The sequence below is a fragment of the Hakea prostrata genome, chromosome 3 (assembly GCF_041222555.1).
Source record: "Hakea prostrata isolate BN-2017 chromosome 3, UWA_Hpros_2, whole genome shotgun sequence".
In the NCBI taxonomy this organism is placed as follows: domain Eukaryota; kingdom Viridiplantae; phylum Streptophyta; class Magnoliopsida; order Proteales; family Proteaceae; genus Hakea; species Hakea prostrata.
This window is the reverse complement of record NC_142602.1, coordinates 64,627,847-64,916,204: the sequence shown is the minus strand read 5'-3', so window position 1 is coordinate 64,916,204 and position 288,358 is coordinate 64,627,847. Positions and strand designations below refer to the sequence as shown.

Here is a 288,358-nt window from a genome sequence, read left to right as displayed (position 1 = left end):
TTCAGATGAGGGTGAATAATGGCTCAAGCTTGAGTAACAAAGGCGCAGGATGCTTCTTTGTGCCCGAAGTAGCAGCAAAAATTGCAACATAGAGGTATCCAATCATACACAATAACTTATTCATACGATAAGCCATTGTCATCAATGATCAAAACCGAAGCAACGAAGGCTTTAGCAATAGGGAAGTCAACGCACAACCTGGCGTACGAGAGTCTCTCCATCGTGAGGGTTTTGACCTCAGTGCGCAAGGGGAAACCGATTGCAGAGCCGATTCTACTGAGGTAGTCGCAGTTCCAGAATTCAAGAGGCAATCCAGGGAGGTTGATCCACTGGAGAAGGGTGTTGAAGTCGACAAAAATCTATGATTTTCCAATCGACCAATGGGAACCAGCTAAAGCACATTCTTGACAATCCATGGAGGAGAAACTGAACAGGAAAATTCAAGAATCTAACAGGTATGAATCCATAAGACCCGAAGCTTTCCATTGTTTGGCAAGAGAGGCTTTTAGGGTGTTGAAAGAGGGAACAAGGCCAAGAAATTGGCCAATGATGGCGGATTTCCAGCAGGAGATACCTGGGGCAGCAGCAATGGCAGGGCAACGAGCAAGGGGATAGTGGCTGATTGTAGCAGGGGGAATGAAGGAGAGGTTTAGGTTCTCAATTGGGGGGAATTGCTTAGTGAAGAGGGAGTTCCAAGGTTTTGCAAGAGGTTGATGCTGGTCAGAGGTGGGGGAAGTGGGGACGGAGAAGGAGAGCGCAACAGAGATTGGAAGAAGACGTTGTGCTTCAGCTCATCTCTGGCGCCAGGAGATAGTCGGTTCAGGCTAGTTAGCTCTCTTTTTTCCTCTTTCGTTAATCTATGATCTTGTTAAGACTACTTTACAGATTATTAGTCAAAATAAAATCACAGATTAACAAAAGAGAAAAAGAAGAAGAAAGAAGAAACAGCATCGCCAACCTTCGCCTAAGATGCAAAGTACCGCTGCCGCTACAACTTTAGATTGATTGCTGCAACTACGGAGTCTTGTACCAGACTTTTTAGGGGGGAAAAAAAGCAGAAGAAAGAAGAAGAAACAGCATAGCCAACCTTTGCCTGAGATGCTGCGATGCAAAGAACCACCGGAGTGCCATTGCTGCTACTGCCACTTGAGAATGGTCTCTGCAACTACAGAGGTTTATACCAGACTTTTTTGAAAAAATAAAAAATAAAAAGAAGAAGAAAGAAGTCGCCAGAGAGAGTAATTGTCATTGATCAAAGAGAATGGTTGCCGCAAGTTGTCATCGTCGTCGTCGATCAAGAGGAAGAGAGTAGCAAGAGGCCGAGAGCTTTTAGGGCTTTACGACAGAGTTTTGGGCTTTTGACACGAGTCGCTCGAGTTTACTTCTCTCTTTTTTTTTTTTGTTGGGTAAATGTAGCAATTGATCCCATGTAGCACCTATATGAGTATGCAAATTAGTTTCAACCATTAGTTGATTCCCAATTGGAATCTAATTTCCAATGAATTGGCTGCCTTCGATTTGGAATCATAGACACTATGGCTTTAAAAACAGATAAAGGCGGTCGCCTAGGGGTCTAGGGTGGCCTAGGCGCCTGAGGTGACACCTTAGAGCCCAAGGCGACCGACTTATGGGCTAAAAGTGAAGTGCTGCTCGACTTGGGGTCTCCAAGGGCGCTCGGACGCCTAGGCAACGCCTTAACAACTATGCTCCACACCTAGTAGGCTAGTACGTGATGAAGCTAACACTAAGTTACTCATTCCTGTCCTCCCAACTCAACTTTTCCTTTGTTTCCACAAGACCACAACCACCAAAAACTCCACTTAACTTGTTTACGAGGCCATTTCTCACCCCACTGCAATTTGAAATTTGGAATCTCAACCAACCCCAGATGCAACTCATCCCATTACTCAAGGAACTCAAGAAAACAGCATGATACTAGAACCCTAATGTGATACAACATGTTCCTACAGTTCTAGTCACATATTTTTGCATATCCAATAGAGGCCACTTCAGGATAGCATAAATATGGAACAAACATGCGTATGCTCACCGCTACCTTCGATTATGCGTAGTCCTTGTGATAAGAACCTGAGAATCAAATAAGAAAATTAATAACAAAACAAGTAAAATAACAAGATAAACTGGTTACAATGGTGGCAGTCACACCCACAGCATACAAATATACAATGCTGTCCCTCAGCCATAGGCTGCTCAAAATCACTCACATAAAACATTGCATATCCTTCCCTCACTCCTTCCCCCTATTTGTAGTCCACCAACCAGCAGTTGGTTCTTCCCTCTTTCTCCTCCATGTGGCATGATCCCAGGGCCCTAACACCTTGTTCTGTCCAATAAATGATTTACAAGTGGACCTTTACAGCCAGTCAAATTTAAGAACCTCCCAGTCTCTTCAACAAATGAGAAACAAAGGCTACAGAACGCCTTCCTCAAATTATTGAGATTATCAGTGTGAATCCGAACCTCACAAATTTTGCCATTTCTTAATCTCTTCTGGCCAGTTCCAACTTGACAACGAACACACTAGATCTTCTTAAAGTGTTTCATATGGAACTTGATTCCCGGACAAGACAACCCTGGTTAGCAATCAGAAAACACATTTTATAGTCCTAGCGTCAGCCAACACAGCACAACTCCAAACCACTGTAACTCCACCAAACTCAAGCACTTGATCATATCCCTCTTCCTCTAAATAATCCCATGACTACTCAGGCCTCTCGACTATTGAACACAACTTGATAACCCACCACTCTGGAACAAATGATACTTCTAGGGACAACCATATTCACTGAAAGTCATGGAAGAAGCTACAATAGTCATTGTAAGAACTTTAAATAAAAATCAAGCACCAATCCAAAAAGACTGTTACATAACAAAGCTTACTGATAAATGACTGCTATCATGAAAAATAATTAATCTCCCAGAATTTGATTATTTCTTTCAGCTTTCTATTAAACACTCAGAATGATGTACTGTTCACTCACCCAGTCAGGCAAGGAAATGTATTCAGGCTTGAACAGGGGACCAGGATCACAGTGAAGCCAACCAGTTGATAGGTCCTGCACAAGTTTTTCCCATGAAGTAGGATAGTAAACAGCATACAAACGCTTTTGAGTGACTATAGAAACTCAGAAGCCACTACACATTCAAAAGTTACCTTCCTTGGACATGTTAGCCACTGGAAACGCCCCATGATATTTGCTAGCTGCACAAGACACAAAGCAACAATATCATGTCAGACTACATCCAAATTAATTGACATCTAGAAATCAAGACCTAGAAAACCTCATAAGTATATGATATATTAAGTATTCAAAATGTAAAACTCTAGCATGCTTGAATCTATGTATCAATAATAAATAAATAAAATGAATAGAAACAACATTAGGATGGAAACCATGAGGATAACTAGAGAACTTATTCCAAACACAGAGACAGTGAGAACGGTCTAGCTTTGAAACCAAGATGACCATATCAGTTAGATTGCCTATAGTTCATCAAACAAAAGCCATTGGATATAGAACTGTAACTCTCATAACTAGACATGTTCCTCTGTTGACAATTTGAACATGACATTGATTCAACTTAAAACAAAAAGGAATCAGAAATAACTCCCCAAGTCTGGCTAGCAATAAAACAATGAAGACAAGGACAGTAAAAAGATTTTGGACGAACACTTCCCAAGAACCAGGTATTAATCAAAAGATGCTCAGAAGCTTTCCTTTGTAGCTATTGGGAAAAGAATACATGAACTCACCACAAATGCAGCGATTATAGTTACAACAGATGCTCCAATGAAACCCTCCCAAGTTTTCTTCGGAGACAACTTGATTAAAGGTGTTCGACCAAAGAAAAAACCAATAAAGTAGGCAGCAATATCATTGACTGCAATAAGTGATGCTGGAAGAAGAAACCTGCATGCGCATCTAAAATTTTTCAGGAAAAATAAATATTATGACAAAATATTGTCTACATAAATACATTAGTCAAGTGCAAGAAAAAGAATAGTCACAGGATTGCATAAAAGGGGTGAAAACAACATAACGTCCAATGGAAGGCACTCAGAAAATAGTAACATCTAGCAGTTACACACACTTTGTTCAATTGTGGTACGAAGGCTACTGGAGGTTGGCTCCCCCCCGGTTGGCTCCCCCCCCCCCCAAAAAAAAAAAAAAAAACCCCGAAAACCCTCTCTTCTAGTGATAGTTGGGTGCCAAGGAGAGTTGAACTCATGACATCTTCTTTGCAAGGTTTTGGTTTTACCAGCTGAGCAACCCCATTTGTGTGGCATGTAAGAATTGTTATTGTCAATTGTTATTTTCTGTTAGCAGCGTGACTTAAGAGTTGAGATTTGATTTTGATTCAAACTCTAGTTCAGTCATATAGTCCAATTGTTGGTTTTTGTTAGCAAATCTATAGTACGCAAGCAATCCAGAGAAATATTTATAGTTGACTGAATGTATTGAAGAAGAAAAAAAATGGTTTAAACTCCCTAGCAATGTTCAGGCTATATGGCTGGGTTCTTCTCCTCCTTGCTCTCTGTCTGGTCCAGACTGAGGCTCGAGAACTCGATCTCCAATGTCAGCTTGGTGGTCAAAATCACAACGCAGGGTACTTTCTTCTCTCTAATGTTGAAATCATAGCCAGATTCACATAGGAAGCACAAAATTCTGACATAGACCAAGATATTGCCAAAATTTGACCAAGACATGACAACATATTAATTTGCAATCTCAGTCAGCAAAAAAAGAAAAGGTCTCAGCAAGTTCTCATACAATGGTCTAGACTGATATTCTTTCTCAGGTCAAATTTATTTTACTTCCCTTATCAGACCTCGCTTCTTCCTTCTTTTATGTTTCTAATTCTCCACCACCCAATTCCCTTTCTCACTTTTGTTGAATAGAACTACTTTACTGGTTCTTCTCAGCTGGTGAAAGTCTTTGGCTGAGGAGAAAGCTTCAGAGTTCTATCATCCTTGTCGAATTAGACGAGGATTCAGATCTGAGAACTGCCAACAAGATGCCACATGGAAAAGAGGAGAAAAGAAATTTCCGACATGGGACTATTACAAATAATATCCTAGAGACAATTCTAATTCCTACACTTTATTCTTGGAATTACAACACTCCCCCTCAAGTTGGTGCATAGCTGTCTATCAATGCCCAACTTGCTAGTAACGTAGCCAAAAATCTTAGTACTCAGACTCTCAGTGAAAATATCAGCCTTCTAATTGTGGGATGAGACAAAAGAGATGATAATCAATCCAGATACAATTTTTTTTTCTTTGATGAAATGTCTATCAATCTCCATGCTTGGTTCTATTGTGTTGGACTGGATCATGGGCTATGCTAATGGCAAACTTGCTGTCTGGGAACAACTGTATAGGTATTTTTAGCTCTGCACTTAAGTCTTGAAGTAGCCCCTTCAAGCATAACACCTCACAAAAATCTTGTACCATTGCTCTAAATTCTACTTCAGCACTGCATCTAGCAACGACTGCTTGTTTCTTGCTTCTCTAAGTTACTAAATTTCCTCCCACATGGGTACAATAACCTGAAGTGGATTTTGTCATCTAGAAATCCTACCCAATCAAAGCCAATTTGCATCTTTCTAGGCCTCAATATTCAGACATCCATGAGAGGAAATTAGGATACCTTTTCCTGGAGCTAACTTTAGGTATCTTAGAGTTCTATAGACAACATCAAGATGAAAGAAATGAGGATTATGCATGTATTGGCTTACTAGGCTAACTACACAAGTAATATCTAGTCTAATGTGGCCTGTAGGACAAATAAATCAGTTTCCCACTAGCCTTTGATAGCTGGTCTCATCCACAAGTTCTCCCTTCTTTGGCTTTTTTGTGTGAATTAGGCTCAATGGGTGTTTCAGCTGGCTTGCAACCCAACATCCTCGTTTCAGTTAGTAAATCCAGAGTAAAATTTCTTCGTGAAAGAGAGATGCCGTTAGCAGAATATGCCAATCCTATGCCTAAAAAATACTTGAGCTTTCCTATGTCTTTAATTTCAAACTCAGGTCCCAAGAATGCCTTTAAGGCCAACATCTCTGTTGTACTGCTTTCTGTAAAAACAATGTCATCCACATACACCAACAATATAGTTATATTAGTATCTGTCTTCTTGATGAATAGGGTATGATCAGCATTGCTTTGTTTATAATTGATAGACACTATAACTTTATAAAATCTTCCAAACCACGTCTTGGGGATTGCTCCAACCCATAAAGAGCATGTTTTAGTTTGCATACCTTTCCATGAGTCTCAGAAGAAGTATTCCCTAGTGGAATATCCATATACACTTCCTCCTGAATTTTCCCATGAAGGAAGGCATTCTTAACTATTTTGAAACAACCAAATTACATCAAGTTGTAGGTCTTCTCTTCAGGTGAATATCAAGGAACAAAATTAAGACAGCTGTGATCAAGTTTGTCTCTATGTGGGTCCCGATTCCCATATACCCCTTGGAAGTTATGATCACACCATGTTGTAATGTGAAGAATTGCTCAAAAAAGTATCTGATTCATAAACCCCAACAGGGTATTTATAGTTACAACCTAGTTAAGTCCTATACCAAGTAGGAAAGAGGAAATGTAAAACAAATAGAAATAAAAAACTAACTCTAGACTTATTAGGAAATAGAATCCTATTCTAATTAGAAAACCTTAGTCCATATTTTCAACACTCCCCCTCAAGTTTGAGCATAGATATTTATCATGTCTAACTTGTCATAATGTAATTGAATATATTCGTGCTCAAGCTCTTTGTGAGTACATCAGCCCGCTGCTCGTTTGAAGTAACAAAGGTGATACGGATCAACCCAGCCTCAACCTTCTCTTTGATGAAATGTTTGTCAATCTCCACATGCTTAGTCCTATCATGTTGTACTGGGTTATGAGCTATGTTGATCATTGACTTACATTTGAGTATAACTGTATAGGAACCTCCAATCTGTCCCAACCTCCTGAAGCAGCCCTTTAAGCCATAGTATCTCACAAATGCCTTGAGCAATCACCCTAAACTCGGCCTCGGCACTGGACTGCGCAACCACAACCTGTTTCTTGCTTCTCCAAGTCACAAAGCTACCTCCTATATACACACAATACCCAGAGGTAGACCTCCTATCATCTGAACATCCTGCCCAGTCTGCATCTGTATATGCCTCAATCTTTAGATGTTCATGAGCTAAAATTAAAATCCATTTTCCTAGAGTAGCCTTCAAGTATCTCAAGATCCAATATATTGCATCCAAGTGTGAGAAGTAGGGATCATGCATATATTGGCTAACAAGACTAACTGCAAATGTGATGTCAGGTCTAATGTGAGACAGATAAATCAACTTTCCCACTAATTTTTTATACCTTATCTTGTCAATTGGTTCTCCTTCATTTGCCTTCAAATGTAGGTTAGGCTTACTAGGAGTCTCAGCAGGCTTACATCCTAGCATCCCAATTTCCTCAAGAAGATCCAATATATACTTCCTCTGAGATAGAGATACACCGCTAATAGAATATGCCAACCCTAAACCTAGGAAATATTAAGTTTTTCCATGTCTTTGATCTCAAATTCAGTTCCCAAAAAAGTCTTCAATGTTGAAATCTCACCACACTACTACCTGTGATCACAATATCATCGTAGGAGTGTGGGAACCATCTCTTTTAATAAACAAAGTGTGGTCTGCATTGCTCTGCTTATAGGCTATAGCCATTAGATATCATTGCCTTATGGAACCTTTCAAACCACGCTCTTGGAGATTGCTTCAACCCATATAAAGCCCTTTTTAAATTGCACACTTTCCTATAAGTCTTGGTAGTAGAATACCCAGATGGTACATCCATATATACCTCTTTTTAGAGTTCTTCATGCAAAAAGGCATTCTTCACATCTAACTATTGTAAACTCTACCCTTTATTAATTGCACATGAAATAATAGTAAGAACTGTTCATCTTGGCAACAGGGGCAAATGTCTCCTGGTAACGCCATAAGTCTGAGTGAAGCCTTTGGCCACCAATCTTGCCTTGTACCTTTCAAAAGTCCCATCTACCTTATGTTTGATCACAAACACCCATTTTCACCCAACAATCTGCTTTCCTGTGGGCAAAGTCACAAGTCCCACGTTTTGTTTTCTCCAGAGCTTGCATTTCCTCATCCATAGCTTCCTTCCAGTTTGAGTGAGATAATGTCTCCTGCCAAGTGTTAAGAACACAAGTAGAGGACAAAGACGAAATAAAACTTTGAAATTTTAAGGATAGGGACTGATATGAAACATAATTGGAAATAGGATGTTTTCTTAATGCAATTGGTAAGCCTAAAGTAGGATCAGAAGAAGGGTCAAAGACAAACTCACCTGGAGGAACGGATTGTTCAGGGCCAGAAACCAAAGCTTTTAACTAGTTTGGTTCAAAAGGGGTCATTCGTTGCTTTCTTTGATAGGTCTTCAGAGGTTTAGTCTCCCCCTGTATATCATCCACCAGCTGTTCCTGTCCAGTCACTCCATCTTCCAAAGGAGGGTCATCTGCAGCAATCTTAGGAGAAATATCGAAAGGAGGAATCAAAAATGGAACCTCTTCACTAAAACTCTCCCCCTTAAGAGGTGTAGGGGGAAAATAAGGAATATGGTCCTAAAACACAACATCCATAGAGAAGAAAAAACGACGAAAACTAGGATGATAACACCTCTACCCCTTATGTGTAGGAGGATAACCCAAGAAAATGCACTTTAACCCACGAGGATCTAACTTTCCATGAACATGGTGGTTCCAGACCAAGGCAACACATCCAAAAATCTTAGGTGGCACTGTAAAGGTTGTTGTCCCTAAAAGAACCTCCAAGGGACAGCACTGGTCTAAGACTCGGAAAGACATTCGGTTAATTAGATATGCCACAATAAGAACGACGACGACGTCACCCCAAAACCCAAAAGGCACATGCATAGTAAACATGAAGGAACGTGCTACCTCAAGTACATGTTTATTCTTGCATTCAGCAACCCCATTTTGAGGTGGTGTCGACGCAACTAATTTGGTGTATAATGCCATGGATTGCTAAGTAGGAAGGGTGTATCTAATGAAAAGGATTGTCATCAGTACTCAGGTTCATCTAATTTCGAGAAAGAATGTAAAGTATACACGTTGAAGTTTTATATAACCCATTAATCATAAGTCCTAATCATATTATGAAAATTTTGAAAACACGAGAAAACATCACCTTTATAGTAAAGTAAGTAAACCCATGTGGTCCTAATGCAACAGTCAATAAAGGCAACAAACCATCTATGACCAGGTATAGACACGGTCAGAGAAGGACCCCACACATCAGAGTGAATGACTAAAAAAAGGATTCTACTACAATTATTTGAAATAGGGTAAACATGTCTGGTCTGTTTGGCCAAAATACATGCCTCACAATAAAAATCATTTAAATTACATCTTTTAATTAGATCAGGAAAATAACTTGGACAAAATAGGTAAAGGAACATAGCCAAAACGACCATGTCATTGCAATAAGGTAAAAAGTGCAGGAGAGGTGGAACTAAAGACCGTAGAAAGAGCTGATGGGAACCCATCCATTAAGTAAAGCCCCTCTTTCTATCAACCACTGCCAATTGTAAGCCCCATTTCCAGGTCCTAAAACACACAATGAGAAGGAAATAACGTTATTTCGCAGTTAATATCACGAGTAAGGCTACTAAGAGATAAAAGATTAACCAAAAACTTAGAAACATGCAAAACATTAGATAAGGTAAAGATAATAGATCCTTTCAGAGATAGGGGAGAGAGATCCATCAGCTATTCGAACATCCTGAGCAAAAGGAACAGATGAATAAGTATGAAACAAATTAGATGAGCCTGTCATATGGTCGGTTGCCCCAGAGTCGATTACCAAGGAGGGATAAGTCAAATTGACATTTTGACAACCATAAATACCTGTAGGGAATTGTGGATAAACAAAGGGAACAATGATAGAGGCTATACTCGCATGGGAAGTCGGTACTGGAGAAGATTAGTCAGCTTTGGAACTGGACATTAACTGGCAAAGGCGCTAAAGCTCATTTGAGGAAAGAGGTGTTAGAGTAGTGTCAAAATAGCTTGATTTGCAGATGCTTGATTGCTGCCCTTGGTTCCATTCCTACCTCATCCACAAAAATTTGTTGGATGTCCATGCAACTTCCAACACTTGTCCTTTGAATAACGTTCTTTTCCACAATACTCGCACTTTACTGGAGGGTGAAAATCACCAGAACTAGATTTATTATTGCCATAACCAACCACTAATGCAGATCTATCAGATGTCTATGTGTGTACCATAGCTGTCCTTCGACTGTCCTCTGTATTTACCATGGCATAGGCTTGAGCCAAAGAAGGGAAAGGCTCTCTAAAAGGATCGATGCGTGAATTTGATCAAATTCTATATTCAATCTTGCCAAAAAATCATAAATTCTCTGTTTATCTTCCCATTGTTGATAGGCAATAGCATCTTCAGCATTCTTCAGTGTAAACTTCCCATAGAAATCTAAAGTCTAGTAATATCCCCAAAGAGTGTTATAGAACTGAGAAAGAGTAAGGTCTTACTGCTGTAATTGATTGATTTTCCGTCGAATTTCAAAGCACTGTGCATCATTGCCTACTCTGGAGTATGTATCTTTAACAACTTTCTAAATGGAATTGATGAGAAAACCCATGACCCAACATTCATCTGTATACCACTTGAAAAGTTGAAGATCAAGTGTGGAAGGTTTGGTAGAAGTCCCATCAAGATGGCCAGTAAGACCACAAGCACCAACAACAAGGGAAACTAAACGAGACCATCTAAGATAATTTGTCCCATTAAGTTTCACAGTGGTCATCTGAAGCGGAGAAAACTCACAATCCCTATGAATGGAAAACATGGGAGACTCTTCAAATGTACCAGACAAGGGAGATATGGGATCAGCCATCGCAAGAAGAAATCACTCAAATTTACAAATAGCTCCTTGTGACTATTTGAATTTACATAAAGCTCCCTGAAAGCTTTTGATATTACAAAAAATCCCTGAAAATTTTTGAAATTACAAAAAAAGTCCCTGAAATTTTGGCAATAATGCAAAAAGTCCCTAAAACTATTCAAATTTGTGAAACAGCCCCCAAAAATATTCGTATTTGCAAAACAGCCCCAAAACTATTCGAATTTACAAAAAACAGCCCCCTGTGAATCAAGGAAATTAAATTCCAAAATGTTTGTTGCATGTGTTATAAAGGTCCAGAAACCGTCTCATACTCTCTTCAGCCCCTGTGGTTTCAAGTTTTGGATTCTGGTCAGGAGGAGAAGATGCCACTGATTTCAAAAAAATGCAGAAGTTTTGCCCTGAGAAGTGTTGCCTAAAAGCTCAGGTGGCTGACCTTAAACTGGAGGAGAACTCTTTATTGATAGAGAAAAGTAAACTAGGAGCAGAAATCAATAGCAATAGTCATGAGACACAGTACTTGAGAGAAGAAAAACAGAGAGGTTGCTGGAATGGATCGAGGGAGCAGCGGCAGCGGCAGGTCTAGGGAGCAGCGGCAGCCACAGCCGCAGCGGGGAATCAAGAGAAAGAAGGTTTCTCTAGTTTCCTCTGTCCTCCCTAATTGAAATTAGGCTCTTGATACCATGTTGTAATGTGAAGAATTGCTCAGAAAAGTATCTGATTCATAGATCCCAATAGGGTATTTATAGTTACAACCTAGTTAGTCCTATACTAAGTAGGAAAAGGAAATGTAAAACAAATAGAAATAAAAAAACTAACTCTAGACTTATTAGGAAACAGAATCCTATTTTAATTAGAAAACCTCAGTCCATGTTTTCAACACATCGTAACCCTTTAGCTGGTATATCTGTATGAGTTTAAAACTTTAAATATGGAATTTGAACTAATGCTTGATGCAAAAACCTAGGACAACTGGACAAATCAATTCCTTCTTGTTAGCGCACAGGAATTCCAAATTAAAATAAGCACGGTAAAAGAAATAATAAGAAGTAGGTGGAGAGACAAGAAATATGTGACGAAGTAGGAGTTTTGGCTTTAAAGGCAAAGCCTAACATCAGGCTTATGAAGGAAGCCTATCCTTTACTCAGCAGAATAATTTAGATTGCCAAAGATACACATTCCTTAATTTCCTCCCCTTAAATAGGACCTACAAATAAACCAACTTTATAGCCTATGTATCCCATTTACTGAAAGTTGATGTAACCAAAAAATAACTCCTACACACAATTAATAATCAATTAATGGATAGTAAATTAGTAACTACATAATAGCATAATACTAATTATAAGTTTATAACTACACAATGTATGCTGATTCTTAATTACTAAGACTTAAAAATAAGAAACAATTTTGGCTCTCTAAACCATACCATCACACTTACTCTATCAAGGATTCATTGAATATGACTGAAGTACATGAAACAGTTACACATTCACCACTCTGAGAAAAGGAAAGGAAAGACTGAATAGAGTGCACCACAAGTTTGTATATCAAATGACTAGGTCAAGGGACAAAGTGAAGCAGCAGCATCAAGAGATAACCATAGAGCACATGTAAATATGAGTAAACAGAAGGTTAAGAAGCAAGGTGGGGAGAAGCATACTCATTACAACAATTCAGAATATGGAACATGCAATTAGTGACAAGAGGGTAAGCTTAAGAATTTTAATTTTTGAGTTCATAACGACTGAGTCATAAAAAATAGTTCCAGTATGCCATTTTACCAGTAGATTCCTTCAAAAATATTCGCTACTGTGAAGGAAGACTGAGTGAACACCACAATTAGAATCATGTGTGTCCATGCAAACTGGCCAAACTGATACTTGTACATCTTCTTCTTCAATGTAAGAATAAACCACATAATCCCTGAACCCAGTAAGGATTAAAAAATCAATACCATACTTTTAACTACAATAAATTGCAAGAAAATCTAATTCTGGAAAAATCAAAAACACTATACAACATTAATTCAAATGAAATACATTTGGAAAAAGAAAAAAAAAACTCATGTGCGTAGAACACCAACCAGAGAGAAGGATTCTCTTCTGAAAAAAGGAAGGGGGAGGGAGGACCAAAGGATAACAACATCACTGACACTAAAGAACTGAACAGCTATGCCAGTCCTAACCCAAAAAAGACAACGCAACTACATCCAGAGTAATAGGAGGGCAAAAACTGCTACATGATGGCGCAAAAAGCAAATTACCTAGCTCCAAGCAAATCACCAGTCTTCAATATCCAAATAACCACTTGAGCTCAATACCAACATTTGCAAGAAAGGATTTTACCCAGCAAAAAGAAGAAAATGGAACTTGATAAGACATGCCCTCTACAACCCCAGCTACCCAACTTCCAAGTCTCCGACAACTGGAATCTCTACTTCCCCTGCCATATTTCTGTCAAACCATGCATATGATGGGGGTAAAGGCTCTCTGAGCCTGAGCCTGAGCCTAAGACATATGCTACAGCTCCTGACATCTTATTTTTAATATTTTTCCCTCTCCTTTGATAAATGAATGAAGAAAAGTATACATTTGAGGAAAGAGTAATCGTCATGCTATGTATAACAGGATTTATTAGAAAAAATACAAAACAATGATCATAGAGAAATTAACCAACCTGCAATATATACGAAATAACAAATAACCATTTGGTATTTCATAAGGCTGCTCACAAATCGATACAAAATTTTGTCTGAAGTTACAGTGTTGACAAGCTGTTGACTGAGAATTCGGCCATAAACAAATAGCACTGCTGTGAAGAAAAAATGCCTGGTGACACAGTGAAAATAAATGCAATTACAGAAGGATGGCAAATGATGGACGTCATCTATAGGTATCTGTAAATTGGTTAGGTTTTGGATTTGATCATAAACCAGCCAGGGCTTCTAACCATTTTGAAACCTTGGCACACCTATAACTCTTTACAAAAAAACCCAGTTTTCTTACCAGTTTAAAAGCCTGAACCCTGGAAGCTGCCTGTCTTCATGAGATCTCCTTAGTAAAGTGAAAAGCTCCCTTGCCATAAAGATTTGGAGAACAACAACCATAGCCCAAATATAGAGATGACCCATGTAAATAACAAATGCAAACCCTCCAATCATCCAGAAGGAGGAATATGCACGAATCAACATTGACCGGTATTTGTTCCGATCATGAACAAGTAAGTGATTTTTATCTGCTTTGCTAGCCTCCACAAGAACCTAAAAACAAAATAAAAACCAGTTTAATCCTTCAGTCCTCCCTTTTGGTCTTTGATAAGTCCGACACAATATCAATAAGAAATAGAACCACTTCATGTTACATGACCACTATCTCCTCTCTGGAAAGTTGTCCAATTATGTATTCAAAAAGAGGGAAGTAGTACTGAATGTTAATAGTATAGATTCCATATAGAAAACAAGGAAGAGTTAAAAAAAAAAAAAAAAAAGAAGATCAACAAACGAGGCAATGCAAATAAATCCAGAACCAGGTAACATGTCTTACAATTTTGGTCACAACACCATAATTAATAGTTCTAAACGGAAGTGTAAAATGTAAATAATCAGCGGCAACATGTCTTACAATTTTGGTCACAACACCTTAATTAATAGTTCTAAACAGAGTGTAAAATGTAAATAATTAGCAATAGGGATTTCCAAAAACACCACAAGCAATGGCAGAGCCATCCCCCCCCCCCCCCACAAACAGGAACAGACATGTTCATAGAAATAATTCCATATAAAACGGAAGCGTTTGGTTGCTAGCTCTCCACAATCAGTTTTCATAGAATCATGGTTTAGGGTTTAACAAAGCAAACCGTCTGGTCTAAAAATACAAATAAATAAATACATGGGTGTGTGTGTGATTCACTAGAATCAGATAGTTCGAGAGGCTGATTCATGACTGAGATGTCTCAATATCTGATCTCAAGATTGAATTCACTTTTTAGACGCATGGTATAAAAGACATGGATTCACATAGAATACATTTTATTGGGGGGAAACCTGTTTGTGTCCTTGCATGGAAACGAGTAGAACACCAGCTCTACTTCAGCTCTAGTTTGTCCTCTCCAACTCCCATAGATTGACGGTCCTTCCATCTTTGAATTGCTCACTCGTCTAAAAAAGGATTTCTCTGAAGGCTCCTCTCTCTATCTCTATCCAACCCATTGTTGAGGCATTATTCTCGCCATGGTAGATGATCTTGCTCTTGAGCGAGATCTCGCCTCCTTGAAAAACCGAGATCTCAACCATCTCGGAGAAATCTCAGTCAAGATATACAATTTTTTGGCGTCAACTCGGTGGCCCATCTCAATAGGTTTTAGGGTCCCAATTGGGTTGAAACTTGGTATTTAGCCTATTTAAGGCCTTTTGAACACATTGGTGGCCTAGGATTTGTCAGAAAACAACCCTATGTATGATTTCTAAGTCTACCTATAGTGTAAAACCAAAATGTTAATAGGATTTGGGAATGCAAGGTTATACAACATGTAATATAGAACCTTTAACGCATATAAATAAGAAGCAAGTGTATCAAATGCATCAAGTAACCTAAATGTTATCAAAATTCCATCCATATGAGTATCACAATCTCAATTTTCAAGAATAGAATAATAAATTATATAACCATTAGAAGTTGTATATTAGTCATTAAATCATAAGTTTATAAGACAAGCAGAGAATGATTGATCTTCCTTCGATGTTGTAGATGTACTAAGAGTAGTTGCAAGTTGCAAGTGAAAATCCAGCCAAAATTCACAAAAAAGAGCAAAAATTGAAAGTTCCAATGAGATCCAAGGCAAGATATGGCGAGATCTCGAGCAAGATATCCCAACTCTCTACTCTCAACCTCCGTCTCGTCTCCGCCTATATGAAAAAAAGAGATATCTAACGAGATCTCCCACCATGATTCTCGCTGCAATACTGGGAAAATATGATTTGATCAAAAGTTTGTCGGCTCTCTTCTAACCAAGTATTAGATCTTTTGCACATGAGCGAAGAAAACCCAGGTTTCTCCCATCATCTATGGGGTTTTTTTTTTTTTTCATCAAGACATGATTCAAGGTAATCCAGTTTTACTGTTAATAGACTTCTACTCAGCCAAACACGCATCCTAGAAACCTTTTCAAAAGCATACTTAAAATAAGCATTGTTCTTATGTCTGGAATGATTTGCTGTTCCAAACTTCCCTTAAGAATCACAAATAACTAAACGCAGCATAAGGGACAACAACGGGTCATTTAATTTATCATTGGCATACGGCTTCGGGTTCTCTACCCTGTCCCTTTTTTGCACTAATAAAACCTGTAATGTAGGAGACTTTCAACCCATTAATCTCTCTAATGTAGCTTAAAAAATTCTGGTCAAAATACTGGCAGATACACTTAAACCTCTCCTTTAATAAGTTTGTCTCTCCCCCGCAAGAAGCCTTTGTCCTGGACGGCAAATGATGGACAATATCTCCATAGCACATGAGATATTTCATTACCTGAACAAAACGAAAAAAGGGGAAAGTAGGGTTTGTAGCTATGAAGATCGATTTGTCAAAATGCATATGATAGGCAAGAATGGGATTTCCTTCTAGCCATCAAATACCCTATGATCTAATGAAGAACAGATTAAATTGATAAGAATTTTGATCTACACTTTCATTTGCATTAAAATTAGAAGGATCTCCCATTGGCTGCTACCCCCCCCCTTCGAGGGGTCTTCGACAAGGATGCCCTTTGAGTCCCTACTTATTTTTTTGTGCTATGGAGGTATTGTCTAGGCTTTTAGGGGCATATCATGACCTGAAATATTTCAAAGGAATACATCTAGGTCGCTTTGCTCCGGAAATTACTCACTTATTCTTTGCAGATGATGTATTCATTTTTTGCAAAGCAATGGAAGAGTATGTCCTCACTATCAAAACTGCTTTAGATGTTTTCTCTGACCTCTCAGGACAAGAGATTAACAATCAAAAGAGTGGCTTGTGGTTCACAGAAATGTCCCTGAGGATATCAAATCTACTATATCTCATACCCTTTCTATTCCAATTATAACAGCTAACAGTAAATTTCTGGGTACTAATATCTTGTCTTCTACTGCCAGGGTGAAAGATTTTCAAATTCTTGTTGACAGGATGACCTCCATTCTGGACAATTGGAAGGTTCATGCCTTAAGCTTTGCAGGGAGGAGAGTGTTAGCTAAGTCTACACTCGTTGTCATACCTTCTTCTACATGAACCATTTAAGGAGCCAAAGCAAGTAACTACTAAACTTGATTCATCATTAGCAAATTCTGGAATGGGGACACAAGTAAGGCTTCCTCTAATCAGTCCTTGATTAGCTGGGAAAAGTATGCCAACCACCTGCTCAGGGAGGCTTAGTTTTTAGAAAACTTAGCATCCATAATGATGCTCTGTTATCCAAGCAGGCATGGTGACTCCTCTCAGAACCTGATAGCTTGTGGGCTAGGGTCCTTAAGGGGGACACTTTCCTAACTCCTCTTTTTTTTATCATAAAACAATCAAGAAAAAGGGATCTAGGATATGGAATAGATTTAGTTTTGTAACCCCTCTGCTAAGGACTATAGTACAAAGAAACACAGGTAATGGGAGACATACTTTCTTTTGGAAAGAACCACGGATCAAGGGATTTAATCAATCTTGTCTAAATATTGCATTTCCTCATATTGATCCTAATGCTGAAGTTGCTGAATTTATTGCTGATAACCACTTGAATGATGAAATGTTGCCCCAATATGTGCCTACTCACTTTGCTCAAGAACTTGCAAAAGTTAATATATCCCAAGGTGAGGATTCTTGGAGTTTCTCTCTTTCCCACCAAGGTAAGTTCACTACAAAACTAATGGTTAACCATTTGACCATTTCTAAAAGAATACAACCAAAAATTAAAAGATGGTGGTCCTTCTTCGGGAAATTAAAAGGACTTCCCAAGTATCATAGATTTTTTTGGAGGCTTCTAAATAATGGTTTGCCTATCCTAGGATAAGATGGTGGAACTTAAAAGAGATTGCTTGAAATCTTCATTAATGAAATAGTCAAACAAGAAAAGTGGGAATTTGAAGGGGACAGTAATACAATGAGGAATGAGATGGCTACTTGTATTAGGAAGGTGGCTAAAGAAGTCATAGGAGAATCAAAAGAAAAGCTCCATTCTTATAAAGAAACTCGGTGGTGGGATGGTGAGGTTTAAGCAGCCATTAAGAATAAGAAGGCTAGTTTTAAGACATGGCAAAGGAATAAGGATGTAGAGGATCTGCAAGGGCATAAGTTTGCTAGAAATAAAGCTAAGAAAATTGTAGGAAAAGCAAGGGAGAAGAAGTATACAAATTTGTATAATAAGCTAGGTACAAAGGAAGGGGAAAACTTTATTTATTAGATAGCTAAAATAAAGGGTAGGAAGAGTATAGATCTAGACTATGTTAGATGTATTAAAAGTGAATATGGTAAAGTATTAGTACACGATAAGGACATCAAGAAGAGATGGGAAGCATATTTATCTAGTCTCCTAAATGAACACAATTCAAGTATCTGTGATTTGGATTATTACACCACTTGTCAAGGCACCAATTTTCAAATGTATATGCGGAGAATTTCGATGTCCAAAGTAAAACTAGCTCTAAGGAGGATGAAAATAGGCAAGGCACAAGGTCCCAATACAAGCATGAAAAAGCTTAGAAGTCTATGGGCTAGCTTAGCTAACAAAGTTGTTTAATAAGATTATGAGCACAAAGAACATGCTAGATGAATAGAAGAGTAGCATCATGGTTCCAATTTACAAAAATAAAGGAGACATTCGAAGTTGTAATAATTTTAAAGGCACCAAACTGGTGAATCATACTATGAAATTATGGGAGAGAGTAATTGAAACCCGTTTAAGACAAGTAACCACAATTATTAAGAACCAATACGGCTTTATGCCAAGAAGATCCACAATAGAAGCTATTAACCTTATTATAAGCCTTAAAAAAGGTAGAGAGAGTATAGGAAAGATCTTCATATGCTTTTTATTGACCTAAAAAAAGCTTATGATAGAGTTCCTGTAGCATTAATTTTGCAAGTACCAGAGAAAAGAAATGTTGCAAGTAAATATGTAGACATAGTTAGAATATATATGATAGTCACGTGACAAGTGTAAGAACAGTTGAAGGATGAGATGGTGAATTCCCAATTATAGTCAAACTACATCAAGGATTAGCTTTAAGTCCATATTTATTTGCACTTATAATGGATGAATTAACCAAAGGCATTCAAGATGAGGTTCATTGGTTTATGGTTTTTGCTAATGATATTGTGTTTATAGATGAGACACAGGTAGGGATTAATACTAAGTTAGAATCATGCAAAGTAACTTTGGAATCAAAAGGTTTTAAATTAAGTAGAACGAAAACGGAACATCTAGTTTGTAACTTTAATCCTGATCAAGCAGATGATGAGGGGGTGAAACTTGATGAGAAGGAGATTCCTTAAAGCGATTGTTTTAGGTATTCTTGGTTCAATCATAAATAAGAATGTGATATAGAGGATGATGTTTTTCAAAAAATTAATATAAGGTGGATGAAATGGAGAGGTGTATCCGGGGTCTTATGTGATCAATGTATTCCTTTAAAGCTCGAAGGAAAATTTAATAGGACCAACTATGATACATATAACAAAATTCGGTCGAAACTTGCAAAATTTCAACCGAAATTTCCCATTTTGGGAACCTCGATATGAAAAACTAGGAGACCAAAAAAAATCCCGAGTTTCGATCGAAGACCGTCGAAATTTAGTCGAAACCTCAAAACCTATCGAAACCTAATTCAACCCAACTAGACCAAATTTGGTGGGAAACATGGGAAATTTCATGAAAACTTAGAAAATTTCATGGAAATCTGAGACTTTTTCCAACAAGTTTCATAACTTTTACAAAATTTCAATTTTTTTGTTTTTTTCATGTTTCCCCAACTACCACGATAAATACCCCCTCCATAAGGACTTCCCTATCCAAATTGCGTATTCCCTTAAACTGGTTATCTTAGGCATGTTGATGACCAAACTTATAAAGTTGCAGTTGTCAATTACCTTGACAACCATAGGCATAAAATGTCATGGGATATCTATCTTCGTTGGTTAGAGGAGAGGATGTTATAGGTATAGTAATACTCAGCTCACAGGATGGATCCACTGAGGCACTCCTCTTTGCACTAAGTTGTACTTTCCTTTTATTGTCAATTACTTTGTATTTGATGCTTTGAAATTATAAATTATATATTGAATGTTATGTACTTAAGTAGTTTAAGTTTATTGTGTACTTCTCAAACAACTCTACATTGATGTTATGTACATTGAATGTCATATCTACATTGAATTTTTTAGCAAAATGTATGTGTCAATGTGTTATTTATACTCTAATTAACTTAAATGCAGAGTCTCACCATAAAATATTCCCTAAAATCTGTCAAAACTTACATGAAAAAGTCCTAAGTTTCTTCAAAATTTCTCAGTTTTCCACCTAGGTTTTCCATTTGCACCCGGTCGAAACTTGAGTTTCCCTCGAATATTTTCTATGCTATGATGTATGGCGCAGAGTGTTGGGCTATTAAGAAACATCATATAGATAAACTCAGTGTAAAAGATGCTAAGATGGATGAGTGACAAAACTAGGAAGGATAAGATAACGAATAATCATATTCGAGTTGGTCTAGGAGTATCTTTGATAGGTGACAAGCTTGGAGAAAGACGTTTGAGGTGGCATGGCCACATTCAATGGAGGCCTGTAAATACCCCTATTTGGAGAAGTGATTTAATCCCATTGAAAGCAGACCTTAAATGACCTTATGAGAAGTGGTGAGAAATGATATGCATAGCTTAGGCCTTATATCTAGTATGGCCTTAAACAGAGTTCATTGGAAGGCAAGAATCCAAGTAGCCAACCCCATTAGTTGGGACAAGGCTTTTTGTTTTTGTTGTAACTAATGGCTTGCCTAGGTCAGATTAATTTCAGTACACCTCTTGATCTACACATTCGTATATGTGACTTTTATAAATGGAGGAAGAAGGAGCTTTCATGGGTATTTCTTGTGATTACACCAACTTGCTACTACATACGGCAGGAAAGGAATTGCTGTAAAAACAATAAGCAGGAAGTAAATCCAACAAAGTTGACGTATCTTATTTGTAACAGGGTATATCTAGCAGCCGAAGCCTTGGGAATAAGTACCTGGGGGGACGGCCCAAAGCATTTTGACTTAAATCCCCCTTCTAAACTTCTAAACTATACTTTCTTTACTGCCCATACCTTGATATTGGCAGGTCTCCAGGGAGTAGGGAATCAACCGGGAAGGTGGATTTTTTGCTGTAAATACCAGCCAAAGATTGTAGGAATTTACTCAGGTGTTGCTGCAGCATGTGATCGACTGCACCGTTTGGCAACAGCTCTCCATTTTGGGGTCAATTTTGCGTTATCTCAAGGTGGTGGTTTCTAATTTCAGGAATGGCATTTTCTTTTGTCTGCTCCGTCTAGTCCATGGCCAGCGGAATTCCTAACCCTATTCCTACCTTTATCTAACTACTTAGAACTGGACGTAAACTTACATTTTGTTCTAATGATGATACTGTAAATACGCACTAATGTACTACCTTTCAGCTTATCAAAAATAAATAAATAAAAAACCTTTGGTATTCGGACGGCAAAGCAAAGGATGACAAAGAAAGGAAAGCAAATAAGGCAAGAGCTCTGTTACAAATCTACAAATTCCAAGGTCATCCCAGAAAACAACTAACGAATTTAATTCAGAACCTCATTTGATCGCTTGCGGTGCCGAACACGGCCATTAGGAGTTGCAGGGGCACTGGTGCTTTGATCTTTTTGCATCGCTCTCTCTCTCTCTCTGTGGTTATGCCTACAGAACAAGAAAGAAGGTAAACGCAGAAATGTTCGTTATAAATAAACTGCGAAGTAAATTATTCAACAAAGATTACAAGGATGCGTGCTCTCAGAAGATGCGTGCTCTCATAGAAAGATACAACTAGAAATTCCGTGTGCCAGTCCTCCTCTCCTCTCTGTAAGTGGAAGATTTGACTGGAGAAAGCCGTCAAGTAATGGCAAAACCTCATAAACCATTTTTTCCGTCCTTTCCATCCAAATTAATGACTCTGGTCAGTTTTTTTTTTTTTTTTTTTTTTTTTCACATATTTTGGGGAAAGTTGAGATCTTTTTACTATTATAGGCATAGGGTTTTGTGCTTGAACCGGTTTATGGCAAATAATAAAGTTATCGAAATCAATATTCTTTTAGGGCATGTTTGGTTACATGAATCCAGAGATTTCATGTATGTGAGATTTATACCGTTTGGTTGTGAAAATCCTTGGATTCATGAAATCTAGAGATTCATCTTTTTACACTAAAAACGTGAATTTGTAAATTTATGGGATATGAGGTAAAATCCAAAGATTTCATTCATACTATAAAAACGCTAAACATTTTTATATTCACAAAAATTATAGATGAATCCACAAATTTCATTCCACATGTTCAGTTAACACTGGAATCTCAATATGATAATCATTTTAACAAATATCTTTAAAACTTAGTAAGTTTTTTTAAGAATTATTACAAAATAATGCATTATTTATAGCTAATTTGGTCTCTCGGTTAATAATAGATTAACTTTTTCGAAACCCTCAATCAATATTATACAATTAGTTATTGTATGAATATTGATTTCGGCATCATCAAATAAGATAAATATTTTTTTCCCTCGGTATAAAATGAAATAAAATACATCAAAAGATAAATGGTAAATCAACATAAAAATAAATAAATAAAATTATAATGGAAAAATAATTACATTTATGATAAACAAACTAACATAATATCAATTTTAAATTTATTAAACTCCAATAACATAATTAAAATTTTAATTATTATCTTCAATGGAATCTACAGCATCTAGATGTGTAATATCTATGAGACCATCAAAATCATCCTCTTTACAAATAAAATTTGTTTCATTATCATTATTTAGGAAAATCAAATTTATCTTCACATTATTTTCATTCATTTAATTAAAATTTAACAAAATATTATAAAGTACGAGAGATACCTAATGATATTTTATACCACATCGATGATAAATATTATATTTACTTTTTGAAGAGTTACATTGAAAATCCTTATTATTATCTTGTTTATTTTTACCATAATGACTGACATTATTCCATCTTTTACCTCATCCACACTCATGGACATGACCATGATTATAATTGTCTTATTTCATATTTTTTATGAATGTTGCATTTACGTTAAGGAATAGAGCAAAACCAATAAGACAAGTTTATTTATTTTTTATTAATAATTCATTATTTTGCTCAACCACAATGAGGCATTAGATCAATTCAATATATCATTCAAAATCTTTTTTTATGATATTGTTATTGTAATAGCATGTTTGAAACATAAAATATCAAAAAGGTTATTTCCCATTAAATACTCATCAATAATATTTTATCACATAATTTCAATTGCAAACTAATTTTAAAAACTGCATAATTTACACTTTTCAAATTTTGCAATTTCATATGTATCTACAGAACTGTATTCATTTGTAGTTTCAAATCTTACAACTCCAGGTGCATCCAATAATATTTGTGGTGCAAAACTAACAAATGTAATTTTTATATGAACATCCTGAGATTTGATTTGTCATTTTTAATCCAAATAAATGGAAACTTTGCACATGCCTCCCCTGAGGTATCCAATAAGATCAATTAAGGACAAATTGTGATTTTGATGACCAAAATACTCTCATATATATTCTACCGTAAGATTTGCATCATGTCTTCACAATTAAATCCAACGGTGAAAATCAAAAGATTGGGGTATTTGCATAAATTTAAGAATTATTAAATTTTTGAATATAAAATCAAATAGTGTGGGTTCACTTGTAAAAACTATTTTTTATAAGAATCTCTGTTAGGTGATCAGACTCTTCTTCTCCCTGAAACGTTTCTACTTATATGTCGGAATATCGAGAGGAGCAACTGGTGGTGGTGCACCGGGATCTCAGCTCTATTTCTACCACCAATGTGAACATACCGTCTCAATAAACCCTTCTGCCACCACCAAACTTGCCTTAATTGTGGTTTCCTTGAAGAATATGAAAACCCGACTAATCCCTTTTTCACCTACTCCAACAGTTTTTCTGGTGGTGGTGGTCCTCCTTTTCCTTCCCTTGCCGCTAGGTTTGCTCGGTCTTCCCTTCCTCGTTTCATCCTCCACTAGCATGGAAGTTCCGGCAGATTTCTCCACCATCTTCGGTCCTGGAATTTGCTAATGATCGACGACGACGACGGTGCATGATCCTGACGTCTTCAATCCCTTTGTCTTTCTCAAGAATTATCTCCAAACTTTGCATGTAGGTGGAGCCATTATTCAAATTGTCATTGAAAACAACCCTTTGGATTTTGGTGCCTTCCGGCTTTCGTCGAATCAAGAGGGATTCCGGCAAATGAGACAAAAACATTTCAGGGAGAAGAGTTTGATCACTTAACAGATAGATTTTTATAAAAAATAGTTTTTACAAGTAAACCCATACTATTTTATTTTATATTTAAAGGTTTAATAATTCATACATTTACAAGATGCAAATTTCCCACTCTTTTGATTTTCACCGTTGGATTTAAATGTGAATATATGATGCAAATGGTAGAATAGATACAAGGGTATTTTGGTCATAAAAATCCCAATTTGTCCTTAATTAATTGATCTTATTGGATACCTCAGGGGAGACAGATGCAAATTGTCCATTTATTTGGACTAAAAATGACATATATCAAATCTCAAGGGGTCCAGATGAACATTACCCAATTTACAACTACCATATACAATAAATAAAATCATCATTGTTGAGATTGGTTGATAACAAACCATAATTATCAAGGCAATCAAAAGTGTTGCATGATTGTGTAGGCTACTATAAATTATACAACATTATAATTTTGTATGATTGCGCTTATAAGCAATATAGATTTCATACCAATGAAATACTGAATAATATGCTAGTGAAAATCTAATATGATAGAATCAACACATAATAAAACAAAGCATAATATATAAATTATATGTCAAAACATACATATATAACCAATAATTATCATGACACTTAACATAATTATCAAAACAAGTGTCTAGAAACATAAAAGAAAATGTAAGAAATAATAATAGCAAACCATTACTTGCTATAAAAAAAAATTATAAATTAAAACGTTGAATCATATTTCATATCTAATGATTTTTTTATTATCACATTGAAAATTCATATATTTTTAGCTTACCACAAAACTGAAAATTTTAAAGACATTATCAATAAAATCTTAAATATTAAAAAAATGACAAGTATAAATTAAGTAACTAATTTAAAAAAGAAAAAAAAAATCATTTGATAAAACTTTCAAATAAACATTATTGTACTAATAACACTTAATAATATAATATCTTATCATTTGTTTAACTTCAAAATTCAATAAATCATATACCTTAATTACGATATATTTACATTACAAGATGAACAAGACAAACTCCATTGTTTACAAAAAACAAGCATATGGAGGTCAATCATCATTTTTACCTTGGAATAGAAAGCATAATAGTATATAGTATGTAGTATTTATTCTCAAAACACATTCTTGTCTTTCTCATATCAAAACATAACATCCTATTTTGAAACCTTAAAAATTCGAATTTTTTTTGTTGCATTGTTTTTTATTTTATTTTATTTATTTTGTAACCATGAATGATTTTAACACCCAAAAATAGTGACAAATAGTGAGAATGTATAGAAATAAGAAAAACTACTTATTACCTAAAAATAAGAAAATGGAACAAAAACATTATGATACAACCCCTTTTTGTTATCTTACATCACTATAGTCCATACAGATTGAAAATTTCCACCATAACCCACTAGGCTATAACCATCTAAGTCATCTGGCATCCATGTACACTACATTTACAAAAGCATTTCCAACTCATGCTTTTAGATAAACCATTTATATTTAGGAGGTGTAAATGGATAATCGAAATATGCTCTCGAATTTGCATCCGCATCCGTTTAGCGGTATCCGAATCCATCCGATTACTAATAGGATGCTTGTGATATGGTATACCCCTTTCTTACCGATTATTATCTATCTGATAAAATTATTCAATTAAGTTATTTATTTGGATTTATTTTTGGAAAAATTACGTGATTAATTGCTTTTAGGTTTCCCCTTACAAGAATAGCCACTCAATGTTTCACTTTACAAAACTAGCTAAAACTGAGTATGCATTTACAAAACTAGCCAAAATAGTGTTTTTTCACCTCTTTGGACATTTTTACCCCTAAAATTGACCCATACTGGCATAGGGGTGAAAATGTCCAAAGGGTATGAAAAAATAATGACTTTTCCCTTTTGGACAAAATAGTGATTTTTCCGCTCGATGTGATCAGTTTTAGGGGTAAAAAATGTCCAAAAAGGTGAAAAACCAATATTTTGGCTAGTTTTGTAAATGCAAACTCAATTTTGACTAATTTTGTAAAGTGAAACATTGAGTTACTATTTTTGTAAAGGAAAACCTAAAAGCAGCTAATCACGTAATTTTCCCTTTATTTTCCTTTATTTTATAATTTTTTATTTGAGAAATGTGACTATTTTTATAGACTTTGTACTACAATAACTACCAAAGTTGTTAAATTCTCAAATTTCAAACCTAGCCTCACAAATAAAATGCTAAAGATGTCAACAGGTAGTCAAAAACCTATATTCAATCTGTATACATGACTATTTAGAAGAATCTACTTAAGAAAATAATTATCCGATTATCATCCGAATCCGACTGAATCCGTCTGAAAACCACTAGGATATTGTCCGAATCTGTCCGAATATAATAGAATGCGGATATGATATTACCACTATCCGATTTAAATCCGATCCATTTACACCCCTACTTATATTGATAAGTATATTTGAATTTTACGTTTCGTCTGTTTTTTGTGTGCGAATGAAATAGAACAGCCTCTACTTTACTGCTCCGTTTTTTGTGGCAAGTTTTCATTCTTCTCTCTTCTGCCTTTGCCCGGGCTGCCTCCAACTGTGAAAACAAATTTGGCACAAATTTACCAAACACCATTTTACAACTCAAAGACACAAAAGAAACATGTGTTCCAATACAGAAGCATGACCAAATGGGCCCTAAGTTAGAATATTCTTAAATTTGATAGACTCTTCTATAAGTCATCTACAGCTCTCAAAAATTTCAAAGCAAAATTCAGTGTAAATTAGGAGATATCATAGCATGATTTGACAGAATCAGTCCACAACTACACCCAACAAAAGATCAACCCTAAATAAAGACATGGTATATCATTTTTACTAGACCAAGTTTACTTCCATTCAGGAAGAATATGCAGAAGGCTTTTATGAGGTGATGCATATTTGCTCCAACTCAATCCCCACTATATGACAAGTATCTCCTGTTACTATTTGAACCAGATTATTGTTCAACACCTTCTATTCTTGAGCTCACTCTGCCTGTCATGAAAGCTCCAAACTCAAAACCCATGTAGCAAGATGGGGCTTTGTTTTCATTCTTAATAAAACTTTTTTGTTGCATCCATGGACTTTGGCTCAGTAGAAACATTGGAAGCCAAATGCCCTAGACACCTGTATTGACTCTATGAATCTAATGTTTTCAGTTATATTACTGTGGTTCATAACTTGGCCAAGCATGCAAGGATGGCCTAAGTAGGAGATAATACAAAGGGTAGTCAACAATTCTTTCTATTTATGTATTATTTCAACCAAAAGGAAGTCCTAAATGTCAGGTACAAAGCAACCATAGATTGCTTTATCTTATTACAAACAATTCCACCAAATGCAGAAAACTAACCCAGCATCCCTATTGTTCAGGGGTAAGCTGGCATTGGCATTGAATTTCTTTGGAAGTGTAACAGGAGCAGCCCATCGGTTCCATTTTCGATATGAACAGTTGATATTTGGGGCTCTTAACATAAAAATGGAGCCAGACGCGGATCTGTGTTAAAAGGAAGACCACTTCGAGCTCCCAAGGCTCTACATCCAGCTGCTGCCTGTAGATAATGCCGCAAGATTAGGTCAGATAATCTGAATTAGCGCAGAAAAGTTTGTACAAGACTAAGAGGAACTTATTTTACCACTTGAGAAGCAAAAGGCAACATTTTCTCCGGTGGCATACCTGTGCAGATGGCTAAACAAAAACAACAGAGAACAGAAATAAGCAAATTCTTATCCAGCATCTTCATACACCAAACTACTTAGACAAAATGATCAAGCTTGACCACGAAAAGCCACAACAGAATAGTTGCAAACACACACTAACACTTGCACCTAGTCAAAGAAAAATATGCAAAAGATGTTTTTGAACCATACAGTAAAGAATTGCTCCAATAAATGCGTCTCCAGCACCAGTCGTGTCAACAAGCTCGGAAGCTGGTATCTTCTCAGCTGTTCCGACAAACAACCTCCCATTCACCGTCCCTAACCCATCAGCTTTCAACCTCATTACTGACTGTGAATTCCAATGACAAAAATAAAACACACTTTTACCAAATTTGTAAATTTTAAAATATTACAAACAAATATCCAAATTATTGAAGGTTCTTCCAATATTACAACAATTATCAACATGTTCAAGTAATTTGACTGCCTAAAAATCTGGGAGATTTTAACATTTAATTTTTCATTCCAAAAGAAAGGTTAGGTGCAACCATTGATCATTGGTTACGCAAAATTTATAACCATGCATCAACTTGAGAATATAATGAATCTCAATAACAGTAAATGAGAAAAAGGAGACAGAGAATTTAAGTTAATCCAACATTTTCAGACCTTGGATGGAATACATGTTGGGATAACATTTTCACCATCAATCTTCTGCCTTAGTAATCCTACCGCACTATCTACATCCATTTCTTCCAGCTCAGGAAATTCTGCTAAAAGGTGATGATCAATCAGTAATTAGAAATTTAAAATGCTAAGGAGTCAACCTTTCACAGAAAAACCATGAACTCCCCATACACAATCTCCCAACCTTGGGACGACCCCCATCTTCGATGATCAAGGACCAGCAGGTAGACACACCTTTTTCATGTCTATCAAGCATTAAGCTGCCATCTTCTCCAAGGGTCACAATTATAAATTTGATATTTGGCAGTCTCACAAGCATGGATACAAGTGCACTAGGAATTGATGGGGCCTTCGTCCATGTCTGTCACAGAACAGAACTGACTGTTAGGTAAGAAGGTCATCAAGCTTCCGGACTACATATACTAGAAGTTCCCCAGATCTATTTTTCATCGGACAAAACAAATCTGAGGATGATCAGGTAGTACTAACCAATGACTCAATACTAGTAAGACTTTAGGTAAGAAGATGAAGTATTAAAGCATTTCAAGACAACTCAATAAAAACAATTTTCAAGTGGTGATGCAAAGCCAGGATCCAGTTTCTTTCAGTTTCAACATTTCTTGATAAGAAAAGAATATCAATTACCAGAATTTATTTAATAACATCAGTAACTTACTTGAGGGAATCTTGCTGAGCATACAAGATAATCTGCTAAATTCAAAAGACTATCCAACCCTTCCCTTGGTCTCTCAGCATCAAGTAAAATAGGTATTTTCCTGCTACTTGCCTGCACTGGAATAATTCAAGAGAATGTGGTAACTTCCGTCCAATGACTATTGGTATCAGTGACAGTGCCAGCAAAAAAATCAAGAGAAATATGGATATGATGGAAAATTTATTTAGATGTTCAAATAAGTTTTCAGAAGAAAGAATTAACTATACAGATTAAATGTAGATGTCTACATAAGTAATCAGAAGAAACATGGAATTATATAGATACATGAATGAGACTTTATTTAACCAGAGAGGCCTGGTTTCTACCATGTGGCAAATTGGGTGGACCCTAATTCTGTGAACATGTAGACCTCAAGTTCCCAGTCTATGCTTTGAGTTTCAGCCCGACAGATCTGTCAGGCTTTGTAAATCTAGGGACCACAAGAGGGTACATGGCATACACAGATGTCTGAAAAATGCAAGAACACATGCCGAACACATATGTGGGCATTTGACTGAATGAGGTCCTGAAATCTAACAAATTCAATCCTAGACCTATCTATCCTACGTGATGAACTTTCGCACGTGAAATATATGTTATAGAACAACTAGACACTAAGAACAAAAATATGTTGGCTGAATACTTTCTAGAAACTCACATGTGGGATCAATTATAACAATTGTTCATAACAAGAACTCTTGATCAGTGAACAACCAGAGCCTACTACTCACCACACCCAAACATTTCCATTAATCAAACATGTAATTCCATTGAAAAATCAAAATACGCATGCCCGATGATTGCTATCTGTTCCAATAATGAATCAATTTGGAAGTCCTAATCTTAATTCCTCCTTTCTTTTTTTTTTTTTACAGGAGAGGGTTCTCTGAGGGAGCAGCATAGAGAAGGCCACCTGTAAGATACAGTAAAATGGTATTGAATATTGGAGGCCAGCAAAGACGTTCCATGCCAAAAGTGGGGGAAACAGAGCCAGACAGATGCGCTACGCCAGAGCTCAGAGACCCTTTTCCTCCTTTTTATAATATAAAGCAAGACAGAAGGAAAGAACACAAGGCATTTGAGAATCAGCTAAACCGCTATAAAGGATTCAAGGACTCTTCAGAAAGTAGTTTTCAGGTGCCCATCCAAGGGATTAGAGGTTTAGTGCTTCCAGAATAAGTGCAGAATGGCATAATTTTTTGCAATTACCTCTTGTGCCAGAAGTACAGCAGTCTCAGGCAATCTTCCATCCAAGTATAAAAGCCTTGTTTCATCCAATGCAGACGATAAGATTTCCTTGGGAAGCTCACCTGCCATCATGGGTGGGTTTCCTGGGGAGTGGATACAAGTGCGAGTCTTCCTGAAAATAGCAGTCAAAATTAATATTCTGAGGATGCACTAGTACACATCTTACCACATGTAATACAGAAGCATTTGCCAACGATGGACTCAAGCAACACACTTGGTTTCTCTCATTTGTTATAATACTCATACTGAATTACTTGGTTCCCCAATTGGTCATCTACCCAGGTTCCATGTAGTTGACTTCCAGGCCCATCAATTTGCTGGTTTTAACTCTCAATGTCTGATTAGTTGGTCAAATATAAGTCCAAAGTTAAAACTTTCAGGGTTATAGCTGCCTCAAAATTCCTGTTGTTTTATTGTTAACATGTATATATAACGAAGTAAAGTAGGAATGACCGTAATGACAACTATACTTACTTCATATGTTATACTGTACATGACAAAGTCAAAACTAGTCAGAAGGCAGAAGCTACCAAATGAAAAGTTCTCTTGCAGTTGAACAGAACACATCACTGCCTCCTAATTTGTATAAAAAAGTACTCTGTCTAAATGCTTTAGCAAACTGGTTATTGTATGATAGACTTGAAATTCTGTAAGATAGTTTAAATTCATATAATATGGAAACTAAGATAGTTTAAATTCATATAATAAGGAAACTGAGATCCTAAACATCGGTGGGAACTCCTGGATCCCCCACTCCTCCCTCCCCCCAAGTGTCACTCAATTTTGGTCCAACCTCCCCCCCACCCCCAATGGACCTGACCGTTCTATTTGGTTGCCTTCCCCTTCAAGCTCCTTCATGTCCTCCTCCGCGTGGAACCTTGTCCAATCCCACTCTCCCACAATTACTTGGCACCCCCTGGTTTGGTTTAGAGGCAGCATTCCATGCCATGCCCTCACCTCTTGGAGAGCCTTCACCCACTATCTCCCCACCCAATCATTCCTTTTACACATGCATCTTAATGTCTGCCCCAACTGCATACTATGTTAGAACAACCCCGAAAATGTAGACTACCTCTTCATCCTCTACCCATCCTCTTGTTCTTTGTGGGGGATAGCCATCATATCCCTTTGGCCTCACTCCAGGCACTCCTTTGGTTTCTCTTGGGATTCGGTCTAGTTCTTGAGACATCATGCAGGCCCTCCATTTGTGATACGTCAGGTACGTTGGTGTTCAATGTGTTGATCTCTCACGTGTGGTGGGAGGGTAATTGAAAAGATGGACCTCCAAATCCAGACCAGTGGATGTGATTTGGAGAGCCATCCTCTTCGAGGTTTCTACTAAACTTTAGTCCCTCCCCCACCCCCCTGTTGTGGACACCCCAAGGAACAAGTCTATTGTTGTCTCTTAGGATCTAGGTTCCTCTCTCTTGCTGATTAGTAGGCTGTGATTGCTCTCCTCTCCCCCCCCCCCCTGCAGTACATCTTTTCCCCCTGTGGGGCTTTTGGCTAATTATTATTCCATTCATCCAGGAAAAAAAAAGTATCCTAAACCTCAGTAAATGCATACATATTAATATTGTAGAATAAAAATGTATAAATGATAATATTCGATAAAGGTAAGAGTATTTAAGATCAACTCTGCAAGGCATCTGTAAACAATATATAACCGAAAAGCTTTAACAGATATTAGAATGAATAAGGGTCACCTAAAAATCACTTATTGGTACTTCCAAATATTTTTCTGTTAACTAAAATATTTAAAAAAAAATCATACACTCAAAAAGATATCTCACGTTTGGCTGTCAACAATGATGTAGGTAAATGGTGAGTTTCCTTCCTTTGAAACCTGGAACAAGAAATAGTACAATTCAACGAAAAGTGAGGCAGAAGATTATTAAAGATCTTGAGAGTTTTATTGTCACTCAATGAATAAATCAAATTGATAAAGCTATTGAAAATATGAAAGCACTGAATCATGAGGAACATAAAGGGCAAATAGTGAAACTTGTTTGGAGAACTGATATTAGGTTGGAAGTGAGAGAAATATGTGAATTTCCTGATTACATGCTGTCGTAGAGATCCAATAATAATTGAGTATAGAATTATTTCAAACTTCTTGAGGGTACGAGTACATATTGACAGTAGATGCACAAGAAATGATGTAGCAAATACTCAATGTTTATAGTAGCCAACACATTCGCGCCAGTTAATAGTATTCAACTTCAAAAGCCCCTAAGCATACAGAAAGATCTGCACGAAATTAAGCATTTCAAGTATAAAATTGAAATGTCAATGCCTTGATCTTATTAGTGACACCGTTCAAAGACATGCTTAATTCAGAACATTATATCCTGGAATGGCAAAAAATTACTTCAGTTTTAAGTCAAATCAGGCACCTAATCAGTATTGACAAGTTTTCTCCAGATCAAGTTCCCACAATCATAGGATTTTATACCGCTTATTGTGGTTTGAATTTTAACTGCCAATATTACACTTGTCTGAACCTTATCTATTAAGCATAAAACCTAAATTTAAACTGACATAGGTCTGTGTTAGTGCTCTTTTCTGGAAGAGGTTCTGGGTCCAGAATGAATCCAAGAATGATACCAAACACAGCTTGTGTCCATAAACCTCTGGAATTCCCATGAGATTTTATCCTAATGTCAGTTGCAATAACTACAGCAGCCACACACAACAACAAACAACAACAACAAAAAACAAAAAAAAAAAAGAGTAGTGATACAGCAATATTCAAGTAAATTGAAGCATCTTAAACATAGAAAGGATTGGAGAAGCGATTGGTGCCTTAATTAAATAACAAAGTGATACAGCAACATTCAAGTAAATTGACATGCTTTAATATTGAAGTAAGCCCCTCAAGCTCACCACACAGTAAGATGTATCTATGCCATCGGCCTTTAGTTCCTCTAGTATAGTTCTCCCTTGAGAATCATCCGCAACCTGGTAATGAGAAACAGACCATCAAGGATATAGATTAAGAGACTGAGGCGCTTAAGTCAAGTAGTAACTGGTAGCAAGCCCTCTACATTGTAAGTTCAAGTTTCTAACTCAATAAAACATCCCTCAAATAGAATTTCAAAAATAATAGTTTGGTAGCAAAAAACCTACTTTTTTTCTTTTTTGGGTGCAAATGGATCTAGAGCTTAGGATTTACTATATTACACAACACCGAGCCCCCTCTCCCAGCTCCCCAAAGGGGGGGGGGGGGGAACACCATAAAAAGTTATCCCAACATAGTAATAATACACAACTCAACTAATTTTAAGCTGAGCATGTTGAATGAGATAAGAATATAAGACCTTGGTGATCAGCCTTGTAATTAGACCCAAACGAGCAGCACAAGTCAAAGCATTCCCTGCATTGCCACCTCCTTGAATCTGCAACAGAAACAAAACAAGTTAAGACAATTTTACTCCAAACCAGAAAAACAATCATCTAGTAACAGAAGCCACAGGACTTCCGATAAGAAACCTTAAGTACTTTTCCAAATTCATACCAAAACCTAAGAACCCATTAGCAAATTTGAGTTCTTTCTTAATAAAAGGACTAATAAAATTTGTCAAAGGCGTAAATCAGAACATTTGGGGTGCATTAATTGTACCGACAAGCTAGTGCTACGGATTTTATCATCGGGTTTGGGGAAAGCAGCTACGGCTGCCAAGATATCCAATGCAGCAGCGCCGCAACCAACCTGCCAGACAAAAGAGATGGAGCCGTGGAACCCACAAATTATATGAGTGATTCGAAGAGACAGAGAATGCAAACGGTCCCATATAATGCTATAATAGACTTAAGGAAAGATAAATACGACGATGGGCTTCTCAGAAAGTGGAGGAACTGAAGAAGAAGTAGCTTTAGCTGATGCCAACATGTTCAAGCACTTGCTCTTCTTCCTCTTCCTGCAATTGACTATTGAATGCTGGATAGAAGAGACGGAGAAGCTGCAAGAGAAAGCAGCAGAGGAAGAAAGCGGAGAAGACAGACGCAGGAAAGGAAGGGGAGATAAAGTATCAGTGGCATAGGCGAATTCACATGGCAGTGACAACATCGCCGTCGTCACCATTGCTTTCCTGTGGAAATTTCTTTCCACTTTCGAGGTTTCAGGGGTGATGGACTTGTGGAGCCCTACGAGCCCATTGCAGAGGCTCGCAAGTCCAAACCCGATCAAGCCCACTTGTTTCAGATAAACCTCAGCTGTGGAGAGCGAAGACTGTTTGAAGTAACGCGGTGGGCAGGTGAGGCTGCGGCGGACAGCTAAGCGCGCTAGCCATGTCACAGGTGCAGGCCAAAGGAGTCTGTCTAGATCAGCTTCGCGTGAAGAAAAAACAATATGTTCTCTTCATACTTTTGAACCACACAGTAGGTTGACCAAAAAAAAGCCCACACACTAGGAGATAGTATCCTAAGATGAGTCTGGATTATCTCCCCATCGAGGTGCACTCTATGCTCCCTAACCGTTTTAAAACCACACACCACGGTGGGGCCCACAGGTGAAGGTGGTGAGATTTTTTTTAAATGTTTTATTATTTTTCATGTAGGTTGGTTGTAAAGCCGTCAGGAAGCACAGAGTGCATTTCGGGGAGATGATCTAGACTACCATAAGATCTTCTGAAATTTTACTTATTGCTTTTCTTAAGGGCTTGTTTGGTTACATGAATTTGGAGATTTCAAATATCTAGAGATTTCAAATCTATGGAGTCATAATTTTTAAAATTAAATGTTTGATTGTATAATGAAATCTGTGGATTCATCCTAAAAAGTTATTTGATAGACGTGATTTTTGTGAATGTGCAAATGTATAGTTTTTTTGAAATCTCTGGATTTCACCCCTTACCCATAAATCAACAGATTCATGTTTTCAGTGTAAAAAGGTGAATCTCTAGATTTCATGAATCTTGAGATTTTTACAATCAAACGGGTATAATTATCAGATTCATGAATCCAGTATTTTTGAAATCTCTAGATTCAAGTAACCAAACATACCCTAAAATATTTTATAAATAGGCCCTACCACTATGTGGTTTAAGAGCGTAGTTTTTTTGGCATGGTTTTTCTTTTGTACTTTTACCTAAAATATCGTTTTTTAATGTGTTTGATAATGTTAATGGGAACTCTACTTAAAAAGCCTATGAAAAACAATTTAAAAAAAAAAAAAACGAAAATTGAAAATAACTAAGGAGCTATATTTTATTTTTAGTTTTTGACCTTCTTTCTTCTTCTTCTTCTTCTTCTTCTTTTTGTTAAAGGTAGCTGTGGATTAGAAATAAAAGAAAAAGTTACAGTCTAAAATAAGTCTTCCTTTTTTTTTTTTGGTAGAACGATTTACTATGAAGAAAGAGGCACATGGACTGGAGAAGGAACAGACTCCTTTAACCAGCAAGTGGAAATAGGCCAATCTAACGCCGCCTCACGCGTTAGGGCTTCCTGGGCTAGGGAATGAGCCACCGAATTGGCATTCCTTGGAATAAAAGAAAAGACACAAGTAAGTGGTGCCAGTGCTAGTTGCCGAATATCTGATATGACATTCATCAGAGCTGTAGGAACCGGGAGTGAAGGTTGATTCAGCATGCGTACCACAGCAAGGCAATCTGACTCAATGTTGACATGGAGCCAGCCTTCTTCAATAGCACGCCACAAGCTGTATTTAATCCCCAAAGCTTCTCCAACACTCGCTTCTCCAAAGATTAATGGAACTGAGTTGGCGGCCACCGGATTTCCTTCCCAATCTCTAGCAATGAAACCAATCCCACTCTTTATGCTATTAGTACATAGCGCTGCATCAGAGTTGAATTTGATGACACCCCTCGTCGGTGGACTCCACAGCTGCTCCCTCATAAGGCATCTCTGCTGGGTAATGGGAGCCGAGGTGAGGATGTGTCCGCCGGAGTTCTCAGGCGCTTGCTGTGACTTTATGAACTCCTCCGCTGCCTTTGTTGCCATCTGAATCACATCAATGGGTGACCATTTTCCTGCAGTAAACAGTTCTACATTGCGAGCTCTCCATAAGTACCATAGGATAAATCCAATTTGTGCTTCCACACCTTTATAACTCTCCTTATCCTCCTTATATCTCCCCCAAGTCATAATCCATCGATCCAACGAGTGGTCCATGTGGTCGTGGAACTACAGTCCCAAATTAGAGCCCAACCAAACAGCCCTCGCAAAAGAGCAATGGAAAAATAAATGTTCTGTAGACTCTCTTTCCCCACATCTGCAACACGTCTCCTCTACTCGCATTCCCCTATGAGTAGAGAAAGAAACTTCATGTACAGATGGGTAAAGCTTAGCCAAAATATCTGCCCCAGCATTAAGCTCACAGACAACATGATGAAGCCCATATTGGCATAACCGTCTTAATGAGTTTCGGATGTCATAGACATCCTCTATTGCATACTATGGTATGGTAAACCTACCTAAAATCATCGCAATAACACTCAATGAATCAGAACGAATCTGGACTCTCTGGATAGAATTCCAAAGCTAGCATTAGTCCTCGACGAATGACCGTGAGCTCCATGCAAGGAACATTTGTTTCCAAACACCTACCAGCGAAGATAACTTCACCCATCTCATTTCTCGCAAGAATCTTTCGACTATTTTTGCACAAGCTGTAAAACCTATGTGAAAGTCATTAAGACAAAATTGTAAATGTAAACCTTTTTATTAGATTTACTTCTATCTATTTGTATCACGTTGTTCAATTGTTTTTCATTTCCGTCTCTTTAGTCGGAACTCTTTGATCCTTGATTTACCTACCTAGTTTTCATCTTGTTGGTAGGGATTCTCTTTTCTATTTTTCATATTTCTTCAATTAGGAGGTAGGATCTACTAAAATTTTACTTTAATTTTTTTAATATTTTATAAATAGCCCTACCACTATGTGATTCAAAAGAATCATTGGATCACATTCTTAGGGCCTAAGCCGCATTAAATATTGGGTAGGTTGTTGGTCCTGACGAGTTGATATTATGCGGGGGATATTATTAATAAATGTGCCACCAGATGGGTGTGAGCCCAGGACCTCTCTATGGGAATTTGAGTTGTTAACTGCTCGACTATCCTACCATTGGCGGGTAGATTGTTGATAGTGGGTTAGAATGTCACACACTCCGTTTTGTTGCCAAGAAAAATGAAAGAGAGAAAAGAATTGTTTTAGAAGAAAAAAAAAATTTAAGAAGACAATCTCAACCCATACTCATATATTATTTCTAAATTAATCCTAAATAGACTTAGGAATGACTAGAAAGACCAAAATCCCAAAAATCACTAGTTCCATGCGTTGAACCAAATAGTAAGTCGTTTTGTTGGTAGAAAAACATTACACTTCACTTAAGAGATAAAAAATGCTAGACCCCTTGCTAGGCAACTTCTATCTTATACTTTCTTTTGTTTGAATTCTAGGTCTAGGTTAAACTACAATAAAAGGTAATTTATTTTTTTTTTTTTTGGTAAATAGCACTTCATTCATATAACTAAAAGAAGTACAAACATAACTGCATGAGTACACAAGGTTCGAAACGAATCAAGGAGCGGACAAGGACCAAACTGTCGTACATGCAATAGACAGGGTCAGCCAGGATAAGGGTTGGGTCAAGCCCAAAATGGATCATGTCCACAAAACCTTTAGAACAGAAACACCAAAAAAACACCAACACCCACATAGGGGGACAAACATACAACACCCACATAGAGGGACATACAACACGCCTCAAAGGTGGACACATGACTCCTACAGTTGTAGCGATGGTAGCAGCAAAAATACGAATCGGACCTGCCATCCGACTTTGCCGTATAGGCGTACCTATCAAAAAATAAAAGATACTTTACTGGTAGTAAAGATTGTAGGATACTCCTGCTCAATGAACAAAAGTTATAAAAGATTTGTTCTCTATCTATCGCATTGAATGAGAAATTCTAGATTTCTAGTACAATCTTTCTTAAGGCTAAGACAGAGTGGACGTAAAATTGAATATAAAATACATATGTTGTGGTCGCTTGGAATTTGCCTTAATCGTGTAGTTAATTTTTAAATTATAATTATCGTAAAAATTAAACTAATCCATTAGACGTAACCTATTCATCCCTCTAAGTTACATTTTACAAGAAATTATATGATTAAGGGAATATTTTTTTTATTAAAGGTGAAATGCAAGAAATTTTATTTGTTACTTCATTGTATGATTAAACTTTAAAGTACTATTTCATTTGGTATTTTGGTTAAACCAAAATAAAGGATATAAAAAATTTGGCATAGAATGCTTTTTACGAGTTTCAATGATTTTAATTCAAATAAGTGTTTGAAGTTGTTGGGGGTAATTGTATTATAAATTTTAAAAACACAATAATGGAATTGCAATACAATTGAAAGATGAAGATCTTTAGCCATCTGGAAAACTTGATGTTGCAATCGAAATTAGAATTTTGATTCATGCTTGGTCTTTAATGAAATCTTACTGTGAATTTCATGGAAGAGGCAGAGTGAACTGAGATTCACTCTAGAATTAAGAGAATGGAAGAATATGTCATTACAATAGATTTAAACATTCTTCAAAGTCTCTACAGTAGGTAAAAACAATAGAGAAAGAAGAACTATAAAGAAGAGAGTGAATGCTAACCTTGCAGAAGAAGAATCGTCGGACGGAAAACTTCATGGATGCTTCAAAATCTTCTTTCACCTTAGAGAGGGTTCTCTAGAGTGTCTTTGGTTCTCTAATGGCTTTAGGACATAATGACACGTAGAATGAAAAATAATTAAAGCTTCGAAAACCTAATTTCCCAAAAGTGACAATTTTGCCCCGAAACAGGCTTGGTCACCTAAGGCGACCTCATGCGACCAAGGTAAGCTATCAACATGTCCCCTTTTAGTCAAAACAGTATTTTAGTGCTCCAAAGGCTCTAACTTCCTCTTGGATCCTTTTCCAAGTTATAAAAATGTCTTACCTGGTTTTTCGAGACCTTTCACTTGTGTTATTACTGTACTCTTGATCCATTTACCAAATCCATCAACGTTCAAGTTAGTTATTTTTCCAAAATCCAATAAAGTTCTTAACTTAATTTCATTTTCATTTATTTCCATTGGTTCAAAGCCAAATTCAGTGGTTAAATTCGGATGGCCCACAGTTGCCTTCTTTCCGTACTTCAGATTTTCTGACCGACAATATGGATTTCTATGTTAGGGTTATAAGGGATTTCATAGATAATCTAGAGACCTCATAAATAGAATATCTTAAGAGGTAAGCTTGTGTGGTCGTTGCACTACAAGTCTACAACATAGGTCATCCCACACATCACAACTCCATTGACTCGAGCTGGAGTTGTCAAATTAGAATAGATTTATTTAGCATAATAATGGTCAATGATTATGAATCTTGAATTTTTTGACTATAGGTTGCACAATCTTACGCTCGTGGAGCGTCTTTTTGTACCTTTAAAATCCCCAACACTTTTGTATTATTTTCATTCTCTAACTTTGAATGCTGCAACAAATAGTGGCAGCACTACTACCATAGAAGCATCCAATACTGCATTTATAAATAGCATTGATGTTATGCATTATTAAGTAATATATCTTTCTCTTTATTATAAAAAAATAATAATAAATAAAAAAGAAAAAGAAAAAAGAAGGTTGTACAACCTATTAAAATAGTATCTTAGTGAGATCTCTTCTATTAAGACATTACATTGAATCAAGGACCATAGTGGTTCATCTTTCGTCATCAATCCAACTATTGATACAAACTATCAAATCCAAATAAATATTGTACACGAGATTAGAATCTAGTGGCTCAATTAACCATTTGCAATGCTACTATGTAAACCTTAGTCGATTCTGGCCGTGAAATAGGCATCTATGGCATGGCATAATCTAACCACTACTGATTTTACTGATTGCATGGTTGCATACCATTCCTTTGATCATCTTAGCCAACCACAATGCATAGCATCCATGCCATAACTTCTCCATTTCAGCTCCAAATCGAGTGATGTTTGCGACTAGATATTTGAAGCTAATACGGGAGGATTATACCCGACTGACTTAGACCCAGTCAGGGGCTAAACATGCCAGTTAGTCGGGACGGTTATCGACCGACTAAATCAAGGCGGTACATATGCTGGACGTATATGGCAACCACTCTCAGTATGGAAGGTCAACTCAGAAGCCGATTGAGCGGGACCAGCGACAAGGAGGCACAATCTCAGGAGAAACAACAGCCCTCGTTGGGTAAACTTACCAAATACAGAAATGGTAACACTTACAGTATAAAAGCAAGGACACGCCCCTTCGGTAAGCATCCAATACATTCTGAACATAGTCTTGTGTAGCTCTTGCACGAGATCTTAACCTATTCACTGTCTGACTAAGCCATCGGAGGCGGCTGCCCGGCACACGAGCTGGCCCGTGTCTAACCTTTCTTGCAGGGCTCATCATCCCGAGAACGAAAGGAGGATTAGTCGGGATCAGCGATATAACTGTGACACATCAATTTGGCACCGTCTGTGGGAAAGACAATCTTCAAGTCATGGCGAGACGAGGAGCTAATAATGGGCGCTCTCGACAGGAAACTGCTGGCGAGAACCCAGACTTGAATGATCAAACACGTCAAGATGATGGGCCCAGACGCTCAACCCGAGTGGAACAAGATCCTCTCGAGGATAATTTGGTTTCAGAAAATCAGAATGTGGAGGGCACGTCCAAAGGCCCCCAGGGACATGCTTCTACAGCATATGTAGATGAACTCCGGAAGAAAATGCTAGAGATGCAGGGGGTGCTGCGAGGCTTGGTCCATCAAATTGGAGTTGAGCAGGGACAAAGACGAAACACTCAGACTGGAAGGCTACTGAGAGCTTTCGAGAATACCAGAAAGTCCCGACAAAGGAGAGGTATCCCGAGAAGAAGACAGCCTGAGGGTCAAAGGTCGGTCCATATTGGACCCGACTGTGTCCAAAGACAGGTAAATGGGACAAGGGTTAGTGCCCTTGACCGAATTTTGATACCCTCTAAGACCAGATCCCTTCCTCAGAGAAGTCGTCGGGAGGAGATCGAGCACCAAGAGAAAGCCATCCACAAGTAACCCGATCGAGGATATCAGCAAGAGAAAGCATGGCTGAATTAGAAGGAAATGGGGCAAGGCAGATCGTCTTCGAAGAAGGATGGCTGAGGTCAAGCTCAAACTGGAGGATCGAGATCATGATGAGGATCTGTACTTGGTTGATCGGGAACCATTCTCAGACGAAATTATGAATATGCCTCTTCCCCAAAATTTCATCATGCCAACTTTCATCCCGTTCGAAGGAAAAACCAACCCGAAGGAGCATATAAGTTACTTTAAGTCAGGAATGACTGTTCTCGGTTGAGAAGATGAACTTCTATGTAGAAGATTCTCAGCATCCTTAAAAGGTCCAGCCATCAAATGGTTCAGCAGCTTGCAACCGGGATCCATTCACAATTTCAGGGAACTTGTCAGGAAATTCATAGCCCGATTCAGAAGTGCAATTGGGAGCAAGAAAACGTCCGACAACATATTCGCTATAAGGCAAGGACGAGTGAGTCCATTCAGGATTTCTTGAAGCGTTTTGACAAAGTAGCCATTGAGATCGAGGATCTTGATGACCAAGTTGCATATAGCGCACTCTGGAGTGGCATTACCCACCAGAGACTCTTGGAAGTCTTACTAACAGATAAGCCCAAAACATACGGGACACTGTTGCGTAAATGCCAGAAGCAAGCCAGTGTTTATGAAGTCATAAATGTCACGCCCTCCCAGCCGGTACCCTATCTGGCATACCCGAGAGTGTGATCCACAGCCCGAAGATCAGGTATCGAGTGATCAACCTCCCACATAAACAATAACATAATCATGAACAATCATAACATGAGTGCGGAAGATAAATCATAGATCCAATAATGAAAGAATGAATCATAAACGAATCGGAATAATAGACATAATCAGAGTATCAAACAGATAAGTAAAGTGAAGCAAAAATCCCACTTTACATCCAGCGGAAAAGTAGCTCTAAAGAATAAACTAGATAAAAGCTAATCCCAGTAGCAAGTACATTGGGTAACTAAATTATTCTCCACTTTGTAGACGACATCCTTGTAGGTGTAGATCTCATAAATAGCACAAGGACGCTTCCACTCAATGGTCGGACTAAGCATCGTACGGAGCATAACCACCCGTGGGATCTTCAGAGTAATTGTGGTAACCGCAATCACCTTCCCTGGAGATATGTCTCTTCGCCTTGCGCTTCCTCATAGGAACCGTCATAGTACTCAAGCACTGCAGGATAGTCTAACAACATTGTACAATAAAGGAATGAGTTTCAAAGAAACTCGGTAAGGCGATTAAAATCCATAATAACACAAATGGCAGGATTCCAGAACAATCATAAATGCAATATGATATGAGACAAACAATGAATGAATGAATCTAACTCTATGTATGCTGGTCTCTATTGGCAGACATGCTTTAAGTCGTAGCACCGTACTTCTTTAGGAAAGTCCACTCACATCCTCAACCATTTAAGATATCTTGGATTCTCTCACGGATCATTTCACCGGTCTTGAGCAGCCGATTGGTAATGGGTCCTTCATCCCTCGAGACAAACCTTGGCAGGGGGTTAAGTCAACACACTCTCTCACAACCATTTGGTATAAGTCTTGGCGCATGTCGGGGTAAAACCTAGCCAAATGCAAGTCTTCTACTTGGTTACATCAAGTCGATCCAGATACTTCCATTCCTCGTCCCCGACGATCCTTTCCGGTATCCTTCACACTAGAGTCCTCATAGTCCCTGACTACGGACTCACCAACCCTATTGATCATCCACATATGGTAAACGGGAAGCTCTCACGTCCTCTCACGGGTTGGTTACCGGTCTTAAGCGCCCGTGAGCCCAAGTCTAACCATATGCAACCCTACCAATAAATGGCCCCCACAATGTGATTCCTGTCCTCTCACGGGTTGGTTACCGGTCTTGAGCGCCCATGAATCCCCATTGCTACCACGGGTCGTTCGGTCTCAATACCCCTCCGATTAGGGTCCGACATACACGGACATCCTAGCCAAACACTACTAGACAATCCTATATATGTCATCCAACAGTTTAGGAAGGTGTCCAGAGGGCATCTCCGGAAACATCCCATAATATTCCCGTAGTAGTCCAAGGACAGAAGTGTCGAAAGGACACCTCTCCTTTCCAAACCATACGTAAGCATACACATGCATCAATTCATATCATCACATATATGGTAACTACATATATGGAAAGAAATCGATATAACAATCACTTGTATAACATTGGTAAGTAAATCATACATGAATCAATTCAATATGAATAAGTAATGCTACTGTAATCAAAGTTATGCAACAGTAGTATATCATTGTAAGAATCTAATTTAGGAAACATATTAATGATATTCAAATATAGAAACTAGATTCATGCTATCTATGTAATTAAGGAAATAACCATCCTTACCTTTTATAACTCGCAAAGAATCCTAAGAAATCAAGTAAGATCTTGGCAAACTTGAGAAGAAGGTCCTAAACAAGTATATACAACATATTAGGAAAGATCCCTAGCAGAATATATATCAAAATATCCGAAACAGACCAATTCTGGAGTTGCTGTACTCATTGGTCGAGTGGATTGGTCGAGTGGTCCAGTCGACCAATCAGTCGACCAATGCAGACAGTAGCTTATAAAATCAGAGTTTTAAGATATGAAATCCGAATTTGGTGGTTCAAAAGGGTACTAATCAAGGGGTAGACTATATCAGTAGTATTCTAACATAAAGGGGACCTCAAAACACTAATCAAATCAAGGTATCAAGATCCAAATTAGGAAACAAAAAGTTACCATAAATAAATCAAACATGGATCTTGATGAATTTTGAAATAGAAAACAAGGACAAGAACTATAGGAGGATGGATCATTGCTTTCGGTAATGAAAACATGAAAACATACATAGGTCTTCATGGAATAAGGCTTAGAAGCATAAATCTAAATAAGGAAATAAAACCTACCATATATGTAACTATCATGCATCATGAAGAACACATAGTAAGGTAGAAGAGAACAACTAGAATTCTATGGATTATGGATCATGGAAAGAAAACACAACCATTAACCACTAACATGATCAATGAAAGAAGATCCAAAGAGATCAGAATTCAGATTAGAAGATTAACAGAGATTAAATCATGGTTTGATCATGAATCCTTCAAAAGCTTGCAATGATCATGGTTAAGATCATTGTTCTAGCCTTAAATCCTTAGGATGATCATGAGAACATGTTCAGAGATGTTTGCAACAGAGAATGCAGCATCTCTTCTACTATCTCAACTCAAAAAGGAAAGAAAAACAAAGATGGAGGAGAAGAAGAGAGAGTAGACATACCTTTTGATGCAAAAAGAAGAGTTCCGACGAAGATCCGCCAAGAAAACTCCAAGGATGCAAGAGAGATGACTTGCAGAGGTCTTTGGTTCGTTCCAGAGGGTTTGGAGGCAGCAAATACGAAGTGGACTCGAGGTTAGACTTAAATAGAGTAAGAATCAACCTAATTGCCAAAGACAGCACCCATTGGTCGAGTGGATTGGTCGATCGGCCCGATCGACCAATCGTCGACCAATGCTGACAGCAAGGCCAAAACAGGGAATTGAAGGTCCAGATCAAATCCAATCCTAAAGGGGTTTTGCACACAAGTCAAGTGACTTACCTAGTAGGTAGAAATGCCTTCAAACCAAGATAGAGAGCACTCCAAGTCCATCAACTAATTAGATCTTCATCAGGATTCTGTTTCCATAAATAGAACCTCATCATCAACCTTCATGGATTCAAAGCCAGACACCAAGTCCTCTACTGGGATGGCCCAAAGCTGACTTCTTACTTTACTTCGGGTCATCGGACCTACAAATAACAAGGTTTCCGGGTCAAGGTTAGGGCTGGGTTTCACAATAAATGCCCGGGTAAAAGCTGATCGGGATTGAATACCTGATTGAGACCATGAGAAGAACAATTCCAATGATCGGGATCGAGGATCAAAGAACAGATGGAAGCGCGATCAAGAGCGGGAAAGCTTTACCCCACTCAACGCAAAGCCATCAGAAATTTTGAGGAACATCCGGGACAAAAAGACTCTAAAGTGGCCCAGGAAACTACATTCCCGAACTAAGGATCGAGATATGACAAAATACTGCCGTTTTCACAAAGATTATGGCCATCATACCGACAACTGTCGAATCCTCAAGTTAGAGATTGAGAAATTGATCCAAGAAGGAAAACTTGGCTAGTATGTTCGAGGATCAGGAAAATCCCAAGAGAGGTCACTCGAACCCAGAAAAAGGGCCCGATCGTCTAGTCTTGAAGAAAAAGCCAAAAAAGTTGACAAGGGAAAAGATAAGGAAGGACGGGAGGAATTACCTGTTTACGTTATCATGGGTGGCCCGACCGTGGAGTCAATAAAGAAGGCGAAGCAAAAAGCATGGTTCATGGAAGCTGTACACTTGCCAAAAAAGAGGCAAAGTCCAGCATGCCCATAACCTATAACATTCACTAACGAAGATTTGAACGGGATTGTGGCACCTCATGATGATGCAATCATTATAAAAGTCAAGATTGCCAATCGGGAGGTACACCGAGTACTCGTGGACACGGGTTCCTCGGTCGACCCATTGTCGTATGAGGCTTTCAAAAGATTAAAGTTGGCCAATGATCTTCTCACACCGTCTGCGACACCTCTTTATGGCTTTGCAGGATCTTCGACAATAGCGGAAGGAACAATCCACCTGGATCTCAAGATCGGGACGTCACCTCGGGACACACTTGTATGGGTCAACTTCATGGTTGTAAAGGACCTTTCTGCGTACAATGTGATTTTGGGACGACCAACCCTCAATGCATTAGAGGCGGTCGTGTCCCCCCGACACATAAAGCTCCAATTCGCGATTGATGCTGGGGTGGGCGAGTGCAGTTCTGATCAATCTACCTCCCGACAGTGTTATGTGAATTACCTAAAGCAAAAGCAGAGGTCAGAAAGCTCAGGAAGTGCCTTAACCATTGAAGTTCGGGACAAGGAAAATATGCAAAGAGCAGAACAGGTCGAGAAATTGGAAAGAATCCAGCTAAGTCAGGATCTACCCGACTAGGGGACTTTTGTTGGATCCGAACAGCCCAAAGACTTCAAAAAGGAATTGACCAAGTTCTTATATGATAATTCGGACATCTTCGCATGGTCGGCAAATGACATGCCTGGGATAGACAGGCGGGTAGTAGAGCACAAGCTTTGGATTCAGAAGAATGCTACCCCGGTCATCCAAAGAAGAAGAAATTCCTCAATCGAGAAACACGAGGCCATTAGAGCAGAAACTGAGAAACTTGAGAAATCAGGATTCATTGAGCCAATTGAGTGCTTGACTTGGTTGGCAAACATTGTCATGGTCAAAAAGGCGAATGGGAAATGGAGGATGTGTACCGACTACACAGACCTAAACAAGGCTTGCCCGAAGGATAGCTATCCTCTGCCTCAAATTGACCTAATGATTGATGCAATGGCTGAACATGAAGTTCTCAACTTCATGGATGCCTATTCGGGATATAACCATATCCTCATGAGTCGGGAGGACGAGAAGCATACCTCCTTCATGACTGATCGGGAGAGTTAATATTACCGGGTGATGCCATTCGGTTTAAAAAATGCAGGTGCCACATATCAAAGAGCCGTCAACAAAATATTCCAAGATCAGATCGGGAGAAACATGGAAGTATACGTTGATGATATGCTCGTCAAAAGCCTAGCTCAGGCACAACATTTAGCAGACCTAGAAGAAACTTTTGATGTTTTAAGAACATACCGGATGCGCCTAAACCCCAAAAAATGTGCTTTTCGGGTATCATCCGGGAAGTTTCTCAGATTCATGGTTTTCCAGAGGGGAACGAAGCTAATCTTGAAAAGATCCAAGCTCTAATTGATATGCAACCTCCCAAAACAATAAAGGAAATCCAATGCCTTATTGGAAGATTAGCAGCGCTAAACCGGTTCATATCCCGAGTGTCACATCCACCCAGCCGGTACCCCATTTCGAATACCCGGGATGTGATCCACAGTCCAAGGATCAATGATCTGAGGTCCATGCCTCCCACATACACAGTAACATAATCATGAACAGTAATAATCATTAATCAGTGGTAAAAACAATTAATACTAAACAATATGTATAAGATAGGATTAAATATATATCAGAGTGCGGAAGATTGATAATATTAGAATGTGGTCAAAATCATATCAGTGAGAGAAGGTGTGGTAGCCACCCTCTCAAAGCAGCGGAAAGTAAAAGTAGTTAAGTACATGTTCAGGTATCACCAGAAGAATCCAAATACATGTTAATTTTAGGCCCGTATACTCCATAAACACACCGGGGAAATGGGGCACTACGCTAGGGTTTCTTCTATACTAATAGTAGTCTCCTCAACAGTACGGATGAAGTAAACCCAACGCTACCACTCCCGCACAACTGTGGGGCTAACCCTGGTGCGGATGGTAATCCTCCTCGGCTCCAATATACGGATCCTCACCGACGCCACTACCCGGAGGGTAGTATGTGGAATCATAGTCCGCCTTAAGGGAGGTGCCATCGTAGTCCTCGGTACCTGAAATATAATCTAAAAACATTTGCACAAAAGGAATGAGTTCGAAGAACTCAGCAAGGAAGTTATTCCATAATTAGAAATCATACACATTCAGAACATATTATAATGCAATGCAATATGGAACATATGATGCAAATATGAGTCTAACTCTATGAATGCTAGTCTCTAGGGTAGACATGCTTTAAGTCATAGCACCGTACTTCTCTGGGTCGTCAGTCACTCTCCCATTTCCATATCTTGGGAATGCCCGGGGAAGATCGGTAAAGTCATCAAAAACCGTGGTAAGGGGATCGGTCACCGCTCTCTCACATCACCATTTGGTCAAGTACTGGCGCATGTCACAGTAAAGCCTAGCCCAATGCAAGTCATCTACTCAGTCGGTCAAGTCAGATTCAGATACGTCCATTCCTCGCCCCCGGCGATCCTTTCCGGTATCCTTCACACTAGAGTCAGTGAAATCCCGAATTTTGGACTCATCAACCCTATTGGTCATCCACATATAGTAAACGGGAAGCTATCACGTCCTCTCACGGACTGGTTACCGGTCTTGAGCGCCCGTGAGCCCTAGTCTATCCATATGCAACTCTACCAATAAATGGCTCCTTTCAGGTATCCGTAGCATGGTTTATGTCCCCTACCGGATTGGTTATCGGCCTAGAGCGCCCATCCAACCATACACTACCACGGGTTGTTCGGTCTCAATGCCCTTCCGATTCAGGTCTGACACGACAAGGATAAACCTAGCCACCCAACTAGACAGTCCTATGTATGTCATCCAATAACCCGGGAGAGTGTCGATAGGCACCATCGGAGAACATCCCATACTATTCCCTTCGATGCCCAAGGACAGAAGTGTCAGTAGGACACCCCTCAATCCCAAGTCATACGTAAACAATCACATATTCAATCTCATCATTTCTCATGCATCCAATGCATATCCATAATAGTAATCAAATCATGATATTGAAACGAATCATTATAAACATAAGCAAGTCAAAATGATAAAGTAACACAACAAGAGTATAAAGATTTAAATGCTACTATTCTAACACATATGTAACAGTCTTATAATGATTGAAAGAAAATCAAAAGATTTCATTCTTTAAATAAAACACAATTCAATATTTGATGACTTATATGTTTATGGAGATAACCATCCTTACCTTGGATGAATTGATGATGAATTGAGAATACCAAGAATAGTCCAATAGAATTGTTAAGGCCCTAAACAAGCATCAATAATAAGTTAGAAAAGAAGTTGGGAAGATCGGATGTTAATTGGATCAAAATTGGCCAAGGTTGCTGTCTGCCAACATTTTGGTCGATGGTATCGACCAAAATTTCCTTCGAGACAGAATTGTGGATTTTGGGGGTTTTCATCCGAAATGAGTTTTCCGGTGTTCGGATCAATCTGAAACTTGGAGGCATACTTAACAATAGTAGTAGGATACTATAAATCAATAAATTAACCCAATCCAATGGTCTAAACAAAAAGCCCCAATTTGAGCTATCAAGTTCAAGTGATAAACATCATGGTATGGGTTGGAATTGATTGCATTGATGAGGAATGGCATGTAATAGTTAGAGGAACTAATAGAAATTCGATTGGAATCATATGGCAATGTTAAACATGAATATAATACATCCTATAACTCAGTTTGGTACCAAATGGCATGATGTTAATAGATAAATCATAGAATACATATGCTAGGCATGAGATAGAAGCATAGTATCAAAGAATAGTTAAGGAAATCATGGATTGAACATGAGTAGACACTTGGAGTGGTGGTTGCAAGGTTGCAGCACCATTCCAAATGTCTCATCAGCAAGATGGCAATAGAAAAGAGTAGAAAATGGTAGGGTAGAGAGTGGAATGATGATTCATACCTTAGTGTGGAAGATGAAGACAAGAATCAATGATAAACAAAGAGTTTTTGATGAGGTGCCCTTCACATTAGCCAAGGAGCTGCTTTGGGAAGCTCTCCCCACGTTGTCAGGTGAGAAAATGATTGCAATAGGGCTCAAGGCTCGAGGTTATAATAAATAGAAAAGGAATATTCCATGGAATCATTAACTTGGCAGACTGGGATATTTTGGTCGATGGTATCGACCAAAAGGATCGACCAAAATATTTCTAGCAGAAAACTAAGGTTTAGAACAATAACTTTAAGTAGGGTTTTGAAAGGCTACACAAGGTCAATTTGAGTGAGGTTTTCTTCTACAATTCAATCAAGAAGTCTAGTTTTGGGGAGTACCTTCGGATTGTGCACAAGAGGTCATTTGGTACATCAACTATATTAATCTTCTCCGATGCGCAGACTTTCCTTAAACACTGACAATGCATTTAAGCAAGGGGTATCATTGTTAATGTCCATGGGCTCAGTCTCCGAATCATGATCATCAATCAGAATGGTCCATAATTCTCTTCTTCCACCGCTTCGGGTCTTCGGACCTGAATACAACAGTGGATCCGGGTCAGGGTCAAGGTTAGAATAGGGCTGGATATTACACCGACCGGGAGAAAAATGCAATTCTTTTTTCAAAGCATTAAAGGCCACACCAAGCTTTGAAAAAATTGTGTGGACGGATGAATGCCAAAGGGCATTCAAGGAGTTGAAGATATCACTCGGGACAACTCCCGTCTTAGTGCGACCAATATCCGCGGAGAATTTGACGGTCTATATTGCAGTTGCACCGACCGCAGTAAGTGCAGTATTGGTAAAAGGGGAAGCAACCCAAAACCTGGTCTACTACGTAAGTCATGTACATATAGATGCAGAAACGAGATACCCGAACATTGATAAACAAGCTTTGGCACTCTTGGTAGGTTCACGAAAATTGAGGCCTTACTTCCAGGCTCACCCGATCACAGTCTCGACCAACTTCCCCCTAAAAAAGATCCTTTAAAGACCTGATGTAGCAGGTAGAATGGTCGGGTGGGCGGTCGAGCTTAGTGAGTATCAAATCAAGTTCAAACCAAGAATGGCCATAAAAGCTCAGATTTTGGCCGACTTCATTGTGGAAAGTTGTTTACCACATCGCAAGGAACAAGGGGTAGCAGATTCTTCAAATCTATGGATTCTACACGTAGACATCTCAAGTAGCAGCTCTGGCTCGGGAGCAAGTCTAACTCTTAAAAGTCCTGGTGATTTTATGATCAGCTACACACTAAGATTTAACTTCCCAGCCTCAAATAATGAAGCCGAATATGAAGCTGTTATTGCAGGTCTACGGGTAGCTCGTGCCCTCAAAGCCCGGGAGTTAGAGGTAAGAAGTGATTTCAACTCGTTGTAAATCAGATCAAAGGAGAATACAATGCAAAAGACGAGAGAATGGCGAAGTACTTGGCAAAGTTTGACAGGGGTAACTTTCCATCGAATACCCAGAAAAGAAAATGAGGAAGCAGATGAACTCTCTCGGCTTTCATTATCCAATTACAAGAATTTGGACTCGGCAGTTTACATCGAAGAATTAGACCGTCCAAGCACACAAGAATCTGAAGTCTTTGAAATCAGCAATGATCCCGACTGGACGACACCTTTGATTAATTATCTAAAAGATAACAAGCTCTCGACTGAACCAAAGGAAGCCCAGAAGATTAGAAATCAAGTTGCCCGACTCACCATCATAGATGGACAATTGTATAGGAGATCCTACACGGAACCTCTCCTAAGATGCATTGGACCTTCCCGAGCCTCATATGCCTTGGTAGAAGTTCACGAAGGAATTTGTGGCACGCATATGGGCGGGAAGACATTGGCACAAAAAGTACTGCGATCAGGAATATACTGGCCGTCTAGGCAAAAAGATATCCTTGAATATGTTCGGAAATGCGAACAATGTCAAAAGCATGCAAAAGTCCCAAAAGTACCAGCAGTATCGCTATCACCCTTTTTTAGTCTGACCCCTTTCGCAATGTTGGGAATGAATTTGATCGGGAAACTACCAAAAGCTACAAGGAATCGGGAGTATATTGTCATTGCCATCGATTACTTTACAAAATGGGTCAAGGCAAAACCTTTGGCGACCATCACGGAGAAGCAAATGGAGAAGTTTTTCGAAAAAAAGATTATGTATAGGTTTGGAATACCTCAGGTCCTGATAACAGATAATGGAAAGCAATTTGAAGGATCAGGATTCAAAGCTTTCTGTGAAAGGTACCACATCAAACATCGATTTGCTTCGGTAGCTTACCCACAGACCAACGGACAAGTTGAAGTCACAAACAAAACACTGCTAGAAGGGATCAAAAAAAGATTAGAGGATAGTCGGGCACTTTGGGTAGAAGAACTCCCGAGTGTACTATGGTCATACCGAACCACAGCCCGAATCCAAACAGGAGAAACACCTTTCTGCCTTGCATATGGTAATGAGCTTTGGCTCCTGTAGAAGTTTTAGCCAGGTCATTCCGCTACAACGCCTTCAATGAAAAGAAAAATGACCAGGGTCTAAGGGAAAATTTGGATTCCTACAGGAAACCCAAGAAAGAGCTCAACAAAGAAATCAAATGTACCGAAGAGGGTAGCTCCAGTACTATAACTCCCGGGTAAAAAACAGAAGATATCGATCGGGAGATTTGGTATTAAGGAGGATCGGGCTTTTGATCCGAGTAATCAAGGAAAGTTAACTCCAACTTGGGAAGGACTATACATCATTGACAAAGAAACGAAACCGGGAGCATATCGATTGAAAGAGCCAATAACGGGAAAACCGATTGATCGGTCTTGGAACTCCACCAATCTGACAAAGTTTTATCAATAGTTTTGTATCTTTGTCAAGATTAATAAAGGATTCGGGGTCTAACCCGGTCACCTTGCACCTTTCTTAAGGACTTGACGCTTTTTTAAGACAATAAAGGATTCGGGGTCTAACCAGGTCACCTTGCACCTGTCTTAAGGACTTAGCGCTTTTTTAAGACAAATAAAGCATTCGGGAGAATACCCAGTCACCTTACACCTTTCTTAAAAACTTAGTGCTTTATAAGACAAATAAAGGATTCGGGAGAATACCCGGTCACCTTGCACCTTTCTTAAGGACTTAGCACTTTTTTAAGACAATAAAGGAGGGGTCTAACCCGGTCACCTTGCACCTTTCTTAAGGACTTAGCACTTTTTCAAGACAATAAGGGATTCGGGAGAATACCTGATCACCTTGCACCTTTCTTAAGGACTTGGCATTTTTTTATGACAAATAAAGCATTCGGGAGAATACTCGGTCACCTTGCACCTTTCATAAGGACTTGGTACTTTTTTAAGGCAAAGGGTGGCATGAAAATCCATAGCTTTACTCTTGAGCAAATTACAACAATTGGTAATAACACAACAATTGTGGAATAAATTAAAATTCTTTCAGAATATGCTTCTAGAAATTACATGGCTTGGGATACAGCTAGTTACATGACTCGGGAACAAAGAGTTACATGGCTCGGGATACAGCTAGTTACATGACTCGACAACTAGGAGTTACATGCCTTGGGACATAAAGACTTCAACAAGATCACACCGGCAAAGTTCGAAACTAGGTGATTGATAATACTGAAGCATCTTTGAACTCTTCGCAGTCGCCGAGAGCAAGGTTCATGTGCCGATCGAAAGCCATGAACTTACCAACGAGCTGACGGCCGTTTTGAATTGTCACTCGCATTTTTTCCCAGACGGCTCAGTCATCCTTGGCGGAAGGGCTCGGGGAAGTCCTTCCCTTAGCTGACTGCTCGACCAAACCTTCATTTGACACATTAGTGTCAACAATGGTGTTGGTCGGGGATCCTCCAGCTTCATCTCCAGCTTGAGAATTCTCAGGCTCTTCATCCTCGGCCTCATCCTCAGCTTCATCCTCAGTCTCACCCTCGGGAAGAGGATCAATATAATTCACAGGATCAGGAAACTCGAGGACAGGAAGCTCGAGGAGACCCTCTGACCGGGGAAGATTGAGTTTGTCATACAACTCCGGATCCAGAATATTTTGCAACTTTTTGGGATCCAGGAGTGAAGTTTGCTCATGGGTAAACCTGAAGGCCTGTCTCAGTCCTTTCTTGAAGGCGGGAGCGGAAAGAGGCAACGTTAAAGCCTTGAACTCTTTGCTTACAAAATATTCCTCCAGCACCTCCCTCTTAGAACTCTGAGACTCCTTGGCCTTCAACTCCTCGAATGCCTTGCTCAGATGAGCATACCTCTCCTTCTCTTCAGCCAGGAGAGCCTGAGAACTCACCAAGTCGTCGGCAGCTTTCCTGAGTTTCTTCTCTAGCGTACTGACCTTTCCCTTGTATTTTTCTTTACTTTTGGAAAGGTCATTCTTCTCTTTCTTTAGCTCAGCAATTTGCACCCGAGCCTCCTCAAGCTCTTTCTTCGCCTGGGCGGAATTGTTATTGGCTTTCTGATGAAGTTACTTAGAAAGCCTTAGTTGCTCGGACTATTCACGAGCCCGACTCAGAGTCTCGGCAAAGATGTGAGCTCCCTCGGCCAGATATTTGAAGAAAAAGCATTAGTCAAATTTGGCTAAGGCACAAAAAACAAAAATCAGAAAGGAAGAAAGATCACCTGTATCCATCAGAAAAAAATTCTTTGTTCGGGAGATTCTTCAAATACTCCCGGTCAGCTTGGAGGGTGGCACCCTCGACCCACCGCTCAGCAACGCCCAGGTCACCAAAAACCAAGTCAAGCTCGGCCATCTGAGAAATGGAGGGCTTAACGGGAGACTCGGGCTAGATAATCCGAACCCTTTTTGCCGGAGGGGGTTGGGGGATCTCCACTGAAGCCCCTCTTCCTCCCCTAGGAGCCATTTTCCTCTTGGGACTCTTTACGGTCCCGATCGCCGCAGTAGTAGACGGAGCTGCAGCTGCAAAAGGCTTGGCCGCAACCACACCTTGAGCAGAAGGTTTTGCCTTGGCAGGGGGCTTTCTCTGTCAGGCCTCGGCCATGCTCCCGGTCGCCATCCTCAGGAGATCCTCGGTTGGGACGTCTATAGCCACTGCACAACAAAGCAATATAATCAGGTCAGAAAATAGAATACATAGTAAAGGCAAATGAAACAAAAGCTCACCCTGAGAATAGCCCCACAATTGCAGCACAGGCACATACTCCATGGAATACCCATAGACTGCAAACTTGTCCCCTTCCACCCGATTAATAATCCTGACATTTTCCTCTTCATCAGGATCCAGGTCGAAAGGGGCATTCAAAGCTTCAATATCATCCCGAGACCTCTCTTGGAAATCAGTAATAAAAGGCTCGGGAGAAGGAGGACGAAAGAACAAGAAAAATTCCCTCCATGACCAAAAAGTGGAGGGGAGAGTATCTTTCTCGATGAAATTCCCCTAAAATTCAAGGGAGGTAGACACCCTATTCACAAAATAAAACCAGCCCTGCTGGGTGTGAGGGTGCAAAGAATAATAGTGGTGGAATAGACCAAAGGTCGGGATGACACCAATATTATGGCAGAATCCGACAAAACCGATAATATTGCACCAACTATTCGGGCTCAAGTTGGCCGGGCTAATGACATAATAATTCAGTATTTCAAGAAAAAGTTCGTGTAAAGAGAGACGAAGTCCCCAATGAAGGCATCATAATACAAAGGGTAAAAACCAGTTGGGGGACTGATCACCCTCTCATGAGCCCCTCGGGATGATAACTTCATAACCCTCGGGTATATTGAAACTAAAAAGAAACCTATCTAGGTCGGCAGAAAAAAGAGAGTAGGGATAAAACTCGAGTCCTTAAGTATTTTGGACAAAATCCACATGCCAAGGAGTCAGGGGCTGCGACTTTGCCAGGGCTAGTGCATCCTTATCTAAGGTTTTTCTATCCGGCTTACGAGGAATGGCCCCTCGGAAACCACTCGGACGTTGAAAAGGTGGACAGGGAGGGCCCTTCCTTCTAGGAAGAAAGACTTGAGAAGACGAAGGAGGAGGATCCTGAGAGGTAGTTGAAGATTCCGGCCTCATGAAGAGACGGGAAGACGAAGAAGGAGGGTCGTGATATGTGGCCGTGGATTCTGGCCTTAGGGCACTCTGGGCAGAAGGAGTAGCAGACTCAGAGGCTGCATTAGACTCATAAGCCTCCCGATTTTCTTCATCTGAAACCTCATCCCTTTGGGCTTCAGAATCTGGGCCAGTTTCCTGGGTAGCCCGTTTCATGTCTAACAACTCATAATAGGCCCTGAGGTCATCATTGGGAGAACTTTCGCTCGAGTCGTGGGTTCGCTCGGAATCCGAGGACTGTTCATGAAATTCTTTCAAACGGTCCCCGGTTAAGTTGACTCCCCTTATTTGATCACTGTCACCCTCACTCGCATAACCCTCATCCCGACGATGTCTTCTTTCACAATGGATTAGGACGAAAACACGAGGTTGAAACCTAAAACCTCTCAAGCTTGGCCTGGGTTTCTTTGGAGCCATGATCAGGAGAAAAGAACTTACTATTGAAAGGTTGAAGGATCTTGAAGCTTAGTCGGGAGCAACTCTGATCGAGAGCAACGAAAACGGTGGATTGAAACAAAGAAGGAAAGGGGTATTTATACTACCAGAAGAGGCGTTACTAATCTCGATCGGACGGTTATGACGTTTCAAGATCGACGGTCCAAAAAAGGAGACGTTTCATCTTCCCAAGGCTGCCATAATGACAATAAACTCGAGTGTTTGACGTGGCAATGCTGGGCTAGATGTGAACTTTGAGGAAACCGTTAGCATAACAGCTAGTCACTTCACACGAGGAAATTAAATGCACCCAGCAAAGTCTCCCTAACTATCCCGAACATTGTAAACATCATTCGGGATAGGGGGCTTATGATACAGGAGGATTATACCCGACTGACTCAGGACTAGTCGGGGGCTAAACATGCCAGTTAGTCGGGATGGTTATTGACCGACTAAATCAAGGCGGTACATATGCTGGATGTATATGGCAACCACTCTTAGTATGGAAGGTCAACTCAGCAGCCGATTGAGCGGGACTAGCAACAAGGAGGCACAATCTCATGAGAAACAACAGCCCTCGTTGGGTAAACTTATCAAATACGAAAAGGTAACACTTACAAGTATAAAAGCAAGGACACGCCCCTCCGGTAAGCATCCAATACATTATGAACATAGTCTTGTGTAGCTCTTGCACGAGATCTTAACCTATTCATTGCCTGACTAAGCCATCGGAGGCAACTGCCCGGCACACGAGCCGGCACACGTCTAACCTTTCTTGTAGGGCTCATCGTCTCGAGAACAAAAGAAGGATTAGTCGGGATTAGCGATATAACTGTGACACATCAGAAACGATGCACAACACCAATAACTTAGGTCATATTAGCAAAATAACTTTATATTATACACGAAAGTTTAAAAAAAAAAAATTGCTTAAACCCAAATGCCCTTCAAACTAGAAGTGACAAAATGAAAATTGCCATAACTTCTTTGTCTCAGCTCCAAATTGAGCACCATTTGTGGCTAGGTGCTTGTGACGCGATATCTACCACCTACGAATTTGCTAAATTAGTAATATACCCACCATTAAACAAAATTTTATATTTTACTTTATTGTATGATCAAACTTTAAAGTGTTATTTCATCTTTAATTAGAAATTAAAACGAAGAAGAGTAGAATTGATTTTTTATATATATTTTTTAACTGATGATATCATCATTTAACCCCAATCCTTACAATAGGGGTGCATTTGTAATTGATTTTTCAAGAATAGTAGATCTAATTAATTTGAAACCTAGGGGGTCTAGGTAATTTGCTTTAAATACTTTATTGATCAAGAGTTATCATTTAGTTGCACAACACTTCCACTAGCATGGATTTTTGGGTGCAAGGATCACATGTGTGAAACATCCCAGAACCCTAACTCAAAAATTCGTATTGTAAGTTTGAAAACCCAGAGTGCAGGAAGAATGCAACTATGAACCTCCAAGTAAGAGACCATTGGATTGGACTCCAAACAAATGGAATTAGATGGAGATAATGTTGAGTTGGGAGTTCTGTTAGAATTCGGAAGAAAATCTAATTTGGACGTTGACGGATTTGGTAGATCAAGAATACGGTAATGACAAGTGTAGAAGTTCCTGAAAAATTAGGTAATACTCTTCTATGTTCTCTTCTATAACATAGAAAAGGACCCAAGGCTAAGCTAGGGCATTCAGGGCCTTAATTTCACTCCTAGAACAAAAGTAGTAGGGGTGGGTTGCCTGCCCTGGTCACCCTAGGCGACCCACCCAGTTTCGAGGAAAAGGGTATTTTGGGAAAAAGTGATTTTTGAAGTCCTATTTAATGATTTTTGTTCTAAAACATGTCATTATGATCTAAAGCTGTCAGAGAACATCAAAGCTCCTCAAGAGAAACCTCCCCAAGGTGAAGAAAGGTGTGGAGAGCATCCGTCAAGGTTTTCAAACGCTGATTTGCTTTCTTAAGGGATAGTATTCATATTCTTCGTTCTGGTTCTCTTCTTTTTTATTGATTCCTCCTACTGCCAAGACCTAGTTGAAGGTTTCTACTTGCTGTAACAACCTAATTCTTCTATCCTCTTTACTCTAGAGTGAATTCTCATTCACTTTAGCTCATTCGTGGATTTTGCGAATAAATTTCGAAGAAGACCTAATATATGATTCGTTAAGTTTTCATTATTTTTGCTTTATTTGATCTCTAAACTATGTTAGATCATGTTCTAGTATGATTTCAGAATTTTCTAAGTAATTTCGGATAGTTTAGAACCCAAATGGGAAGCGTTCTGTCGATTTGAGCCAAATCTGTCTGTACACAGAAGGCTGGTTGATTGGCCTTGTTGCCCTGGGTGACCCACTCGGGCGACCCACCCATGCTTTGGTAGATTATATGTTTGGGTTGATTGCCCTGGTTGCCCCAGGCAACCCACCCGACCAACACACCTATTGCCAAGTTGGTCATTTGTTTCTCTTTTCAACATCATACCTCCAGGGTTGTTTCTAACTTTGAACCAACATGTTAATAGGACTTTTTGGGAAGCGTGAACATACTCTGACCTAATTTACAAGGTTACAGAACGATAACAAAGTGAGGACATTCACTTGCACATAACCATTGTTACATTCTTGATTGCTATGGAACTTGCTTGTATAATTACATAATACTGTTTTAGGGTTTATGAATCGATTATTATGACTTTGAAATTTCAGTTTATACATGTGACTAATAATGTTTATGAAATATAGATCAACATGTAACTGTATGGATTTAGAATGATTGGTGATTTGAGAATGTGATTGAATCCATCTTATAATGTGAATGTAGGTTGTTATTGTGAATTGGGGAATACCATTCAGGTGTTTCTGTCTTGGGACATCAATGGAGGTGGTATGGATACAATCCTAAGATGCCCCTTGGCACTTTTTACAATTACTTGATGTCATAACTAGGAAGTCTAGTTGAGTTTGGTTAGAAACCCCGTCATATCACACCTTATCAGCGTGGGTATTGATGTCGAGTGACCCATGGCAACAATGTGGGTTGGTGGGAGCTCAAGACCTGTATCCAACCTGTGAGAGGAGTCAATTGTGGGGGTCATTCATTGGCAGAGTTGCATATAATAGACTTGGGCTCATGGGCGCTCAAGATTGGTAGCCAACCCATAAGAGGACATGAGAGCTTCCCGTCCATCATATGTGGATGACCAATAGGGTTAAGAGACAGTGTAGTTTGAGCTGGTTGGTGTCATAAGATACATTGACTTTAGTAGCGGAGGATACCGAGCCAAGATTGTGAGATGCATGAGGAGAAATATCTGAACCTAGGTTGATGTGACTGAGTAGTTGACTTGCGTTGGGCTAGGTATGACCTTGACATGCACCTATACTCATACCAATGGTGGTGAGTTTCACATCCCGCCCTAAATCCACCAAGGGGGTACCCTATCTGGATTACCCGGGGAGTGAATCACGGTCCCGCCGATCAAGTTTAGGAACGATCATAGTCATTTAGCACAATAATATAATCAAAAGCAAGAACAATTCTTTGTATTCAAATGATTTAATAATAAAAGTCAATAAAGGATCTCAGAAGGATTCACAAATAACATCAAAGTACGGAAATGATTCAAATTGGAATAACAGTCAAGTGTGAAAAGGAGGGAGGAAACCCATCCTATAATAATAGCGGAAGGTAAATCGACTAAAATTAAGGGTTACAACTGGTTCCCAAAATAACAAGGGAACAAACTAAACTACAGTCCCGACAATTCAAATAAAAAGGTTAAAAAGGGAATGATGCGATATCCCATCCCTAACACATAAGTATAAATCTGAACTGCTCTAGATAAGTCCCAATCTCGGACTACTAGTCTTTATCAACTTGTACACCATGACCAGTGGGGTATGGGTCATCAACTTGGTCTTCAGAGTGTTGATTGTCAAAGTCGACAGTAGTAGTACCTGCAATAGAGTCTAACAAAGATGTTGCAAAAAGGAGTGAGTTCAAAAGAACTCAGCAAAGTAGTTATTCCATAAAACATAAGCCATATGATACAAACCATAACATGATGCAATATGATATGAAACACATGATGCAAGTATGATTCTAACTTTATGAATGCTAGTCTCTAAGGTAGACATGCTTTAAGTCATAGCACCATACTTCTTTGGGTCGTCAGTCACTCCCCCTCAACCTATTCCATATCTTGGGACTGCCGTGGTAGTTGGGTAAAGTCCTCTCAAACCATGGTAGGGGATTCGGTCACCACTCTCTCACATCACCATTTGGTCTAAGTATTGGCGCATGTCACGGAAAAGCCTAGCCCAATGCAAGTCTTCTACTCAGTCATATCAACTCAGATCCAGATACGTCCATTCCTCACCCCAGGCGATCCTTTCCGGTATCCTTCACACTATAGTCAGCGTAATCCCGAATTACGGACTCATCAACCCTATTGGTCATCCACAAATAGTAAACGGGAAGCTCTCACGTCCTCTCATGGGTTGGTTAGCAGTCTTGAGCGCCCGTGAGCCCAAGTCTATCCATTTGCAACCCTACCAATAAATGGCTCCCACAATGAGATTTATGACCTCTCATGGGTTGGTTACCGGTCTTGAGTGCTCACAAATCCCCACTGCTACCACGGGTCGTTCGGTCTCAATGCCCTTCCGATTCGGGTCTAATATGATAGGGACATCCTAGCCAAACAACTAGACAATCCTATGTATGTCATTCAATAACCCGGGAAAGTGTCAATAGGCAGCTTCAGAGAACATCCCATACTATTCCCTCCGATGCCCAAGGACACTTCCCAATCCCAAGTTATACCTAAGCAATCACATACTCAAGTCCATCATATCTCATACATTTAATACATCATCATGATAAAAGCTAAATCATAACATCGAAATGATCCATCATGAATACAAGTAACAAGAATAATAAATCATTATGACAAGAGTATATGAAATCACAATACTACTGTTCTAAAACATGTATAGAAGTCCTATGATATTCAAAAGCATTTAGGAGACTATGTTCACTAAATAAAAGCACCAAAACATAAGTACATAGCCTATGTGTTTATGGAGATAACCATTCTTACCTTAGGTTGAGTTGATGACGAATCAAGAGTTACCAAGGAAAGATCCAAAAGTAGTGTTAAGACCCTAAACAAACATAAATAAGAGATTAGAGAAGAAATCGGGAAGATCGGAGGTCGAACGGGTCAAAACGGAACAAGGTTGCTAACAGTAGCATGTTTGGTTGATGGTCCTTGGTTGATAGCATCGACCAAAGAGGATCGACCAAAATGTCTTCGGGACAGAATAGTGGGTTTTTGGGGATTTTGGTCCGAAATTGGTCTTCCGGGGCTCGGATAGATCCAAAACTTGGAGGGGTGATTAATAACAATGTAAGAATACTACCTAGCAAGTATTATCACAATCCAATGGTCCAAATGAAAACCCCCAAATTGAGGTCCTATGTTCTAAAGACAAGAATCCTAGCATTCATGAGAAATTGATGTAATTGAAAGGGAAGCTAGAGAATTAGTTGGGGAATAGGTTAGGAACATGATTACAATCATTTGCAAGCCATCAATTAGACTAATCATACTCCACATCTCAGTCTAGTATAAGAAATCAAGTTGCTAAGCAAGGAATCATGGTAATGCATATGTAAGGATCAAGATGCAAGTGAGGCATAGCAAGAATGAAGGAAAAGCAAGTATAAATGGGAAGAGACATTCATGGCAAGGTGTTTGCAAGTTTGCAGCACTTTGGCCATGGTCTCATCAGTAAAAAGAAGAAGAGAAGTGGGTAGGATAGAGAGCAAGAGAGAGAATCATACCTTGGAAGATGATAATGGGGTCAAGAGACAATGATTGCAATGATTGGGGGCAAGGATCCTTCACAAATACCAAGAGAGTGCCTTGGGAAGCTCCACTCTCGTTCTCAGTGGTCTAAATGAGTGTAATAGGGCTCAAAACACGAGGCTAGCTTAAATAGGTGAGAGAATATTCCAACAGCACCTTTTACTCGAATCTGGGAAACTTTGGTTGATGCACTTTGGTTGATGGCATCGACCAAAGAGCATCGACCAAAACAGGTTTCAGCAGAAAATCCAGAAATAGTTCAACAACTTCGAACAGGGATTCAGAGGGCTATACGGAGTCAAATTGAGTGAGGTTTTCTTCTACAAGTCAATAAAGAAGTCTAGTTTCCAGAAATACCTTTGGATTGAGCACGGGAGTTCATTTGGTACTTCAACTAATCCGCCCCTCTTCGGTGCGCAGATTTTCACTAAACACCGACAGTGTACCCAAGTAAGGGGTATCATTGTCAATGTCCATGGGTTTCGGGTCAGACACCATGTCTTCCATAAAGAGGGTTCACAAGGACTTCTTCCTTCACTTCAGGATATTGGATCTACTCTAAGGAAAAGGTCAGACATAACCTCCTAAGGCTCTTAAGGATAATAACACTGAAATTAAGTCCAATATTAAGGTCTAACATCGAACAAGTCTTTCTTTATCTCAAAGCAATTAGGGTGTCTTGGTTAGGTTTGGGCTGGATTTTACAGTGAGAGAGAAATGACCTAAACCTCAGCCATGGTGATAGTCCAAGAGGGATGCCTTGACCCCTTACTTGAGATTTCAAGACTGGTAACGAACCCGTGAGAGATCACAGTGACTGGACCTACCTAGAGGAGGCTTGTAACAACCCCCGTATTTCTAACCCGAGATCCGTATTTCAAGTCCGAGAACTCGAAGGGTCTAGTCGGGTAAAGTTGTGGAGTGTCCGGATAGAAGTCCATGATCCATACCCTGAACCCATGGATCTGGATCCTCTGTCTGAAGAGCCTGCCTTGCTTGGTAGTTGGTCTTCTGGAAGACAAGTGTTGTTCGGAGATGTCCGGAATGAAGGTAAGATCTCCCCCATCTATTCTTTAGGGCTAGGTTGTACTTGGATATCAACCCCCAAACAAAAGCACCCTTGTATGGAAATTACATGGGGGCGGTTGCTAGTGGCGGTCGATCAAACCAAGTGACCTCCTGGAGCGACCGCTCGGTCTGTTTTTGGGGTTTTGTCCTATTTTGCCCCCTGACTTCTATAAAAGGTAACCCTCATGCAACTTACGAATATTTTATTCATGGTTACCGTTTTTGGAGGTTAGACGGCTACGGAGAAGTGCCGAAAGTGGATCTGAAGTGCTGATAGTGATTTGGAGATCAGTTCTTCCCTTTTTCTGGTGTTCTGAAGTGAGGTAATGGATTCACCCTTCATCCTTTATCTCCTTTGTCTTTCAATTTCGTGTTAACCCATACCCTCATCATGGTGGTTACCCTTTTTGATCAATTGTAACTCTTTTTCCAATTTACTTGAGGTGATTCATCCAAAAACGAAACCCTGCTTTCGTGAAAAGGATAATCTAGTCAAGGGGAGAGTTCTGGGTAATCCAATGATGGTAATTGATAGGATTCCTTCACCCTTTGGCTGTAGGAGTGTTAGATTTGAGACTTAGGCCATGATCACTTGAAATTCGGATTGAAAACGGATGATCAGAAGCCTGAGTTTCGGATTGAAACTCTCTGTTTTTGGGGCGGTCACTAGTGGTGGTCGCTCAACCTAAGCGACCGGCATGAGCGACCGGCTGGTAAACAGTGACCAAATGACTTTTGGTTTTGATCCACTTTGATTCAATTAACTTATACATTACTGTAACCCTGTGTTTAGGTATTCTCTGTTTGAAAAGAAAGTCTTGTAATAGTTTACGGATCTCTTTTTACGGACAGTTTACTTATATGCAGGTAAGGACATTCAAACCTATCTTTATGAATAGACTTAAACATGCTAGTCCAGTGTCTGTTAGCATTAGCCTTTCATTATATATATTGCTGTAGTCATGTTTTATATACTGATCTTGTTATACTACTGTTGTTTGTCTTGTTTACATATATACTTTCTTGATTGTGAATGCTATGTACTGATTATGGTTAGTATGTGGTTCTGATGGATGAGGTATTCCTCTGGGATATCTTAGCTTGGGATATCAGAAGGCTATGGAATGGGACACATGCCTGCTAATGTCTCCAGTACTGTCATGACTGTTTGATGACATTCTTAGGTAGAGTCTAGAATTGCATGGCTAGGTACCCCACATGCTACTACCCTTTCGGTAGGGGGATTGAAACCGAATGACCCATGATGACAATGATGTGACGTTGGTCCACTGTTAGTCATATAAATGGTAGGGTTGCATATGTTAGGGTTGGGCTCATGGACGTCCAAGGAACTGACCGGTGTCGTGAGGAGTCATGAGAGCATCTGCCCCAATAATATGTGGATGACCATAGGGTTAAGGAGTGGAGTCCAACAGCGGTAGCCAGTCCGTGAGGATTCTCATTCCTAGGTTGCGAAGGATACTAAACCGAGTTGGTTGGTGCCATAGGGGATGTATCTGGACTTCATGTAGACATGTTACCAGTATGACTTTGCATTGGATTAGAAACCCCGACATGTGCCAGTACTCATTACCAATGGTCGTGGTAAGAGAGTGTTGACTTAACCCCAGCCATGGTTTGAGCCAGATGTGGACTTTCCATTTTGCCCAGGATCCCTAGAGAGGTAACCAGTCCTTGCCGGATCAGAGTGACTACACTTACCCAGAGGAGAGCTGGTGTATATCTTAAAGCATGTCAGCTGTTAGAGACCTGCATGATTAGAAATCATAGTATCATTCATACTTTGCACTCATTCATGTCATTTATGCATTTATGCGTTGTTGGATAATTGATGGGATTTGTCATTGTTCTTACTGAGTTCTTTAGAACTCACTCCTTTATTTTGTATATGTTTATTAGCCTGCACAGATGAAGGAATTGTACCGGAAGATGGACTGGTTTCCCTTGAAGGAACCATCCCGTATGAAGAGGATGTGGCACCGGCAGTGGGAAATGGAAATAGCCTGTGCGGGAGCTCCTGCGAGTGCATGGAGTGCGCTTATCGCACCTATTGATGGTCAGAGACGAAAAGTGGTTAGACAGTTCGCTCAACGAATGGAGAAGAACTGGAGGACACCCTATCTGGAAATTCATGAAAAACACTATTTAGCCTTAGAAAAGGAAATTGGAAAGAAATTGATATAACTCTTTTGGTTGCTTCCGCTGAACTCGTATTCATTTTAATTCATTATTCTTTCTTTTATTATTTTTATTGGAGTATTTGGACTCATGTAATTTTTTAATTCATTTATTGAACATTTTTTGCTCTTGATTGTCTATATTTGTATTTATTATTGTTGATAGACTAAAACCGTGGATCCTGTGACGGATCACTCCCACGGGTTGTCGGGCGGGTAACCGAGACCGGCGGGTGGGGTGTGACAAGGCTGGTGTTGTATCTTAATGTGTGTCTGCTATTAGAGACTAGCATCTGTTAGAGTATAATTACATACTTGCATTTTGCCTCATGTCATATTGCACCATGTGATGTATTGATTTGGTTTGTATATTGGTTATTTGTTTGTGAACTACTCGTTGAGTTCTTTTGAGCTCACCTTTCGGAGAAATTGTTGTTTTAGATGATTATGCAAGTGAAGAAGAGGTCCCAAGCTCTGGTTTGAGACTTCCCTTATATTATACAGCTGAAGAAAGTATGGGAGCTGATTGTAGCTCGTGGTATGATCTCTGTACCGGTAATTGAGCACTATTATGGCCCCGATCAACAGTGATAGGAGACACCTCATTTACCAGTGGGACTACAAGCTAGAATTTGATACTAAGTTGCAAGTGTACAAGCAATCAGAGAAGAAGGCGAAACACTAGAACACTTTAGGATAATTTTGACTTTACTTTATTCCTTTCCAATTGAATACTTTAGATTTGAGATCATTATCGCACTCTGATGATGTTTTGAGATCTTTCTGAGATCCATAACATTTCATTTATTTATTTAATAATATTGTTACATTGATTTATTCTTGCTCATGATTGGACTGTATGGAATGGTTAGTGATTGTTTGAGACCTGATCTGTGGGGCTGTGGATCACACCCCTGGGTATTCAGGTACATAGATACCAACTAGGGGGATGTGACAGCATGACCGTTTAATGTTGTTTTCACGTTATTTTTTATTTTTTACTTTATTGGATAATTTTTATGATTTGAAAAATAGGTTCACATAAGTGTATTGCTAGCTAGAATTTACAATAGTGTTGGGAAATGCCATGTCAACATTGCCACATCAACCTCCATTAGTTTTGATGATAACAAACATGAAGTACTAATAGCTATAATGAGTTGTGTTTGTCCAGTTTAATATGAAAGCAGGAGACCTAATTCAACTCATCATTGGATGTTCATGCCCAAGTCAAGGTAAAGATCAAGCCAAGGTAAACATGAAGAACAGAGTACAAGAAGATTGAAGAACATAAACTCAAGCTCAAACAAGAAGACTTAGCAAATTAAGACCTAGGACATCTCTGTATACGACTGTATGTAATTGCACTCATTTGTGTCAAAATCATGTGCATCATGTCCTTAAATTGACCTAGGACATGTTAGGAGTGTGTTTGTGGACATAGGGTTGGTTAGGAGATCTTAAATACCCTTCAAATCCCAACATGTGTTGCAGACGAACGTGCCTCTAGACACAGAAGCTTAGATGAGAATTTCTTTTGGTTAAAATTGCCTTAACGGCTATATTTTTAATGGTTATTTTTTAGACGGATGTCTCTGAATCAGACAGTGATTCGTTTGGAGTAGAATTTCACATAAATTTCTATCAGTTGGGAGGTTGGCCAAACAATTGAATGCCATCTTTATAAGCCTAATCTACCTCATCTGAGAGCTTATTCCTTGTCAATTGAGTTATTGCTCCCCAACTACTCTCAATCTCTCAAATTTTGTCAAGATTGACTTGTTATTGCCTTTCATCCTCTCTCGTTCTTGAAGAACTTTCCATGGTGTTAAGCAAGCTTGTGGAAGATAAGCTTGAGGTGACTGAAGGCTTTAGTGGTGTATGTCATTTACATTTGAGCATAAACTTTCATTGCATCACACTCACACAAGGGATAAAATGTCACACTCCTAGTAAGGTGATATCATTTCATCTCTTGTATCTTGTTTGTTTAGTTCTAGTATTTATTAGAATTGGTTAATGATGCTCTTGAGGCTAAGAGAGAAGTGGATGTAGACTTGCAAAGTCGAATCACTATAAAATTATTGCATTGTGGTTGATTACAATTGTTCACTTTTATTTTAATTTTATAATTAATTTTTAATTTACAATTAGACAAACCCACTAGTTGCAATCTATTCACTGCTCTCTAAGTTGCATTAACAAATAGGGTTTGGAGGGATGATGGTGTATGGCTCTTATTTTGTTGAGGCTCTTGGAGTATATAGTGGGCCTTATCTATATGTGGGAAGGATCCCTTAAAGGTAATGCTGCTGCAATCATGGTAGTACATGGCCAAATGGAGGTACATGGAGAAGAAATAGTAGAAGATAAATATTTTCACCTTGGATAGGGGCAAAAGGGTAATTTCATGAATCTCAATGCATGGACACATGGTTCTTGTTGCCTCTTAGGCCTATTCCATTTTCCTTATATAAGAGATATTGGTGGCTATAAACATTCCCTTCATGAGACCAATGCTATGGTTGATGTATGCTAATAGTTTACTTAAAATTGGTGATATGCTCAACCCTCTCATATGGTTGAAGGATTCAAACATTTTGCAGCACCCAAGTGACCGGCCATTCAGAAGCCAGTTCTCAGTGAGCGCCACGTGTTCCGTATGAATTTTCAACCATTAGATTATTCACACTTTGGTTTGATTGATAAAATAAACTGGTTAGGTTGATTTTTAAAAGTATTACAATCCAATGGTTGAAAATTCATAGGAACACGTGATGCTCATTAAGAGCTGGCTATTGGATGGCCACTCACTTGGACAGTGCAGAGGATTTGAACCCATTGGTGAAAGGTAATCATTTGATAATCAAGTCCCTACACTTGCATGAGGGATATGGATGGGGTTTTTCATTTTAAGAGGGATTCAATGATGATAATTTTGCATGCTCTTCGTATGTTCAAGTGAAAGAATCATTTAAAATTTTAACGAAAGAACATGTGAATTACCAACCTACCCCGAGAGAGCTGATAAAACGTTTGCTTCACTCTCGCAGTTCAATTTAATTCCTTCTGAAGCGTTTCTGAGCTGAAAATGGGAGAGTTATGAAAAATGGGTCCTACACTTCCGCCGACAACATTCATTAATGAGTGTCCTCATTTCTTATTTTTTAGCTTGAAAAGACTCGACTTACAGGTCCTTTCCCTTTCCCTTGCCAAGAATCCAATGCAATCACACATCAACTTGCACTGCTTCTTTCCCTTTCTCTGAATTCAAGGATGAAAGAAGAAGACTGAAGAAGCATAACCCCGCTGGGAATTTGCAGGTTTTCAGTAAGATCATCATCAGCAACTTCAAAGAAACTTGGAAAGAAAATTGAAGGTGATTTTTTTCATATTCCCTAAGCATTCCAATTTTAAATATTAGTAGATCTAACAGAATATATCTATGGTTGAAATGGTCACAACATGCTCATTCACGTGCAAGAAATAAATGTCACTGTTCAAAAATTATTGGAGGCTCTAGTCACATACCCATGAAGAGTTAAATCAGAATTAATTCATTATAATCAAAAGAATTCCAGTGAAATACATTCTCAATTTTGTTTCTTCCTTTTTTTAAATTTCTGATAAGTTCGTTCTGTCAAGTCAACCATTACCTGGACCTCTTCTTCCCTTGTCACAACCACAAACTTATATTGAAAACTTCTCTTTGGCTTTTGTAACTGTTAACATTAGTCTTCTCAATTTGCAGAGACACAGACAGTGACACATGCCATCCCCACATGTTACCCCTACTCATCAACCTTTTATTCTAACTGAGTAATTTTGTCAAACACATGGGCCACATAGATGCGGAGCCAACCATTAAAATTCTATCTGATGGTGTCATTTTGAAATCCCATGTGATACAAAATAAAACAATAGGATGCAATGGCTAGATAACAAGATAGCAAATCCAATTAATGCGTCACTTCTAGTGTGTTTAACTCTGGCAAGTCATCTTTATTCTTCACGGGCTATTGTTGAACAAACTTTAATTAATGATTTGATGAGTTGAGTCACAAATTTTGGAGGAGCCGTTTCAGAACAGTTGAAAAACTAAAATGATATATACAGGGAATGGCTCGGACATGGAAGGTCAGATGGAGCCCCTACCTTCTGCAAAGAATTTATGGTCTTTCACCAGCTTCCTGAAATCTAGATATTCTATTCCAAAAAAGTAGGTAGCATCAATTACACTGCACTACACTTGGGTTTCTCTTCTTTTACAACTTCATCACTGCCAATTCATTTCATTTACCTTCTTGAGTTCAATCAGCAAATGGGCAAAGGAAACAGGAGGAGCTGTGGTATGGGTAGCATCATAAGCAAGAAGGAGAGGAACCCATGTAAGGAGGTCGACTACAAGGGGCTTAGGGAGAGGATAAAGCTCTTACATGATGAGATTCATGAGATAAAGCATTTGAGAGAGATGGAATGTCAAACCCATGAGAGACTGGGGATGATCAGCGCTTGGAAGGAAGCTAAGTGGAAGAGCGAGAGGAAGAAGTTGAGAGAGGAGGCGAGGAGGTTAAGAAAGGAACTGACAGCCAAGGAGCTGAAAATTAAAGGGATGGAGGATGGTGTAGTTGCAGGGAAAATTGAAGAGCAGTGGCAATGGCAACTGCTGGGAAGTGATTTCTTGGCCGAGCACATGGAGGAGGAACAAGCTCGTCGTGATGAGGCTGTGGAGAAATGGAAGAGGCTCTATATTGCTATCAGGACCGAACTTGACACTCTCATACAGAGAGCTCATCAAGGTGAGACAATTCCCTCCTCTCTCTCTCTCTCTCTTTCTCTCACACAGATTAGAATTAGAACCAACAACAACACAAACATCATCATCATATCATCTCTATCTCTCTGTTTTTACAATTAAGAGGGTGGCATGGAGAAGATGGATACGATAATCCAATCAGAAGGAATTTTGAATAGATGACTTTCCTCCTTTTCCTCGCACAAAGTGGGAGCTTGAACCTTACTTACTGCTGCTGGTTCTCTACGTGAGCTCTGGTTTTGTAATCCAATTAGTAGTGCAGTTCTCGTTGCCACTGATGATGGCCTCACACGAGACGCATGCGACCCTTCGTTTCCTTGTTAAGGATAATGTCAGTTTTCATCGAGGATTTATCTTTCATGGATACCTGTAAACCAGTCTTCACTTAAAAAAGATTAGATTCCTTGCCTAACAGAAAGCTGGGTGGAGAGGATATCCACTATTCTTTTTATTGTGGGCGAAGAAAACGAGTTGGCGATCCTTTGCCCGATGGGTAGAGGATTGTGCTCCGCCTTATATCCACCATATGTTTAGGAGGGAACTCCACCTTTGAACATTAATAAAATAAACACAAATTTCAAAGGTTAATCCCTTTTAAATGTGTGGTTAAGGAGTGTGAGGGAAATTCAATGATCTAGCTAGACTCAAAGAAAACTTGGTCAATTGGTGAATGAGGTGTTTGGGTCACAGTCGGGTTGGTTTATCGACAGCTCGACTAATCAAAGAAAGAGAAAAACTTGATCACTTCATGTGAAGGTAAAGAAAAAGTAAAAGATAAATTACCGACAAAAGAAAATGGTCAGGTAGGTAGAGGCTAGGTAACATATGGAGCTAAAGTGAGTCTAGATCAGCTCCCGTATGTGCTCCCCTGATGCCCCACACAAGTGGCCCCTAATGGGTTATATATAGGCTCACACAATATGTGTGGTGAAAAACTCTGAACTTCGGAAAGGCCGTGGCAATTTGATTCTTAGGTCTCTATTTGGTACAATACTCATTTTAAATTTTTAGATACATTTTTTGTAGCTTGACTAATTTCCAGGATATTCTTATGAAGTAGTAAATCATTTTTATATGTCTCATCATCCGGTATATCTTTTGCTTCTGTAATGTTGCTTATGGTACATTTCGCCTTAAAATCAAGAGAGGTTATCTTATGATACAGTGTGAGATACTATATATGATACGGAGATTTGTTTACAGAACTGAAAAAATTGATGCTATATTTCTGTCGAGGTTGCCAAAATGTTACATGAATTACTGCCCTTGTGAAATGTGTTTGATCTGATTTGGGTTCCAATTTGGGAAGTTAATGGTGTTACTAATTTTTATTGCAGGTGATACACTTTACTGCAGAGAAGAGGAGAATACCATACAGATATTGAAAAGGGAATTGAAATGTAAAGAAGAAACAATCCAAGACTTGAAAACCAAAGTAGCTACAATGGAGAAGGAAAGATTCAAAAAGGAAAGGGAGGTAGACATTCTGAGGCAGAGCCTACGAATCTTGAACAGCAAGAAAAGTTTGACACCTGCTACTAAGGGTCTCTCTCAGAGGTTTGCCCGTGTAAAAGTTTGACATAGCTGGTACATAAGTGATTGGTTCTGACTTTCAAGATATTAAAGAGAAAATGCCCATTTAGAATTTGATCAAGGGAAAAAAATATGCATGGAATCAAGAATCACTGGTTGTAAAAGATGAAGACTAAATGAAAATCATATGCATGAAAACTCTCAAATGCTCATTGTTTTTGACTGCTTGAGGTGCCTCCGTCGGAGGCGAATAATGGTTACTGGTTTGGAATTTCAGATTTCAAAATTCAGTGAGAAAAAGCTCTGGAATTTTATCAAGTACATGAATAATATGTTTTCCCATTACAAGATAATATTTCTTTCCAATGGCAGATTGTACCAAGAAGCACAATATTTTGCTGGTTCTTCCATGAATAGTCTTGAAGACCCCTATATTATTCTCAGGATCTTTTTAGGTGCACAAAATCATATACATGCACTTTGAAAGTGAAAGAGCAGTAGAAAGTCAACAAAATATTTGATCACCGAGAACGGTACACTTATTTCAGTTACACTAATGGTCATAAGATTTACATTTTTCTTTGAATGAATAGATGTTCCTGTACAAGTATGGGAATCTAAGAATGTTGCTTGATGCAGTCTTTAACTAAAATAGCCGAGAATTTTGTGTAAATTCATGCTGTAAGACCAATATTTCATCATGTGACAAGATACCATCTCAGCTAATTGAAAAGCTATCTTCGCTTGTGGAACCAGTGGAATTTGAGCTTGCAATGGTCCGATAATTTCTTCTCACATGCTTTAAGAAAAAGAAGAAAAAAAATTCTCAAATATCACAAAATTTTGGTAACCAATGCAATCAGACATGAAGGCAGCAAACTATGCACAGAATACTGTTTCTTTGGAGTAATAATATATTTTGTAAATATCAATCAAACAGCTATCTTCACATGAAAAAAGAAAATAAACATTTTCAAACAAAGCAATGTCAACATGCAGCACATGTTGATGTTATATTCACACTAAAGTATCCTGAACATAACTCCATATTTGCTGTCAGCATACTCATACGCACACGAACAAACACACAAAAGGGTTCAAACTCTATGTTTTGCTGTCTTGCAGAAAACACTGCTTACAGACATTTTTGGCAGAAATCCTAATTAACATGTGTTGGGAATTATGGTTTATGCCCAACGGCAATTTAGTCATTCCATAAATGGGTGGTTACAAGAGAGTAAAAAGGGGTAACCACCGCCTCCCTCTCACTACAAGTTATTGAATTCGGTTTCTTGTGTAGCTCTTACTCTCTTGAGATTTGATCTCTCTATTGAACATTCCATAAGGAGTACTTGGGTTGTGGACTGGTATTCTCCTTCCTTGAGATCGAGAATTATCCAGTGAAGAAGAAGAAGTCAAGGATGTGTAGGGCACCATCTCTTTCAAAGGATTTGATCCGTTATTTCCGCTATGTATTCGGTGTTCGAGAATCCAGGTAAGATTCTATCTTTGCTATTATTATATAGTGGATTCTTGAACCCTCCATGTAAATTATCCAAAACCAACATTGGCATCAAAGCCACGGCTTCTTGGGTTTCCCTAGAATCGTTGGTTTTGATTTCTTAGGCTGTAATTCATGGACCCAATGTGGAAGGAACAAGGGTCATTAGTTTCGAATCTGAAACCCTAGACTTAGTAAGAATGATCCATTATATTTGTTTTGTGCAATGAATGGTTGATTCGTTTTCCTTCGGAATTTTTATTCATCTACTATTGTGGAAGGAAACATAAGGGTTGTTTGATGTGCATTAGATTTAATAATCCATGAAAGAAATATTTTTAAATTTTTTTCCGGAGTCTTTCATGTGGATTTGATGCATAGAATGATGAGAATTGTGAATTTGGTCCTATGTGGAATCTGTGATATGTTTTTGGAGAGACAAAAGTGTGTTTTCCGTCAAGATAGTTTGTTGTTTGGTACAAGACGGAGAACCGTCTTTATCTAGACAGCGTGCCCCAAAGGTATAAATGCATCATAGGGAGCAAACACACCACTTCGTCTGGCAGATGATGCACCGTCTGACAAAAGGCATGCCGTCTGCAATCCGTTTAGCAATTCGTCTAAACACTAGAAGCCAAACAATTTGAGTGATGTTTGGGGAACTTAAGCTTGATAGTCTAAGAGACTTCTGGGCATTGGAAGCCTAATGGGCTGAGTGGGAGCTATTGAGGTAAAAGAGTTATGTATGAGCCGCCTCACAGCATGTGCATAAGCGTGACTTTGTGTCTTCATTGTTGGGACTTATATAGCATGATTTATTTTGTGGTTTATTTGGGTCTTGTTATTGTGAAATCATGCTTCTAGCGCGAAATGAAACTAATGTAAAGAGCTTGTATGGGATTTGCATGAGAATTTGATTGAGTATTTGCTGACGTTTCTTTTGGTTCAAATGCTTATTTCGTAGGTTAACCATGCTAGTGTGATTTTCTTGTTGCTTGTGTTTTATGTTAGAATTCATTATTGTTTACCATATCTCTAGTTCTTATGGCTGCTACAAATAGTATTGTCGCTGACCTCACTAAGTTAGATAAGTTGAATGGAAGGAATTATGACCTGACACCGCAATGTGCAATATCTCCTAGAAGAGCAGGACATGTCGAAACCATAAAAAACACTATGTCCCCACCTAATGAAGGTACCTTTGCGCAACATTGTAGGGACCTTGAGGCCTATAATGCCTGGAAATGGTAGCTCGTATTAGGATACTAAACTCCATAAGGGATGACCTGATGCTTCGCTTTAAGAAGCACCGGACTGCCAAGTCCTTGTGGGAGGCTATTAAGTTCCAATATTGAGGGACTTCCACCACTAGGGGTGGCTCAGACTTGCGTTTGATGGTTATAAGATGCACCAGGGTCACATCATCCATATAACCACAATGTCGAACATAATAAGCGAGTTGAGCGCATGTGGGCGCTAAAAGACTGATGAGGAGCAAGTCTCAATAGTCATCAGGTCATTTCCTTAGTTTTGGGAGCACATGAAGGTCTTTGTGACTTATGCTGATGATGTCATGACGTTTGACCAAGCTGCCAATCACTTTGAGCTGGAGGATCGCATGTTGGCTAATGTCCCTCACACTGAGGTATTTGCTACTGAAGCTAACACCAGCAAGGGTGCAAGTTTTAAGCGCAAGAAGGAAAAGATTAACGGCCCAAGCAAGGCAACAAAGGTGGGAACAAAAACCCAAATGTTCCAAGGGAAACATAGGAGGCAAGGAGAAATCACAGGTGATTTGCTTTAATTACCAAAAGCTTGGTCACTTTGCTCGTGATTGCACTGAGTAGGAGGTATATACTTCGTGTTATTCCTCATATTGTTATGTTACAAGCACTTCGATGCTTGTTGAATTAACTACTTTGTGGATTCTCGATTCAGGTGCAACTGAGCACATAACAAGGGAGCGCTCGAGCTTCGTGGAATACGCCATATTCCAGGAGGAAACAAAAGAATAAACATGGGGAACAACACTAGTGTGGAGGTCCTTGGTGTTGGCACTTGCAAATTAGTTTTGTGGAGGGGCCAAAATGTTATTGCTTTATGACGCATTGTCTACTCCAGAGATCTGGCAGAGTCTTGTTTTTGTTATTATGCTTCTTTGACATGGTTTTAGGATTGTATTTGAGAACAATTCTATGGTTTTGTATCTATATGATATTGTTTATGGTAATGGTTTTCTCCAAAACGGTTTTATTGTATTGGATACAATTGATAATTTATCTAATTCTAGTACTGCTTTTGTGTCCCATAATGTTATGTACATTGATTTTGTTATGTGATATGCTAGACTAGGGCATGTTGGCCTAGATCCGATGAATAGGTTTGCAAGAGCTTATTGGGCCAAGGTCCCTTATATGAGTTGCCAACATGTGAATCATCTCTAGCTACAAAAGTAACAAGAAAACCATTCAAAAAGGCCGTAAGGGCCACTTTTCCTTTAGAGCTTATCCATTTTGATATTCGTGGGCCTATGAATGTGTGTATTAGGAAGGGAAAAACTTATTTCCATCACTTTTTTAGATGACTTTACACTTTATATTTATATTTATCTAATTTCTCACAAATCGGAGGCTCTAGAATGCTTTAAGAAGTTCATGAGCTTGGTTGAGAATCAATTAGATAAAATGATTGAAACTTTTAGAATAGATAGAGGTCGAGAGTATCTCTCTAATATGTTCAAAGAGTTGCGTGATGAAAAAGGAATATCTAGGCAACTTACTATTCTAGGGACTCTACAGCAAAATGGGGTTGCTGAGATGAGGAATAAAACGTTGATAGATATGGTTAGATCCATGATAGAGTAGGCGAACTTACTAATCTCTTATTGGGGAGATGCTTTGCTGACTGCGGCCTATATCCTTAATAGAGTTCCAACTGAATCGGTTCCTTCCACATTATATGAGTTGTGGACCAGGAAGCCAGATTTAGGTCACTTGCGCGCATGGGGATGCGCAACATATGTTCACTTCACATCTCACCAATATGGAAAGCTTGGACCTAGAGGGAGAAAGTGTATATTTGTGAGATACTCTAAACATTCTAAGGGCCATGTTTTTATTGCATTAGATGAAAGTGAGAGGACGAAACTTGAGCGTAGCGGCGCAAAGTTCTTGGAAAATGATTTCTCATCTCTTGCAGGAGCTAACAAAGAGTTCTTGGAATTATTTGAAACACAAGATAGTGATCTTGTCACTCTAGGGACACATAATATGGATAATGAACCTTCATCCAAAAGATCCTAATGGGAGTGAGAGTGCTGATGTGAATGGTGGGAGATCTCGCCGAGATCTCGTGAGATATCTCGGTTTTTTTATAAACCGAGACGAGATCAAGGGCGAGATCTGCGAAATGGGATATCTCGCTCGAGATCTCGCCATATCTTGCCATATCTCGCCATATCTCACCCCAAATCTCGCCATATCTCGCTGGAACTCTCAATTTTTGCCCAATTTCTTGCGGATTTTAGCCAAAGTTTCACTTGCAACTACTCTTAGCACATCTACAACATCAAAGGAAGCTCAATCATCCTCTACTTGTCTTATGAACTTATGCGTTAATGACTTATATAGAACTTCTAACGGTTGTATACTTTTATCATTTTATTCTCGAAAGTCAAGATTGTAATACTCATATGAATGTTATCTTGATGACATTTAAGTTATTTGATGCATTTGATACACTTGATTTTCATTTATATGCCTTGATGGTTTTATATTACATGTTATATAACCTTGCATTCTCTAATCCTACAGCATTAATGGTTTTATATTACATGTTATATAACCTTGCATTCTCTAATCCTATAGCATTTCGTTTTCACAATATGGGTAGGCTTAGAAATCATATTTAGGGTTGTTTTCTCACAAATCCAAGGCTACTAGTGTGTTCAAAAGGCCTTAAATAGGCTAAATATCAAGTTTTAGCCCAACTGGAACCCTAAAACCCACTGAGATGGGGTACCAAGTTGATGCCCAAAAAAGGGCATATCTCGACTAAGATCTTGCCGAGATGGTCGAGATCTCGGTTTGTCATGGTAGCGAGATCTCCTACCATATGTGATAACTCTTAAAGGGTGAGCAATCTCGTAGTGAGCACAGGCAATGTCCTCGTCGACGTTTTGATATAGAGGAAGAGGCCTACATGTTAGCTTCCGAAGAGGTTAGCTGTAAGGCAGCTGAGAAGACTCCGGTTGACGAGTATGGACTGAAGAGCGTGTAGGAAGCTTCTGCAAGAACGAGCTCAAAAGAATGGCTGAAAGCTATAAAGAAAGGAGTTGGAGTCAATGAGAGTTAACCATGTTTGGGACTTGGTTGACTTACCGCCTTGCCGAAAGGCTATTAGGAACAAGTGGGTTCTCAAAATCAAACGGACGGCGAATGGATCTATTGAAGGATTCAAGGTTTGTTTGGTAGCTAAGGGCTACACCCAAATAGACAGAGTGGATTATGAGGAAACTTTTTCCTTTGTGGTTAGGTTTGCCTGTAACCGCCTCATATTAGTCATTGTTGCTCAGATGGACTTAGATCTTTACTAGATGGATGTAAAGACTGCTTTTCTCAATGGAGAGCTTGAGGAAGGGATCTATATGGATCAACCTCAAGGCTTTAAAGTTAAAGGACTAGAGTGCAAAGTGTGCAGGCTCAAAAGGTCCATATATCGTTTAAACCAAGCATCTAGACAGTGGAATATGTGCTTCCACTAAGCTATGATGGAAAATGGTTTTTCCGTGCTTGAGGAAGATCACTATGTCTACACCAAGAGATCCCTTGTATGTAGATGACATACTTATGGTTGGCAATAACAAGGAGCTATTAGAATCTATTAAGAAATGGTTGTCTTTCACTTTCGATATGAAAGACATGGGTGAAACAGGCTATGTGCTTGGTGTTAAGATGGTCAGAGAAAGGTAGAAAATGTTACTAGGTTTATCTCAAGAGACCTATATTGACAATGTCTTGAAGAGATACCAAATGCACAATTGCAAACTGATAGATACTTCGGTGGATAACGGTTTTCACTTAAGCCTTGATATTGGTCCTAAGACTCTAGAAGAAAAAAGCCAAGATGGAAAGAGTTTTATATTCTAGTGCTGTCGGTACTCATATACGTTATGATGTGTACCAAGCCGAATATTTTTTATCCAATGGATTTGGTTAGTCGATATCAATTAAACTGGGGCATGGAGCACTGGAAAGTAGTCAAAAGGAAATTGAGATATCTTTGAGGAACAACTAACTACATGTTGTGTTACCAAGGACCAGATTTGCAATTGGTTGGCTATAACGATGTCGACTGGGCCAAAAATATTGATGAGCGCAAATCAACCTCTGAATATGCTTTCTTGCTGAATGGTGGGGCCATTTTATGGTGTAATAAGAAGCAAACTTGAATAACACTCTCGACCATAGAAGCGGAGTATGTGACATGCTCAGTTGTGGTGCAGGAGGTTGCTTGGTTGAGGAGGTCCTTATGACATACCAGGCTTGTGTCGACATCTAAAGAGCCTGCCTTAGTCTTTTGTGATAGCATGACAACTCCTAGTTATGTCAAGGACCCCAAATATCATGAGAAGACCAAACATATACAACTGAGACATCATTTTGTTAGAGACATTGTAACAAGAAAGAAAGTTGTACTTAAGCACATATTTACTAGTCAGATGGTAGTTGACCCTCTTAATAATCCTATAGCCAAGGATGTTTTTGTTTCTCATGTTAAGTCCTTAGGCTTGTGTAGATTATGATGTGTACATGTACTAAAACTTTCTTAGTTTGAGTAATATGAGTTATATCCAGCCTTGTTTTTCCATTTTCTTTGTGATTGTGTTATTCGAACATAAAACTTGATATGTTAATAAGCATGAGAATGCCTCACTCACATAAGCATTCGCCTCTGGCACTTTAGTAGCGAGTGAAGATGAGACGGATTATGAATGACTTTGTGTAAGTCAATTCATAATCGAGTTGTCACCTTGGTTTTGGAATCAAGATGAGATTCTCTGTGGTAAAGAGAATCAACATGAATGTTCCCACCATTCATGTAGCCTATAAAAACTAGGTGCGAGTACTTTATGTGGCACTAGGACAATGACAACAATGAAACTCGGGTTAGGCGCAAGTGGTGCGACTAGACTAAAATCTAAATGGTGTTGGGAGAGACATACATTCTATTGTGTATAAAGTGCTCCACCATAGCACGTACATTATATTATGTGTACTTAGCGACCATTGGGAGATGAGAGGATGGATCCCTGCTCCTCTCATTGTGTGAGTCGTGGACTTTTGTGATCCATTAGTGTCCTTAGAGGCTTTTGACAACATCATGAAACAAGGGGTTGATGTGGCTACTTAGGGATGTAACCTATGATCGTGATTGATTCGATCTAAAGAGGCATTACCGGAAAAGCAGTCAATCCCAAGTGTAGTGATGATTTGGGGCAAAAGGAAGGTTTGATTCAACTGCACCCCAAAAGTGTTTGTTGGCGCTAGTTGTATTAGTTACAGTAGAAACATTTTAAGGACAAGAAGGTGATCTCTCAAAGGGATCGAGACACCCTTTGCTTGGTGAGTTAAAATAAACCTAGGACGCTGTGGTATACTGATGCTTACTTTTATGGTGTTTTTGGGTGATGCTACCATTCTAGCCTTTTTACGAGGGTTTCTAGTTTGGGGTCCAGAGTCCAGGTATATCACTGGTTGCCCGACCCATTTAATAGTATAATTTATGGATGTTGGTGTCTGGGACACATGTGATTAATGTATTTGGGATATATAGTGAAGAGATTGAGAGAGATATATATCTAAGAGATATATGCTCGTGTCTAGGACACAATGATGGAGAGAATGACGCTTGCCCTTGTGCAAGTGGGAGATGTTGGGAATTATAGTCTATGCCCAAGGGCAATTTAGTCATTTCAAAAGTAAAAGGGGGGTAATCACCACCTTCCTCTTACTATGAGTTATTAAATTCGGTTTCTTATGCGGCTCTCTTACTCTCTCTAGATTCAATCTCTCTACTTAAGCTTCCACAAAGAGTATTTGGGTTGTGGATTTGTATTCTCCTTCCTTGAGATTGAGAATATTCGGTGAAAAGAAGAAGTCAGTGATTGTGTAAGGCACCATCTCTTTCAAAGCATTCGATCTGTTATTTCCACCGCGTATTCAATGTTCGAGAATCCATGTAAGATTCTGGCTTTGGTATTATTATATAGTGGATTCTTGAAGCCTCCATGTATATTATCCAAACCAACATGCTTTGATGAATACACTTGCATCCAACTGCAGGTGCAACAACAGTTTCAACTTGCGCTTTTTCAAACCCCTTGGCCCCTAGCAACCCAAGAAAAAGAAAAAAGAAAAAAAAGAGGCAAGAGTTAGAACTGAAAACCAAAAATGTATTGCTACTGAAAGCAATTGTCACATCCTCCTCTATTGGGTTGACAGTATTCTTGGTGAAGCAGTATTCTTTTCAAAGAAAGGTTAAATTATTGAAAGATTAATATACAATATTTGATTTCCTTTAATATCTTGGGGCAGAGGGTGAGGGTTTGGCAAGAAACAAAGCATTAAGTGGTACAGATGGGGTATTTCAGTCTTAATACAATTTCAATTAGGTTAACGCACCACTTGGCTGGGGGATACAAAGATGTAGCCAAGTGTCTGAAGGTTCCATATGAAGTGCAACAAGCTATCATGAATAAGATGGAGAGAGATTGAAGAAGAGGGACAAGGACAACATGGGAAGATTGATGAGGCTAAGCTACAAAGATAGCCTACAAAGGAGGAGGATAACAACATTGCAAGAAGTTTTAGGGTACCCTAGGCTGAGTGGAGAAGCTTGTAGCTGCTTTAACTGCAGGTAGACAGTCCTTGCACTTTGAAAATGTTAGGTAGTTTGAATAAGCGAGAGAAGCAAGTGGATCTATCTTAGCTATACTTGCATTTGAGCAAGGAAGTGAGAGGAGGAGAAATACTAGATATGGGGAAGACCCAACCTACACGAGGGTACCATCCCCAGATACTTTAATAAGATCCCACCACCTTTAGGCTTTAGCCAACAAGACTATTACCAACCAACCACCCCTCAAATGTTTGGTCATTGACTCATTGGTAGTAAACAAGAGATCAAGCAAGGATGCCGTGGGCAAATTTATGTTCTTTAATAACACCCCCTGTTGGTTGAGTTCTACTAAGAGTTCAACTCTATTAGAGTTTTTGTTCATGTAATTTTCTATTTCTTGTTACCCAAGTAAGGGGATTTTTGTAATAGTGTTCTTTCCACTTTATTATAAATAGAGGGCTTGAGGTGACACTGATTTATTCAAGCCATTCTACCATAATCTTCTTTCTCAACACCCCCCAATGTAGCCCAAGGAACATCGTGCTGGGCTATGCTTGATGCCGTTGGGAGGGTTGGTTCAAGATTGAAAGGACCCACACTGTGAGAGTAGATGAATGTGTACTTGCTCAAGCATGAGTTAGAGTACATTGAGACACTGAAGCCACAGTGGGAGGCATATATGGTGACTATTATGGCTGATGGATGGAATGAACCCACTAGACACTACATCATAAACTTCAAGGTAAGCCATAATGGCAAGACAGTTTTCTTGAAGTCTATCGATGCATCCAAGGAGGTAAAGGATACACTTTTCTTTATAAAAAGGAGAGGAAGATGGTGTTGGAGCCTTGGAGGTAGGGGCAAGCAATGTCTACTACGGATAACAGTTCAAACTACAAGAAGGCTGGGAAGATGTTTATGAATAAGAAGAATGGCAGTATTCATCCTTTTTGGGAAACTTGTCTTGCACATTCTATTGATATGATATTAAGGGACATGGCGAAGAGGAAGTCCATGGCAAGGGTGGTCCAACGAGTGTGGTCCAATGAGCAATGCAAGTGGACACATTGGTCTACAACCATGGGTATGCCCAACAACTTTTAAGGACAAAGTGTGGTGGTGACCTAGTGAGGGTTGGTGTCTCTAGATTGATCACCAACTATGTCACACTGAAAAGCTTTCAATTCAAAGTGGTGGGTCTGAGACATGGCACCGAATTTCACAAACTTTCGCCGAGATTTTACAAAATTTTGGTGGTCTTGAGACTACTGAGACGTAATATGGTCTGAAACGAAATTCAGTTGAAACAACATTCCAGTATTTCAGTGAAATTTCAGAAATTTTGGAAATCCTGGAGTGAAATTTCAAGAATTTCAAAGGGTTGTAATTGTATTTGATTTCTTCTCAGTATTTGTTCTTGCATTTTAGAAAGTTTCAATGTTTTCTTGTATATCATGTTTAGGTTTGTCAAATGTATGATCTAGTGCCATCTGCATACAGTGAGCATGTGTGAATAAAAATGACTGGTTTGTAGGTTTTAGTCAAAAGTAACATTGCCATTGTGTTTATTGATCTCAAATTAGGCTGTACATAAAAAATCAGACAAAAAACCACCTAAGACCCACCGAAACATGCAACTAGAACATGGTATAATACTATAATGGTGTACCATGTTTCACTGAAGTTTCGGTATCACTAGAACAAGAAGAAATTTTCAACCATGATCTGTGGTCAATGTCTGCCAGTGAAGGTTGGTTTGGGTGGCCTACATCAAACAGAACTGAAGGATTGCAACCCAACAAATCATTGTAAGTAAATCATTTCGGTGAGACTTGACTAGGTGGTCAATATATTGGAGCCAATTATAACTATTCTAAGGATGGTAGACACTAAAAGAAGCCTACCTTGGCACATGTATGCTGCCCTTAACAAGATGGGTGGTTAAACTTTATGTTTTATACATTACAATTTTGAAAACATTTACATATCCTAAACAACTAAATTGCTGACTAATTTCATGATTTTTTACTGTTTAACTCTAGCGGCGAGGGTAAAATTGTCTTTCGTGTCGTCAGTTCTGTTTTTAGCTTTAAGGCAATTTTCTTATTAGTTTTTCCTTGTGTCTGGGTTTGAGTAAGATTTTAATTGCCTCAATTATAAATAAAGCATAGCCCATGATTAGGAGCATTAAGCCTATTTACAGGGTCTCATACTCCCTCCCCACCCCCCCAACCCCCCCCCCCAAAAAAAAAAACCTGCGACACTTGTTTTTCTTCTCCTTATTCTCTCTGTCTTTCTTCTTTGACCTTGCTTTTGGCTAGTGATAAAGATCCTGGTCTCTAACATGGTATCAGAGCCCACATAATCAATTGCTACAATCTTGTCCCTTATTCTCAAAGAGTTCCCTGTTTTTTCCTTCCCTGATTGGCAGCCACCCACCAGCTCTTCTCATGATATAGACCCTTCTTCATAGTTCATAGACAATTATGAAGTGATATGTTACTGCTACCACTGAATGTTGGTTGTGCTGCGGAAGCGGATCGGAGAACATCACTTCTGATTGGTTGACAAATTGAATTATTTAACGGTAACAAGACCAAACATTGCCTTCCTTGTTAGTGATATTCATTTCAAATCTGCTCCTAGGACAGCTCATTAAGATGCGGTTATGAGGATTTTGAGGTATCTCAAGAGTGCTCCTGGATGGGGGGTATTAGATTCTAATCATGGTCATAGGCCGGGGGGGGGGGGAGGCTTCTCATATGCCAATTCGGTAGGTTCTCCAGTTGACAGGCAATCTACCACAGGTTATTGCACTTCTATGGGAGGACAATTATTGTCATCGAAGACCAAGAAGCAAACTGTAGTTGCTATGAGTGCAAAGTCAGAGTATCGTGCAATGGCACAGGTTACTTTTTGAGTTAATTTGGATCAGACAATTACTTGAAAGTCTCCTATGTTACTAACGTGTGATAACCAAGCAGCTATTCTTATAGCATCAAACCCTTTCATGAGTGCACAAAGCATGTTGGAGTGGAGTTGACTACCATTTTGTTTGAAAAAAGCCACAGCAAGGATTGATATCTTATAGCCATTGTCCGAATAAGGGGAGCAATTAACAGATCTATTCACTAAGGTATGGGGAATGCAGGTTTGATTACATTTGTAAGCTGGGCATGAACAACATATATGCTCCAGCTTGAGGGAAAGTGTTAAAGGGCAATGTTGGAAGAAAAATATCCTGTCGAGAGATGGAGGATAATGGCCAGAAGTTTGAATCCATTAGGACTCCATCCTCCATTCCAAGTTTCTTAGTTTGTGTCAAACCTGTATTATTACTTTTATCAATAAAGAGAATATGCTGTGGAGTCTTCATCAATTCAGAGAAGCTCCACAGCCATTAGTGGGTCAGTTTTTCCTCTCTTCTCTCTTTCTTTTTTCATCTAAAATCTTAAGCTAATTTACAGGTTCAATTCAAGATGTGGTTGCGAATCACAGTAACCAAGGAGTTGCTAATTCAGAGGTGAGAATTAGCATGTTGCTTATTTCTTATGTATTGATTACTACCTTCAAGGTTTTAAGTTTAACCTTCTAATTTGAAACATGGGTTTACAGATCAAAGACTTAATAGGATGCTACAAGGAGTTTTGGTAAACTGACACACTTGCAGCTAGGAACAAGGGAGACCCTGGTAAGTATATCTAGTTCAATACAGATATAAAACGAACTACTATACCAACTTCCATCAGTCCCAATCGTGGACTTCAAGATGCTAATGTATTTTTACATTTTGTCATGTAGCTAACTGGTGGGTGGTTTCTGTATAAATATGCCAAATCTGAGAAAGATAGCCAGTTGGGCAATATCACAAACATGTACATCTTGCAAGAGAAATTGGAGCATATTCTCTTTGATTCACAGTAAGATGTTGTTGAAGGATTTGTGGAAATCCTGACTTAACTTTATTTATAATAATAACTTTTCAAACATAGAACAAATTAAATCTTCCCAGTGTGGGAATATTACAAGAAAATATGAAAGATACTAAAAGATTCTAACAAAGATCCTAGCAAATCTACCCTCAATGAGGAAACCCCAAATATAGAAAGTAAGTCTACTAACAATTAAATGTTCTTACAAGTTACAACACTCCCCCTCAAGTTGGAACATAGATATTTATCATGCTCAACTTGCCAATGATACTATTGAACGTCTTGACACTTAAGCTCTTTGTAAGCACATCAGCCCATTGATTGTCTGAGGTAACAAATTTTGAATCAGCCTAGCCTCAACATTTTCTTGATGAAGTGATCTCCACATGCTTGGTCCTATCATGCAATACCGGATTATGAGCTATGCTGATCGCTGACCTGCTGTCCGGGTACAGCTGTATAGGCGCCTCTAAGTTTGTCCCAAGCTCCTGAAGTAGCCCCTTCAACCACAGTATTTCACAAATAACTTGAGTTGATGCCCTAAACTCTGCTTCAGCACTAGATCTCATAAGTACTGCCTACTTCTTGCTCCTCCACATTACCAGGTTGCCTCCTACATATGTATAGTAGCTAGAGGTAGACCTCTTGTCATTTGAACATCCTGCCTAGTCCACATTTGTGTATGCCTCAACTTTAGGGTGCCCACAAGCTGAAATCAAAAAGGCTTTCCCTGGAGAAGCCTTCAAATATCTCAAGATTCGGTATACTGCATCCAGATGTGAGGAATAGGGATTATGCATATATTGATTGACAAGACTAACTGAAATTGAGATATTTGGTCTAGTGTGTGGTAAATAAATCAACTTCTCGACCAACTTTTGATAGCTTGTCTTATCAACTGGTTCTCCTTCTTTTGCCTTCAAGTGTAAATTAGGCTCAACAAGAGTCTCAATTGGTTTACATCCTAACATCCTAGTTTCCTTCAGTAGATCCAACGTATACTTTCTCTGTGAAATAGACACACCACTCGTTGAATATGAGGAAATATTTGAGTTTTCCCATATTTTTAATCTCAAACTCGGATCCCAAAAAAGTCTTCAAAGCTGAAATTTCATCCTCACTGCTGTCTATGATTACAATATCATCCATATACATTAGAAGTATAGTAGTGTAGGAACCACTGATAAACAAAGTGTGGCCAGCATTACTCTACTTGTAGCCATTCGAGATCATGGCTTTATGGAACCTTTCAAACCACGCTCTCGGAGATTGCTTCAGCCCATATAATGCCCTCTTTAACTTGCAAACTTTCTCATGAGTCTCAGTAGTGAAATACCTAGGTGGCACATCCATATACACCTTCTCTTAGAGGTCTCCATGTAGAGAAGAAGTATTGACATTTTATTGCTATAGGTTCTGCCCCATATTCACGGCACATAAAAAGAAAGACCAAACTGTGTTAATCTTGGCAACAAGGGAAAATGTTTTCGGGTAGTCAATTCCATAAGTCTGAGTGAAGCCTTTGGCCACCAACCTTGCCTTGTACCTCTCAACGGTCCCATCTACCTTGTGTTTGATAACAAACACCCATTTGCACCCAATAGTCTGCTTTCCTGCAAGCAAAGTCACCAGTTTTGATGTTTTGTTTCTCTCCAGAGCTCGCATTTCCTCATCCATTTGCTTCCTTTCAATTTGAGTGAGACAATGCTTCTTGCCAAGTGTCAGCAACAGAAGTGGAGGACAAAGAGGAAACAAAACTTTGAAACACCGGGGATACGGATTGATATGAAATATAATTAGAAATAGGATGTTTGGTGCAGTCCTTTGCTGTTTTCTCAATGCAATTGGTAGGTCCAAAGTAGGGTCAAAAGAAGGATTAGAGATAGGCTCACTCGGAGGAACTAATATTTTAGGCCTAGGAGCTGAAACTTCCAATTGGCTCACCCAAGAAGGGGGTTCTTGCTGTTTTCTTTGATAAGTCTTCAAAGGTCTTTGCTCCCCTTGCACATTATCCACCAACTGTTTTTGTTCGAACATCTTCCAAAGGAGGATCATTTGTAGGAATCTCAGGAAAAATATCTAAAGGAGTAATCAAGACTGGAACTTCTTCATTAAAACTCTCCCCCTGAAGAATTGTAGGGTTAAATGGATTAGCCATTGTAGGAATTAAAACAGATCACTCACTAAGGGAAAAAAACAGGTTTGGTTGGACAAAAGTGCTCACTACCAAAAACAAGGCATGGAGGATGAAATTTAAGGATAAAAAGTTCAGAACAAGGAACAACGTGTGTATAGGGGAAAAAAGGCTCTAGAAGGTCTAGGAGAGTGAGGCGATGGCCCTAGGAACACTCGCAATGAAGCGCCATAGTCGTGGGACCAATCACATGATGTAGATGGAGCCTTAAGAGTACCGAAAGTATATGCGATTACTCCTAGGGGTATGCAATGGGGTTGGGCTATCTGGATAGGGCTAGTGACAACACTAGGTGAGTTGCAAGAGGGAGGCGACACTCCTAGAGGCTGACGTTAGTTCTGGAGTGGTTGGTAGGAAGGGCTATAGCCCTAGTGAGGTCGTAGAGTTGCAGCGATGCTCCTAGGGTCTACCACTAGATGTTGAGACGAAGTTTTGGAGCTGTGTTGATGAAGGAAGGGTTGTTAGGCCCGGGCGATAGTGGTAGTGAGGTCGCAACGTGTAGACGATAGTGGTTGAGGTGGCGGAAGTTGGTGGTGGTGATGGTAGCAGCTTACGATGAAGAAGAAGAGGTAGAGTGGTGGCAGGTAGGTGAAGCTATTGCAGAGGGTGTTTTAGGGTGGTGGATACCTTGCGATGGTGGTGCCGTGATGGAAGGGAGACTGAGATAGTGGCGGTGGTGGAGCTTTACAATGGAAACTTATAGGATTCTTGGATCAAAGGAGGCTTGATACAATGTTGAAGGATTTGTGGAAATCCTTACTTGTGTCTAAAGGACACAACAAGAGATTTATTTATACTAATAACTTTCCAAATATAGAACAAATCAACTCTTCCTAGTATGGAAATATTACAATAAAATATAATGGATCCTAAAATATCCTAAAAAAGATACTAGCAAATCTGCCCTTAATAAGGAAACCTCAAATATGGAAAGTAAATCAACTAACTACTAAAATCTTCCTTACAACAAATGCACTATAGGCTAGGGAGCAAGAGACAAGAAAAATTGGTCTATATGCATTATAACATGAGATTAAGGCTGACGCATGTACGTAAGGATACGGAAGATGTTTCTTCTCCCATTATTCAATTTAAAATAAGAAATAATTTGGAATTTAAAATAAGAAATAATTTGGAATACACACTTTCTCTTTGATTTATAGTAAGATGCACAACAGGTTGGAGAGCAAGAGACTAGAACATTTGGTGTATGTGCATTATAACAGGAGATTAAGGCTAAAGCATTTACGTGAAGATTTGGAAGATGTCTCTTCTTCCATTATTCAATTATCCACCAAACTCATTCCACGTTGGATAAATCTGGTGGACTCCTTATCTTGCACCTCTTCTAATTGGCTGCTTCAATCACTCAAATTTGAATCAAGTCCCACACCCACAAATCTCTCCAAAAAGGCAATTGAACTTCCTCATTTTCCACCAATAGATCAAAGAGTTACTTCCCATTAGGGCTTTCCTTTTTTCACTGCAGTAAATCTCCTGTTGTTGAGATAATGATGTGTCTGCTCCTTCCTTCTCCCATTTCCTCCTCTTGTCCCCTTCCTTGGATCTCCAAAAACTTCCAGGTTTCTGGCCAGCTGATCCTTCAAAGCCCTCAGGTTTCCCAGCAGCACGATTGACATTGGCATGCGCATCTACCGTACAAAGGGAACATATTGGAGGTCCCCGTTCATAATTTTCTGGCTGGCAAAATACAACACAATTATTCCCCTGGATAAGAATTGATTACAGCAATTCTTTTGTTGCTTCGACACAAATTCGACCATATGATAGTCTCTCTACAAACTTGGTCATCTTGTCCATGACCAGTGGTCTCCCAATTACAACCCCTATTGAACTCAAACTTCAAGCAAACCATTACTGGAAAAGCAAAATATGGGAATGAAACCCACACTGGAACAGAACTCAGTATGATACTCTCCAGCACCACCTCCAGGCTCTAAGGTTTAATTAATGGACAAGCTATGGTCCTCCCTCTAGTACCTTCAGTCGATGAGCCTCCAAATTGAATTTGAATATGAAGAAACTATCCTCTGACAAGTAGGTGGTCAGATATCCTATAACCTTCCATTGTTTCAGCAGCACTTTCTTTGCATAGAGCTAGTTTGGCCTACTCCCAGTGAACTGTCCAACCAAATGCTCATCCGTTTCGCCTCTTCTTAAACAGCAATTAGGTCACATGATTCACACATTGCCCAACTATTCCATCCTTGCAGACTGGTTGGAAGTACTCAAATCACATTCCCTCGCTGAATGAATCAGCAAACTCATCCATAAGAACAAAGCCTTCCAAGCCACCCCACTTTGACCCCTGTTAGCCACTGCCAATAGCAGCAGCAAACTCGTTCGGACCTCCCTCCTTAGTCCACCCTTGCTTTGCAAACAGCCCACCTACAACCCTCCCTCCCCCGGATCTTCCCTCTCCTCTGTTTGGGTAGCAGCAGGGGAGGAATCTATATTTCTGGCCATAATGTTCTCAAGAGTAACAATCAATATGACATGTAATGTGCACTAACCATCTTGGGTAACAGATATGAATGTAAGAACAGAAACATGAACCTCTCACATAGTGTAATTATTATAACGAAAAACAAGGAGATTACAATCACCCTTGATTTTTGGGCGCTGGCACATAAACAGAAAGCACAAAGTATCTAAGATAAGAAAAATCATACACTACTAATAATGCTTAATTCCTCATGTTTAAAACTTAATGGTACATGAATAGCACAAAGGAACGCAATGAAACATCATGGACAAAACGAAGAAGTTTGGTACCTCCAATAATGAGATATAGTAGAAATCTTCCATATGCTGCATAAGTGCAGTACCATCTCTAATTGAAAGGAAAATATTAATTTCTGTCTGTAGTATCTTTTCAATGAGTTCCTTTTCCCCCTTCATCTGCACAAAAAATCAGAAATAAAAACAGATCATCACAAACAGCATAGTATTGACCAAATTACTTCCACAATTGATTAACTCGTGAAATAAAAGAATACCAAAAAGCATGCATGTTTCAATGCACCAGGACTGTGATTTACCATACAAAAGACAAAACAAAGAAGGTTAATGCAATACATTGTTTCCAGCATTTCTAATTGGAAATTGATGAATCAACAGAATCTTTTGAGCCAGATCAAAGCTCCACATGTAAAACTCCAGACAACAAGGTCATTATTTTTTTTGCTATTTTATATTTAAATCCTTCTCACCTCCGTCATACATTTGATCAAAATCTTAGGTGATCCATCACCCACACCTCACCGTCCAGTAAACCTTCTCTATCATTGCAGAATGCAGATACCAGCAATCCCCACAAGGTTTGAAGAAATCAAAGAAAACTGTTAGAACCCCAGAAATCTGTAACTAACCAGATCGTTGAGAAAGAAGGAACTGAGAGAGAAGAAGAGGAGAAGAGAACTGTACACAAGAAAGAAGAGGCCTGCGATTGGAGATTCATTATTCTCCTAATCGCAGGCCCTTTTTTTATTACCTTCTGAAATAAAAAAGAACAACGAAAGAAAGACATTACAGATCTGCCTCTACCATTAATACAACAATATGGCAGACTAATAACACCAAATAAACCCTATTAGTTATGTAAAACAAAAAGACCAAAATACCTGTTGCTATTGCCACTGCATCTTTAACAAAAACTTCCTGAAAATCCCATCTTCCCTTCTAATACCTAATAATCTACCCTCTTGTCAGAATCGTGGTGGCAATTTCAGCACCTAATTTCTTGCTTCATAGTGATAGTTTTGTTTTCCTCACTTTTAATTTAGTTTGGCTTCTTAATTGTTAACTTAACTGTTAGGGAAATGATCTAACTACCCTTATACGATTTAGATGATCACAAACACATATAACAAAGATCTAACAATCTACTTGTGTGTTTAAGATAGACTAAGTACCATACAAGATGAAACACTAAAGCAGACAGTGTACATTGCACTGAAGCAGTCCAAGTGGCACACAAAGACCAAGATTAAAGACTCAAAGACATGGAGGATCAAAGAATGGACCTACCCTCATGTAAGTACAAGTCAATACCCGAGAATGAAAAAGAAATCATGCTTGATTTCTGTTAGAAAACAAGCTTTAAACAATCAAAATAGCAGTTGAACTTGAATAGAGAAAAGAGAGAAGAAGAAGAAGAGAAGAGAGATGAAGAACCAGTAGAAAAGACCTGTGATTCTTAGCTAAAGAGTCTAGAATCACAGAGCACTTTTATTTATAGCTTCTAATGAATCTAATACAACTTGAGAGACAAGTAATTGTCCTCTAGAAGAAGGAAACAAAATATTACAGCTTTAGTAACTTCCTAACTCCTAAAATAGAAAGTTCTGAAAATAGAAACTACCACCAAAATAGAAACTATGCTTTCTAAAAAACTCCCAAAACTTATGTAGCAAGATTCCCACATTAGAAATAGAAAATATAATCAAAGCAACAGCAAAATACTGTTCACGTGAACAGTAAAACTCCAAATTTATGTATACTTCAACACTCCCCCTCAAGCTGGAGCATACAAATCTCCCATGCCCTGCTTGCAACAGATAGACTGAAAACTTGGTCTGAACAGAGCTTTGGTGAACAAATCAGCTAGTTGGTCAGTAGAGCTCACAAAAGGAGTTGCTATAAGCTTCTTCTTCACTGCATCACGCACAAAGTGACAATCTACCTCTATATGCTTCGTTCTCTTATGGAACACTGGATTACTAGCAATGTAAGTGGCTGCCTGATTATCACAAAACATTTTCATAGGGGTAGAAACTGGAAATCCTATTTCCTCTAACAATGAACGAAGCCACATCAATTCAACAGCGGTGTGGGCCATAGCCCTATACTCAGCTTCAGCACTAGATCGAGCAATGGTGGACTGTTTTTTACTCTTCCAAGTCACAAGATTTCCACCAAAAAAAGTACAATACCTGTGGTTGACTGGCGATCAATGACAGATCCAGCCCAATCTGCATCAGAAAAGGCAACGAAGTCCATACTCCGATTTGGTCGATAGATGAGCCCTTTTCCGGGCGCACTCTTGAGGTACCGAAGCACTCTCATCGCTGCATCCCAATGAGCCTTCCTAGGAGACTGCATAAACTGACTCAACACACCAACAGAATAAGAAATATCAGGACGAGTAACAGTAAGATAAATAAGTTTCCCAATAAGACTCCTGTAACAATGGACATCATCTAACAAGTCACCATCATCACGTCCTAACTTCAACTGAGGATCCATGGGAATGTCGCTAGGTTTAGAAGCAAGCATGCCAGTCTCAGTCAAAAGATCTAACACATACTTTCTTTGTGACAAACTTACTCCTTTTTTACTGCAGATCACTTCAATCCCCAAGAAATATTGTAGATCACCTAAATCTTTGGTTTGGAAATTTTTTTGTAAGTGTGCCTTAACTGTATGGATTGCATCAACATCATTGCCTGAAAGGACAATATCATCAACATAAACTGCCATAATGACAACACAATCACCCTGCCGTCTAATAAACCCTTCAGCCATAAAAGTTCACACACTCCTTGAACCCTGGATCTATACTCGGCCTCTCAGAGGACGTTGTATACACAATATGATTCCTTTTCTAACAGCAATAGGGAGGTCAGAAGAAGATACCTCAGGGATACTTACAGGATCTGAATCTAGATTAGGAGATTGAAATGGTAACACGTCAACCTTCTTTACCTGCTGTTGTCGACTGGTTTTCTTAGTCTGATAGGTTTGCACATTGGTTCTGAAATATCCCAGGAAGGTGTAAGAGGTAAAAAAAAAAAAAAATCTCTGAGCAGTGGTATTTTTCGGATTCAATGTTGCAGGAATTTGCTGATCAATACTGCTTAAAGCCTGCTGTTAGAAGAATCTGAAACATCACAGGATGTGTAAAAACTCCAATTTTTTTTTTCTGCATTGCAGTAGAGAAGAGAAGAGCAGAAACAAAGGAGAAAAGAGAGGAGGAAGAAGCTGATTAATGGCAGAAACACAACCAGAAAGAGAGCAGAGGCGGAAGAAGAAAGAAGATAAAAAAAATCGATAAAGAGATAGGCGGAAGAAAAAGCAGAAAAAAGAAGAAAGAGAGAAGCAGAAAAAAATTGAATTTGTTCTTGGTGTTGTAGAACACAAAAGGAAGAAGAAGAAACAAAGGAGTGTCTCCTGGCTATGGCGGAACAGACGAAGAAAAAAAATAGAAAGAGATAGGCGGAAGAAAAAAAAAGAAAGAGAGAAGCAGAAAAAAAAATAGAATGTGTTCTTGGTGTTGTAGAACACAAGAGGAAGAAGAAGAAACAAAGTAGAAGAAGAGGAGATGGCTATGGCAGAAACAGAAGAAGAAAAAAAAAATAGAAAGCCGAGGCGGAAGAAAGAAGAGAAAAGAAAAAAAGAAAAAAAAATCGTTGGAAGAAAGAGGCGGAAGAAAGAAAGAAGTAAAAAGAAAAAAAATTACCTTGGTTTTTTCGATTCTAATTTAACTTGGCTCTGATGCCATGTTGAAATAATTGAATCCTTAGATTATCAATGTGACCCCTAAGCTTCTTATTTATAATAATGTGAAATATACAAAGTTACATAATTACCCTCACTAACCAACTGAATAATAATAACTTGAATCACAACTTATAATTAAACCAACCCACAAATAAATCGAACCACCCAATAGATACCATGTTAGAATTTCAGCACCTATAATCAGTTTAGGGACTGAAAGAAAACTCAAAAATAAAAAGAAGAATAGAAGGTTGAAGAAGAAGAAAAAGAAGAGAAGGAAAGGGAGAGAGCTTGCATGTACATTTTGGCTCTCCCCTAGTACTTTATTTCAAATGTAAAATCAAGTCTTAGCTTAGGAAAACTTTCCCAACCTAAGTTACTGCAAAAAAAGAAAAAAAAAATGCATATTGCATAGAATCTCACAAATCTACTAAAGAGAAAACTATCCTCAGGAGTTTACTTGTCAACCAAGCAATAGGAAAATTTGAAGTAACCTAAATAGAAAGTACCTAAAGAAACCTAAGCTAAAATAAAAAGTGATATTGTAACATGATGTAATCTTAATACAGTTTTTAATATCCTTCCGTATGTTTTTGATGGTTGGATGCAGTTCCTTGATACACTATGGGTGTCAAGCCTCTTAGTTGATTTATTCATAATTTCTTATGTGTCTCTCCATCTATATTTATTCTATGCATCCGTTAAGGGGAAGCATACCAAAGGTTCACAAGTTGTATCTAATTAAGAGGGAGCATACCTATGATATGCCCACTAACTTCGTCCACTTAAGGGAGCCTCTTTATTAACATGACAAAAGGGGGATAAGTATCACAATGGTTCAATGGCCAAATTTTTCATTCTTGACTCAAGATGTACATGTTAGATTGTAAGTTACATATGTTGTTGAAATATCATATTTATGGTTTGATAGTTTCAATATGTAGACAACTTCAATTTCTGTTTTTGCGTCTATTGAATTGTATGTATTTGTCATCATAAAAAAGGGGCAGACTATTAGGGAATGACTCAAACTACCCTCATAAGATTTTGATGATCACAAACACATTAACAAAGATCTAACAATCCACTTGGTGTTTATGATAGACTAAGTAAGTACTACACAAGATGAAACACTCAAGTAGAGAGTGTACATTGCACCAATGCAGTCCAAGAGGCACACAAAGACCAAGATTAAGGACTCAATACATGGAGGACCAAAGAATGGACCTATCCATATGTAGGTACAAGTAAAATTCCCAAGAATGAAGAAGAAACCATGCAAAAATTCCCAAAAATGAAGAAGAAACCATGCTTGAAGGCCATGCATATAGAATAGGAAAGTGGCACATGTATAAGCATGCATTCTTCAGTCTATTATAAATGTATTTAGCATGTTAGTTTATGAGTAATTTCATTTATTGACTGATCATCCATGAGTGAATGCTGTGGTTTAGTTAATTGGAAAGTTAATTAGACCTTGATAAATGCTAAATGACGTGAGTTAGCTTAATCCTTATTTGGGTTTAGCTAATTAGTGGGTGGGGTAGGGATACTCACCTGCCTCACGTAACCAATATTGGAACTCGGGCGTAATCTGCATCCTCAGTTCAATTCTCCTTAGGAATATGAGGGTTTTGAATTATGATGTTAATGCATATGTGGATTGGAAGATACCCGTATGCAATTTGTGTTCCAGGTTCCTTCATATACCTTGTGCTGTAGCGTTGCTATAGTTTTGACAATCAAATTCAGGGGAGGGGAAATTGATTCCCAACATTCTTACCATTTATTATAGTTCCTTCTATTGCTTATTTTTTATTTAGTATCTTTAGTTTAATTTACCTGTCCTTTGTTTATTTAGTTCATTAATCACAAAGTAATTTTGTTAATCTTGTTTAAATTAGCCTTCCTTTTACATTGATAGTTAACGATAAAATTCTTCCTGGGATTGATACTCTACTTATTATTTACTACTTGATTGCGACACGTGCACTTGCGTAGCATTTTTTTAGACACAACCAAACAGACAACTATAGCTTAGTCTATAGGGGTATAAATGAAATTCAAAAATTATTTATAAAAAGCCCTAAGAATGTCTGGGGATTGTTTGGCAGTAGACTATGAGCCAAAATGGCATAATCAACCATCTACACTTTAGAAGGCTTATGGTACATACCATGAGACTTCTTGGACGACCGTCAACCCACGGTTGAAGCCACAATCGACTGTTAGGCCAACTAGCCTACAACGGCTAGTTTCAAATTGCTAGAATGAGCTAGTCGACCATGAGTTAAAAAATATAACTGTTTTCTATTTGTTGGGACCCATTTTCAAACCCAACTTTTGGCTATAAATAGGTGTAATAATGATCTTTAAAACACGAGTTCCAGGGTGATTATTGCTCTCATAATTGTGCCTTTACTTTACCTTGCTTGTCTCCAAATATCTAAATCCATTTAGATTCATTCCCTCTTCTCAAGAAGTAAAATTGTTGATCTCAAGGTATAGCTTGAAGGTTGGAGGCTATCTATTGCATTCGTTCATTTATCTATACAAGGGGAGGTGCTTACAATTGTTTAGATTTGTTTAAATTCTTATTAATTATAGGGTGCTCTTGCCCGAAATTAAAGATTGTGTAAAGGTGTGCTCTTGCCTTTATCAAGAGATTATAAGAGGTGTTGTCCCCCCCCCCCCCTCCCCCAACCAACCGTACTAAAAAGGGACATACTAGCAGTATACTTCTAAAGGTTTAGAAGGGAGTGGATGTAGATTCATTGGAATCAAACTGCTATAAATCTTGTGTCTTGTGTCTCTTGCTTGTTTTTTTTTTTCACTTATAGCTTTTAATTGTTAATTAATTGCAGACTACAAGGCAATACCACTAGTCTCCACCTATTAACCCCCCTCTAGGTTGACTTTCATTTAGCTCTTTCGGATAACATAGATTAATTAATATTTGCTTGATAATTGCACTTTCCTTAGGTTAGAATTAAATTTTCCATGGAACTGACCTCCCTGAGATCATCCCGTAGCTACAACTGACACTATGCACTTGTGGTATTATTTCTTGGCAAACATTTTCTGTTTGCATGACATATGAATGCTACATCATAGTGTTTTAGAAGAAAGAATATTATTCCTCAACTGCTGTAATTAAATGATCTCATCTACATACTGCATGTAACCTACCCTAGGATGTAGGTCACTGTGATGTGATGAATCAGTCATTGAGCCACTCCATAATACTCTTTTTTAGGATGCATGTACAGATGATGGGTTGAGTAGGAGAAGACACTTTGAACAACATAACCCAGCATGTGCCTGTGACTGAGTATGCATCATAATCAAAGCTGGGAACAATCGAAATGCATGCTCCCTACTGTCAATGGTTGAATGTAGTCAAATGCAAAGGAATATGCATCAACCAAACTTTAATATTGTATCCAAATAGCAAGGAGTGATGATGTGGCCTAAAAGTGAAGAAACAACATTTTCAAACCAAAACACCACCATTTTACATTGAAATATTTTGAAGTCTTGAAATGAAGGTCAAGCATAGAGCATGAGTTAGTGCCTTTACGAAGGGTTCTGTAGCAGTTTTCTCGTATTTTGGCATGATGTAAAGTGCTAAATTATAGAATAAGTATCAGGAATTAAGCCAGAAACTAGAGATATAAAAGTTTCAGATTTTGAAGTTAAAGAACATACAAACTCATTAACAAGAACATCAGGTGTATACTCCCCAATTACATCAGCTTGGTATCCATCTCCCATAAGTTCCATATTTTCCTGAAATAACAGTTTCAACTAGTAAGCCAATGCGGTTCTCTTTAGAAATTTTAACACTAGCAAATTACTCAATTTTACTTAGTTTTTTTGTAAGAAAATCATGCTGAGTTTTCAAGGAGAAGATATCATGAGAAAAAAGAAACATCTAATCGTTATGGCACTTTTGTTTCCAAAGAGGCTGTCTCTAGGACTTAAGTGAGCGTTTGAAGTTTGAACAACATGCCAAGCACGGCCTTCCATATATTTCCCCACATACCCCCCGGTATAGATAACAGTACTACACAGTCGCATGGCTAATACTCCCCTTTAAGCTGGATCATAAAAATCACAATGCCCAGCTAGAAACATCCATTTTTGAAAGTAGGGCCAAACAATGGTTTCTTAGCATCACCAAGTTGATGAACTGAGTGACAATTAACTTTTTTAGAGTATCCTTGACAAAACGACATTCAACTTTAATCTGCTTGGTATGCTCATGAAAGACTAGAGCTTGAAATGTAGGTTAGTCACTTCATTATCGCAGAAAACTTTAATGGATTAGGAAATCGGGAATTCAAACTCATGGAGACAAGAATTCAGCTGCATTTTGTGCCCCCAACTTCGGCACCTGACTCCAAGAAGTTATGGGATTACCTCCCACAAGAAAGTGGTCAAATTGGGGAGAAGCCAAAAGGGGAGAGACAAATTTATTGATGAAATTAGGTGAGTGGGGTGAATAGGGTTATACCAGGGAGGAAGAAAGTTACACGATAACTGGGGAAAATGACAAGCTACAATTCATTGATGAGGAAATGAACAATTTTACAAGCATTCCAAATTTCCAATCCAAAGCAACTCTTTGATCGTGCCATGCTAGGTGGGAGCCTAACGATCATAATCATTGAAGGCAGTGATAGACGGGAAGTCAAGAGGGTGGCCTCCCAAGTTTTTCATGGCCTAAACGCACCACATTGAAGTCACCTCCTATACCCTAGTGGAGGGGGCCAACGTTGAATTTGAGAGAGGTTGTCATCCCATGAAGGAGGCAACCAACAGATCTTTTTAGATCATAAATGATTGAGAGGAAGGACTGCCATAGAGAGGAGGGGAGAGTGACGTGTAGGTGGAGAAGTTGCAGCAAGGAGAAGGAAAAGATGTATTTTTGAGGGTCCCGCAGGGATCTAAATGCAGGAATCAGAAGAATGGTAATAGTTGGAAAAGGAGGATCATGAAGAGCTATAGAAGATACCATGCATGGGCATTTTCCTAAAGAACTCTACCTTCAAAGAGAGCAGAAAAAGAAGCCTTATTTGTCTTAATTAGGACCATTCTGCATGTTTAGCCAGGGAAATAAGGACCCCAGGTATTTCAAAAAATAAAAAAACCATTAGACAATTGATGGAACCTATGGGAGTGAGGGTGTTTATTGTGTAACAGAAGGTGGATGGATTAGTTGATGAACACAAGGCTATACTAGCAGACAAGGTCATCACCTCAAGCATTTTGCATAAACTACCCAGAGATATTTGCTCAGCTGGCCAAGTTAAACACTATTCCAGTGACTCCCTCTTGTAGTCTTGTGTAGTCATGTTGGGTTGGGAATTGTAGGATCTAGATGTAAAGAATGCATTTCAACATGGAGAACTTGAAGAGGTATCGAAGGATGTTCCTCCTGGATACTCTAATCAGAAACCAAAGGAAAGGTATGCAAGTTAAACAAGCACCATAAGGGTAAAGACAATTACTAACAATGTGCTTAGGGTACTTGATAAAGACATGACATTTGTGGGTTACAAATAGAGCAACACTGAACATGCTCAATTTATCAAGGAGGATGATGAGTTGATTATTGTCTTGATTGTATATGATCATGGTTACAGGAAGTGACACTGGTTAAATAGCCCTACTTAAGACATTCAAAAGGAGAAATTTAGAATTAAAGATTTGGGAAAGCTACACTGGTGAAATATCCCTATTGAAGACAATCAAGGTATATTTCTTTCATGCTAGGGTGCAAGCCTGCAAATACCCCTCTTTTACAACTGAAACAAAAAGATGGGAAACAATTGGTTAGGTGGTTGATTTATTTGTCCACCTCAAACGGGGCGTCACACTTGCTGTTAGCACGGGTATCTAGTGCAGGCACAATCCATTCTGTAGTAGACACTTGAAGGCTACTTATCAAATCCATAGATACCTAAAATCTGCTCCTAGCATGGGGTTCTTTTTTCTTCTTTTAATTGTCTATGTAGTGAAGCTTACACTGATGCTCATTGGGCTGGTTGTCTTGACGATAGACGGCTTAAGTTCAGGTAATTTAATCTGGTTGGTGCAAACAGAAGAAACTAGCAAAGCAAAGAAACAAGCAGTTGCTTTCTGTTATTTTGAGAAAGAATAAGGTGAGGAATGAGGGAGAGGAGAGGATGGAAGCCACAACTTAGTTGTGGAGGCTCATCTTTCTTGTGAGCACTCCTCAAAATAACTTTTCTATTTATAGGCTAATTTACAAGTCTATTCTATATAGGAAAGCATAAACCTATTTCAATTGGTATAAAACTCTTAATTCCTACCACTCTTTCCTATCTAGAGTTAGCGCAAAGCGCTAACTCTCGATGGATCAATCCTTTCCTAAATTGCCCTTTTCTAACACTCCCCCTCAAGCTGGAGCATATATATTACTCATGCCCAACTTGTTACAAATATAGGTAACCCTTGTATTCCCTAGAGCTTTGGTGAACAAATCTGCGAGTTGTTCTCCAGTCCTCACATGCTTGGGGGATATTATGCCTTGTAGTAACTTCTCACGAACAAAGTGGCAATCTACTTCAATATGCTTGGTACGTTCATGAAAGACTGGATTTGATGCTATATGAACCGCAGCTTGATTATCACACCATAACTTCATTGGTGTGTCATCAATAATTCCTAATTCCTGGAGTAATTGTTTTATCCATACCATCTCACAGGTTACCTGTGCCATAGCACGATACTCAGATTCTGCGCTTGATCTTGCTACCACAGTTTGTTTCTTACTCTTCCATGATACAAGATTTCCTCCAATGAATGCACAGAGCCCTGTAGTCGATCTTCTATCAATAGGTGATCTAGCCCAATCAGCATCAGAGAATCCTTCTACATTTCTATGTCCATGATTAATGTAAAGAAGCCCGTGTCCTAGCGCTTTCTTAAGATACCTCAGAATTCGTATAACTGCATCCCAGTGTGATGTTCGTGGGGCAGACAAAAATTGACTCACAACACTGACAAGAAAGGCAATGTCAGGTCTAGTCATAGTCAGATAATTCAGCTTCCCAACCAGCCTTCTGTACTTCTCTGGATCATCAAGAATGGTTCCATCTTCTGGCATTAACTTTAAGTTACATTCCATGGGAGTGTCTATGGGTTTTGATCCCAACATTCCTGTTTCGGAAAGCAAATCCAGTACATACTTCCGTTGAGATAAGAAGATGCCCTTTGTTGATTGGGCAACTTCAACTCCTAGAAAATACTTTAACTTCCCAAGTCTTTGGTCTGAAATTTCTCTTGTAAATAGGTCTTTAACCTATCAATTCGTGAAGTGTCATCTCCTGTAATGACAATATCATCAACATAAAGTACAAGAAAGATCTTGCCCGCATCAGAGTTTTTATAGAATACAGAGTGATCACTTTCACAACGAGTCATCCCAAATTCTATTACAACAATAGTGAATCGTCCAAACCATGCTCGAGGTGACTGCTTGAGACCATATAATGATTTGCGGAGGCGACAAACCTTATTCTTCTCCCCTTGAGCAACAAACCCAGGTGATAAATTAGAATATGAAATAAAGTTAGAGATGGGATACTGAACACAAGAACGAGTACCCTTCCGAAGAGCAATGGGAATATCAAGGTCAGATTTGGCAGGAACGTCCGTAGGATCAACAGACGAAGTCGGCACAGAGGTAGAGACCGTAGGTGCAGAGGGGGGAACTGATGGTTTTTGCCGGCGCATGTACACTTTGGTGATGTCTGGCAGAGGTGGAGGAACTGTACCCTGTGGAGACACACTTTGAAAAATACATAGATCATCATTTAGGTCAGTTAAACTATAAGATTCAGTGAAAAAAGGAGTTGACTCAAAAAATGACACATCTGCAGTAACAAAATATCTTCGTAAGTCAGAAGAATAACAACGATATTCTTTGGCATTATCACTACGAAAAGTACGAATAGGAACACCAAATTGAGTACGAATTTCAATAACAAAATTGCAAAATATGTCAAATAATTCTGAACGATTTTTCATTAAATAAAGCCAAGTGACTCTTGAAAAATCATCCACAAATGTAACAAAGTATCTGTAACCTGAAGTAGAACTAATAGGACAGGGTCCCCACACATCAGAATGAACTAGAGAGAAAGGGAGGTCTGATCTGGTATTTATACGAGGAGGAAAACTCATATGATGAAGTTTTCCAAATTGACAAGACTCAAAATCCAACTTTGAAAGAGAATGAAAACTTTTATCTACCAATTTTAGGGTTTCCAGAGAGGGATGCCCCAATCGACAATGTATTTGATGGGGGATGGAAATACTAGAACAAGCAGTAGAGGATATCTCCTCGAATAGATACAAACCCCCATACATACGGCCTCTACCAAGCATCTTCTTCGTCGTAAGATCCTGAAATAAACAATATCCAGGAAAGAATTTCACCAAATAGTTATTAGTAGAAGTAAATTTATGAACAGATATAGGTTAAATGGCAAATTAGGTACGTAAAGAATTGAGGGTAGGGTAATGGATGGAGTGAGTTGAATTGTACCCACTCCTTTAACATTGATATGAGAGCCATCAGCAAGTGTAACCAAGGAGGATGATGGAACAAAAGAGGAAGATATACCTGTAGCCCCGGTCATATGATCAGAAGCTCCTGAATCAATGATCCATGGGCGAGATGTGGTTGAAAGGCAAGCAGTAGCATTACCTGTCTGAACAAAGGTGGCAGTGGCTGATTGTGGTCAAGTGGTCTGAAACTGAGTGAAACGAATATAATCTTCCTCAGTCATCTTTACAGTCTTACCCTTAGGATGAACTTTAGTAGTTGTAGACGCTGATTCAGAAGTGATAATTGTATTTGCCATGTGTGGGGGCTTTCCATGAAGCTTCCAATAGTATCGTTGAATATATCCTGGACGACCACAATGATGACAAGTTTTAACTTCTCCGGACTGTCCAGTAGAGTTGTGTGAACCTGGATATTTTCCAGCATTATTTCCTCGAGTTCGTCCTATATTTTGTCCACCATAAGTGCCTCGAGAAACTGTTGCCAAAGCTGAATTTTCTGTAGAGTTATTGGTACTCTCCCTTGCAACACGAAGAACTCTTGAAAATGTGTCAGCTAACGTGGGTACATGATCACTACCAAGAATCTGTGCTCTAACTGCCTCAAACTCTTTTCCAAGACCTCCCAGGAATCCCATAACAGCTAATTGTTCTCTTTGATTTTGCATAGTTTTGACATCAGAGGAGATAGGTAGAATAGAGTTTAGTTCTTCATACATTCTTTTAAAATCTGCAAAATTTTGGGTAATATCTCTACCTTTTCTATCTACTCGATAAAATTCCTGGGACAATTCGTAGATTCTAGCCAGATTATTCTGACCACAATACAACACATTCAAATACTCCCATAATTCCTTCACAATTTGTAAGTGAGTAACCAAATCTATAATATTATCGGCCAAGGAATTAAACATCTGCCCAAGTATTCGTGCATCAACAATTGCCCAAGTATCATCATCTATGATCTATGGGTACAGTCTTAGTCAAATGATCTATCTGTCCCCGTCCAGTAAGAACAATTTTAACTATAGCCCTCCATTGGTGGAAATTTGATCCACCCTCCAATTTCTTCTCAGTTAACTGATGAGAGGATGAAGAAATAATTTCACTCATAGTATTTTTACTTGAAGTTTCTCCCATATCAAACAATTTTAAAATCAAATCCCTGAGATCAGAATTAGAAATCAGAAACCAGAATCAGAAACCAGAATCAAAGAACCAGAATCAGAATTATTCCCAGATTAATCCCAGATTCAGATTAATCTCATAAACATAAATAAACCAACTTGGACCACTTGAACCAACTTAAAACCAGACCAAACCAGAAAACTGATTGCAGGTCTTTCAACACGATCGATCTCTCTTTAAAACCACCTTAAAACGAAACTCAAGACCAAACAGAAAACTGATCGCAGGTCTTTCAACACAATCGATCACTCTCACTCTCTAAGACAATCGATCGCAGCTTTCTTTCTCGAAGTCGAAGTCTCGAAGTCTTAACACAATCGATGCTTCTTCTCCTAAAAAGCAGAACCGATTGCTTCTTATCGATTGCTTCTTCTCCTAAGAAGCAGAATCGACAGCAGCCACACCAGCGACGATTGCTTCTTCTCCTAGGAAGCAGAACCGACAGGAACTCTTCCTCAGCCCCAAATCATAAAACGAAAAGTATCTCAGTAAATCGTATTCGTAACTGAAAAATGTAGATTCGACATCAATCATGGACAAGCTTCATCAATCTTCAAATAAATCACCAACAAGTGCAGCGTAAGATGCTGCAACCCTTTAATTTCTGGAAACGACTCTCACACCAGGTACCTACAACCCTGATACCATGTTATTTTGAGAAAGAATAAGGTGAGGAATGAGGGAGAGGAGAGGATGGAAGCCACGACTTAGTTGTGGAGGCTCATCTTTCTTGTGAGCACTCCTCAAAGTAACTTTTCTATTTATAGGCTAATTTACAAGTCTATTCTGTATAGAAAAGCATAAACCTATTTCAATTGGTATAAAACTCTTAATTCCTACCACTCTTTCCTATCGAGAGTTAGCGCAAAGCACTAACTCTCGATGGATCAATCCTTTCCTAAATTGCCCTTTTCTAACACTTTCTATAGTGCAGAGGAATTTAGGGGCACAGCCGATGGTGTTTGAAAATTCCTTTGGCTTCTAATATAGTTCTAGATTGACAGATGATCTTAACCAGAACCAACTTATGGAACACAATAAGTTAGATTTAGCTAGGTCAGTTATAATGCAACCAGATATGTTAAGACAATAATGATATGTGATTGAATGGGTTGGTAATAGAAGATAGAACCCGATGGGTTGGTTAAGGGATCACCAAAGATGAGACAGAAAAGGAATTCTTGATTAGGGCTTGAGATATTGGGTGAATACCCCTAGAGATAGAGAATCTGGTTCTACATGTGTTACAGACTGGTCTGAAACTCAGAGAGAATGTAAGTCAACTAGAATGTTGAACCTCCAAGCTAGTAGGTTCCAACAGGTAAATTGCTCTTAAGTATAAACTCTTTACTTCAGGGTTTGGGGAAGTATGAAAATTCAAGAAAATATTTATATATGGAAGTTTTCAGTTCATAATGGGATCAAATTGAAATTGAAGGTCACAAGGATGATATGCCTGAAGTTTTGGACGGATTTGATGGTTAGATTGCTATACATTTGACTTTGAATTTCGGGTGACTTGAGAAGCCCAAAAATTCAAGAACTAAAAATACAAAAAAAGGGCAATATGAAGGGGGGGGGTGCTGGCTGCTAGATACCTGTATGGGGGAGTCCTGTATGTGCTGTGGTGAGATGGAACGGATCATTGTAAGTCAAATCCTAAAGTAAAACAGGATATTTACTTGTCTTCACCAAGAACACTTGAATGCACTAAACCTGGATGTACCTTATAAAAGCTCAAACTGTATCTTTACCGTAGACCAGCAGACACTCAGAGTTTTAGCAAAATTGAGCGAATTATCAATTATATAGACTGTAAAGCCTCCCATCAAGTAGGGGTATATTTATAACATCGCACTTTTTAATCCTATTAGAACTTGTAAACTTCCTTAAATTTGAACAGCAGCTAACCTAATTTCGAGTTCCGATTGACTAAGCAAAGCATAATCATGGGTTGCCATTACAAGAAATAAACTAACTTTCAAAGACTAATTACTGAATAAGTCAATCCGAATTAGAGCCCATGATTACATTTTGCTTAGTCAATCAGAAGTAGGTTAGCTGCTATCCTAGCTTATGTCAGTTTACAAGTCCTAATAGGATTTGAAAGTGTAATGGTATCAATACCCTCTTCGATGGAAGGCTCTACACTCTAATATCATTGATAATTCACTCAGCTTTGCTGCAAGACTGAGTCTTTACTGGTCTACAGTTCAGATTCAGTGTGAGCTTTGGTAAGGTACATCCAGCTTTGGTTTATTCAAGTGTTCTTGGTGAAGAAAAGTCAAGATCCTATTTTGGTTGAGGATTTTGCTTACAAGTCACAATTATCCACCCCAGCTCGCCACAGCACATAGAAGGCTCCCCATACAGGTATCTGGCACCAGCTCCCCATCATCCCTTCATATCTCCTTTTTTTGTAATTAAAAACTGAAATAAAACTTAAAATGACCTTGCTTCCCTTGACTAAAAGCTGGGCAGAACCATAAACTGCCACCGAAGGAAAAAAAAAAACTTAGTTTGAAAAAACAAATAATGATCTGAAGTACTTTTTGGATGCAAGACTAGAAGGCTTCACAGGGTGTGGCAGTAAGTTAGAGGGCTCTAATCAGGGTTGGATCAGCTTCACTGTTTTCAACAGGATGATAGTTCCTATTAAGCTTTTCTTTTTGACAGCACAGCCATTAGAACTGCTCATAACCCAGTTCAACCAAGGTCAATATGATCGGTGAAGCATTAAGATTGATCACCACTTCATCAAGGAAAAAACTTGAAAAGAAACATAATTCATGCCCTTTTTATTGCGTCTTCAGGCATCTTAGCAGGTGTGCTTATCAAAGGCTTATAAGTTTTTCATCCAATTATTTCAAAGTTTGGGAATGGTTTATATCTATACCCCAACTTTTTTTTCCTTTTTCGGGGGGGGGCGGGCATTGTAATTTGGGATACCTATGCCTAGGCTTATTTATGTCCTTGTATTTATTCTACGAATGTGTGTAATGTAACCAGACACATAGTAGTGTCTAGACTGGGATTGAGTAAATCATTCCTTCTTTTCTTTCTTTGGCAATGTCCTCCATGACCCATTATTCCTAATGTCATCAGCAGTTTCTTGTTATACTTTTTCTACAGATTTAGTTGTAAATTGCTAGTAATTATGTTAGTGATATAAGCAGCAAACCTCCCCTAGCTGAACCCAAAATTTGGGCCCTAAAGCCCAACCAAAGTAGCGCACCTAGTGGGATGGCTGAACCCTACTAGAGGCATAATGGTCATTTTTGGCTGACTATTTTAGTCCAGCAATTTTTATTTTATTTTGTGAGTCCAAATCTGATTTTATTTCTTTAATTGAGTTAGTAACAAGAGTCCTAGCTAGAATAGAAATCCCAATTGGAATATATTTTAAACTAAGATACCTTTTGGATAATTAGCTTTTATCATGCAAGTTGCTTTCTTTTACTTGTGGCTATTATTTAATTGACTTGTTCAGGGGATCCCAGTCTATAAAGGATTCCCTAGTTGAGTCAAGTTTTGTTTCCTAATTAGTCTGAGTCTCTCCCTCCATTTTTAAAGCTATATATAACCCACCCATCTCATTGTAAAAACAAGTTGAATTAAACACAAGAATCTGGGATTTTGAGGGAATTGAGTCTTGGTCTTCTTGGGAGGGACATGGCGGGTTTTGAGAATTCTTCAAGCTTCATCAAGGTTCCCAGCAGTTGAACAGCAGACAGCAGCTCCACAGCCCTAACCAGCAAGTCCAGCCCCCGTTCCCTTCTTCCTCATTCGCAAGCCTCCCCCATCCTTTCTCTTTCTTGCGCAAGCCTTCCCACCCCTTCCCCACCTTTACGGCAGCCCTAAAGACCCATCTCGACCCCTCCAACCTTGTGACACCCTCCCCCCTATTTCCCCCTTCTTGATCTTGCGGCAGAATTAGAAGAAAAATTCAGGAAAGAGGGGAAAAAAAAAAAGGAAAGAAAGAAAGAAAGAAAGAAAGAAAGAAAGAAAGAAATGAAAAGAAAAGAAAAGAAGCAAGAAAGAAGGAAGAAAGATAAATCAACATCAAGAGAAAGGAGTGAAACGCCCAAGATCCAACCCAATCAAAGATCAACCACTTAACAGCACATCTCTTTATCCAAACCTTTATTCATCATCCCTAAACCCTCCCATACCTTACCCTAGCCCTTCTTTTCAGCTCTAGGGTAATTCTAGGTATGTCAAAACCATCCCATAGGGATTTTGTTAAAACCCTAACCATCTCAAAACCAACCCATATCAAATTAGCCAGATCCTAACTTGTCTCTAGGATCTTTGCAAGACCCTAACTCATTTTATATCTTCTCAGCAAAACTTTAAACCCATCCCACATTCCTTGGTTAACCAAATCCTACAGCCCACGAGATTATTGTTAATCCCAATCTTTTACCAAAACACTAATTTTCCTAAACATTAACCATCCATTTAGGGTTGTAAAAATCTCTCATTCCCAAGTTTGATAATTACTTTGCTGTTGCACAAAGGAAGGGATTCTGGGCTAACCCTAATTCTAGGGAAATAATCAGAAAACCCTAACCCTAAACTTGTGCTTACATCAATTAGACTGTCCTTGAATTGTCTATTAAGTTATCCAAAATCTAGTCTCACAGTAGGATTTAGGGTTCTTTCTCTCACTAAGTCCTCTCTCTTCTCTCTTACCTCTTCCTTTTCTTCTTACTTCCTTTGGATGAATGAATCATTCATTAACCAAAAGGAGAGAAGGGACGGGGAAAGCACAATAGGAAAACAAAGGGTAAATCCCTCAGAGGCTGCCAAGGCCCAAAGAAACAACAAAACTAGGCACTAAAGACCATGCAAAAAAAGCCATGACAAACCCAAGGCTTAAGATTACCTTTTTTTCTTAATGGATGGGAGCTCAACAACGAAATAATTGGCAAAGAGGAGGAGCCCCTGGAGGAGCCAAAACTTTGCCTTCCATCCCAAAGTGGAGGCGAAGGGGTCTCAGCATCAGCAGAACCCCCTGCATCACTAGCATTCACCAAGGTAGAGTCAATATTTGGCTCCAAGGAAGAGGGAGGGGCAAGCCTAGAAGAGGTGGGAGGGGAGGAGGAACAAAGTACAAACCCAGAATTAAGAGGGTTAGAAGAGAAAGGGGCTGGGCAAGAGGTGGATGAAGAAGATGAAGTGGAGGGGGAGAGAGGAGAGATATGAAGAGGAGGATTAGAGGCCCGCCCATTAGAAAGGGATGATCTAGAAGAAGAGGGAAGGGAGAGAGGGGGAGGCCCAGCCCAGAACTCATAGGAACAGGAGGACAAGGGCTGGGAATTAAGAGATGGGGGGAGGGGGTGGGTGGGCCATGAAGGCCAAAGGGGAGGAAGAGATAAAGGAAAGCTTGAGAGTGGGATCTGAATGGCCCCACCAGAATGAGGGAGCATAGACAAGGAAACTCGGAAGGAAAAGAGGGGATTTTACACGGTGCAGGGCGTTAGTGAAGAAGGGGAAAGTGCAGGCAGAGGAGAAAATAGGATTGAGGAAGACAGGCCAACCAACGACACAGCCGGAGCAAGGTCAGTAGAGGTCGGGGGCAGAAAATGCATAGGGAGGCCTGGTACGAGAGTAAGGCACAGGGAGAGGGAGACTGAGTAGCCAGTCTGCCAAAGAAGGAAGGGAAGAACTGTGCGTAGGGGGCACCTTTAATGGATGGAGGAGGATCATCCGAGGGCGGAAGAACAGGAATAGGATAGGAGGAGGATGAAAATTTGATAGAAGAAGGGATATCAGAAGTAGCAGGGTTGAACACAGAATCTCCAAGAATTAAGAAACCTTAGCTAGTTAAGGGAACAACCGATTGGCTCCATGGTCTGATGAACTACCTTGGGGAGAATCTCAATGCTTAGAGGCAGAGACTTCTCAGCACAGGGAGGGGGACCAAAAACTTGCAAAGATGGCAGTAAGGGGACGCTAATCGAAGCAGACTTCCTAAGCGAACTCATAGCCTCCTTCCTTTTTGACCAAGATCTCAGAAGAGAGAGAGGAAGATCCTGAGACTTCAATACAGATGCAAGATGCTTCATCAAGGTTCTAGTGTCTGAGAATTGCAGGATACCCAATACTGGACCAAAGAGACTCAATCCTCAAAGAGTACCAGTAATGCAAAGGAAGCTCTGGTAAGGACACCTAGAAGGGAAGTCCTCGCAGGTAAGTTGCAGCTCTAAGTGCCATTGCCTAAGAAAGATTTATTTCTTTCCCACCATCCATGGACCTCCTTTAAGGACCTTCGATTTATCAGCTTCATCTGAAAATCCAAAAAGGAAGAAGCAATGGTCTAGGAAGAAAAAATCAAGCATCCTGAATGGCTTCCACTGCTTATGAGGGACGATTTGATGATGGGGAAAGGGGGACAGGTGCCAAGGAAGTGGGCTATAATGCAACAGCTCCATCGAGAGACCTCTAGATCAAGGGTTCTAGTAGGACAACAGACAAAGGCCTGACTATCCACCAGAGAGGGTGGAATTAGGCGAAGGGGAAGGCTAGCTTGAGCATGCTAGGCAGGAGAAGCAAGAAGAGAGGCCCAAGGACAAGGGAGGGGAGGTTAGGATGGGGGGGGGGCACTTATCCTTCTTTTCTTCTTGTCTTTTGTAGTTACTGATTTCTTGTAGCAATTCTGGAGGTGTTTGTATGGTGTATATGCTCACTTTAGGAATTTGGAAATTTGGGTTGATTATATATGACAGGTGATATTCATTGAAAAGTCTGACATGCCGGTGCTTGCAGTTCCTTTCAAAATGGAAAGCATTCAGTCTCTCCAGTTGCAACTTAATGCTTCAGTTTCTCATGTTCTTTGTGAAGTTAATATAGTGGATGATGCACTTGCTAAAGATTTGGTTTTGGGAGCTATTGAAAAAGTTTCTTCTAACAGGATTGTCTTTTATGAACTAGGCATCCTTTATTTGATTATCTATTCACTATAAATTCAACAAAGTCCTCCCTAATAAATTACTCCTTTTGTTTGGGTTAGGGACCGGTTTTACCCCTCTTTTGGCTGCATTCTGCTAGCTGATATGATCTGCATGTTTGGTCTAACAGTGAGGTGGGAACAATCCCCTGTGCTGTTCGTGATTTTCACTTTCTAATAATTGAAAAGTTTTCAAGGGATAAAGAGGTCCTTAAGTTCAGGGATTTAAATAGTCTACTTTCCACTTAATTATAAATAGAGGGCTTGAGATCATGGATCAATAAGCCATTCTGCCAAACATTGTATTTCTACATGGTATCAGAGCCTAAATACGATTAGGGAAGTGAGAGAAAAAAAAACAAAACAAAAAACCTACCTCCTGGCCTCTCTCTCTCTCTCTCTCGCTGTCGCAGAGTGTCGAAGAGCATTGAAATCCATCGAAATCCATCGCCCTTTCTTTCTGGCAGCCTTGAAATCCAGAGTGTCGAAATCCAGCCTCGATTAGGATCTTTTTTTTCTTCTGCAAAACCCATCGCAGATTTTCTCCAATTGTTGCAGAATTTTCTGCGCAGAATTTTTCTGCAACAGTCGCAGGAATTTTCTACAACTATCACAGAAATTCTGTAACCTATCGTTCGATTAGGGAAGCGACCTACCTTCTTCTTCTTATTTTTTTTCAAACCCATTACCAATCTTCAGTTCTACTGCTGGCGGTTTCTCAGTACCGTCTTGGTCACCAATTGAAACAGAAAAAAAGAAGAAAGAAGAAGACGACGATTCAGTTCCGTCTCGATTCGACGAATAAGAACAGAAAACAGAGGAAAGAAGAAGAGAAGAAGAAATCAGCAACTTCCGATGCTTCTGCAACTGCAACAGCTTCATCTTCAACTCCTGCAACTCCTGCAACTACTGCTGTTCCTGCAACTTTTTTTCTCTCTGATTCTTCATCTGAAGCTTGCGATTCTGAAGCCTGGTTCTTCATCTGAAGCCTGCGATTGAGGTTCTTCGATCGGGGTTCTGCTATTGAGGTTCTTCGATTAGGGGCTGTTCTTCTTAAGCTTGTGATTGAGGATCGATTCTTCATCTGAGGTAATTCGATTAGCCCAAATAAAATAGATGTTTGAGGGTTATTTTGGTAAATTTGCATTGCAGGGAAAAAAAAGGAGGGAAAAAGGAGATTTGATCATATCATTGTTTGGCTATTGCATTCTGCGACGTTCTAATTTTTTTTCAGAAGGTGAAGATTGAAGAACTGCAGACAATTTTTTCAACATGGCCACTATCAATGGTACTACTGCTCCCACCGGCCCTGAACATTACCCCACTCTTCATCCTCTTTCGGTAAGATTTGATGGGACAAATTATTTGATTTGGTCCCGATCTGCTTACTTGACTATTGCTTGCGGAAGAGGACTTGTTGGATACATTACGGGCACCACTATCAAACCTACTACCACAGGCGTTTCATAGGATAAATGGATCTCGAATGACTCTCTTATTATGTCATTTCTCTTGAATTCCATGACTCCAAATATTGCCCGTGGATATCTATTACTTGATACTGCTGCCAAGATCTGGAAGGCTACTACTGAAACATATGGACAGTTGGGGAATGATGCACAGGTTTATGAGCTACGAAAGAAGCTTCATGAGACTACCCAAAAAGAACTAACTGTGGCCCACTATTATGCTGAGTTGCGATCTCTTTGGCAAGAGTTGGATCATTATGGGGATTATCACCCTACTAATCCAGATGATGTGGCGATTTATAAAAAGCACATTGATAAGATTCGAGTATATGACTTCTTGGTAGGTTTGAACGTGGAGTACGATCAGATCAGAGTGCAAGTCTTAAGTTGTTCTCCCTTTCCTACACTAGAACAGTCTTATGCTCTTGTTTAGTGTGAGGAAAGTCGTCGATTAGCCATGCTTCATACTCCTATTATGGAGAAATCAGCTTTACAGTATGTTCGCACTAAATCTGATCCAGCTAAGGAGATTGTCAAGTGTGAGCACTGTCACAAACCATATCATACCAAGGCAAATTGTTGGAAACTGCATGGGTAGCCTGCTGATTTTGAGCAAAAACGAGCACAAAGAAAGGGAAAACCAAAGGCTAATCTTTCCGAGACAGTTTCCACCACACCCTCTACAGAAGTTGGTTTTTCAAAAGAGGAGTTCGCTACTCTGCGACGTATTATACAGTCTTCTACCGCCGGTACAGCTTCAAACACTGCTTCCTCCACTACCCATACCAACTCCTACCTGGCTACTTCAGGTAAAACTTTTACAGGCTTTCAAGCTTCTTCGGTTTCTACTCCTTGGATCATTGATACAGGAGCCACAGATCATATGATAGGTTTATCCACCTCTTTCTTTCAATATTCTCCAACTTTTGGAAAGGATAAAGTTCGCATTGCTGATGGCTCCTATTCTTCCATTGCCGGAAAAGGGACCATTCAGCATTCTCCATCACTTTCTTTGTCTATGGTTTTACATGTTCCTTTTTTCTCTACCAACTTGCTCTCTATCAGTAGTCTTACACATGACTTGAATTGTAAAGTGACATTTTTCCCATCTTACTGTGTCTTCCAGGATCTGGTCACGGGGAAGGAGATTGGACATGGTAAACTAGACAATGGACTTTATTTGCTCGAGCCGATTGGAGGATCTAGTTTTGCTTTGACTACATCTTTTAATCCGGTCCATTCGGTAATATCAGACCTTCGTCAGTGGCACTGTAGGCTAGGTCATCCCCCTCTAGGAACTCTTAAGAAAATATTTCCTGATTTGGTTTCTTCTTGTAATGAGAATAATTTTTTTTGTGAAGCCTGCATTTTTGCGAAGTAGACTCGTTCTACCTATTTACCTTCTCTTCATAATAGAAAACCTGTTCCTTTTATGCTAATTTATACTGATGTGTGGGGTCCCTGTCGACGTGTGCCTATTAGTGGCCATAGGTACTTTGTTACTTTTATTGATTGTCACTCTCGTTCTACATGGATTTATCTTTTAAAACAAAAAAATGAGGTTTTTCGATGTTTTCATGATTTTCATAATATGATTAAAACTCAGTTCAATGCCACTGTGAAGATCCTTCGCAGTGACAATGGCACATAGTATATTGATGGTGAATTTTAAAGATATCTCTCTGAGTCTGGCATAATACATCAAACCAGTTGCGTTGATACGGCTGCCCAAAATGGGGTTGCCGAAAGGAAGAATCAGCATCTCTTAGAGATAGCCCGTTCCATTATGATTGCTATGAATGTACCTGACCAATACTAGAGTGATGTTATACTCAGTGCTTCTTACCTTATGAATAGGATGCCCAGTAGGATACTCGGTTTTAAATGTCCTAATGAGATTCTTTAGGGAGCCTCTTCTTTTGTTATTCCCCCAAAGGTTTTTGGATGTGTGTGTTATGCCAGAATCACAGCCCACCAGAGTAAGCTGGCTCCCCACGGCCTACACTGCATATTTTGGGGTATTCTGCTACTCAAAAAGGGTACAAATGTTATCATCTTCCTTCCAGGAAAACCATTGTATCCATAGATGTAATTTTTCACGAGTTTTGCCCTTACTATACACCTCTCCAGGGGGAGAGTCCTAGAGGAGAGGTGTTCTTTCCGACTCTAGATCTTCCTATCACACACCAACACAACTTAAGAGTCTCAGAAGAGTTTCCTGACTAGGGGGAGACTTCGGCCAGTATACCTGAGGACTCTAATCCTCCCCCTTCGATTTTTGAACCATGTGAAGAACCTAGCCAGGGGGAGACCACTCCTGTGAGACACACTGTTGGGGTCTTTCAAAACCAAATTGACCAGAATAAGGAGGTATATACTTATCAGAGAAAGAAATACAACTTGCTAAAGCAGGTGGAGAAAGGTGATATGTTACCACTTTAGTCTCCTGCTCCAGACTTAGATTCTACTAAGGTATCTTCTTCGATCTTCCTATTGCCTGTTAGAAAAGGGGTCAGATCTTGTACTCAACATCCCATAGCTAATTATGTTTCTTATAACTCTTTCTCTGACTCCTACCGTGTTTTTATATCCTCTTTGTCATCTTTATCTGTTCCTAAAAGTTGGCAGGAAGCTTATGCTGATAAGAGATGGAAGGCCTCTATGGTAGAGGAAATGCAAGCAATGAAGAAAAATGACACTTGGGAGCTGGTTACACTTCCTCCAGGAAAAAAACCAGTGGGCTGTAAATGGGTATTTGTGGTTAAACAAAATATGGATGGATCAGTCAACAAGTTGAAAGCTAGACTAGTTGTAAAGGGGTTTACCCATACCTATGGGATTGATTCTCAGGAGACCTTTGCCCCTGTTGCGAAACTAAACGCTATCAGAGTTCTGTTGTCTGTAGCTGTGAACAAAGACTGGAACTTGCACCAACTAGACGTAAAGAATGCCTTCTTACATGGGGAGTTAGCAGAAGAGGTCTATATGGAAATCCCACATGGTTTCTCCGATGACAATACTGTAGGGAAAGTTTGTCGATTGAAGAGGTCACTTTATGGGTTAAAACAATCTCCTAGATGTTGGTTTGGACGCCTCCTGAAGGCAATGACTTCTATTGGGTACAAGCAAAGCAATGCTGATCATACACTATTTGTCAAGAAGTCAAGTACTAACATCACACTTCTCATTGTCTATGTAGACGATATTGTCATCACAGGGAATGATGGTGAAGAAATTCAAAAGTTGAAGGACTTTCTTGGTAGAGAGTTTGAAATTAAAGATCTAGGGAAGTTACAGTATTTCTTAGGGATTGAGGTGGCTCGATCAAATAAAGGTATATTCCTATCCCAAAGAAAGTATGATCTAGATCTATTATCAGAAGTGGGAATATTGGGGTGTAAAGCAGTTGATACCCCTATTGAAGTTGGAGCTAAACTTAAAGAAAAAGAGGGAGAACCAGTGGACAAAGGAAGATACCAAAGGCTGGTAAGGAAGCTTATTTACTTGTCCCACACCAGGCCAGACATTGCTTATGCTGTAGGTATAGTGAGTCAATTCATGCATGATCCATATTTAGCTCATATGAAGGCTGTTATAAGAATACTACAGTATTTGAAGGGAACTCCTGGAAAAGGAATGCTTTTGTCACCCACTGATAATCTAAAAATAGAAGCATACACTGATGCAGATTGGGCTGGATATCTAGACAAGAAGTCAATTTCAGGTTACTGTACCTTTATTGGAGGTAATCTAGTTACTTGGAGAAGTAAGAAACAGAATGTGGTAGCTTTATCTAGTACTGAAGCTTAATATAGAGCTATGGTTCGTGGAGTTTGTGAGCTACTATGGTTGAAAGGCTTGCTGCAAGATATTGGAGTCCAAGTTCCAAACCCTATGATGTTATATTGTGACAACAAGGCTGCTATTAGTATTGCTAATAATCCGGTGCAACATGATCGAACTAAGCACATTGAAATTGATAAGTTCTTTGTCAAAGGAAAGTTGGAACAAGGGCTTATCTGCATGCCTTTTGTACGATCTGGAGACCAAGTAGCAGATGTTTTCACTAAGGGTTTGAAAGAAAGAGATTTCCTTCCTATTGTAGGCAAGTTGGGCATGATTAATATCTATGCCTCAACTTGAGGGGGAGTGTTGGATTCTATTAGGAGTCTAATAAGAGTTTGTATAGGAGTTATATTAGAGTTTGTATTCATGTAAAATTCTATTCCTTGTAATAGTCTACTTTCCACTTAATTATAAATAGAGGGCTTGAGATCATGGATCAATAAGCCATTCTGCCAAACATTGTATTTCTACAGAGAGGATAATCTATATTAGGTGACTGATCTAAATTCTTTAAAACTTCAGCAAGAGTTTAAGTTTCAAGCCTAATCTAAAGCTATTCCATAAACAAGACAGAATATTAGGTAAATATGACAAAGAAGTAAAGAACTGGCATTCACTGTTTTGCTAAACTAAGAGGACAAATCAATATCAAACAACATTAGTAGATACCAAGATATACCAAGATGACCATCAGCATTAAAAAACAAAAAGCCTTCAACCTGCAGTTATAAACCGACTACCCACCAAGGCATCCTTTAGTTCTCCAGCCGCTAGATAGACAGGCTGTGCTACGTGACAATAGCCCATTAATCGAGGGACTGTCGGAATGATATCTCTATGATTTACAACTCTCCAGCTATCTTTAACTTTCTGCAAATAATCATAACATAAGAGAACGCCATAAGAAGCTAAGATAGAGAGCAACAAAACATTCAGGATGAGTCATCTAAATAAGACAATAATGAATAGGTAACTGCCTACTTAAATATATTCATTTACAAAGCAGAAATGGTTGTGCCAAATGCTAGGTCCAGATGTAAGGAAACCTAGGCTGCATTTTGAAAATTAGGACCAGATAAAGTAGCGAAACCTATGGGTATAATTATTTGCAAGTCCCTGAGCTAACCAATCAGGTTAGTTAATTCCTCACTTTTCGTAACAATTACTTGAAGTGATGGAGTGGATGCAATTCCCTAAGATGTTCCTGGGGTTGCAGTAGGCATGCATCAATTCGCCTATGTTCTCTATCCTGAATCCCTGATTACTGGCAGCCCTGCAAGGGAAGTAGGCAGGGGGTTCCACTCTCACCATACCTATTTAATTTGGCAAAGAAGGTTTTTTTTTTGTAGGATCATGTGACGAATGAAGGTGCAAGGCCAACTAAAGAAGCTACCTAGATGCAAAGCAGCAAGTACCTTCCATTTTATATTTTCTTACTTGATCTTTGTGAAGGCAACCCAATACTCGATTGTGGCAAGTATGGGGATCTTGAATGAGTTTGCTGTCCATTCTATATTACAACTCGGTAGGACTAAATCCTCAGTTATTTTAGGGGGCCCTAACCCAAGACAGAAAACTGCAACATTTGAAAATAAGGTCTCAATGGTCTCTGAAACCAAGCTTCTTATAAGGTATCCTGGTGTGCCATTGTTTTTAAGAAAACTATTAGGGGTAGAGACTATGTGGTCATCTTAGACATGGTAAGAGACAAGTTTCAAATTCGTTCCCACTCAGTGTTCCAACCAGTCACCGAAATTTCGGTGAAACATGAGGATGATAGGTTCAGTGGGTTTTAGTTGTTTTGTCACCTGGTTTTCGTGTACAGCTTAATTTAAGGCCAATAAACACAATGACGACGTTATTTTTGTCTAAAACCTAACACAAACTGGTTTTCTTTATTTGCACATGCTCTGCTGTATGCAGATGAAACTAGATCATATATTTTCTGAAATCTAAACATGAACATGCAAGAACATTGAAACTTTCACTCAAATGCAAGAACAAGTATTGAGAAGTAGTCAAATCTCAATCAATTTACAATTTACAAGTTACAAATTACAATTTACAAATTACAATTTACAATTACGACCCATCATAATTCTTGAAATTTCACCGAAAGACTGTCGTTGAAATTCAGTAAACTTACTCAATCGGACCAGGTTTCATTTCTGTAGGCTCGTGACGATCTTTCATGAAAATTTGCAAAATTTAGTTCTGGTAAGAAGGAGATCGGAGAAGTGGAAGGCCAAATTTCACTCATATGCAGGAAGGCTACAACTTTTGTCCTCAGTGCTCCAAGGGTGCTATATCTATCAATTGGTAAGGAGAGGATGGTGTTAGAAGGGCAAAAGTGTCATAGGGATTTGGTTCCTATTGTGGTTATGTACTTTCCCTTCTTTTTTTTTCTCTCTTCCCTCCCCCCCGGGTCTCTCTAATTACTATTGTAATTCCAGACTATATATACCTAATAGATTCAAGGCTTTCACATTTATTCTAAAAGTCTCCTTCGGTGTTCCTTCTCCAATATTCTTCCTCCATTCTCTGTTTTTTCCACTTCTTATTATTAAATGGTGTCTAGAGCATAGGCCATTTGAATTACCGTACAAGCTTCATCAATACTCCTCCATCATCTACATCTTCTATCCATATCTGGTGAATTGTTGTTAGAGGAATTTTGAAGACCTTTCATCTATTCTGTTGAGGGATGCAGCACCTCTTTCGCTGCTATTTGGGAGAACAGTAAGAAGATTAGTTCATGGAATAAATGATGAGAGATACGTCTTCCTTTTACTGTCAGTTTTGAAGCAGCTACTGTCCCTTCTTTAAGGTATTCCCAAGACAATTCTATAGGTGCTTTTTTGCTTCAGTTAAGAACTTGAAATTTATGAGAAATGCTTTTTGGGGGATCTGTTTTGTTTCAATATTTTTTGGGGGGCATTAATTGCTGCTGCTTTATTGATTCTCTTTGCTGGATTTCAACTTGAGAACTCCAGTTTGATACTGTTCATTACTATTTAGTTCTCTTGTTGCTGTCTGCAACAGAACCTGCAGTCTAGAAAATCAGAGCAGTAGAAACGATGAAGATAAGAGTAGAGAAGGAGGTGGACAGAATAAGGATGTAAAGTGGCAGCAGAAACAGAGGGAAGAAGAAGAAGAAGAAGAAGAAAGGAGATGGAAGAAGATGGTCGCAGCAAACCTGGAGGCTTCCATAAGCTTGTAAGCCTCCACCCAGACAAACCTACTATTTATAGGACGCAACTGATTACAATCCATCAGCAATCCTGAAATAGACGAGAGGATCCAACTACAGAAAGGAAACATGAATACAGAAAAGGAGAAGCAATATCATAGTAGACTTTTGGCACTAAGTCGAGGTTTCATTGTTTTGACATTTTTGCCCTCTAATACTCCCCCTCAAGATGGAGCATAGAGATCAAATATGCCCAGATTGTTACAAATATAATAAGCCCAGACCAGGGCTCAAATTTCATTGAAACTGTCAAAATTTCAGGTTTTTGCAAACCCGAGATGGAACCTCTGATATTTTGCAGCAATACAATGCCTCCAGCGGAACGTCCGAAATTTCAACAGAAACTGGTCGAAACCTTGGTTTGATGACCAGTTTCGGGTCCAAAAGGCTTATAAAATTCCCATATGGCGGCCAGAACCTGCGATATTTCACAGGTTCTGCCAGTTTTGAGCTGTTCCACCTGGGAGATTTCAACCTCCTATACCCATTTTTCTTGGGTTTTCTTGATTTCTACCTCATTTCAAATCATTTCCACCACTCCTTTGTCTTCAAACACCTTCACCTCCTCGATTGGGGATTTCTTGAGATTATTGCAAGGTGAGACTCCAAAACTATGCCTTTTTTAATTTTTGTTTTGTTCACACCTCAAATCATGTTGAATTGCTTTCGAATTAATGTGTTTAGTTTAGGGTGTTGATCTATGATTGTGTGGTGTAAAATTAGTTTATTTATTTATAATTATTGCTACTATTTTTTATTTTTCTGGTTTTAAATTATTTTCTAAATATGTATTTTGATAGATTACACATGTATACATAATGTATGGTCTTAAACTTACTACATGTGAGACACCATTACTTGATCTACACTGTATGGTGTTGAATTAAATTCAGTATTGTTAATTAATTATTAAATACTTTTTAAAATTGTTTTATATTAAAAAATACTAATTATTTTTTGTTTTACATTTAAAAATAGGAGAATATTGGTGGAAGCATGTACGTAATTTGTTGAGTTTTGTAATGCTTTTTAAGATACTTAGTGTGTATTCTGTATTAGGCATTCACCCTAAAAGATGTCAAATATTGGTTGGCAACACGGGAGGCCACTGACAACTAATAAGGAGAAGAATGAGTGTAATTATTGCAAGAAACAGATAGGAAAGGTTGGACCACTAGATTGAAGGTTCATCTAGCTGGGGGAGATAGAAATGTACTAGGATGGTCCAAGGTGCTTGTAAAGATCAAGCATGCAATGGCAAAACACTTAAGTGGTGGAAGCAAAAGAGGAAAGAGAAGAGATTACAGATTGAGGATGCTTGCCTAGATAACCTCCCAAAGCCAGAAGAGCAGAACTTTGATCTAGATGAGCTAGGAGAGTATGGACTTGATCCTAACTCATAGGCAACACAGATCAGGAGAGCAATGCTGATGAGTTGGGAGCAGCAGAGGATTGAAGATTTGAGAAGGCAGCAGAGGGCCATGGGAACAAGGTACTCTAGAGTGCCAGGGGGCTTGGGAGTCAGCTCCCAACAGCCTATAAGGAGGAGCCAAAGTGTTAGGAGGAGGAGACAAATATACCACTCCCACAGGCCCCAACAAGAGGCCAAGCTTCATTAGCAGCTACAAATCCTAATATGCAGATTCTTTGTACACTCCGGCCTTATTTAGGAGGCTAAAGCATAAGCAGAGAAAGCTAAAGCACATGTGGGGGAGTGTGAAGGAGAACATGAGGTTCGGTTTCTCCAAATGGGCTTTGTACTATAGCATTCCAGCAAATGCACCCCAAGGGCCTCTAATAAGGATATGTATGAGGAGATAGGCAGCGTGGGAGTGGTATACAAGGGCCAAACCCACATGAGATCTATAATGTGTACCTGCCTAAGCATAAGGAATATTTTAATCTGCGCATTGCAAGATTGAAGCCTATGTGAGCTTATTATGAGGTTATTGTTATGGGTGACAGTTGGACTGGTCCAACTAGACAGTCTATCATCAATTTCATGTTGAATTTTGATGGGAGTATAGTGTTCCTCAAGTTAGTGGATGCATTTACGGATAAGAAGAATGCAAAATACATATTTAAGTTGTTGAATCAAGTCTTGGACCATTGACCAGGAAAGCATTTCCCATATGGAAAACTACAAATGGTACATTATGATTGCTGGAATAAAGTGAAAGTTTGGTAGGGGTAATTAATTCATCATCCCTAGAAGGTTATGTTCCTTTCTCTTTGGGGTTTTTCAGCTTTAAGGCCCATGGATGTTGATCGTCACTGGCCTTTTATCATTTTTTCCCTAGTAAGAATTTGCATTCATTATTTCAATGCAAGTCAAAATTTGGAGATTATAAGTTCAAACTTGGAACAGTATATACACCTGGAATTTCTAACAGCAATTAATAGAACCACTATCTAAGAAACTTTTGGCTTTCCTGTTAGCATAACTGTAAGCATAAAATAGAAGTTACTGGAAACATGTAGATCATAAGGATTGTAAATACAATTGTTTCTTACCTCATTATATATGTCTGCAAATCTTCTATTCCCAACTCTAGGAGAACCAAAGTTATACATGGTCACAGATATTGCTCCACACCTAGCACGAACCAAAAAGTAGATGAATGATGAATCAGCATAAGTACAGGTGGTTAATCAAGCATGTAAAAGATAGTTCACATGAACATTGCCAACACTTTTGACTGCATCCTAGAGTAAATCTTGAATAGGGCATTAGAATATTTGGACAGCAAGGTCCAAGAAGTTAGTTTTAACGAGGGTTCCACCCCAGCTACATACCAAATTACATCAGATGTTCACACTGCCAGGTTGGTTGCTGGATTCACTGACCATTATGGTGGTCAAATGTCCATATCTTGAACTGAAATTTAGCAGTTTTGACTACACGACATTTTTAACCAATACCTCAGCAAATTTTTACTTCAAGGAAGATGGTACTTCCCCAGAGTTTGAGTATCAACCAATCTCCCTCAAGTCCAACAAATCATAGATGATTAGTTCGAGCTCCTAACAACTTCTTTCAACAAAAATAGTGAATGTCAACCAAGAGGGGGGCTGAATACGTTGAAACTAGTAAAACATGCTTGTATTCGCAACTAATCAATAATTAAAAAATCAAGGTGCCAAAATGAAACAAGTAGACAAGACAAAAGATTCATACTGGGTGATTCAACTGAATCTACAGCTACTCCCTTCTAGCACCTCTAGAAGGTATTCACTAGCATGTCCACTTTTAGTACAGCAGGCAGGGACACAACACCTTCTCCAAAATCTTTGTTTCCGGGCAAGAGCACCCAATGAATCCTTGCTTCTAGGCAAGGCCGCAATAGTACCTAATGATGTTTGAAGTTTGTGTCCTACAGTTTTTACTTTCTGTTTTCGATATTTTCTTACGTTTATGGATGATTTTTCAAGAGTTACCTGGATTTATTCAATAAAAAACTGTTATGAATTATTTGATATATTTTGCAATTTGATTGAGAAAATTCAAATTCAATATGGCATTATGGCAAAGATTCTTCATAGTGATAATGTGAAGGAGTACTTTTTGAACCCTTTCACCTCCTTTATGAATTTTCATGGCATCATTCATCAATCCTCTACACCCTACACCCCCACAAAAAAATGGAGTTGCAGAGAGGAAGAATCTCACCTTTTGGAAGTAGCACGTTCTTTATTGTTTGAGATGAAGGTGCATAAACCATTTTAGGCTGATGCAGTCTTGTGTCTTAAGTCCTGAGTCTCCTGACTACCTGTTTTCTCATTAATCACATCCCATCTTCTATTTTGAAAGGGGGAGTTCCGTATTCTACTTTGTTTCCATTTGTTCCCTGTTTGTCTTACAGCCACGGGTCTTTGGGAGTGTTTGCCTTGTTCTTAATCTTCGTCCTGGGTTATCTAAATTGGATCCTAGAGCTTTTTAATGTATATTTGCTGGTTACTCTCACAATCAGAAAGGGTACCGGTGTTATTCGTTTGACTTAAAGGAGTCTTGTCTCTTTTGATGTTTCATTCTTTGAGTCAACACCTTATTCTACTAATGTTTTTATTTCTACCCTTGATGATGTCCCAATCTCCATTATTCATACTACTATGTCTCCAGATATTGTTCGTCCGTGAATTTCAACTGATCAAAAGAATGGCTGAATAGTGTACTAGCGACGTTGCCAACCAGATGCCACCCCTCTTGCTTCGCACCTCCTCCACTAGTGTTGTCTTCTCCAATTTTGGTGGCATGTCCTCCCACTCCTTTATTTGACCTTGATGTTCTGATTGCCCTTCTTAAAGGCTGAGTTATGTTACAAAAACTTGTCTCTAATTTTGTTTCATATACAAATGTATTCTCCAAATTCTGTAATTTTTTATCCACCGCTGAAAATTATCCTCTCCCCAAGTCTATTATAGAGGCCTTGTCTAGTCCAAGATGGACAACTGCTATGATGGAAGCATTATCCGCCTTCCATGACAATCATACTTAGGATTTGGTGCCTTTGCCTCCTAGGAGAATGCCATCAAATGTCAATGGGTGTTTGCTGTCAGAGTTAGCCCTGATTAGAGTCTTGCTCATTTGAAAACTAGACTCTTCATGAAAGGATATGCTCAGGTGTGCAGTGTGGATTACTTGGAGACCTTCTCTCATGTTGCTAAGATGACATCAGTTAGGATTTCAATCACTTTGGTTGCCATCTCTCAATGGCCTCTCTTTCAACTTGATGTTAAGAATGCTTTCCTCAATGGTGATCTCCACAAGGAAGTTTATATGGAGCAACCTCTAGGGTTTGTTGCTCAAGGGAAGAGTGGTATGGTGTGCCATCTTAAGAAGTCTCTGTATGGGTTGAAGCGATCACCTCGGGCATGGTTTGGTCAATTCACTTATGTGGTGTTAGATTTTGGACCGACTCATTTTGACAGTGACCATTCAATATTTTACCGTCACTCTAGATATGCAAGTCCATTTCTATTGTTTATGTTGATGACACTATCATCACTAGAGATGATTCTATAAGGATTGATAAATTGAAGTTATATTTACAACAATAATTTCAAACTAAGGACTTAGAAGATTGAAATATTTTCGAGGTGTAGAAGTTGCTCAATCCCAAAAAATGGACTTTCTTGTCAAAATGAAAGTATGTACTTGTTTTGTTGATAGAGATTGGGTTGCTTGGCTCTAAGCCTCTGGATATTCTTATGGATCCTAGTGTGAAGCTTATGCCAAAAGATGGAGATGTTCTTGATGATCCAGAAAGATATCAAAAGGCTGGTTGGAAAATTGAATCTTACTGTGACTCGACTTGATATTGTTTTTCTAGTTAGTGCTGGAGTCAATTCTTGTCTACCCCTAAGACATCTCATTTGGATGCGGTTCTCCGAATACTGAAGTACCTTATAGTTTACAAAGGCTCCGGGTCGTGGACCACTATATAGAGATAATGGTCATAAAAGAGTTAACGGGTTTCCTGATGCAGATTGAGCTGGATCCGCAATTAATAGGAGGTCAACCACAGGCTATTGCACTCTAATTGGTGGTAATCTCGTATCTTAGAAGAGTAAGAAATAGACTATTGTAGCTATGTCAAGCACAAAGTCTGAATATAGAGCTGTAACATAGGTCACTCGTGAATATGGACCAAGAACATGTTGAAAGAGCTAGGCTTTGGTAATTATTCCTCTATGACAATATGGTGTGATAATTAGGCTACTATTCACATTGCTACTCATCCGATGTTTCATCAATCTATAAAACATATTGAAGTTGACTATCACTTTGTCTGTAAAAAGCTGTAACAAGGATTGATTTCTCCAAAACACATTTGTACGGGAAAACAGTTGGCAGATTTACTTAATAAAATCCTAAGGGGCTGCTAGGGTTGATTATATTTGCAACAAGCTGGGCATGTTTAATCCACATGCTCTAGCTTAAGGGAAAGTGTTCGGCGGGTATTATTGGTAGAATAGGGCAAGTTAGGGGATCTCGAGTTGGCCTTTGACTCAAGAATCCTAGTTTCCTTTTTTGTTTAATTTCCTATACTAGTTGTAATTGCTGATATTATGTAAATAAGGGCATTGACTGTTGGAGGCTTACATGATGCTAAGGCCTCCTAGCCTCTTCTTCAAAATTTATTCTTCATCCTCTCGCTGTTTTGGTTTCCTCTCTTCTACTCTCTAACTTACAATTAGTTCATACCTTAGGGACTCACGAGTCACAACAAGGTGGCAGAATGGGGGTTGGCGAGGCCTTTGGGGTATTTCTAAGGTAAGGGGTGTCCTAGGTGTCTCATGGCAAGGTGGTGAAAGATCTAGAGGTCAGCAGTGGTTGGTGGTGGACTGGGGTGGTTGGCGGAAGATGGAAGTGTCGTTCTCTAGGGTATTACAAAAGGGAAACTGTGGAAATAATTGAATCCTTAGGTAATCAGTCTGACCCCTAAGCTTCCTATTTATAATAATGTGAAATATACAAAGTTACATAATTACCCTCACTAACCAACTAAATAATAATAACTTGAACCAAAACTTATAATTAAACCAACCCACAAATAAACCGAACCAACCAACACTCCCCCTCAAGTTGAGGCATAGATGTTAATCATGCCCAACTTGCTCAAAATAGGGTAGAATCTCCTTCCTTCAGTCCTTTAGTAAAGACGTTAGCTACTTGATCTCCAGATCTCACAAAAAGCATGCATATCAGCCCTTGTTCCAACTTTCCTTTGACAAAAAATCTATCTATCTCAATATGTTTTGTACGATCATGTTGCACTGGATTATTGGCTATACTGATGGCAACCTTGTTGTCACAATATAACATCATGGGACTTGTAACAGGAAACCCAATATCTTCTAATAGACCCTTCAACCATAAACGTTCACATACTCCTCGAACCATGGATCTATACTCAGCCTCTGTACTAGACAATGACACCACATTTTGCTTCTTGCTTCTCCAGGTTACTAGATTGCCCCCAACAAATGTACAATATCCTGATATTGATTTTCTGGTAAGTGAACTAGCCCAATCAGCTTCCACTTTCAAATTATCTAAGGGTGAAAAAAGTATTCCCTTTCTTGGTGTGGATTTCAAATACTGAACTACTGAAGCATCTTAATAACAACATTCATATGAGTCGAGTATGGGTCATACATAAATTGGCTCACTAGGCTTACTTGAGAAAGCAATGTCAAGTGTCGGTGTGAGACAAATAAATCAGTTTTCCAACCAACCTTTGATATCTCCCTTTATCTACTGGTACTCCATCTTTCTCTTTAAGCTTAATGCCTGCTTCAATTGAGGTAACCATGGCTTTACATCCCAACATTCTCACTTCTGAAAGTAAGTTTAGGATATACTTGCGTTGGGACAAATCGATGCCTTTTTCTGATCTAGCAACCTCAATTCCCAGGAAATACTTGAGTTCCCCTAGATCTTTAACCTCAAATTCCTTGCCGAGGAAGCTCTTCAACTTTTGTATTTCTGCCCTATCATTCCCAGTGATGACAATGTCATCTACATAGACTATAAGAAGCATGATGTGAGTTCCTGACCTTTTCACAAAGGGAGTATGATCAGCATTACTTTGCTTGTAACCTATCGAAGTCACAACTTTTTGGAGGCGTCCAAACCAACACTGGGGAGATTGCTTCAACCCATAAATTAACCGCTTTAACTGACAAACCTTCCCTTTTGTTTTGCTGTCTGAGAATCCATATGGGATTTCCATGTAGACCGCTAGGGCAAAAGAAAACGTTGTAGCCAATGCGAGAAGAGGCGGTGGGTGGGCTCGGAAAGGTATGGTAGAAAAATGGTAGTCCGAAAGGAATGTTCTCGGGTAAATTTTCGCTCCGCTTAGCCCTATCCCCCTCTAGGGGTATTTTAATGATAGGTTCTATAGGAACTGGACGATCTTATTTGGTCAAATACCTAACGACAAACTCCTATGATGGTATTTACGCGCCCTTGTTACCACGTTCAATCTCCTTCCCCGTTACCAAATCCTGAAAGACACAGTAGGAGGGAAAAAATGTTACTGTACAATTCAAGTCATTGGTAAGACTACTAATGGAAAGAAGGTTTGTAGAAAAATATGGAACATGTAAAACTGAGGACAAAGAAAGGGACGGTGAATGTTGCATGGTTCCCTTTCCAGCAATGGAAGAGTAAGAACCATCAGCTATACGGACCTTATCCTTCCCTGAGGTAGGTAAATAATTAAAGAAAAGAGAAGTAGAACTTGTCATATGGTCTGTCGCTCTAGTATCAATAATTCATAGAGCAGAAACTGAAGAAGCATGGAAGCCATTAAATACGGTACCTGAAGTAGCAAGGTAGGAATTCGAATGTGCAGTTGACAAGGCATTGGAAGGGGCAATGGCAGTGGCAGCGGTAGACGACTGTAGAATGCGCCTTAGAGCAAGCAACTCTTCTTGGGAAAAACCGATATCTGAAGTAGGTGCGGTAGAAACAGTTTCTAAATAATGAGCCTTGGGTTTACCCTTCTTTTGAGCCCTTTTTGTTCAAAATCTGCAGGTTTCCCATGTAATTTCTAACATGTGGCTTGATATGATAGGGCCTTGTGCCAATGCTCACACTTAACCATATCTTTGACTGATTCTGTACGGGACACCATACACACATTTTGAAGAGTAGATTTTTCCACTATCAGAATATGTAACATAGCCAAACGACGACTCACCTCACAATGAACAAGTGCATAGGATTGTTCCAAAGTAGGAAAGGGAGAGCGACTCAAAACCTGTACTCGAATCTGATCATACTCCACATTTAAGCCAGCCAAAAAATCATACCCCCGAATTTTGTCAACATATTTCCTATAGGCAACCACATCATCAGGATTCAGGATTAGTCGGTTGGTAGTCACCATAGTGGTCTAACTTTTGCTAGAGAGAGCGTAATTCAACATAGTATTGGGCAACCTGTCGGCTCTTTCGTGTGGTCTCTTGAAGTTTCTTTCGTAGCTCATAGATCTGCGCATCATTCCCTAGTTGTCCATGAATCTCTTTAGTAGCCTTCCAAATCTGGGCTGCTGTATCCAACAATAAATATCCCCTGGCTAGATTTGGATGCATGGAATTCAAGAGGAATGACATGATAAGAGAGTCGTGTGAAATCCACTTATTTTGAAGAATGCCAACAGTCAAAGGTTTGGTTGTAGTGCCCAGAATATGACCGACTAAACCTCTTCTAGTAATTGTCAAATAGGCAGAACGAGACCAGATCAAGTAATTGGTTCCATTGAACCTAATAGAGAGTGATGGAAGGTTGGGATAGTTTTCATGACTTGTCGGAAGTCGGAACTGAGAAACATCCAAGTGTAGTCATATCTTCAGTCCACCCACCAAGAACACCACCAAAAACAGTTTTGATCAAACTTGCTGAAAATTCTAATCAAACCTTTTGAAAAATTCTGATCAAACCTTCTGAAAATTCTGAGCAAACCTGATGGAAGGACGGATCAAATCTGCTGGAGAAAAATCTGATAAAACCTGCTGTTCTGCAGGCTGCAAACTGGTTCTGAAATATTCTAGGAGGGTGTAAGAGGCCAAAAAATATTTCTTTGAGCAGGGGTATTTTTCGGATTCAATGTTGCAGGAATTTTCTGTTCAATACTTGGTTTTTTCGATTCTAATTTAACTTGGCTCTGATGCCATGTGGAAATAATTGAATTCTTAGGTAACCAATGTCTCCTAAGCTTCCTATTTATAATAATGTGAAATATACAAAGTTACATAATTACCCTTACTAACCAACTGAATAATAATAACTTGAACCACAACTTATAATTAAACCAACCCACAAATAAACCGAACCAACCAACATAAACAATTTTTTCAAGAAAATCCTGAAACACATGGGACATCAAACTCCGAAGAACTTTGTCTCTGATACCATGTTGAATGGTTTGAGAACTTTTGACTAGAGACCAATCAACGTTTGTTTATAATAATAAGAGTACAAAAAGAAAAGAAATGTGGGATTATTACATAATATCAACCTAGAGACAACTTTACCCTTTACTTAGAATTGCAACAACAGTTTGAAGTAAACCTAAGCTTCTGCATTCTTCTAGATAAGGTCAACTAGCTCCCCAAGAAAATCACTAAGTGCCCACTCAACCTAGCTTTGTGTCAATTGGATGCTCGTCCTAAAATCAGATGGCTGGTTTTGCTCCCTCAACACATCCACAACTTCCCTTGCATGAAGGGTAGCTGCCTTCTGTCTCATTCCATTTTTAAAGGTTAGACTATACACATCCTGTAAGCCTCCCATTAATAATCTCTATTGCCAACATGAAGTCAGGTCGAATAGAAATAGCCAACAAACCATTTGATATGCAAGTATCTTCATGGCTACATAGATTGCATTCATCTCCATAGCTAATACCAAAAGCTAACTCAATCTAGGTTGACACACTCCCTCCTAACCCATCCTGGGTCTGGAGAAAACACCTCATATTAAGAACACTTACCCTCTCAGCTACCTTGATCCTTTATTTTAATTGGCTCCTCTGTCTCCTTTGGGATTAACACTTGGCATCCGATAGGATTCCTTTACAACCTATTTGGCCCCTGAATTGTCTACGAGTCTTGTGTACACAAGTCCACTCCCCTCTCCTCATTTGTTTCCAATGACTCCCGATTCCCCCCATTATAATCCCATTGAGTCCCACACAACTGTGGTCCTCCCATCACTCTCTTCAAACCCATCTCAATGTTAGAACCATCTAGCTTCCACCCCCCTCTAGCACTTCCAATTCTCTACCTAGAACCTCATCCACACCCCTAGCCAATCAGTCCCCTGGTCCCCTTGGTTTGGTTCAAAAGTCACATCTTGCACCGTACCCTTACCCGTTGGATTCCCCTCAACTAATAACTCCCCATCGTGTATTTTCTCATTCATTGCCATATTCCCCCTATTGTATCCTTTGATGGAAGGGAACAAAAATAATTTAGATTACCTTTTCTTCATGTGTCCCATAGAAAAAAAATTCGAGGGAAATTCAAGTTTCGAACAGGTGAAAATAGGAAACTTAGGTGGAAACCTAGGAAATTTCGAGGAAATTTGGGACTTTGTCATGCAAGTTTCGACAGGTTTTAGGGAGTATTTTTGAGTGGCACTCTTAAACAAATCTTTTGTTGGGCCAAGTGAGCCGGTAATAGTCAAAGGCAAAAAAGACTTTTATGGAATAAGGGCGAGAAGGAAGAGAAGAAGGATTAGTAGTTGCCCAGCTGACGATTCTATTTCATTTAAGCTAGTTAGAGTATAAAAGAACACATTGGCACATGCATTTTGCTAAAACAGTCAATGTAGATATGACATTCAATGTTCATAACATCAATGTAAAGTTGTCTGATAAGTACACTATAAACTTAACTACTTAAGTACATAACATTTAATATATAACTTCTAAGTTCAAAACATCAAATACAAAGTAACTGACAATAAAGGGAAGTACAACTTAGTGCCAGGAGGATTGCCTTGCTGGATTCATCCATGAGTAAAGTAGTATTGTGCCTATAACATCCTCTCCTCCAACCAAAAAACATAGACATCCTATGACATGTTATGCCTATGGCTGTCAAAGTAATCAACAATTGCAACCTTATAAGTCTGGTCATCAACATGCTTAAGACAACCAGTCTGAGGGAATACACAATTCGGATAAGGAAGTCCTGATGGAGGGGATATTGTCGGGGTATTTGGGGAAACATGAAAGAAAGAAAAAATTGAAAATTTGGGGAAACCATGAAACTTACAGGAAAAATCCTAGGGTTGTTATGTATGTGGGCCCCGATTCTACATGACTACGGGGGGTGGCATGGGGCAGCAGCCCCCCCCCCCCCGAGGAATGGAGCTTGCAGAGTTCCCACAAAGTGAGCAAAGGCTGAGTTCCGAAAATTATTTTCGTGTGCCTGACTCACATGAAAATTGTTCATCCAATGGCCCAGATTACCTTGAGATATGAACGGCGTTGATTATATCTCGGTTTAGGGATTTTTGGTTTAAATATGTAACTCTCCTCCTCTATGTCTGGTTTTCCAATTGTGTTGGAACTAGTGGATTGTTTGGTGGCCATAAGTTTTCTTCCCCTTGAGGGTTTTCGATATAAAATCTTATGTGTTCTTGTTTGATCTTTCTCTCTCTCTATCTCTCTTTCGTTGTGTGTTTGTTTCTCTGTTTTGAAGCCCAAAAGTTTCCACGAAATTTCCTAGGTTTTCCTCGAATTTTTTCTGATGAACTGGTTGGTCTAATAAGCTTGAACCAAGTTTCGACCTAGTTGGGGAAAATTTTCCAATTTTGCATGGTTTCGTCGAAATTTCCCAAGGACTTTGTTGGAAGTATGATTGAGGTTTCCTAATTGGAGCAGACTCCTCTTTTAGTTATATATTTTGTTTTCTTATATTCTTTATATCGGTTTCATATTTTGTGTTAGACTAGGTTTCCTAATATCTAGGATTTGTTCTTCTGTTCTATTTGCTTTGTATTTCCTTATCCTACTTAAAGTAGGATTTACTTAGATTGCAACTCTAAATACCCCATTAGGGTCTATGAATAAAAAAAATATTCTGAGCAGTAATTTCTTCAACTTCAACAGACTTCTTTTCGCTCCCCCAAAGTTACGTTTCAAGGTTCTCAAAATGGGAAATTTCAATCGAAAATTTGATGGTTTCGATCAAATTTTGTACGATGTCCTTCTATAACTCCCTCTGGTGGAAAGCCTTAGCCTTCATTTGGCAACACTTTGGCCAATCTTTTGGTTCCCCTCATAACTGGTCATGGATTTTTTAGATCTTTCTTTGACTCTTCGATTCATGACCTTGTTGATAGGTTGTTCTTTTGAGCTACCATTCACCACTTGTGGTGGTAGAGGATTCTTAGGAGATGGACCTCCAATTCCAATCTTTGACTTTGATTTGGATAGCCATATGTTTCAACTTTCAACGTGTTCCATAAATTCCAGTTGCGTCCCATTCACCTGTGGAGAATACCCCAAGGAACATTACATTATTGTTACGTGAGGCTTAGGCTCTACCATTCAGTCTACTAGTCCAGGGCTATTCCCTCCTTCTCCCTCCCCCAACTTCTCCCTTCTCTCCTTGTCTCTTTGTACATCTCTCTTCTTCCCCTTTGGGGTTTTGGTAATGATATTTACTCATCCAAAATTGCTGAGAGATATCCCTCCCCTGCAAAAGATAGAATAGAATCTCCCCCCCATCACACCTCCATACGTAGCTTCTGAGTTGATTAGAGCCCCATCATAGTGCAGAGACCATATGTTGAAGAGGCTTGAACTAAAGGATTTCCTCCCATCTTTGTCTACTTCTCCTTTTCTATTCGATATTTGGGAACATAACGAAAGTGCTGTTTTTGATAATTCAGGTGGTTCAGGCAACGGAAACGATACTGTATCGTGCACAGGAGGAAGCACACAAAGAAAAGCAGACTTGCCAAGATTCCTCTCGGGATCCACATCTTGAGGTTCCAGTCCTTGTTTGATATACTTTTTGAGTTAGATCTTATTTATGTTCGAAAAAGACCAAGAGTTGCATTACTCTATTCCCTGATTTCTCTCTCTCATGATGCTCTCTCGTCACTAAAGGTGATGTAGAATCCAAGGCAGGACAGAAAAAGACAATGAACCCGGATCCAACGAGCCTGCATTGGGCCAAGCCAGTTAAAAGTTTCAAGTGAATAAAGCCAGCCAACTAGCCCATCTGCTCTTCTGCGAATGCACAAAGAGGCCAAAATAGTGTTTAAGTGAACAGTATCACAACCCCGTTTTGATTTAAGTGAGAATGATCCTATAAGATTTGTCAGGTCCATGATCAGATTGCATTGAGATTTTATTCATGAAGATCTGGAAGGTTAGCTTAATTTCTATTTTCATTCCAAATTTTATGTGGTTGAACTATAAAGCTTTCATTAGGCTTCTAATTTTTAGAAGTTGCTATTTTCATTAGGTTGCTATTTCTTCGTAAGTTTCTATTTTAAGTTTCTAGAACTAGAAGTTTCAATATCTTCTAAAGGTTTAGCCAAGCTATAGATCATCCTTTTCATTGCAATAGAAGATTAAAATCTAGGAAAACTGAAATTGCAGGCCATGTAAACATTGTTTATAGAGCAATCCATGTTCAACAGCTGAGAAGATAGCTGTGGGAGAGAGACCCAAGCTGAGGTAGCTCATCACCTACTCACTTTCTTCTATCTGCAATTCCCCTGCCCCGAGTTCGATTCTCTCTTAAGTGCTGTGTTAGTTGGTGTTGCGACATATAGAAGATCTGAAGAAAGAATATTGCTGTGATGGGTCCCGTGGCTTCTATGTTCCATTCAGGCTTTCAAGAAGCTCCAGCTGAAGGCTACTATTGCTGCTCTGAAGAACCATAAGTCACCTTGTTTGCTGCTACCTGCTACAAACCTGAACCGTTAACAATCTCCAATAGACCCTGCTGCTGCCTAGAATCAGACCTTTATACCTCCATCTGCCATTTACCAACTCTATTGGGTTTAAGACCACCATTCCGTCCCACATCCTTCATTCCATCCATCCACTGCCATTAGTTATTTTGAGTTTTTGACCATATCCCTTAAACCCTCTGTTTTCATACAATCATACCATCTTTGTAACTTCTTAGTTCTTACTACACCATAAGAAGTTGTTGACATTTCCAGCACTTGCTCTTTAGCATACAAGCAGTGACCAATCAAAACTTGAAGCAATTCTGTGAGGTGGGTTAGATAGAATGATAACCTTCTAATTTCTGAAATTTGTTTCTAACTTGGCTTTTATGTCTCAGTTTTCCACAATCCTACTGTTCTCTTGGAGCTTGAACAACATATTTGGAACTGTTTACCCTGGATTTATATTCATACAAATTATACTGTCACATTAACAGGGTTTTCTTAACTGTTATTTTTTCCTCTGCTTCTATTCCCAGGAATCTCTTTGTAGCCATGTTTGAACTGGAGCAGAACTGGGCCATGTCTGAGGGAATGATTGAGGAAGGCTATGCAAATTAAGAGATAACAGACGCATAGACTGAGCGCGCTCCAATGCGCTCATCAAGGGTGCCCAGGTTCAATCCACGAAGAACTACAGAATTTCACGCAATATGGTGCTGGGCATAAATTGAAGCACAAACTACATGTTTGCTAAAATGCAGGTGAAACTAAGACAAGAGTTGGTGAATTCACTGCTGTGTCGGTCAAGTAAATTAAATACCACATTCATCCCACACAAAAAAAAAAAAAAAAACCACAGTTACCAAAAGAAGTACCAGGAAACTATCACATTGAAGAGATTATATCCAACAGAAAGTACCCACTAAAAAAGCATCAGAATGAAGATTATATGTAACAGGACATGTAAAACGACAAAAACACATCTTGAGATAAGATCCAATGGGAAATGTAACCGAGCACATATACCATATGGAGTAAAGAGGCAGAGAACTCACTTTGCCAATTGGCTTGATGAAAGTTCAAGAGCAAGAAGGGTAGCCAATGCGCCACCCAAGCTATGGCCAGTCACATATATGTGCCATTTATTGACCACTTCCAGACCATCTCTGCAATTGAAAATACATACTTCATGTTTTCTCAAACGTAAGAATCTCAATTAACGAATTGAAGATAGAGATAAGATAGCACTTCAGTGACCAGAGAAATCGCACAACAGTTTCTGATGCAAAAATGTAATTGAAACTACAGATTCAAAATTTTCCTACCTGAGTAAGTTTTGGGATAAATAAGATCTCAACAAAATGAATTTTTTCATCTTTCATTTTCCTAATATATCTTAATATATAAATTTTCCCAGCGCACATCTATCTTTTCATGTATTCCAGGATCTAAGTCAGCTGATATCCTCACTTGGTACTTTTCTTAAGATCTCATGGTTGGAGAACTCTTAAGATCTCACCGAGGTCTTGTGAGGTAACTCTCTTTTCCATTTAGCGAGACGGATGATGTGTGAGACTAGGCAATGTGCTTATTGCACATAGGATCTCAAGTATCAACTCTCCGATTGTAACTTTAATGTGTAATGTATCGAGCATTAATGTATGGATATGTGGTGTGTACAATAGACCATCTCAAGGTTTGACTGCAGCATAGTAGTTTCCCACTAGGGGTCCGAAGTGAAGCTCACATTCACACTATTCCTTCCCCCCCCCCCCCAAGAAAAAAAAAAAAAAATCTGAGCCTCTGAGGTCACTAGTATGTTCAGAAGGGCTGAAACAGGCTGAAAGCAAGTTTCAGCCCCAAATGACACCTGATACCCTTAGGTTGGAGCCTCAAGTTGGGGAAAAAGTTTACACCAACTCGGCAATACCTAACTGAAATTTGAAGTGTTGGATTCTATTAGGAGTCTAATAAGAGTTTGTATAGGAGTTAAATTAGAGTTTGCATTCATGTAAACTTCTATTCCTTGTAATAGTCTACTTTCCACTTAATTATAAATAGAGAGCTTGAGATCATTGATCAATAAGCCATTCTACTACAATCGTTTCTTTCAACATGGCATCAGAGCCTAAGTTCGATTAGGATGTTCTTCAAATTTTTTTCTTTTTCTCCAAAACCCTTCGCAGTTTTTTTCTTGTTCTTCAACAACCTAATTCTGCAACCATCGTTTGGCAGAAAATTTTCCCCTTTTCAAACCCATCGCACTGCTGCACTATTGTTTCAGTTCCACCTCGAAGACAAGAGAAGAAAAAAAGGGGAAAGAAGAAGAGAAGAAGAGAAGAAGAACCATAACCTGCTGCTGCTTCTTGCGATTAGGAAAACAGAATCGCAGGCCACAACCTGCTGCTGCTTCTTGCGATTAGGAAAGCAGAATAGCAGGTGCCTGCTGCCTGCTTCTTGCAATTAGGAAAACAGAATCACAGGTGGCTGCTGCTGCTGCTGCTTCAGCTAGAGATTGCATCGATCGCAAACCCTCGCAAATCCATCGCAACCAATTTCTTTCTCTGCACTACAGTGGGCTCAACCATCGCCTTCACCTTAGCTGCTGCTGCATCATCTTCCCAATCGTGCTCAACACAAATCTTTGATTTTTCAGGTGTGTGGAAGAAGATATCAATTGTTATTGATTTATTTGGTTGGTTTTCGGTTCAACTTCTGGTTTAGTTTTTTAGTTCATTGTTTGGTTCAATTCTTGGTTCATTGTCCAAAATAGACTAGACCAGAACCAAAATTTTCCTTCTTTTTTGTCCCTGGTTCTATTAGACCAGACCAGATTCTTTCTCTAGTTCAAAAAAAAAAAAAAAAAACGGAAAAAGGAGATTTGATCATATCATTGTTTGGCTATTGCATTCTGCGACGTTTTAGTTTTTTTTCAAAAGGTGAAGATTGAAGAACTGCAGACAATTTTTTCAACATGGCCACTATCGATGGTACTACTGCTCCCACTGGATCTGAATATTTTCCCACTCTTCATTCTCTTTCGGTAAGATTTGACGGCACAACTTACCTGATCTGGTCTCGATCTGCTTACCTGACTATTGCTAGAAGAGGACTAGTTGGATACATTACGGCCACCACTATCAAACCCACTACCCCGCAAGTGTTTTACAAGATAAATGGATATCAAATGACTCTCTTATTATGTCATTCCTTTTGAATTCCATGCATCCAAATATTGCCCGGGGTTACCTATTACTTAATACTGCAGCCCAAATCTGGAAGACTACTACTGAAACATATGGACAGTTGGGAAATGATGCACAAGTTTATGAGCTACAAAAGAAGCTTCATGAGACTACCCAAAAGGAACTAACTGTGGCCCACTATTATGCTGAGTTGCGATCTCTTTGGCAAGAGTTGGATCATTATGGGGATTATCACCCCACTAATCCAGATGATGTGGCGACATATAAGTACATTGATAAGATTCGAGTATATGACTTCTTGGCAGGTTTGAACGTGGAGTACGATCAGATCAGAGTACAAGTCTTAAGTCGTTCTCCCTTTCCTATATACTAGAACAGTCTTATGCTCTTGTTCAATGTGAGGAAAGTCGTCGATTAGTCATGCTTCATACTCCTATTATGGAGAAATCAGCTTTACAGTCTGTTCGCGCTAAATCTGATCCGGCTAAGGAGATTGTCAAGTGTGAGCACTATCACAAACCATATCATACCAAAGAAAATTGTTGGAAATTGCATGGGAAGCCTGCTGATTTTGAGCAACAACGAGCACAAAGACAAGGAAAACAAAAGGCTAATCTTTCTGAGACAATTTCCACCACATCCTTTGCAGACGTTGGTTTTTCACAGGAGTTCGCTACTCTGCGACGTATTCTGCAGTCTTCTCTACTGCTGTACAGCCTCGACCACTGCTTCCTCTACTACCCCTACCAACTCCTACCATGCTACTTAAGGATCTGGTTCCGGGGAAGGAGATTGGACATGGTAAATGGACTTTATTTGCTCGAGCCGATTGGAGGATCTACTTCTGCTTTGACTACATCTTCTAATCCGGTCCATTCGGTAATATCAGACCTTCCTCAATGGCACCGTAGGCTAGGTCATCCCCCCCTCTCAAATTTTGTCATTTTCTCTAGATTTGTTTTCCTGATACTTTCATCTTACCATTACAATTTCTTCCTTTCCTTTGTTATTGTTTTCCCACGTGTAAAACTACACGTGAGGGGGAGATTGAAGATGTCTACAATTCAATGCCTTTCATGTAGACTTCCTTATGTAGAATTTGATCTTTGTTACCTTTGAAAGTTTGTCCCTTACCTTCACAATCTTCTACTTTGGAGATCTAACATTGCTATAGAGCTATCTTTTTGACTGTGCAGAACTTGATCTCTGTTAACCCTAGAGATTTGCCCCTTAACTTGACATCTTCCCTTCGGAGATCTAACCTTGCAAAAGATTTGTCGTTTGACCTTTGCAGAATTTGATCTCTATTACCTTTGGAGATTGTCACTTATCTTGACAAATTTTCCCCTACCTTTGGAGATTGTCCCTTGGCAAACTTTCCCTTTAAAGATCTAACATTGCTACAAATCAAAAGTTTCACTTTGGCTGCTTTACCCTAGCAATTGTTACCCCAAAAGTATATTTTCCCTCAGATTTGCGCATAAATTTAGTCTTCTCAACATTTGAAGATTCTACCTTTTTTCTTGGGCATTCTTCCTTGGAGACATAAAGTTGCAGTAAAGATGAGGATAGAGTAAATGGAAGTCTATAAGGCAGACGTAATCTATAAGTTTGAAGATCAAATTGCAGATGTTTACCTGGACAGATGTTTTATACTCTTTTGGTCAAGTTGGACATGTGTGATATCCATGCCTCAACTTGAGGGGTAGTGTTGGATTCCATTAGGAGTCTAATAAGAGTTTGTGTAGGAGTTAAATTAGAGTTTGCATTCATGTAAACTTCTATTCCTAGTAATAGTCTACTTTCCACTTAATTATAAATAGAGGGCTTGAGATCATTGATCAATAAGCCATTCTACTACAATCGTTTCTTTCAACATGAAGGCTATTATTTTGAGAAAGAATAAGGTGAAGAATGAGGGAGAAGAGAAGATGGAAGCCACGATTTAGTTGTGAAGGCTCAGATTGAACTTATGAGCACTCCTCAAAATAACTTCACTATTTATAGGCTAATTTACAAGTCTATTCTATATAGGAAAGCATCAACCAATTTCGATTTGTATAAAACTCTTGATTATTGCCTCTTTTTCCTATCGAGAGTTAGTGCTTTGCACTAACTCTCGATGGATCTGTCATTTCCCAAATTGCCCTTTCCTAACACTCCCCCTCAAGCTGGAGCATATGTATTACTCATGCCCAGCTTGTTACAAATATAGGTAACTCTTGTATTCCCTAGAGCTTTGGTGAACAAATCTGCAAGTTGTTCTCTAGTCCTCACATGCTTGGGGGATATTATGCCTTGTAGTAACTTCTCATGAACAAAGTGGTAATCAACTTCAATATGCTTGGTACGTTCATGAAAAACTGGATTTGATGCTATATGAATTGCAGCTTGATTATCACACCATAACTTCATTGGTGTGTCATCAATAATTCCTAATTCCTGGAGTAATTGTTTTATCCATACCATCTCGCATGTTACCTGTGCCATAGCACGATACTCGGATTCTGTGCTTGATCTTGCTACCACAATTTGTTTCTTACTTTTCCATGATACAAGATTTCCTCCAACGAATGTGCAGTAGCCTGTAGTCGATCTTCTATCAATAGGTGATCCAGCCCAATCAGCATCAGAGAATCCTTCAACATTTCTATGCCCATGATTAGTGTAAAGAAGTCCACGTTCTGGTGCTTTCTTAAGATACCTCAGAATTCGTATAACTGCATCCCAATGTGATGTTCGTGAGGCAGATAAAAATTGACTCACAACACTGACTGGAAAGGCAATGTCAGGTCTAGTCACAGTCAGATAATTCAGCTTTCCAACAAGCCTTCTGTACTTCTCTAGATCATCAAGAATGGTTCCATCTTCCGGCATTAACTTTAAGTTACATTCCATGGGAGCGTTTATGGGTTTTGATCCCCACAATCCTGTTTCAGAAAGAAAATCTAGTACATACTTCCGTTGAGATAAGAAGATGCCCTTTGTTGATTGGGCAACTTCAACTCCTAGAAAATATTTTAACTTGCCCAAGTCTTTGGTCTGAAATTTCTCTTGCAAATAGGTCTTTAACCTATCAATTCCTGAAGTGTCATTTCCTGTAATAACAATATCATCAACATAAACTACAAGAAAGATTTTGCCTGCATCAGAGTTTGTAAAGAATACAGAGTGATCACTTTCACAACGAGTCATCCCAAATTCTATTACAACAGTAGTGAATCGTCCAAACCATGCTCGAGGTGACTGCTTGAGACCATATTATGATTTGCGGAGGCGACAAACCTTATTCTTCTCCCCCTGAGCAACAAACCCAGGTGGTTGCTCCATATACACTTCCTCATGCAGATCTCCATGAAGGAAGGCATTCTTCACATCCAACTGAAACAAGGGCCACTGGTAGGTAGCGGCAAGAGAGATTAAAATACGGATGGAAGTAAGCTTGGCAACAGGCGAAAAAGTATCAACATAATCTAAGCCATAAACTTGAGCATAGCCCTTGGCAACAAGACGAGCTTTCAGGCGAGCTAAAGAACCATCAGGATTAACTTTCACAGTGAATATCCAACTACAACCAAGAGCTTTCTTTCTTGAGGGTAAAGGCACAAGATCCCAAGTCTGATTGTCCTCTAAGGCTTGTAATTCTTCGTTCATTGCACTGACCTACCCAGGATTAGACAAGGCTTCAAGAACATTCTTAGGAATAGGATAAGTCTCTATAGTAGATAGAGCAGTAGAGAATCCAGGTGATAAAGGAGAATATGAAATAAAGTTAGAGATGGGATACTGAACACAAGAACGAGTACCCTTCCGAAGAGCAATTGGAATATCAAGGTCACATTTGGCAGGAACATCCGCAGGATCATGCACGAAGTCGGCACAGAGGTAGAGACCGTAGGTGCAGAGGGGGGAGCCGGTGGTTTTGGACGGCGCATGTATACTTTGGTGATGTTTGGCAGAGGTGGAGGTGAAGGAACTGTACCCTGTGGAAACACACTTTGAAAAATACATAGATCATCATTTACGTAAGTTAAACTATGAGATTCAGTAGAAAAATGAGTGGACTCAAAAAATGACACATCTGCAGCAACAAAATATCTTTGTAAGTCAGAAGAATAACAACGATATCCCTTTTGAGTGCAAGAGTACCCCAAAAAAAATACACTTAAGTGCACGAGGATCAAGTTTAGAGATCACTGGGCGATGATTACGAATGTAACATACACAACCAAATATGCTAGGAGGCAAAGTAAATAAGGGAGATGAAAGAAATAAGAGAGAATGAGGAATGCCAGCTTTTAAGACAGATGAAGGCATCCTGTTAATAAGATAACAAGCAGTTGAAACTGCATCAGCCCAAAAGGATTTAGGAACCTTCATCTCAAATAAGAGAGAACAGGTGACCTCCAATAAGTGTCTATTTTTTCTTTCTGCAACCCCATTTTGTTGAGGAGTATCAACACAGGAGGATTGGTGAAGAATCCCATTAGAAGCCATAAATTTACAAAAAGGATCAAAGAAATATTCTTTGGCATTATCACTACGAAAAGTACGAATAGGAACACCAAATTGAGTACGAATTTCAATAACAAAATTGCAAAATATGTCAAATAATTCTGAACGATTTTTCATTAAATAAAGCCAAATGACTCTTGAAAAGTCATCCACAAATGTAACAAAGTATCTGTAACCTGAAGTAGAATTAACAGGACAGGGTCCCCACACATCAGAATGAACTAGAGAGAAAGGGTGATCTGATCTGTTATTTATACGAGGAAAACTCACACGATGAAGTTTTCCAAATTGACAAGACTCACAGTCCAACTTAGAAAGAGAATGAAAACTTTTATCTACCAATTTTGGGTTTTCCAAAGAGGGATGCCCCAATCGACAATGTATTTGATGGGGGATGGAAATACTAGAACATGTAGTAGAGGATATCTCCTCGAATAGATACAACCCCCCAAACATACGGCCTCTACCAAGCATCTTCTTCGTCGTAAGATCCTGAAATAAACAATATCCAGGAAAGAATTTCACCAAACAGTTATTAGTGGAGGTAAATTTATGAACAGATAATAAATTAAATGGAAAATTTGGTAAGTAATGAACTGAGGGTAGGATAATGGATGGAGTGAGTTGAACTGTACCCACTCCTTTAACATTGATATAAGAGCCATCAGCAAGTGTAACCAAAGAGGATGATGGAACAAAAGAGGAAAATATACCTGTAGCCCCGGTCATATGATCAGAAGCTCTTGAATCAATGATCCATGGGCGAGATGTGGTTGAAAGGCAAGCAGTAGCATTACCTGTCTAAACAAGGGTGGCAGCGGCTGAATGTGGTTAAGTGGCCTGAAACTGAGTGAAACGAATATAATCTGCATTAGTCATGTTTACAGGCTTACCCTCAGGATGAACGGTAGTAGTTGGAGATGCTGATTCAGAGGTGATGATTGCATTCGCCATGTGTGGGGGCTTCCCATGAAGCTTCCAACAATATCGTTAAATATGTCCTGGATGACCACAATGATAACAAGTCTTAACTTGTCCTGTATTGTCAAGAGAGTTGTGTGAACCTGGATATTTTCCAGTATTATTTCCTCGAGTTCGTCCTATATTCTGTCCACCAGGGGCATGTCCTCCAAAAGTGCCTCGAGAAACTGTTGCCAAAGCTGAATTTTCTGTAGAGTTATTGGCACTCTCCCTTGCAACATGAAGAACTCTTGAAAATGTGTCAGCTAACGTAGGTACTTGATCACTACCAAGAATCTGTGCTCTAACTGCCTCAAACTTCTTTCCAAGACCTCCCAAGAAACCCATAACAGCTAATTGCTCTCTTTGATTTTGCATATTTTTTATATCAGAGGAGATAGGTAGAATAGAGTTTAGTTCTTCATACATTCTTTTAAAATCTACAAAATATTGGGTAATATCTCTACCTTTCTTATCTACTCGATAAAATTCTTGAGACAATTCGTAGATTCTAGCCAGATTATTCTGACCAGAATACAACACATTCAAATACTCCCATAATTCCTTCACAGTTTGTAAGTGAGTAACCAAATCTATAATATTATCGGCCAAGGAATTAAACATCTGCCCAAGTATTCGTGCATCAACAATTGCCCAAGTATCATCATCTTTAGGTACAGTCTTAGTTAAATGATCTATTTGTCCCCGTCCAGTAAGAACAATTTTAACTATAGCCCTCCATTGGTGGAAATTTGATACACCCTCCGATTTCTTCTCAGTTAACAGTTGAGAGGATGAAGAAATAATTTCAGTCATGGTATTTTTACTTGAAGTTTCACCCATATCCAACACAATTAAAATCAAATCCCAGAAATCAGAATCAGAAATCAGAAATCAGAATTAGAATCAGAATTATTCCCAGATTAATTCCAGAATCAGATTAATCTCATAACTATAAATAAACCAATACCAATCGAACTTGGACCACTTGGACCACTTGAACCAACCGAACCAAAAAATACCAATACCAATACCAATCGAACTTGAGAACTTGCTAACGGCAGGTTACTCTTCTCTTTCTCGAAGACTCTCTCTCTCTCTAACTCTCTCTTTCTGATCTAAAGCAACGATCAGAAACGAAAAATCACAGCACAGTTTCTGATCTAAAGCAGTGTCGCAGGTCACTCTTCTCTTTCTCTCTCTCTCTCACTCTCTCTCTCTCTCTGATCTAAAACAGTGTCGGAAGCGAAAAATCAAAGCACCATCGACTACTCCAGCGGCTGCTTCTTCTCTAAAGAATGGTTATTCTCTCAACTCTAAACAAATCGAGAGTGAGGAGGACTACAGACACTCTTCCTCAGCCCCAAATCACAAAACTAAAAATATCTCAGATCAAGCGCAGTTTATTCGTACCTGAAAAAATGCAGATCTGACACCAAAGCTGGGCATTCTTTTGCACCGATCTTCAATACCAATCACCAAAGTAATGGCAGCATAATAAGCTGCATCAATCTTCAGATAAAAATCACCAACAAGTGCAGCGTACGGTGTTGCATCCCTTTAATTTCTGGAAACGACTCACACCAGGTACAGATTCTTTCCCTTCTATAGAATCAACTGTTAGCTCTGATACCATGTTATTTTGAGAAAGAATAAGGTGAAGAATGAGGGAAAAGAGAAGATGGAAGCCACGATTTAGTTGTGGAGGCTCAGATTGAACTTATGAGCACTCCTTAAAATAACTTCACTATTTATAGGCTAATTTACAAGTCTATTCTATATAGGAATGCATCAACCAATTTCGATTGGTATAAAACTCTTGATTACCGCCTCTTTTTCCTATCGAGAGTTAGTGCAAGGCACTAACTCTTGATGGATCTGTCATTTCCCAAATTGCCCTTTCCTAATAAAGGCAATTCTCTTTTTTGAGTTGGTGAGATGGGCCTCAAGATCGAGATCTTGAACCATGCCTCTACAAGTGCTAGTGTTTCCTTTGCCACCGTCCTTTCTTTTGACATTTCCACTTCCACAATTATATTGGACAATTGCTATAGTTCCTCGGCTAATTCGCTCCTTGGATAATCGATTCTAGCACAACCAATCATATTGGCTCCACTTCTTATATTCAATAATCTAGCAAATGTAACATTCATGTGACTACTGGCTCCTAGTCATCTATTTTTGGCAAGGGTTGCATTGCTTGTTCTTCTCCCTCACATCCTCTGTTTTACATGTTCCTGATTTTTCTGCAAACCTTGTTGATGTTTCAATGTTGCTGAAAAGGAAAGTGGAGTCAAATAAGGAAAGTGGATCATGGAGCACATGGAGTCAAATAAGGAAAGTGGATCATGGAGAAAATAAAATCAAGTGGTCAAGCTGGTTGATTTTGTGGAATATTCTCTTTCTTTTTTAGTTAGGTTAGATCTTATGTTTATTAGATTTTATTCTGTTATGTATCCTAAATTAGTATAGGGATCCCATCAGATATTGGGATCTTATCTTAAGCTTGTACCAGTTACAAATAAAGTGTGAACTATAGGGGAGAGGCTTGCTTGAGTCGTCCCTCTCTCCAATCTCTTTTTCTTGTTTTCTTCTTGCTTTCTCTCTCATCTTCTCTCTTCTCTGTCTTTGATTGACCTTCAGTACAGGTTCTGGTTTCATTAAAAACTAATCAGAAATCTTAACTCTATCTTAACTCTTCAATTTACACCTTATGTACCAGTATGTATACCTTCAACATTTTATTTTTATCAACAGCCCAAAATTAAGGAAGAAGGAACCCATTATAACTGAGTATACAAGTAAAGAGGTCATAGAAAGGTAAAAAAAATTTACATAATCATCACTTTCAAGAAAATTCAAAACTACTAAGTGTTGAAGGGAAAAAATAAAACGCCATAGGTTTCCAAAGGTAATGTCAATATCAAAAAAACAAACGACTCTGTTGGATTCTATTAGGAGTCTAATAAGAGTTTGTATAGTAGTTAAATTAGAGTTTGCATTCATGTAAATTTCTATTCCTTGTAATAGTCTACTTTCCACTTTATTATAAATAAAGGGCTTGAGATCATGGATCAATAAGCCATTCTACTACAATCGTTTCTTTCAACATGGCATCAGAGCCTAAGTTCGATTGAAGAATTTTTTCCTTCTGCAAAATCCATCGCAGATTTTCTCTTTCTTCTGCTACCGTAAAACCCATCGCAGTTGCAGAATTTTCTGCAACCAACGCAGGAATTTTCTGCAACTGTAATACCATCGTAGAGCTCTTTCTTCTGCAACAATTGCAGAACTTTTTCTACAACCATCGCAGGATTTTTCTGCAACTATCGCAGACATTCAAATTCCTCTTTTTTTCTGCAACTATCGCAGATATTCAAATTCAGAAATTTCTGCACCTATCGATTCTTCAGTTTTGGACAGAAATCTGCCACTGCAAGAACAAGAAAAAGGAGGGAAAGAAGAAGAGAAGAGGAACCCTGCTTATACCATCACCGCTGCATCTCTTATCGAGCCAGAAGCCATCGAAATTCCCTGAATTTTTTTTCACCCATCATTTTTTTCTGGCATACCATCACCGCTGCATCTGCACCCATCGCAAACCCTTGCAACCCATCTCCTTTTTTTTCTCTGTTCTTCAGTACCCACTGCACTACAGTGGGTTCGATTAGGGAAGACCAGGAAGAAAAGGAAAGAAGAAGAGAAGAAACACCATCGCTACTGCTACTTGCTTCATCGTTGCTGCTACTTGCTTCGTCTCTCCAGCTTTTGGGACTTCAAGAAGAAGAAGAGAAAACGAATCAGACTGAACCAGGTAAACAATAAATCTTGGTCGAACCATATTTTGGTTCTCTCCAACTTTAGACCGTATTTTGGTTCTCTCTGAATTTAGACCAAACCAAACCATTGCATATTTGGCCAAACCATATTGTTATTTTGTTTCTTATAATCTGCTATTCTGAAGAAGAAAAAAAAAAAAAAAAGGAGAAATTTTTTGTCTTACATTGTTTGGCTATTGCATTCTGCGACGTTTTAGTTTTTTTTTCAAAAGGTGAAGAACTGCAAATAATTTTGTCAACATGACAACTATTGATGATACTACTGCTCCCACTGGATCCGAATATTTTTCCACTTTTCATTCTCTTTCGGTAAGATTTGACGGCACAAATTACTTGATCTGGTCTCGATCTGCTTACCTGACTATTGCTGGAAGAGGACTAGTTGGATACATTACGGGCACTACCATCAAACCCATTACCGCAAGTGTTTTACAGGATAAATGGATATCAAACGACTCTCTTATTATGTCATTCCTTTTGAATTCCATGCATCCAAATATTGCCCGGGGTTACCTATTACTTGATACTGCAGCCCAAATCTGGAAGGCTACTACTGAAACATATGGACGGTTGGGGAATGATGCACGGGTTTATGAGCTACGAAAGAAGCTTCATGAGACTACCCAAAAGGAACTAATTGTGGCCCACTATTATGCTGAGTTGCGATCTCTTTGGCAAGAGTTGGATCATTATGGGGATTATCACCCCACTAATCCAGATGATGTGGCGACATATAAGAAGTACATTGATAAGATTCGAATATATGACTTCTTGGCAGGTTTGAACGTGGAGTACGATCAGATCAGAGTGCAAGTCTTAAGTCGTTCTCCCTTTCCTACACTAGAACAGTCTTATGCTCTTGTTCAGTGTGAGGAAAGTCGTCGATTAGTCATGCTTCATACTCCTATTATGGAGAAATCAGCTTTACAGTCTGTTCGCACTAAATCTGATCCGGCTAAGGAGATTATCAAGTGTGAGCACTGTCACAAACCATATCATACCAAGGAAAATTGTTGGAAACTGCATGGGAAGCCTGCTGATTTTGAGCAAAAACGAGCACAAAGACAGGGAAAACCAAAGACTAATCTTTCTGAGACAGTTTCCACCACACCCTTTGCAGACGTTGGTTTTTCGCAGGAAGAGTTCGCTACTCTGCGACGTATTATGCAGTCTTCTACTGCCGGTACAGCCTCGACCACTGCTTCCTCTACTACCCCTACCAACTCCTACCTAGCTACTTTAGGATCTGGGGAAGGAGATTGGTCGTGGTAAATGGACTTTATTTGCTCGAGCCGATTGGAGGATCTACTTCTGCTTTGACTACATCTTCTAATCCGGTCCATTCGGTAATATCAGACTTTCATTAGTGGCATCGTAGGCTCGGTCAACCCCCTTTCAAATTTTGTCATTTTCTCTAGATTTGTTTTCCTGATACTTTTATCTTACCATTACAATTTCTTCCTTTCCAAGTTTCCCCATTGGAATTTCCTTTGTTATTATCTTCCCACGTGTAACTCTACACGTGAGGGGGAGATTGAAGATGTCTACAATTCAAAGCCTTTCATGTAGACTTCCTTATGTAGAATTTGATCTTTGTTACCTTTGAAAGTTTGTCCCTTACCTTCACAATCTTCCACTTTGGAGATCTAACATTGCTAAAGAGCTATCTTTTTTACTGTCCAGAACTTGATCTCTGTTAACCCTGGAGATTTGCCCCTTAACTTGACATCTTCCCTTCGGAGATCTAACCTTGCAAAAGACTTGTCGTTTGACCTTTGCAGAACTTGATCTCTATTACCTTTGGAGATTGTCACTTATCTTGACAAATTTTCCCCTACCTTTGGAGATTGTCCATTGGCAAACTTTCCCTTTAAAGATCTAACATTGCTACAAATCAAAAGTTTCACTTTGCCTGTTTTACCCTAGCTATTGTTACCCCAAAAATATATTTTCCCTCATATTTGTGCAGAAATTTAGTCTTCTCAATATTTGAAGATTCTACTTTTTTACTTGAGCGTTCTTCCTGGAGACATAAAGTTGCAGTAAAGATGAGGACAAATCAAATGGAAGTCTATACGGCAGACGTAATCTATAAGTTTGAAGATCAAATTGCAGATGTTTGCCTGGACAGATGTTTTATACTTTTTTGGTCAAGTTGGACATGTGTGATATCCATGCCTCAACTTGAGGGGGAGTGTTGGATTCTATTAGGAGTCTAATAAGAGTTTGTATAGGAGTTAAATTAGAGTTTGCATTCATGTAAACTTCTATTCCTTGTAATAGTCTACTTTCCACTTTATTATAAATAAAGGGCATGAGATCATTGATCAATAAGCCATTCTACTACAATCGTTTCTTTCAACAGACTCTTAAGGATGTACAATTTTTATACTGAGTAGACAATTGTTCTCTTGTGAACTATGATTGCCAACTTCGGAGATTCCAAGATCATTCAGCAACTTCAGACAAAATGCTTGAGGTGTATAATGATTCCTTTCAGAGTAGAAATCTATTCAGTCCATTGCACTGAGTAACACTCAGGGTAACTCATGAGGAAAGTTCCTAAGCTCAAGAGGATAAGATTCTAGCATACATGTTTACTATCCCCTCAGCACCATTGCAAATAAAAGCTTTAATGCTTTCAAAAGAATTCTGCACTGATATAACAATAATCTATGAACAAACGGAGTTCAAATTTTTTTTTCAATCATATGAAGAGAGAAAAGAACAAGGCAGTAAATTCTAGCAATCAATACCCATATGGGTGGCTTATCAGTATAACGTATTAAATGGAGGCATTACTTACACAAAACCAATTGCCATTTTAATAAGTGACATGATCCTAGTCCTCACTGAATCATACGCGCTCAAAAACCCGCTATGAACCTGGCAAAAACAACAGCAAAATGGAAAAACTTGTCCATTTGATAGGATGACTGAAATACAAAAGGTCTTACTAGCCTCACACCACCAATATTAAGCCAGTGGCCATACTAATACAGTTCGAGAATTTGGCTTTGGGCCTAACTTGGTTAGCAAAAAAACTTTGTTCTGAGATCTGTGGAAGCACACAATTATAGTAAAATACCATAATCTTTTGAAGATATCAAGGTGATGCTGCTTTCTTAACTCATATCTCATTACACCTCAGTTTTGAGAAAAACTTAAGACATTTCCAGGATCTTGGCAAGTAGTTAAACCATGATTTGAATAAGAAATAGGTTGATACATGAAAAATACAATTCTTGTCATTTAACTGGTTATGAAATCATAGTTTGCCTGATGGTAGCATTACTCAAAATGAAATATTTCTGATCATAGTTTGACAGACATGTTATCTAGAATCATAAACCACATTAATACAGAAATTCTCTATAAGCCATTGACTTCATTATCCTTACCTGAACTTCTTGCTTGAAATCACCACCAACCCTCTCAGGATTTAGCCTATACAAGTTTTGGGGCAGGGGATTTAATATCAGCAAGGTACTGCAAATCTGAAACTATTCTTTGAAGATTTCATAATTTACTAGAAAAATAACTCTCAAAATTTGAGTTAATCCACAAAAGTGACTCTAAAGTAATTTTACTCAAGGCTCATTCATTTCAACACAGTATTTTACTAGAACTTCAAAGACTGAAGAAAACAGTCATGCTTGGCATGTTAGTCAACTGCTCACTGCTGCATGCTTAGTCACAGGCTCAAGTCCTGGAAATGGCCTCCTTGGAAACAGAAGTAAGGTTGAGTACATTTGACCTCCCAAAACCTTGCTAAATGCCTTGTGCACTAGCTACAAATTTAAAGCTTATAGACTTCAAGAAATTGTGTTGGTATAAAAAGGATAGAAATTATTTTTTCTGCAATTGTCAAAATTTTGGATCGTGACTTCCATCTTAGTTTCCTGATGTTTGTTTTTTCAGAGAATTGGCCACTTCTTGTCTCTTGATCCATGATACAGTTCCAACTGTGGACGACATCCAACCCATCATAATATATGTTTTCCCCCCTCACTCAACCATGCCAAAATATGTTTCATTGTCATGTACAACAAAAATAAGGTAGCGACAACCTGGAAATAAATATTTGGGTAACCAATACTTGAGGTACCAAAATGTTTGGAGAAACCGCATGCAGTGTACCTGACGATTAGACTTTTATCATTTTTGGTACCTCACATTTTATAAATTTGATGTTTAGGGCACCTCAAGTTTCATGAATATTACATTTGAGGCTCCATATTTTCTTTGAACCCCAGTTTTGTTTCCGGTGTATTCTTGGTGATGAAAGTGAACAGGGACAGATGGCAGGAGCAAGGAGACAGAGGCTCACGCAAATTGCACAGGATGGGGAAAGGAGGGGAAGCAAATTCCTGTTTTACCTAGTGATTAAAAGCAACTTCAAAGCTCCTCAAATTTTGCCAAGCTTTGGCTCCATCAAGTATAGATGCAGGTCAAGGTGGGGAGGCAACTATGCTCAAAGCAGAGCAGATCTTTGAACTGATTCTCAGTTACAGGATAGACGGCTTGTATGTAGTGGTTCTCTGCACTTCACTTGGAGAGCAATGAAGCAGGGCTAGGATAGCAAGAGCTTCTTTGTTCAGATATACGGTCTTCGTGATTGGGGAAGAGCTGTTTCTTCAGCCAAGTGAAGCCCATGCTCTTACAGCAGTGGGAAAAAGACTGCAACAGTGGCTTTTCAACAGGAAAGATTTTTAAGAAACTTTTTCACAGTTTTATTGACCTTGAGGGTTTGCATATTTTCATCATTTTTCTGCGTAAGAGGTTGTTCACTGTCATATTTCTTCACTCCCCCAGCCCAACCAACCCCCCCCCCCCAAAAAAAAAAAAAAAAATCCTTTCATTCATATGTTTAGGATTATTTCGTAACAGTTAGCATGAATTCATGTACCACTAGTTCACCAAGCACTATTAGCCCTTATACTTTTCCTGATCAGAGCCTCAATTTTTCTGTTATAAGTGTGCTAAGTTAGTGGTAAACAAGAAAATATGAATTTAGTAAATCGAAAACAAGCGAACCTCAAGCCAAGACTTTCAGAAATCACATAAGGAAGATTGAAGGAAATCAAAAGCAAAATTCATGATTTCCATGCCTCCGCATTTCTTGGTTGGTTTTCATTCTTGATTGGTCTATGTAAATGGTTTCCTATTGGTCTTCATTATTTCTAGGGTGGCAAATTTTGAACAATGCTAAAAGATATGGATGAGGTGAAAACTGGGCACACTTGTCTGGGAGAAAAAAATTCTGTTGCTGCTTGGAGCTCATCTATTTCAGATTACCATTAGAGCAATCAGTTCAAAGGACCTGCAGACTGTTCATAACTTCAGATACAGGGGGACCCACAAAGAAGAGAGAGTCTGAGATAGTGCATGATAACAGCAGTGTGGCCATCATTTTCCATTTAAGATACTCTGATTCAGTCACAAAGGAAATGTCCATACATATAAAACCTTCAATCTAGAAATAATAGAAACATAGAACAGAAAAACTATCAAAGCATACCATAACTTAATGAGTATATATAGAACTAGAAAAAACTATCAAAGCATGCCATAACTTAAAAGAGTATACAATAAGTAAATGAATAAAAAACTTAAAATAATACCCAGTTGGAGCGAGCATTAAATCAGTTCGCAAATCCTTCCACCGTACCTGGCCAAAAATCAATAACGCATATCAAAATGAATCCATGTTTTAACCCCTGTAACCCATGTTTCCTGAACAGTAATGAGTTCATTTGGATCTATAAACAAAAGAAAGAAATAAACAACCTGTTCAGTTCCCCTGAAAGCAACAACCAATCTATTCCGTGAAAAATCACGCCAAATTGCTACCTGCAGCTCATTAGATTTAATGATTAGCAGAGTGAGGACTTCCAAAAAATGCCAATAGATGGTGTTCAGTCCAATTTACGGTCCCGAATCTCCGCAATAAAATGAATTAAGAGAAGAAATGCAGGTTCTACTTGACATACAACCTCACCTGTGTATCAGTGGATGCATTATCAAGAAAACATATCTTCTCAAATTCAGATTTAATAAAACTCGGATGACCCATTGAAGTCGCAAGCATAGCCCATGCCTCCATTGCACTCTCTGCAGTTGAAAATAGTGATTTCATCTCCTCCTCCTTTCCTTGACCTAACACCAATGCATCCAAGGTGCCACCTTCCTTTTCATTCGCTTGATAACCTGAAACACCATCCTGCCCTGTGGTGGAAGCATCATTTTCAGTTTCTTGCTTTCCCACTGAACGTCCTTTCTTGTTCTTTTCAGAAAGTGCAGCCGTAAGAACCATTAATGTTCCTAGAATGGAATCAGTTTGTCTTAATACATCAGATGATGCCTTCTTAATATCTATAAGGGAAGACTGAATTGCATCGATGGTAGGTTGTCCAGCTGTAGTGACATTCTTATCCTGACTTTGTGGAGTTGCAAGCCCCGATTCAACATAACCTGCTTCTGCAATCTTACGCGATTGTGAGCCGATTCTTTTCAATAAGTCAAATCCATCCCACTTAATTTTCTCTTGAATCGGTATACCAAGCTTCTGAACAACAGTTCGACTGGTAACATCAGAAAAATTCTTCCAAAAATATTTATCTGATTGCGTAGATTCATGAACTTCTGTATTCACAGAAGAGCTAGTTTCATAATCCCCAGAAGTATTAGTAGTTCTCTCTGGCATATTTTCGAATTGCCCTGGTTGACGATCATTTATTACAGAGAAAGAATCTTCTGGACTACCATCAGGTTCTGAAGTCTTATCAGGTATACTACCTTGATTTTCAGATTTACTAGAACCTTCCATGTCAAAGGTATCCCTATTAGAAAACTGATCTTGAAAGTACTCATCATTAAATGACTTCAATTGCCCAAACGCATACTCTACAAATTGACGTGCTTGTACAGTCTCAGATCCAACAGTCAGTTTCAGAGCAGACTTGAAACCATTCTTTTCAAGAAAATCTGAAACAAAAGGGATCCGCCACCCTTGTTTCTCTAGATCAATTTCCTCAAAGCTTTTGTACTTTATCTATAAAATGAAATTACGTGCATATATCAGCTCATATTTTCTAAAATAGTTTTCCACTAAATATAAGAAGTTCAATGAAACTCAAAGTCAGATATATGATGCTAGGAGAATTGGTGCATTTTAAAACAATCTTGTGTCCATAAATTGACGTTGCATTTCTGCATTTCTGAACCTTTCTTTTCTTTTTCTTTTTTTTAAATAGATTTATTTGTGATATTCATTACATCATACTGACATAATTTTTTGAATTTCCTATGACACATAAATCATCCTTACTATATAGTTCATGGACCTATGTGTTCACTGGATGCATAATTTTTTGAATTTCCTATGACACATAAATCATCCTTACTATATAGTTCATGGACCTATGTGTTCACTGGATGTGCTCCAATGGTGTCAAAGTTCATGTACTTCATTACATCATACTGACATAATTTTATGAATTTCCTATGACATAAATCATCCTTACTATATATGCGTTCACTGGATGTACTCCAATGGTGTCAAAGTTCATCTACTTTTTCATTCAAAAAGGTATGGGATTGTATGCGAAGCAAGGTTCGAAATCAAGCTGGTCTTGGTGCCGAAATTTCGGAATATTGGTTGAAACCAGGGATTTTCCCAGGTAGTTTGGACACCAGGTTTTGGGGTTTTTTTAGCCTAATTTCTTGCATACTACCTATTTAAAGCATCAAGACACAATGACAAGCATTTTGCTAAATTAACCAATGAAGAATTATCATTCAAGAGTTAGTATACATGAGAAGTTTCAACATATACAAACTTTGTAAAATTGAACATATTGTATTACATACATTTAATGTTTGATACAAAATTACAAATGCAATAGCCAAAATGAAACACCCAGGCTTCAGTTCCAAGCACTCCATCCCTTGAGACACATACTCTAAATAAAGTTCCAGAGTACTCCATATCCAACAACCCCACCATACACTCCATAAGGACTATAACCATGGAGCAAGCAGCAAACAAGGTGAAGGAAGACTAAGAAGTGATGATTTTTCAGTGAAAGAGGTTGAGAGGGGCAAGATGGCAGAAAATGGAGGATTCCCAAAATTTCAACTGGTGGCACCTACGAGTTCTGCAAAATTTCATAGGTTTCAACCAAGACTTGGGACTTTTGAATAGGGTTCACACATTTCAGTTAAAACCCTGATTTCAATTGAGACGAGTCAAAACCTGGGTATAAAGTTTAGCGCATAAGATTTCGTCTTGGCTTTGAAAAAAACCGAGATTCCGACCTAAGTTTTAGTCGTCTTGGTCAAAATTTGGATTATCATTTGATGTCACGCTAATCTTGTACCTTGATGAGAGCTGTAAAGCTCCAAAGCATTCACTTATCTAATAGAGGCTGTTTACGAGATCTCTTCCTGTTGAGAAACACAATGTTGGTAGAATGGTTTGATTGATCAGTGTGATCTCAAGCCCTCTATTTATAATAAAATGAAAAGAACACTATTATATAAATAACCTTACTTGGGTAACAAGAGACAGAAATTTTCATGAACAAAAACTCTAATAGAGTTGGACTCCTAGTAGAACTCAACCAACACTCCCCCTCAAGTTGAGGCATAGCTATTAATCATGCCCAACTTGCCTATGATAGGAAGGAAATCTCCTTCTTTCAAACCCTTAGTGAAAACATCTGCCACTTGGTCTCTAGACCTCACAAAAGGCATGCAAATAAGCCCTTGTTCCAGCTTTCCTTTGACAAAAAACCTGTCAATTTCAATGTGCTTAGTTCGATTATGTTGCACAGCATTATTAGCAATACTAATGGTCCTTGTTGTCACAATATAGCATCATAGGGTTTGGAACTTGGACTTCAATATCTTGTAGTAAGCATTTCAACCATAGTAGCTCACAAACTCCACAAACCATAGCTTTATATTCAGCTTCGGTACTGGATAAAGCTACCACATTCTCTTTCTTACTTCTCCAAGTAACTAGATTACCTCCAACAAAGGTACAGTAACCTGAAATTGACTTCCTATCTGGAGATCTAGCCCAGCCTGCATCAGTGTATGTTTTTACTCTTAGATTATTAGTGGGTGACAAAAGTATTCCTTTTTCAGGAGTTCCCTTCAAATACTGTAGTATTCTAGTAATAGCCTTCATATGAGCTAAATATACATCATGCATGAATTAGCTCACTATCCCCACGGCATAACTGATGTCTGGCCTAGTGTGGGACAAGTAAATAAGCTTTCCTACTAGTCTTTGGTATCTTCCTTTGTCCACTTGGACCCCCTTTTTTTCATTAAGTTTAGCTCCAGCTTCAATAGGGGTATCAACTGCTTTACACCCCATCATTTCCACTTCTGATAATAAATCTAGGACATACTTTCTTTGGGATAGGAATATACCCTTCTTTGATCGAGCCACCTCAATCCTTAAGAAGTATTGTAACTTCCATAGATCTTTAATCTCAAACTCTTTGCCAAGAAAGTCCTTCAAATTTTGAATTTCTTCACCATCATTCCCTATGATGACAATATCGTCCACATAAACTATGAGAAGTGTGATGTTAGTACTTGACTTCTTGACAAATAGTGTATGATTAGCATTAATTTGCTTTGTACCTAATAGAAGTCATTGCCTTCAGGAGGCGTCCAAACCAGCATCTAGGAGACTGTTTTAACCCATAAATTGACCTCTTCAATCGACAAACTTTCCCTGCATTATTGTCATCAGAGAAACCATGTGGGATTTCCATGTAGACTTCTTCCTCTAACTCCTCATACAAGAAGGCATTCTTTACGTCTAGTTGGTGCAAGTTCCAGTCTTTGTTCACAGCTATAGACAACAGAACTCTGATAGTGTTCAGTTTCGCAATAGGGGCGAAAGTCTCTTGATAATCAATCCCATATGTCTGGGTAAACCCCTTTGCAACTAGTCTAGCCTTTAACTTATTGACTGGTCCATCCATATTTTGTTTAAACACAAACACCCATTTGCAGCCCATTGGTTTTTTTTTTCCTGGAGGAAGTGTAACTAGTTACCAAGTATCATTTTTCTTCATTGCCTGCATTTCCTCTACCATAGCTGCCTTCCATCTCTTATTAGCATAGGCTTCCTGCCAACTTTTAGGAATAGATATAGATGATAGAGAGGATATAAAAGCACGGCAAGAGTAAGACAAAGAGTTATAAGAAACATATTTAGCTATGGGATGCTGAGTACAAGATTTGACTCTTTTTATAATCTTCTATTGGCTCATGGTTGATTGAGAAGATGGGGCTTCAAGATGCAGCTAGATCAGAGGATGAGGGTGACATTGCCGAGGGTGCTGAGGATGATGGCTCAGAGGATGAGGATGCTGATGACGGTGATGATGATGATGGTGATGAGCATGGAGATGATGATGATCATCATCATGATCATGATCATGACAGAGTTCCAACTCAGGGTGAGGATCAGAGAGATGAGGATCGGGATTAGGATGAGATTCCGAGACACGAGGAGATTCCTGCACCGCAGTTCTTCGAGGTTGGAGGTCCATCACATACGACTTCGAAGGCTCCAGGTGTGGCTTCTCATCAGTCATCGTTTCATTCTATAATGGAGAGGATAGAGGCTCGTCAGGAGGCCATAGAGGCTGAACAGAGGAGGATAGAGTCCTACATGTGCACCTTGGGTGAGCGATTTGCACAATTGGAGGAGGAGTTCAGAGCTAGGAGAGATCAGAAAGATCGTCGGAGCCGATCACCTAGATAGATAGTACTACGAGTTTCCTTTTATGCTTTCACATATGTATTTCCTTTTAGACTTGTAAAACTCTCTTATGTGATTAATGAAATTCAGTTGTTTCACTTATGTTATTGTACATCATGCATTTCTTTTGTTGCATTAGCAATTGTTAATGTTTATTTATGACCCATAACTCACAACAACCACTCACGACCATTACTCCCAACGACAACTCCCGACTCAGACTTATATGACAACACACGACGACAACATGACTCAGACTCATATGACAACCTACTCTTGACAACACCTCACAATGACAACTTACTCACAAGACGCCTCAAAACGACAGCTTTCAACTCAAGACTCGACTCACAACTCATACACATACCCAATAACTTAAAACTGACAACTTAACTCTAACCATGGCTACCACCCAAGTACAAGTCATAAACTTTAATTATTGTGCATTATTTAAACTTAATATATTATGCTTCATTCATTCATTCAAGTTTCTAATCCGAGTTTTCAATTATTCACTTCAAAGAAATATTTGAGTCACTTCTAGATCTATGACTCAAGGATGCTTTCATTACTGTGTTCTATGGTTATGATTGTCCGAAAACTTAGGGCTCTGATACCATTCTGTCACATCCCGCTAGCCGGTACCCTATCTGAAATACCCGGAGGTGTGATCCACACCCCCAAAGATCAAGTTTAGGAACGATCATATCCATTTAGCATAATAACATAATCAAAAGCAAGAACAAATCATTGTATTCCAATAAATTAATAATAAAAGTCAAGAAAGGATCTCAGAAGGATCACTAAAGAATATCAGAGTGCGGAATAACATGATACCAAATCAAAAGACAACTGTAGAGTATAGCGGAAATATACTCCACAACATATGCGGAAGGTAGATCGAAATCTAAGGTTAAGCTCTAAGCTAATACAAGTAAAGTAAAAGTCTAGAAGAAACAAGAGAAGTCTAATCAACATCTTCAGTCGGCTCTTCTCCTTCTTCAGTCTTTATCTTCTTCACCTTTGGGTTAATGCTCTTGAAGCTTCAGATCAGCATCTAGCGCACGATCCCATCGGCGAACAAGACAATGGCGGTTGCCGTCAATAGGAGCCATCAATACAGTCCAAATCCGAGTGTTGGCTGCCTCGCCGTTCATTACCTTGTCCAAGGACTTCTGGAGCTGTACCATGTATGGAAAGGTCTTCCATGCTGTGGCACAAGTTCTCTTTCGATCCTGCAATGTCATCTAAAAACAAGTCCCCCAAAGGTTTAGCTCAAAAGAACTTAGCAAGTAATCCAAACACAATAAGCATTTTCACATGCATTCAAAGGCAACATCTGTGCAATGGTATGAAACAATATATGCAAATATGCTTCTAACTCTATGTATGTATGCTGGTCTTTATAACAAGACATGCTTTAAGTCATAGCACCATACTTCTTTGGGAAGGTCTCAAATCACACATCATCGGTTGATAATGGGTCCGGCATCCCTCGGGACATTCCATGGCTGGGGTTTAGGTCACCGCCTCTCTCGCATCACCATTGGTCAAGTATTGGCGCATGTCAAGGTAAAGCCTAGCAAAATGCAAGTCTTCTACTTAGTTATATCAATTCAGGTCTAGATACGTCCATTCCTTGCCCCGGGCGATCCTTTCCGGTATCCTTCAAACTAGAGTCAGTGTATCCTATGGCTACAACCAACTCAGACTACGGACTCATCAACCATATTGGTCATCCACAAGTAGTAGATGGGAAGCTCTCATGCCCCCTCACGGATTGGCTACCGGTCTTGAGCGCCTATGAGCCCAAGTCTACTAAATGCAACCCTACCAATGAATGGCCTCTCGCGAGTATCCACAATGTGACTCATATCCCCTCACGGGTTGGTTACCGATCTTGAGCGCCCACAAATCCCCATTGCTACCATAGGTCGTTCAGTCTCAATACCCTTCCGAATCGGGTCTAATATAATAAGGGTATTCCTAGCCAAACACTGCTAGACCAATCCTAAGTATGTCAACAAGTAGTCAAGGAAAGAGTCAAGGGGCACCATAGGAAAGCGTCCCATACCACTTCCACCGGTGTCCAAAGACAGAAACGCCAATAGGGCATTCCCCATTCCACAATTATAACCTAAGCATCCACATCACATCATGATTCCATACAGGTCATATTCACATTCATATCCACATCATAGTCCATATCACATTCTCATAATCAATTCTAATATGTAATTCATAATGTGGACAAGCTACTGTAGTTGCAAAAGTATCATAATGTAAAGAAAACAAGGTAGCAGCAGCTAGATCATGTAATCATGTTATAATACATAAAGACATGTAAATAGGCATAATGTGAGTCGGAATACTCACCTCGAAATCCGAACTTATAGTCTTCAAATAAGAGATCAGAAAACAGATCCAAAATCACCTAAACAAGCTTGACAAAACATGTATAGGTCATAAGAACAAATTCCCAAAAGATCGAGTCGAAACGGAGAAAAAACTGAGAAAAGTTGCTACAGCAGCATGCTTGGTCAATGGTCTTTGGTTGATGGTATCGACCAAGCAGAATTCAATCCGGGCAGATTATATTGCTTTGGTCATATCTTCTTCGTTTGAAGTCCGATTGATCCGAAATTCGAAAGGGAACCTCACACAAACATAACAAGACTATCTAGCATGAATTGGGCATCATCCATGGTAAAAAATCAGTACTTTCTAATTTGGGAACATGTGTTTCTAAATTAAAAACAACATGGTTTTCATAGTAAGCACACCATGGATTCAAGGGAGGAATTAGAGAGAACAAAGCTTCACTCAAACGGAATATCAGTAACATATCAGAGGTAAGAATAATCATAAGAATAGATCAATCATACAAAAGGAATAAGATCAAGCATGCATTCATGAAGATATCCATGATCCCTTGTAGAAAATCAAATTGGGGAATTATAATATCATTAGAATTGAATGGATTCACAACCTTGAAGATCATAGAAGAGGTGTTTGCAAGGATGCAATACCATCTTCCTAATCACAGCAAGAGTAGCTAAATAGAAAATCAAAAGAATACTAATCCTTGAATGAAAGGAATCAAAAATAGAAACTTGCTAGAATGCTTATATCAATGATCAACATAGAAGGCTATAATGGCTAGAATGAAAGGGGGATTCATTCAAAGAGATGAAATACATTAGAACAGCAGTATAGACTAAGATTAAACATGTTAAACATTGATTAGAAAGGAAATTACAGTAGGATGATCATGCTGTCCAAAACTCAATTAAAAACCAATGAAGAATTGAGGAGATTCACCATATGGCTTCAAGGAATGCATATAGTGATTGGGGGTTCACTCTAAGACACAAGGAGGCAAGAGAATAGGTAGTTACAGTAGTGTAATACCTTCTCCACAATCAAAACATCATGCTAGAATAGTAAGAAGAAGAAATCAGAGAAGAAGGAGATGGATTACTAACCTTGTTGATGATGAAACCAAATTAGAAACAATGATGAACGCTTGGGGATCTTCCTTGGCTTTAGGAGGGGGCTCTAGGGTTCTTCCCACATTCACTAGCAATTGAGAGGCCAAACAATAGGGTTTAACACGAGGTTGCATGATATAGAGAGTCCTAAGATCAAAACTTCCAAAAATAAGAAGTTCAGCAAATCTGGACAGCTTTGGTCGATGCCTTGGTCGATGGGATCGACCAAGGAGGATCGACCAAAGGGTCTTCCTTTCACCAACTTCTGAATTTTGGTCTCCCCGGGGTTAAATCCGACACTTGGGCCTCTAGCCAACTTAGGGAAAGGTCTTAACTGACTTTCTAGGGTCTTCTAAACCTATCCACACTGAACTTTGGGTCCCACTTATAGATCTAATATCCACAAGTCACTTCTTTATCCCAAAATAGACAGGGTGTCTAAGCGAGGTTTAGGGCTGGATTTCACACTCTCCCCCTGGAGAGGTGTATAGTAAGGGCAAGACTCATTAAAAATTATATTCATGCAGAAAATGGTTTTCCTAGAAGGAGGATGATAACATTTTCACCCTTTCTGAGTAGCAAATGCAGCATAGGCCACGGGGAGCAAGCTTACTTTGATAGGATGTGATTATAGCAACATACACATCCAAAAACCTTTAGGGGAATAATAAAAGAAGAGGTTCCCAAGAGAAGCTCATTAGGACATTTAAAACCAAGTATCCTACTGGGCATCCTATTCAAAGGTAAGAGGCAATGAGTATAGCATCACTCACGTATTGGTTAGGGACATTCATAGCAATCATAAGTGAATGGGCTATCTTTAAAAGATGTCGATCCCTTTCGGCAACCCCATTTTCAACAGCTGTATCAAAACAACTGGTATGGTGTATTATACCAGAGTCAGAGAGATATCTCTGAAATTTACTATCAATATATTCTGTGCCATTGTCACTACGAAGGATCTTCACAGTGGCATTGAATTGATTCTTAATCATATTATGAAAATCACGAAAACATCGAAAAACCTCATTTTTTTTTTGTTTTAAGAGATAAATCCATGTAGAACAAATGTGACAATCAAAAAAAGTAACAAAGTATCTATGGCCAGTAATAGACACACGTCGGCAAGGGGCCCACACATTAGTATGAATTAGTCCAAAAGGAATGGATTTTCTATTATGAAGAGAAGGTAAATAAGTAGAACGAGTCTGCTTCGCAAAAGTGCAGGCTTCACAAAAAAATTCATCCTTTTTACAAGAAGAAACTAAATCAGGTAATACTTTCTTAAGAGTTCCTAGAGGAGGGTGACTTAGCTTACGGTACCACTGCTGAAGGTTGATATTACCGAATGGACTTGATTAGGAGATGCAGTCATAGCAGAACTAGATCTTTCAATTGGCTCCAACAGGTAAAGTCCATTGTCTAGTTTACCACGACCAATCTCCTTCCCTGTTACAAGATCCTGGAAGACACAGTAAGATGGGAAAAATGTCATTTTGCAATTCAAGTCATGTAAGACTACTAATAGAGAGCAAGTTAGTAGAGAAAGAGGGAACGTGTATACTTTAGACAGAGAAAGGGATGGAGAATGTTGAATGGTCTATTTCCAGCAATGGAAGAATAGGAGTCATCAGCAATTTGAACTTTATCTTTTCCGTAAGTTGGAGCATAATGTAAAAAAAAAGAGGATGAACCTATCATATGATCTGTGGCTCCTGTATCAATGATCCAGGGAGCAGAAACTGAAGAAACATGGTAGCCTATAAAAGTGTTACCTGAAGTAGAAAGGTAGGAGTTGGTATGGGTAGTGGAGGAAGCAGTAGTAGAGGCTGTACCAGTAGTAGAAGATTGCAAAAAACGTCGCAGAGTAGCTAACTCCTACTGTGAAAAACCAATGTCTGCAGAAGGTGTTGTGGAAACTGTCTCAAAAAGATTAGCTTTCGGTTTTCCCCTTCTTTGTGCTCTTTTTTGCTCAAAATCAGCAGGCTTCCCATAAAGCTTTCAACAATTGGCCTTGGTATGATATGGTTTGTGACAGTGCTCACACTTGACAATCTCTTTAGCTGAATCAAATTTAGTACTAACAGACTGTAAAACTAATTTATCCACAATAGGAGCATGAAGCCTGGCTAATCAACAGCTTTCCTCACATTGAACAAGGGCATAAGACTTTTCTAGTGTAAAAAAGGGAGAACAACTTAATACTTGCACTCTGATCTGATCATACTCCACATTCAATCCTGCCAAGAAGTCACATACTCGAATCTTATTAACATGCTTCCTATAAGTAGCCACATCATCCAAATTAGTGGGGTGACAGTCCCCATAATGATCCAATTCCTGCCAAAGAGATCACAACTCAACATAATAATCTAATTCCTGCCAAAGAGATCGCAACTCAGCATAATATTGGGCCACAGTCAATTCCTTTTGTGTAGTCTCATGAAGCTTCTTCCGTAGCTCATAAACTTGTGCATCATCCCCCAATTATCCATATGTTTCAGTAGTAGCCTTCCAAATTTGGGCTGCAGTATCAAGTAATAGGTATCCACGAGCAATATTTGAATTCATGGAATTCAAAAGGAATGACATAATAGAGAGTCATTCGAGATCTATTTAGCCTGTAACACACTTGTGGTGGTAGGTTTGATCGTGCCGCCCGTAATGTGTCCAACAATTCCAACAATAGTTAAGTAGGCAGATTGAGACTAAATCAAATAATGTGTTCCATTAAACCTTACCGAAAGAGGATGAAGAGTGGAATAATGTTCAGAGCTAGTGGAGGGCATAGTACAATCGGTGGCTGTCATGCCTAAAAAATGTCTGCAGTTCTTCAGTCTTCACCCTTTCAAAACAACTTAAACGCTGTAAAATAGATATATGCAAAATTGCAATTAGACCCATAGAGATATGTATAATTGCATATGGACCCCTGAAAACATATATAATTTCAAATAGCCCCCTGAAAATATGGAAAATTGTAGATAGGTCCCTGGAAATGTGAATAATTATAGATAGCCCCTTGAAAATATAGATAATTACAAGTAGGACCCTAGAAATATGAATAATTACAAATAACCCCCTAAAATATTGATAATTCCATATAGACCCCTGTAAATCTTTGAATTTTCAAAAGAGACCCCTGGTATGGTTGGGCCATGATTTCAGTTCAATGGTTCAATGGTGGTTCATTGGTTCAATGGTTATAAAGATGGTTTGGAGCTCTCATTTCAGAAGAAGAATAGAGAGAAAAGAAAGAAAAAAAACCAGAAAAGTAGAAGGCGGAAGGAAGAGAAGAGGGTTTGGAGCTCTCGTTTCAGAAGAAGAACAGAGAGAAGAAAAACGAGAAGTAGAAGGCGGAAGGAAGAGAAGAGTCAGTTTTGCGATGGTTTCCAGAAGAAGAAGAAAGACAAAAAAAAATCAGAAGAAGATGGGTTTCTGCGATGGAGCAGCGATGGGTTTCTGCGATGGAGCAGTGATGGGTTTCGATGGAGCAGTTGCAGCGGCGGACGTAGGTCTTCTTTTTTTTCTCTCTTCCCTAATTGAACTTAGGCTCTGATGCCACGTTGAGAAACACAATGATGGTAGAATGACTTGATTGATCAATGTGATCTCAAGCCCTCTATTTATAATAAAGTGAAAAAAACACTATTACATAAATACCCTTACTTGGGTAACAAGAGATAGAAATTTATATGAACAAAAACTCTAATAGAGTTGGACTCCAAGTAGAACTCAACCAACACTTCCAACTCCATTGTAACAGCCTAACAGGAACCTCCTATCGATCCAGCAAAATACGACAAGCAAATTACAGCAAGAAAAGTATGAGATACCCTGATCACAATGGTGCCAGTCACTCCCTACAGCACATGCTGCCCTGAGCCAAAGGCTGCACAAACTCCTCACAAATCAATCAAAGCCCTCACCTCATGAGTCCCCCCCTTTTTATCTCCTACCAACAGCACTTGGTTAAGGCACCCCTTCTCTCCTCCCATGCCCTGCTCCCAGGGACCTATCACATTGTTTTGGTCAATTGAGAACCATCTTGGGGTTCAAACTGCTGATTATGTTGAACTGCGGCTGAGGACCTTGACAACTACTTTCTTTTATCTTTTAATTGTCCAGTGTTTTTTTTTTTTGGGTGAATAAATAATATATTAAAGACAAAGAGCGATATAAAGGAAATACAAAGGATCCACACAAGGGTGGAGCAAGAAGATTAAGGGGGGGAGATGAGAGAGCAGCTGAGACCCCAGAAACTAACAATGATCCTGTTTCTGGGGTTATCGGCCACAGGGGGATGGGGAAGGGAGAGGAGCCTCGAAGAAACATCAAAGAAGATGGCTATCCAAATCATGTCAAAAGATCGGGATTTGGTAGTCCATCTTCTAAGATTGCGCTCCCACCAAATGTGATGCATAACGGCACTAAAAACAAGCTTGCCTAGGCGATCGGAAATAGAGCGGCCGGAAAAGGTTCTCGAGATCCAGGACCAATCACGAACAAACCCTTGCGAGCGTCTCGAGTGGGGCCAGATGGAAGCGAGGGCTCTATCCCAAATGGGCCGGGAGAAGGGGCAGGAGAAAAAAAGGTGGTCAATGTCCTCAGAACCATTCCAGCAAAAGGCACAGCTAGGGTTGGCAGGGATATGGCAGCTAATAAGGAAGGATTGGGTAGGAAGAGCAAGGTTGAGAGCTCTCCAAAGGGTAAGGGAGTGGCGGGGGATATGACCTTTGAACCAAACCAAATGGGACCAAGGGACAAGGGGATGAGGGGAGCGAAGGAGGTTCCATGCAGAAGAAGTAGTAAAGGATTTCGAAGGCGAAGGGGGACCAAATGGTGGTATCACAAGGATGGTTGAGGATAGGGGGGAGCGCATTCCAGATATGTGTGAGACTAGGGTGGGGGAGAGGGGACCAAGCCCCCTGGGAAATGAAAGTGTCAAGGGTGGTAGTCTTGGGGATGCGGGTCACATAGACAATGCGGGGGCCAAGCAGGGTGAAGAGAATGCCCAACGGATGCCAAGGGTCAAGCTAGAAAAGGGTAGAGGAGCCACACAAGACTTGGATAGAGATGGCGGATAGAGCACGGGGACGAAGGAGAAGGATCTTCCTCCAGATCCAAGAAGGGTTTGAAGGGCAGGGAGAGGTCCAAAAGGAATCCTGTTTGAGAAGGTAGGAATATACCCAAGAGACCCAGATAGAGTCATGCTTAGAAGCAATCTTCCAGATTAGCTTAAGGAGGCAGGCAAGGTTAACATCAAGGATGCGACGGATGCCCAAACCACCCTCAGCTTTGGGATGGCAAACCTCGGCTCAAGAGATGGGGCAGGAGGAATCGGAAGCTTCTTGACCTTTCCAGAGGAAGGCACAAAATAGGGATTCCATGGAATGGATGATGGATTTAGGGATCAAGAAGATACCACTCCAGAAAAGGTGAGAAGATTGGAGGACAGATTGAATGAGCACCACTCTCCCAGCAAAGGATAAAAGCTTCCCTTTCCAGAGTTGAAGCTTCTTCCTTATGTGATCAAGCATAGGGGAACAGTGGTGGCGGGTGAGCCTACCGGGGATGAAAGGGAGACCAAGGTAGGTTCACATATCAAGAGGAGTTCTTAGGCACTGCAGCAGTGACAGCTGGGGTTTCGTTCTTTCCAAAGAAGTTGAGAATGGGTTAAAGGATCTTTCAATAGTGATTCCTCTGCTGATAGAGTTGGTAGGTTGGCTTTCAAAGCTACAACTTACCACATTTAAAGGGAGAGGAATATGCAAAAATAGAACAGAGAATCCTATTAGTATAAACAAATCTAGGAAGCAGTTGCTTTTGATATCTGTAGTAGGATGGGATTTCAAAGATAGAGAACCAGACAGGGGTGGGGGGGTTTCTGTAATATATATGTGAGGAATCAAATATTTATGGGGAACTGGACAGTTGTAGTGTCAAGTTGAGTGCAACTAAGGGTTATTTTTTTTGGCTTCCATCCTTGTTCTCTTCTTGAGAAGGTTTATATGCTATAGTTTGTTGATTCAACAACAACGATAAACCTAATCCCAGCTAAATGGGGTTGTCTACTCTTTGCTTTGTTGATTAATATACAATTAATCAACTAAAAGACCATCCTTATCACAAATAGGATTGAAAGAAGAGGTATTGAAATTGCCTGAAACATCAAGAAACACTAGAAAGCGTCCAGTCCTACCAAAGGACTGCTCTTCCCTCTTCGGCATTGCCATAAAGAGGAAGAGAAGCCCAATAGCTTATCTCTTTCTCAGTCTAAGCTAGCCTTTTTGCAAGGAAGCACAACCATTTCTGAAATGATGGTGGATGACCAATTCAAAGCTGGAGATGAGGATGTAGTTTTTGCCATCTAAGTCGCAAGATAGCTACCTAATTAGCCTCCCCATAGCAGTGCCAGCTTTGTGAAAACACCATAAAATCAACTGCTGCCGAATTAAGTACACAACTACGGCAGAGTCTCCCTCGATGCAGAGGTGATCTAAGTTCAACTTTTAGCTCTTTCCAACTACTCCAATAAGCCCTTCAAACTCAGCTTCATAATTTGTTTTACTCCAATAAGATTTCAACAATAGCTCAAAACTTGGCCATTTCATGCCTAATTATTCTACCTACACGCAAAACCTGGATTTCCTAAAAAGCATCCATCTTCCCTCAAACTGTTAGATTTCCTCTTTGAATGATTTTCCCTAAGTCAAGAAACTCAAAACTTCTTACTTTCTAATTCTGTGACTTTTGTCCAAACTTTTTAATTCAGTTACCTCACTCACCTGCTCAATCTAGCAATCAGTTTTCTCTCATATCCTGCGAAAAGGCTTTACCCTGTGAGCAAAATTTATTCTGAATTTCTGGTACATTGGAACATTGGATTTTCTGTTTTAGGTCATATCCACCATCCTCTTCCTGTTTTGAGTTTTCAGAAGTTTTGACCTTGACCTATTCTGTGAACTCAGCAAAGAGGAGTTAGCTTGCCATCTATGATTGACCTGTGTTATTGAGTTCTCATTAGGTTCAGACCATCCAAGTACACAAGCCCTGTTCTAAGCATCTAACTGCCATTCAGCTTACACCCCCTACTACTATAAACAGCTGAACACCCTTACCTATGTCTTTATCTTAATTTTGAATAACAAATTTTAAGAAACATACTGGGACCAATTTTTAGCTTTCAAATGTGTCGTCAATTACCTCCTGTAAAGGCTAAGCACTGAATTTGTCAGTTGCTTTTCCTCCCCCATTCTTGGGGAGTGACTAGTTTCTCTCTTTGGTAAGAACTCTTTATTCACCCTTAGAAAAAGGGTCCAAGATAAATCAAAAGCCAAGTAAAACAGAAGTATAGTTGTACTTGAAGTTGCTATCTCCCCAAAGCAAAAGAGTAGTACAAGAAAGAACTGTTAGAAAACAAGCATTAAATAATCAAAACAGCAGCTGAACTTGAACAAAGAAAAGAGAGAAGAAGAAGAAGAAGAGAAGAGAGATGAAGAACTAGTAGAAGAGGCTTGTGATTCTTGCTTAAGAGTCTAGAATCACAAAGCCCTTTTATTTATAGCTTCTAATGAATCTAATACAACTTGAGAGACAAGTAATTGTCCTCTAGAAAAAGGAAACAAAAAATTACAACTTTAGTAACTTCCTAGCTCCTAAAATAGAAAATTCTGAAAATAGAAACTACCACCAAAATAGAAACTATGCTTTCTAAAAAACTCCCAAAACTTATGTAGCAAGACTCCAACATTAGAAATAGAAAGTAGAATAACATCAATAGCATAATACTGTTCATGTAAACAGTACAAACAAGTTACTGTTCACGTGAACAGTACCGTGAATAGTAAAAATCAGATTTTTACTGTTCACGTGAATAGTGTCACGTGAACAGTAAAATATCCCATGTGTATATACTTCAACACTCCCCCTCAAGCTGTAGTGTACACAAAGAAAACTTCAGCTTGCACAATAAAAATAAACTTGAAAAGTAGCACCAATCTTGAATCGTGTAGCAATGGCAGACTGTCGATAAACACTGAGAAAACTTCACCCAGGAGATAATCAACACCAACTTAAAAAATAACTTTAATTCTTCATGTTAATAGAACCATCCAATAATAAGAACAATCAACGATGTTGAAGACGAACAAAGTCCATAAGTATAACAAGATCAAAGACACTATCCATATAATGCCGGTAGTAGGGAGAAATATCCACACTAAATCTTTAAAATTGTAACTCCAAAGTCCAAATAAATGCTTTGCAAGAAGCCAAGTTGTAGGTAGGCAAAAGGCACTATCCACATAATGCCCGTAGTAAGGAGACATGTCCACGCTAAATCTTCAAAATTGCAACTCCAATGTCCATATAAATGCTTCCCAAGAAGGCAAGTAATAGGTAAAGTATGGATAGGTAAAAGACAATATTGATTACTGTGGACCAAGTAGGTAAGTAAAAGACAGTATAGGTTACTGTGGACCAAGTAGGTAAGGTAGTATGGGTTACTACTGACCAAGTAAGTAGGTAAAAGACAGTATGGGTTACTACGGACCAAGTAGGTAGAGTAAAAGACAATATGGGTTATTGCGGACCAAATAGGTAAGGTAAAAGACAAGTATAGGTTCTGTGGACCAAGTAGGTAAGGTAGTATGGGTTACTACGGACCAAGTAGGTAAAAGACAATATGGGTTACTGCGGACCAAGTAGGTAGGGTAAAAGAGCAATATAGGTAAAGATAGGTAATGATATTGAAAGACCATAACGGATCTGTTATGGTTTGAATTTGATTTTTGAATTCAAGTTTTTGAATTCAATTTTTGAATTTAAGTTTTGAATTCAAGTTTTTAAATTTGAATTCAAATTTGAATATTGTAAACGAATCTTGTACAACAACCATGTTTATTTATAAATACATAAGACTTACCCATCAAGGTAAGCAACTTACTTATCAATATTAGAGTTTTTCTTTGCATTCTTTCATGGTATTAGAGCTAAGGTTTTGAGATTTTTTTTTTTTCAAATGTGTAATATATTTTATTTAACTATGAGGCATTGAACCCTGGACCTCTTTCTTTATTTAAGGTGCTTGTTAACCATCTAGCTAATTCTAAGCTTATCAACTTTTGAACCTTTTCCTTTGAGGACACTAAGAAGTTCATTCCAATCGATACTTCCTCTCATCAGCATGTCATTTTCTTTTTTAACATAAGAATCCAGTGACCTCTCTTTGATCTCTCCTAACAGCACAGTGGCTATATTGGTGTGCTTATTAATAACCCGCTTCCTCTCTGTAAGTTCAGGCAGTGAGTTCACAGCACTCATCAAATGTTTGATGAAAATCTCAACCGATTCTGCAGCCAAAACCATAGCACCACTGGCTACAACAACAACAGCCACAATCTTCTCTGCAGCAACAACACTACCAACAACAACTATCTACAACAACAATAACCCCAATCTTCTTTACAGCAACAACACTACCAATAACAACTGTCTACAACAACAACAACCGCAATCTTCTTTGCGGCAACAACACTACCAACAACAACGTGGACTATCATTTTGTCCGAGACTTGGTTCAGAACAACACCATAAAGTGCACTTTATTCGGTCAGATGATCAAATTGCAGATGTGTTTACTAAGGGCTTACCATCACAAGCTTTCTTCAAGCATAGAGACAAACTCTTGCACCTGCCAATGCAGAGTTTGAGGGGGGATGAAAGACCATAACGGATCTGTTATTGTTTGAATTTGATTTTTGAATTCAAGTTTTTGAATTCAATTTTTTAATTCAAGTTTTTAAATTTGAATTCAAATTTTAATATTGTAAACGAATCTTGTACAACAACCATGTTTATTTATAAATACATAAGACTTACCCATCAAGGTAAGCAACTTACTTATCAAAATTAGAGTTTTTCTTTGCATTCTTTCATGGTATTAGAGCTAAGGTTTTGAGAGATATTGTTGTAGAATGCCGTAAGTTGAGGGCAAAGATCTTCACAAATAATATCCATCAGCACATCTTGAGTAGATATAGAATAAGGTACCATTCTCCCCCTCACGTGTAGCATTACACGTGGACAATTAATGATGACCAGTGACAAGCATCTTAAAGTATGAGCACAAAAGAAACCCAAGAAGGAAAAGTAGCAGCCACAGAGCAGTGTATTATTCACCAATAAAGCTGATCAAGCAGCAAAAAATTGTCTCACAGGACAAAGTCTTGTTCACCAAGGGGGGGGGGGAATTCTGGACCACCACTAACCCTTTAATAGGGTAGGAGCAAATTAGATCAAGAGAAAATTACTGAACCAGCTTGGAATCTCAAAATTGCAGTAGTCCCTGTAGCAATCCACTCAGAAGAAGTGTAATAACAGTAGTTGCAGTAGCAGATAATATCAGATCTTGGACCATAGCAACAAACTTCTGCTAGATGTGAAACTCTAACAGATCTTGATATGAAGGAAAAGTAGTTCTTTAGGTTTTTGTAGAAGTATTAGACAAAAAGAAGGCTAAACTTGACTCTGAAATAAACAACAGAAGTAGGAGTAAAGCAAGACGGTAGCAGCAGAATTTTTTCAGAATATAGAAATTCATTGAAACAGGGTACTAGTATACGACTTGCAGCAGAACTTATAGCACAAACAATGGAAGACAATACTTAGGTCTTGCAATCCGAATTATGGGCATATCTTTGCAAGAATCAAGAGGAATCCCAAGACATCAGTATAGTGCAGATTGAACTTCAGATTTGCACACAAAAAAAGGGTAGTAGCAGCCTCAATTGAATCAAATAGGTAGACATATCCCCAGAAAGCTTAGGGCCTTTTTGTAGTATTAATACATAGATACTTGGTGCTTCAAAAGTTAACGAAGAAGGACAGCCATGCACAATTACTGCAGCGAAGGTTGGGGCTGCCCTAGATAAGAAAAAGGAAAAAAAAAAAAAGAAGAAGAAAAAAACTGGGCAGCCAAGAGAGAGAAAAAGGTCCCTAAGTTGATTAAACTTGCTCTGATGCCATGTTAGAAAACAAGCATTAAATAATCAAAACAGCAGCTGAACTTGAACAAAGAAAAGAGAGAAGAAGAAGAAGAGAAGAGAGATGAAGAACTAGTAGAAGAGGCTTGTGATTCTTGCTTAAGAGTCTAGAATCACAAAGCCCTTTTATTTATAGCTTCTAATGAATCTAATACAACTTGAGAGACACGTAATTGTCCTCTAGAAAAAGGAAACAAAAAATTACAACTTTAATAACTTCCTAGCTCCTAAAATAGAAAATTCTGAAAATAGAAACTACCACCAAAATAGAAAGTATGCTTTCTAAAAAACTCCCAAAACTTATGTAGCAAGACTCCAACATTAGAAATAGAAAGTAGAATAACATCAATAGCATAATAATGTTCATGTAAACAGTACAAACAAGTTACTGTTCACGTGAACAGTAAAATCTGTATTTTACTGTTCACGTGAACAGTACCGTGAACAGTAAAAACAGATTTTTACTGTTCACGTGAATAGTGTCGTGAACAGTAAAATATCCCATGTGTATATACTTCAACAAGAACCATGATCTCAGTCCTTGTTAAAGTGGAAAATACAATGGAATGTGGTTTATGTTTATTTCAGATTAAAATTTATAATGTTAGATTTCTTTTTCCCTTTCTGTATCGCTCCTAGCCTCCTACCCACCTTTTGTACAAAAAGAGAAGGTTCCATGATTTTTATACTTCATTTTTGCACATTCTTCCTTTACTGGTTCTTTTTAGGTAAAATCAGAATATCTTTTGATTAGCCATATATAAAGTCTTTTAGCAGTAGTGTAATTAAGTCAACAACGAATAAGAAGGGAAATGAAGTCCTTTCCCATGGATAGATAAAAAAACCAGAAATAGGCTTCACAATCCATCAAAAGCTGACAAAGTTCCAGGTTACACAGTGAAGTACAAAGATTAAAAACTCAAATAAACTGGACAGCTCAGCAGGAGAAAAGATTGCAGTCTAGCACCATACTTGAGCCATAGTTGTAAGGAGTCCAGGTGGCTTGGTTGCCTAGGCAGGCAACTTTTATGCCTTTATCGCATTGTTGGCATCGCGTTGCCTCCAAGCCCCCTCCAATTCCTTGGGTCACTTACTATGCTGTGACAACCATGCTTAAGTATTGCTTTAGCAAGGTTTCTGATATTTTACCTCAAGATAAAGCTTGCCACCACCTCCCATGCCTTCCAATTCCACCAGCACCTCATGCAAGCTTCCTAACAAAATGCATTTGATCACCAGATCAGCTTAAGCAGAAAGTGCAGCATCTGTGCCAAACAAAATTCATAGTAGCAATACAGAGAACTTATGACCTACCACCAAAGAATGCCAAATGCAGACTTCTAGAGGAGATTCGATTGGTTTACTGGGTAAAGGAAAAACGATAAATAACTTGGTGCTAGAAGTTACAAAATGAATTATGAACATTATTTTCACTCCAGTAATGTTTAGAAATTCTATTTAAACAAAGTATAAATCTTTATTTGGTAGAATCAGTACAAATTCCACTTTCAACAAATCCAATTATTTTATATGAAAGAAGGTCTTACCCAGTGCATAAGGGATCCCATTTTTAGCAAGGTCTGTGGAGGGTCGGATTTTTATTTGCAGTCTGCATCTAACCGTCAAAATTTTGCCACGTGTACAGAAAGCAATCAGACGGTCTGAAATCAAATGGCAGGGTTATGTTGTTACTTTTAGATTCAAGGGTTTAATAGTTTACAAATTTACAAAACAAAACCACTGACTCTACCAGACTCTATTCCTTATTTCACATGAATCGATTCTCCATGTTAGGGTTTTTCATCCAAGCGATTAAAGGGTTCTCTTTCTCCGCAACCATACTGTCAAGATTGCCCTCGTCAAGTGAACTATCACAAAAACCCAAGCTTCTGAATCATTGACTGAACCACGACCAACATAACCAGTTTCAACATGCCATTGAAGAGATCAGTCCAATCGATATCCATGTTGCCCTATGTCAAAATTGCTATGATGGAATAGATACAAAGAGCTTAAGCTAAAGATTTATCCTTTGGTAGTCGTATGATAGACAACTAGGGTTTTTTCTATGTACGAAAATCAGGAAGGAAGATGAACAGGATAGAAACTACCGTCCATACATCTATAAATTGAAAGTAGAAAACTGAAGCAGGTAAGATGAGGAAGAACCTTTGTAGGATCTAGGGCATCCATTTGAGGTGTAAAAGAATATGAAGCCACTGCGAGTTAAATGTGGTGGTTTGCAGAGAGGTAATTTATGTTTCGTCTCAGTTGGCTGCCTTCTTAATTTGTTCTAAACTGGTTCAAGGTATCCTCGCTTTCTTTGCTTTGTGGGAATTTAATGGTGTTTCATTTTGTCAAGAGAGTGATGTTCTGCATGCAAAGCAGACATGTCTGGAATAAATAGAATATATGGAATGGGTTTTTATTACTTGGACTCGAGCCATTTTTGTGATTCAGCCAGTTCGGTGGAGTCCAAATGCAACAGATTGGACTCATGCAAAATAGGGGATTAGAGTTGGGTAGGGTCAGGGGTTTCGTTTTGTAAATTTGTGACTATTAAATCCTTGAATGTAAAAGCAAAAAGTCGTATTTACAACATAACCCGGCCATTTGATTTCACACCGTCCGATTGCTTTCTGTACACGCGGCGAAATCTTGACAGTTGGCTGCAGGCTGCAGCCACAGCAGAAAATAAAAATTCGTGGAGAGTGGTCAGATGCATGCAGCCTTACCCCTGTTTCCAGAGAAGCTTTTTCCAGGATTTGAACCCATGATCAAGTGTTCAGCAAGTCAGCACTTGACCAAGGCACCAAGCACGACCTGTGGACTTATTTATGCCACGATATATTCAACACATTAATTATTAAGTAAAAAAGGGTCAATGCAAACATGAAGTACATAAGCCACTTTTCAGTTACCAAAGTTTGTTAAAACCAGGCTAGCGAGTTCTTTCCATGAAATAAGTAAAGGAAAGAAAAAGAAAAAAAAGGTTGTAACACACCACTCTTAAGTTACTTCCATCAACTATGGCATCTCGAGTAGGCAAAGGACAGGAAACTTTCTAACGAATCCTGAAAGCCTTTCAAGACAGCGGCCTAAACCCTTATGGAAGAAAACTAATGGAAATCACATAGCAAAATTGTCCTATCATATTTCAAATACAAGAGGAAACTCGTTGCATTATTACCATCACAAAAAGCCTCCAAGTTAATGCCTGCATTGCCCATGCGCTTATGTGGAGTTACAAGGTTTGCATCCCAAGCTGCGACCTGAAGTTTGAAAACCACATATGATAATTAAATATAATTTTTTAAAACAAGAAGAACATGGAACATCAGTCATTAAGTCACTACATAAGGTCCATAACTTCTTAATTTATCTTCATTCACCAGTTGACCAAAATTTAATCTTTTAAAATGTACCAGCAGCAACTTTAAATAGATGGTGCTGCCAAGTTTCTAGAGTTTGTATCAATAACCAAGTGACTAAGCAGCTCCTCCTCCAAATCCTAAGGTTGTAGCCCTTCCAGTAGAGTCTAACATATATTATAATCATTTCCAAAACTAAGTATTTTTCATTATTCTTTATTTTAATTTCTTGCAAAATATATTTTTTAATTCCCCAAAAAAAAAAATTTTTACATGAAATTGTAGATTGGGAAAGATATTCAACATACGTTTAATCTACGCTCAAACACCTAATGTAGAACATATTATTTAAAAAATATGAAATAGGAAAGAAAAAAAAAACACACACACACTTTCGTTGAAGAATGGCTTCAAAATCACTTCATTCTTGTTGATTACTTGTTGTACATGAGCTAAGTAGAGTGTTGATGCAGTGTAGGGGAAGATCCAGCAGTTTTCCAACAAAAAGTCCAGCCCAAAATGGAAGAACAGCAGCAGGGGAAGAAAAGAGGTTAAGATGAGGTCAAAGGGTCTAGACGAGACAAGACATCTCATCTCGTCTCAACAAGATCTGGGGTTTAAATGTACAACTCGAATCGAGATCAAGATGGGGAATTCTCTTGTTCGCAAGGGATTGCGACTCGGTTTTGCAACATATCGAGATCTCACAAGACTTGAATCATATAAGTGGAAAAATTTAGAGCTGCCCCATTCAATTTTTCAGTAAAGTATGCAACCAGCCTTCCATCTTGCCTCAAAATTGATGCAAATCATGGCATGATGTCAAGGGATCTGGTTCAAGTTCCAATTGGTCCAGTTATGAGAGCTTAGGCAAAGAAGTTCAAGGAAGCACTTAACAGGTGATTGAAGAAAACTGGTCTCAAAGTCTGTTGAGCATGGCCCTTGTTCTCCACAAAGGAGCATAATACACCACCACCACCAACAACAACAACAACAACCATAACCTTATCCTGATTTAATGGGTCGGCTACATGGGCGGAGAAGTAATAGCAGTAAATTTAAGCATATATGAAGATAAGTAGGAGACAAACTCAAGGTAGCATTCCACGAACATCACATTGTATAGGCACGGGTCCTAGTCTTCCAGCACATGCAAATAGGCATCTAGTCCTTGCTGATGCATATATCCTTTCTTACAACTTCTTTGCTAGTCAATTTAGGCCTATCCTTACATCTCTTAGCTCCATCTAGTCAGATCTGATCACTCTTCCTTACAAGTGCCTTTAACAGCTTTCTTTAGACCTGCCTATACCACCGCCTGTGATACTCTCTTTGCTAGTTCTGAATTGGTGCAATACCCAAGTAGGATTTAATAAAATCATTCCTTACTCTATCATGCCTAGTCCTGCCACACATCCTCCTCAGCGTCTTCATGTTTGCAACACTTATCTTGTCCATATGGTTTCTCTTGGTTACCCAACATTCTGCCCCATAGATCATAGCCAATCTGGTAACTGTCTTATAGAATTTCCCTTGAGTTTAATAGGCATACGTTTGTCAGGTGACACACCTGAAGGACCTCTCCACTTCAACCATCATTCCTTAATCCTGTGAGAAACATCATCATCTATGTCAGCCTTATTGTTAATGACAGAGCCCAACTGCCCAAGTGTCTAAAACGATTTCTTTGCAATATCTATTGATCCTCAAATCTCACTACTTCACTGCTTTTTACAATTTGACTAAATTTACACATCATACACTCTGATTTGTTTCTACTCAGCTTAAAACCTTTTGATTCCAAAGTAGATCTCCATAGCTCCAATTTAGCATTAATCCCTTCTATTGTTTCATCAACCATAACAATATCATTAGTGAATAGCATACACCAAGGTACCTCATCTTATATGCGGCTAATAAGATCATCCATTATGAGTGCAAACTCTGATAGGATTCTGACCAAAATCCAACTTAAAGGCAACAACAAACTGGCGTGGTTTCGTGGACTAAATTTGGGTGCAATCTTGGGTTAAATTCAGTAACAAATTGGAATGATGGGGAATCAATAATAAGCATAATCTTGGACCTGGTTGCAGCAATAAATTGGTGTAAATCGGGGACTAAATTTGAGCATAATAGGCCTGTTTGAATCAATAAATTGGTGCGTTTCGGAGGCTGAATTTGGAAGTGGTTTTTAGGCTTAAGTTATCTTTTGAATCTTTGTAAACTTTCCTTGTTTATGAATGGCTGATTTGATTCAATCTGTTTTCTTGATTTAGCAGTGTATTCAGCCATCTTTAATTTTGAAAACTTTCCTTTTCTTTTTGGCTTGTTTTAGTCCTTAATTGGTGGTAGTTTTAAGTGTAAGAATTAGGTTGTAATGACTTATATAAGTGCTTCAATGAGAAATAAATGTCATTTATTTTGGTTACTCACAAAATTTAAGTGTCCTTTTCGGTTCATTGAGCAACTTTCAAACTTATTGGAAATTTCTGTGGTGTTCTATTCAAATTCTCAAACAAATTTCCATCACCATTTGTGGCATCTTTCTCGTACTAAGGTTCTTGTTTATCGAAAGCAAGGTCAAGGTCTTCATCCAAATCTGATTGCAGAACGATCTTGAGCTCCTTAGTTGATTGTCGGGTCTTGTTATTCTTAGCAAGAGGTTCATATCAAGCAGCCTGGTCTGACGATGTGGAGAGTTTTTGTTGGTTCAATGGGGCATCACATAAGGTAGCAGTACTCCAAATAGAAACATGGACAAAGAACAAAAAAAAGACCAAGATACTGTTCACGTCATTGTTGACACAAACAGTGTCACAGACTCACGGCAAGTACTTGCATTTCTTAGGAATGCGTTCTAAAAAATTTTGTGGACCCAGCAAATGGGGAAAGATTCAATCATAAGTCTGCCATAGCTTAGTTTCTATTTTCAGTTTTAGAACTTATATTTCATTTCACTGCAATAGGATCTTAGGTAGTTTCTAAATTCAGTTTCTACAAGTATAAGGAGTTTTTATTTAACATATATAGAAAGTTTCTATTTTGGTTGCTTAGTTTGATTTTGAGACTCTCTATTTTGTAAAGCTTTAGCAAAGGTATAAATAGGCCGTTTCATTGCAATAGAAAATAAGATTTAAGAGTCATTGATTTTGTGGAATGGTAGCTCAGTTATGAGGTAAAATCCATGGTCAACAGCTTATATACCTATGGGTGACAAAAAAATATCCAACAACAATAATTAAATAAATATATAAATAAGTTATAGTTATTTAATTGTCTTCTTTATTGTGCTGTCATGACTACAATTAAGTTCCCGCTAATTTATCAGGTTCAAGTTAGACCATAGAAGAAAATTCAACCAAAATTGTCGAAATGTCTACATTTTTAAAAAACGAAACGAAATTCCAATGATTTCGGAAAAGTGTCAAATTTTGACTGAAATTTTATGATTTCAACCATTTCAGAGGTTTTGACCGAAATTTCGACCATTTCGACCAAAATTTCGACCATTTCAACATTCTAATTTGTTTTCTTTAGGTTTTGTTGATTTCTATCCCATTTTCACCTAATTTCCACAACTCCTTTGCCTTCAAACACCTCTTTTGCTCATTTTTTTGCCTCCAAACACCTCCTAAGCCACAACAGCTGCAAAGGAAACTCCAACAACAATATAATGTGAAGCATGAGCCATACCTAACGGTTCCAAACTTCCCCCTTTTTATTTTTGTTTCGTTCAGGCCTTAATTGATCTTGTATTGCCTTGAAATGAATATATATTTAACCTAGGACTATGATCTATGATTTTGTTTTGTTAAACTTATATTTTTATTATTTGCTACAATTTTTCATTTTCTAATTTTAATAATTATTTTCTAAAATTATGTATTTTTATTTTTTGTATATATGATATATAGGCTTCAACTTAATATATGTGAGACACCATCACTTGATCCAGTCGGTCATTTTATTTTGTTGCCTTGTTGTATATGTAACCAATCTCCCAAACAACGCATGTATGCTGATTATTCTATGTCTGTAAGCAATACAGTTTGTAATTGTCAAAACCAGTCATTTGTTAGTATACTTGAATGATAAATTTTCAATGGTTTTTTTTTTTGCAAAATACTAGTTCTATTGTGTTTATTATGCTTGAAATAGTTAGTATGCAAGAATCCAAATCATTTTGAGTCCATATGAGGCCCGAAATTGAAGTTCCAAATTCCAAAAAAAGTGTCCAATTTCGACCCAAATTTCGACCGAAACATCGAAATTTCGGCCTTTTGCAAAGTCGAAATTCCTGTTTTGGTCAAATTTTCTTCCTTGAGTTAGACTTCAAGAAAAATTTAGCAACAATGCATGATTAAAGGGAATTAATGTTAATTTTGTTTGGAATTGAAAGGCCTGGGAGTTGTAATAAAAATGAAAAGATAAGATTGTTCTATAGCTAGCAGATTGATGGAATTGGAAAACCAGTGGCCCAACAGATAACTATGATTATTTAGTTCTCTGCTAGAATTTCAAGGTCACTCATACCAAATGTAAAATGATATCATAAAATCCAAAAAAACAAACAGAAAGCACTTTTTGCAATAAGATAATAGGAAACAAAGAGGAATTCATATAAAAATGATCCAAACGAAAGATATTCAAACAAGATTTCATAAGGGGGAAATAATATTCATTGAGACCTGAAGAATTTTGCTAGGGGGTAACTTGATGTTTAGAGTAAACTCCTCATTCCATGTTGGTTCTTTGGTCCTGCAAAAAATCAATCAGTAATATAACCAAAAGCAATGTCCAAGAAAAAGAATCCTTCAATATGGGAAAGTCGATGGCAATCAGTCTTCTACAACCATGAAAAGAAAGAATTCCAAAAGGTACAGCTCCTTACATCAAAGTGTGATTTTTTCATTCAGATTAGTAAGGAATACAAACCTCATCACCTACGGATTGGGTATCAATACATATAAACTACAAATGTGACCAGATAAAAGAAATTCCAAAAAGAAGAAAAGATGGACATGGTTCAGCTTTTTAAGTCCAAATGAACACATGATTCAAGTTTGGTTTAAGTTAGGCTTAATTTGAGTGCCAAATGGGTTGTATGGGCCCTTAGGTTTATAACCTCATGGCCAACTCTATAAACCCAAATACTAAATATTTAAGTCCTATATGGGACTATAGGATGCAAAACCCACGCAAAAATACCCAGTTTATTAATTATTTTTTAAATTTCTAAATAGGTAACATTTCATGTATAAAGATAGGCATAATCTACAGAAAAGAGACAACCACATAGAACCCTCTTTAAACATGTCTAAGATTGGAGGAAGAGGCTCCAACACAAAGCAGGACAGACCCTGCAAAGGAAAGAAAAGAGAAGACTGCCCAATCAGAATGTATAAATACCTCGAAATCCAAGTGATTGTTGAGTAAATAGAACCCTTTTCCCAAGGTTTAACTTAGTTATGTTGTGAGATTTGAAGAAACCCTGATTCATGCCAAAGAGACAGAACAGGTCCTTTATTTATATTACAAACTTACTCAAAATAGAATAGATCTTCCCATGTGGGAATATTACAAGCAGAATAATAAAAGAACCTAACAAAACTATTCTTCCCTAATGAAATAATTAATACTACTGCTGCCACTAATATTACTGCTACGTTATAACACTCCCCCTCAAGTTGAAGCTTAGATATTTATCATGCCTAACTTGTCAATGATATTACTGAAACTTCTGGTACTCAAGCTCTTTGACTGTCAGAGGTAAAAAAAGTAATATGAATCTGTCCAGCCTCAGTCTTTTCTTTGGTGAAGTGTTTCTCAATCTCCACAAGTTTGGTCCTATCATCATGCAGTACTGGATTGTGAGCTATGTTGATCGCTGACTTGCTATTTGAGTACAGCTGCATAGGTGTCTCTTATTCTGTCCTAATCTCATGAAGCAACCCCTTCAACCACAGTACTTCACAAATACCTTAAGCCAACGCAATGAGCTCATCTTCAGCAATAGACCTTGCAACTATTACCTGCATTTTGCTCCTTCAAGCAACCAAGTTGCATTCTACATATGCTCAATAACCAGAGGTAGACCTTCTATCATCCTGACACCCTACCCAATTTGCATCTGTGTATGCCTCAACTCTTAGTTGTCTATGAGCTAAAATCAAAATACCTTTTCCTGTAGTAGAATTCAAGTATCTCAAGATCCAATACACTGCATCCAAATGTGAGGAGTAGGGATCATGCATATACTGGCCAACAAAACTATTAGCAAATGTGATATCTTGTCTAGTGTGTGACTAAATCAACTTCCTGACCAACTTCTGATAAATTGTCTTATTAACTCATTCTCCTTCTTTTGCCTTCAAGTGTAGTTTGGGCTCAACAGGAGTCTCTACTAGCTTACACCCTAGCATCCCAATGACCAAATATGCTAACTCTAGTCCAAGGAAGTACTTGAATTTCCCACATTTTTAATCTCAAACTCGGTTCCAAAAAAGTCTTCAAGGCTGAAATTTCCTCCTCACTACTACCTGTGATCAAAATGTCATCCACATACACTAGAAGTACAGTTGTATGGGAATCGTCTCTTTTTATGAACAAGGTAAGGTCTACATTGCTTTGTTTGTAGCCATTAGAAATCATAGTTTAATGGAACCTTCCAAACCAAGCTCTTAGAGATTATTTCAACCCATATACTACCCTTTTCAACTTGCACACTTTTCCACGAGTCTTAGTAGTAGCATAACTGGGTGGTATATCTATGTACACCTCCTCTTGAATCTCTCCATGAAGGAAAGCATTTTTCACACCTAGCTATAGGCCCTACCCTTTATTCACTGCACATGAAGAGAATAACCTAAACTATATTCATCTTAGCAACTAGGAGAAATGTGTCCTGATAATCTATCACATAAATCTAAGTGAAGCCCTTGGGTAGCAATTTTGCCTTGTATCGCTCCACTGCATGGCTCAAAGCGTCCACCTAGGCGGCCGCTTAGTCAGTAAGGCAGTTTTTCAACAGCCTTATTTACCGCTGCTTTGTTGACATGCAGTTTTTCAGCTACTTTATCGCCTTGTGCCCCTTATTGCCGCCTAGATGTCAAAGCAGTCGCTCTTTTGACATTTTGTACATAATAATATTTTTTCTTTTTTCTTTTTTCTTTTTAAATCAAATTTTATTCTACATAACCATATAAGAATTTAATAGGTAGTCATTTTGGAATCAGGAATCAATAAATCATTAAATGGATAAGGCACTTATTTGGCATCACACTATCATAGTGGTAAAAATGTAAAATTATTACTTTCATTCTCATATTTATAATTTGATATAGTTAATTGTCATAGTTTATGATGCTTCATGAGATGAACTTATGTTTGAGTTCTTTTTTGAATAATCTTTCACAACTATGTTTGTATTCATTAAATGGATAAGGCACTTACTTATGTTTGTGTTCTTTTTTGAATAATTTTTGAATAATAGTCATAATTTATGATTGCTTCATGAGGCTTTTTTTTTTTTTTTAATGAATGTGATTTTTGAATGTTTGTTTATCTTATAATAGAAATTTATCAGTTTTAAAGTAGTTGTATTAAGATAATTCAATGCAACCGCTTTGGTCACCTTACTATTGCCTAGGCACCGCTTTGTTGCCTAATTGCCTAGGCGGAGCCCTAACTACTTTGATCACCTTGCCGCCTTGACAATCATGCTCCACTATTCCATTTGCCCTATATTTGATGACAAATACTCATTTGCGCCCAATAGTCAGCTTTTTGCAAGCAAAGACTCTAGTTCCCATCTCCTCTTTTTTTTTCCAGAGCTCTCATTTCCTCATCCATTGCTTCCTTCGAGTATGAATGAAATAATGCTTCCTACCATGTGTCAGGAAGAGAAGTGAGGACAAGATGAAACAAAGCTTGGAAACTCTAGGGATAGGGATTAATATGAAACAAAACTAGAGATAGGATGTTTGGTGCAAGTCTATGGCTACTTTCTTAGTACAAGTGAGATCGAGGGGTGGTTCAAAAATAAACACACTTGGAGGAATTGGTACTTCAAAGCTGAAGCTTCCAACTTCTTCACACAGAAGGGGGTTCTCACATGGATCACCTATGATAAGTGTTCAAAGGTCTTTACTCCACCTACACACCATCCACTAGCTGTTCTGTCCGATCACTCAATCTTCCAAAGGACGATCATCAACAAGAATCTCAGGATAAATATCTAAAGGAGGAACCATGACTGGAACTCTTCGTTAATAGGGCCAAAGAAAGGAACTTGTTCTTGGAGACTGGAGTAAAACAATAATAAAGACAGAAAAAAACGAGAAGCAGGGTGATAACACTTATATCCCTACTGGGCAACATGATAACTTAAGAAAATACACCGTAATCCACGTGGATCAACTTACCATGAACATGGTGGTTTCAGGCAAGGCAACACAACCAAACACCTTAGGTGGTCTAGTAAAAGCTATGGTCTATAAAGGAACCTCAAGGGGACAGCATTGTTGCAAAAACATGGACTGCATTTGGTTAATCAGTTATCAGGTAGGATGCAGTGAGGACTACATTCCACTAAAAATGAGGAGGCACGTTCATAGCAAACATCAAAAAACATGACACCTCAAGAAGGTGTGGATTCGTGCATTCGGCAATCCCATTTTGAGAAGAGGTGTTGACACAACTAGTTTGGTGTGTAATACCATTGACAACAACGTAAGAGGGAGATGCCCCACCCAAATACCATTGTATGCAGAATTTTTACAATGGCCCCAAGTTGTGTACTAATCCTCTTATGAAAAAATTAAAAACATGAAAAAACAACACTCTTTTGATGAAGTTAAGTAGACCCACATGGTCCTAACCAACAATCAATAAAGGTCACAAACCACCTATGATGTTGAGAAATATGAAATTGGTAGAATGGCTTATTGATCCATGATCTCAAGCCCTCTATTTATAATTAAGTGGAAAGTAGACTATTACAAGGAATAGAAGTTTACAAGAATGCAAACTCTAATTTCACTCCTATACAAACTCTTATTAGACTCCTAATAGAATCCAACACTCCCCCTCAAGTTGAGGCATGGATATCACACATGCCCAACTTGACCAAAAAAGTATAAAACATCTGTCCAGGTAAACATCTGCAATTTGATCTTCAAACTTATAGATTACGTCTGCCTTATAGACTTCCATTTGCTTTGTCCTCATCTTTACTGCAACTTTATGTCTCCAAGGAAGAACGCCCAAGAAAAAATGTAGAATCTTCAAATGTTGAGAAGACTAAATTTCAGCGCAAATCTAAGGGAAAATATACTTTTGGGGTAACAATTGCTAAGGTAAAACAGCCAAAGTGAAACTTTTGATTTGTAGCAATGTTAGATCTTTAAAGGAAAAGTTTGCAAGGGACAATCTCCAAGGGTACGGGAAAATTTGTCAAGAAAAGTGACAATCTCCAAAGGTAATAGAGATCAAGTTCTGCAAAGGTCAAACGACATCTTTTGCAAGGTTAGATCTCCGAAGGGAAGATATTAAGTTAAGGGGCAAATCTCCAGGGTTAACAGAGATCAAGTTCTGCACAGTCAAAAAGATAGCTCTATAGCAATGTTAGATCTCCAAAGTAGAAAGTAGAAGATTGCGAAGGTAAGGGACAAACTTTCAAAGGTAACAAAGATCAAATTCTACATAAGGAAATCTACATGAAAGGCAATGAATTGTAGACATCTTCAATCTCCCCCTCATGTGTAGCTTTACACGCGGGAAAACAATAACAAAGGAAATCCCAATAGGGAAACTTGGAAAGGAAAAAATTGTAATGGTAAGATGAAAGTATCAGGAAAACAAATCTAGAGAAAATGACAAAATTTGAAAGGGGGATGACCGAGCCTACGGTGCCACTGATGAAGGTCTGATATTACCGAATGGACCGGATTAGAAGATGTAGTCAAAGCAGAAGTAGATCCTCCAATCGGCTTGAGCAAATAAAGTCCATTTACCATGTCCAATCTCCTTCCCCGTGACCAGATCCTGAAGTAGCAAGGTAGGAGTTGGTAGGGGTAGTAGAGGAAGCAGTGGTCGAGGCTGTACCGGCAGTAGAAGACTGCAGAATACATCGCAGAGTAGCGAACTCCTCCTATGAAAAACCAACGTCTGCAGAGGGTGTGGTGGAAACTGTCTCAGAAAGATTAGCCTTTGGTTTTCCCTGTCTTTGTGCTCATTTTTGCTCAAAATCAACAGGCTTCCCATGCAGTTTTCAACAATTTTCCTTGGTATGATATGGTTGGTGACAATGCTCACACTTGACAATCTCCTTAGCCGGATCAAATTTAGTGCGAACAGACTGTAAAGCTGATTTCTCCATAATAGGAGTATGAAGCATGACTAATCGACGACTTTCCTCACACTGAACAAGAGCATAAGACTGTTCTAGTGTAAGAAAGGGAGAACGACTTAAGACTTGCACTCTGATCTGATCGTACTCCACGTTCAAACCTGCCAAGAAGTCATATACTCGAATCTTATCAATATACTTCTTATATGTCGCCACATCATCTGGATTAGTGGGGTGATAATCCCCATAATGATCCAACTCTTGCCAAAGAGATCGCAACTCAGCATAATAGTGGGCCACAGTTAGTTCCTTTTGGGTAGTCTCATGAAGCTTCTTTCATAGCTCATAAACTTGTGCATCATTCCCCAACTGTCCATATGTTTCAGTAGTAGCCTTCCAGATTTGGGCTGCAGTATCAAGTAATAGGTAACCCCGGACAATATTTGGATGCATGGAATTCAAAAGGAATGACATAATAAGAGAGTCATTTGATCCATTTATCCTGTAAAACACCTGCGGTAGTGGGTTTGATAGTGGTGGCCGTAATGTATCCAATTAGTCCTCTTCCAGCAATAGTCAGGTAAATAGATCGAGACCAGATCAAGTAATTTGTGCCGTCAAATCTTACCGAAAGAGAATGAAGAGTGGGAAAATATTCGGATCCAATGGGAGCGGTAGTACCATTGATAGTGGCCATGTTGAAAAAATTGTCTGCAGTTCTTCAGTCTTCACCTTTTGAAAAAAAAACTAAAACGTCGCAGAATGCAATAGCCAAACAATGATATGATCAAATCTCCTTTTTCCCTTTTCTTTTTTTTTGGAAATTACAAACAAGTCCCTAGAAAAGCTGAAATTACAAATAGGTCCCTGAAACTATTTGAATTTACAAATAAACCCCTTAAATTATGGGAATTTGCATGTAGGTCCCTGGGAAAAAGTAAATTTACCAAAGAAGTCCCTCAACCATCGTATTCTGTTTCTTCCCTTTTTTTTTCTTTTTTTTCTTGGGCAAATAGAACGGTAGCTAAGGGAGAAAAGAAACTAGGTATAATTCGATACAAGTTGGGGCTTGATTCGAGGTTCGAAAGAAATAATCAGATGAAAAAATTTGACGGAGACGAAGAGTTTCAGAAGAGAAAAAAACCAGAAAAACTCATTATGATTACGATCGATAGTGATTAGACGATCGATATGCTGCGATTCAGACAAGCGATGGGCCAGAACTGGTTGTATTCTGCGATTCTGCGATGAAGAACAGCCCCTGAAAAATCTCAGATGAAGAATCGATCCTCAATCACAAGCTTAAGAAGAACAGCCCTTAATCGAAGAACCTCAATAGCAGGTTTCAGATGAAGAACTAGGCTTCAGAATCGCATGCTTCAAATGAAGAATCAGAGAGAAACAAAGTTGCAGGAGCAGCGGAAGCTGTTGCAGTTGCAGAAGCAGCGGAAGTTGCTGAGTTCTTCTTTCTCTTCTTCTTTCCTCTGTTTTCTATTCTTATTTGCCGAATCGAGACGGAACTGAATCTGCAACATTTCAGAAAATTCTGCAACAAGTGGAGAAAATCTGCGATGGGTTTTTGCGAGAAAAAAAAGGTCCTAATCGAGGCTGGATTTCGATGGATTTTGACACTCTAGATTTCGAGGCAGCCAGAAAGAAAGGGTGATGAATTTCTTTTTTTCTTTTTCTCTCACCTCCCTAATGGTATTTAGGCTCTGATGCCATGTTTGAGAAATATGAAATTGGTAGAATGGCTTATCGATCCATGATCTCAAGCCCTCTATTTATAATTAAGTGGAAAGTAGACTATTACAAGGAATAGAAGTTTACAAGAATGAAAACTCTAATTTAACTCCTATACAAACTCTTATTAGACTCCTAATAGAATCCAACATATGACAATAAATAGACATAGTCCAAGACGGACCCCACACATTAGAATGAAATTACAACATTTAATCAAATCAGGAAATAACTTAGATAAGACACGGAAAGGAACTTGGCCTAAACTACGATGCCACTGTAACAAGGTAAAAAGAGTAGGAGAAGTGGAACTAAAGGCCATAGATAAAAAGTTGATGGAGAACCATCCAACAAATAGAGCCCACTTGTTGTGTACCACTACCAATCGTATGCCTCGCTTCTAGGTCTTAGAACACATAGTGAGAAGGAAAAAGAAGTTATTTTGTAGTTCATATCCAGAGTAAGGTTACTATTGGATAAAAGATTAGCAGAACACTTAGGAACATGCAAAAAAGAAGATAAAGGGAAGGTGCACAAATAACAGATCCCTTTCTAGAGATAGGAGAAATAAACCCATTAGCAGTTCAAACAACCTGAGTCAAGGGAACAGAAAAATAATTGCATAAGAATGAAACAAAGAAGACAAACCAATCATACGGTCAATTATCCCAGAGTCGATTATCCAGGAATGATAAGTCGAATTGACATTGTGACAACCGAAAATACCCGTGGAAGACTATCTCGGAAGGAGAAACTATAGAAAAGGTGACATTTGCACTCGGAGTTGGCGCAAAAGAGGTCACATCAAGCTTGGTCATCAACTGGCGTAGGTGCTAGAGCTTGTCAAAGGAGAGAGGTGCTGGATTACTCAAGGTGTCAAAATTAGCATGATAAGCAGAAGCTTGGTTTCCTCCCAATTAGCACTTCTTCATCCTCCACCTCCACTGGAATTTTCTGGATGACCATACAACTTCCAACACTTGTCCTTGGTGTAACGCTCGCGACCACGATATTCACATTTTAACTATTGTGCAAGAATCACTTGTATTGGTCTTATTACTATTTGCGCCAGCCACCAAAACAGATCTGTCAGAATTCAGATGTTTGAGTATGGAATAATTAATAGTACTGCCGCCACAAATTTTACTGCTGCCTTACAACAAGTTATTTCAGAGCACAAACCACTTGTATTGGTCTTATTACTGTTTGCGCCAGCCACCAAAACAGATCTGTCAGATGTTTGAGTCTGGAATAATTAAAAGTATGGTTGCCACAAATATTACTGCTGCCTTACAACAAGTTATTTCAGAGCACGACCTACACCTTTTAAATAAGGGGAGTTTGGATTATGCATATGCTGACTTACTAGACTCACTGCATCAGCAACGTATGGTCAAGTAAAGGAAAGATATATCCACTCCCCACAATGCACTGATGGCTACCATCCATGGCTCCCCATCTTTGCTCTTCATATGCATGTTCACCTCAAGTGGAGTATCAACATCCAAGCACACCAGTCTGTAATGGAACATCTAGGGGATAATTACGTGGAGAGAGGAAAACTGGGCAACTTTGATTCCAACAAAGTACCCCAACTGCCCCAAGTCTTTGATCTGAAAATCCTAACCTAAGTAGAATTTCAACTTTGCAATCTTAGTCGTGTCACTCCAAATCATGGTTCAAAAACCCTATCATGGCAGCCCACTTAGTGGCAAAAACCAAGTTGGACTATGATCTTGGAGAGATTGTTGAGTTAATTCTCAGTCTACCAACTTGGTTGGACATCTCAGTGTGTTTTTTATAGGGAATATGTTTGAAACGTGTTGTATTTACCTAATTGGGCCTTTTGAACACAATGGCAATGCTTTTGTTTTTGCATTTAATTTACTTAAGATTTCATTCATAAATAAGAAAATACCCGTATTTAAATTCAATAAAAATAGTTAAAAAAATAAAAATCTAAAAGGAAAAGGGAAAGGAAATCCACCCCAGAGCAAGAGGAAAACTAGATTTTCCACAATAGGTGCAATTTACAACTTCTCAATGTTGGTTTTCTACCAAATCTACAAATTTCTAAATCTTAATATGGTAAAACATTGCTAAAAATACATTTACATTTACAAAGATTTGCACACACCAAATAAAGTTTAGCAAGGATACAATTTCTTCAATATAAATCAGACTTAAGCAATCATAGATTTGTTCAGTAGCCTTTTCGCAGAACTTTTCCATCAAGTCCAACATATCCTCTGGTAGATGTAGAGATGGTGTTATTTCCATCAATCATGGTTTTAGGTTGAAAAAGCGCGTAAATCTAGGAAAAAGACTTGAGGGGATTGAAGAAACAACACAAGAGGTCCAATAAATTATCGATAGGGAAACAAAACCATGAAAAAGTCGATCTAACACAAACACTGATTTAGAAAACAAAACAAAATTTGATTTTTTTCATGAACAGGTCTCTAAGGACATTATTTGAGGATATCTGAAAGATTGACCCCCTGGCCAAACCATAAAGTGGGTCCCTAAGGCCCACCCAATCAAGCTGACCGAATCCCAGTCCAGGGGTATTTTGGTCATTTTTGGCTTTTTTTCACTTCTGGATTAAATTTCAGAATTTTAGTAGAGTCTCAGTCCATTTTAAATTCTTGTTTGAGTTGGTTTCTATTAGTTAACTGGCGAATAAGACAAGACTCTTTTACAAAAAGGGTTCCTATCTTTTAGGAGTTTGCTTTTGATTAGAATTTGTCATTTTGGGTTTTTTTCGTTTATTTGGTTGTTTGTTTCAATATGGGATCTTAGTTGGTTCGATAAATTTCTTATAGAGTTAGTTAGTTGGATAAGGAGGTTCCTTTAGTTATCTAGTGGGATAAGGAACCTAAGTTAAAGTCAGTTAAGAGTAGAGTTTGATTTTGTTTCAAAGTTTGTGAAGGCTATAAATTCTCAAGCCTCACACAGAATTTGGCAGTTTTTTAATGAATAAAGATAATTGAGAGTTTCTGGCCAAGGAGGTTTGCCAGGGTTCCCTTCAGGGGGATCCCGCAGTGGTTAAAGTTACTGATTTCAGATCTTCTTCCACAGCTCCTGCGATCCCAGCTTCTGTTTCAGTCTTCAAGCATTGATTACAGCAAGGAACAACAAGCATACAATCTGCAGAATACAGCCCAAGCCATTCCAGGACTTTTCCAATCCTCCCCTACCCATCGCAGCTCTTCCTTTTCTTCCCCTGTTTCTGCACAACCCGAGAAACCCGCCCTCTGGCATCACAGCCCACTTAGAGCCCCTTCCCTCCCCTGTTTAGGTCTGGAAACCCTCCCCCACCCTCCTACGACTCCCCTGGAGTTAATCCCCCACCTCCCCAGCCCCTGGATGCCCCCTAAACCCCTTCCCCCCCCCCCCTCTCTCTGTGCTCCATTTTTGGCAGAAAACAGAAAACAGAGAAAATTAGGAGAAACACACACACACACACACAAAAAAAAAGAAGAGAGAAGAAGAAGAAGAAAACATAAAAGAAAGAAGACAAGAAAAGAGAGTTTTTGAAGAGTCCCAAACCCTTCCCTAGAACATGATCCAACCCTGCAACTATTTCCTTCTCATCCCATAGGAGTTTTGAAACCTTCCACACTTCCCTGGATCCTTTAAATCAAATTTTCACCTCTATGGATGTTCCCATAGCTTACCAAAATTACCAAACCCAAACCCAAACCCCTAGATTTACCCTAAATAAGGAAATTCTGAAATTTCATGGATCCCATCCTCCTTGGTTTACCATCAATATCTCACAGGCCAGTAAGGAAGGGAAGGACCTCCTAGCAAATTAGCAATCCATGTAGACTTTTGTGGAAGAAACAACAGATGATAAGGTGATGAAACTTGCTGAGAAAGAGATTCCACAAAGCAATATTTTAAGTACCTTGGCTCAATCATGAACAAAGAAGGTGATAGAGGATGATCTCCCAAAGAATTAAAATATGATAGAGAAAGGCGAGGATCCATGTACAAAGGGAAGTTCTACAAGACCGTTGTACAATTAGTTGGGGCATATAGTGCAGAGTGTTGAGTTGTTAAGAAGCATCACATAGATAAACTCAATGAAGCATAAATGAAGATGCTAAGATGGATGAGTGGCGAAAGCCGCGAAACTAAAACGGCAAGTAATAAATGATCATATTAGAACTGGTTTGGGAGTAACTCTAATAAATGATAAGCTACCATAAAGTCAACTAAGGTGGCAGGATCATGCTCAATGGAGGCCTTTAAATGCCCCTGTATAGAAAAGTGATTTAATCCATATTGAAGGGACTAGAAGAGCTATATGAAGACCTTAAATAACCTTCAGAGAAGTGGTAAGAAAAGATATGCATGGCTTAGCTCTTGTATATAGTATATCCTCAAATAGAGCTTATTGAAAGGCGAGGATCTATGTAGCTGGCCCCATTTTACTAAGATACGGCTGCTTCTTGTTGTTGTATATATTCTATTGTCGCCCAGGGGACACTTAGAATTACAATAAGTTTCCTATATTGGAGGCCAGTTTTGCATGACCCACTTTTTTCTCCCATTGAATTTTCATTAACTTGACATGAATATTAGTAATGAAGTTTCTAGCATTTCCATTACAGAATTGGAACACCAATAACTTACCCCCATCTAACCTTGCTCTTGACAACTTGTCCATCAAACTGCATAACCACATATGGATCACTTGTTCCCTGTACAAAAAAATCAGAAGTTGAACTAATAAACCAATTATAGAAATTATATAACATGCCTGTTTGTAAACCAATTACAGAATTTATATAACCTGCTTGTACCAAATGGTCAACCAAATCAACATCTAAGATATCTAGGAAATTCTGCATTAAAAGGGGATAGGGGCCAACGCAGAGCTGTTCTAGTGGTTGAAACCAACACCTCTTAGTGAAGAGGTCGTGGGTTCGACTCTTGCTGAGGCAAATTAATATCCCAATCCCCCGGCTTAATAAAGCCCATTTGTACCAAAAAAAAAAAGAAAGGGGATAGGGATTTTTTTTTTTTTTTTTTTGGGGGGGGGGGGGGGGGGGGAGAACAAAGATACCCATGAGATATGATGTGGTACATTAATGGCTTCATGGAGGGAAGGTTGAGTTGTACATTAGGGGATACAAGGAATCAGAAAAATGGGAGCAAGGGTATGGGTGACAAGATGAAATGATCAAAGTATTTCAGTCATGTCCAATAGAAACTCATACCTACAATTTTGTCAGTGTGCTATATTTATGCAAAATTGTTTTCCAGGTAGGTCAAATAACCTTTCAGCCACTTGGAAGGGAGTGTGGCAAATCAGACAATTTATAGATATGGAGGCACCCAAGACTCCTACAGTACTACACCTTATCATAGCCTATTATGGAATGGAATGTTTTCCTTGTAATTTTAACCAAGTACTCAATACTATTCCACGTTTGTTTAATATGTATTAATAGACTGTACTATGGTTAATGCTAAACACTTAATGTATATAGATTAATATTAGGTTAAATGACATGCACCCTCTTAGTAGGCATAATGACCATTACACTCTTAATATGCATGAGACAAAGACCTTGCTAATTTTCAAGGATTCTGCCAATATTGTCCATTCCATTAAGTTGTCCGTTAAGGGTCATGCTGGTGTTTATATTTTCATTTAAACCCCATAATACCCCCATCCATAACCTCAAAGAGGTAGGTGAAGGAATACCCCCTAATCCATCTTCCTTTCTCCAAAACCAAAACCTCTCAGCTCCACCTTGCATTGCCACTTCCACCACCCTTTTCTGCTGCCCCCGCAACCAAAACCCATCTAACATACTCGAGAAGGTTAGATTGGGATGGGGTTAAGGTGGGCCGAGGGTGAAAGGTTTGGTTTGGTTTGGCTTGGGGCATAGAATGGACCAGGGAAACAGGAGAATAGCCTAATTAATAGGAGTAATGAGGTCCAAGGGTGAGAAATGAAAAGGCAGGGGAATAATAGGGGCTGGGGTCGGAGTTAATGGGAGGAAGGTTTGAGGAACACGAAAGAAGATCGCAGGAGGGAGCACAGTAGAGGGTCTTGGATAGAGAAAAGCAGATGTGGCTTTCGAGTTCTTTAGGAACTGCATCGCAGAAGATTGATCTGTTAAGTGGGCGTACTCAAGCGTATATAAAAACAAGGATGATCCCACAAACAGCAATAATTTTCAAGGTGTCCCCTTCCAAGTTCCAACATCTTAGATTGTCCAGCATCATGGCAACTATTCTCACAGCCAATGCAGGATCCAATACCCCCTCCCCCGGCGAGTAGGCAGATCAGAAGAATCATACACATGGAAGGACTTAACAGCAATGAAGGGCTGGAGTTGGAGTGTTGAATGACTCAAGCCATTTGAGATCCGTTCCGAGCTACCCTCTCCACCATGGTTCAAGAATTTGATCTTGATGACCATCTTGGTGGGTAGAAAACCGAGATTATGGCAAGACCTCGTCGAGATGCAGCCTTTTTTCCAGACCAATTTGAGCCAACTCAGTGACTGAAATGGGTTTTAGGGTCAGTTTGGGCTGGAAATTGGTACTTAGCCTATTTTAGGCCTTCTAAGCACAATGGTAGCCTTAGATTTATGAGAAAGCAACACAGAGGTGAGATCCAATTCAACCCTAAGTTCCAAAGTAGTGCCCTGAAAAAAATGAAAATGCAGATTCATAAAACATGAAGTACAAAACCATGACTTAATATAAATGAATACACTAAGGTTTAAATTCAAACAAAACATCGAACACGTTCACGTGACAACATCAATGTAGATATAAGTCACATCATGAGAGTACAAGAATAATAAGACTAAAATCAATAAGGCACTAAGCAGCTCCTCTAACTCCTGCTCCACCAGCTCCAACAGGTCCTGCAGCTCTTCTACGTCGTTGAGCTTTAGCCAACTCAAAACAATACAAGTTTTCAACTACATTCCAGAACCACAGGAAGTTGTTGGTGGCACTTCAGGGTATTTGCATAAAATCCAAGCAAGTGTAGCCTGAAACTTGTTTGATCTCCAGCAAAAACTTTACCACAATAATTACACATTGTCTTTTGTCTTCATGTATCCATCAATTCCATCGGGACTCCATGTTGCCATACAATATTGTCATTCACCATTGTGTAGTAATAGGAAGTAAGGCCTAGGAAGCAACCTATACACTAAGTTGGAAACCATCATATTCAATGCCTAGGTGAAACAATTAAGATACTTGTAATATGTTAATCAAACTATCAAAGTGTGTATTCAAAGTCCAAACCTTGTGTTGAAATGTGGAGAGGTGGTGACTGGTGAGTGTCACTCAACATTCTGGAACATCAAATTTTGAGAATGTCATCTCGTTCCTGTAATACCTATCATGGGCATCTACATTGCACTATGTCATATGATCTACAAACAAAAAGAACAACAACCTGGCATAACCTCTAATAGTAGGCATCTGAAAGCCAAACTCCAATAGGTGGGGATGAATTCCGGAAGTAGTCACTCAATAAACCACCTCCACTGTGTCATTTGATACTAGGTACAGTTGGCTTCAAAAGGAACATGATGTCCTTTATACTGCAAATAGGCACTATAACCAAAACCTGTATTGCAATTGCTAAATATATACTCTTTGAGTATAATGACAACTTCCAAGGCTGATGATGGTCACTAACAGTGGTGTTGATGCCAATACTTCCCATGCACTCTACCAAATCATGTATGCTCATATCATTGTGCTCCCCGTGAGAGTGGAAGTCATGGTTCCACCTCCTATAAGTAGCACGGCATCGTGATACATATCTTGCATAGCATAGGTAAACTATGACTCATCTATGAATGTGATCATTAAGTCCCCCCCTACCTTCTACTATACTCATACAAAAAATTCAAGGGGAACTCAAGTTTTGACCAAGTGAAAATGGGAACCCTAGGTGGGAAACTGGGAAATTTCGAGAAAAAACTTAGGATTTTTTTGTGCAAGTTTTGACAAGTTTTAGGGAGTATTTTAGGGTGGAACTCCGCATTTAAGCTAATTAGAGTATAAAGAACACATTGCCTGTATTTTGCTAAAAAAATCAATGTAGATATGTCATTCAATGTACATAACATTCAATGTAGAGTTGTCCGAGAAGTACACTATAAACTTAACTACTTAAGTACATAACAATATAACATTCAATATATAATTTCTAACTTCAAAACATCAAATACAAAGTAATTGAATATAAAAGTAAAGTACAACTCAGTGCCAAGAGGAGTGCCTCAGTGGATCCATCCTGTGAGCTGAGTAGTACTATGCATATAACAACCTCTCCTCCAACCAACAAACATAGACATCCCATGACATATTATGCCTATGGTTGTCAAGGTAATCGAAAACTGTAATTTTATAAGTTTGGTGATCAACATGCCTAATATAAATAGTCTGAGGGAATACACAATTTGGATAGGGAAGTCCTCATGGAGGGGGTATTTGTTCTGGTATTTAAGGAAACATGAAAGAAACAAAAAAATTGAAAATTTGGGAACGCTACGAAACTTGCAGGAAAAAGTCCTAGATTTCAACGAAATATCCCAAGTTTCCAACAAATTTCCCATGTTTCCCATGAAATTTGGGAATTCTTATTCTCATGAACCAGCTGGTCCAGCTGGGTTGAACCAGGTTTGAGGTTTCGACAAGTTTCGACAAAATTTTAACAGTTTCGATCGAAACTTGGGATTTTTTCAGTCCCCTAGTTTTTCGTTTCGACGTTCCCAAAATGGTAAATTTCGGTCAAAATTAATTTTGTTCTATGACTATACTAACTCTCTGCATCAGATCTTCCACCCATGCTCATCATCTAATCACCGCTACCACCTATACCATCACCATTGCCGCCTTTGTGACTCGGAGTAGGGGCATCATCATCTCTTGTACTCGATCCACTAGACCACTCAGTAGTAATAAGTCGGCCAGGTGACTCCTCAAATGGGATAGCATGTTGTGCTGCACCCTACTCTGAAGACACATGGGCTTCCTCATCAGCCGGGTCCATAACACCAACAATAATGGGATTAAGCTCCCCTTAGGTTGATCCTTCACTGCTGCACCTTGATCCCTCACCCACCGGTATATCACATCATCTTCTTCATAAAAAAATATCTGCCAACTCAAATCGGTTCACAAGAAGAGACTCCTCACATATCTTTATGCATATGCTTAGTCTTAATCGCATGTTGTAGTGCACATACACAAACTGCTCAAACTTTAGCTTCCGAATCTGAATTTACATGAAGCTTCCCCAGACCCCACAGTGTGGGAGCTTCGGCACTGGGTACGCCCTTTTTATTTTTTTATAAAATACACACTATCTATCTTAAAAAGCTCCACAACATTTGCCAAAATTGCATACATGCTTCCACTAATACTATCCTATTTTTAAATTTAAAACAAAATTTAATTTTTTTAATATTTAAATATGCATTAATTATTTAAATATTTATTAAATACAGAAAAATTACATAATTAACAGAAGAAAAAAAATTTAGATTCAACACCATCACTGCAATATGGTGTCTCAACTCTCACATACATTAATTTGAAGCTCATACATCGACTATACATATACATTTTTAGCAATATACATAATTTACTAAATAATTTTTAATAACAGAAAAATAAAAAATAAAAATAGTAGGAAGAATAAAAAATTAATTTTGACATTACAAATTCATAGATCAACACTCTAAAAAAATAAACATACTTAAATTTGGAAGCAATCTAAGATGATTTAAGGCACAAACAAAACAAAAATCAAAAAATGAGGAAGTTAGTTACTCACCTTGCAAGATTTGAGAAAATGCACAAATGGAGGAGAAAATCTAATGTATGAATGAAATGAAGTTGTAGAAATTAGGTGAAAAGAGGGATGAAAGCAAGAGAAACAAAAAAAAATTCAAAATAGGGTCGAAATGTCCCTGGCGATATCGCTTGACGGTAGGTCGAAAAAATGGTCAAAACTGAAAATTTTATAGCCTATGAATGTATCATTTCAGCTGGATACAGTATCGGGCCTAAATATCATATCGTATCGACCGAAATTTCGGTCAATCCAATACGACACAAGACACTTTTCGTGCCTGTCCTTGTATTTCGTTTCGATTTCAAAATATGCTGGCATTTCGACCGATATTAATGAAATTTCGGTCGAATTTTGTTCCATGGATCCACCCTTGTCCCACCACATGGTAGGTCAAGGAGCGCCTAAACATCACTATTACTATGAAGCGGGAACCTTATCAAATGCGTAAACCATTAAACTAATAGATAAAAGAATATGTTTATAGGTTCCAATTAATGCACTTCCATGTGAATCAAACAAAAAAACTATCACACTAAACATGCAACCAAAGGAGCTTCTCGTGCTTGCTATTAATTACAAGAATAATGAGAAGTACATATATTGAAAGTTAAAAGCATTCTTAGCTAGAATTATATTTAGGGGAAGTTTCTTTCATAAATCTAATAAGAAAACCCTTGTGAAAAACTAGTGGAACACATTAACATAAAGAAGAATCCAGATATAGCTTTGAAACTCCCTAACACTCTTTTTGGTACTATCACCTGTGTGAAGTTCTCTCGGTGTTTACTGGCGTTTCCTATTGCTACTTATGCTCATGTCTCGTGATTGATAAATTTTCTAATATATGCAACTCTTAATTAATGTGAAATTTTTTTATTTATATGCATACTCCAGCTTAGGGGGAGTGTTGATGAATATTACTATAAAATGGCATGACACGTTTACCGTGGGATGCACATGGGCCATGCACATTCTCAGTCTTCCTCCTTTCTTTAGTTTCTTTCTATTTCAGTTTGTTTCCTTTCCTTCTTGTTGTTTGGGGGTCAAGCAAATGTATTTTATGATGGCAATATTTGAAGATATTTAAAGATCTTGCAACAAAACTTGAGGATAATTGAAGATCTCCCTAATCAGAAAACTTTTCAATAATTAAAAAAAGTGCAGCAGGAGAGAGTGGAATCTTGAACGACTCCCTATTCCCTCCTCTGTCTCTTCTTTACCACCATTTCTCTCTTCTTTGTTGTAGACTTTAATCACAGCTTACAACTGTGATAGACAAGATTTTGCTCATGACAATCACCACAGGTTAAGCTAAGAACAAGTCATGTTCCCAAAATATAAACTTCAGATAAGTCATCTTTTCATATACAGTTCAATAAAACAGAACATAGGAATGCCATGTAAAAGAGATTAAGGTTTCTAAACATGGAAATTTAGAGGAAAACCATACCCATGGATCCATGGCTGGAAAATCAACACCTTTTTTCAACTTCAAGAACAATTGACCATCATATACCTCCCAGACAAAAAACCTGCACATAAGAGAATAAAGTTAGGACAGAAATATTATCTATTTGCAAGAGAAGTACTAATAAAATTCATACTCATAAGCACCATTGCAAGAGCTTTCCCATACAGTATGAAACATAATCAAGAAATTCCGGCCTTCGATATTTCAAGCATATCATGCGGTTAAATTTGAAAAGAGCAATTATATTTGGTCCTTCAGTAGATGTAATACCTGTGCCCAAAGTACAGGGTAGTTTGGACTTCTGGTTATTCATTGTAAATTCCAAGTGACAGCAAATTAAAGATCTTAAATATTGATGTATGATCATAGGTACGATGGTTAAATTGACTATTATTTATCATTTTTTCAATTGTTTCTGGTATTAGAAAGACAGAAGATACAGAACCGGCAGTCTCCTAGAACCCAAATTAGGGGAAGGAGATTCCATCAAGAAATGGCATTCCCTTATAACCATTCAAGCCTGCAAACCTGATGTAAACCCCAAATTGAAGGCCCGTCTTCAGAATCAATCAAATTGAATTCAGCAATAAATTAGGGTTCTTAAATTCACATGATATGGTGTAAGGGCTATTTTGAATGATCTAGGGTTTGGGAATAGAGTAAGCAAGGTTCAAATATAGGAAGCTAGGGTTTATCGAAATCTAAATCTGACTTGCACTGCTTTAAATTCAGATTCAGGTTTTAGTGGTTTTGGGAATTTTATAGGGTTTCTAGGGGGTGGGGCTAGGGTTAGGGTTAGTGTTGAAGGTAGAGGAAGGGTAAGGGATGATGAATCCCAAAGAAAAGTTGATTCAGGTGAAGGGTTTGAAAGATCTAGGTGTTAGGAGTTAGGAGGTTACGGTTACTAGGGTTTTGGTGAAGAAGATGAAAGTCCAAAGATTTTAGGGTATCGAGAAGAAATTAGGGATGGGGATGGGGATCGAAAGTGAGGGAAGGGGTTGGGGTAATTGTGCCAAAAGAGTTTGGGATTTGGGTAAAGGAATGGTGGCCTAGGGATTAAGATTTGGGGAAGAAACTATGGCTGCCACAAGAGAGGAAAAGAAGGGGAGGCTAGGGTTGGGGAAGAAAAGCAGGTGTTGGTGTAGGGCTATGATGGGTGACAGGCATTGGGGAATGGGGGAAGATGAGTTAGAGTTGGGGGAGAGAAGGTAAGCCGCAGGATAGGGGAGGGGAAAAAAGAGAAGAGCTGGAGAACAGACGGGGAAGAGTAGGGCAGGGGTGAGGGTGGGGCTTTTGCTTGATGCTAGAGAGAAAATTGAAGAAGTTGCTGAAAAGGAGACAACACCAAGCAGCCTCACATTTCCTCCCTTGGAAACCCACAACACCAATCATGGTACAAATTTAGGTTGAAACATGCGAAATTTGACTGAAATTTGACTTTTTTTTGAAAACCGAAATGAAATCTATGAGATTTCAAAAATTCAAGGTTTCAACCAATACAGGTTGAAACCAGGGTTCAACCAGTTTCAGTCCATTCCTTTAATAAAAGTCACTATTGTTGGTCGAAACCTGTGAAATACCCACCCCTATTTCGCAGCTTAGGTTTCAATCCTCCATTGGCTTTTTCCTTGATTTTTGTTGGTTTCTACCCCATTTTCTCCCTATTTACACAACTTGTTTGCCTTCAAACACCTCTTTTGCTCCTCTTTTGGGGATTTTGGGAGATTCTTACAAGGTCTATTCCAAACTTCCCAATTTTTTATGTTTAGTTCACACCATAAATAATCTTATATTGCTTTGAAATTAATATATGCTTATTCCAGGACTATCATCTATGATTGTGCATTGTTAAATTTTTTTTCTATTATTGCTACTATTTTTCTAATTTTCTGATTTTAAAAATTATTTTCTAAATTATGTATTTTGAGAAAATACATATGTATACATGATGTAAGGGCTCAAACTTAATATATGTGAGACACCATCACTTGATCTACGTTGTGATGGTGTTGAATTGAACTTATAGTTGTTAATTATTTATTTTAACTAATTGAAAATTATTAAAAAAAATTTAAATCATATACAAATTCATAAAAATACTACTTATTTTTTGTTTTAATTTTAAAATAGGAGAATATTAGTAGAAGCATGTATGTAATTTTTGGAGTTTTCGTAATGCTTTTCAAGATACTCAATGTGTATTTATTGTATCAGGCATATACTTTGAAAGATGTCAGACATTGCTTAGCCTCACTGAAGGCCACTAACAGTAGATAAGAAGAAGTCTAAGAGTAATTACCACAAAAAACAGATAGGAGGAGGTGGGGCCCCAAGATTAAAGGTTCATCTAGCCAAGGGAGATAGGAATGTCACAGGATGCCCCAAGGTGCCTATAGAGATCAAACAGGAATTAGCACAATACTTTTGAGAGGTGGAAAGGAAAAGAGGAAGGAGAAGAGATTACAAAGTGAGGAGTTCGAGGATGCTTGCTTAGATGACCTCCCAGAGCTAAGAAAGCAGGAGTTTAATCCAAAGGAACCAAGAGAGTACGGACTTGATCCTAACTCGGGAGGCAGCACAAATGAGGGGGGTCTATGATGATGAGTAGGGAGCAACAGAGGATCAATGATATGAAAACGCAATAGAAGGCCATGGGAGTAGGGTCGTCTAGAGAGCCAAAGTCTCTGGAGGCATACCCCAGCCTATAAGGAGGAGCTAAAGTGTCAGGGAGGAGCCACATATCCCACCCCCAGGGACTTCAGCACGGGGCCGAGCTTCATTAGCAGCAGCCATAGTTATAAATTTTGCAAAATTTTGCTGAGATTTCAATGTTTCAGCCCACACCGAAACCAAATGAGGGTCGAGATGAGAATGTATATTTCAGTCAAAATTTTTGAAATCTCATCACTACCATTTCATCGCAATAGACTTTACACTTATGATGTTTTCTTAAGATGGGTTGTTGATTTTATGAGCATGATGCTACCTACAAATGGGCACTGTCAGACTATACGGAGCATTATGGGTTTTAATGACATGGGCCGAGTACGTTCGCCATTCGCAAAGGCAGGCTTACGAGGCCAAAACGATGGAGCCACCACGGCACATCAGCTAATATTAGGTTATTCATAGGTGTGATGTATACTGTAAATTTGTAATTCATTCATATATTGTTATGTATATACATATTGTTTTAATCATGTAGTACTGAGTACTGACTTCTACAATTGTACTTGAGTACTTGTACATCAAATTTTAGTTCTTGCCTTTTTTGTTGCATTTTAATGAAGACCTTAGTGTTCTCTTGCATCATATCCACATTTATATTGGTTAAAATGCATGTTTCCAGACTTTGAGTTTCACCTACATAGCTGGGTATGTGCCAATCAAAAACACCACTTTAGGTTAGGTTTTAGGCAAAAATAACACTCCCAGTGTGTTTATTGGCCTCAAATTAAGCTGGCCACCATAAACCAGGCTAGAATAACCCTAAAAACCCACCAAGATGATGGGTCGAAATTGGGGGGGAGGGAGGATTCTGAAATTTCAGAATTTTGATCATCTCGGTAGGTACCGAACGAAATTTTGCACTTTGGCAGCAGGTATAGGTCCAAATATTCAGATTCTTTATAAAGATCCTACCTTACTTAGGAGGCCAAAGCATACATAGAAGAAGTTAAAGCACATGTGAGGGGATGTGAAGGGGAAAGTGGGGCTTTCTTTCTCCAAATGGGCTTCTACCACAGCATTTCAGCAAATATAGGATAGGGCCCTACTAGAGGGATATGTTTGAGGAGATTAGCACGGCTGGGAGTGGATGAGATCTACAATGTGTACCTACCTAAGCATAAAGAAGATCTAAATGACTACATTGCAGGATTGAAGCCTATATGGGCTCACTACGGGGTGACTGTTATGTGTAATGGTTTAACTGGTCACACTAGACAGTCCATCATCAATTTCATGTTAAATTGTGATGGGAGGATGGTGTTCCTCAAGTTGGTGGATGCGTGGTGGGTGCAAGATGCAAAATATGTATATAAGTTGTTAAAGGAAGTGTTGATGGAGGTTGGAGTGGATAATGTGATCCAAACTGTCACAATATAGAAGAAGACAACAGAGAACCCCAGGTATTAAATACATACTTCTACAAGTACTAATATTCTCCTATTCTTGGGTACACACATGCTTCATGCTTCTTGCTTTTTGCTTCTACTAAAAAGCTCTTATGGACATACTTTTCTAGATAGATATGAGCTCTTTCGGATTCCATGTGCTGCTTAATACATTGACCTCACACTGAAGGACATGGGTCAACGCAAGATTGCAAAGAAAGTGGTAGAACAAGCCCTACAAGTTAGCACATTCATTTATAACCATAGATATGCATGCCAAATTAATGAGGGACCGGTGTCAAGGTGACTTTGTGGCCAAGCATAACTAGATTTGCAACCTTTACCAAAAAAAAAACTAGATTTGCAACCAATTGGAGTTAGCATCAGGTCCATGTTTGCATCAGAACAGTAGTTTGACTGGGAGGGTTCTTCAATCCCAAGAGGACAACACAGAATATCATACTAAGTCACACCTTCTGAGGTAATGTGAGGATTGTAGTGAAGTTGTTTGAGCCTGTGGTCCATGTTAATAGAGGATGGTAGATCAACAAAAAAAAAAAACCAATTGTACCACACATATGGGTTGCAATTGATAGGATGAAGCAGCAGGTTCAAGTGGTCTACCCATAAGGAAATAAGAAAATCCTCAGCATCATCCAAAATAGATGGGAGAAGCAGCTGTAGCATCCAGTACATATGGTTGGTTAGTTACCTAGTAGACTTAATTTTCAAATTTACTATTATTATGTTGTTGGGCTTCTCAATCCTCACATTATTCCCTCTTATTATTGTCACTTGTTACTTGTCACTTGTCAGCATCTTATCTAACTCCCAAATACCACTACAAAGACATGTTTGGGATGAGGCCAGGGTTGATAAGTGTCGTCCAAGCTGTAGTGGAGAGAATGGAACCGAATCCATCCAAACAGGCAATCATCAACTTAGAGGTGAGGTTGTGATTTTTAAAGCACTAGTGACTTAGGTTTATTATTTCATTTCATAGTAAGTTACAAACCCAATCATTGTTTTTACTTTATATTAGATGAAGTCATTTTGGGGATTCCATTGGGACTTTCGGTTGACGGTCGCTTTGTGGCAATATCAGCATGGGAAACCAGCCTTAGAGGTAAGTTAATTCATTATATCCTATCTTTTAGTTAGTTACTTAAGTTATGTATCATGCTGAGTCTACAACCTTGCTAATTGAATTCCATATGTTTTTTGTAGCTGAATGGTGGCTACAATATAGGACCGACTCACCCAACTTATTTGTTATTGCATATAAAGTGCTCTCACGGGCATGCTTTGCCACTGAGAGTGAGCATAACTGGAGCACTTTCAACCTCATCTATTCAAAGAGGCACAACCGATTGGGTGTGAGGCCTCCAGAGGACCTTGTCTACATGCATTATAATATGAGACTAAGGGAGGATCATATTAAACAAGGGATGGACAAAGATAATAACATGATCAAGTTGTTTGACATCTTTGAGGTAGAGAATGATGATTAGAACCCCATATATGAGTGGGTCAGGGACAGAGGAGAGTCATTGTTGGATGAGGAGGAAGGTTGTTCTAGTAGACATATTGTACATTAGATGGTGGCTGATGTGGATGACTTCTTAGCCTAGGAGGGGGGGAGTACATACACAGCCTACCCGTCCATTCATGCCACACCCAGGTGCATTTATGAACAGTGAAGATAACCTAGAGTTTTCTTGGGCCAGCCGAGGATGATGATAATGACGATGACGATGATGATAGTTGTTGAAGTATATGCAAGTCTGGACTATTTTACTGTTCACGTGAACAGTAAAAGCTGCATAGTTTCTATTTCTAATGTAGGAGTCTTGCTACATAAGTTTTGGGAGTTTTTAGAAAGCATAGTTTCTATTTTGGTGGTAGTTTCTATTTTCAGAATTTTCTATTTTAAGAGGTAGGAAGTTACTAAAGTTGTAATTTTTTGTTTCCTTTTTCTAGAGGACAATTACTTGTCTCTCAAGTTGTATTAGATTCATTAGAAGCTATAAATAAAAGGGTTCTGTGATTCTAGACTCTTAAGCAAGAATCACAGGCCTCTTCTACTTGTTCTTCATCTCTCTTCTCTTCTTCTTCTTCTTCTTCTTCTTCTCTCTTTTCTTTGTTCTAGTTCAGCTGTTGTTTTGATTATTTAATGCTTGTTTTCTAACATGGCATCAGAGCAAGTTTAATCAACCTAGGGACTATTTTCTCTCTCTTGGCTACCCAGTTTTTTTTTCCTTTTTCTTATCTAGGGTAGCCCCAACCTTCGCTGCAGTAATTGTGAATGGCTGTCCTTCTTCTTTGACTTTTGAAGCACCAAGTATCTATGTATTAATACTACAAAAAGGCCCCAAGCTTTCCGAGGATATGTCTACCTATTTGATTCAATTGAGGCTGCTACTACCCTGTCTTTTTGTGCAAATTTGAAGTTCAATTTGCACTATACTGATGTCTTGGGATTCCTCTTGATTCTTGCAAAGATATGCACATAATTCGGATCGCAAGACCTAAAATCAAGTTTAGCCTTTTTTTTATCTAATACTTCTACAAAGACCTAGAGGACTACTTTTCCTTCATATCGAGATCTGTTAGAGTTTCAAATCTAGCAGAAGTTTGCTGCTATGGTTCGAGATCTGATATTATTTGCTACTGCAACAACTGTTATTGCACTTCTTCTGAGTGGATTGCTGCAGCAACTACTGCAATTATGAGATTCCAAGTTGGTTCAGTAATTTTTCTCCTCCCTGTTTGAGGGTTAGTGGTGGTCCAGAATTATTTTTTTCCCCCCTGGTGAACAAGACTTTGTCCTGTGAGACGATTTACTGCTGCTTGATCAGCTTTATTGGTGAATAATACACTGCTCTGTGGCTGCTACTTTTCCTTCTTGGGTTTCTTTTGTGCTCATACTTTAAGATGCTTGTCACTGGTCATAATTAATTGTCCACGTGTAATGCTACACATGAGGGGGAGAATGGTATCTTATTCTATATCTACTCAAGATGTGCTGATGGATATTATTTGTGAAGATCTTTGTCCTCAATTTATGGCATTCTACAACAATATCATTACCTATCTTTACCTATATTGTCATTTACCTAACTACTTGATCCGTAGTAACCCATTCTACCTTACCTACTTGGTCCGCAGTAACCTACATCGTCTTTTACTTTACCTACTTGATCCGCAATAACCCATATTGTCTTTTCCCTTACTTACTTGGTCCATAGTAACTCATACTGTCTTTTACTTACCTATTTGGTCCGTAGTAACCCATACTACCTTACCTACTTGGTCCACAGTAACCTATACTGTTTTTTACCTACCTACTTGGTCCACAGTATTTAATATTGCCTTTTACCTACCCATACTTTACCTATTACTTGCTTTCTTGTGAAGCATTTATATGGTCATTGGAGTTGCATTTTTGAAGATTTAGCGTGGATGTTTCTCCCTACTACCGGCATTATGTGGATAGTACTTTTTGCCTACATACTACTTGGCTTCTTGCAAAGCATTTATATGGACTTTGGAATTACAATTTTGAAGATTTAGTGTGGATATTTCTCCCTACTACCGGCGTTATGTGGATAATGTCTTTGATCCTGCTATACTTATGGACTTTGTTCGTCTTCAACATCATCGATTGTTTTCATTATTGGATGGTTCTTTCGACATGAAGAATTAAAGTTTTTTTTAAGTTGGTGTTGATTATCTCCTGAGTGAAGTTTTCTCGGTGTTTATTGACGTTTGCCATTGCTACACGATTCAAGATTGGTGCTACCTTTCAAGTTTATTCTTATTGTGCAAGCTGAAGTTTTCATTGTGTACACTCCAGCTTGAGGGGGAGTGTTGAAGTATATGCAAGTCTGGACTATTTTACTGTTCACGTGAACAGTAAAAACTGCATAGTTTCTATTTCTAATGTAGGAGTCTTGCTACATAAGTTTTAGGAGTTTTTAGAAAGCATAGTTTCTATTTTGGTGGTAGTTTCTATTTTCAGAATTTTCTATTTTAGGAGCTAGGAAGTTACTAAAGTTGTAATTTTTTGTTTCCTTTTTCTAGAGGACAATCACTTGTCTCTCAAGTTGTATTAGATTCATTAGAAGCTATAAATAAAATGGTTATGTGATTCTACTAGACTCTTAAGCAAGAATCACAGGCCTCTTCTACTTGTTCTTCATCTCTCTTCTCTTCTTCTTCTTCTCTCTTTTCTTTGTTCTAGTTCAGCTGTTGTTTTGATTATTTAATGCTTGTTTTCTAACAATAATGATCATGGTGGTATTGGGGCACCAGTCGAACGTGGGCCCGGCAGCAGCCGCAAAGCTAGTTCTCAGTCCCAGACGAAGTGTGATGCTCCATCTAGACCCAGCAGCAATCGCACTGCGAGTTCTCAGGCACAGCATAAGGAGGTAGCATCATAGACATCGACACCCACAAGGGAGAGTCAACTTCATCCGATTCAGCCTGTACCACAAGAATAACCAGCATGGACATATAGTTGTCACAGCAAAGGTAGTCGCAGATGTGAACCTTCTAAGGATAGTTCTCAGATGGATGTGGCAGCTTCATAGGCTCTATGGATCCATGAGCTTGGATCAGTCTACTAAAGGATTTGGATATTACAGTGGCATGGAGAGTGTCAAGTCTGCAGCTGCACCACCATACAAAGCGTCCTATGGATATAGAAATGATCCCTATGGATATGGCGGAGCTTCATCAGCATATGGTGGAGTTGGGGGGTCTACTTATTCTTCTAATGATGGCAACACTACGCAGTCAGCAAATGGGTATGGATAATATAGTGATGGAGTGATACTGCAGGCAGCCTGCGCACAGTTGGCGTCTTTGGAGTTCCATCAGTACCAGTTCCAGTACTAATAGTACCATCACAGCCATTTGGCCCAATTTCGAGAGCAGGTGTCATAGGGAGCATCTTCCCTTATAACACATTTCCTAAGATAGAATATCTACGTTATGTGGATGATTCCATCAATAAAAATACAGTGTCTCAATACATGGATAACTTCATGAAGAACATGTCATCGCCAGCTTTCATCCAACACCCGGAATACTACTACGAACAGCAGATGGATGGATCCACCAGTTCCAAGCAGGCACTTAACATGGAACATTGTAGTTGCTAGCTGGTCATTGCCTTTTTATTGACTTGTTCTATATGTAACAATTCTATCAAACAATCCATATATGTTGTTGAATCTATGCCTCTATGCAATACAGTTTGTACTCCTTGGAACAAGTCATTTGTTAGTATACTTGAATGATAATTTTTTAATGGTTTTGTTGGCAAACTATTGGTTCCATTGTGTTTATTATGCTTAAAATAGATAAGAGGTTAGAAAGAAATGGAGGCCATATAAACCCCAAAATCTAGGGTCGAAACCTTGCTTGAAAAGTACCAGGTTTTGACCGAAATTTCAGTCAAAACCTGAAAATTTTGGTTTTTGGCTAGGTCAAAACTGAAACTGCAATCCTTGACTCCAATCAATTCACCTTCAACAATGTTTATTCAATAATCCATAAGCCACCTTATTTACAAATGTGGAACCATATTTATAGCCTTACATTGAAGGATTCCTACTACGACTCAAATTGGAAAACAAAACAAAACAAACTAGGACTTCTACTATACTTATGACTTCGATTCTACTAAAGACTCTCACTTATCTCAACCTAGAATCATTCAAAGTACACAATAAGAGTAGGACTAGTTTTGCTACATCCATTTTAGCATCCTTCTTTTTGCTACATTAAGTTTATCCAAATGCTTCCTAACAATCCAACACTTTGCACCATACAATACAGCTGGTCGTATGACGATCCTATAGAATTTTCCTTTGAGCTAGAAGGGAATACGCCAGCTAGAAGGGAATACGCCTATTGACAAAAAACCCCAAATGCACTTCCACTTCATTGACCCTATTTCAATCTTTACGACGTCATCATCCATATCACATTTTTTGTTTATGATATGATGATTGAGACAAAGAATCAAAAATAATCGCTTTGCTGAATCTTCTTGTCAAGTCTCACCATGACATCATTCCTCACCTTATCCTTCCTAGTTTTGCCACATGTACATTTTAGCATTCTGCTTTTTGCTACAGTGAGTTTATCTATATAATGCTTCTTAACAATCCAATACTCGCACCATACAACACAACTGGTCGAATGACGATCCTAGAATTTTCCTTTGAGCTTTAAGGGAATATGCGGATCACACAAGACCCCGAATGCACTTCCACTTCATCAACCCTATTTTAATCTTTTTGACACCATCTTCCATATTAACCTTTTTTTTTTAATTTATGATTGAGCTAAGGTACCAAAAATAATCTCTTTGTGGAATCTTCCCGTCAAGTCTCACCACCACATCATCCATCTGATGATCAAAGCTACACACTAGAAATTCTATATTCATTCTACTTAGTTTAAAGCCTTTTAATTCCAAAGTTGCTCTCTAAGATTCTAACTTGGTATAAATCCTTACTTGTGTCTCATCTATCAAAACAACACCATCAGCAAAACGTATACACCAAGGAAACTCATCTTGAATGTCTTTAGTTATATTATCCATCACACGTACAAATAAATATGGACTTAAAGCTGATCCTTTATGTACCCCTATTGTAATCAAAAATTCTCTACCTTGTCCACCCATTGTTCTTTCACTTGTCACTAAACCATCCTACCTATCTTTAATTATACCCACATACTTACAACATTTCTTTTCTCTAGTACTTGCTAAATTAAACTCTAGGGATCCATTATAAGCCTTTTTAGGTCAATAAAGGCCATATGAAGATCTTTCTTACACTCTCTATATCTTTCCATAAGTCTCCTAATAATAGCTTCCATTATAGATCGTTTGGCACCAAATTGGTTCTTTATAATAGTGGTTTCTTATCTCAAATGGGTTTCAATTACTCTCTCCCATAATCTAATAGTATGACTCATCAATTTTATTTCTCTATAGTAATCACAGCTTTGAGCATCTCATTATTTTCATAAATTAGGACCAAGATGGTGCTCCTCCATACATCTGACAGTTTCCTTATGCTATCTTTTAAACAACTTTGTCGACCAAATAACCCATAGGTTCCCAAGCTCTTCCGTATTTCCATTGGGATTTCACTTGGATCTTGTGTGTTGCCTATTTTCATCTTCCTTAGAGCTTCTTTTACTTCAGACCTTATAATTCTCCGTCTAAATATTCGAAAATTGGTGATATGGTCAAATTACGTAATCATTCAAGTCATAGAAACCTAAAGTATGATCATTTAGTAGGCTAAAGAAATAACTGTCTCATTTCTTTTTAATGTCCCCATCACGTCCTAGTACTTTACCATCTTCAATTTTAATACATCTAACATGGTTTAGATCTCTACTCTTCTTGTCCCTTATTTCAGTTATCTTATAAATAGTTTTTTTCCCTTTCTTTGTGTCTAGCTTATTATATAAACCTTCTTACTTCCGCTCTCTAGCTTTTCCCACAAATTTTTTAACTTCATTTTTAGCCAACTTATAACTTTGTATATCCTCTACATCTTCAGTCCTTTGCCATGTCTTAAGCTAGCTTCCTATTCTTACTGCTTGAACCTCACCATCCCACCACTAAGTCTTGCTATAAAAATGTTGCTTTCTTTTTTATTCACCTATGACATCTTTAGCCACCTTCCTACTACATGTAATTGTCCCATTTCACATCTTACTAGTGACCCCCTCAAATTCCCAGTTTCCTTGTTTAACTACTTCATTAGTGAAGGATTTTAAGCAATCTCCTTTTAAATTCCACCACTTTATCCTAGGATAGTTAACCTCACACCTTTTATGAGTTTGTGGAATGAAGCACACATCCGACACCACTAGTCTATATTGTGTGGTTAAGCTTTCCCCTAGTATCACCTTGCAATCTAGCACAACAACCTATCCGACCTTCTAACTAGGAAAAAAAATTATGTCTTCTACAATCTCCACTTTTGAAGGCAATTAAATGAACTTAAACACTATTAAAAAAAAACTATACCAGGCACAAAGACAAGGGGCAAAATTCACATTAATAAAATTAAGCAGATGAAAAGGGAAAGAAAAAATAAATAATTGCACTACAAATGCACATGTTTGGACTCCCTCCCCAATTTTTCAATGCATTTCACAATATTATTGTTAAGTCTCATTAGATAACACATCGAGTAAGCTTTTGTGATAACACGTAATTGAGATGCTTCAACAAATTTGTACTATGCTAAAATTAATGCATCTGATACAATATGATATTGGATATTAGGATCAAGTTGATCACACTCAAAAGATAAAACTTTTCTAGCTCCCCGAGAATTCCTTACTTTAAAACCCTTCAGCATATTTGGTGCATGTTGGGGAAAGCTTCAGAAACTGGCTTCTCAATGATTAAAAGGAGAGCATAACATGATCGCTTGTTTTGGAACCTCTTCCATTGTGCATGCAAGAAGCTTAGACACTTGACAGGGAGTTGTGCTGAGCCTCTCATCCATTAGGCCATAAAATTCCCATCTTAATCATCCATTTAGATATGCCTTTTACTCATTGGGAAGTGAAACTCAAACCCAGTAGCAGAAGCTTAGAAGCTTACTCCATATACACACTCAAGAACCTTCAAGAGATCAAGAAAACCCTCATACACAATAAGACAGCAACCATGTGTTCCCGTTCAAGTAAGATATATGGGTTCTACCTATATTTCTGAAGGGATTACACCGACCACTGGAGGAATTGACCTTGGTTTCCTGCCCTAGAGAACCCAAATGCAGGAAACCATTCCTGCTCAAATGACTACTTTTGTCCCAAATGACGCTCATCTCGTCATAAATGATAAGTAAAGATCGAGGGGAGCTAGAAAGGAATGGAGTCTGAAATTACATGGGGTATGTAACATTAATCTGGCTCCAAATTTTGATCATGTGCAAATCAAAACCATATTATATCATCAGACAATGGTAACAGCGGCCTCAGTCCATAATGTGGCACATAAAGGTGAACCACATAAGACTGCATTTAAAAGTTGAATGGACAATGACAATTACATGAAGCTAAACAGTTTTAAAAAAATAAAAAATAAATGAATGGGGTAAAAATTTGCAATGAAAGCATAAAGCAAGAAGTCCACAGGAGGTAGTTAGCAATAATATTTCTTACTCAGATAGAAATACAGTCCGACAGTCAGCAGCATCGACTTCTCTCTTTCCAACATTTTCCTGCACCAAATGAACATGAAAGCTCAAAAATAAGTATCAAATAAGTATCTTCCTAAAGAAAACCGAACTTCAAGAGATTGGTGTTAAAAGGATCAGGTACAGTAAACACTTACAGGTGGGCTGGTGTAGGCTTCAAAGGCGAACCCAGCAAGTATAACAGCAAGATTGATATCAAAAGAAGGCCGTTCAATCTCTTCCTCAACCGAAGATTCCTGTAAAACATCCGAATTCGGCGTACAGAAGCAACGTATTAAATTCTTACCATCTCTCCGCCTGTGTTTCAGCTCCAAAACCCTAACTTTCTCTGGTACCCCAGTGTAGAACAAATTGGCAAGTGAACTAAAGGTAGGATTCCTGAGATTCAGAACAAGCTTATTAGAAGGGGAGCAGAAACAGTGGAACCTATAAACTGGGTTTTGGTAATTTCCGAGCAAAGACATGGCCATCAACTTGTAAAGAAACTGAATAAACAAAGTGTTGCCACTGCAGTTCTGCTTGGCAGTTTGAGAAATTTTTCAGAGGACAAGATGTATTCCTCTGTTCCTGGTGGATTTTCTGGAAGTTATAATTGATCAGCAGTCGTTAAACATTTTTCTGTTCTTCACGTAAACAAGAAAGAAGCTGCGAGAAAGCTGTGGGACCACCATTATCGAGAACAGATTTTAACAGGAAAATTTTTCTCTTAAATGAACACCCTACACACCGCATGCTTAACGGTCTATATTGTGCTAAATGCTATCCCGTTTCACTGCCACTCTCCAACGGTCTTTTTGCTTTTTCTTTTTTTTGCAGTTTAAAGATTTAAAGATTAAAGAAAAGAAAATTCATTCAGTGTGGCATTGTTTGTGTGATAAAAACCTGAAAAGGATAAACATGTGAGACTAATGTAGGGAGGTGGGAGAATTAAAGAAAATAAAAGAATTTTGTGAAAAAGTACAAATGCGGATCATTTGTTAATATAGTGTTTTTTTTTTTTAAACTGAAGTTCATCCGGGACAGCTTATGCACCTTGATTACATCCTCAGGGGAGAGACAGTATCTGCAAGGATCGAATACATGACCTCTCTACTAAGAAGTAAGGATCTCTACCACTCTACAAATCCTGCATTGGCTAGTATGCTTGCAATATTTTTAATCTCATCCATTTTCAAAGTCTCATAAATTATATGAAATTTTGTGAAAATATGAGAAAAATAACAAAAGTATGAATCACATTTGATCCATTTCTACAAAATCATTTCTTTTCTTTTTCTTTCACTACTATATGGGTCTTATATATTTATTTTTTCTACATTTTTTTTCCACCCCACCACTTATGCACTGAATAAGGCAGAAAAAGTTTCAAAAAGTAAATTTTTTTATAAAATCGCAAAATATGGTTTATTGGTTCAATAGGACTAGAAGATAAACAGGCAAGCTTCCTTAAATTAAAGAAATTTGTCTGCTGATGTGACATGTTATTTTTTCTACCTTTTTCGAAAAAGTATAGGACACAATAAAAGTATGACTTACATTTGAAACAATTTCACAAAATCTTTTTTTTTCTTATTTTATTCTCTCACATCTACTACATATGAGTCTCACATGTTTATTTTTCCATCTTCTACAAACAAAAAATTGTCTTTAGTCCAACTTTAAAAAGGAGTGGGGTGAAAAAAGTAAGATTTCATGCTAACAAATAGAGTTCTTTAAATTGAGGAAGTTTTTCTGCCGACTTTCCAACCATTTGAATCAAACAAACCATACCTTAAAATTTTATAAAAAAATTTACTTTTTCTACCCCTTTTTTCGCCCCACTTCAGATTCTTTCAAACAAACGATATTTATATATTTAGTTGAGAAAATTATGCATGGATACTCTTATACTCTCTCAATGTAGAGTGGGTGGTATCATCCAAAGAAATGATAAAAGAACAAACCCAAAGTCAAAAGCTTTCACGAAAGCATGATAGACGGAACAATTTTCCTATGAAGTCTTACTGTAGCAATTTAATATCATCGGTAAAAGTGGATCCTGTGTGTTAAGTGAATGCATAATCTCAATATGAGATTATAATCTTGTATTTATAGAATGTAATTTTAAACTTTACGATATGAGAAAAGAATGCTAATATACTATACTCTAATACCCTCCCGCAAAGTCAAGGGGTCCTTCAAGAACCTTGAGTTTGGAGCATAGAACACCAAAACGTGCAGAGGATAGAGGTTTAGTGAGGATATCAGCAAGCTGGTCAGTAGTAGAGACATAGCGAACACAAAGATCTTGCTTGGCAACTTTGTCACGAACAAAGTGAAAATCAACATCAATATGCTTCATGCAAGCATGAAAGATAGGGTTTGCAGACAAATAGGTTGCACCAATATTATCACACCATAAAATCGGAGGAGAAACTTGAGAAATTCCCAATTCCCCAAGAAGAGACTGAATCCAAGTAAGCTCAGTGGTAGCAAGAGCTAAAGCTCGATATTCACTCTCAGTGCTAGAACGAGCAACAGTAGTCTGCTTCTTAGATTGCCAAGAAATCAGATTGGAGCCCAGGAAAATAAGATAACCACTTTGTGATTTTGATCAACAGAGCAACCCGCCCAATCAGCATCAGAATAGGCTGCTAAAGTGGTAGAAGAAGATGGTGTGAGATGAAGACCAACCAAAATAGTACCCTTCATGTAACGGAACAATCTTTTAAGAGCAACCCAATGAACCTCTTGTGGAGATGCCAAAAATTGACATAGTTTATTCACCACATATGATAAATCAAGGCGAGTAATGGTCACATATTGAAGGCCACCAACTAAACTCCGATATAGGGTGGGATCAGCCAGCGGTTTATCCGAGACATCAGATAAGGGAATAGAGGAGGACATAGGGGTAGAAATAGGCTTCGCATCTAATAAGCCAGCTCGACCCAGAAGAGTAGTGATATATTTTTGTTGTGATAAGAGAATCCCAGTTTTGAAGAGGAATGAGCTCAACTCCCAAAAAATACCAAGCGGGGCCTAAGTCTTTGAGAGCAAACTCAAAAGACAAAGTGAGAATAAAGCATCAATAGTATGCAACAACGGCCCAGTGATAAGTATATCATCAACATAAACAAGGACATACAATGGTGTTGTAGGGATGATGCCGAATGAACAATGATGAATCAGTTTTAGAACCTTCAAAGCCATGTTGGATAAGAAAAGTACTAAGGCGCTGAAACCATGCCCTAGGCACCTGTTTGAGACCACAGAGAGATTTCTATAGTTTGCAAACTTATGTAGGATAGCGGGAGTCCACATACCCTAGTGGCTGGTGCATATAGACTTCTTCAGTGAGTGTACCATTTAGAAAAGCATTGTTGACATCAAGCTGTCGAAGAGGCCATTTGGAAGAGACAGCCAACGCAAGAATTATGCGAATGGTGGTGGGTTTGACCACAGGACTGAAAGTTTCATCATAGTCCAACCCATATTCCTGCGTATATCCTTTAGCCACTAAACGAGCCTTGTGACGTTCTATGATCCCATCAACCTTATGTTTATCACGATAAAGCCACTTACACCTGATCAGGCGACGATCTAGTGGTGGAGGGGTAAGAACCCAAGTGTGATTGGATAAAAGAGCATTAAACTTAGAATCCATGGCATTGCGCCAGACAAGGGACTTTGAGGCCTGACTATAACAAGTGGGTTCTTCCTCAGAAGAGATTTGAGAAAGAAGGGCTATTGGAACTGGGTACTGAGAAGCATAGTAACTCTTAGGTATTTTGAGAAGGCGGGTCCCATCCATAGAATGAGTCACCACAGGGTGAGTGGAAGTTACATTAGTATGAGAACGTATAGGCCTAGACAAAGAACTTGTAGCTAATCCATTTGAAGGAAAAGCATCATTAAGAGAAACAGTCCTTGTTGAATGTTCAATTACAGTCCCTGTATTAGTTACAACTTTAGGACCAAAAAGAGAAGGCCCATTAACAAAATCAATAAGATTTGAATCAAGCCCATCAGTCAATGCATCAGTAAGAGGCCCAGTTGTGTTCTCTGCAGGACATGGGAGTGGCGAATGCACTAGCCCAGCAGAAGCTCTTGAAGGAACCAAAAGAGAATCACAAACAACATCATTTACAGCTGCAGCATTTTGTGATAGAGGACCTGGCACAGCCTCAAAATGTGCAGGAACAGCAGCAGCCGAAAGGTGGTCCATAAAAGCTGAAGCAGAATGTGAGAAGTCCACTTGGTGTAAACTAGAATCAGGAACTACATCATGTGTGGGAGCTGCAGAGTTTTCAGGGACAGCAGCCATTGAAACTTCTCTCAGAAATTGTGATTCAGGAACATTAGCTACTGAATGGTCTTGCATAACACTGGGTGCAGGTGATGGTGCTTCAGACAGCTCTCTCAGTAGATGGGATTCAGTAACAGTAGTATGTGTATTCCCATGTGAAGAGTGAACAGCAGATGAGCCAGTATGAGAAGCTGATGTGAAAAATGGATGTGCAGGTAATGAAGGACAAGAAACATATAAAGGAGATTGTGATAAGGGAGAAGGGGAAACAACAGAAGGCATTGAACGAAATGGAAAAGAAGATTCATCAAATATAACATGACGAAAAATGACAACCTTTCCAGTAGCCAAAGACAAACATTTATACCCATGATGTTTAGGGCTGTAGCCAAGGAAAACAGAGGCAGAAGACTTGAAATCAAGTTTATGCGTATGAAAAGGTCTTAAGAATGGAAAACAACTACAGCCAAAAACTTTACGAAATGTATAGTCAGGATGGCGATTAAAGAGCTTATGAAAAGGAGTGTTAGAAGCTAAAGCAGTAGTAGGCAAACGATTAATAAGGAAGACAGCAGTAGAGAAAGCCTCAGACCAAAACTTTAATGGTAAACCAAAATGTGCAAGTAAAGAAAGACCCATTTCCATTATATGACGATGTTTACGTTCGACCCGGCCATTTTGTTCAGAGGTGTGAGGACATGAAAGGCGATGAAGAATACCACAAGACTGTAAAAAGGTAGTAAAACTGCGAAATTCCCCTCCCCAATCAGATTGAAAACTCTTAAGAAAACAAGAAAATTGATTTTCAACTAGAGCTTTAAAAATTTGAAAAACTTGAAGAGCATCAGACTTTTTAGTAATGGTGTAGAGCCATGTAAAACGGGTAAAGTTATCCACAAATGAAACATAATAACGATGGCCTTCAATGGAAAGAACAGTGGAGGGTCCCCACAAGTCAGAATAGACCAATTGAAGAGGGGCTGTAGTAGTAGTAGAACAAGATTTAAAAGGTAACTTATGAGATTTACCAAGCCGACAGGAAGAGCAAATTGAAGAAGAACAAGAACCAGAAGAAGGAAGATGAAAGGTATGTATCATACGATTAACAACAGGAAAACTAGCATGACCCATCCGAAAATGCCAAACATCAGGAGTAACACATGTACTAAAGAAAGCTTTAACATAATTATTATGCAACATCACAGGAAGTGTGTAAACACCATTATTAGCAGGACCTCTGAGAAGGACCTGGCCCGAGCACCGATCCTTAATAACAAAACCACAAGCATCAAATTGAAGCACAACATCATTATCACAAGCAAAACGATGCACAGATAATAAATTGTGAGCAGTAGTAGGTACATGCAAAACATTAGCAAGATGAAAATTATTGCCATTCTCATAGAAGGAAAAAGAACCAGTATGAGATATGTGCAGACCTGAACCATTGCCAAGACGAACAGATTCAGTACCAAGATACTCGGTAGGTGAACTGAGAGCACCCAGATCGGATGTTATGTGGTGAGAGGCTCCAGAATCGGGTATCCAATGCATTATTCCTCGATTTGCAGTAGCAACATTAGCCCTTGGAGAGAAGGAAGCAAAACCAGAAGCATATCGTTGAAGATGGAAACAGGTTTTCGCAGTACGACCTGATCGATCTAGATTTGGCAAAATAAAGAGGCACTATGGTGTCCTCCATGACGACCACCAGAAGAAGCAAAACAGCCACCAAAATGGCCTTCAGAAAAAAACGAGGATTACTACCACGAGAAAAAGAACCACCACGATTGAAGCTCCCACGAGATGTAGTAGCCACTTGAGCAGTAATATTGGTGAGATCTTGTAAAGTAGAGGATAACCGCAGTTCTTCACAAGAAAGAAGACCATAAAGATCTGAAATCTTGATTGGAGAGTTTCGAGTCGTTACATATGTCACGAAGGCTTGATATTCAGAGCTTAATCCTCCAAGAATATACAACACCAGATCCGAATCAAGTACTGGTTGGGATGCAAGAGCTAGGGCATCAGCAACCTTTTTGATTTTGAGTAAGTAATCGGCCATAAAGTCAGAACCCTTCTTCACTTGATGGAGTTGCATATGTAACTGCATAATCCGTGCTTGAGAAGACGAAGCAAAGGCAGAGGATAGCGCAGCCCAAACCTCAGCAGAGGTGCGAAGACCAACAACTTGGGAATGAACAAACTCTGTGAAACTAGAGAGAATTCAGCTTAGAAGTGTTTGATCTTGATACTGCCAGGCAAGAAATTCGGGATTTGCAGTAGGTGAAGCCGATTCAGGATGTAAGAATGGAGGAGGCATGAGTTTGGTACCATCGATGAGTGATAATTTTCAGAGGTTAAGCAAATCGTGAGAAAGTGATGAATGTTCGAGATTCCCAGCGAAGAACAGTGAGCAGAAGGCAATTCCATGGATGGAGCAGAAGTAACTGAATCGGAAGCCATTGATAGGGCAAAAAGCAAGAACCGTAGAAAAAATCAAGAAAGGAGGAGAGAGAAAAGAGCGTAGGTGAGCAAAAGAAAATAATATCTCAGCAGCGAACCTTTGGGAATGATACCATTGTTAAGTGAATGCATAATCTCAATATGAGATTATAATCTTCTATTTATAGAATGTAATTTTAAACTTTACAATATGAGAAAAGAATGCTAATATACTATACTCTAATACCGTGCAGTTTTACCGTAGCAATTTAATAGCATGGGTGAAAGAAAATGGACACGTTTGGTTAAATTTCTTCAAATGCATACCAGCAGTAAAACTTGGAAAACATTGAAATTTTCATTCATCCATTTGGTTAATCCCTTGTCTAATCTGAGATTCCCTTGGGCCCATGCATGGCTATGATTAGGATTTACGAAAATAGACTCGAGGAGTGCCCCTCTGCAAGTTACAGAACAGGATAGAGAAATCCTTCGCTTCATTTTAACACTCAAATGAAGGAATAACTTAGAAACACATATAATACAGGGATACTTAAATTACATACCAACATCTATAACAATGAATCAAAATTTATAAATTAGAAGACAGGGCTTCCCCACCCCCCAAGACACCCCCAAACTCCCGGCGCGCAGTCTCTCTCCCCATGAACAAGGGAAATCAGCTATACCTACTACAATACATTAATCAAAAACAGGTGGAAACACAACTGTACACTTGAAGAAAGTGTAGAAAAAACACTCAATCCACTTATCCGTCACTCCAAAGACGCCTTGAAAGTATGCCCCCATGCTCACTTATACTCCCCTTCCTTAATAATCTATAAAAGGCTGGCTTGCTGCGGATTGTTCTTAGAGGACCTGATCTGTTGCTTTGCGTAACTGGTAACTGCCTTCCTTCCCCACCGAAACTTGATGCTGAGAATAGTCTATTGTCTATCTCGTCAATTGGACCTGAGCAATACTCCATCGTTATAAATGAAGAGGCATAGCTATAAGTCAAGCGAGGAGTAACTGCACCTGCATTCCACCAATTGCTATCAGGACCGAGGTCACCCTTGAACTCACTTTCAGGACCAGATGACTCCTGATGACTACAATAATCCAGACAGGTCTCATCTGTGTCATTGTAGATGAGTTTCAGTGCCTGCACAACCTCACCCATGAAGGGCCTCTGAGTCACCTCTGGATGTACACACATTGAAGCTATGGCTGCCACCTTCGCCATATCATCAAAATCATAGTTTCCACTTAAGGAAGGATCCACCAACTTCTCTAGACCTTCTCTACTAGTCAGAAGTGGCCGGGCCCATGTCACTAGGTTCTCCTGTCCTGGAGGTTGAGACATGTCTACAGGCTTTCTTCCTGAAATAAGCTCCAGCAGCACAACCCCATAACTGTAGACATCACTCTTGACAAGCAGGTGCCCTGTCATCGCATACTCAGGAGCAACATACCTACAGAATCATGAAAGTTCTCTTAAGAAACATCCATACATCACCACTCCCCAAATGCAGATAAACTTTTATTTGTAGCTTTTTTTTTTTTTTTTTTTTTTTTTTTTTGCGGGGGGAGGAACATACCTACAGAATCACAAAAGTTCTCTTAAGAAACATCCATACATCACCACTCCCCAAATGCAGATAAACATTTATTTGTGTTTTTTTTTTCTTTTTCTTTTACTATTATTATTTTTTCTTTTTTCTGCGGGGGGAGGGTGAGGGGCGTTTGTTATTTGTTGGGGGTGGAACAGTTGCAGTGGGAGATTTGGGTACTACATTTAAAAAAAATTAACAGAACTTACACTTCAGAAACATATTCTAAAAGTTATCTCACTTACCCAAAAGTTCCCATTACCCGTGTTGAAATATGTTCACTTCCTTCAGTTGCTTCCCTTGCCAGACCAAAATCTGAGACCTTGGGAGTGAAGTCATCTTCCAATAGAACATTACTGGCCTTAAAATCACGATGAATGACACGAGGATTAGAATCCTCGTGAAGATATGCCAAAGCTCTTGCTGCACCAAGGGCAATCTTCATCCGACAATCCCAATCAAGAAAACCCTTTATATTTTCAGTACCTGAATCAAATATATGAATCAACTGGAAGTTCACACATAATACAAAGTGCATTTACATTGGGTGTAGAGAATATACCATGCAAGTGGGACTCAACACTGCCGTTAGGAACAAGCTCATATACCAAGCAACGTGTGTGTTCTTCAATGCATATGCCAATTAGTTTAACAAGGTTCCGGTGATGCAATCGACTTAGCATCTCAATTTCTGCAATGAACTCACGGTCACCATTCTGGCTATCCTTTGTGAGCAACTTAACAGCAACTTCATTCCCATCTTCCATGATCCCGTGGTAAACACGTCCAAATCCCCCTTCACCCAAAATTCTCTTGGAACTGAACTTCTCCGTGGCCTTCTCAAGATCTGCAAGTGTAAACGTCCTCACCGAGGGTAGGGAAGTAGCCATGGTGGAAACAAGGGATACCGATGCTGAGTTTGCCATACTAGATAAAATAGACCCAATGCCTGCAATAAATAACACTTGTTTGGTATATGAAACTAATCATAATGGCAGGCAAAAGTCATCACCCAGTCTCCCATTCCCTGTTTTTGGTTGAATGGTGTAAGATGTTTTAGAACTTCCCAATAAATAAATAAATCATATGAAACTTAAATAATTTAAAGGTGTAAGAAGTGACATGGATGATGTAACAACATTTCCGAGGTTCATTTAATTGGAAAGAAAAAGAAAAAAGAAAACATATTGCAGTACAATAGTCATAGCACTGAATACCTCTCACGTTTTAATGTTATTCTAAAATTCACCATTCATTTAAAAAAAAAAAAAAAAAAAAAAAAAAAAAAAAAAAAAAAACCAAACAAAAGCATAATACATGGAACGGACAGGATCAAAGTTGTGGGCATGAGAAGCGATTTGATAGAGCAGTGAACACAAATGGGGGCAGACCTAAGATAATCTTAAAGAAGTGCTTCAAATAGAGCTGATTGGAAGGCAAGGATCGAAGTAGCCAGCCCCATTTAGGTGGGAAGAGGCTTCTTCTTGTTATTGTTATTGTACTGAACAAAATAATAATAATAATGGGAAAAAACCCAACTAATAGGAAAAGGAAAGGACACAACCAACATCAGATAGGAGAGGCAGCATACAGCACCCCAACAAACACACATTTAAAAGGAAAAAGAAAAATATGAACATGAATTTGTCAACAGTAAAGGCAGTTGGGTGAGGAAGCAAGTGGAGACAACGAAGAGCATTGGAGTAGTTGGGAAGTTGGCACTATGTGCAACTCTTCAACACCTATGGACTGAGTAACTATCAGAATTTCAGGGATAAAATAGGACAGCACATAGTTAATTGCAGCCATTGTGGATGATGTGAAGTCAAATGTGCCACTATGTGTATTGCTAGTGAGCAGACTGCCCAAGCTGCTTATATAGCTAAGAAATGGAACATTGATGTTGATTGAAAGACTAGGATTCCAAAGGCTTGTTCCTGGTTTAGGCCTTCTACAAATTTGATCTGTTTGCAGTATGATGGAGCATAATCGAAGTCAAGGACTAATTCTGGCAGCCATATTATGGCATACACTAGTAGAGGGTAAGACATATCGGTCCTGGCAATGAAATTGCAAGCTCTACATTGAGGGACTCAAATTTGCATCCAAGAAGGGTATCTGGAGGTATCCTTCAGATCTGATTCTAAATTGGCAGTGGATATTCTTCACATGGCTGTCCAAGGGCCTTGGAAGTGCTAACTGCTAAGCTATAAAAGGGAGCATTTGCAAGACGTTGCTTTGTTAACAGGGGTGGAGTTATAGGCATGCATAGAGGGAACAGAACCAGCCAACAGCTTATATGAAAGGGGTTCAGCTAAGGCAGCAAGTGTGGTGGGATCCTAGTGACTTCCATAGAGAGCTAGTTGATCTGATTCAAAGGGATGGGGCAGCACATGTTTATTACAGACTGTAATTGGGTCTCTTCCCATTTGGGATACCGGTTAGGAGGGAATGCCCTTCTTATCTGGATTCTCCTTACCCCTCTTTCTAATGGGTTCTGTTGCCTTCTTGGTGAATTCTCTTATAATACAAATCTTACTTATCAAAAAACAAAAGAAAAGAATAATAAAGGCAGTAAACACACGGGACACTGGGTCCAACAGGAAAAAAAATGAAGAGAAGTTGCATAACCTCATGGACAACTGGAGGAGGCAGCAAAAATGGCAGAAAGGAATCAAAATTCATTTGAGGATGCTAGGCATATGCATACCATGGCCCAAAAAGCAGATTAAATGCAACACCATAACAAATGATAAAAGAATGGGGATGAAATATAAAGGTTCCAAGACTAAAAACAGGATCAAACAATGGGGGACTCCTTGTTCCAATTACGTTGGACCCATAAATAGGACTCAGTGAGATAATTAAGATCCAAAGAGCATTAACAGGAGGAAGCAGCACTAAATGTAGAGAACAAATGGCAGATGAAGGAACAGATCAATGTACAGTTGCACTTTAATTCCCAAAACATAATCAAGGCTTCCAAAATCTCAGTCAAAGCCATTGAGATTTCATGAATATTTCAATTCTGAAAGTGGAAACATATCTTTAGGGACGCAGGGTTTTGACAAAAATTTCAGCATTTCAGCGAAAAATGTGGTTTCGACTCAGTTACGGTACAAAATACTTTGGATCAAGATGAGCTCTGAGAGGTTTCACCTACTAGAGGGAAAATTTCTAATAGTGTTCTTTTTGCCAAATCACCTACATTTTATGGAACAAAGTGTTAGAGAGTACAACACCAATTTTCTGTATTTGAGCAACATTATGTAAGAGCTAAACTCAGGGGTAACTCTTCTTCTGTCTAGCCCTCCATGGGAAGACAAGGCCAATTCTAGCATTATACCCATATAACAACATCATAATACGAATACCAAAAATCATTTAATTAATTGCCCTCCTCCATTTTTAATTATCAATCTCCTAAAACTAATATGTTCCCCATTCCCTAGTCTTCCTTTGCCACCCATGGGTAGAGTTGCACTTGTTTTGTCCATAATTTGCATCAAGGTAACGAAAATTGTCTCCCTGGGAGCTGTCAACTGTATTCCTCTATTTATTACTTTGAGAGCATGTTATTAGTTTTGATGTTATATTTTTTGAAAGCTACTCCATACTTTTATACCATGAATCATGCTTTAGATCTTGCTACTGGAAATCCTCCACTTATTCACTGATTCCTCTTATTAATTCTATGTCCATTGTTCACTCTCACAAAGCACCACTGCAAGTGTATCAATGCCACCCCAAGCCATTTCCTGTGGCTCCTACTTTATAGTGCCCTTCACTTGATCTGATTCCTTTACCTGCAGGTCCTGCTCATCTAACAACTAACCAACAAAAGGTGGAGCACAATCCTTCGAATTTAATTGTAACCAGCATTATGCTATAAACAATCCCAGAATCTTTAACCAATACCAGGTAAAGAAAAGAAGAAAGAGAGAACAACATTGCATGACAAAATCTGTCTTCTAGCATACCAGCCAATATATATTTTTATCATAAACCGAAATAGCAAGAGGAAATATAACTCAACTATAACTCTTACCTATTTAAGCCTAAAGCTTAATAGAAAACTCAAATAGACTAGGACACTAGTAAGTGAAGGCCTAAACTAATAAGCAAACGAGTGCAAACCACAATACAAGGACTCCCCATATCATGTTGTATCATGTTATATCTCATTATCTCTAAATCTCCCCCTCAAGCTGGAGTATATACACATTAACAGAATGCTCCAGCTTGGACAGACAAGAATAAACTTGAAAGAGAAGACTACTCTTGGGCTGTGTAGTAGTCAGACTCCAACAAGCGTAAAGCAGTACCCCAATCAACGTCATAAATTCATGTCTTCCCAAGAAAGATAATAACCTTCAACATCCTACGGTCACAAACAAGTCCATCAAGTGTAGCACATAACAACTACAGAAAAGTCCATACAAGTGTAGCTCCAATGCCTGCACACAAAATCTCATAAAGATGCAACTTCTATGGCTACAAAAGAAAAATTCACAAAACTGTAGCTCAGGTGACTACATAAAAGTCTATCCCAAGGAAGGCTCTCCAACCACAACCAAACTTACTCTTAAGCCCATAAAATATAGAAACAAAAATTGCTTACAATAGACAGCTTTAATGTCCCCCACATATAGCAAAAACAAAAGCAACCAACAATCATCTTAACCAATGAACATCTCAACAAATATTATAAATAAAGAGCCCATAAATAAAAGCTCAGCATATCTTCAATCATCCTCACATAAGGACAAATAAAATCTCAAACCAGTGTGGTCATTAATCCATCAATCCCAACTCAATCCTTAATTGAGCCCAACAAAATATACCAAAGAACATAAATCTTAGGTTCTTTACCCATTTTAATATTTCATGGGCTTCCTAGATCAATAAATTGACCCAACTTCAAGAACCTAATGCAATATTGTATAAACTAGATTCTTTAAGGGGACATTGGTAAATAAAGTAAAATATTGGAAATTTCGTAAATATGGTAAAACTAAAAGGAAAATGGCATGAATGTAATTTAGGGGAATCTCAAAAAGAAACACAAACCAAAGCCAAAAGGTAAACTTGGAAGTGGAAAACTCTTAAAGGGAAGATGTAAATAGCATGAAAAGTATGGGTACAAATTAAAGGTAAAGCAATAGCACTAAAAAGTAAAAAGTTAAATCTGAAAAAAAAAAAAGGGGGATTATCTTTAAGAATGGTAATTTTGGTAACCAAATAACTGAGAAAATCAAAGAAAGATAAGCAGAAAGTAACATTAGACTCTTTTGCTTGAGAAACACGCAAAGGAAAGTCAAATAATTGACACAAACTAAAAAGAAAACCCATTCCTAATAGTTGCACAAGGTGCAGCTCTCCCCTCATTTATTGTTGAACATTTCCATGTAGAGAGATGTTCAAATATCCTCCAATCTGGTTACAAGATATTCAAGCATTCGTATCTTGAAATAGACTTGTTAGACACCTAGTAACACGAACAGGAGAAAAAAGATCATCTCAAGTATAAGTGTCAAGCGACAAAAAAAACAGAAAGTGCAGAAAATAGATAGTATTCTAATCTAATAAATAGGAGCCAAGGAAATAAAGTAAAATCTGGGCAGAATAAAATAGATCTTATCCAACCTAGGATGGATCACACATATCTTAACAACTACGACAGAGAAAAAGAAAAATAACCCAAACAAACCAGGAAATATAACCAAAGATGGTGTCCAACCAAAAGAGCTGCACCTAACAAAACTGGCCAGAAAACTAAAGAAGGTTGCATCTTCAACTCTTCAACCAAGAAAACAGGGAAAGAACGGGTATTAAAGACAAAGATATGAAGTCTATAACTATGGTTTCTTTACAAAATCCTGATCTGGAAACGGGAATTTGAGAAGTCCTAAAATAAGAGTAGATGATTCTTAGGCTGAACTAGGGGCGGAGCCAGGATTCAACATGGGGGAGGTCAAATAATGAGAGTTCGGATCACCTTCCCATCAAGGGAGCATTGATGCCTTGTCCCCACACATATTGGGTGGGGCCCATGTTGTGGGTCTCACCTTTGAATTATTTTATCACATCCAGACGTGGGCCCACACATTAAAATTATAGGTAAATTACTGAGAATGACATTTTTACCCTTACAAAATATAGGTAAATTAAAGCATGACAATCGCTAACAAAAAAATATTTTACAACATCAGCATTACAGAAGATAAAAAGAAGAACATGATTTCAACAATAAAAGGCTAGACGCAAACCAAACAAATCATGGCAGTTAGTACCCTACAAATTACAAATATCCCATTCACAATATATAATCAAATAAAAAGAATGATAAAAAAAATAATGAAAGAGAGACTATAAAATCAAATAAAAAGGATTACCAAAAAATCTCTAGAAAGAGAAAGAGAAAAAAAATGGAGCAAGAGAGATAGAACACCTGAAATGGAGAAGATTTAGAAATAAATTCCCTAAGCTGCATGTGAGGAAAGAGGATAGCGGAGAGAAGAAATAGGGAAGAAAAGAGGAGAGAATAAATAGGGAGAAATTTTAGGAATCTATGAATTAGTCTCTTATTGAGATTTAACTATTTCTTCCTTTAAAATAGGGTGTTAATTGTAACCCTTGGATAATTATTGAGAATGAAATTCTTACCCATTATCTTTACCTTTTAATTATTTCCAATATTGAGGAGGTCAATAATGATATTTCACACGTGGGAAGAGAGGAAAAAAGGGAAGAAACAAAGAAATTAAGAAGAATTTTTTTTAAAATCAAGGGTGGGGGTGATCCACCTGGCCCCTATGAAGCTCCGCCCCTGGGCTGAATATCAACTCAGATTACCAAATTGATTCCATTTTTCAAGACCTTTCAGACAATAGGAACAAGAAACAGCACCATAAGAAGTTGCAAAAGAACCATCGTAGAATACCCAAGAAGGAACTTCTCCAGCACCGAAGGCATAGTCAATGCTCTTCCAAAACAGTGTCCCAAAGCCTACTCCATGGTTCCATAGACCAATAAACACCCATAATCAAAGCTCCAGAGTCAAACCAACAACCAATAATATCTTTGATAAACAGAGAAAAACCAAAATCCATCTCAACTCAGCCCATCAATGACCAGTTGATTGAGAAGCAAAGATTGCCTCTATGACGAACACCGGCCAATCCTGACACCAAACTAACCCGGCTTTTAAAATCCAAAAAACTATGCAAAGTTCTGGCAGGTTTTGCAGTGATTCACCTTTTACAGATCATGGAGCTCTACGACAAGAGATGTAATGCTGGACCAGAAAAAGCTGTTGGGAAAAATGTTAGTTCCACCATGATGGTATTCAACTATGGTAATTGTTAGGAAGGGCAATTTGGGAAAGGAAAGTTCCATCAAGAGTTAGCACAAGAAGCAGTAATTGGGTGTTCTATACCAATCGAACTTGGTTGATGCCTATTTTGGTTCTACTTTGTTTCCTTATAGAATCACCTTGTAAATTAGCCTATAAATAGTGAAGTTATTTGAAGGAGTCTAAGCAGATCTATCTGAGCCTCCACAGCAAAGTCATCACTTCCATCTTCTCCTCTCCCTTGTTCTTCACCTTATTCTTTCTCAAATTTACATGGTATCAAAGCTGTAGGTCCTCTTATCCCTTTCGATTCTAAGAATTACTAGTACAAATAGTTGATTCTATAGAAAGGAAAAATATTGTACCTGGTGTGAGAGTCTTTTCTAGAATTAAAAGGGATGCAACACCTTACGCTGCACTTGATGGCTTTTGTTTGAAGATTGATGCAACTCCTTACACTGCCAGTATTTTGGTGTCTCTGTTGAAGATCGATGCAAGTGGATACCCAGAGTGAGTTTCCTTTTAAAAAGAGTTGTGCAATGACCTCTTCTCAAGATTGATAAGCATGCATTTATCATTATATATTTGATTTAATTTTACATACTTAGTTAATTAAAAGAGAGCTAATTGAGTATTTTTTGTGTATTTTTTAGGTGATTTTGGTTATTAAAGATAATGTGGAGCAAAGTTGGCAAATATATTAGATATTGGTGGATTTTAGATCATGGGATTCAATCTTGCTGTCCAAGAAATCATGAATGCTAAGATCCAACTTAATTAATGCAAGGAGAGCATGAATCTTAGCCAAATTGGAAATAGGTGGAGATCCAAGGAACAAAATTGGTAGTAAAATCTGAAAATTGATATGTAAAGATAACGAAAATATCTACAACTTTGTAGTTTCGAGTTTTCCCAAAATCCGAATGAATAAAGGTTGAATGGATGGGTAAAGAGGACGAATTCATTGTGTGCGGGATAAATAAAAAGGAGAAGCCAGCCACGGAGGAGGAGGAGACGACAAACACATATCTTGGCTCTCATATCTCTCTCATTGCTTAAGAAGAAGACCACATCTCTCTCTCTCTAAATTTCATCTTAATTTGTTTTATGAGTTTTGTTATAATGAGTAGCTAGTTCCTTTTCTTTGGGATGTAGATGAAACATTGCTTATTTCATTAATTTGATTGTTCTATGCATAGTTGTCAAGGCGACGCCTTGGCGTCCAAGCGGAAATGAAGGGCCTGAGGCTAGTGTCGCCTCAGGCTTACTCGATAAGGCGCTCGACTCGGCGCTGAGGCATTGCTGAGTCATCTCCGAGTTGTCGCCTCAGACGACTCGGACGCAATCTTACACAAGGCGACCGACTTTTTAAATTTTAAAAATTGTAATTTATTTTATTCCAGATCAAAGGTAAAAAATAATTTGAAAAGTAGATTCCAATCGAAAAGAATCTAAGGGGTGAATTGTTATATAGGTGTTACATATTATCATAACATTAAATTAATTAAAAAAAAATGAAAAAACGAGATACTCGATCGAATCAAGCCCTAACCCTTAACCTCTCTGCTCTCTGCTACTCTCCCTCTGCTACTCTCTTCGTCTCCGACTCTGACACCAACCACCGGCGACACCGGCAACAGCCAGCGTCATCACCGGCGACAACCAGCGTCACCAATGACAGCCAGGTCTTCCATACAGCTCCATCTCCATCACGCTTGATGAAACTTGACGTGCTCATCTCATCATCCCAGCAAGCTCCTGAAGTCTAAATCAAATCGACCCAATTTATGTAGCTTGAAGCTGATGCTTACTATGGCCCTGCTTCGTTATTTCTCTAGAGCTTGAGTAAAACAAGACAAACCCCAGAACCCTCTTCTCAGTTGAACTCTGAATCTCTGATTTTTGTTTTTCATCAACCAAAACTCCACCATATCTCAGTTGCAGGCTTGCAGCGAGTCAGCGATCAAGTTGCAGTAGCTTCCGGTCACTTTGGTCACCATCTCAGGCAACGGTAAGTCGCTGAAATGTATTTTCCCCCCCCTTCTGCAACTGATCATTCATTTTTTTTCCTAAATCCATTTTGCAACTGTTGCGATTTGCCGATTGCAGCCTTGCAACGAGTCAGCGACCAAGTTTCATAGCTTCCTGTCACTCTGGTCACCATCTCAGGCGACAGTAAGTCGCCAAAATGTTTTTTTTTTTCCCTTCTACAACTGATCATTAATTTTTTTTCCTAAATCCATTTTGCAACTGTTGCGATTGCAGCCTTGCAACGAGTCAACGACCAAGTTGCAAACTTGCAACAGCTTCCGGTCACACTGTGTCACCATCTCCAGGCGACGGTAAGTCACCGAAATGTTTTTTTTTTCTTCTTTCCTGCGTTGTAGCTATGTTATATACTTATATAGTTAAACTAGTTATGTGTTGTCCGTAGCTTTGTTCACCATTTCTGTGAGTCTGTGACTTGCAAATTGCACCTGAAACAAAATGCATAGTTCAAAGCTGCTATCTGGATGTTCTCCGCATTTTTTTTTATTTGTAACGATTCTTCTTCGTTGAATTTGTTCCATCTCTGTTTCATCTACCTGATTGTATCATTGTAATGATTTTTTTCTTATTTGGTGTATGTGTCTCTGATTTTCTTTTGTTGTTTGGTTTTTTCTGATAGTTCAGCAACTTGGTACAGCTGATGAATTCTTTCCTTGCATAAGCTTCAGGGAGGTTTTTGTAGGTTTCACTTAGATTTAAATGGTCCCTTTGCAATTTTTGAAATATATTTTTCAAGATCAATTGATGCGAATCATGTGATGGACCACTAGGTGAGGTTTCAACAGTGATTGTATTCTCATAAAATGGCATTCAACCATAATTGTGATTAGCCTACTGATTATTGTTGTTTATTAACTTCAGTGTATTTTTTCGATTCATTTTCTCTGATAGTTTGATTTAGAAGCTTGATTATCAATTTATCATGAAGTGAGATGATTAGATGAATGCATAGGATTTTTATTGTGCTGCGGTATGGTGCAAAATTATAATTATACGGTATCATTATCAACTTTATTATTGTTTTTAATTTTGGCTGATTATATGTGTTTTCATGTTTTTTATTGTAGATATTCACTAGTTATTTAAAATAACCTCAAGGCCCTCAAGTGATAATCAATCGGCTGCTTCTAGTCAGTCTATTCCTAGTGGGAGTGAAGCCTATGATCCCTCAAAAGACCCAAAGAGAAAGGCCAAGTCAAATGACCCAGGGTGGAAATATGGGTATTGGCCAGATGTTGCTGATAGGAATACAGTCAGATGCAGTTTGTGCAACAAAAACTTTAAAGGAGGAATTAAAAGATTGAAGCAACATCTAGTGGGTGGATATGGGGATGTTGTGAAGTGCACCAAGACCGCTGCAGCAATTGCCCAAGAGATGAATGCAGTGTTGGTGAAAAATAAAAAGAGGGCTGTTGTCACTGATTTGGATAATGAGTATGATGACATTCAAATTGGAGAAGAACATCCTATTCTTGCCTCTAGGCCCTCTAGTGGAGGAAGTACATTACCTAGTGTAGGGTCTGAGGTTGAGGTGTGCTCCAAGATACCAAGCTCTGGGACTGCATCAATGAGACTGAAAAGTGCCCTTAATAAGCACTAGAAAGGGGTCCCATGGACATGCATGTTAGACGCACTCCTGAAGAACTTGTTGAAGAAAGGAGCGCTAAGGGTGCTACTCAAACAACCATCTTGAATAGAATGAGATCTCCTGAAGAAAAGAAGCGAGTGGATAACCACATTGCTGATTGGATGTATCAGTGTGGCATTCCATTCAATGCAGTTAAAGCTAAAAGCTTTGAGATGATGGTCGAGTCTATTGCACAATATGGTTCTAGGTATAAGCCCTTACCATGAAGTCAGGGTGCCTTTGTTGAAGAGTGCAAAAGAAAGAACAATGGAGATGAGGAAAAAGGATGAAAAGTATTGGAGGAAGTATGGATGCACACTCATGTCTGATGGGTGGACTGACAAAAAGGGTAGGCATCTCATCAATTTTCTTGTCAATTGTTCAGAGGGAACATTCTTCCTTGGTTCTGTTGATGCATCTAGCCAAGTGCAAGATGCAAATATGCTCTTTCAGTTATTGGATAGCAAAGTTGAAGAAATTGGGGAAGAGCATGCACTTCAAGTGGTGACTGATAATGCCTCAAATTACAAAGCAGCAGGGGCATTATTAATGGAGAAGAGAACTAGATTATATTGGACTCTTTGTGCAGCCCACTGTCTTGATTTGATACTAGAGGACATTGGGAATTTGAAACAAAATAAGAAAGTGATAATTCAAGGGAAGAGAATTACCACTTTCATTTATAGGCACACAAGATTGTTGGAGGCCTTGAGACAGAAGACAAATGGCAAAGATCTTGTGAGGGCTGCAGTGACTAGGTTTGCCACTTCATTCTTGACATTGCAAAGCTTGTTGAAACATAAGGATGATTTAAGGCACTTATTCATTTCTGAGGAGTGGACAAATTCCAATTTGTCCAAGACAGAAGTAGGGAAGAAAGTAACTGAAACAACTTTTCTACAGCATTTTGGCATGGTGTGGAGGATTGTATTAGAGCATCACAACCTCTTATGATTGTATTGAGGATTGTGGATGCTGATGAAAGACCCGCATTGCCTAAAGTGTTTGTAGCCATGCAAGAGGTCAAGAAAAAAATAAAGGACAATTTTGGAGGCAAAGAACGACTCTGGAAGAAAGTCATACAAATCATTGATAGGCAATGGGAGTGCCAAATGGAGAGACCTCTATATGGTGCAGCCTATTTTTTGAATCCTGGGAAGTTCTACAACTTAGATAATGTAGATGATTATGAGTTGATCACTTCTCTCCAAACTTCTTTCAATGAAGTTGTTGGAAGACTAGTGCCTGATGCACATCAACAAGATAAGATATTGTCCCAGGTAAATGACTACAAGGAAGCTAGAGGTCCTTTCTCCACAGCTATAGCTATCAGACAGCGTACAACTATGAGTCCTCGTAAGTTTTTACTTGTATATTTTATTTTAGTTATACTTATTTGGTTTGTAACTCTACCTATTATGTTAATCTTTTTTTTTTTTTTAATACTATAGTTACATGGTGGGATACACATGGAGGAATTGCTTTTGAGCTTACAAAGATTGCACGGAGGATACTAGGCCTTTGTTGTTCTTCCTCTGGTTGTGAACGGAATTGGAGCACATTTGAGTTTGTAAGTATAAAGTGATTCAAGTATTTAAAACACTTTTAAATTTAAATTTAGAAGAATGACTTCGGATTCTTTTCAATTGCTTATGAATTCAGATTCACACCAAGAAGAGGAATAGGCTGGAACATGAAAGGTTGAATGATCTAGCTTTTGTTCAGTACAATCGCCGTCTTCAAGAAAGGTTAGATGAAAGGCGATTAAAGATTAGAAATTATGATCCACTACTCCTTGATGAGCTTGACTAGAGCAGTGAGTGGATGGTTAATCAGCCTGATGATTTAGTCCATCCTGAGGGTGATCTTACTTGGAGCACTGTTGATAGAGCTATAGGGGCATCTTCATCACTTGAGGGCCAAAATAGACCGAGGAGATGTCAACCAAGTGGATCAACATCTGGTGGAGTTAATATATGTTACTCACACCGCAGGTCTTTGGAGAGGGTGGTTGAGGAAGAGGAACATGACTCTGAGTCTGATGGAGACATGGAAGAAGAGGAAGATTTACATGATGATGAGAACATTGCAGATGATTTTGGTTTGAGGTCTACCTCTTTGGAGCAACAACAAGTTCGAGAAGATCTCCCACTTGCTACCAATTTACTTGATGATGATTATGACTAGCTGACTTATACTTTTCTATTGGAAATTTTGGATATGGATTGTGGATTTTTATTGGGAATTTTGGATATGGGTGTGTTGGTATATTTGGGATTTGGACTTTAGATTTTAGATATAAGTGGGACTGTTTGCTTAAATATTTAAAATTTCTATTTAAATACAATATGATTTGTTTCATTTTCTTCTTTTACTTGTGAGGATATTTGGCTACAGCTCAACAATGTAGAAGAGGTGGAGTTGTAGGTGATGGTGGAGGTGGAGCCGTGGAGTTGTAGGTGGTGCTAGTGTTGGTGACATTTTATGAAGGTATGTTGTCTAGTGTTTATTTGTTTTGTTCATGCATCTATGTGTTTACTATTTAGTTACATTTTATCGTATCTTGATTCTTGTTAATGATAGTATGATACTTGAAATTTATTTAGGACCTACTATGTGTGGTTTGTAGTATGTTGGATGACTTGAGATAGGTTAAATGGCTAATATTAGTTTTTTTATTATATATAAGATATGTTTATAATGAATTAGTGTATGAGATGTACACTAAAACGCCTTGACCGCCTCAAAAGGGCCTCGGAGGGCGCCTCATCGACTCATCGCCCCAACTAGCTAATACCGCCTCGCATCGCCTCGTCGTCGTGACAACTATGGTTCTATGTCTTCTAGTTGATTTTTTAATTGTGTTTGAGTCTCGCCGAAGATGCTCTATAGCTAAGCAAACTAAGCGTGCCAAGCTTCGGCGAAGGACAATAGTCTTGCGAAGTAGGGCATATCTAGGAAAGACCATCCATTGTTTTAAAGCATAGAGTTATATCAGTTAGTGAAAAGCATTGGAGATTCGAAATCCCAAAAATCTTCACGTATTCATAGTTAAAGTTTTTGCATTAATTAATAGATTTAATTCAAATTTAGTTTTGTTGAATTCAATCTTAGTAACTTAGCCTTTAGTTCCCCATAGTTCGACCCCGTACTTTCTGCTAGCTAGATTAGTATAGGATTTTATTTTTGATTGGTTAGCAACATGATCAAAGATCGTTGCCATGATTGATGCTAGAGTTGTGCCGGAATTTGCCATTCTCATGTAAGATAGATCTACGATTGATGGATAGAAAATTTTTCTGTGATTAGGGGCTGAGGAAGAGTGATCATAGTCTTCCTCACTCTTGATCTGTTTAGGGCTGAGTGAATCATGATTTCGGGAATTTGATTAGTTTTGAAACTGGTTTTGAGTTGGTTTGCTGGTTCGGTTTGATCTATTGGTTCAGGTGGTCCAATAATTGGTTCTTTTCCAGAATTATTAATTCTAATTTCTGGGATTAATCTGATTCTGATTTCTGAAACAAATCCGGCTCTGATTTCTGAGATTAATCTGATTTGGTTTTAATTGTGTTTGGATATTGGGAGAAACTTCCAAGTAAAAATATCATGACTGAAATTATTTCTTCATCCTCTCATCAGTTAACTGAGAAGAAATTGGAGGGTGTATCAAATTTCCACCAGTGGAGGGCTATAATTAGAATTGTTCTTACTTGACGGGGACAGATAGATCATTTGACTAAGACTCTACCTAAAGATGATGATACTTGGGCAATTGTTGATGCTCGAATACTTGGGCAGATGTTTAATTCCTTGGCCGATAATATTGTAGATTCGGTTACTCACCTACAAACTATGAAGAAATTATGGGAGTATTTGAATGTGTTGTATTCTGATCAAAATAATCTAACTAGAATCTACAAATTTCCTAGGAATTTTATCAAGTAGATAGGAAAGGTAGAGATATTACTCAATATTTTGCAGATTTTAAAAGAATATATGAAGAACTAAACTATATTCTACCTGTCTCCTCTGATGTCAAAACTATGCAAATCAAAGAGACCAATTAGCTGTTATAAGTTTCTTCGGAGGCCTTGGAAAGTAGTTTGAGGCAATTAGAGTACAAATTCTTGGTAGTGATCATATACCCACGTTGGCTGACACCTTTTCAAGAGTTCTTCGTGTTGCAAGGGAGAGTACCAATAACCCAACAAAAAAATTCAGCTTTGGCAACAATTTCCCACGACACTTCTGAAGGACAAGGTGGACAAAATATAGGACGAACTTGAGAAAATAATACTGGAAAATATTCGGGATCACACAACTCATACTGACTGTACAGAACAAGTTAAGACTTGTAATCATTGTGGTTGTCCAGGACATATTTAACAATATTGTTGGAAGCTTCATGGGAGGCCCCCACACATGGCTAATGCAGTCACCACCTCTGAATCAACCTCAACAACTACTAAAGTTCATCTTGAGGGTAAGACTGTAAAGATGACAGAGGAAGATTATATTCATTTCACTCAGTTTCAGGCTACTCAACCACAATATGCCACCACCACCCTTATTCAGACAAGTAATGCTACCGCTTGCCTTTCAACCACATCTCGCCCTTCGATCATTGATTCAAAAGCTTCTGATCATATGACAGGGACTACAGGTATATTTTCCTCTTTTGTTCCATCATCCTCTTTGATTACACTTACTGATGGTTCTTATATCAATGTTAAAGGAATGGGTACAGTTCAACTCACTCCATCCATTACCCTACCCTCAATTTTTTACATACCTAATTTGCCTTTTAACTTATTATTTTTTCATAAATTTACTTCCACTGATAACTGTTTGGTGAAATTCTTTCATGGATATTGTTTATTTCAAAATCTTATGATGAAGAAGATGTTTGGTAGAGGCCATATGTCAGGGGGGTTCTATCTATTCGAGGAGATATCCTCTACTGCTTGTTCAAGTATTTCCATCCCCCCATCAAATGCATTGTCGGTTGGGGCATCCCTCTTTGGAAAACTTAAATTGGTAGATAAAAGTTTTCATTCTCTTTCTAAGTTGGACTGTGAGTCTTGTCAGTTTGGAAAACTTCATCATGGTTCCCCCCCCCTCGGTATAAATAAAAGAGCAAACCACCCTTTCTCTTTAGTTCATTCTGATGTGTGGGGACCTTATCCTGTTACTTCTATTTCAGGTTACAGATACTTTGTTACATTTGTGGATGACTTTTCAAAAGTCACTAGGCTTTATTTAATGAAAATTTGTTTAAAATTATTTGACATATTCTGCAATTTTGTTATTGAAATTCAAATTGAATTTAGTGTTCCTATAAGTACTTTTCGTAGTGATAATGCTAAATAATATTTCTCTGATCCCTTTTGTAAATTTATGGCTTCTAATGGAATTCTTTACCAATCATCCTATATTGATACTCCTCAACAAAATGGGGTTGCAAAAAGAAAAAATATACACTTATTGGAGGTCACCTGTTCTCTCTTATTTGAGATGAAGGTTCCTAAATCCTTTTGGGTTGATGCAGTTTCAACTGTCTGTTATCTTATTAACATGATGCCTTCATCTGTATTAAAAGGTGGTATTACTCATTCTCTGATATTTCCTTCATCTCCCTTATTTGTCTTGCACCCCCGCGAATTTGGTTGTGTATGTTACATTCGTAATCATCGCCCTAGAATCTCTAAACTTGATCCTTGTGTACTTAAGTGTATGTTTGTGGGATACTCTTGAACCCAAAAGGGATATCATTGTTATTCTTTCGATTTACAAAAATATTGTTACTGCAGATGTATCAATTTTTTAGTCCTTTACTTTTTCTATTCAATTAGTTAGTTTAACTGACCTAAATGATGATCTATATATTATTCAAAGTGTTTTTTATTGTTACTGGAGATGTATCAGTTTTTGAGTCCTTTACTTTTTCTATTGAATTTGTTAGTTTAATTGACCTAAATGATGATCTATATATTATTCAAAGTGTTTTTTCACAGGGCACAGTTCCTTCACCTCCACCTCTGCCAGGCATCATCAAAGTGTACATACGCCGTCCAAAACCACTTGCTTCCCCCTCTGCACCTACAGTTTCTACCTTTGTGCCAACTTCATCTACTGATCCTGAGGACGTTCCTGCCCGATTTTGCTCTTCGGAAAGGTACTCATCCTTGTGTTCAATATCTCATTTCTAATTTTATTTCATATTATGTTTTATCACCTGGGTTTTCTACTACTCTATCTACTATAGAGACTTGTCCTATTCCTAAGAATGTTCTTGAAGCCTTGACTGATCTTGGGTGGGTCAGCGCAATCAACGAAGAATTACAAGCCTTAGAAGACACTCAAACTTGGGATCTTGTGCCTTTACCCTCAGGAAAGACAGCTACTGGTTGTCGGTGGATATTCACTGTGAAAGTTAATCCTGATAGTTCTTTAGCTCACTTAAAAGCTCGTCTCGTTGCAAAGGGTTATGCTCAAGTTTATGGCGTGGATTATGTAGATACTTTTTCGCCTGTTGCCAAGCTTACTTCCATCCACATTTTAATCTCTCTTGCCGCTACCTACCAGTAGCCCTTGTTTCAGTTGGAAGTGAAGAATGCATTCCTTCATGGAGATCTACATAAGGAAGTGTTTATGGAGCAATCACCTAGGTTTGTTGCTCAGGGTGAGAAGAGTAAGGTTTTTCGCCTCCACAAATCATTGTATGGTTTCAAGCAATCACCTCAAGCATAGGTTGGACGATTCAGTACTTTTGTAATAGAATTTGGGATGACTCGTTGTGAAAGTGATCACTTTGTATTCTTTAAAAACGCTGATGCAAGCAAAATCTTTCTTGTAGTTTATGTTGATGATATTGTCATTACAGGAGATGACACTTCAGGAATTGATAGGTTAAAGACCTATTTACAAGAGAAATTTCAGACCAATGACTTGGGCAAGTTAAAGTATTTTCTAAGAGTTGAAGTCGCCCAATCAACAAAGGGCATCTTCTTGTCTCAATTTTAGTATGTACAAAAAATTGCTCTCTAAAACAGGAATGTTGGGATCAAAACCCCTAGACACTCCCATGGAAACTAACTTAAAGTTAATGCCAGAAGATGGAACCATTCTTGATGATCCAGAGAAATACAACAGGCCTGTTGGGAAACTGAATTATCAGATTATCAAACTGTGACTCGACCTGACATTGCCTTTCCCGTCAGTTTGAGAGTCAATTTTTGTCTACCCCACGAACAACAAACTAGGATGTAGTTATTCAAATTCTGCGGTATCTTAAGAAAGCACCAGGACGCAAACTTCCTTAGGACATAGAAATGTTGAAGGATTCTCTGATGCTGATTGGGTTGGATCACCTATTGATAGAAGATCGACTACAGGCTATTGCACATTTGTTGGAGGAAATCTTATGTCGTGGAAGAGTAAGAAACAAACTGGGGTAGCAAAATCAAGCACAGAATCCAAGTACGTGTTATGGCACAAGCAACATGCAAGATGGCATGGATAAAACAATTACTCCAAGAATTAGGAATTGTTGATGACACACCAATGAAGTTATGGTGTGATAATCAAGATGCGGTTCAGATAGCATCAAATCCAGTCTTTCATGAACATACCAAGCATATTGAAGTTGATTGTCACTTTGTTCATGAGAAGTTACTACAAGGCATAATATCCCCCAGGCATGTGAGGATTGGAGAACAACTCGCAGATTTGTTCACCAAAGCTCTAGGGAGTACAAGGGTTACCTATATTTGTAACAAGTTGGGCATGAGTAATATATATATGCTCCAGCTTGAGGGGGAATGTTAGGAAGGGCAATTTGGGAAAGGAAAGTTCCTATCGAGAGTTAGCGGGGAATGTTAGGAAGGGCAATTTGGGAAAGGAAAGTTCCATCGAGAGTTAGCGGCGCTAACTCTCGATAGGAAAAGGAGGCGGTAATTAGGTGTCCTATACCAATCGAACTTGGTTGATGCTCTCCTATTTTGGTTCTACTTTGTTTCCTATACAGAATCAACTTGTAAAATAGCCTATAAATAGTGACGTTATTTTGAGGAGTGCTTAGCAAATCTACCTTAGCCTCCATAGCAAAGTCATCACTTCCATTTTCTCCTCTCCCTCGTTCTTCACCTTATTCTTTCTCAAATATACAGTAACGATGTCTACTTGGATATCTAAACAAAAACTCAGAGAAACTGCATTTGCCAAAAGACATGATAAGTCAGTCTCCCAAATCCTCTGGGTCAGTCAATTGAAGATTTGTGTGTTCTCTCTCTAGAGCTGTTCAGAAAGAATGGCAAACACGCATGACCAAATCACAGTCTATCTAGGCTGACAGATGGAAACCCTTCCTCCTCAGGATTGCTTGTTTTGAAACTTCACCATGGCTTGCATTTTCCTGGAACTTCAGAAGGAATTACACAGTCAGCTCTCCACCACTTTGGTAATAATCTCATTCTCAAGGAAAAAGGATTTTTTTTCCTTCCCAAATTCCAGTAAAGAAGACATCGAACCTGTGACTGTGAGGCAGTAAGGCCGCAAACTAAGTTGAAGAGGGAGCAGTTCAAGAAACATTTGCTTACGAGACAAAGCTATCATGCCCCTTCAGTTGAAATACATAAGGAGTTCTACTGAATTTTGAGGTCTGATTCAACAGATTTATTAGCTAGTGTCACGGAGAAATATTCGGAGAACTAATATTTGCAAGAAACTCCTTTGTTTCAGTAAAATTAAATAGCTTAGTCAGAAACTTGAAGATTGCTTCATCAATATAGAATGTTATTTCGATAACACTTGAAAATTACAAAAACAAAATCATGAGGAAGATGTTCCACTAATGTTCTTATGTTTCAATTCTTAAGAAATAAAATTAATATGGGCAGAAGCTATTAGAATAACCAAAAATGATTCCTCTTCATAATAAGCTCTAACCCTATCAGAACTAAGAAGGCTTAGATAACCATGATATCTTACCAGATCTTTTGGTAATAGAGGATGTTGTTGCAGGCCCAACAGATGTTGATGTTCTCCCAACTTTCTTGCATTTAAAAAGGATTGTGACCGTGCCAAGGCATATCAAGAAGAGCACAAATGCAGAGAAAGCAATAATGACAATCGTTCTAGTATTCATCCTCTGACTCTTCCCAATAAAATTTGCCATGATAGGGTCTTGATGGACTCCACTTCCAACAGGACCAAGGGAGTTCTCCAGTGGTGGTGAAGAGGGAAGCCCTGCTACGACATTTTCAGAGATTACACTAGCACACAACCAATAAAAGGAGGGCGTACCCAGTGCACAAGGCTCCTGCAGCTACAGGGTCCAAGAAGAGTCGTAATGTATTCAAGCTTACCCTGCTTTCACAGAGAAGAAGTTTCGAGACTCAAACCCATGACCACTTGGTCACCATGGAGCAACCTTCACCATTGTAACAGGGCCCACCCTCACTAATACACAAACAGAGGATAACAAAGAAAAAATTAATGGAGTCAAGGTTAATACCAGCATATTTGATGTATACCACTTCATAATCTCCAAAGAGAGTCGCATTAATTGGCACTTTCTTATGCCAAAATCTCTCATACATTAGTACAGCAGTTGTACCATCAAACTTCTCTCCGAGTGGGACCAAGTTGATGTCTACCACTGTTTTCCCTTGATCTTGAATATATGCACTAGCACCCATTATCTTTACTTGACTTTGATCCAGATATGTACCTGCTGCAATCTCAATCTCTAGCTCCACAACAAGAGGAAAGAATTCATATAGGCTAACACCTAGACAAAGCTCAACTTTCATAGGTAATACACAGCCACAAGGCGAACCAAATGGGGTTGAAGTAAGTGGCTCCACACAAGTGATCTGATCACAACCTGCCAAAGGTTGCAACGTCAAAAACGCTTCTAGTTAAATCAATGAAACAGTAAAAGTCAGACAAAAAAAGAACTTAACCAAGATATTCAAACATTGACCACCTGACACAGGAGATGGTGAGACAGCATGAGGCCTCTTCCAGTGACGATGATGACGGTGAGACCTCAATGATGGAGCACCGCTAGGACTGATAACCGGGCCTGAATTGATAGATTAAACATTAATGACATCCATTAATGGACACCCAAAAATACAAGGATAGAGAAAAGGTTATGATCAATTGTCACAATACCTCCAGATGTTGAAGGAGTAGGGAAAGATGATGGTGCAAAAGAGTGATCAACCCTCTGTAGTTGGGGTGCTTTTGGTAAAGCAGATTCCAGATTTGATGGCAATGATCTTGCTGCAAAAAAAAGTCCTAACAACTCAGATATTGTCCAAAACAGTAGCTTTTCAGCTTTTTAGGCATGTTATCGGAAAATCTGAAGGAACACCTTGAATGGTTATGACAGTTGGAGTATGTGAGGAATAGCGCCCTTGGAAAAACCAGAATGAGCATGAGTCATCAGATGAACATTCTCTTCCTATGAGGAAAATATAGCAAAAAATGCCACAAACAATTAGGTTTAAAACCATAAAAAAAAAAAGAACAATGAACAGGACAGCACATACAGCATATAAGCAGGTAATAGTTAATATAAAAACCTATACTATATATCCAAACAGGAGATGATCTGAAATCCTCGAATAGAAAGTAATATGGTATAAAGGGATGATTCCCGGTGCTTGTCTAAGTTCTTTATTTTGTTGTTTCATTTTTGTAAACAGTTCTTCTGTCCACTACTTTTTCCTTATTATTTATTATTATTATTATTATTATTATTATTATTATTATTATTTCCTTCCTTTTCTTGTGGCAGGGTACTAGGCAGACCATCAAGACAAGGCTTCCATGAAAATGAAAAATCATATGGAGCACTGATTGATTACCAAAGGAAGGCAAATAAAAAATTTGCACTTATTATGCTGCTCTGACATTTTTCTCAGACATTGATTGGTTTGGCAGCTTGTATGTAGCAGTGGATGCCCAAAATGAAAATACATTAGAATATATTTTGATTCCATGAAATAAAATTAGCAGAATCCAATAATTAATTTAAGGAGGTTAGGGGAGGATCTAAAGAGATACTTTTGCTTCTCATGCAATGAAAAGCACCCATTTGAATTTTCAATTCAGTCCTCAATCTTCTAGCAAGCTGCTAAACAGATATGAAAGCTAAAGATCTAGAACCTTTTTAGTACCTCTCTTTGAACTAGATATACAGCAATGGACAAAAGAGAAAGACATTGGAAAGCATGGATCTCATAGCCCTATGGATAATCACAACATCCATTTCACTTAGGCAAATCATAAAGATGATCTCACAAGTAACAACCCCTTGTTTTGCCAACTCCTTCATTTGATTAATTAACAGCTTTCACAACAACAACAAGCCTTTTCCCAACTAAATGGGATTTGCCTACATGGATCTTTACCTTCCAATCAGCCCTAGTTGAGGTCATATTAGATACAAAGCCTAAGGTATGCATATCCTTTCTCACCACTTATTTTAACGTTATCTTAAGTCTGCCCCAGGTTATTCTAATTCCTTCGATCTGGATTAAATCGCTTCTTCACACAAGGGCATTTAAAGGACTCAGTTGAACATGGTCATGCCACCTCAATTGACTTTCTCATAGCTTATCACTTATCAGAGCAACTCTCCATCCAGCTCTAATATGATCAGTCCTTATCTTAGACTCATTAACAACTTTATAGTTTCCATTAAAGTAGTACAAGAAAAGAAGCCAAATAAGTCTTATGTGGTAAGAGTAGCACTAAGGATCTTCACTTAGACCTATTTAATCACATGGTAAAAGTAGTTCCTTTATGCATGATCTTCAACCAAGCAAGGAAATAAGAATTTATAAAAATATATCCATAAAGGAAATGGGTTGAAGGGCATAACCGCTCAATTAATTGTCTACAAATGACTAAAGGGGATACACTACCATTTTACCTAAAAGCTCAAACTGTCAAGGAAGGGCATGCCAATGCATATACCACTCAATTTACTGTCTACAAATGACTCAAGGGGATACACTACCATTTTACCTTCCAAGATCCTATGATCCTCTCTAGGGTTTGAGACTTGAGCTTCCACTACCATTCACAAATATTTCTCCTAAAGCTTGAACTGTTGGAGAAGCCGCATCAACGTATACAACAACAATACCTTGAAATCATGTTGGAGTACAGTTAAGAGGAAAAAATGATGCAAAACAGTAAAAAATCAACATACCAAACTAGGATTGCTTATGCAGTGGCTTATAACTAGGAATGTAAATGGAGAGTTGGAAATCGGGTTTTGATTTGCAAGCATATCCATTTAGAGGCGTCTGAATTCAGTAGAGGATATCCAGATCCGAATTTGTATAATGCAGAACAAAATATATCTTATCTGATTAGATACCTAATAATTCAGAGGGTTTTTGTATGTTCAATAGATATAAAATAGCTAAGACAACAAGAGATATGGATTATGTGCAAGTCATATCAGGAAGATTTGGCTGAGGGATGTGAATAGTCAAAAATCCATATTCAAATAGAATCAGTCACCTTAGAAACATCTGCATCCACGCAGTATGCGTCTATCACATCTAATCTGCATTTGGTTCCACCTCAGCCCATTCACATTGCTTATAAGGAGGTAGCTGTTGTGTACATGTTCTGTCGCATGTTTCTTAAGATTAACTAAAGGGAGGACCAGATTTTCTTCTTAAATGATTGACTGAAAGCATAAGGATGGCATTTCTGGGGTTACAGTAGGGAAATAATGAGTTTGAGTGTTTGCCTTAATGAACTCCAAAATATAGGACCCAACCAATTAGCAAAGGAAATCAAATGGACACCTGTAAATTAACGCAATAAGCACGAACTGACAATCTTGTCAGTAGTTAACGGTAGACATTCAAGGAAGAGAATGTAAAGCAATCCCCTTACCCGACAATATTTAGGAAAATTAGAGTGATCTAATTCTCTAGCATGACGCTCACCAACTAGGCTATTAAATTCACCCAAGTAAACTCTCAGAACAAGCGCATTAGAAATCATTGAATCTAAACCAAAAAAGGATTGAGGCTTTTGTCATTGTTTCACCCAATACGTACCACTTGCTCTACTTTTCACCAACTGTGTGACGCACATCGGCTCTTTTGAGTGCTACAGCTCTCAATTCATGTTCAAAGCAAAGCTTACAGAATTATTATCCACTGAACAAGTCCAAGTTTTAGGACATAAACACTTCTAGCACTTGCTTCAAGTAGAGATACCCCAGTATGGTGACTATAGACGGAAAGACGTAAGAATGATTTATGTGTTATGAATTTCTTCCATTTTAAATAAATAAACGATACCCAGATTGCTTAATCAATTCTTTCTGGGAAAGCTTTCCCCAAATGCAAATTCCATAGTTAACTCGGGAAAACAAGAAAATAGTATTTACTGGAAACAGCTGAAAAGAGGGACTACTAAAAAGAGAAAATTTTTAACATTAAGACAAGACAAGCACTTCAACAACCATACCGGAACAAGAAGAAACCAAATTGAGCAGAGGAAGAAGAAGGACCATCAGTGACAGCATCTTCCTTCGCCAGAAGCAAACTCATATCAGAGAAAGCCACAAAGTCCAACTTCAAATGTGACGGAAGAGTAGAGAAGACAGTCATTCCATTGTCCCAACTCTTCATTCCCCACAGCCTCCAAGCTAGACAATTGCATGACGCCAACCACTCTGAAGCGTCCAAGCAGACCTGTGATCATGAAATCCTTGCTCCTGAAGAACAATGCAGGTCGACTTGCAGATCCATAAAACCTGGAGTGAAAGCTTCCAGAAAGCTGTTCTAGGTTTAGCTCAGATGAGACAAGATCAGATCCATGAATAAAAAGTCACAGATCTTGAGGAAATGAGACGAAAACTGCAGCTAACTGCAAATCTACAAGAGACGGAAGAGAAAGTGTGAGGTTGTTTTCTCGCTTTTTGTTTTGGCTTTACCGCTTTCGTCACTCTCTCTCTCTCTCTCTCTCTCTGTATCTATAGCTGACACTGAGCTTTGAATGAGTAGGTTTTGGTGGTAGGTCCCTTAATTTTGCAGTTTCTTTAAAAAGTGGATTACCTTTTTCTTCTGCTACTTTCAATTTATTTCTAGAATAGTTTATCATTATCATCTATCTTCGAATTCCTCGTGCGAGGGAGAATCGAGCGCCATGGCAAAAGGCGAAAACCAGCTACTCAAGGAAAAAAAGCCTTTTTGAACTTTAAATATAAAATTGTTAAGCCATTGTTCAGCATTAAATGGTGCAGCACCTGCTGCCAATAGATTTAAATCTCAATCGTTTGTCTTGCAGGTGGTTGAAAGTTAAACGAATGGTCGAGATTGAAATTCCAATTGAGATTTTGATTTCGACAGTTAGCAACACAGTGCAGTACTAAAATTGAACCCAATTTTTTATTTAGTTCATTTTTTATAAGAAAATTATGGATGCATGATATGCGTTCTTACATAACATCAAAAGACGGGCTTTGCTTGGGTACAGCGGCTGCACCTGTAGCCGACGGCTGGATGGACAGCCGTACACCCATCCAACATCTAAGCTGTTGAATTAAACGGCTCAGATTAGGGTGAGAATACAACTGTACATCTAGCTGTTGGCTGCATATGTAACCGCTGCATTCAAGCAAAACTGTCAATAGAAACGGACTTGTGCATATCCACTTATAACTTATTTCCTTCAAAATTGTTAATTGTCATCGACTGAATAACCCTTCAAGGGTACTCATACATAAGTCGTAAGAAGTGATTCAACCATTGTGATCTTTTAGGAATTCAACTGGTGTGATCGTTTTTTCATTTTAATCACGTGGGATTTTTAAAATGTCAAAATCACATCGTGAGGGTTGAGAGTTGCACTGGAAATACCCACGTGGCCACGCATAAGTCACCACAAACGATTCACTAGATCATTTATCACCACAAATGATTTTTTTTCTTTTTTTTTTAATTTGAGGTTCACACATCAACTATAGCATCAGAAATCAGAATAACAGTTTTATATTATAATTTAAATATCAGGCTTATCCCAAGAAGATTCGAACCTCAGTTATTTTATATCCGCGGTAGATGGATGGATGATCTCATGATCTTTTTTAATTCTCACATGTAAGCTCATTTTTTTTTCTTTTAAGGAAAATCTATATTTTTGTTGGAAATTGAAATTATTTAAAAATATAACTCCCTAATCACATGTTTCTTGCAACCTGAAAGGGGTGTACTTTTTAAACTGCCACATGTAAGCCCATCTTTTTTCTAAAGAAAATCTAAAATGTTTTTTGAAGTTATTTAAAAAAATATAACTTGCCTAATCATATACTCTTGCAACCTGACATGAGTGTAAGAAGTTGTTCTTTACCCAAACAAAAAAAAGTATAAAAGTTGGTCGTAAACCCTTTTTTTTTTTTTTTTATCAGAATTGAAATTTGTTAAAACTAATTTACCCATATCTTGAGTAAGTCTCGAATAGATTACCAGAAAAAGAGTATGTCTTTTGAATAATTTTTACATATTTAAAATAAATTAAGATTTTGTTCTTGATTCGAAGTAATTCTTATTTTTTTTATTGTTATATTATAAAGTGCCAAGTCTTTTTTCAGACTGAGCATTAAAGATAAAAGAGATTATTCTTCAGCACTAAGTAAAATTGATGATGGCTTAACCGAAAAAGTAAACTTTGACAAGAAACAAGCAATTGAATTTGTTGATCTTCTTTACTCTTAAGAACCAAAATGAATGAAAAACTTACGTCAAGTTCGACATGTATACCGTAGATTCAAGACTAAAGAATGAGAGAACTTCGCATAACTCAATTTTTTTTCTTTTTTTCTTTTTTGTTAAGGAGCGAGACAAGAATAAAAGGTATATAAATACTTAAATAGAATGATGGAATACTTTGACCATAAGGACCTTGTATTGCATTTGTTTGAAACCATTGGAGTTTTTGCCTTTATGAGTAATGGAAACTTTTAAGATTTGACTGAACCTTTTTGACTTCAAAACCGACAAGCCTTTTGTTTATATTTTTTGTTATTTTTTATCTTTTAAGTGGAGGAACGAGTTGTCCAACAATGTAAGTAGGAAACACCAATAATTATTTTTTCCAAACAAAAAATGAAAAAATTCATCTCATTCTAAAACTAGAGATAATTAAAATAACAAAATAAAAATCATGGCGACTAAGAGCCCCCAAGCCTGTGAGACGAGGAAGTATGGGAAGAGCATAGATTTGAACTGATCACTTTCTTGGGCACATTACCTTTACATAAAAAACTACCACTATTGTGTTAGAAATACATCCACAACAAACAAACAAACGGAAGGATGAGGAAAACAATTACTCTCCTCCAACTGAGAAGTGAAAAAGAATAAACCAGAAAATTGTGCTTGTAGATGACTGGACCCTTAAAGCTAGAGTTTTCCACTAACTATTGAACACCTTGGAATGCAAGAAAATGAATAAGAAATAAAACGATATCATAGAGTTGAAATCTCCTCTAAAATAAACTGGAGAGAGAAAAGAGCAAAATCATGCCTTCCACATAATTGACCAACACCTAATTATCAGTGTCAAGTTGCACATTAGTGAATCCCCACCAAATGAAAGATGCTACAAATATGGGTAGGAAAGGGATTACCTCTACAAACTCATTGATGGCATGCTTAGTAGCAAACAAAGTATCCACCGAATGCCACAACCTTTTTATCGAATACTAAGTGGTTTCTAGTAAGGGTGTTAATACGGTACCAAAACCGTTTAGTCGTACCGAACCGCACCATACCGCACCGTTTCAAATTCAGTACGGTATGTACCGAAACCGTCCTATGGAATTTAATACGGTACAGTTTCGATTTTAAAATGTGTACTGTCGGTATATACCGTATACCATACCGAATATCGATTCCGTACCAAATTCTATTTTCAAGTTTAGTTTTGTAATTTTATTTTAAAGTTTAAATCCTAATAAGTTATAACCCTGAGTCCCAAAATACCCATTCATGTGGAAGAAAATTATTATGCTTGTTTGACGAATGACAATTGTGACTTTGTTTCTCATGAAAAGTGTAACGTATTCAAAACAAGATTTGCTGATGTAAAAGAGAGAACATGCTACAGTTCTAATTTTTGGTTTAGTGTAGGAATTGTATAATTCTATACACATTAATACTTCCCATATAAATTGTGTCTGTTATAAATAATATTGATTGTGGATATCCATCACCCCCCAATAGACAATACTTCAAATTGAAGATCTCAACCACCTCAAGCAACAATCTTGGTGATTCACATTTCCATCTTAATTGAAGATTACAGTGATTTCAACACACAATGTTGACAGTCAATATTTCCATTATAGGCACATTCTATCTTAGGTAGCAATCTATCTTTCCATATCAAGAATATCTTTTTGTGTGTGAGAATCATATATTGTATTTCTTTGTAGACTCTGATATTTCTATATCAGAATAGATGTTCCTTCTGCTATAAATATGTAATGCACCAGTTCTAATTGAACTCATCTTGTCTTTCTTCTTTGTATTCTATATTTTCTCTTTATTTTATGACGGTATCTTTTTTTTCTTTTTTGGCATGGCATTGTTTTGTTTGCTGCCAAGAGATTATCCAAACATACTTGTTAAGGAACTGAATTCTACAGGGTTTATTGATTTGTTTGTTTCATAAATTTCCATCCACTTTTTTATTTGGCTAAATGTTAACCGGTTAAACATCACAAAATGAAAAACAAGAGAGGCTTTCTGTTTGAATTACAAAACAAAAAATTGTTTCATTTTCAATTGATTGTCAGTGTTATGTTTTCATCTTGCATGGGTAATTTGATTTCCATTCGCCTGCTAATCAGCTTCATCAATTTTGTCTTGAGTCCATCAAATCCCCAATCAAGCCCATCATTTTCTAAAACAATTATGGGTAGTTCAAATTCTTGTAATCAACTCTTAACCTTATGATAACTATGTCCTTAATTGGTAATAAAACCACTGAGCATGGAATAAAAATGCAAAATAGGAAAAGCTCTTTTCATTTTTTAAAATTTACATTGAGCAGATGGAGACAGCTGAACGGCTGGGCGTTGAGAGTGAAAACAAGTAAACAACTGAACCATAGGTTTGCAAGCAAGACTTCCTAGAACCTCAATCACTCTTAATAGGTACAAAAGGTGAAGGGGGAACATCATCTATTAAACAAGCATTCTTTGTTTAAATAAGTACGTTCATGAAATCAATATTTTGGTTTATTGTGGCAATATTACAAATTAGAAGATTAGAAGAATGGTGTTTTATATCGAGATCATACAGAACTATTTTGTTTTTGTCGTACATATTTCATGCCGAAACTATACCGAACCGTTTTTAAAATACCGCTTTCATATCGTACCATATAAACTCAGTATGATACGATTTCGATATAACGGTTTGAAATGCGGTACAGTACTATACCGAATTACCGATACCATACTGTATTGACACCATTAGTTTCTAGCCACCTAGAGAGGAGAGAAAAAAAGAAGGAAAAAAAAAAACACTCCAGCGGCAGTCAAAAGAGAGTTGTCATCACAATTTCACATCTTCAGATGACATCTATTTGGGCATTCCGCTCTTTACAGGTAAAATGAAAAGAAAACATTGTCTTACACTCCTAGATCGAGTCAACACTCGATTACTGTGGGTAATACATCAAAAGTAATTCAATTCAATTAATTGATGGGGGAAAAATTTCCTTACCTGGATTTGCTTTCCCTTACTTGAAGTATTCACAGCGGAAGTCTAGATCCACGTCCTCGTTCCACCACCAAAGATTTACCGGCGAGATTCCTCAATCACAGGGAAAGGGAATAATATCCACAACCCAAATGCCGTGGATTAATGGAATGAAGATCAAATGCAAGCAAAGAAGAAAATCTAAGCCTGCGATTCTAAGAGAGATGGAGCCGCCGTTTCTCAGAGATTCGCTCGTGCGAATGAATTACTCCGTTACTTACTCACTAATGCGGTGGTTACTAAAATATATAACCTATTTTGTAACCGCCCTAATAGTGAGTTTCCAATATTGCCCTTGGGCATTTAATTTATTAATCAAATTAATAAATTCCAACAGCTCCCACTTGCACAAGGGCAAGTGTTAATCTTTCAATGTGTCCCAGACACACTTGTATATCCCAGATATACACATTCAATCTCTCTGCTATGTATCCCAGATACATAGACCTCTTGTGTCCCAGACACACATGCATATCCCAGATATACATATATATTGATCTCTTCACTATGTATCCCGAGATACATAGACCACCCGTGTCCCGGACACTAATATCCACAAGTCATACCGGCAAAATGGGTTGTGCGACCGGTGATATATCTGCACGCGTGAGCCCCAAACTAGAAACCTTCCCAGAAGGCCAGAATGGCACATCACTCATAGAAACAAATCAAATAAGCATTAGTATAACACAGTGTCCTAGGTTTATTCAAACTCACCGGACTAAAGGTATCTCGATCCCTCCGAGAGATCACCTTCTTGTCCTTAAAATGTTCACTCTTTGTAACACATACGGTTGGCGCCAAAGCAAACACTTTTTAGGGTGCGGTTGAATCAAACCTTTCCTTTTGCCCAGCACCATCACTACACTTAGGATTGACTCCTTTCCCGGTAGTGCCCCTTTAGGTCGAATCAATCATGACCATAGGTAACACCCCAAAGTAGCCACATCAACCCTTCGTTTCATGATGTCGTCGAAAGTCACTAAGAACACTAATGGACCATAAGGTCCAGGACTCACACAATGAGAGGAGCAGGGATCCATCCTCTCATTTCCAATGATCGCTAAGCACACATAGTATGATATATGTGCTATGGTGGAGCATTCTATATACAATAGAACGTATGTCCATCTCAACACCATACAGGTCTTAGTCACGCCCCCGCGACCCCAACCCCCCCCCCCAATCAAAGGTAACTCTATGAAATAGAGTTAAGATTTATAACTTTTATACTTGAGATGGCTTGATTTAGGAGTATTTTGTCTTTGTTTTAGTGATAGTATTCATTAGGTGTTGTTTTATTTAGTCTCAACATGTTGCATTTTGTTTAGTTCATTTTTGTCACATTGCATGAATTTCCCTTCTTTTTATGGATGAATTTGACTGTTTCTCTTTCTCTTGAACATGTAGGTGAAGATTCATAATAGAAGAACATGTCCTCTAACTTTGTTGTAGAGTTGTTGCTGCATTGCTACAACAACGGAGCAGAATATTCTCAGATCCAATTCAAATGGAATTGACCAAAAAGGGCTAACTTAAGTGGACTAAATTCTTGTAAATACATGATGGTTTTTAGCCCTTGATCTCAGGAGGAAGGTTCTAATCCTATGGCCAGAATCTAACCTAATGATTGAAGACATTTATGGAAGAAAGAGAAGAGAGGCAAGGAGAAAGAGGAGAGATTGGACCAAGGTGGGGAAGAGAGACTTGGCTGAGAGGAAGGAGGTAGAGAACGAATCTTTGGAGCTCTTGTGGAAGCAAGGAGCTGCTTGGAGTTGTTGATTTCTTTGAAGAAGAAAGCTGGAGCTCATGTGGAAGCATTGAAGCCTTAGTTTATTCTTGTTTTTATAACTCTATCTTCTTATTTTCTAGTCTCATGTCAACTATACTTGGTTTTATGCATTTGAATTCTGTTATGGGCTAAATCTTAGCTGTGTTGGGATGATAGTAGTACCTAAACCTGAATTTTGATATGTAACTAATCATGTGTTCTTTAGTTTTATTGCAATCCACTTTATTGTTAATGAATTCAGCATGTTATATTGACTAATTTCAGTTCTTGAATGATCTTTCTTGAATGAATGTTATGATTTCATTAATTGGAAAATTAATGAAGTCTAGGAGTTTGTTGAATTGTGTGAGTTAGCATCATCTTTAATTAGGTTGTGTTAATTAGTAGGTTGGGTAGGAATACCCAATTACCTCACATTACCATTGATTGGATTGGGTTTAAATTGCATTCTTAATTCAATTCTTCATAGGAATATGCAGATGTTGATTTAGGATGCTAGCTTATGTGTATTGGAAAAATACCATATTGCCATTCATTCCAAGTTCTTGATTTATCTTGGGGTTGTAGCATTGCTTTAGTATTTGTGTTATAAAATTCAGGGGAAGGGAAACTTGATTCCTAACACACTTGTCACTCATTTAAGTTTCTTCCATTGCTTAATCTACATCTTAGTTCCTTAGTTTTCTTTACCTGTCATTTGAGTATTTAGTTAGTTAATTACCAATCAACCTTGTTAATTTCATTTAAATCAATTTTACTTTTACATTGAAAGTTAAGGATATAATTCTCCGTGGGATCGATACTGTACTTATCATTTATTACTTGATTGCGATACGTATACTTGCGTAATATCTTGAGATACAAGCAACATAACCCGAGTTACTTTATTGTCGCCACCCTAGCGCCACATAAAGTACTTGCACCTGGCTCCTATAGGCAACATGAATAGTGGGAACATTCATGTCGATTCTCTTCACAATAGAGAAACTCATCTTGATTCCAAATCAAGGCGACATCATGATTATGAATTGACCTACACAAAATCATTCACAATCCGTCTCATCTCTGCTCGCCTCCAAGGCGCCAGAGGCGAATGCTCGTGTGAGTGAGCCATTCTCTTGCCTATTGACATATGTTGTTTTATGCTAGAAGAAACACAATCACACAGAAAGTGAATAAGAATAAATGCTGGAATGAACTCATATTACTCATTAATAAGAAAGTCTCAGTACAAAAATAAGTCACAATCTACGCAAGCCCAAGGATTTTACATGAGAAATAAAAACATCCTTGGCTATAGGTTTGGTAAGAGGGTCAGCTACCATCAAACTAGTAGATATGTGCTTAAGTACAACTTTCTTTCTTGATGTAATGTCTCTAACAAAGTGATATCTCAACTGTATATGTTTGGTCTTCCCATGATACTTGGGGTCCTTGACATAGCTAAGAGCTGCCGTACTATCACAGTAGACAAGAGCAGCCTCTTTGGATGTCATCACAATCCCAGTATGTCGAAGGAATCTCCTCAACCAAACAGCCTCTTGAACCGTAGCGGAGCATGCCACATACTCTGCTTCCATGGTCGAGAGGGATATACAAGCCTCGCTTCTTGCTACACCACGAAATGGCCCCGCCATTCAGCAAGAAAGCATATCCAGAGGTTGATTTGCGCTCATCGATGTCTCCAGCCCGGTCGGCATCACTATAGCCAACTAACCGCAAATCCGATCCTTGGTAACACAACATGTAGTTACTCGTTCCTCCGAGATATCTCAATATCCTCTTGATCGCTTTCAGTGCTCTATGCTTGGGTTTGATTGGTATCGACTAACCAAACCCACTTGCATAACAAATATCCGGCCTAGTACACATCATAGCGTACATAAGGCTACCCATCGCACCGGAATATGGAACTCTTTCCATCTTGGTTTTCTCCTCTGGAGTCTTAGGACCCATATCAAGGCTCAAATGCAAACCCTTCTCCACTGGAGTATCAATTGGTTTGCAGTTGTGCATTTGGTATCTCGTCAAGACATTGTCAATATAGGTCTCTTGAGATAAACCCAGTAATCTCTTTTGCCTATTTCTGACAATCTTGACACCAAGCACATAGCTTGCTTCACCCATGTCCTTCATATCAAATACGGAGGACAACCATTTCTTAATGGTTTCCAATAGCTCCTTGCTATTGCTAGCCATAAGTATGTCATCTACGTACAGTGTCAGAATGACATAATTATCTGAGCAACAATGGCTAGTATGAGGCGAATTGAGGCAAACCTAACCACAGGGGAAAAAGTTTCCTCATAATCAACGCCCTCTCGTTGGGTGTAGCCCTTAGCCACTAAACGAGCCTTGAATCTCTCAATAGATCCATCCGCCTTTCTTTTGATCTTGAGAACCCACTTGTTCCCAATCGCCTTTCGGCTTCGGCGGCAAGTCAACCAAGTCCCGGACATGATTAACTTTCATCGACTCCAACTCTTCCTTTATTGCTTTTAACCATTCCTTTGAGCTTGACCCCGCAAGAGCTTCCGCACGCTCTTTGGTTCATGCTCATCGACCTGAAATCATCTCACGGTCGATCTCTTCAGGAGTTACCATGTAGGCTTCATCCTCTATGTCGAAACGTCGACGAGGAACTAGCCCGCACCTACTACGGCGCAAGTGCATGTCAGATTGCTCACCGTCTAAGGTAGCTATCACATCTGCACTCCCACTCCCACTAGGATCTTCTGGATGAACCCCAGGTTCATTATCCAGAATCTGAATCCCTGGAGTGACAAGACCACTATCTTGTATCTCAAAGAATTCCGATGATTCTTTGTTAACTCCTGAAAGAGATGGAAAATCATTCTCCAAGAATGTTGCATCCCTAGACTCAAGTTCCGTTCTCCTCTCATTCTCATCTAGTCCAATGAAGACATGGCCCTTTGAGGGTTCAGAATATCTCACAAAGATACACTTTCTTCCTCTGGGTCCAAGCTTTCCATATTGGTGAGAAGTAGAGTGAACATATGCTGCACATCCCCATGCGCGCAAGTAACTCAAATCTAGCTTCCTTCCGGTCCACAACTCATATGGTGTGGAAGGAACCGATTTGGTTGGAACTCGTTGAGGATATAGGGGCAGCCAAGCAAAGCATCTCCCCAATAAGAGATGGGTAGATTTGCCTGCGCCATCATGGATCTCACCATGTCTAGCAAGGTTCTATTCCTCCTCTCAAGCAACCCCATTTTGTTGTGGAGTCCCCGGAATAGTGAGTTGTCTAGATATCCCCTTTTCATCACATAACCCTTTGAACATATCGGAGAGATACTCTCTACCTCTATCCGTTCTAAGAGTTTTAATCCTTTTATCTAACTGATTCTCAACCAAGCTCATGAATTTCTTAAAACATTGCAGAGCTTCTGACTTATGAGAAATTAGATAAATGTGACCATACCTTGTATAGTCATCTATGAATGTGATGAAATATGACTGTCCTTTTCTAGTATGCACATTCATGGGTCCACACACATCTGAATGGATAAGTTCTAAAGGAAGAGAGGCTCTCAAAGCCTTTTTAAATGGTTTTCTAGTTGCTTTTCCTGCTAGACATGACTCACAGGTTGGCAAATCAGATAGTGAACCTTGGCCTAAGAGACCTTCTCTTGCCAACCTGTTCATCCTATCTAAGCCAATATGTCCTAGTCTAGCATGCCACAAATTAGAATCAATACACACAGTATTTTGGCAAACAAAAACATTACTAGAATTAAATGAATAATCAATTGTATCCAATACAATGAAACCATTATCAAGAAAACCATAACCATAAACTGTATCACCCAGATACAAAACCAAAGAATTGTTTTCAAATACAATTCTAAAACCATGTCTTAAAAGATAAATAACGGAAACAAGATTTCGCCGAATGTCTCGGAGCTACAACACATCATGGAGTAATGCGTCACGGCCACCTCGCAAAACTAATTTGCATGTGCCTATGCCATGAACCTCCACGCTTGAGCTGTTCCCCATCGTTATCCTTTTGCTTCCTCTTGGAATACGACGGTATTCCACGAAGCTCGAGCGTTCCCTTGTTATGTGTTCTGTCCGCATTTGAATCAACAATCCACAAAGGATTTAGTTCAGCAAGCATAGTAGAACTTGTTACATAACAAGATGAGGTATAACATATAGTACATACCTCTTGCTCGGTGCAATCACGAGCAAAATGACCAAGGCTTTCGGCACTTGAAGCAAATCAAAGCTGATTTCTTCTTGCCAAGCACTAGTCCCCCTTGAACGCTTGGGCCCACTCTTGTTTTTGTTCCCACCCCGGTTACTATGCTTGGACCGCTGAGGTTGAGCTTTCTCTCTCTTGCGCTTGAAGCCCGCACCCTTACTAGTGCTAGCTTCAAGCAGCAAATACATCGATTTGAGGGGTATCGGCCAACATCCGATCCTCATCAAGCTCAAGGTGCTTGGCAACTTGATCGAAAGTCTTGACCTCATCAGCATGAGTCAAGAAGATCTTCATATGCTCCCAAGTCTTTGGCAATGACTCGATGACTGCGGAGACTTGCTCCTCATTAGTCTTCCGGCGCCCACATGCGCTCAACTCACTAATCATGTTAGACATGATGGTTATATGCTGCCTCATGGTGTGACCCCGGCGCATCTTATAACCGTCAAAAGTGAGTCCGAGCTAGAGGCCTCTTGTGGTGGAAGTCCCTCCATACCGGAACTTCACGACCTCCCACAAAGACTTTGCAGTCCTATGCTTCTCATAACGAAGCATCGGGTCATCCCTCATGGAGCTCGGGATTGTAATCCCGGCTACCCGGTCTTTCCTCTTCCAAGCATTGTATATATCAAGGTCCCCGCGATCTTGTGCGGTGGTACCTTCCTCGGGTGGGTTCATGGTCCGGTTTATGGTTTCCAAAGATATCCTCGCTCTTCCAGGAGATATTGCACCTTTTGGTGCCGGAGGTCATAATTCCTCTCATTCAGCTTATCTCCTTTAGTGAGGTCAAGCAACAATGCTCTTGGTAGCAGCCATTTATTCTAGAGATATTACATACAAGAATGAGTTCAATAAATCTAGCATAAAACACAACTCATGCAACAAAAAATCACACTAGCATAGTCAACCTATGGGATAAGCACTTAAACCAAAAGAGATGCTAAAAAAACATTCAATCAAATTCTCATGCAAACCCACATAGACTTATACACTAACTTCATTCTCGTGCAAGAAACATGATTGATAGACCCATAAATAAAAAATAGTTTTATTAAAATAAAACATGCAATCATGTTAAAGCTATGAGGTGGTTCACACGTAACACTTCTACCTCATTAGCTCCCACTAGGCCCCAATAGGCCCTCAATGCCCAAACATCACACAGATTGTCGGGCCATTGGTGTCCGGTAAGTTAGAAACACATTCTCGAACCGGGAGACCAATTTCCAAAAAAATCCATCTCCCGCAGACGGACTGCCGCGGTCCGCCCGCACGGAATTCCGTCGCCTTTTATGCCCAGACGGATGACCGTCCGCCCAGCACGGAAATTCCGTCCGGCATTCTCGTGATCGACGGATGACCGTCTCCCGCACGGAAATTCCGTCCGGGTCACCGTGACCACTCTGATAATAGACGGTCAGACGGTCGTCCGTCTGGTCCACAGTGACCAAAAAACGGCGATTTTTCAATTTTTCTTGAACGGAAAAAAAACGGTAAAACACGTTTTTTCACTCAAAAATCATCCAAAAAACACATGAAAAAAAAAATCCAACAATAAATTTTAAACAAAAATTTTCATCATGGATTATCAATTCATGCAAATCTCCATTAGGGAAATCCACAAGGATCTCCCACTCGGATCCGAATCAAAATTAAAAAGGTTTCCAAAAACCCTATCAATTCTCCCATGGGTTTCGTATTAAACCCTTGATCCTCCCATTGGATCCATACAATAAAATTAAACAATGGGGAGGAACAATAAACGTGGGAACCAATGGCTCTGATGCCAATGTGGGTAATACATCAAAAGTAATTCAATTCAATTAATTGATGGGGGAAAAATTTCCTTACCTGGATTTGCTTTCCCTTACTTGAAGTATTCACAGCGGAAGTCTAGATCCACGTCCTCGTTCCACCACCAAAGATTTACCGGCGAGATTCCTCAATCACAGGGAAAGGGAATAATATCCACAACCCAAATGCCGTGGATTAATGGAATGAAGATCAAATGCAAGCAAAGAAGAAAATCTAAGCCTGCGATTCTAAGAGAGAGGGAGAGAGAGATGGAGCCGCCGTTTCTCAGAGATTCGCTCGTGCGAATGAATTACTCCGTTACTTACTCACTAATGCGGTGGTTACTAAAATATATAACCTATTTTGTAACCGCCCTAATAGTGAGTTTCCAATATTGCCCTTGGGCATTTAATTTATTAATCAAATTAATAAATTCCAACAGTTACAATGATGGAAATCCAAATATTTGGCCCCCCTGGTAAAACAGTATTAATCTAATCCACCCTTGCAGCCATGCCTACCCACTTTATGTCTTGCTTTCATTTGCCAAGTGCTACAATAGAAGAGATTAATAAGAAAATGAGTGCCTTCTTCTGGTCAACTGGTGACAAGTAGCAAGTATATACTATTGACTAGCAATCAATCTACGCACCAAAATCTGTTGGTGGGCTGAATTTCAAAAATATTTTTGATTTTAACCTAGCCCTTCTATCTCGGAAGGCATGGGAGATACTTCAAAATCCCCAATCCTTCTGGGGTCGATTGATGTCACAAAAATACTGCAAATCCAGCTCCTTTTTAGATGTGGTGCCACAAATAACAGATTCATGGGGTTGGAAGTCTTTGCTGATGGGTCGAAATCTTCTCAAAAAGGGACTCAGGTGGCAAATAGGAGATGGCCAAAACATACATCCATGGACAGATAGTTGGATTCCTAATACAGATAGATTAATCTGGTATCGGACAACTACTGGGAAATTCACAGTCAAATTAGTCTACAGAATTTTTGCAGATAGGCAAACTATATGCTCTCCATTCGTCTGATAACACAGAAGAGTCTCGGGAACAAACTCGGAAAATACCTCTGCATTGGAGAGTAACTTTTTTTCCCTTTGAAAGGTTCTTCATAAAAAGCTTCCAACAGCCTCCTTGTTGATCCTTAGAGGATGCTCATGCTCCCCTCTGTGCCTCCACTATGGCGAAGAAAATACAAATCCTAATCATATCTTCAAAGAATGCCCATTTGCACAAGAGGTATGGAATGAGTTACATTTCCCCATTATGGCTAAAGATGACAATTTGGAAAACTTAATTTCACATATGATCTCTCAATGGCATTCATACACAGCTAATGAGTCCACAATCAAAATCCTAATAGCTCTCTAGTTATTCTAGAAAGCTCATACTAGATTAATTGACTCCTCAGAGAATCCCACTTCTACACAGACTTACTTTCAGATTTGGAAAGGCCTTCAATTTTACTGTCAACAAGATGAGAAAGTTCCCATTCACATTAAAAGCAACATAAGCAAATGGGAGGCACTTATCCATCCGAGGATCAAGATAAATGTAGATGGGTCACGTTTCCAAAACAGAAAAGTCTCAGGCTATGGAGGTATTGCTCGAGATTCTCAAGGACATATGCTTTTTTGCTTCGGCCGAGATCTGGTAGCTCAGGATATCCTTATGGTGGAAGGCCTAGCCATTCGTCAAGCACTGATCTGGGTGATTGATTTCAATTTAACAAATATTGAGGTAGAATCGGATAATCAAGTCATCATCAATATTATACATAATCCCCTCACAGAGGTTCCTTGGAAGGTGTTCCCAATAGTAGTTGATATTCTCAATCTCCAAGAATCATTTGAGTCTATCTCGTTCAAACATGTTCTCCATGAGGCGAATATGGTGGCGGACTCTCTAGCAAAGGACAATGCACTCATACAAGAAGCATCCTTAACTATCAATCCTTCCACCTAGTATTTATTGGATGTTACTGTTTGACTTGTTAGGTGTAGGTTTTAACAAAGGATTTTCCTTTTAATAAAATCCTTTCTTTCTTACAAAAAAACCTAGAGAGAAAAATTTTAAAAAATAAAAAATTAAGTACGGGTGTAAATGGATCGGATTCTGATCGGGTAGTGCTTATACATTATCCGCATCCTATTATATTCGGACGGATTCATATAATATTCTATTAGTTTCGGAAGGATTCAATTGGATTAGAATGATAGTCGGACAATTTTTTCTTAAGTAGATTATTTTAAATGGGTATGAATACAGATTGAATACAAGTATTTGACTATTTGTTGACATCTTTACCATTTTATTTGTGAAGATTAGGTTTGAAATTTAAGAATTTAACGATTTTGATAGTTATTTTAGTAAAGAATCTAGAAAATCACATATCTCAAGTAAAATATTCATCAAAAAAAAGAAAAATAAATCCAAATAAGTGACTTAGTTGGATAGTAATTGGTAAAAAATGGGTATACCATATCCGCATCCTATTAGTAATCGGATGGATTCAAATATCCTCAAACAGATGCGAATGCGAATTTGGAAGCGGACTTCGGTTATCAATTTACACCCTAATTTTAAGACACAAAACGTTCTTAACTTGTTGTTTTGTCCCTTATTATAATATATTTTTTGTCTTAAGTTTTAGAAATGTTATGTAAGATCATTTTAATTGTATAAATTTTCTTTGGGTAAAAATTGCAAATGTATATTTGAACATGTAGTGTAAGACAATGAAATCTTTTTAATTTATGAATCTTTTATTTTAACTCCTTTTTTTCAGGTAGTAATTTTTACATCTATTAGAGTAATACAAAAAAAATTGAGTAATTTTCATCTGGAGCCCCTAAGGTTTGATCTATGTCATTTTTAGTCAAAAACAAATTGAGAAAACTTTGCATATACCTCTCTTGTGCTATAGAAAAAGTCAATTAAAGGACAAATTATCATTTTTATGATCAATTTATCGTCTCTTTTTTTTTTTTTTTTTTTTTTTTTTTTTTTCTTCTAATTTAATTTTTGTACATACACACCCCCACCCACCATGAAACTCTTGACTCCCCTTTTAGTCCAAAAACCATAGAAAAATCATAGAATTCAAATAAATTTTAAAATATGACAAAAATACCTTTATATGTTAAAATGACTCAAGTACCCCTGATCTTAAACCCTATTTAAGATTAACCTTAAATGGAGATGGGTGCTTGCTCCTTGGTTGAGTTGAGCAAATGAGAGATAAAGAAGATGGGTGAAGGGGAAATTTCTTTATCCATCTCAGCTAAGATTCTACTTTGCAAATAGGGTTTAAGCTAAGGGGTACTTGAGTCATTTTAACATATAAGGGTATTTTAGTCATATTTTAAAATTTATTTGAATTCTAAGACTTTTCTGTAATTTTTAGATTAAAAGGAGAGTCACGAGTTTCATGGTAGTTGGGGTGTGTATGTAAAAAAAATAAATTAAAAAAAAATAATAATAAGGGCAAATTAGTTATAGAAGTGATAATTTGTCATTAAATTTATTTTTTCTATAGTAGAGGGGAGGTAGATGGAAAGTCTCAGTTTTTTTAGATTAAAAATGACACATAAACCAAAACTCAAGAGGTCTAAATGAAAATTACCCACAAAAAGAGAGCCCAACACATCAGCAACACTACAAGAAACCACACGAGAGGCACAAGAAGAGCCCATTATTGTACAAATTTAACGCAAACGTAATAGATGCATGAATCGTTCTCTGGGTCAAAAGAATAGCATAATATGTATAATAGCTGGCATTGTCATTATTCATTTTAGAACACTAAAAAGTTAACAGCGGCCACCCCCCCCTCAAAACTCTAGCTTAAGAGTAAGTTTATTAATCATATACACGATAAACAAAAGGTACGGCAAAAGAGTTCTAAACTCTAGCTTATCGTGGCAAGCAAGGCCACATGGGAGTTCCTTGAAACGGATGGGGGTCCTCCAAGTAAAGCTATAAAAGTGAGGAGGATTGAAGCCTGGGTATCCCCATCTGATCGACAATTGAAGATAAACACTAACGTGGCTTTGAAGCCAGGGGGAACTAAGGGAGGATTAGGCATTGTTATTCGAAATTCCTTGGGGAAGCCTTTGTGGTGGCAGCATTTGAACCTGCAAAGTTTGATGATTTCCTAACTGGTGAAGCTTTGGTTCTTAAACGTAGTCTCTTATATGCTATTGGAGAGGTTTTTGATGAAGTGGTAACGGAATCTGACAACCTTCAGCTCATCCGGAGTCTTTGTGTTCAATCTACCTCAATTCCCAACTCCATAAGACCTATTGTTGAGGACGTTTGGAGGATACAAAGCTCCTTCATTTCTTGTTCCTTTAGTCGTATTTCTAGGACCTGTAATGATGTTGCAGATTACCTAGCTCGAAAAGCATAATCTTTGGCAGGAGAGATTGTGTGGGATGTTTCCATTCCTTGGTTGCAGAACATGTGTATTGTAACCTCGGTTTTGCCTGTTTCATAAATCAAGTTTATTACCAACAAAAAAAAAAAAAAAAAAAAAAAAAAACCAAGAAAAGGAGCTGTCTAAAACGCAAGATCTGAAATCATCCTATGTAGACCAATATTCATAGTGAACACAACACTTTCATTTTTTGGCTAGGGTGATCTTGTCTTTGCCCAATAGGACTATTTGGCCGAATAGGCCAAATAGTAGTGAGTGGATATTAGGCCTTGTTTCATTGTGACAAATAAAATAAGCCATGAACCGGGTTTGATCACGGTCAGGCCGATAACCTTAGTCGGGATTGGTTCGGTAATTGAACCTTCAAGTAAGAGAAAGAAGGAACTTGAACAGTTATAGAAGGAGACAAGATCCCTTAAAATTTGGGATGAACGATCGTGCCCCAAAATATAACTACTATCAACTTCGAAAGAGGAATAAAACCCTACGATTGGGCGGCCACAAAGAAAGATCGTGAACTAATCTAACGATCTATGATGGGAGGTAAATCCTATATAAGTAACAGGTTAACGCACAATAAAGGTAATTGAATTATTTTCCCTCCATTATCATTTTCAATTAAGCTCTGCAATTAACCAAAGCTCTGTGGTGATCCATTGTTAATTTAACATTCGAAGGTGACTTCCCGACCATGCGGTCTGCTCACATCTAACCTTGTAAGGGTAATCGGGTATTTCTTAGGGTTTTGGTTTCTATTGAACCGGTTTCGGTTCACTTCATTGTATATGTTATTCTCTGATCCGGTTTGAGTCATTCATATGCAAAACAAGTTTATGGAATTTGGGGAAAACAAAAATCGAGCTTTGGCGATGGCGATCTTTGTTTCTCTCTGTTCTTCGTCGATTGATCTGGTTCTTGGACGATCTTGAAGGAGCTCTGAGCAAGGAGTGTTCAGAGGAGGGAGAAGAAGGTTTGTTGGTACTTTGGGGAAATTAGAGAGAGCTCTGAGATGCGATAATGGCGATTCTCCTTTCTTCTCCTTCGATCTTCGTGTTTGAAGGTGGTTTCAAGCGATGAGACATGGTTTGTGATCAGCGTGAAGAGAGGATGACTCTGACATTGATTTGGTGCCATATGGTTGTCCTATTGTGATTATCTTGTACATTCCTTTCCCTGACATCTTGTAAGTTCATTTCTTCCATAGTAGATCGGACTCCATTCTTGAGTCCCGGAGACGTAGGCATCTAATGCCGAACTCTGTAATTAAATGCCCTCGTGTCATCTTCTTCTTGCTTCAGTAAATCTAGTTAGGGATTGTGTTTTTTCCTTTTTTCTTGTTTCAATCTGATAAATCGTATAGGATATTCAATCAAATGCGATAATGAATTAGACCTGGGAATATCATAACCTTATTTTACATGCAAGCATTAAGGGATCCAAAGGCTAAATAGTTTTTGGACGCATCACATTGTGTCATCTACCGGTTGTTTGGATTTGATAAATGAAAGTGGATTAAAAAAAAAAAAAAAACAAACAAACAAACAAACGCTCCATTAGGATTTCCAAGTGATTTTAAAAAGAAGTCTCCCCATGTCCTAGACGCATGCATTTTCCATCTTAGCCGATCCCAAAACACAATCTGCGGTTGCAGCTGAAGAGTCTATATGCCCTGGAATAACGACTATTGGATTAGAAATTTGAGGGTTACAAAAAAAAAAAAAAAAGATTAGAAATTTGAGACCATACAAGCATTTCCTGGCTGTTCACCTCCAAGAGGCCAGGGTGCCACCAGGAAGTGGGTTTGAAGTGGTACTAAGTGCTGCCGGAAAAGAAGAAAAAAAGGTAGCTGCAAAAAGGCACCAAATATATAGATAAGCATGGCATGTAATGATAATTATAAGGGAATTTCTCAAATCCTAAACCCCTGAGTTATCTCCTAATACTAATGCAACTTCTTGAATTTTTCAATTTATCACTTAGATTTCGTGTTCTTAACATCGTTAGTATCAATTAGTTTTTATTTGTCTATTTTCAATATAATCTCCACATCCTAAGTTTAAAAATACCATGCATGGACCATATCTCACAAGTTTTGTGAGGATTTATAATTGGAAGATGAAGAAGTTGCAAATGGTAGAAGAAAGGAGTCAAGCGTAAGGTTTTTCATTCAAGGTTGTTCTTGTCTTTTTGAAATAATTAATTTACTTACATAAGCACCCAGTTGTGATTTCCTGACATTAGGGGTGTGCTTACTATATTTTCATCCTATAGGGAACCTTGATTGATAAACTGAATAGCACAAAGGGTGACATAATTTTAGGGGATAAGTCAAGTGTGGCGCTAAAAATTTATCTAATTATTATCTTCATCTTCATGTATAGACATGAATAGAAATTGAGTATGAATTCTCCATAGACATTTTGTCTATTTTATCATTGATGTGTTTCTGACACAATGGTGGCAGAATGGTTATCCTTTCACATCCTTACTAAAAACGACTTGCTTAGACATCCATACTTATGGTTGTTGATGATTTAGACATGCTAACACCATAACAAGTGTAGTTCATACACTTTGGGAACCTCCCTACCATTAAAAGCATTTAATAGTATCAGAAATCTCAAATTTCAACTAAGTCTTTATCATGTTATACTGGACACCCTTTTTTTTGTCATTTCAGTAGAAGAATTTGTTTCCCCTAGAAATGTGAAGAACATGGATATAGACAACAACCTTCCTAATCCATCAATTCTAAAAATGGCATTGAAGATACAGAAAATGACATCTATAAAAAAAACAAGATTGTCAATGTGAGATATCGTCAACAATAATTATAAGAGACGCCATGCATTATTTGTCTTAAAGGTAAGCAATCACATGGCTAACGCTTCATTGACTTTGTGAAGTCGATAGTTATGGAAGACCTACTAGGTAATCCAAAAATCCCTCTCCTACACGGCCATGGTTAAAGAACATATTATGGAGGTATTTTGAGGTTCTAACAATTAAATTAAATGAAGATAAATTAGAATTTATACTACTAAGATAATTTGAGGTTTACATTAAAATATCCTCCTAATTGGAGGTAATTTCTGATTTTAAAAAATATTTAACAGGAAAGATACAATTTAACTAAAAACATTAACAAAGGGAAAGGATTTGTTGTCTCTACAAAGTAAAAAGAGAGGAAAGTTGTCATTCTCCAATTAAGAGAAAATCCAAGTGTCATTTGGTGAAATGAGGAGAGGTAAATGATAGTTACCCAATCTAGTATTTAAGCTGAACTCCTAGGTCTCGATGAACAATGCAGGTTGGCCAGCATACCCGTGGTACCTGGAGCTTGGGCTTCCAGAGAAGGGTTCTAGGTTTTTCTCCGACAAGAACAGATCCAATTGCAAGCATGGTAGTGGATCTAAATGAGGTACAATAAGACAAACACTGCAGCTAACGCAAGCTACAGTGTAGCTTGCAACACTGGTAAGGCCCAGCTGAACCCGGCCGAGCCCCCAACCAGTTGGCAGCCCTTGGGGTGTTTTGTTTGAAATCAAGGATGGCCACTGGAGGTGATTGATTGAATCCCATAGGCCCAAATGAAAACTATCCAAATCATAGCTTATCGATTCAAGAAAACCAAAGGGTGATCTTCTCTTGAGACATGGAGAGTGCTTATCAATATCAATGACTAGTGACAAAATTGCTTCATACGTATAAGAAAAAGTGTAGTCATTTCATGTGAAGACAGACTACATATGTAAGCTCTCATCGAGGCTCGGTGAACACCTTTGGGAGACTTAAAATGATAATACAGAACAACTCGATTCCTGGTGCTGATCAACTATTGGCACTTTTATCAAAAGACGACAGAAGTTCAACCAGCTTCCATCAGTGATTCCTCTGCAAAGATAAGTATTTGGCGTTAGGATTCAACTCATGGACATACCCAAGAGAGAACTGTGCTTCTATTTATTACAAGTAATAGAAAAACAACATGAACGATCATTATACCAGTAGACTGGAGCCACACTGCTGGTTGAATGCAAGCCCCAGAGTGCCAAAACCACAAAAACCAGCAAATTGCTGGCTGCAGTGAGTAATGTGAATTCTGCTTTGGTTGAGAAACTAGACATGTAAACAGGCTGTTTTTTCAATCCTAAAATAAAATACAATTGGCCTGCTGAAAGCAATTTTTTGGGTTAAGACAGCATAATGAAGCTGAAGCAGTTAAAACATCCAGGCACAAGAGAATATGTGCGCAAGATGTACACACTCCCATTATCATGTCCGGCAAGCCATAAGCAGTATGGACAGATGCAAGTATGTCAACCTCAAATATCGGATCCCCAAAGAACGTGACAACACATTTATCAAGTGAAACAATAGTCAACAAAAGCCAGCTTATTCCAGGACGATCTAAACAGAACCCAGATACCTAAAAGAAGCATAAATTTCAGGGGGGCCAGATTGAAACTATATTCTAAACACAAACACCTACTCCTACGATCCAATGCAATGCTGGCAAACTCATCCCCCAGGAAAAAAAAATGGAATAACATACAGCACTGCTAGAACAGATATTCTTGTTGTGCTAGCACTAATTAGGGCAAGTCTCAAGATCTCAAGAGATCTCCCTCCGGGGCCAATTTTGGTATGTTTGGACTAATAAAATGCAATGCACTTTCAAGCAATACAATTATGCCTCTCTTCTGGGTGCCCTCTTCTCTCCTCGTCTCCTTTCCCTCTTCCACCTATCTGTTTTTCATTATTTGATTAACATGGTAGCAGAGCCATCTTGATACTGGTTAATCCCTATGCCAATCTTCCTTGATTCTCAGCCCCTTTTCTTCCTTTCTTTCTCTTTCAATCCATTGTCTCTATACACTCATCTAGAGCTCACAGCTTCAGAAGAAAGGGTGTTTCTTCAGGCTATGTCCATGTCCGTAATATATTGGTGTGCTTGTGATGATGTAAATCTGCTCTTAACAATTAAAGCAGATTATTCATGTTACCAATTTAGTGACTGAAGATGCTAAATGAAGTATGATAAAGATCTCAAGAGTAGATTAATTTTTCTGGTGATTGATTGGCTTGTCAGTAATTCTGGTTGATTTGATGGAGAGAAATTTTCAGATCTCGTTCTGATTTTCTGGATAACGTTTCTATTTTTTAGCTTGAAACTTTATTCCCTTCCTGATATAATGATGGGTGATGAGGAGATAAATTCAATTGTGACGGAGGTTGATCCTCTCTTCTATGAGAATTAACAACAAGAAGTTTGTTGAAGTAATTAACTTTCAACAGTGGCCTAAGGTTGTGAAACTTTTGATAATAGGATGAGATCAGCAGGCTTTTCTGACAGATCCACCCTGTAAGGAGTAAGGATTCTACATGGATTACTATGATGCACATATTCATGGACATATGTTGAACTCTATGGAGAATCATGTAGTTGACTTGGTTATATTGATACAGTAAAAGAACTATGGGAGTACTTGGAAGTCTTATATTTTGGACAAAATGAGAAAGGGACGATCCATCACCCAGTAATTTGCTGATCTCGAGCACACTTATGAAGAAATAAATGCCCTTATATTCACCACATACGCCTGAAAACGATGCAACAATGAAGAGATCAAATGGCAGTCATGGGTTTTCTTGGTGGCCTTAGACCAGAGTAAGATTCAGTTCGATCAAAAGATTTTAGAGGGAGAAATTGTTCATTGCTTACTGATACATTTGCTTGTGCCCTGTGTGTTGCACTGGAAAGTTCTCATGACACACCACCTACTAATACTTCAGTACTTCTATCACAGAATAAAAACAATATGACAAGCCATGGGAATGGAGGAGGTTGTGGGAGAAATTTTGGTCGTGAAGGTGATTGCAGTGGTCACTGTGGGATAGGAAGAGGCCAAAACCAGCAAACCTACTGGATTCATTACTTTTGATGGACAAGGTGCAGCCCATGTGCGTCATTATCAAGGTAAAACAGGCCACATTCAGAAATTCTCTTATAAGCTACATGGGATGCTAGGGCAGCATCAATATGGAAACTCGGGTACTAGTAATGATCCCCAATCACAATCCCACTCTTTTGAAGTGAAGATGATATTCATGACATAGAAAGAACTTATTGGTGCAACGAATTTCAGATTCCACAACCTACTTCTTCCACAGCTACTCTGACTCAGTCAGGTAATGTAATTGTATGTCTCTCCGGTACTTCTCATCCCTAGATAATAGATTCCAGGGCCTCTGATCATATGCCTCGACCCAAGCCTTTTCTCAACCTGTCCCCATCTACTTCCAGTGTAACATTAACTAATTGGTCTTTAGCCAAGGTTAAAGGCACTAGTACAGTTCACCCAAAACAAACTTTATACTTGACATCGGTTCTCTACCTCCCTAATTTCCCATTCAATCTCATGTTTGTAAGTAAGCTTCCTGACACTTTTTGACTGGTCAGTAGCCTTGTACCCTGAGTCTTGTATATTTCAAGATCTTGCCACAAAGGATGATTGGCAGAGGATGTGAGTCAAGAGGGTTGTTTTTGCTTGAGGATACGAGTTTTCTTCTGTTTCCTGTGCTAATGTTGCTTCTCCTCATCAAACCCAGTACCATCTTGCTCACCCATCCTTGGAACAGTTTAAAGAAGTTAGATTCTACTTTCTAGCCTTTATCTAGTTTCGAATGAGAGTAGTGTCAATTTGGGAGGTACCACCATGTGAGTTATCCTCCCAATGTCAGTAATAGGTCTATTTTTCATTTTTCAAAAGTACATTCTAATGTTCAGGGTCCATGCCCTGTTTTTCAAATTTGGATTTTTGATATATTTGATTCTTGTTGATGACCATTCTAGGGTCACTTGGCTATATTTTATGAAAAATTGTTCTGAGTTGTTGTCTTTATTTTGTGCTTTTGTGTCTGAAATTAAAACATTGTTTGATCTGAATGCGAGAATCTTGCATAGTGGTAATGCTAAGAGGTGTACTAGCTACTCCCTTTCCTGAGTTTATGACACAAAACAGTATGCTTCACGAGGTTTCCTGTTCTAGTACACCACAACAAAATGGTGTGGCAGAAAAGAAAATTGCCACTCAATAGAGGTCACCCGCTCTTTGATGTTTGAAATGAAGGTTCCTAAATTTTCTGGGTTGACGTTCTAACTGCATGGTTTCTCATAAATCACATGCCCTGATCTGTTTTATGAGGTGATATCCCCCACTCTGTCCTGTTTCCTCTCACAGTCTCACCTCATTATTTCTTATTCCACCTCATGTTTTTGGTTACTTTTTCCTCATTTGGAATCATTGTCCAAAGTTATCCAAATTGGATCCTAGGGCACTTAGTGCATAATTCTTGGTTATTCTTGGACTCAGAAAGGGCATCATTATTATTCTCTAGACCCGAAAAAATATTTTCTCAATGTCTATGTGTCTTTCTTTAAGTCCATGCCATTTTACTCAAAACATGTTTTTTTCCAATGCATTGGACGGTGACCTTCCTATCTATGTGGTTCAAACAGCAACATAGGTCTCTCTCGGTGTTCCAGCTCAGGCTCCAAATTTTCCAATTCAAATTTATATAAGGTGTCGTCGTGCAGCTGCTGCTGCTTCACCATTCCCTGACTTTACCACCGTACAACAGCTTCCTAGATACAGATCCTTCTATGGGTACTGCCGCCCCAGTCATTTAAGATTTTGATTTACCTACAGCTCACAAAAAAAGGTATCCGTAGTTGTACTCATCATCCAATTGCTAACTTTGTCTCTCACTCTTTTGTTTCCCCTACTTTTAGCTCCTTTTATCTACTGTTGATTCTCATCCCCTACCCAAGTCTGTGGTACCATCACCTAATCCTGGGTGGACAGCTATAGAAGAAGAGCAATCTACTTTACAGTAGAAAAAAACCTCGAATCATGTTCTATTGCCCCCAGGGAAGCTTGCAAATCGTTGTTGTGGACCTGTGGGTATTTGTGTGAAGGTTAATTCTGATGGTTTTCTTGCTCAACTAAATTCAAGGTTAGTTGTAGAGGATTATGCCTACATTTAAGGATTGGACAACCTGGATACTTTTTCCCTGTGGTGACACTCAAATCTGTTTGCATCTTGATTTCTCAGCAGCTAGTTAGCGATGAACCTGTAGCAACTGGATGTCAAAAATGATTTCTTGCATGTCACCCTTCAAGAGGTTTATATGGAGCAACCTCCGAGATTTGTTGTTCACGAGGAGCCTAATGGGCTGGTATGGAAGTTGAGGAAGCCCTATATTGCCTTACACAATCCATGTGCATGGTTTGGCAAGTTCACTGAGGCAGTACTTGAACTTTGGGTTATCTTGATGTAGTAGTTATAATTTAGTTCTATTGGCACTCACCAAGGAAAATTTTCTTGATAGCATATGTTGATGAGATCATTTTTACAGGGAACGATTGTTGGAATAGAAACATTGAAGACGTAACTCCCAAAGGAAATTTCAAGCTAAGGACTTGGGCAAGCTAAAATACTTCCTAGGTGTGGAAGTCGCCCAGTTCAGAAAAGGTGTGCTTCTTTCTGAATCGAAATATATTCTTGATTTACTCATTGAGACAAGGATGCTTAGATCAAAACCTCTTTATGGACCAAATTGTGAAACTTGTTCTTGAAGGAGGGGAACTATTTGATGATCCTTAAAGGTATAGACAACTGCTGGGTAAGCTGAACTACTTAACAGTTCCTCGACCAAACATTGCTTTTCCTATTTGTGTGGTGAGCTAGTTCCTTTCCTCTCCTAGAAGATCCCACTGGGAGGCAATTACACGTATTCTCTGATATCTCAAGAAAGGATCGGGGAACAAATCGTTTATCAGAATCATGGACATAGCAGAGCAGAAGGTTACTTTGATGCTGACAAGGCTGGATCTCCAGTGGATAAAAGGACGACCAGTAGGTGACTTTTTTAGGGGAAAACCTTGTTTCCTGGAAAAGAAAAGGCAGGCTATTGTTGCTCGCTCCAACATCTAACTTGCAGCAGTTTCTTTCTGAATTAGGCTTCAAGGTTCCAACCCCTATGCAATTATGGTGTGATAATCAGGCTGGAATTTATATTGCTTCTAATCTTATGATTCAGTGAGAGGCCCAAGTATACTGAGAAAGACTGTCATTTTACTGGGAAGAATATACAGAGTGGATTGGTTTCCCCTAGGCATGTCAATGCTGATGACAACTAGCTGATATTTTCACCAAGTAATCAGGAACGGAGAATTGATTACATTTATAATAAGCTGAGCATGCTCAATATATAATTCCCACTTGAGGGGTAATGTTAGAAGGGACAGTCTCAAGATCTCAAGGGATCTCCCTTTTGGGCCTACTTTGGTGTGTAGAGCCAAAAAAACAGCTTTGTATCACAATTTCAAGCAATACAATTAAGCTTCTCTTCTGGCCGCATTCTTCTCTCCTCCTTTCTTTCTCTGTTCCTCCTTCCCTCTGTTTTTCATTATTTGATTAACAAGCACAATCCTACACGGATAGCCCAAGTAGTCGAGATGGGGCTTTAGCGAGTTGAAACAACTAAAAAGACAACAAATGACAGATCAAAACCTTTAGTTCTTATTGTCACCCAGCAGGTGAAAATGGAGGCCATCACTCAGCACTGATTCTGCCATGCGGAAGAAGGATGTGGCAAATCCAACAAATTGAACTATTGGATATCTGGGGAATATCAGGCCACATGTCAAAATTCAACCACAAATTCAATTATTTACCTTCCAGATGATGCATACCCCTCCCGTATATGTCCATGCTCCCTCTACTGGTCATGAACTTTTAGATGGCTAATTTTGCTATGTGGCTGAAATTTGACAATAGAACAAGCATCCAGTCTAGTTTTTGCAGAATCAATGTGAGCTGACATGTTTTAGAGTTTTCCTTCAGGCTCAGAACCAGAAACATGCAATTTTTCATATTAAAAACATATTAGTCATTTCAATAAAATCAATATACCTTACGCTTACTATGCCTTTTTCCTCCACTGCTACCACCTGTTGCAAAGCTTGTTTTATGATCATTGCCATCATCCTCTAAAGGAAGAGTTCTAATCTCATCAAAGAAATCATCCGTCAAACCACGCAATCTGGTAAAAATGAATGACAACCACATATATATCAGATCCAATAGAAGAACAGAAAATATCAAGATGTCAACCACTAAATGAAACCCACATATATCAGACCAAACAGTAGAGAAAAAGTCAAGATGAAACACAAAGGGTTATAAGGACCTCTGTGATTTTCCTAACAAACACTAGCAATAGAGTCAATAAGTATGATGAAACATGATGCATACCCATTTCTTGACTTTTTCAAGTGCTTTTCTCTCTTCTTTTCCATCTTTGTAAGTGGAGCACGAATGAAAAGATCCTCTTCTTGTCGTGCACGTTCTTCCATTTTTGCTCTATATCTCTTAAGCTCTCCACTTTCAGCTCCAAAACTTTCTCTCACCTGTATTTGATCAAACTCAAGATGCATGAGAGCACAATACTAAATATTCAGATCCACAAAGGAATCAAATACCAACCTCCTCAGGTTTCCCTTCAAAATCATCCATCATCTTCCTCACAAAATCGCTCTGCTCAGCTTGACGTAGAGTCTCCTTCATCCTTCTTCTAGCCAGTTTTTCCTGTTTCAGGGTTTTTTCCTCCTCCATTGTAGTGGGAGCAAATTTTGGGGGCCGGTACACATCACCGCCATCCTACAATTCAGATACAGGGATTTAAAAAACCAGATCTTCTAATTATTAATTGAGACACAATGCAAAAATCAGCCAACTCAACTCACCTGAGAACTATGATTTATTTTGCTAATAAGCAAGTCTGGATTTGGCCGATATTTTAACGGATCATCTGCATTTTGAGCAGTATCTGTTTCCTTTTCATTGTGATCTGCTTTCTCTGTTGCACCACCAATGCCTCTCAAGAGCTTTTGAGTTTGGTACTCAAGTTTCTTATCAATCGGGCGGATCTGTCACATTTAGAAGAAAAAGAGATTGGGAATCGAACAGTAGGCAACACACAGTAACTACATGCCTTCACTAACATAAATAACTAAACACATGGACAAAACTGTCTTTCCAACTTTATAGAATGACCAAATCAGCTTTCATTGTGGCTTATCAAAGCTCAGCTCAACTAGTAGCTACAGAAGTTATTTCAACTAATTTGTGCTACATGGGTATAATTTTCTTTTGACAAATAACTGAAACATTTTCAGGAGTAAGGGCATCAACAAAAGAAACATTGCATTGGTAATTTGGTAGAACCGTGAATTGAAAATGGTTGAAAATCAATAAGTTAATAAAGTGGTTTGCTGACTGACAAATACAAGTAGAAAGGATAGGGGGAAAAATGTCTCACGCAGTTGATTGTAACATGAAGTTTAATGAGGTGACACGTTAGGTTCCCTAACCATCAATCAACCTTCGTGACAATATCAGCCATCTGTGTGGCTTGAATAGTCACGAGATTGAAAGGTTCTGTTACACACACACACACAGAGGGTGTGTGGAGAAAACAGATAAATACCTTCTCCAAGAATAACCTAATCTCCACAAGACTTTGAACAACAGGGTGCCCCTCAATTGACAATCCTTTTGCCTTCCGAAGCAAATAATAAACAATAGATTCGCAGTAGCTTAACAGTAGCAGATGCTTTGCTTCCAGATAACTTATCCCATCTACCGTTGGAAAACTGTTCTCTTTTACCTGGTAGAAAATACAAGAGGAACAATCAAGTAAGATATCTCCATCAAACCAAAAGAATTGTTGACTGATAAAATCTTCAGTGCAAATGTAAAGGTTCCTCTTGCCTTTATAGTTAAAGCTTGAACTTTACTCCTCACTGCATCCAATCCATCCTTCATTTCTTTTAGTAATGCAACTAACCGAGGAGTCTCTCTAAAAGAATAAGTAGACACCAAAAGAAACTTATTGGCATATTAAAAAAAAAAAATTATATTCATATTTCATCTGTATAAATTGTTGAACTTTAGAAAAGAACAAAGTAACTTTGGAATAAATACATGCAATGCTATGGGTAGGGGATGTCCACGAGGGCTACATTAAAGGCGAATATTGAACATGCTAGTAAGAAAACAAACACCTGACCAGGTTCCCCCACCCTTTGTTCATCATTACTCCATAATGGCAATCAGTTCTGCAGGGAGCATCCCTCCAATACTAAATGAAGTGATTTACTGATACCAGATTCTCAAGGAAAATCTTTTGGCGCTCAAAAATCCAATCCAAATAAACTTTTTAAAAAAAAGTTTTTAATATCTAAATGGAACTTCCTGAGGTATTTAAAATATCAACCTTAGTTGGAGCAGTCAATCAAGACGCTCGCAAATCTACAAAGATACTGAATAAGAAATGAGTAAGGGAGTTGTTCCATAAAATTTTTTTTAACAGATAGGTGTAAGGGAGTTCCAATCTACAATATCATATTCTTAGACAATACATAACATAGAAAATAAACAAGGAAGCCTCTACTAAGCTGAAGAGAATTACTATTGGGGGGGGGGGGGGGGGAAGCAATTCATAAATTAGGCCTGTCAGACTTACTTGATTGCCATTTCATTGTTGACAAATGATTTCTTATTCTCCTCCATGTTATCTGCAAACCATACAGTAAACATACAGATTATCATCACAAACAATAAACAGACAGGTAAAAAGGAAAATTGAAATTGTGCAGCTGCTGCTCAATGCCTCACACAAAACCCTAAGGAGGTGAATGGGCAAGTGATTATGTTACATCAAATCTTAATTTTTTATAGAATCTTCAAAGGTTAAGCAAAAAAAAAATGCTGCCTAAATCTAAATGCTGCCTGTTTTCATTGATTTTGTCTAGGTAAAAAGCACCTACTTTCAGTTTCAACTTGTCGTTCTCTAAAGTTGAATTCATAACTTAGAACCTGTTACTGTTGGTTAAGCAACCAAAAGAATAAAAGGGGTGATGTTGTGAGAAGCTAAAAGGACAAGCTCAGAGAGTTATTTGGGGTGGTCTGCAAATGTTTAAGGAAAGCCTAGGATACTCTAGTAAGTAGTGATATGATCCTCATTGAAAGAGCTAAAAGAGCAAACCCTAAAAGTTGTGAGGGACGGCACACATAATCTTGTACCAAATATGACCTAGTACAGTGACAATTGGAGGGCAAGGATTCATCTAACTGAACCCATTTGGATGAAATTCTCCCAACTTTTGGGCTATCTTACCTTCATCCTTCATCCTTCACCATTCATTTTTCTTTTTATTTTCATCCTTCATTTGTCATTTTTCGTCTATGCTCTTATCTTATCCCACCTTTCCTCATCTCTTCATTACCCTTTTTTATTCAAAACCCAAGTTTCCCAACTTCATTTTGTTTGGACAATATATCCGGCCCCATTAAATTGTGACAAGGCCGAGTTCTTTGTCATTGTACAAAACCCTTATGTACAACAAGAAAGCCCTAGAATATCGACTCTTATGAGCTCCGAAGATGAACTCCACCCTAGAATAGGAGTCAATGACCCTAAACTTTTCTTCCCAAGTTCTGTACTTAGTATGACGCCAAGTGACAAACATAGAGAAGGGGGTGAATGCATTATAATCAGCAGGTTAATTGACCTTTGTTCCTCCCACTATGGCTGTCATTGCAACAACTAGAAAGTGAGTGAGGATTGGCTCCTTTACAGTCATTTGAAAGTACGGTCCAATAAACATGGTGTATGCAACATGGAATGAGGATTAGTATCCAATCGGGTATTGCATCAGTCGATGCTTGGTCAATCAAGTACCAATCGACTATACTTACATCTCAATACCTAGTTAGCAACTACGGTGTAAACGGATCGGATTTTGATCTGATAGTGGTAATACCATATCTGCATTCTATTATATTCAGAAGATTTGGATAATATCCTATCGGTTTTCAGACGGATTCAGTCTGATTCGGATGATAATTGGATAATTATTTTAAATAAGTAGATTCTTCTAAATAGGCATGAATACAAATTGAATATAAGTTTTCAACTACCTGTTGACATCTTTACCATTTTGTTTGCGAGGTTAGGTTTGAAATCTAAGAATTCAGCAACCTTGGTAGTTATTTTAGTAGAAAACCTAGGAAAAAGGTCACATATCTTAAGGAAAAATTTATAAAAATAAGAAAAATAAATTCAAATAAGTAACCAAATCAGACAATGTAATTGGACAGATAATAATCGGTAAGAAAAAAACATACAATATCCACATCCTATCAGTAATTAGACGGATTCAGATACCGCTAAACGGATGCGGATGTGAATTTGGGAGCGGATTACGGTTATCCATTTACATCCCTATTAGCAGCATAGCTAGTAAGTTCAAGAACGAGAAGAAAACAGGTATGGATATCCATAGCAATCAAACGAATGCTACAACAATAATACTTTTTAAAAGTTCAACACAACAGAACTCCTACAGTTATGATATGCATACAATACTGCATGTGTATAATACAGTTGCTATGTAAATATCCAACAGCAAAAACACAACCATGTAACCCTAATAAACACTTCCACCCAAAATAAAAATCCAATAAACACAATAGTAGAATTTACTTTTGTGCCCAAAGATGAAGTTTGTTTGGTTACAGAGCCGAGGTTGGATTCATTCTTCATTGTGGAGCTTAGAATGGCAACCACACGATGTTGAATTGACTTGAAACTTGAATACTGATGCAGATTATTTAAGATAACTAGCTAAACAAAGCGTCTCGAATATATCCAGGTTTGAATTAAGAGAAATAACTTGTAAAAATCATGGAATTGTGAAAGGGTTTAGACCAGGAGAGGGCAATAGCAAGTTAGCAGCTTACCGCGGAGAGTGGAGGTATTCTATGTCCAATGCAGCAACGTCGCTGCTATTTCTTCTCCTTTTCTCCTTATGGTCTTCTTGTTTCCTTCTTCAATTCTTATCGTTCTCTGACAGTCTGATTTGAGCTCTTCCGGAGTTCCTGGTTTCAACTCTTAAATGAGCCGAGCAGTGTGATAAACATAGCATAGGTCTTCCAAAATCATACTATAGCGTTTGAAGGTTTTGTATTAGGTTTTTGTCTTCGATTTATTTTTCTATAACAATGTTTTTTTTTTTTCTTCTTCTTTTTCTTCATTGTAGATATAACAATGGTAATTCCATACTTCTCTTCATTTTTTCGATCAAGTAATTCCATACTTCTCTTACCATAGAACATATGTAAGTCATCTAGTAATGTGTTTACGTTTAGAATAATATATCATATGTTGACCTAACGAGTTTTACCTAGAAAGGGAAAAAGTTGATCGGATGAAAACCGCACTGAATGCGCTTTTTATGCTTCTGTGCCGAATTGGGCACATAATCTGTACTGAAATCTTGTATGGTACGGGCACGTTTCTATGGCAAAATTGGCACAAAGTCTTGTATAGTATGTACAAAATTCAGGTACAAAATGGGCACTTTTTTATTTTTTAATAAAATAATTAAAAAAGGTAAATACACATCAATTGATATACAGTTGCTCACAAAATCAGGAGAGATTATAACGTTTCAAGTGATTAGTGGTAGTGTAGTCCACTGAAATTGAGCAATCTAAACTCAAGGATCATTCAGGAGACCAACCAAAAGACCAAGGTGGAGAAATACAAGAAATGGAAAACACAAATCCCAATTGTCAACTTCACAGATTATTTGAACTCTATCGAACTTACAGCACAACCACCTGATTCAGATATAATGTAAAATACTCATCCTAGGCAGTAGGGCAACCTTGCAACATAAATTTAGTGAGGATCTTTTCTGTGATTTTTGTTAACTGATTGTATGGCAAGAGCCACACTGAAAAAGACATTTAATTTTCAGAATTCTCCCCTTGTTCGGAGCTATAGAGTAATCCATGTTTTGACCAAATATGATCACTAGTAGAGTATCACTGTAACGGTGCACCTAATTGAGGTGGAACAACTAAACGGCATCTATACTTGGCATCCTCTTTGCCAAGGGATACTCAGACTGAGAAGCTTTGAATGCAGTTAAACATTACAAATTCTGTACGAAAATTCTCACTTTGTATGATTTCTTTTTTTTTTTTGCTGGTTGGGTGGGGTCAAGAAAGCTAGTTACCAGATGGGTTGACTCTCTGCATGGTATACATTCAACCACTCATGAATTGATCACACATTTTACAAGGCCATATTCTTCAAATAATAAAGAAGTGTTGCACAGTGTTTACAGGGGAAAGAAAGAGTACAGAGTTCTTTCATTGATGTCCACCTAGTACAGCCAGCAAGAAGACTGAAAATGAAAATGATCTCAATCAATATAGTTCTGATGGATGTCATTTATGCATTCAATCAACAAGGTTTTTTCCAGTTCTATTGAGAAAAAGAAAGGATTAGCTTCAAAAATAAGTGTTGTGCATCATTGACAGCCAGAAAATACTTACAAATCAAGAAGCATCAGATACTGGATTCCAAATCTATTATGATGCAAATCTATGTTGAATAATATTTGATAGAGCAGACCAACTTCTCTATGTTGACAGCAGGAGACGGTGGGGAGGAAAGAGTAACACAATGAAGCTGTTCCATTCCTCATTTTCATACACATAGGTAGGTAATATAGGTTTTAAAAAACTTGAATTACAATTATATAAAGTTAGGGGGATTTTTACATTCGTTAAAGTATCTAGATTCTAACGTCAATTGTTAAATGCAGGTCTTGGAATGGCAATGTTCAGCCTAGGTAAAAGTCAACAAAAAAGTTCTTCTTGAATTTCTTTTAGTCTACAAATTTTGAACAGAATAGTTTCAATCACTTTCTCAAACTTCAGGTCTTTTCATGGCATTGCAACCTAAGATCATAGCCTGTGGGAACAGATTAGCAGCTTATATATAACTGCAATTTTAGAAAACCAAGACTAATGTTCACATGACTAATTAGATTGGTTTTTGTGGTTGTGTAATCCAAGCAGCGGCTTGGAAGGGTTTGTAAGTTCACATGCTCTTGGTGAAGCACAATTATACTTTGTCACGCAAGATTTTCTTCACATATGGATAGGAAGAGAATTTAGTCTTACCATTTTTGGTTTGTGATCACAGAAGGATCACTTTGAATAGAGACAGCAACTCTTCCAAAAGTGAATGCCATCAGATATCTAATATAAAGCCATGAAACAGTGTTCATTAAAGAGGGGAAAGGGAACAACAGTTGCCTACCATTCACACTTTATCTTGTTTTCCTCGTCACTAACCCATTCAAAACTAAAACTTAAAAAAAAAACTGAAGTTATTACCATTATTTTCTTAGTTAATTTCATAGCTTTTCATTCACCTACATGACAGACCCCATGCATACATAAACCAGATTTGATTAAAAAACATTTGAAGGACCTTCTGTTAGTCAATTTAGTGATGATACATAGGAAATATTTCACATTCATAAAGGTTCAGAAATTTTACATTCTGTAGCTTGGAGAAAATTAAGGTCTAGCAGGTGCCAATAACAAGCATTTCATCTTCATCATGTTCTTCTCTCCAAACAGCTCTACTTCTACAACTGCTGAAGAATTTTATACAGACGATTGGAAGTCCCTTTACAGGAAGATGGGATTTTGGGAGAGGAGAATAATAAGAAGTTCCAATGATAACCTGTAGATGTGAGCAAGAAAGTACAGATTTTTTTTTCTCCAGATAAATCAACAAACTTCAACAAGAAAACCAAAATCTGGAAAGGCATTATATCGTTAGGAATCCAGAATCCCACCAAACAATCTCAAGTTGGTGAACAAGACCCACTGACGGTAATATTTGATTTCCCTATGATTTTAGTGAGAAACTGAACTAAGAAACAACAGTCGTATAACGCAAGTCTGATTACCTTCATAACCAAAGCCAACATGATAAGCAGGGCCAACAAATTACACAACCCCTTTGAAAAACTCAAAATGAGTTTCGGAGAATGATTTGTAAACAACACATTTTCAATGATAAAAATTACGATGAAAATCCCCAATAGACTCTGAACGCAAGTCTAATGAAAGCAGCAACTACCCAGAATATGCATAAGGAAGTGGAAAATACCTCGAATCAGAAGCAATTGAACGAAGATGAAGAGGTGGATTGCAGAAACACGGCTTCGGTTGAAGAGAGATCGGTTGCAGAGACAGGGCTTCGCTTGCACGGAGAGGGCTTCGGCTTCTGTCAGAGGGATCGGTTGCAGAGAGCTTGCCTCGACCTCTTACACTTGCTTAGGGCTTCAGACAGACGAGAGACACAACAGAGACTAGAGAGACGAGAGAGTCTCAAGAGACCAGAAAAGTCGTGAGAGTTGAGAGAGACGAGAGAAACCAGAGAGTCAAGAGAGTAAGAGAGTTGAGACTTGAGAGAGTAGAGAGAGTATTGGCCAAAAAAAAAGAGTAGAGAGAGTAGAGAGAGACGAGAGAGAATTGAGAGAGACGATTTGCAACTTTTGAAATTAGGGTTGTACAATTACATCGCTAACCCTCTTCACAGTCGCATTCAAGCATCGTGCCCTGTTTTTTCACGAGAAGTGTGCTTTTGTGTGAGAGAAGAAGCTCCAATTGTTGGCACAAAAATTGTGTGCCAAACCCTAGGTCAGCGACTCAGCGCACTATTTTTAGACCGGTTTATTGTACATAATTTCGATTTCTATATTAAATTGGACAAATAGTACAGAATTGATGTGTCAGAATCATTGTTGATATAGGAAAAATAATATCGAACCCGGTCAATCCAGGTTCGGGTCATCAGTCCCGGTTGGACCATGGTCGAGCCAGAAAGCCCAGATGACATCAGCCTTAACGCGATTGAAACCGGTCCTGACCAGGTCTCTGCACTCGCACACGGATGAAGTCTGACAGTTACAAGGTACAAACGTGATCCCGAAGATTGGGATACGTGATCAAGTCACAATGGGTAACTTCTATTGATGCAAAGTGGGGATCGTGCCAAGATTGATAACTACCCACCACACCGAATCAAAAGGGTAAAACCCTAAAGTTTCAACGGTGATCAAGAGAGGATGCGGACGAATCCAACGATCGAGATTAAGAGGTAAAAACTATATAAACCAATGATCTATGCGCAAACGAGGTATCTGAATCGTTTTCCTTTACTATCATATTCAATTTTTGCTCTGCAACTAGCCAGAGCTTTGTGATTAGTTCCTTAACTAACTTAGCCTTTGGAGGTGGCCTCCCGACCCCACGGTCGGGTCACGTCTAACACTGTTTTGCAGGTGATTCATCAAATATCTAAAGGCTGAGCAAATTTGGGACACATCATTTGGCGCCGTCTGTGGGAAACGCTTCAGAAAGTCATGGTTATTAGATCTGAGATAGCAGCTGCTACGGCTCAAAGGCTCCAAGGTACCCAACCTCATTCAAGTAGAAGCATTCTAGAAGAAGATATTCCTAAAGGAAGTCGTGTTTAAGAGGCTTGTGAAGATAGAGAGGTTGGAGATGAACATCTTAACAACCCAAACAATCTTCAGGAGCAGATGAATCAAATGCAACTGCAATTTTTGGAGATGCAGCAGACGCTTCGTACAATAGCGAGACAAGTAATAGCTCCTCAAGCTTCCAATCTTCGTGATCAGGAAGAAGCCTGAAGGTGTACGCCAAGAACGGGTATACACCTGTCTCTTGCTCGAGAATGTTCTCAACAGGGAGATAGGCAACCACTCGAAGATCAGAAATACAGGCGGGGAGGTCGTAGAGGCTGATCTCGAGAGCCAAGAACTGGAGAATTACCAAGAAGAGAGGGTCGACACAATCGACCACAGGTGAGTCAAACTGGAACTATTACCAGATTGGAGCGAGGGGTTCACACTCACACAGCAACCTCCCAATGTTAGGGTAGAGACAACGTTTGAACAAATAACAGTGGGACGATGCACATTGGCCGGGAACTGGCGGACATATATTTGAGGTTAGGGCAACTCTCATGAGGGAAAAGAACTGATGACATTTACTCGATCATCAGAAAAACCCAATTCGTAGATGCTATAGCCAGGTCCGAGTTCCCCCACAATTTTAGACTTCCAACTTTTTCTTCATTTGATGGTTTGGGAGACCCTATTGCCCACATTAGTTACTACTACACAGACCATGGCCGTAGCTGGGAATTCTGATGAAATTCTCTGTAGAGTATTCAGGTCATCTCTTACAGGGGTAGCTCAGAAGTGGTTCTTGAACCATCCTTCGGGAAGAATAGTTGATTTCGAAGAACTGGCTCTAGAATTCATCGGTCGATGCCAAAGTGGAATTTAGACTAAAAAGACGGAAGAAACGTTGTTCACTGTCAACCAAGGGAAGAATGAGTCAATTCGGGATTACCTTAAAAGATTCAATAAATGGAGATCAAGAATTTGGACGAATAGGTGGCCAAGACAACTCTCTTCACTGGGCTCACAAACTGAAGGCTATTGGAGCTATTACTTCAAGATATGCCTACCACATATTCCAAACTGGTGCAAAGATGTCTGAAACAAGCTAAAGTAACTGAAATTCTTGATGCGCACCAAGGAGAAGCCAAGGTCTCCAACAAAGACCCAAAGGAGCCCAAAAAGAGCCAAAGGTCAAAACAGCCTAACCAGGATCGGGGTAGGAAGCAACATTTGGGTTGGAGACAGTGTTCGCCTGGCCAAGATAAGTATACACCATTGAATGCCCCACAGTCAGAAATCTTGATGCAAATCAAGAATCAAGATATCCTGAAATGGCCACCAAAGATGATAGCCAAATCAGGAGAAAAGAATATGGAGAAGTATTGCCATTTTCACAAAGATTACGGGCATTACATGAATGAGTGCCGGCATCTCAAGGCGGACATCGAGAGGTTGATATCTCAAGGACATTTGTCCAACTTTGTCAAAGGACGAGGTAATGATCAAAGAGTGACTACTGAAAAAAGAACGGAGTGTTCAAGAAGTGGGGATCGTCGTACCAAAGCTCCCAAGTCAAAAAAGAGTAAGGAGGTTGTTGAGGCCAGATGATCCCCTATTCTGACCATATTCGGGGGGCTTGAACCCGAATCTCTCATAAAGTTGAAAGTAAAAGGAAGTTTGTAGGGTCGGGAGAAACCCAGAAGCAAAAGAAGCCGAATATGGAGGAGAGCATTACTTTCAGTGAGAGGATGGAAGGGGTGTGTGCACACCTCACAATAGCGTGATCGTGATAAAAGTAGAGATCGGTCATCGGGAAGTACACAAAGTGTTGGTGGACATGGGGTCATCAGTAGACCTCCTGTCATATGAAGCCTACCAAAAGTTGAGGATGGAAGAATATTTATTAAAACCATCTTCAACCCATTTATATGGATATGCTGGGTCGTCAGCAGTCGCAAAAGGATCGGTACCACTGGACCTCACAGTAGGGAATTTCCCTAAGGAGGCCGGCGTATAATGTCATACTCGGAAGGCCCTCCCTGACAAAGCTTTGAGCAGTGGTATCAACTAAGCATATGAAGATCAAATTCCCAACCGATAAAGGGATTGGAGAAGTAACCTCTGATAAAAAAACTTCAAGGCAAAGCTATGTTTCATACTTGAAGGATAAGGCTGGTCCCAAAAAGGCCACAACTTCATCAATTGAAGTACGTGATGACCGGGATGAGAATGTGATGCAGAGGCCCGAACCTGTGGAAAAATTGGAATGAATCTAGTTGGATTCGGAAGATGAACGAAGAACAACCCATATCGGGTCAGAACAGCCCAAAGCTTTCAAGGAAAAATTAAGGTTTTCCTTCAAGAAAACATCGATGTATTTGCATGGTCGGTTGACAACATGTCGGGCAAAGAAGAAACTGTCGCAAAGCACAAGCTTTGGATTGACCCGAAAGCCAAACCTATAATTCAAAGAAGAAGGATCGATTGAGAAACATGAAGCCATCAGAGGGGAGGTCGAGAAGCTGAAGAGTTCGGGTTTTATTAAACTGATAGAATGTCCAACTTGGCTGGCCAACGTAGTAATGGTCAAAAAGTCAAATGGAAAATGGAGGATGTGCACTGATTATACGGATCTTAACAAGGCATGCCCGAAGAACTGCTATCCCTTGCCTCGGATAGATCTCCTGATCAATGCAACTGCTGGGTATGAAACCTTAAGTTTCATGGACGCTTATTCGGGCTACAACAAGATTTTAATGAGCCAGGAAGATGAGAAGTTTACAGCCTTCATGACCAATCGCGAAAGCTTCTACTACAAGGTTATGTCGTTCGGGTTAAAGAATGCAGGAGCAACCTATCAGAGGGCAGTGAACAAAATTTTCAAAGACTTGATCAGGAAGAAAATGGAAGCATATAGGGATGACATGCTAGTTAAAAGCCTTGAGCGTTCGAGACATATCACAGATTTGGCAGAATTATTTTCGGTTTTGAGAAAATATCAGATGAAATTGAACCTTGAGAAATGTGCATTTGGGGTATCCTCGGGAAAATTCCTTGGGTTCATGGTCTCTTAGAGAGGGATTGAAGCTATCCCAGTCAAGATACAAGCTTTGACCAGCATGGAGCCTCCAAAGACCGTTCGGGATGTACAATGCCTAACATGCAGAATTGCAACATTGAACCGATTTATATCACAATCAGGGAAAAAATGTCTACCATTCTTCAAGGCTCTGAAGGACTTAAGAGGGAGTAAAGAAGCATGATGGACGGACGATTATCAGAAAGTGTTCGAGGAATTAAAGATCAAGCTTGGAAAACAACCTTTACTGTCTTAACCAGAGAAAGGTGAGACTTTATAATTTTACTTGGTAGCCTCCCTTTTAGCCTTAAGTGTAGTCCTCGTTCGGGAAAACGAAAAGAAGTAGTGGCCCATCTACTATGTTAGTCATGTACTCCTAGATACAGAAACCAAATACTCAGCGATTGAGAACCAGGCGCTTGCACTAATGATGGCGGCCCAAAAGCTAAGGCCCTACTTCTAGGCTCACCCAATAGAGGTACTGACTACTTTTCCACTAAAAAAAGTTCTTTATATACTTGATTTATCTGGAAGAATGGTTGCATGGTCGGTAGAGCTTGGGGAGTTCCAAGTAAACTTCAAACCACGAACAGCCATAAAGGCCCAGGCCTTGGCATATTTCGTAGTGGAAGCTACAACCCCATTAGAAGAAGATACCGAACCCACTATCCTGACCATGCGGGACATTTATATGGATGGTTCAAGCAACAAGCTGGGGGCTGGAGTAGGAGTCTTATTAAAGAGTCCGAGAGGCTTTATCATATGATACGCCTTACAGTTCGGGTTCGAAGCAAGCAATAACGAAGCGGAATATGAAGCCTTCATAGCTGGTCTTCGGTTGGCAAAGGCTTTAGCAATAGCTGAGATGACTGTTTACAGTGATTCTCAGCTTATTGTTAATCAAATACAAGGAGAATATGAGACCAAAGAGCCTAGATTACAAAAGTATCAGGAGGTGATAAAAACCCTAAGGAAAGAGTTCAAAGATGTCAAAGTCTGTCAAATCCCGAGAAAGGAGAATACCATGGCGGATAGACTCCCAAGGCTGGCCAATGCCAAAGAGAGACCTCTTGAACCTTCAGTCTACATTGAGGAACTAAGTTCCCTAAGCAGCCAAGTGAATGAAGTTTTTTATATTGAAGATGAAAGGTGCTGGATGGACCCGATCATCGAATACATCAGGGATGACAAGTTGCCCGAAGATCCAAAATAAGCCAGAACCGTTCGAGTTCGAGTAGCCAGATTCACAATGCAAAATGGAAGATTATATCGAAGATCTTTTGCTGGACCACTACTCAGATGTTTGGGACCAGAGGGTTTGAGAATTGCCTTGGCAGAGGTGCACGAAGGAATCTGTGGAGCACACATGGGCGGTCGGACACTGGCGCACAAGATTTTGAGGCTCGGATTGTACTAGCCAAGAATTTAAGAAGATGCTATGCAGAATGTTCGCCACTGCAACAAGTGCCAAATTCATTTGACCGTATCAAAAAGCCAACAGTAACCCTAACGTCAATTCTCAATCCAATTTCATTTGCAATGTGGGGAATTGACCTTATGGGAAAATTCACCAAAGCATCAGACGGTTGGGAATACTTGATTGTAGCAATCGATTATTTTACCAAATGGGTTGAGGCAATCCCATTGGCAACTATAACTGAGAAAAAAGTCGAGAAGTTCATACTAGAGTCGATTATCCATACATTCGGGGTCCCAAAAATTCTAGTTACCGACCATGGAACACAATTTAACAATCCACAGTTTGAAGGTTTCTGCAACACTTACATGATCGAGCACTGCATGTCCTCGGTAGCATACCCCCAAAGCAACGATCAAGTAGAGGTAACCAATCGAACCTTGCTAAAAGGAATAAAGAAGAGATTAGAGTCTGACAAAGCTTTGTGGGTTGAGGAACTCCCGAATGTACTTAGGGCATACCAAACTATGGTTTGAACATCAACGGGAGAGACTCCATTTAACTTAACTTACAGGTCAAAAGCCTTAGCTCTGGTAGAAGTGATGGCAGGGAATCTAAGAGATCGAGAATTTGAAGAAAAGGCAAATGAACAAGGATTGTTAGACAATCTAGATCTATTGGATTCGAACACGAGCCATTGCCCGAATACAACACTACCAAAGAAGAGTGGCCTCTCATTACAACACTCGAGTAAAGCACCGACAATACCGATCGGGAGATCTTGTCCTCAGAAATACTCTAGGATCTTATCCATGCCATCAAAGAAAATTGGATCCTTCCTGGGAAGGACCATACATGATCGTGAAACCAGTTGGTTTGGGAGCTTACAAGTTAAGGGACCTAGCAACCAACCGGGAACTAAATCGATCCTGGAACACATGGCACCTTAAAAGGTTTTATTCTATGCTATAAGATGGAGAAAAGTTCAATACCATATTCGTTGACCCTCATACGTCGAGTGAGAAGTAATTTCAGTTATGAGATGTAGTAGGCATAAATTTTGATTCGAGATATTCATCCATATTTTCAATCACTGAATCTCTTTTGAATGAGGGGCATACGAGAATGGTTTGATTGTTTGAATGAAGTTCTAATTCAAAAGGCTTCAGTCACGACTAAGTACGGGGCATCGGTTTTAAACCTGAATGGTTTTAAACCTGAAAGAGACCTCTAAAAGCTTACGAATTCTCAGGAATTCACTAAGTATGGGGCATCGGTTTAAAACCCGAATGAGACCTCTAAAAGCTTAAGAATTCTCAGGAATTCACTAAGTATAGGGTATCGGTTTAAAACCCGAATGCGACCTCTAAAAGCTTAGGGATTCTCAGGAATTCACTAAGTACAGGGCATTGGTTTAAAACCCAAATGAGACCTCTAAAAGCTTAGGGATTCCCAGGAATTCATTGAGCACAAGACTTCGGTTTTATTTTCAAATAGAAACCTTGACAAAGAATTCATATCACGTTCGGCAAACACATTGGTTTTATATTCAAAATAGAAACAGGACAAAGAATTCATATCATGTTCGGCAAACACAAGCAAGACAAGCGTAGGAAAAAAGCATAGTCATTGACTAAGGCTCAAAAGGGGAGCCAACCCTTACAAAAGAAAGAGAGAGCAAACAAAAGT

General features: G+C 38.6%; 7 protein-coding genes across 13 annotated transcripts in view; 1 reads left to right on the top strand and 6 right to left on the bottom strand.

Annotated features, from left to right (window-relative positions):
- Nucleotides 1–22,150, bottom strand: part of LOC149022768 (phosphatidate cytidylyltransferase 1-like) — a 46,672-nt gene extending 24,522 nt beyond the window's left edge. The window contains exons 1-8 of one of the 2 annotated variants that reach the window (XM_089150707.1): nucleotides 21,984–22,150; nucleotides 21,802–21,904; nucleotides 13,983–14,236; nucleotides 13,654–13,805; nucleotides 12,759–12,900; nucleotides 3,776–3,932; nucleotides 3,176–3,223; nucleotides 3,003–3,077 (exon numbers count right to left, since the gene is read on the bottom strand). In XM_089150707.1, the coding sequence (XP_089006833.1) occupies nucleotides 3,003–3,077; nucleotides 3,176–3,223; nucleotides 3,776–3,932; nucleotides 12,759–12,900; nucleotides 13,654–13,805; nucleotides 13,983–14,236; nucleotides 21,802–21,876 (903 nt within the window). In that variant the 5' untranslated portion in view covers nucleotides 21,877–21,904; nucleotides 21,984–22,150. Of the gene's footprint in view, nucleotides 1–3,002; nucleotides 3,078–3,175; nucleotides 3,224–3,775; nucleotides 3,933–12,758; nucleotides 12,901–13,653; nucleotides 13,806–13,982; nucleotides 14,237–21,801 lie in introns of both variants that reach the window. The other variant, XM_089150706.1, reaches the window with a different exon arrangement.
- Nucleotides 22,151–27,362: 5,212 nt separating this feature from the next.
- LOC149022767 (uncharacterized) lies at nucleotides 27,363–35,132 on the bottom strand. Of its 2 annotated transcripts, none has more exons than XM_089150704.1 (12): nucleotides 34,721–35,132; nucleotides 34,514–34,603; nucleotides 34,212–34,289; nucleotides 33,778–33,852; nucleotides 32,685–32,737; nucleotides 30,853–31,003; nucleotides 29,605–29,715; nucleotides 29,163–29,289; nucleotides 28,911–29,014; nucleotides 28,452–28,590; nucleotides 28,217–28,269; nucleotides 27,363–28,132 (listed from the first exon to the last, which is right to left on the bottom strand). In XM_089150704.1, exons 1-12 carry the CDS (start codon nucleotides 34,973–34,975, stop codon nucleotides 28,049–28,051), a joined length of 1,320 nt encoding a protein of 439 aa, XP_089006830.1. In that variant the 5' UTR covers nucleotides 34,976–35,132; the 3' UTR covers nucleotides 27,363–28,048. The 2 variants fall into 2 exon arrangements, with proteins under 2 accessions (XP_089006830.1, XP_089006831.1); XM_089150705.1 differs by having other exon boundaries at nucleotides 27,368–28,132; nucleotides 28,911–29,011; nucleotides 34,721–35,123.
- A 1,105-nt stretch (nucleotides 35,133–36,237) lies between these two features.
- Nucleotides 36,238–37,023, bottom strand: LOC149022766 (uncharacterized). Its single transcript, XM_089147697.1, has one exon. It carries the CDS (start codon nucleotides 37,021–37,023, stop codon nucleotides 36,238–36,240), a length of 786 nt encoding a protein of 261 aa, XP_089003823.1.
- A 32,200-nt stretch (nucleotides 37,024–69,223) lies between these two features.
- LOC149022765 (uncharacterized) lies at nucleotides 69,224–72,820 on the top strand. 2 transcript variants are annotated; one of them, XM_089150701.1, is made up of 4 exons: nucleotides 69,224–69,509; nucleotides 70,247–70,349; nucleotides 70,449–70,929; nucleotides 72,284–72,820. In XM_089150701.1, exons 3-4 carry the CDS (start codon nucleotides 70,452–70,454, stop codon nucleotides 72,523–72,525), a joined length of 720 nt encoding a protein of 239 aa, XP_089006827.1. In that variant the 5' UTR covers nucleotides 69,224–69,509; nucleotides 70,247–70,349; nucleotides 70,449–70,451; the 3' UTR covers nucleotides 72,526–72,820. The 2 variants fall into 2 exon arrangements, with proteins under 2 accessions (XP_089006827.1, XP_089006828.1); XM_089150702.1 differs by lacking the exon at nucleotides 70,247–70,349.
- A 43-nt stretch (nucleotides 72,821–72,863) lies between these two features.
- Nucleotides 72,864–213,036, bottom strand: LOC149022764 (putative triglyceride lipase). Its single transcript, XM_089150700.1, has 18 exons — nucleotides 212,408–213,036; nucleotides 212,236–212,294; nucleotides 198,887–198,968; nucleotides 192,222–192,289; nucleotides 180,175–180,244; nucleotides 175,303–175,384; nucleotides 173,262–173,326; nucleotides 152,786–153,838; nucleotides 152,575–152,637; nucleotides 152,409–152,455; nucleotides 150,186–150,231; nucleotides 149,591–149,670; nucleotides 135,320–135,430; nucleotides 122,345–122,426; nucleotides 117,325–117,450; nucleotides 98,236–98,316; nucleotides 90,802–90,927; nucleotides 72,864–73,278 (listed from the first exon to the last, which is right to left on the bottom strand). The coding sequence occupies exons 1-18, from the start codon at nucleotides 212,738–212,740 to the stop codon at nucleotides 73,198–73,200; spliced, it is 2,655 nt and encodes an 884-aa protein (XP_089006826.1). The 5' UTR covers nucleotides 212,741–213,036; the 3' UTR covers nucleotides 72,864–73,197.
- Nucleotides 213,037–219,398: 6,362 nt separating this feature from the next.
- Nucleotides 219,399–245,833, bottom strand: ALE2 (Protein kinase superfamily protein). The gene is made up of 9 exons (XM_089150699.1): nucleotides 245,159–245,833; nucleotides 242,028–242,117; nucleotides 241,826–241,936; nucleotides 241,635–241,733; nucleotides 241,161–241,532; nucleotides 240,635–240,892; nucleotides 221,179–221,565; nucleotides 220,862–221,102; nucleotides 219,399–220,478 (listed from the first exon to the last, which is right to left on the bottom strand). Exons 1-9 carry the CDS (start codon nucleotides 245,214–245,216, stop codon nucleotides 219,773–219,775), a joined length of 2,322 nt encoding a protein of 773 aa, XP_089006825.1. The 5' UTR covers nucleotides 245,217–245,833; the 3' UTR covers nucleotides 219,399–219,772.
- A 19,972-nt stretch (nucleotides 245,834–265,805) lies between these two features.
- LOC149022762 (uncharacterized) lies at nucleotides 265,806–281,196 on the bottom strand. 4 transcript variants are annotated; one of them, XR_016172453.1, is made up of 11 exons: nucleotides 280,847–281,196; nucleotides 277,606–277,743; nucleotides 275,327–275,378; nucleotides 274,573–274,660; nucleotides 274,289–274,468; nucleotides 273,546–273,728; nucleotides 273,286–273,459; nucleotides 273,055–273,209; nucleotides 272,713–272,842; nucleotides 266,737–272,616; nucleotides 265,806–266,625 (listed from the first exon to the last, which is right to left on the bottom strand). XR_016172453.1 is itself a non-coding variant. In XM_089150697.1 (10 exons), exons 3-10 carry the CDS (start codon nucleotides 275,371–275,373, stop codon nucleotides 266,614–266,616), a joined length of 969 nt encoding a protein of 322 aa, XP_089006823.1. In that variant the 5' UTR covers nucleotides 275,374–275,378; nucleotides 277,606–277,743; nucleotides 280,847–281,195; the 3' UTR covers nucleotides 266,280–266,613. The 4 variants fall into 4 exon arrangements, 2 of the variants coding, with proteins under 2 accessions (XP_089006823.1, XP_089006824.1); XR_016172454.1 differs by lacking the exon at nucleotides 277,606–277,743; XM_089150697.1 differs by lacking the exon at nucleotides 266,737–272,616 and having other exon boundaries at nucleotides 266,280–266,625; nucleotides 280,847–281,195.
- Between the last annotated feature and the right edge of the window lie 7,162 nt (nucleotides 281,197–288,358).

What these genes read in the sequence shown, in the direction of transcription:
- ALE2 (XM_089150699.1), bottom strand. Translation starts at nt 245,216, where the DNA reads ATGCTGTCACTGATGGTCCTTCTTCTTCCTCTGCTCAATTTGGTTTCT. An exon ending in AACTGTCATAACCATTCAAG is followed by an intron (nt 241,937 to 242,027) that starts GTGTTCCTTCAG and finishes TTTTTTTTGCAG; the next exon opens with CAAGATCATTGCCATCAAAT. An exon ending in TACTCCTTCAACATCTGGAG is followed by an intron (nt 241,734 to 241,825) that starts GTATTGTGACAA and finishes CTATCAATTCAG; the next exon opens with GCCCGGTTATCAGTCCTAGC.
- LOC149022765 (XM_089150702.1), top strand. Translation starts at nt 70,452, where the DNA reads ATGGGCAAAGGAAACAGGAGGAGCTGTGGTATGGGTAGCATCATAAGC. An exon ending in CATACAGAGAGCTCATCAAG is followed by an intron (nt 70,930 to 72,283) that starts GTGAGACAATTC and finishes TTTTTATTGCAG; the next exon opens with GTGATACACTTTACTGCAGA.
- LOC149022764 (XM_089150700.1), bottom strand. Translation starts at nt 212,740, where the DNA reads ATGGCCATGTCTTTGCTCGGAAATTACCAAAACCCAGTTTATAGGTTC. An exon ending in ATGCATCCACTGATACACAG is followed by an intron (nt 152,638 to 152,785) that starts GTGAGGTTGTAT and finishes AATGAGCTGCAG; the next exon opens with GTAGCAATTTGGCGTGATTT. An exon ending in ATTTCAAGCAAGAAGTTCAG is followed by an intron (nt 149,671 to 150,185) that starts GTAAGGATAATG and finishes TGTTTTTGCCAG; the next exon opens with GTTCATAGCGGGTTTTTGAG.
- LOC149022766 (XM_089147697.1), bottom strand. Translation starts at nt 37,023, where the DNA reads ATGGACCACTCGTTGGATCGATGGATTATGACTTGGGGGAGATATAAG.
- LOC149022767 (XM_089150704.1), bottom strand. Translation starts at nt 34,975, where the DNA reads ATGGTGACGACGGCGATGTTGTCACTGCCATGTGAATTCGCCTATGCC. An exon ending in GCTCAGCAAGATTCCCTCAA is followed by an intron (nt 29,290 to 29,604) that starts GTAAGTTACTGA and finishes GTTCTGTGACAG; the next exon opens with ACATGGACGAAGGCCCCATC. An exon ending in TGCCTTTTGCTTCTCAAGTG is followed by an intron (nt 28,133 to 28,216) that starts GTAAAATAAGTT and finishes CATTATCTACAG; the next exon opens with GCAGCAGCTGGATGTAGAGC.
- LOC149022762 (XM_089150697.1), bottom strand. Translation starts at nt 275,373, where the DNA reads ATGGAGGAGAATAAGAAATCATTTGTCAACAATGAAATGGCAATCAA. An exon ending in TTAGGTTATTCTTGGAGAAG is followed by an intron (nt 273,729 to 274,288) that starts GTATTTATCTGT and finishes TAAATGTGACAG; the next exon opens with ATCCGCCCGATTGATAAGAA. An exon ending in TTGAAAAAGTCAAGAAATGG is followed by an intron (nt 272,843 to 273,054) that starts GTATGCATCATG and finishes CATTTTTACCAG; the next exon opens with ATTGCGTGGTTTGACGGATG.